At 45.4% G+C, this 288,358-nt stretch overlaps 2 protein-coding genes across 2 annotated transcripts in view; one reads left to right on the top strand and one right to left on the bottom strand.

Moving 5' to 3' along the window:
• Positions 1-71,569: 71,569 nt before the first annotated feature.
• NR2E1 (nuclear receptor subfamily 2 group E member 1) lies at positions 71,570-191,257 on the top strand. The gene is made up of 9 exons (XM_086925684.1): positions 71,570-72,332; positions 137,728-137,873; positions 162,656-162,743; positions 164,927-165,162; positions 177,948-178,097; positions 184,874-184,970; positions 185,360-185,509; positions 186,858-186,963; positions 190,132-191,257. The coding sequence occupies exons 1-9, from the start codon at positions 71,570-71,572 to the stop codon at positions 190,292-190,294; spliced, it is 1,899 nt and encodes a 632-aa protein (XP_086781810.1). The 3' UTR covers positions 190,295-191,257.
• A 33,824-nt stretch (positions 191,258-225,081) lies between these two features.
• SNX3 (sorting nexin 3) overlaps positions 225,082-288,358 on the bottom strand; it is a 269,821-nt gene continuing 206,544 nt past the window's right edge. Inside the window, exon 4 of the mRNA XM_086926683.1 lies at positions 225,082-225,847. Within this exon, the coding sequence (XP_086782809.1) occupies positions 225,742-225,847 (106 nt within the window). The 3' untranslated portion in view covers positions 225,082-225,741. The remainder of the gene's footprint in view (positions 225,848-288,358) is intronic.

Genomic DNA, 288,358 nt, shown 5'->3' with positions numbered 1-288,358 from the left:
CTCCAGCCCTCTTTTCCGACTGAATTTGTTTGCAAAATTGAACTTCTTTCTCAATTATTCATTGCTTTCCGCTCCTCTTCTCTTGTTTTAGCTCAGGGACAGAATTAGACCATATAAGTACCGTAGCAGCACACAATACCACAGCTTGACAATCAATGTATGGAGAGGTTTATATAGACAACCTTAAAGAAATAGGGGGCATAATATCAAGGGGGTTTATCTCTGCTTTTTTGGCTTTAAAAGCCAAGAAAGCAGAGATAAAATTATCTCCCTATTACCTAGCTGTCGCTAACACCAGTTAGCGACAGCTAGTAGGAGATAGCGACCATCTTGGGCCCTGCTTTGCATGTCAGTGATATTTATCACTAATGACATGCAAAGTGGGCGTGCCAAGATGTTAGCGAATATCTCCAAAAGCTAACACCTGCCCCATAACAGTTCTTAGCCATGTTATCCAATGGTAGGTGGATAACATGGCTAAGAGCATTAGCTCGGTAATGCCTGAATATCGCTGACTTTTCAGCGATATTCATGCATTATTTCCGATTTTTATCGCATTTGCGATAAACCTTGGTAATACCAAGGTTTATCTGCGATAAAAATCGCCGCAGCTCGGTGATAATTTTTTCTCGCTAACCAAGCTATAGCGATAATTATTGCTATTGCTTGGTAATATGCCCCTAGATACCATAGGTGGTGAACACTCGAGCTGAGTGAGACAGAAAAGGAAAATTGAAGATGAAATGATAAGGGAGAAGCAGACCAGATGAATAGTATGAGAGACTGGTAGAGGAGTGCAGGTATAACCGAGAGGTAGGGAAAGACAATGAAAAATTCAGACCCACAATTGTTTTTTTATTAACCTACAGTCAACAGCCTATCACTTGGAAATTACCTTAATGGCATATTCAGGATTTTGAGTAATATATATCAGTGCAGTAGATGGCAATGTACTGCACTGCTTGTCCTAATTTATACCATATGAATATTGGGTTAAAATTGAAAAGATGTTTAAAAAGAAGATGAAATCAAGTACACTTATGGACTTTTTGAAAACATTAAATTAATCTATTGAACAAGACTCATTAGACTAGAGGCAAGATATATTAGGTAAAAAATATAATTATTCTGAAAATACCCTGAACCCCTACTGACAGTCTAAACAAGCGACCAAGTGCTCAGAAAAAAGGTGAAACATTGCTCTCTTCTTAACCTGGAGACCATAACATCTACTGTGCATTAATTTTTTCGAAAATTAAATAATATTAATACATTAATCAAGTATATAAATATTAAAAGGCCAAATGTAAATGAGAACATTTTAAACCCTCTGTAAGCGTAAAAAAAATGAAACTGGATTCTAGAAATTACGTTGGTATTCTTAGCCTGATTCATGGGAGCAGCGCAAGAACATAAAACAACATTTTTATGGCGGATTGTTGGCCTCAATTGAAGCAGTGGCATGCACCAACAAAAAGAGAACATAAACTGTGGCAAAAATACAAAGTAATATGCTATCAAACAACTTTTACTTTAGTAGTGAAACCCAATTTTGAAAAGCTCCAATCTTCCCAATAAAATTAAAAAATGTATTACTTTTTTTTGAATTTGTGAATTAAATAAAATATTTTTGAGTTTGTGTATTTGTTTGAAATATAGTACGATCTGAATGTTTTGTTTTATTTTGAATTTCAAATCATGAGCATTGCTTAGGTTCGGGGTCCTTTACTTACAGTAGTGATTCAGGGGTGTCCACGGAAGCCATAGATTAATAACAGCTGTTGTAAAGAGATCAAAATACGAGCTTCGTAAGCTTCTAAGCACTATACCGTTGTCATGAAAATGCATAATATAAACTACTTACATTATTGATGTCTCAGCCATAAATGTTTCTTGTTTTTATGTCTGAGGCTCATGAAACCTGAACTGGTCAAAAGTGTTCACTCCAGTACTGTATAAAGCATGAAAAAGAAACAGGCACGGAAGCTCAGTGGAGCGCCTGAGGACAGGGAAAGAAGAACGATGGAACTGGAAAGAGGAGGGAAGGGAACACCTAAAATCCAAGGAAGGGAGAGCAAGGATATGAGAAGCATTGAAAACAAAGAAAGAAAGAATGAGAAATTTGGAAGAGGATGATGAAGTAGAAAATTTGCATTTGAAAAGAGGTGCTCTAGTTAGATGAAAGACAGGAAAAATAGTAACTGGGGAAGATGCACTATGCTCACAAGGAAACAATGTGGCAAAATAAAAAACAAATAAGGAAAGACAGAAGATAAGGGAACTGGGAGGGAGGTGAGAAATGTGTAATCTAAACAATGGAATGCAAATATGTTTGCAACAGTTTTCTAAATATTACTATGGCCATCTGATAAATAAATTAGCTTTCTATGTTCATCAGATAAAAAAATAAGCCCTGGGCTTATTATTGCAGCCGGGGCAGCTGACTGGCATGTTATATTTTATTTAATTTACATTATGTGTGCTCCAGCACAGGCCTCACCCGTTGGATACCAGCGTCGTGGATGTGTCCAATAAATGTCATAAAACCGCCTCATGCACTCTTTTGGGCCTATCTCGGCGCTTTGGAAAGCCCTGGTGCTAAGGCCTCGCCTGATCTGCATTGGGCGCATTATCTTCCCGCGTGCTTTGCTACAGTTATTCACGCGGCAGCGCATCCATAAAGGCAGTCCCAACCGAAGACGTTCACGTGAGAGTTTACAGAAGGGACTCAGACTGAAAGGCAGATTTACAGCAGACAAAGGAAGTAAAACAATGAAACTCGGAGCCTTCGCAACCAGGGGGGCCTTGGAGCCGCATTGTACGATGGTGTGTGTGGCATGGAATCTCTCGTCGGGCGCGCGCATTCGGTTCCTCCTCCCATTAGAATTCCTGCAGTTCAAGAATTAAGCTTTTACGCCCCAACCGCAAGTGACAGCAGTTCAGCTATTGCACACAGAGGATGTAATCCATCCATGCAGCTGTGCTGGCACCGCGCTCGCTGGGCCTCTCGGAGAAGCACCACGTTTACCTCACCATTGCCTCGCGCTGCAAGCCGCGCGAACAGATTCATGGGAATAAGGAAACGGCGTGATCCAAAATGGTTCTCAGCCTCCTCTGTAACTTTTATTTCCCTGTTTCTATCAGGCCAATAAAAAAAATCGTGCGTAATTGTGTCTTATCCACTGTGTACCACAGCAGAAATATATATATATAACTGTTACTTACCTGCAGCGTGCCATGGGATCACTGCAGAAAGGCCATCAAGAATAACCCGCCAGACTGCCAGCAATATTCATTGCCTTAGCGATTTAAACATAATGTACAGTAAGTGATATATATTGAAAATGTATTAATTTCAGTGGGCTGACAGTAACATCTGTTGGATGGAATTTAAGCATGTTTGGCCTGTTCTATTGTTTATTTGTTTACACATGGTATATAAAGCTGATATTTAATGGGAGACTAGCCTTCGTATATCACGGAGAGAGTATCAGACTGATGTTTGCTAAATTAAGCTGTGAAGCACGTTGTTGCACTGTGAATTGTTAATAACATTACTTTACATACACAGTAAAGGTCTTTGCCAGTAAGTCCTCAACAATAAAGTGGCATATATTGGGTCTGATTGATAGTGATTCACTCTGCGAGATAATGAGAGTACTTCCAGGGCTTAGTTTGGAAAACAATAAGGGCGAGGCCTCTCGTCAGGAGGCCACTGCCGCTTGCACCACCCATCGCCCCTGCCATGCTGCCAATGATAGTAACAACACGACTACTAACCATCACATTCCTACAAGTGTGACAATTCAGACTATTTCAGGCCCCCGCGGCTATAGGAATGGCTTGGGTGGGAGGTAATAGTATTTTTTTAATGTATATTGAATTAATAATTAACTGTTGTTGTGGTCATCTCTAAATTAGCCAGACAGTGCCACCTTGTAGCAGACTGTCACAAGCACCGGTGTGGACAATTAAGTGCTGGTGCTGAGAAACAGAAATCACCGGCTCATAAGCACTGAGTGTTTTATAATCATACAAGTTTTTTAATTTACAACATTCACTAATATTACTTCTTAAGAAGAAGTGCAATGAAATAGTTGACGTTGAAAAATCTGGACGACTAGTCTGGAGGTTGGAAACTAACACTGAATGTTCTCAAGGTGGTGAAGCCCAAAGTAACGTGGAGGTGGTCTTTTTGGAAGGATGTTAAACAGTAGTCATTATCTGGGCTTCTCATAGGTGGTCAACCACTGTGGCGGGCCTTAAGGAATTCAGCAGTAGTGTAATGATGTACTCAGAGAGGTCTGACTGCCATAAAATGTAATACTATTATTTTATCTGTGTACTAGTGTTCACATCACACTAAAAGCATTATCTGGTACAATGCATCAAGTTCTGGAGATAATTTCTAGAAGAATATAGAAGGTATGGAGACAGCCCAAGTAGAAATTACGAAATGGTGCATGTTTTTTATTGTACAACCCAGAAAAAGCTAGTCAAGATGTTGAACTTGTATCACACGGGAGGAAAGGTTGATTGGTGTAAATGATAGAGACCCTGACATTTTCAAAAGCAGCAAACACAGAGCAAGACTTAAGGGGGAAATCTACAGAGCAATTAAACATTTAATTGTTTTTCCTGGGTTTCATCACATGAAAAACTTATCAGTGGGAAGAAATCTCTCATCCTAGGCCCTAAGAAAATGGAGGCGTTTGGGACAGTTTCTCACACTCATTGCCCCACCATTACTTGCCAAAGAAGGTGCAAGTTTAGAAATGTAATAATTGTGAGAAAAGGCATATGCATAGTGAGTAAATGCACATGAAGGTAAAACTTTGCATGTCTTTACCACTCCGGCAATGGGCCCTCCTACGGCACTCCTGTGGAAACACTGATTGCCTCTCCTGGCACACACCTGAGCACCAACTATGGCTTACGTCTATATTTTGAGTAACATTTTATTAAATCCTGACGTGCCCTTGGATTTTCATATGTGCAAAAGAAACACCAAAGTGCTTCGCACTATGCAACCTTTTTTTCTTTCGCAACTGTTCCCTAAAGAAGGAGTAAAGCTTCAAACACTTTCAGTATCAAAATCTACCTGCAGAAAGTATATGAATGTCACAAACCTTTTAAATGTGTGTGCCTTTACCACCTTTTGCAGGTAGACAAACCCAGGAACGACTAAAGCATGTCCTTGTAAACAAACTTGATTCTACAGAAATGTAACCATAGCAGCATAAATTCTATGTGAGTAAATCCAATTTACGGGGGCAATATCTGAGATTTCAAAATTCTTCTAATCAAGAATATAATTTTCCCTTAATGATTGCTTTATTTATGCACTTAAATTTCACTTTGGTGTGCAAATAGCTTTGTGAATCGAGCCTCAGAAAATTTACAGCAGTAGTGACAGCCACCTGTGCACACAAAAATCCAGAGACACTGCTTCAGAGCTATCTGCCATTTGCGGGCACAGGTACAACGTTACAAGCTTGCAAAAAGTGTTAGGAGTTTACCCAAGGTTTAGTAGGTGACAAGTACATTTTCTAGGGCATAAACGCTTCGCACTGTTACAGCCGATAAATGTCTAAAGGTTTGTATACAGTTCTGCGGAATAGAAGCCAAAAAATTGAGTTAAATAGGGGATCTCATGAGCTCTGCAGAGTGCTCTGATGAAGAAGTAAACAGCAGAATGTGTTCATAGATGCTTTGGATGAGAGAGTAAGGAAAGTTTCAAAGATGCCAGGGAGGTAGTTACTGAATGATGAAGTGCAGGTGTGAGTCAGGGAGGGCTCAAAAACAGAGTGATCATGGCAAAGAACACGAGGGACAAAGTGAGAACAGGGTGCATGGAGTAAAAAGTAATTAGCTTATGAAAGGAATTAATGAGTGAATGGAGATAACAAACAAGTACATAAGTGAAGCAGAGATGTATCAAATATGTGAAGAAGTGAGAAAGTGTATCAGTCAGTTTATGCATATGAAATTGAAGATGTAAATAAAAGCGGTTTAATGGTGATAGTCAAGACAAGAGGGAAGGAGCCAGAGATGACACTATAACAAGAGTGGATCAGGGCTTCCATACCTGTAATCTGGGAGAGCTGGGGGGAATGCACCAATAAGCGGTACCAATGAACAAGCTGTTTGGGATACCGTTCTTGGTGCTCTGTGGTCTTACCCATCACCTATTTCGATGGTCATACATAGAGGGACTAGTTTTTCTGGATATGCACCATGGTACAGCAGCAGATCCAGAGGCCTGGCCAAAAAAATCATCAAGCTTTAAAATAAAATGAGTGACCATATATTAGAGAAGAGAGGAAAAACGACCCCTGTTTCTCATTGAAGAGAAACAGAGACACCACTCAAGACTAGAATGTAACGAACTCAATTTTCTGCTTTTGGTACTGTAATCATCCTACCCGATAGTTACGGCCAGCAAGAGGTGAGTGTTAGTTTAATCCCTGCAAAACAGCTGAAGGATGAGCACTGTTAAAAATCCATGCAACAGAGCCAAGTATTCGCCAAATTGTGCTCCTCAACCATGAACAGTCATTCGTGGTGGCACCTGTGGCGGTGCAGTGCTGATAAACAAAATACTAAAAACATTTCAACCTATTACTTTAGTATTTTATTTATGTCATCTCCTTGCTTATTTCACTTCTAAAAGGGTGTTAATGAAAAGTCCTAAAATATTCCCCACTCAGGAATATCTGATCTTTCTATCCCCATCTTGCGCAAATCCAACTCATCCTTCCATGTTCTTCCAGCAAGACTGTCCTTAATAGTGGCACCAAGCAAAAAGATGGGAAACCATTCAAAAAAAGGTGACAGTCCCTAAAGTGTATCTTGTACCAGCAGTTTAACAAATCCACAAGGCCCATCGTTCAAATTAACTGGGTGCTTTTTAATGGAGGTGAATGCCCTCTACAGCGAGGGCTCCAGTGGTATATGTCACGCTCCTGGCCACAACACACCTTGGACGCGACCCTATGCCTGTCACATATAGATGCGTAAGGAGTCCTCAGTCAACAGCAAACCAGGCGGTGATGAAAGGCAAGGGTGTCACGTGTGTGGGAATGTGGCTCGGGGCATGACAGGGAAAGCTGATGCAATGGCCGGGCCTCAGGACACAGCCCTGGTCCTTGGGAACCCACTTCTCGCAGACAAGCTTCGCTTTCAGCTTTTCTAGTTTTCCCTCTTCTCTTGGGAGAAAGAACTCGAAAATAGAAGTGAATGAGAGAGAGATCAGGCAGAAAGACCATGACGTCCCGTAATCCAACAAGTCACCTTCCAGAGCTCAAACACGGGCTGTTTTTTTTTTCTTCCTCCCAGCCCGTTAAAAAAAAAAGAAAAAAAGAAATTGACTTTTGTTTGGAGTTTGTGAAAAGTGGGACTCGGGGCCCAGTCAATGGGACTCCCCACGGAGCTGGCTGAGTGCAGCCATCTCAAATCAGTCAGCCAAGGCCCCAATTAATCCGCCCTTTGTCCCATCCAAACCACCAGCAGCACATCAACACATTTGGCCATTGTTCAGACCTTCATGCAACGGGATTTACCCTTTCAAACCGCGAGTTTTGTCCTAACTAGTTCGAGCGGAAGTTTCTCACTGACAATTTGCCTCAAATAGATAGATTTGTCAGCATCGACTTTCAGCGGAGAAGCCACGGAGAGGTAGCTGCCGATAATAAGCTAACAGGTGGAATGGCTGTAGGGGGGGCCTACTTAACCCTCCCCTCCTCCACCCCCCACAATCACCCCCAGGGAAAGTGGGAGTTAGGGATGCAGCAGGCCTTGTTTATCTGTGGTTACATCCCAGGCAATTAACAAGCCAGCCCGAGAGAGCTTTCCACGCAGCCCGCTGGCGAGTCTAGTCTGCAACTTTTTTTATCCGGCATGGGAGCAGGGAAGAGAGCGGCTCACTCCACACAATTGCAGATATCATATAGGTTACACGGGATTGTATGGCACCAGGTGGGCCTCATATTTGCAGGCTGCGCCACTTAACTCGCGTAGCCAAGTGCCTCTAGTTGCAGGAGACGTGAAACCAGCACTTCAGTTTCCAACCAGTGACATTGTCTGCGTCTTTCACGTGAGGTGTGCGCCGCGCCGACGTCCTCGCGACTGTGGCGTGTGTAAAACTGTCAATGTTGACCGCCATTGACTTGGAATGACGATTTCGGTGCGCGTTTCCTTTACTCTGTTGTTGGATGGTTGCCCACCTTCCAAAACTCCTTTTTATGATGTGTTTATAGATAAATATGAAAATGCACCGGTATGAATGCTTGACAACTAACAGAAACAGTAAAAATATGGGCCTTAAAGGGAGCACAAACCCTCCGAATAGCCAGCAGTCGAGCTAGCGTGCAAATAATGCCTGAAATGTCGAATTTCAACACTTCTTCCAATTAGCTATATCTATTTTCTACACTTTTCTATCTCAACCCTTCCTGAGCGAACACGAAAAGGTAACAGATGCTATTGTGGGTGACAAGTGCACCGTTGCCCGGATTACTTACCAGTAAACTTCATTAGCCCGAAATGTAGTCTTCTTCACTGAGGTGTTGCTGCAGTCCACTCTGCAATGTGTTCTGCACCATTATGAGGTTTGTTGGGATGTAAGGTTGTGGGGGTTCTGTGGGCGGCAGTTGAGGTTGAAGCCGGGATGTGTAGTGGCTGTTACTTGGGTCCTGTTGTAAGCAGAGTTGAGAATAAAAGGAGATACGCTACTACAAGGTGTTGTCTTTTTATTACAAGATGGACGCGGGCTTTACTCTGCAGGGAACCTGCGTGTCAGTGATTTGAAAATAGTGAGGGGATTTTGAACATCGAAGGAATTCAAGGAGGCAGGATCGGTGAAATTTGTAACGTAATAGAAGTCAGAGGTGCAATTAGAGCCAAATTTCGGGGGGGCTACAAAAAATTTCGGGGGGGGGGGGGGGGTTGACCTGAAGCCCTTTTAGCCCAATGGGCGTTGTGCACCTGATACAAGTTACCTGTGATCCAGCGGAAATGGTGTAATTTTATACTCATTCACAATAACTCCAATATATCATGAATGGAAAATGTATTATATCTAAGAGTTTGGGCCTATAGAAACTCAATAACCACTTACAAACATCTGGTCCTCCCATAGATCTTTGGGAGAGCTATTATAGACTCAGATAATAAGAGACAGATGCTATTTACTTCATGAGGACCTATATTGAAGAAAAAACGTAACCAACCATAATAGTCACAGTATGCAATAAGTCAAATCATTTACAAATAAAGACAAACTCTGTATAGTTATCAAGTTACTTTTATCTAAATATTAAAAATATGAATGGTCACTACATAAAGTACATTTTAAATGTTGATTCTATGGGCCAGATGTATCAAGCAATTTTGCATTCGCAAACAGGCAGATTCACAGAATCTGCCCGTTTGTGAACGCAAAAATTGCTTTTCCAATGTAGCAAGCCTAATTGTGCGATTCGGTAACCTGTTACCGAATTGCAAAATGGGTTTGCAATTCGGTATTAGGAAGGGGCGTGTTTAGGGCGTCCCTTCCTAATATCGATTTGCATCTGTATGTATGAATGTTTTATGACCGCAATTGCTGTCGCAAAACATTGGCATTATACCACCTACATCAAGTAGGTGATAACCCATTCGCAAAGAGGAAGGGGGTCCCCAAGGGACCCCTTGCCCTTTGTTAAAGTTTGTAAAACGATTTTTAAGAGCAGGAAGTGGTCCCACGGACCACTGCCTGCTCTTAAAAAAATGAAAAGAAAACTTTTCATTTTTCGTTTTGTGAAGCATCTCGTTCTCCTTTAAGGAAAACGGGCTGCTTTACAAAAAAACAAAAATTACTTTATTGAAAAGCAATCATGGACATGGTGGTCTGCTGATCTCAGCAGGCGTCTGCTGATCTCAGCAGGCCACCAACCCCTTGATTTTTGCTATTCCTAGGGTGTCGCAAATTGCGACCTACCTCATTAATATTCATGAGGTAGGTAATTTGTGACCCTTTAGGAATCGCAAAAGGTGTACTATACACATTCATACATTGCATTTTGCGATTTCCTAATTGTAAATCCGTGTGATTCACAATTAGGGAATCGCAAAATGCTATCTTGATACATCTGGCCCTTAGTTACTTCAATGTTACAAGCAAAATCACAATAAGAAAATACAGTTCATGGCAGATACATCATAAATCAATAACAAGTGTGAGAGGAGAGAGAGAGAGAGACAAAAAGAAATAATACATTCATTGCAATATCAGTATGCAATTCAAGATTAATATGAACCTAGGAAATGAACTAATGCACAGCATGTAATAGTCGGAAGTAGCTAACCCTTCAACCGAAAAGGTATAGCTTGAGCAACCTCACCAGCCAATGAAGTGCAAGGTAATCAGGATAGTTTAGTTCAAGGGAAATTCAAGATTTGGTCTACAGCATGTCACACCCTAGATTTGCAAGGATAATAGCCAGCCAGAGTAGCATAGAGAGTACAGCAGCAAAAGGCTCTCTTCTCGTAGAAACAGCTACTCCCAAGTTCTTTTCCCACAAAAGTAATTCTATGAGAGGACCGGAGGATCAGATTATGCTTCTCAATTTCTTTACTACTCAAATAGCAGCCAATGAAAAAACAGTAAACATTGTAAAACACTACATATCCCAAGAGGCTTTGAACCACGCCTCCTTCATTAACCAATCAAACGTGTCCATAGTATACAAAGTAGCGAGGCACCATCTTGACTATCTCTTTCTTTGCTGCTCCACAGTCAAGATAAGTGCCTCTTTATTTTGTGCATATTATGTCATGTATGCTTAATAGGATAATGTTTTTCAAGATATTTGGTCTTTAATGTGCTGTGTTTCTTGCTTAGTGCGATCGCACTCATGCGGCAGTAGTGCGTGTTAAAACTGCTTTTCCCTTCACTTCAACGCGTGTTGTGCTTCCCCGTTATCTTTCAATATCCAATAATTATGCCAGTTTTCATGTGGCAGTGTCGCTCGCAGATGCGAGTTAAATATTCATTTTCAGCGCACGCCTCGTGCTCACCGCAGGGTCTACCCCCCCAATCCCCTGGGAGTGATGTCACATCATGAATCCCGCTCCGGCTGCTCACGTCAACCTCGGGAGCCTGCACGCGCCTGTGCATGAGTCAGCAGGCTCCCTTTACCACGCTGGCTGACGCCCTCTCCCTGGGCTAGGAGAACTGGGGAAGCAGCTGGCAGTTTTAAGTCAAAACCACTTTAATCGATTAATTAAAATCATAAAAGGTACATAGCAATCACAGAATTCATACATTACAATTCAATTGATATCGTTGAAACAATTACATTTCATAAAACAGAACTATGAATTTAAAATTTAAAAGAAGGATTATAATACAATACAAATTAAAAACAATTGAATTAGATAAAACTGGTGGAGAGGAGAAGTTGTAAGGGAGACCAATGTACAGCGGACTACATTTTTTAGACATCTTTGATTCTTAAGACGTACGACTGCTACAAAGTAGCTCGCTATATTAAAAATAATCCAAGGAATTTCCAATAGTTGTAAATAAAGCAAAGCAGGCTTAGCCTGGACAATCCCTGTTCCTTAAAACAGTGGTAAAATAAATTTCAATCTAATTTCATAAAAATGACCACAGAAAAGGATAAAGTGCATTGTGTCTTGGATAGAACTGTCATCACAATTACAAAGGGCTATATCAGCAGGGTTACTCCAACCTTCATACGTACCCAATACAAAATATATTAAATTAAAACGAAATTTTGTTAACAGCCTGCAATGAAAAGGTCTTGTAACTAGCTGCAGGTATGGCTCAATCTGAGGTGTTGTAACTAGCATATAATGGGCCCCCACCATAGGTTTTTTTAATTCCATATCCTCCCTTTCCATACATCTTAGCTCTCGATAATGTTTCTTTACCCATGGGATATCCCCCTTAACAATAACATTAGGATTTTCAAATAGCTCTAGTCTCCCAAGTTTCTGCAGCTCTTTGTTTACATAAGATAGCCACTTTATTTCTTTTACTTTTTCCAGCCTAAGGCAATCTTTTAAGATCTGCTGGTTAAGGAGTAAGTCTGGGTTAAGCCAGACTTTCAGCCAGCAAATGAGAGGGGCCACGCTTATCTGATCTGACACAAACCCCATCCCTAGTTCCTGATGGGTAGCAAAGGTAGATGAGGACTGAGGGATTGATAACAGGGTACGGAAGAATTTATTTTCAACCCTTTGGAGATCTTCTCCCTGTTTGTACCCCCAGATGGCTGAACCATACAGTGCTGCAGCCAAACATTTAGCCTTATAAATTGAAAGTACAGCCTCAACAGGCCTCCCCCCTATTCGTTGTGCGAAGCTTTGGACTGTAAGCGTTGCTCTGGTTAACGTGGCTTTTTTTACTAAGAGCTGGGGGTTCCAGGAGCATCGTTCATCGAACAAGACCCCCAAGTAGGTGAAGGCCTTCACCTTTTTAACTTCCACCTCCTTACAGTAGAAAGATCTTAACTTGTTTCTACCTACACCCATAGCCATTGTGTGTGATTTAGCACTATTTACAACCAGATCCATGGAATCCATGAAGTCCCCAAATGCATTCAATAACCTTTGTAGGGCCAACGGGGTGCGGGCAATCAGTACTGCGTTGTCAGCGTATAGGAGAACCGGGATGGAACTGTCTCCTATACGCGGGACGTCCGGGGTAACTGTTTCCAGGTGTTTGTCCAAAGCATTCACATATAAAGTGAATAGGAGAGGGGCCAGAATACAGCCTTGTCTGACCCCTCTACCGGATTTAAAGGATCAAGTGCAAGCTCCCTCCCGGGACATCCTTAGCGACGCCCTAAGGTCCCTATGTAGGGCTGTCAAAAAATGGACCAAACAAGGGTCAAAACCCAGATCCAGTAAAAGCTTCCACAGCTTCGATCTATTGACTAGATCGAAAGCTGTGGAGAGGTCCATAAAACCAAGGTAGATTGACCCATTGGAGGCTTTTGTATATTTCTAGGTTAGGAGATATAATTTTAGGCACTGATCTTCTGTACTCCTACCAGTTCTGAACCCATATTGACACTCCGTCAGAATTTTATTATTTGTCGCCCAAGCCGTTAATTTAGATAAAATAACTTTACCCAAAATCTTAACAGATGAATCAATTAAGGAAATGGGCCTATAACAGCGTGGGTCCCCTCTTTGGCCCTTTTTGAATAGTGGAATAATGACAGAGTGGGCCCATGATTCAGGGAACCCTACAGTAACAGAAGCATTAAAAACGTTTGCCAAAATATTGGCCCACAATTTAGGCTTACTTTTGTAAAGATCAGCAGGGACGCCATCAGGCCCTGGGGCCTTATTACTAGACGTTTCAATTATAGCTTGCTCCACGTCCTTAGTGCTAAACACTAAACTTGCAACCTCGGTGTTACTGGTATCCGTGACAAATGGAGGGAAAACTTCTTTGCTGGCATATATATTTTCAAAATGGGACATCCATTCCTGCTCTGAGATATTCACTTCCTGGGAGCCATTCTCTTCACCTGTAAATAATGGGCTATTGACAATAGCCCAGAATTTAGCACTGTCTTTCAGGACTTCCTCATCCATCAGACTCTCCCACGCCCTGGTTTTAATTTCATTTTTACGAGTTACTAAAATATTTTTATATTCTTTCACAAGTTCAATTATCAACTCTTTATTTCTAGGTTGTGTTTTCAATGCTTTAAGCAGTCTTTGATGAGCCCTTGAGCATCTTGAATCAAACCAACGTTTTAATTTATTGGGTTTGGGTCTAGCCGGGACGGTTAATTCCAGGGCAACCTGTTTACAAATAGTTTCAAAGGCGGAAATGGTTTCCTCGTCTTGTGTGGAGAGATCAGAACATTTTAGTATTTCGTCCTTAACCTTTATATTAAAAGTGTCAGGGAGATGTGCTGGAACTACTTTGGTCCAGTTCAGCCTCCGTCCTTGAGCTTTCGCTTTAACATTGGTTGGACCTCTGGAGTTAGGCCCAGTGTCTAAGAGTTCAAAACCATGATCCAGTTTTAATATCACTGGATTATGGTCACTAAACTGAGAATATACAGCATTATAAAAAAACACATGTTTTAATAACCCAGGAGATAAAAATATGTAATCAATAATCAAATCATTTTCTCGACCCTTAAATGTATTAACCCTCTTCCTAATCTCATAAAAACTTGGTTCATATAAATCACTGGATGCCAAAAGTAATTCCAACGCCTCCCCCTTTAGTGTATGTTCGAAGTGGGGTAAAGTAGCATGAGCAGGGCCTTGGAGTACCTTTATATGACATTTTGATTTACATAGATGAATATTAAAAAACCCCAAAAGAATAAAATACACAAAAGTGGTTTGCTGTGATTTGTAATTTTCTAAAAACTGTGACAAGTAAGAAAGATGTTCATTACAATGCTCTCCCTCTTCCGCATTATAGAAATGTATTATTAAGAATTTGCTATTACTTGGAGCAGTAAGTTCCACTACAAGTAGATTTGGGGAGGAAGAATCTATTAAATTCACTAAACCCTTTAGTCTTACTGAGACAAGGAGCATAAGTCCCCCTTTTGCTCTCCCTGCCAGTGATGGGCGGGCTGGTAGTGAAAAGGTCTTAAAGCCGTCTACCCAAAAATCACCATTCTTATCCCATGTCTCTTGGAAGGCGACAACCTCAAAAGGGACTAAAGATGAAAGCCAGTTTTGGTCGCCCCTTTTCGACTGTAATCCCACGTATTCCATGACATTAATCAAAATGTATTTGTCTCACTAGTCATAGGATCACTTACCCCTGGTAGGGGACAGGACATTTCACACTTCGTGTTTAGTCATTCTATATCGTTAATCTGAGATAGAGAAGAAAATCTGTTAGATAAAACTATAGGGTCAGCTCTCCTGAAAACCTGAGTGGTCCAGGGTATGGGTTGATTGGCGTAGTTCATATTATTTACAACAGATCGCCATTCCCTTCCCACATTATTATGAGGACCGGGAATATTATTTTCAGGACTGTCACCACGCCCAAGAACTAGCTTAAGTGGATCACTGCCCCTCTTCATTGGTGGATAAAAATAACCTAACGGGAGTGCCCTGATAGTCCCCTCTTCACTCTTCATTTCAGAGGCGTCCCAAAGTAGTCGTGGTGGGTGGGACGAGTTGTTAAAATCAACTACTACACAATCGCCTTTGATTGCCTTGCGTGTGTTCCTCAACCACCCCACCCTTCTTGCAATTGTAATATTGCTTGAGATTTCTTGTCCTCCTGTGCAGTTCTGATCGCACCATTTCTTTGTATTTGCAAGCAGGGTATCAGTAGTCTCACGCTCACCCTCTCGCAGAGCGGGGATCCCCACCAGAATCACCACCAAAGGGGCAGCTTCTGGGGGAAGATTGATGCAAGTTTGGTTTGCAAAATGGGTCTTGCTTTGTTGCTCAGTATGAGCCTCATGACTCCTAGTTGGAGGTGCCCGTTTTTGACCATTATACTTTCTGGAGGCACCTGCTTGCCCCCCCACTTCCAGGTCTGGAGCACTGGACCCCCTAATCATTTCTAGGGACTGATTCAAATTATCTACAGCCTTATGACCACCCGTCCCTTCCACTGGCACTTGAGTACCTAAAATCTCAAGATTAGAATTAGTGGTACCAGGAGAAGGACCATGAGAATAATTGGAACCAGCTACATTTCCCAGCCCCTGTATAGCCGTGTTGATCCGTTCACATTTATTGACAAGATTTGCAACACAAGTGTTCAAAGTATCTATAATGTCTTTGGCTATACTTGTCAGGATCAGCTCCAACCGGGTGGAAAAAAAGTTCTCCATCATATCCCGTAAGGTTGACTCTAGGTTACTAATGTCACAATGGTCTGCAGGCTGTTTAGATTTATTCAAGTTTGGTTTCTGTTTAGGGCCACCCTTCTCCCCCTTTTTTTGTTTTTGTCTCTGGGGCTTTAAATGCCCTTTGTCAGTTGCTGAATGTGGCAGGGAGCTACTAGAGTTAATCCCTGTCTGACGAACTTCTTCAGCAACCTTATCACCCGAGATGGCAACCTCCTGTGGGCCCTCGCGATTTATAATAACTACCCGTGGTTCCAAGGGAACTTGATTTACCGGGATGGATATAGCAATGGGCGAGGCCGGAAGTGCAGTACTATTATGATGCAGCCCGAGTTCCTTTTCTGCTGAGGCAATTTCAGATGACAATGCCCCCACTGCTGATGTTAAATAGGATATGATGGTCGATGCTTTCCTGGGGACCTTAGCTTGCACTCCCCACTGTTCCAGCGACGTATGTAATTTTCGCTTACCCATGTGTTGGGATCTAGTTCTACTGTTTAGAGAACCTTGTCTTGAGCGTTCCCTGCGTGGAACATTCTGTGGGGAAGTTCTCTTATCGGCAGTTGCTGCCGGGGAGTTGTTGTAGCTGGACGAATAAAGTATTCTCTCCTCACCTACCTGGCTGGAGCTGTACTTCTTTTCAGTGGCGACGATTTCCAGCCTCAACCTCCCCATTGAAGATCGCCGTGTTGAAGTGTCGTTTGAGATTTCCTGAACCTGCCTCGTTTGCCTGCACTTCTTCTTCGAGAGCTGGACTGCACATGTTTCCTGTACCTCCGTTCCTCCTTCGTGTCGTGGTGCCCTTGCTGCGCTCCTGCTCATTCCTGTGGTCGTCTACCTAAGGTATTTTGCGTGATTAAACGATTCCAAGTTATCGCGCCTCTCACGCATGCGCATCTCTGAATTGCCTGACTTTCAATTCGGACGTGCACGCAACGTTCTGACGTTGCGTGCGGCCATTTTGGACCATCTCCATGGCAATTTCCTCGATGTTCACTGTTTAACTTCTTTGATGCGCATTTCTTTGACAACTTCGCTGATGCGCTCAGCTTAGCGTTAAATACGTTTTGTAACGCTCCCTTCACCATTACCTTCTTTGCATCCTCAGCATTTCGACAATTTTTTTTTCGATAAAATTGTATTGCGCTCAAATTTCATTGTTTCACTGATGTGCACAGTTTTCCCTCAAAACGTTGTTGTACATTTTGCTCATGAGTAGTGTGCACAATTATAACTTACTCAAATTATTTTGTGCATTTTGTCTTTGCATTGTTGGTTTCTAATATATCCTTGTGGGGCAGCAACTCACCCACGTGCCAATATGGATCATATTACAGCACCTCCACCCTTTTTGCAATCTGCAGGCACGCCTCCTGTAAAATGGGAAGATTGGAAAGACACATTTGAAGCTTATTTGGAGGCAATTGACGGAGAGACTTTCACAAAAAAAAGGCTTTATTGATTTACAATCTCGGAGCTGAAGGCAGGAGCGTTCTAAAAACTCTACCCACAGAAACTGTGAGCAACTTGGTGACTGGTGGAGACAGTGGTGATTCCTTGTTAGTGGATGAATATGCCACAGTCGTCAAAACCCTGGATAAACGTTTTAGTCCTAAAAGGAACATTGTTCTTGAACGACACAAATTTCTTCAGCGAGCTCAAATCCCGGGTGAATCAATTGATGACTTTGTAGCTGTGCTTAGAATTCTTGCAGTCAATTGTAATTACAGGGAATTTAGAGATGAAATCATCCGAGATCAGTTAATTGAAAAAACCTCCAACAAGAAAATTCAAGAGAAGCTGTTATCCTCTGATGATCCTGACCTAGAAACTGTGTTAACGCTTGCCAGATCTATTGAACATTCTCAATTTTGCGTGAAGGAAATGAGCAATCCTACCTCCTCAGCTGAAGTCAAGCTTTTGAAGTCCTCTTCCACTTCCAAACCCACCACCAAATCACCATCTGTTACCAAGCCTGTCTCTGGTGTTCCTCGTTCCTCAGTCATGCCTTCTAACCAAACCAAAGTTATACCTAAGGACGTAGTATGTTTCCGTTGTGGCAGTACCTCTCACCTTGGGAATGCTACATTTTGTTTTGCACTTAATCAGACTTGTTACAACTGCGGAAAGAAAGGCCACTATTCTAGGATGTGCAAAGTAGCTAAGAGAAATCAAGATCAAATTGTAAAAACCATCACTGATGATTCTGACGAAGAGTGCTATGAATTGCTTATGTTGTCCTCCTCTGCATTTCTTGGTGATGGTGTAGTAGAATTAGCTGCTTTGGGAGGTGTTCACAAAAGAAAATCACCTTCTTGCAAAATTTCTGTAAATTATACCTGTCTCACCCTTCTAGCTGATTCCGGTTCTCCTTTTACCATAATTAATGTTGCAGATTTTAACATGTTAAATGATGTGCAACTAGGGGAATCTTGCATTAAAATCTTTGCGTATGGTGGCAAACGAGTCAAAGTTTTAGGGAAATTTGTTGCCAATCTCAAATTTCATTCCGATCTTGCTTCTAGTACTGTATTTGTGGTTAAGGAGGGTGCCAATCTTTTAGGTTGGGATGATCAAGGCAATCTAAACATTGTGTTAGATCCCAATCATCCTGATATGGTGATTTCCCGTAGTGAATTTTATAAATCTGTTCCTACTTCTCCCTCTCTTACTGTGACTCATTTGCCTGGTGTCAAGTGGGAACGAATGTTTCCTGAAGTTTTTGACGGGAAACTTGGGAAACTTATTGGTTTCCAACACCAGATTGTTCTCAAGAACGATGCTAAAGCTGTAGCGCATAAGGTTCGAAAGGTACCTTTGAGTCTTCGCCCTGAACTCAAAATTGAACTGGAACGTTTGTGTGCGGCTGGGGTAATTGAGCCTATTGAGGGTTCCGAGTGGCTCGCACCAATTGTTTTAGCACCGAAATCAGACAATTGTCTGAGAATGTGTGTGGATTTACGTGACCTCAACGCCAACATCTGGGTTGACCGTCAACCCCTCCCTAATATCAACGAATTGTTGACCACCTTGGACAGTGCTAGATTCTTTACTTCCCTCGATATTTCTTCTGCGTACCATCAGATTGAACTTAGTAAAGAATCTAGGCATCTGACCTCATTTGTCACTCCTGAAGGTGCTTATCATTACATTCGTATGCCCTTCGGCCTCGCTTCAGCTTCGGCTGTTTTCCAACGCTTAATGAAAAATTTGTTGAAGGATATTCCTGGGGTTGTATTCTTTCAGGATGACATCCTCATACATGGGAAGACTGAACTTGAACATGATGAGAGGGTCAAACATGTTTTAAGTATAGTTAAGTCTAGTGGTTTAACATTGAGGACTGACAAATGTAAGTTTTTGCAGGATGGCCTTGATTATTTAGGTCACCACATTTCTCACAAAGGTATCGAACCCAAATTTAAGATTATGGATGCGATCCAAAATGCACCCATGCCTATGAATAGGGATCAGCTTCGGTCATTCTTGGGGCTAGTGGAATATTATTCCAAGTTTGTCAACAACTTTTCCACTAAAACTGCTTCTATGCGCAATTTGCTTAAAAAAAATGTCAAATTTGTTTGGGATGATGATTGTCAGAATAATTTTGTGTCGATCAAGAATGAAATTGTACAAGCTAGTCCGCTTAAATTGTTCAATATCAATGACTTATGCATTATTTCAACCGATGCTAGCAATGTGGGTCTAGGTGCAGTTCATCTTCAAAGAAGAAGTGATGGTCGTGAAGAAACTATAGCCTTCGCTTCTAGAACACTGAGGGGTGCTGAAGGCACCTATTCAACTATTGAAAAAGAGGCTTTGGGTTTGTGGTGGGGTGTACAGCACTTCAAGAACTTTTTATGGGGTAATGAATTCATCCTGAGAACCGATCACAAACCGTTAGTTGACTTATTCACTACTAAAGGGGGTGGTAGGGCTACACCGCGAGTTGCCAAATGGCAGTTCAGATTGCAAGAGTTCCGCTATCGACTTGAGTATGTGCCCGGTATTAAAAATCATGTTGCTGATTGTTTGTCTAGGTTGCCCCTTAGTTCAGAGAATGATGTTCTTGAGTGCGATGATTTGGAAATGGTGTGTGCTGTGTGTTCTTTATATGACACTGTTGGTTGTGCTCTTTCTGAGCAAGAGTGGTTGGATGGAGTAACTGGAGATAATGTGATCTTGAAGGTCATTGACTGTTTATCTGGTGTGTGGCCGTGTGATAAAGATTGTCCTCCTGAATTGGTTCCTTTTAAAAGGATCAAAGATGAGTTGTCAGTTGTTGATGGCATATTACGTAGAGGTGGTTTACTTGTGGTTCCCTTTTCTATTCGGAACAGAATTCTTGATTTGGCTCATGAAGGCCATCCTGGCATTCGTGCTATGAAGCGTAGGGTTGTTATTGTTATTGTTATTTTTGATTTGTATCGCGCCCACTCACCTGCAGGTCTCTAGGCGCTCGTAAATCGATGGTAAGAAGAACAACTTAGCAATCACAGAGGGGCAACCACTAGCCTATATAGCACTCATGGATCTTCTAAACAGCAATGTTTTTAGCGCCTTCCTGAACCGAAGTAGGTTCCCTTCCCTGCGCAGTGTCTCAGGTAGTGTGTTCCATAACTGAGGAACTAGCACAGAGAAGGCTCTCCCTCCCTTGGTTAAAAGTTTGTACCGGGGACAGGCCAATAACTGAGAATCTGAAGATCTAAGAGTTCTCATTGGACTGTACACTACCAGGCGATCTTTGATATAGGCGGGTGCCAGACCGTAGATTGCCTTGTGAGCTGTACACAGATTCTTAAATTCCACTCGCTCTTTGATAGGGAGCCAGTGCAGGCTCAGTAGCAAGGGGGATGCTTTGGATCGTCTTGGTAGCCTGAAGATGAGACGTGCCGCATCATTCATGATGACCTGTAGCCTATTTGTTAGAGTTTTCGGCAGGCCAAGATAGAGGGCATTCCCGTAATCTACCGTCGAGATCACGGTGGCCACTACGATAGAGCGCATCATGGATTGGGAGAGAACGGGGGCTAGCTTCCGTAGCTGTCGGATGATGTTGGTACAGCTTCCCACCACAGAAGAGATCTGATTAACCATTGATAGCTCGCAGTCCAGTTTGATCCCCAGGCTCTTTACATTCAGGCTAGGTTTTGGAGCCGGGCCTAACTCTGCAGGCCAATAGAGGTCACAACATGGTGAGGTGGCAGATGGAATCACCAGTACCTCAGTCTTATCTGGGTTGATTTTCAAAAGATTTTCCGTCATCCATTGAACAGTGTACCTCAAGATGTTCTGGGCTTGGAGTTGTGCGGCACTGGTGTTATCGACACTCAGCAACAGCTGCGTGTCGTCCGCATAGTTAAATACTGTACAGCCCATGCACGCCAAGGAGGCAATCAGGGGTTGCAGGTAGAGATTAAATAGAAGTGGGGACAGGGCCGAGCCCTGAGGCACCCCACATTCTAGAGTCCCTACCTCAGAGATTTTGTCCCCAAGTTGTATCCTTTGGGTCCTTCCCAAAAGTAAGGATTGCAACCATCTGAGGGCCCGGCCTTTGATCCCGAAGTCACTCAATCTCTCCAGAAGCAGGGCATGGCTGACGGTATCGAACGCCGCTGAAAGGTCTAACAAAATCAGGGCGCTCGGTTTCTTACCGTCAGCCAAACCTCTCAATTCATCCAGCACCGAGAGCATCACCAGCTCTGTGCTGTGATGAGCTTGGAACCCTGCCTGTCGATCATGAAGTAGGTGGTGAGACTCCAGGTACATGGACAAAGATTTTAATACATGTTGTTCCAGTATTTTTGAGAGAAATGGCAACTGAGAGATGGGCCTGTAGTTCTTCAGCACAGCGGGGTCTGCGCCTGGTTTCTTCAAAAGGGGCCTTACACGTGCTTCCTTGAGTTCAGCTGGAATATACCCTGTTTCCAAGGATCTATTAAGGAGAGAGATGATGTGTTCCTCCAATAAGGGGCGAGCTACCTGAAAGACCCTGGGTGGACACAGGTCTGCTGGGGATCCGGATTTGATTCTGCCCATCAACTGCTCCAGACTCAATGTATCAATCTCTGGAAACAGTGCAATGGCACAGTCAACCGGCTTATGAGGGACTATGGGCATATCCATCCCATGTGCCATGCCACTTTTTATCTCCTGGATAATGGTTCTCACTTTCTCCATAAAGTATCCCTGGAAGGACTTGCAAGTTATGGGAGACTGAGAGCTTTCAGATTTTTTATTCAGCTCCGACAGGATCTTAAAAGTCTCTTTCTGTACATTAACTGCCTTCCTTAGGCAGGACTCATAATATTCAGCTTTAGCTAAAGCAATGGACTTTTTATATAGATTGAGAGAGTGTCGATAGAGGTTCCTAGCTGAATCCTGTTTGGTTTTCCTCCATCCTCTTTCCAATGCTCTAAGCTTCTTTTTATGGTCCCTCAATGATGGTGTAAACCACGGAGCCCCTTTACCAGGTCCTTTTATTAGCTTCATTTTTATAGGTGCTAACTGGTCAATGGCTTGAATCAGGCTCCGCGTTAAATCCGCGTATTCCTGGTCCAGACTGCGACCTGGGCTCAGAGACCCATCCATTGGCAGGAGCACCTTGGTCAGGGTTATCAAATCAACCTCTGCCCATTTGCGGGTTCTCCTAGCTTCCGGTGGTAAGTAATTTATGGGGCCGTTAATGTGAACCTCACAGAACACTAAATGATGGTCAGACCATATACATGGGGCAACATCTTTAAGGGCCACATTTGGATCTGTGGTCCACACAAGATCAAGAACATGCCCTGTAATGTGTGTGGGAACCTCCACAAGTTGTTTGAAACTTAGAGCTGACATCATAGTGTCCAATTGGCGCATAGGCAGGTCCCAATGGGACTTATCCCAGTGTAAGTTAAAATCTCCTGTTACTACGATTTTTGTGTATCGGGTACATAAGTCCGACATAATGGGGCCAAAAAAATCATAGAACAGTGGGGTTGCATTGGGCGGGCGATAAACGGCTAGCACCACCCAACATGAGTTATTCACAGTAACTTTTACCCCCAACAAATCAGCCAGATCGACTGTCTCTGACAGCAGTCTTTCCACTAATAGAGCCTTTTTAAAGGCAGGACAGGATTTTTGGTGGCCGGCATTGGATAAAGATGTCGAACATTTTGTGCGTGAGTGTTATACATGCGTCACTAGTGACAAGTCTCAAGTGACTAGACCTTCTCCTGTTGAACCTATTGTGGTAAAAAATGTACCTTGGTCGAAACTGGCCTTTGACATTGCAGGTAAGCATGGGCGGAAAATCCGTTTCGCTCGCGGATTTTGCGGATTTTCGGTAAATTCGCAATCCGCGAGATTCGCGAATCTCCCGCAAAATCCGCAAATCCGCGAGCAGCGGATTTTGCTCGCACTGCTCGCACTGTTCGCGTGAGTTCGCGGCTTCCCAGTACAACTTCGCGCCCCGCGAATAAGTGCAAAATTGCAGAAATACGATCTTAGCAAAACTGAAACTACTTACCAGGTTCAAAAGTTCAGGCTCATCATTAGTAGCCATTTCCTGTAGTGCTTCCTGAGGGGCCCCTCCAGAGTTCAGTTGCCAGTTGCAACTATTATGTGACCCTGCTCTGAACCTCAGAATAGTTACACATATGCCACAAAGGTCCTGAATTACAGCTAAGGGAGACAAGCAGGAGCCAGGCTGGAAGTTCAAATCCATTAATCAGCCCCTAATTCATTATTGTCAGTTGGGGCAGGGCAGGTGTTGTAACTAATTTTGCAACAATGAAAGCACTTAGCAAGTGCAAAAGATCACTAATCAGGAAGCACTAAGGAAGCAGGTGCCAGCTAAAAAAATATTCTGTGGCACATTAATCAGCCCCAAATTAATTCAGGTCACTTGAGGCAGGGAAGGTGTGCTTGCGTTGCCACAATAATGTACACTGACTGGACAACCAGAGGGTGCTGTGATGAAACAGAGGGTGGCATGGGTGGGCCAGAGGGTGGCATGAGTAGTCAGAGAGTGGCAGTGGTGACAGAGAGTGGCAGTGATGAAGAAGAGTGTCCCAAACAGGCTGGACACGTAGAAACAACAAGTTCGCGAAACTTGCGACCCGACAGGTAAGTTCGCAATTTGCGAAATTGTACAAAACCCTCGCGAACTGGCAGAAACCCGCGCAAACACAAAAAAAAAAAATCCGCAAATTCGCGAGAATTCGCGGATTTTGCGGATTGCGAGTTCGCAAATCCGCAAAATTCGCGAACGCGAGATTCGCAAAATTCGCCCATGCTTAATTGCAGGTCCTTTTGGTCTCATTGGATGTTCTCCCAAGTATGCCCTTGTTCTTATTGATTACATGTCTAAGTGGCCTGAAGTGAGGTTTGTTGACAATGCCAACTCAGCTTCCATCATTGGTTTCTTTCTTGATGTTTTTCTCAGGGAGGGTTTTCCAGAAGAGCTGGTTTCTGATAACGGCACTCAGTTGACCTCCTTTGAGATGCAAGGGTTTTTTAAGGATGCGGGTATAAAGGACGTTTGTACGTCACTTTATCACCCACGTAGTAATGGTTTGGTTGAGCGTTTTAACCGGGTTGTCAAGGAACAGGTGCGACTTGCTTTAGTGAATGGTTTGCATTGGCGTAAAGCCCTTTGTGATATGTTGTGGGCTGTGAGAACTACTCCTCATATCAGTACTGGTGTTGCTCCTTTCACTTTGCTTCGGGGAAGGGTGGCTGGTTCCAAATTGAATAAAGAGTGGATGTCTAGAAGAATGGTTGATTCTAGTAAATTGTCAGGTGTAACGGATGTCAGAGCTGCTGTTCAAGCAAAGTATGATACCAGGCCTGGTGCGAGTTATTCCCTGGATGTTCAAGTGGGTGATTGGGTGAGGTTCAAGAAACCTGTTTTTCTCCGCAAAGGTGAATCTCGGTTTTCGTCCCCTAAATGTGTGTCTGAGGTAAAAGAACGTGTGGTGGTTCTGATGGATGGCAGAGTGTGGAACAAATCTTGCATTTCTATTATTCCCAAGTCCAAGGTTAGTGAGGTCAACAGAAGATTGGGCACACATTCTCTTCCCGTTAAAGTGTCCTCCGATGTTCTTGGTGGGAACGATGTTGTTCTTTCTGGTCATGCTCCTCCTACCTGGGTTTCATCCAGGCCTTTAAGGTCAAAGCGTTTACCTGCCAGATTTCATGATTATAATATGCAGTAGTCTGTGTTCTGGCCTTGCTGTCTTTCTCTTTGCATTTGTTTTTTGGGACTTGTTCTCTTGCTATTGTCTGGTGATATGTTTCTTGGTCTCGCTCCCTTACTTTGTCTACCTTGTTCACATCTTTCTTTTTTTCTCTCTTGTTCTCCTTTTCTTTTTTCTTTTCTTATCGTTCTGTTTTGTCTTTTTGTTGGAAGAGGGGAGATGTGTTGGGATCTAGTTCTACTGTTTAGAGAACCTTGTCTTGAGCGTTCCCTGCGTGGAACATTCTGTGGGGAAGTTCTCTTATCGGCAGTTGCTGCCGGGGAGTTGTTGTAGCTGGACGAATAAAGTATTCTCTCCTCACCTACCTGGCTGGAGCTGTACTTCTTTTCACCATGTTCGTTTACTTCCAGCACAGTGGGGTGGCCCGACCCGACCTCCTCTGGCCCCTGATGGCCACAGATGGCCCCGCCCTTGTCCAGGGCTTCTCCCGGTCGCTCCCACGTGCGACACGCGGGCCAGAGGCTTTCCCTGAAGATAAGGCGCCTCCTGGCGCGTGTGTGACGTGAGTCCTGTCACATGGAGCCCCGGGGCAGCTGGGTGATGAAGTTCCCCAGCTGCGTGTGGCACCGGGTAATTTGCGGAAGATGCTGTGGCCGTTCCCCTCACGGCAGGTGTCAGGAGGGAGTAGAGCTGTTTTCGAGCCGTTTCCCTCACGGCTGGCGTGTAAGTTGTAAGAGTCCCCCTCCAAGCGCTTCGGCGCTCCCTGAAGATAAGGCGCCTCCTGGCGCGTGTGTGACGTGAGTCCTGTCACATGGAGCCCCAGGGCAGCTGGGTGATGAAGTTCCCCAGCTGCGTGTGGCACCGGGTGATTTGCGGAAGATGCTGTGGCCGTTCTCCTCACGGCAGGTGTCAGGAGGGAGCAGAGCTGTTTTCGAGCCGTTTCCCTCATGGCTGGTGTGTAAGTTGTAAGAGTTCCCCTCCGAGCGCTTCAGCACTCCCTGAAGATAAGGCGCCTCCTGGGGCGTGTGTGACGTGAGTCCTGTCACATGGAGCCCCGGGGCAGCTGGGTGATGAAGTTCCCCAGCTGTGTGTGGCACCGGGTGATTTGCGGTAGATGCTGTGGCCGTTCTCCTCACGGCAGGTGTCCGGAGGGAGTAGAGCTGTTTTCGAGCCGTTTCCCTCACGGCTGGCGTGTAAGTTGTAAGAGTTGATCGTGCCGGTATCGGGCCTTTAAGTGGGATTTTGCTCATCTCATCTCAGCGTTTAAGCCCAGTTTTAACCCCTTAGTGACTGTGGTAGAGATTATCAATAATTTTTGGAAACTCCTTGCTTGGAATAGGCAGGTAGGGCTTACACCCTCCATTAATCCTATTTTCACAGGGATTTGGTACCTTTTTGGCCTTCACTGCTCCAGCATTTAGCTCCCTTCTGACACCTTTTCTCACCAGAGAGTTAGGGTAGTAACATTTTGGCCTCCCTCTGGGGACTTTGAGCTTAATATATATACATATATTATTGAAGATGTCAGACTGTGAGGACTATGAGGAGGAACTTGCTGCTTATGGTCCTGCAAAGGATGAAGATTATTATTATGACAAGAGTATGGAGTCCCTTGTTGAAAAGACTCTAGATAAAAAGCTGGATAAGGCTCTCTCCTCCGCCTTATTGCCAATTTCCCTCCATCTGGATCCGTTAATAGGAAACACCTACCTCTCCTGCAGGTACTCGTAATCCCTCTCCTCTTCCCCCTCTGAGCCCCAGGGCTTTCCTTGGCCCCATGTGCAAATTTATTCCAAATTGAGGACCGCCAAGGAACATGATTATGACACTCATACAGTGGCTCCTTCCCCGGTCACAAACCCATCAGCCCCCATCCCTCTGACAGATACAGATAACGATACTGATTCCCTGCAAGAATCATGCCCTCGTAAATCCGCCAAAGAAGCACAAGCACTTCCGTCCAACCTTCCCCTTTCACTTTTGATCCTTCCAGCATTGTCCACCCCCATTCTTCTGATTGGGCACCCACTCCTGCAGTGGCAGAGTACATGCAAACTAATTTACGCAAGAGCTTTGACAAGGAGGTCCGGGCCCGCTTGAGTTCTAAATGCCCGCGACCAGGTCTTGCAAATAAAACTGCCCTTACTCCTGAGATAGATTCTTCCATGCAGACATTCTTAAAGAAGTATAAAAAAGACCCCAAGAAGGGCATAGACCGAGCCCTGTAGGCTTGCCAAGACAAGCTTTTAGATGTCTCTGGGCCTTTGGCTAAGATTCTGAAGCTAGCGCTACAAGCGCCGGAGACTGGGGCCGCTATCCATCCAGATGTCCCTGTAGGCTGGACCCAGAGGGCGATCTGTCTTCTCGGAAATGCGAATTGTGCCCTTTCCTCAGAAAGACACAAGTCATTCCTCCTCCTAATTGACCCCCAACTCGTAGAATTAGCCTTTGCCGAACCAGGTCCTCGGGCTGAAGGACAGCTTTTTGATGAACGATTTGTTAAGGACATTACGAAATTTGTTAATACGTTCACTTCTCTGAACAAGTCACAATCCTCTCTGAAGAGGGTGTTCCCTCCCCTCTCTGACAGGGTCGGTCGTGGCAGAGGACGCTTTATCAGCGGATATGGTAACCAGAGTCCTCTATGTGATTTCGCCCCCAGATGGAGGGGGTACACCCAGGAACCGGACCAGGCTGCTTTAACCCCACCAGATCCATGGGTTTCCGGGACGGTACAACAGGGGACTCAACAGAGGATACATGAACAATGATGCCCAGTCCTCAAGTAATTCCTCTGGGGGACAAACTAATGCATTTTCTGTACAAATGGACACAAATCACCTCAGATGCGTGGATCATTCACACTGTTCAGGGGTATCAAATAGAATTAAGCGATGTTCCCTTTCAGGCAGCCCCCCCCTACTCCTCTCCATTTTCCCTACAAGAACAATCTTTTATAAACTCAGAACTTCAAGAGCTTTTGGCAAAGCAGGCTATTGCTGTGGGAACTTTCATTCCCAAGGGTTTTTGCAGCACTGTCTTCTTGGTTCAAAAGAAGGGAGAAGGACAGAGATTAGTGCTGAATCTCAGGGAGTTCAATCCTTTTGTTGTCTACAGATATTACAAGATGGAAGGAATCCATCTTTTAAGAGATTTATTGCTAGAAAAGGATTGGATGGTCTGCTTGGACCTAAAGAACGCTTATCTAACAGTCCCTATTTGCCCCTCCCATCAGAAATATCTCCAATTTCAGTGGAAAGGGCAATGGTTCTAGTACCTGTCACTTCCCTTCGGCCTTTCCTCAGCACCGTGGGTTTTTATCAAACTGCTGAAGCAGTGACCACTCGCCTTCGAGAGATGGGAATACGCATGATCATTTATCTCGATTACATGCTTCTCTTAGCACAGGACCCCACAATGTTGTGCACTCACTTACAATGGACAATCTCTTTGTTGCAAGAGTTGGGTTTTGTGATCAACACCAAAAAATCCATGACTACTCCGTCCCAACAGGTAGAATTCCTAGGTTTTCAAATCGACTCGGTGAAAGCGCAGTTGCTTCTCCTGATGCCCAAGATTAAATCCATAAAAAGGGAGATTTGAGCGACTCTGTCGAAGCAGGTGGTCTCTTTGAGGTCCCTGGCGAGGATTATGTGTCTTCTTGCGTCCTCGATTCAGGCTATCTTCCAAGGACCACTCCATTACAGGGCGTGCCTCAAGATTCCATTACTTACAGAAAAGGTTCTCATACGATCATCTGATCGCTTTGACTCTAGGTGCGCAAGAGGAGCTACAATAGTGTCTCACTCACATGGAAGCCTGGAATGGCAGGGCCATTTTCGGAGCTTCTCCCGACGTAATTATCGAGTCGGATGCCAGTCAATGGGGCTGGGGCTGGGGCGCAAAATGCGGAAACTATGCCACTGACAGTTGTTGGTCCGCAGAGGAGTTAAAATTACACATCAACTGGCTAGAGTTGTTAGCCGGATCGTTTGTCATCAGATCAATCTCCCAATTGAAGAGCAATTGTTGCATCCTCCTGCTTATGGACAATGTGTCGACGGTATGCTACATAAATCGCCTAGGAGGAATGAAATCCCGACTTTTAGCCAATATTGCAAGGAAGTTTTGGCACAACTGCCTGGCACAGAAGATCAGGATTGTGGAAGAACACATTCCCGGCAAGAGCAATCAGGTGGCAGATTAGAACTCCAGGTTTCTCAGGGACTTCAGCGACTGGAGGCTCCACCCTTCTGTGTTTCTAGAGATCATGGGTATTCGAGGCCCTTGCCTCGAATACCCTAGACCTCTTTGAATCTCGCCTCAATACTCAGCTTCCCCGCTTCTACTGCTGGAGATCGGATCCGATGGCACGATGCATTCCTTCATCACTGGGGTTCCCAGAGGAATATGCCTTTGCATTCATTCTGAGAGTAGCTGCTCAGGCCCGGCGACAGGCAACGTCATTAGTGTTAGTCACACCATTATGGAAGCCACACAATCGTGGTTTCTGACTCTGTTGGAATTGTCAGTGGACCTGCCAGTCCAATTTCCTGTGTTCTCGATGCTGCTCCGGGACCCAGTTGGCGCCCCACATTCGCTGGTCCTCCTGACTCAGTTATCCCTTATGGTTCGGATGCTTTCCGGAGACATGAACGAATTGAGGGCCTTTCATCGGCGGCTACAGAGTTTATACAACAGGCTGTGGCTCCATCCACCCACAAGCGATATTCTGCAACCTGGAAGCGATGGATGGGTTGGTGCCTTCAACGACAGGTGGATCCCGTGGGATCTAAGTTGAAGGAAATACTAAATTTGTTGTCTGAATGTGCTGAATCAGGGCTGTCGTATAGGTCAGTAAATAATTTCAGGTCGGCTTTATGGGCCAGACATAATCATATTGATGGAAAACCAGTGTGTATGCACCCGTTGGTGTGTAAGTTGTTAAAAGGCATCAGAGTCGCTCGTCCGCCACGTCCCAGATATACTACGCTATGGGATGTATCAAAAGTTCTTTCTTTGTTAGAATCATGGCCGAATTATAAAGATTTATCTTTAAAGCAACTATCTGTAAAACTCACTATCTTGTTGTGTCTTATTTCCTGCAGTAGGTTGTGCATGCTTTAGATTTGACAGGAAGGGTTTTCTCTCCCCAAGGTGTTTCTTTTATCATCTCTAGAAAAACGAAAACGATGTCTCGTTCGGTTGAGTATCCCGCTATTCCTCATAATGTGAAATTATGTGTTTTGAAATGCTTAAAAATGTATGAAGAACGTACTTTACCCCACAGATCGGACCCTCTGGGTCAGTTACTCTTGGCAATCTAGAAACCGTTCCACCTGGTCTCAGCGACCACTCTGGCACGTTGGGTTAGGTGGGTGATGGCTGAAGCCGGCATAGATATTTCTGTGCATGGGGCGCATTAAGCAAAAGGCGCTATGGCGTTAAAAGCCTTCATTTTGGGGTCTCTTTTAGAAGACATTTTGAAGGCTGCAGATTTGTCATCTGATTCTATGTTACAAGTGTTTTATTAAAAGAAAGCCCATTGTACATGTTTCTTCTGTTGTTGTTGGTCAGCTTTGAACCAGCATAATTTGAGACTCCTATCCTGCCATAGAATACAAAATGTTCCAGCATTCGCAACAAGAATTTTAGATTCTATTAACGACATGGGGCGAGGATTATCCCACCCATTGGGACAGGTAAGATTTACAACTGTCATGTTGTCTGATGATGCATAAGATGTATGTTATTTCCCGCCCTGTGATACGATACCAAAAGATTTCTTGGGTCCGTATTTTTAAACTTGTTTCTGATTTCAGGAACGGATTCCAAACAGAGTTGAATCTGCAATTCCTCATGCCAAGGAAGTCTTCGCTCATGGAGGATAGTTGTCTTGTCTGGGACCTGTTGGGAGTTGCTCTCCGTTGAGAGCCAGAACTGTTGGTTTTGTTTACTGAACATTTGAGGCTGCTTATTGCAAAGAAAGAGGTAGTCAAGATGGCGCCTCGCTATTTGGTATACTATGGACACGTTTGATTGGTTAATGAAGGAGGCCTGGTTCAAAGTCTCTTGGGATATGTAGTGTTTTACAATGTTAACAGTTTTTTCATTGGCTGCTATTTGAGTAGTAAAGATTTTGAGAAGCATAATCTTCGCCTCCGTGTCCTTAATAGAATATCAAATTATTGTTGCAAATGCTGAAAAATGTTGTATTATACCCCACAATGTTGACAATTCCAACCCCCAAATGTTTCATTTTCTCACTTTTACACTATTCAATTGGTCAGGTTCATGAGGTTATCAGTCTCCAAGCTGGTTCATCTGGATCTTTTATAATTCAGTTCTTTGTTAAAAGGGATATCGTCATTACTCCACGGAAGCAGGAAAGAAATTGAGATTTCTCCATATCCTCATACTCGCTTCCACATCAGCTTGCAACATATTTGACACAATTATTCATAGAAAGAAATGTTCTAACCGTAGAAAGAAAATTCTAGTGATATGCTATGCACAACTATACAAACAAATCAGCATTTGAAAAATATTTAAGGACAAATTACATTCTTCTGAGGGCTACGTTAGGAGAAAAGGAAATAACTGTAGCAGGTTTGAGGCTTTCATAGAGAAATCATAAATTGTCACTTTTTCTGAAGAATAAAACATACTACGTGAAGAAAGTAGAGAGAATACATAAGAACATTTATATTCAAAGGTTCATTATTCTAATTAAACTCATAAGTATTGAGGTTTTGTAATTCTCGAGTCTGACTCCATTTTGTTCTGTGCCACCATTTTGTGTTGCCCTCACGTAGGCCTGTGAAGGTAGCCTGGCGAACAAAGTGACCTGGCCTTCTTAGTTCATGTGTACATTAACTAGGTTTCTTTTTGAATCTGAAATGAACTGTAAGAAACTGACCTCTTCACCTGAAACTGACCTCGCAAAGCCAATTTCCCTGATCGATCTTTGTCTGAGATTGCCAATTAATGTTCAGGACATCGTTAACTTTTAGTTTCATGCACATGCTTTATCTTGTTCAGCATCTGTTACTGTTTCTTTTTTATGGTTCTTCATTACATGGTTTATGCTTTCAATTATAGGTTTGTCCGGCTTGTGGAGATTGAATTTGGGACATTCCTAATAATTAACTTTTGGGTTGGGATACTGTAAATTGAGTTTTTGTTATGTGATACTTTGTTTGAAAATGTACCTTATTGGCTAGAATTGTGTGCAGTGGGTGTACATTTATAATGTGAATATTGGGTATAAAAGGAGACGTCTCGCCTTAGTAAAATGAGCAGTCTCCTGAGAATTTACACTGTGATGTATTTCTAGGATCACTGTTACTAGCTGCAGCTAATAAACTTGGTCTCTGATGCCATCCAGAAGTATTCCGTTTCTCTGTATACCAAGACAGGTGAACTCGAAGATCTTAGGCGTGCCCCTGACGCCGCTGGGTTAAACCCCGGTTCTTCAGTATAACCAAATTTCAAAACCTAAACTATTAATAATCAATTTCTTTCTTGGTATGAATAAGAAAATACAACTGTGAAACATTTTACTCTAAGCATTTTCATTATTATTATTTTCAAAATTCTACTTATAAATCACTTAGCACTTTTATCAAGTTTCTCTCTCGTGTCATTTTAAATTCCATAAAAACATGTTTTACTATGCCTTCTGCACGTTTATCATTACAGCTTTTGATTACTTAATGTGTTGTGTCTTTCTTGTACGTTTTCACGTCGCACTTTTAAAAGTTTCACATCTTAATAATTTCCACACTGTTAGTTATGTTTATTTAAAGCACACTTATGCAGACTTGATCAAGCAATAATTTTCGCAAATAATCATGCTTCATCACCTGCAGGCGTTGAAGTAGGAGAGACGGAAGAATGGACTGCGGACAGAGGTACTGCAGTGAATTGATGGTGCGTCTCGAGGCTGGAAAGCGGAACAGGGATCTCGTGCACGGCATTGCTGCATTCCGTTGAGAAAATAAGTCATGTGAGCAAGTCTCATAAGGAGAGGAAACGTCACACGTCCAGCGTCACGAGCGGCCAGCTTGTGTAAGTGACATTCCTGTTTTACAGTGATACGCACACCCGTGAGTTTGGAGTGTGTTCACATTCGGTAATGCGCACACCAGTTCAGTTATTTAGGCATTAATGAAGGGTTGCAGAGCGGTGATGTGCATACCTTTCATGACAGTTGAAGTATGTATGAAGTAGGGACACTGGGGCATATTACCAAGCAATAGCGATAATTATCGCTATTGCTTGGTTAGAGACAAAAATTTACCGCTGAGCTTGGGCGATTTTTACCGCAAATAAACCTTGGTATTACCAAGGTTTATCGCAAATGCGATAAAAATCGCCGCAATGCATGAATATCGCTGAAAAGTCAGCGATATTCATGCATTACCGAGCTAATGCCCTTAGCCATGTTATCCACCTCCCATTGGATAACATGGCTAAGAACTGCTCAGGGCAGCTGTTAGCTTTTGGAGATATTCGCGCTTAGCGCGAATATCTCCAAATGTTGGTAATAGGAGATAGCGATGTTAGCGACTGTTTTCAGTCGCTAACATCTTGGCACGCCCACTTTGCATGTCATTAGTGATAAATATCACTGACATGCAAAGTGGGGCCCAAGATGGTCGCTATCTCCTACTAGCTGTCGCTAACTGGTGTTAGCGACAGCTAGGTAATAGGGAGATAACTTTATCTCCGCTTTCTTGGCTTTAAAAGCCAAAAAAGCGGAGATCAACCCCCTTGATAATATGCGCCAGTATGCGCACAACAATGCAATTAATGAAAGAGCAGCGCAACAGTGATGTGCACACCTTTTATGACAATTGTGGAAGATATAGGAATTGTCAGCATGTATTTAGTTATTTATTTAGGAAGTTCATTTGGTTGTGCGTGTTGTAGTTTATTTATGTTTTAATAAAAATATTTTTAAAAATTGGAGAGAGTCAGAGAGAGATGACAAGAGTTTTAAAGTAAGGGGTCATAGTGAATTTTAGTCATTTGTGCGGCTCAAACCTTTACATTGACTCCTCGAATTCCATTTTTGCCAGGTCCAAGGGAACCACCCATGAAATGGCAAGAATGGAAAGATTATTTTGTGTACTATATGGTTACTAATAATAATGAAAGTTTAACGGCTGATATAAAAAATAAATTCTGTTAAATTTGTTAGGCAATACAATCAAATGGGAAAAAAGTGTGGCGAGGATGAAACAGGTGTGCATGCCACTGCATTGGGTGATTTGGAAAAACACCATACACCAACTGTGTGTATTGTAATATACAGATATAATTTCTTCTGTAGGAAACAAGAACAGAATGAGATAATTAATGATTATTTGTCTGTACTTAAAAAATGGGTGATTCATGTAGATTTGGGGCAATGCAAGAGGAGTTAATAAGGGATTCAATTATTATGTTCACAAATAATAAGAGGGTCCAAGAAAGATTGTGGGCAATGGGGGATGGTACCTTAAACAAAGTTTTGGCTGTAGTGAGAAAAAGCAGAAGTGTCATTGAGATGTGCAAAGGCTGCTTTAGAAGACAGTAAAGAATGAGAAGAAGTCTGTCTGATTAATGATAAGAAAAACAGCAAACAACGTAAAAAATTGTGGGAGGTGGTAAAGCGCCACAACTGAAAGATCAAAGGAAAATATCTTCTCCGGCGAAAGTGGAATTCAGGAGGGAGGGTCAAGGAAGTTTGTGTTGTTATAGGTGTGGTAGTCAGGAACATTTAGAGAATAGTAGAAAATGCAGAGTAAGGTACCAGAAGTGTTCTACATGTGGATTAATTGGACACTTTACACATTCAAGTAGGAGAAGGGATAGGAGAAAGAGAGTACGGTGTGTGTCGGAGTGTCAGAGAGGAACTACTTCAGATGAGGAACTGTCTGGAGAGAATGAGTATGTCTTAATGGTTAACGGTGTGGTTTTGGATATTGAAAATCAATGGAGAAATAAACCCAGATGTGAAGTTATTGTTGCAGGCGTTCCGGTGGTTTTGGCGGCAGATTCAGGATCACCCTTTACAATCATCAATTTGGATATGTGGAAGGAAAAATTTGAAGGGGTGATCGGTGAGGAACTGAAGATATGTGACATAAAGCCAGAAAGTGAAGTGAAACCCATTGTAGGATGCAGAGATGTGTCGTTCATGTTCAAAGGTCAGAGAGCTGAGAGCTGAACGTAGAATGTATGTGGCCGAATTTGGACCATATGTATTAGGTTGAAATGATCAAAGAGATCACAGGTGCTCATGTAAAGTGGTCTGATACCTAATATCTTCGGGTCGAGTTTGTGCTATATAAAACTCTAAAAAAAAAGTAGTTTGAATATAATTTTCAATCCCAATAGTAAGGAACTAGTGCTGGGGATGAATGAAGGTGACACTGTGGGAAAAAACTGCAAGAAGAATACAAGGAGGTGTTTTCAGGCAAAATTGGATTGTTGAAAGGATTTACACACAAGATTATACTTAAGGAAAATGCAGTTCCGGTAAATTTTAAACTAAGGAATGTTTCTTTTGTTGTATGAAATGAGATGGAGAAAGAATTGTTAAGGTTGAAGGAGGAGGGAGTGATAGAACAGATAGAGCCATCGCATTGGATGTGTTCAGTGGTGGTGGCCAGGAAGTCCAACTGCAAAATTAGGCTAAGTGCGGACTTAAGAGGTGCAAATCGGTAAATTCTGGTGGACAAGTTTCCTTTGCCAAAAATTAGTGAACTGTTGGCAAAAACGAATGATATGAAGTGGTTTTCCACTGTGGACTTATCATTGGCGTATCACCAAGTCCAGCTACATTATCTAAGCAGGAAAATAACTGTGGGGCATATTATCAAGGGGGTTTATCTCTGCTTTTTTGGCTTTAAAAGCCAAGAAAGCGGAGATAAAATTATCTCCCTATTACCTAGCTGTCGCTAACACCAGTTAGCGACAGCTAGTAGGAGATAGCGACCATCTTGGGCCCCACTTTGCATGTCAGAGAAATTTATCACTAATGACATGCAAAGTGGGCGTGCCAAGATGTTAGCGACTGGAAACAGTCGCTAACATCGCTATCTCCTATTACCAACTTTTGGAGATATTCGCGCTAAGCGCAAATATCTCCAAAAGCTAACACCTGCCCTGAGCAGTTCTTAGCCATGTTATCCAATGGGAGGTGGATAACATGGCTAAGAGCATTAGCTCAGTAATGCATGAATATCGCGGACTTTTCAGCGATATTCATGCATTGCGGCCGATTTTTATCGCATTTGCGATAAACCTTGGTAATACCAAGGTTTATCTGCGATAAAAATCGCCGCAGGTCGGCGATACATTTTTGTCTCTAACCAAGCAATAGCGATAATTATCGCTATTGCTTGGTAATATGCCCCTGTGTTTGTTACACCATTTGGGTGTTTCCAATATGCGAGGATGCCGTTTGGACTGGCGTAAACAGCCTCGGTATTCCAGAGGTTGAAGGATGAAGTCCTAAAAGGTACTAAGGTGTACTGTACTTCCAGGACGATGTTCTGATCATGGGTGAGAGCAGAAGGAAACATGATCAGCAATTAAAGGAGGTCATGGAAGTGTTGAGGATGAAGGGTTTAACAGCTTAGTTCGCTAAGTGTCGTTTTGCACAAAACAATATAACATATTTGTGACATGTGATAGGAAAGGAAGGAATTTCACCAAAGAGAGAATTACTTGAAGCATTAAGGGAGGCGCCAGAACCTGGAAATAAAGAGAAGCTATGCTTGTTCCTGGGACTCGCAGAGTTCTATTTAAAATTTGTAAAGAACTTTGCAGAAAAATCATATGATTTAAGACAATTGTTGAAACTGCAAAGTAAGTTTGAATGGGGAAATGTGTGTGGAAGCTTTCAGGACAATAAAAAGTGATATTTGCAATGCAGCACCAATTAAAGGTTTTGATCCAGATTTACGTAGCATACTTACAGTGGATGCAAGTGGTAAGGGTCTGGGTGCAGTGCTTACACAGATAGACGATGGTGCAAGAGAAGTGGTGATCGGATTTGCATCAAGGAGTCTCACTCCTGCTGAAGAAGAGTATTCTGTAATTGAGAGGGAGACTCTTGCATGTGTGTGGGGAGAGAGGCACTTCCGAGCATTTGTTTGGGGTACCGAATTTGTTGCCAGAACCGATCACAAGCCATTAGTGCATTTGCATACTACTGGAGGGTTGATGAAGGCTTCTGAAATAAGTGCTAGGCTTTCAGTACGGTTGCAAGACTATAAATACAGGATCAAGTACGTGCCAGGTGTGTAAAAGTTGCAGACTGTCTGAGCTATATGCCTTGGCCTATTAAAGAAGTGCTGAGAAGCAAGTGGGATGATTACCAGTGTGCTTTGGTGGATGAAGACAGTTTTAATTCTTTTGAGGAAGAGGATTCTAGGTCTGGGCGGTAAATTTCGTTCCGCTCGCTGAATTTGCGGAATTTGGGTAATTTCGCATTCCGCAGGGAACGTGAAATTGCCCACAATTTTGCGTTCCGCGACTTCGTGAAATTTTTGCTTGTTCTCAAAATGCGTGTCCACGAGATATTTCCCCCCGAGCACGCAAACAGCGATTGCGAACAGGGAAAAAGCATCGCAAATAAGCAATTCCGTGTGTTCGCAGAATTTCTGCGTGTTTGCAGAGATTTTTTACAGTTTTCCCGGATATTTGCGTAACGCGATTACACAAATTCCGCCCATCGGAATATCAAAAGAATGATTTGCCTAAAAAAGAAAAAGCTTGTATTTTGGAAGGTTGGGGCATGAACAAGCCTTACCAAGCAGGGAAGTACGTAATGAGTTGGGAGTGGAGTCTGGTTTTGTGATTCAAGGTGGAAAAATTGTACCACCTCAAGATCTCAAGGAGAAGGTTTTAAATCTATGTCGCGAAGGACATTTCGGAATTCTGCTAACTAAAAGGAGAGTTAAATCTTCGTATTGGTGACCAGGAGTTGATCTAGAAATCAAGAGAAGAGTGAGGGATTGTGAGCAACGTGTCAATTCTGACAAAAGTCTACATACTTTGAGGCCTCCTTGGATGCCTGTTGAATGTCCAAAAATGGTTTGGGATCTGTTGGCAGTGGATTTTGTGGGTCCGGTGCAGTCTATGTCGGGGAGAACAAGTACATTATTGTGTTGTGGACTATTTCAGTAAGTGGGTAGAGTTGGAGGTAGAGTAGAGGGCTGAAGCGGATACAGTTGTGATATTTTTGGAAGCAGTATTTTTGAGGGAATGGTTGCCGAAAAGACTTCTGAGTGATAATGGAGCGCATTTTACAGCTTCAAATGTGGAGCAATTTTTAAAATGAAATGCAGCATGTCAAAACCCCTGTCTACCATCCAGCTGGAAATGGTGCAGTAGAGAGCTTTAATAGAGGGATTAAAGGTACCATTCAGATAGCGAGTGAGAATAAGAAGAGTTGGGAAGTGGAATGAAGAAAGATGTTGTGGGGTTACAGATTGGCACTATCTCTTACTGGGTACAGCCCTTTTGTAGTGGTGTGAGGCAGGGAGCCATTTATGAAGAACGGAATTGGTTGGATGGAAAGTACAAGACCTGTGGAGTGGCCTCCTGAGGTGGTCAAAAGAAACATTGTTAAAGCACATAATGTGTACAAAACGAATTATGATTTGAAGAATGCAACCAGGGAGGAGATGTTAAAGGTGGGAGATTGGGTGAAGGCTAAAAAAATGGGTAAAATGGCGAAATGGCAGAATGTATATTTTGAAACATTAAGAGTGGTGGAGTGTTTAAAAAACTCTGCAAAACTAAGTGACGATCGGGTGTGGCACATGAGTCGTTTGGCTGAATGTCAATGTGTTGAAAAAGAAAAAGGAGGAGATGAGGGGGATTTGTTGGAATTGAGTGATTGGTTGTGGATGGATGAGGTGGATGAGTAGCGTGAGCAGGTACAATGGGAAACTGAGGCTGTGAATGGAACAGTGGGAAGACAAGAGTGTGTGGATGTGAGTGCAAGGAGATTGGGTAGATTGGAAAGAGTTATTCACACTCCTAAAAGTCTGAATGATTTTGTTTTATGTTAGCCTATGTTTTGTTAAACTGAGAATTGTATTCTATTCCATGTTTTCCTGGAAGCAATGTTGCATATAGTTTTTTTTAGTCTTTTCTTAAAATTCCTCATATTTGTATTACTCATTGTATGTAGGAGGGGGATATCTGGTGTTGCTGCATTCCACTCTGGAATATGTTCTGCACCATTATGAGGTATGTTGGAATGTAAGGTTGTGGTGGTTCTGTGGGCATCCGTTCTGTGGGCAGCAGTTGGGGTTGAAGCCGGGAGGTGAAGTGGTTGGTACTTGCTGCCGTGTTGTAAGCAGAGTTGAGAATAAAAGGAGATACACTACTGCAAGCAAAGAAAACTATAATCTGTAATAAGAACAAGGGAGGGAGGGTATGTAGGACTGTGACAAGGGAGACTACCAATCGGAGTAATAAAAACTACCAGTAAGTAATCAGAGCATTACCTCCACATCTGTTTTCCTCATCTCAGCCCTTACTAATGAGGATGTGCCCAAGCTGTTCTTAATTTAAATGGCAACAATCACAGAAATAAAGATAACGTCAGGAAATATATCCTACAACATGTACATTTATTAGGTACTTAATCGAAAACTGCAGAAAGAACCCATGATGCAAATACAATGGATTTAGAGCCCCTCTAGATGCAACATATAATGCAATACAGAAGAATTTGGGAGACCCAGGTAGTAGCATTATATATATCTTTGAGACACTCCCTTGTACGCTGCTATAGATAGAGGTAGAAACTCTTCTTGATAATCCACCCTAGACTGAAGCATGCAGGACTGATCCATTCAAATCATAAACTAAAGAGACAGTATGTGTTAACTACATAGGGTGGCAGATTATGGACAAAACCCCTTATTTGGTGTACCAAAAGTTAGGAACATAAATTGCACCTTTCTAAACTCTGAAGTGTGTGAAACAAAAATAGATAATGCTCTATGAACATCTAATAAATATAACAACTTTACTTCCTGAGAAAATTTAGAGGGAAAAAGCTGGCAAAACAATAGCCACATCTAAATGATATGAAGATGCTACCTTTGGTAGAAAAGCTGGATCAGTACCCAACACTGACATTTCTGGGAATAATTTAAGGTATGAATCATCAACCAAAAAAAGTTCCAATTCGTCCTAAACGTCTTCCAGATTTGATAGTGACTGTGATAAAAACTTTAAAAGTAGGACACTTTAGAATTTATTTTTTCCAGTGGTTCGAAAGGAAGGAAAACTCTGTAGAGCTTTGAGAATCAATGGTAAATCCCAAGAAGGGATGCGGGGATGAATCACAGGTCTCCAGTTAGAAAAACTTCTCAGTAACATACTTTAAAGATCTTCTACTTTCAAGACATTTTTTTGTCTGAAGGCCTTCATTGCCACTCACTGACTGTGTTATGTGAAAACAGTCAATTCTAGGAAAAAACCATCTCCAAGATAGTGTCAAACTAATTTAGGGGGCAAGAGGAACCATTATTCCCCACCAATTCTCGAAATTCTCCCAATTTCTAGAGTAATTTTTAATGTGGAAGGCCTTCTAGGTGCATGAATTGAAAAGGCTACCTCCTCCGAACAACCTAGTTCAATCAATCACCTTCTACAACTTCCAGAATTGAGCTTCAGCTGGAAGAAGAGGGACTCAAATAGGAGAGGGATGTATTGGAAGGATCCCTGGATCTGCCATTGACAACATGAGAATTGCCCGAAATCAGGGTCTCCAAGACTAGTATGGGGCAACCAGTATAACCTGAGCTTTAGTCTGTATGACTTCCCTCAACACTGAGCTGTGGGATTGGAGAAAAAGCATAAATGAGAGTTTTGGTCATGGAAACCACAGAGCATCCACAGCCCAGGCTTCCTGTGATGGAACCAGAAAGCAGAATCTTGGAAGCAAAGTATTCTGTTCGAATGCCATTATATCTATCCAGTAAAGACCAAACATCTGGATGATCTGATGGAATATTGCGGGAGTGAGAGTCACTGAAGTTAAACACTAGACTCTACCTAATTCCCAATCTCTTTTGCTAGATTACTCAGGAAACAATCTCTTGTCCCATCTGAATGTTTCAAATAAGCTTGAGCCACTTAATTGTCTGTTCTGCACAATACTAGGAATTATCCTGTGCAGCTGTTACTAAGAACGCTTTGTAGTGTGATTGTAAGGGCGGCCCGCCCCTTTCCTATGTCGGTCGTTTGCACCTCCGGGCGCGATCAGTTTATGGGACTTGGAGTCCTTTCCGTGGAGCGAGCATCAAGCTTATGGGGCTCCACACCCACTCGTTATGCCCAGCAGCATCCTGCAAAGTACCATGAAACACCCCTACCCCAACATTATTCCTTCTTTTTTATAAACGGTGGTGTTGATTTTTTAGCAAAATGTAACAACAATTCTCCAGCCCTAGGAGGTACAAAGATCCCAGCCCTATTCTTTGCGGATGATACCTTATTTGTGTAACAAACACCAAAAGGCTTAGAGACCTTGTTAACTAGGTTCAAATTGTTTTGCACTGACCATGGCTTGGCCATAAATACCAACACAACTACATTTATGGCACTACACCTGCATAAGCATTTTAGAGAAGTTATAAGCTTAGTCAGTGTAGATCTAGAGAGACTCCTAGACTTTGACTGTTTGGGAATTCAGCTATCCAGTAGAAATTCTTGGGGTAGCCAGATCATGAAAGGCCCATGCTTGGTAATTCACAGGACGGAAGCCATATTGAGATTCGCAAAAGTACTTCTTTCCATCCAGATTCTCCCTTGTTAGAAATCTGGAGAGCTCAAGCTGTAGTTACCGCTCTCTATGGACCTGAACTTTGGGGCTATTGTAACATCAATGCTCTCGGAGTTGCCGAAAGCACCTTTTTGAGGGCAGCTTAAAGTTCCCCAAAGCACTCCACTAGTTTTCAAATTTGATCTGGATATGCAATCCATTATTCCTAAAGCGAGACTCAAACCAATTTTATATTAGTTAAGGATCCGATCAACCACCAAGCTGGAATCCTACAGGGCTAGCTTGAAAGACATTTTGGTGACGTGGTGACGCTTCCGTGGCTTAAGAGGCGATGCCTTCCTGTTTGGCCATCATCCCGTAGTCATGTCTTCACCTATATCCGCTATTCCAGCATGTACTGGTACACTGAAATCCTTGCAACCAGGATTACAACAGAATCACTCCTGTAACAGACTCAATAAGACTAGATCTGAATTGGTGGTTGAATAAAATTAATCTGGACAAGAGTGTTTCATTTGTGGTGCTAAATGCCAAGATCATTACAAGGGATGCCAATGTCAGGGGCTGGGGAGCTGTAATGAACTATCTTTCTGTTAAAGGTCTCTGTTCCCAAACAGAAGTCAGAAAATCCTCAAATGGAAGGGAACTGGCAGCCATCCTTAATGCTCTTCAGGGTTCCCTTCCATTGATTCAGAACCAAGAAGTAAAAATAAGAACAGACAATGAGATTTTGGATTCAGATTTCAAGCACATTATTTCGGTCAAAGGCCTTAAAATTTCTGTACATTCTAATATGCTTTTCCAAATAGTGATTTCTTAGGATTTGTTATTTAGGAAATGCAAATTGGAAGTTTCATACATATGGGCCTTAGTTGTTAATCTTGCACTTTAGAGAACTGCTTTCTACTCCGAACTTCTGATATTTGACGAACAGCCATGTGATAGTCAGCACAATGCTTTACTTTTAAATGTGAGATTGTAGTAATGTGTGATGCCAAATCACCAATTGCACTTAACAATTTTCCTTGTAAATAGCCCTTCGTCTTCTTGGAAATTGGTTTGGCCAGTATCAAATACTGACACTTAATATATGATAGAGCATGAACGGATATATTTTGAAATAATGTGAATGTTTCTGCAAGCAAAAGCCAAAATAATTATGTGTGCTAGAAGATAAAGGATTGTGTATGCAGGTAATGCAGGTAATGCATTAGACTTGCCCATGCTATCACACAAAAAATAGAATTCTTGACTTGCCATTGAGCTATTTGTATTTCAAACAAGAGGCATTAAGAAAAGAGGAATAGTGAATTGCAACATTGTTATCCTGATTTTGATGTGTCTTGATTTGGTTTGGCAGTGTTCAGATAACAAGTTTGCATCATAGTGTAGCATTTAGTATCACTATGTCTCATTTGTATTTCTATTAGTAGTAATACATTTCAAAATATTTCAAAACTATAGAAAGCAACTAGTAAATGCGTGACACCTCTATAAGTATTAGTGATTCTCATTTCACCATTGCATGTGCTTCATGATGCCACCACGAGTGTCGCTACAGTTCAAGTTTCCAAATCAGCATACATTGCAATGTAATCCCAAAGATATCAGAATTCTTTGATTGAATGTATGTTGAGCCCATGTTGCAGGCAATATGGAATGATAATAGAATTAACAGTATTTTGCAATATATATATATATATATATATATATATATATATATATATATATATATCCAAATCCTTTAGTAAATTCAAAAGTACGCTCTCAGGAAACTGAGTCACAAACCACGAATGCTGGAACACAGGTTTATTCCACACAACGCGTTTCGCCTTGCGGCTTGATCAAGTGTAGAAAATGCAAAGACCAAGCACAGTGATAAAGTTAATTGTGAACATAAAAGAGGGACCAGCAACCCAATTGGAATAAAGGGTGGCCATCTTAAGTTAGTCACGTACTTATAAACATGACTTTGTTTAAACAGTCAAAACGTAATCAGAATGTTCTCACAAAAGAAATACATATATTACAAAGTATCATTGGCAAGTGCCCATATCTGGTGAGAATAATGGATACAGTTTGCTAATACACAACAAATAGTCTTAGACTCCATAGCACCGACTCATGTCCGAAGTCACAAATGATGGCAAGTGCCAAAAACAGAAGAGGGACCACAGATTTAAGGTAAACGGTGGCCATCTTATGTTAGTCAAGTACTCATGAAAACTGACTATGTTTAAACAGTCAAAACGTAATCAGAATGTTCTTGTAAAACCAAGTATCACTGGCAAGTAGACATATCTGGTAAGAACAAATATACAATATGATAATATACATCAAATAGTCATAGACTCCGAAACAACGACTCATGTCCATGGTCAAAAATTGCTGCGGTCAAAAAATGCTGCCAAGTGCCAAAACAACAAGCAAAAGGTTGCTCGTCTCCCTGTCATGAATGTTCACAAAAATATAAAAGTGCATAACATACGTGGTCTCAACTAAGGAGTACAAAGGTTAGGTACGCCCGTGAAGGTGAATGTTCGTGAGAGGGCCCCTTCCTTTCCTCCTAGAAAGAGAAGAAAAAGAGATAGAGTGAGAAAAGGATAAAATAAAAAATGACAGAAAATTCAAATCTTCTAATATTCCAAGTAGTAAATGTTACATCTTTTTGTTAATGCATGAGAAACACTAGAACAGAGAAAACACCAAAATCCAATAACAATATTGTACAGAAACACAGGTTGCTATCATCATTCTTTAAGATGTACTGCTAATTCCTCATCCGTGTTGGTTATATGACGTTACCACGAATTCCGTTGCAACGCATGCCTTTTCCACGCATGCGTTACCACGGAATTCGTTTTCCCCTCATCATCTTTACCACGTCGCTCTTACGTCGTAAAGAGGAAGCGGAAGTTTATTCTGCTTCCTCTCTTACGACGCTGTTTTCTTCGGCACGTCGGGATCGTTTTTTTATGGGGGGAGACCCCCCCAACCCCCCTTTTTATTCCTACGTTTTTTTTTTTTGTTCGTGGTAGAGACGATAGTTGAAGGCATATGCGTTGGAAAGACGTTTACGTGGTAAGTGCCTCGTTGTAAACGTTACGCGTAGTACTGCCTTCGTTGTTAATGATGTTTCCCATCCGTGTTAAGGCCACCCGGGGTCTTACTCTGAAAGTCAATTATGTACCGTGATTCTTTCTTTCTGAGAGCCAAAACTCTATCTCCCCCTCTAGGTTTTATTGGAACATGTTCCAAGATCATGTAGCTGCACTCAGAAATGTTAGAAAAATGTTGCTGTTCAAAGTGTCTAGCCACAGGGTATTTTGGATCACGGTTCGTTATGGCCCGTAGATGTTCTAGTGTACGTTTCTTGGCAGCACATGTTGTACTGCCAATGCACCACAGACCACATGTACACATAATGACATAAATGACAAAAGTCATCCCACAGGTTAGAAATTGTGTAAGTTTTTTGGTAACACCATTATAGGTCACCGTATTTTTATACATGCTGTTTTTGCAGGCCTTGCAGTGGCCACATGGGTAAAAGCCTATTAAACCATGTTGTGAACTGGGTGGGTGGCTAGTCACATCATTCTCAACCACAATGTCCCGTATGTTTCTGCTTTGTCTGTACGTGAGTTCGGATTATGTACATTAACTTGAAAATCAGTAGCTTGCTGTCGCCTCTCTATAGAATACTGCTAACTTTTAAAGAAATTGTTGATTTTAACTTGCACTTGTAAAATAATTTTTCATGGACACACAGGCTGAAATTATATTGTTCTCTTGTTGCAGGTATTGGACTCAATGCCCACTTGGGCGGAATTGTGACTATTGGTCTACATTAAGAACGTTATATCAGACGGTGCATGCCCACTGGGGCAAGATTTTGCTTTATTTAATTAGCGCGATATGAGGAATATTGCGGGACTTTAAAAATTTGTGAAACCCACTGGGGTACTGATCACGATAAATCTGCACGAACTGTATTGTGTAAATAGAGTAACAATGCACTTACATATATCAGCATGTCATGTAATTCTATACACATTTTTTTCAATTTAAATCTTTGTTGAAAAATAACGTTCGAACTGAAACATTGTTGCCTAAAAAGTGTGTCTTTCATGTCTATCACAACGTGGTATATGATGCAATGTACCCGTTTCACTTCAAAAGAATGGCGCTTTTACATGTACTCCACCCGTGAGCAAGAGTAAGGCTTACCTCAAAACACTTAGGGGCTGTTTTTCCGCCAATAAACCTAAGCACTGAAAAATTTATTTGGGCCTCGACTCTGGTGTCTTTACATACAAGGATTACGCCAGGAATTGTTGCATTTGAAGGTTTGGCGATCCTGCCGAGCGCCCGCTGTGGAAGCGGCAGAAGCACGTCATCCTTGTGTTTTGGATTCAAATTTAAACGCTTTTGCCCGCCTTAAACAAAATTGCCAGAATACTTGAGGTACATTTTTCTTTGAAGTAAAAGCGGCAAGGAACCTAATAACCGCATTGTGTGGACAATCTAATCTGGGGCTAAAAGATTGACATTTTGACTCTTTGATTCCACTTTTTGAACAAACGCGATTTTTCTTAAATACCTCACATGCCGAGAGTTGAATCGGCGGCATTGCGTTGGGCGATACAGAGTAACTTTCAGTGCTAACAGCGATACGCCGGGGGGCCCGCTGTACAGGACATAATGGCTGATGTTAGAAATAGCAGGAGAAAGGAGGCGGCAGACAAACTGTTCACTCATGCTGGGACCAGCAATGAGGAAAATGCAAGCGAGAATGTACCACCAGTCAAAACTGTGGACGAACTGAAAAGATTATGGGACATGCTGTGGAAGGTTTTAAACGAGAACAGTCCAAATGGTGGGAAGCGGCGGCTCTCACTAAGTATCTGGAGTGCAATCGGATACCACAGGGCTTACGTATATTTATCATACCTACCTTCCAGAAACCGGATCCAGAACTCATAAACGAGTGGATGGAAAACAACAACACATGTTCAACAAACATGTTAAAAATACTGATTAAACATGCTGAGAAAGAGTGTGCTAAACTTAATGAGGAAAGTGAAGCTCTAATAATTAAACTAAAGGAGAGATATTCTGAAAACGATTTTTCAATTGAAATGGCTAAACTTAACAAACGTTTAGAAAAAATTGAACAAGAAATAAAAGAGAAAAAACAAAGAAAATTCCACCGGGATGAGGTCGATTATAAAAAAGGACAAATTCTGACCTTTGCGAAAAGATTTGGGGCCAGATGTAGGTAAATTTTATTTTCCGACCTCTTAAATACCGAGTCATACCGACTCGGTATTTCAGAGGTCGGAAAAAAAAAGTACAGAGATGTAGGTAAATGCAGATGTGCAATTACCGATTCGGAAACAGTCGGTATTTTCCGATGCGGGAAATACCGACCAGTTAATGCCCATTCATTCCTATGGGCTTTGAAGCCCATAGGATTGATTGGGCATTTACCGGTCGGTATTTACCACATCGGAAAATACCGACTGTCACAAGGGTGCAGGGGGTGTCACTTTGACACCCTCTGGCACCCCCAAAAGAGGCTCGGGTGCCATGTGGCAGGCATACCTGCCCTAAGGGCAGGTCTGCCTGTCATATGGCATAGGTGTGCATGCACACATGTGCATGCACACCAGAAACGGTATTTTACCATCAAGTAGTATTTGATGGTAAAATACCGATTTTGTACTGCTTGTGGGACTCAGAAGAGTCCCACCTACATACCAATTTACCGGAATCCGTAATGATACCGACTCGGTATTTTACATACTCGGTAAATTTACTTATCGGTAAATTTACCGAGTCTGTAAAATACAGGGACCTACATGTCAAATTGCTCTTACCGGATCGGTAACGGCCGAATTCGGCCGTTACCACCCGGTAAACGCCTACCTACATCTGGCCCTTGATGCCCTAAGAGATTCTGCCAAGAAAAATCGTAAAACCAAACAGGTTACAAAAAATACAGTTGTTTCTGAGGCAACTGCAGAGACAGAGGACGAAGTTGTACCAGTAGAAACTGATAGTGAATCTGGTGAGAGTGACATCTCTGAGTTGGCTGAGTCGGTCCCATCAAAAGACCGAATTTTAAACGAATTCGCCTTAATGGTAAAAGGACGCCAAATGGGCACGCCCCCAAGGAATCGTGGAAGAGGCGGCAGAGGAGGAAGCAAAGCCAGTGGAAGAGGAATCGTAAAGAATGTGGCCAGCCCGGTGGGAATGCGCACAAGGGGCAAATCTGCGAACAAATGATGACAAAAACGGTGGTAAATTTATCTAAACGTACTTTAACGTCTGATCAATTGGAAGTGTTATCACAAGGTCTTTCATTTTGTCCTACAGCGAGATTTAACTTTACAAACTCGCGCATTGACTTATTTCGGTTTACTCGTAAACTCAAGCTAAAAAAATGGTTCGCCAGTAAAATACGCTTGAAAAAAGATCATACCCATGATACACCTAGCATGTTGACTTTAAATGATGCAGAAACATTACAGGCTTTTCATGAATTAGCTGGCTGTGATAATGTAAATGTTGATCCTTCACTCAACATGGTTGAAACAGAAGTAGTTGACATGAGCAGCACGAGTGGTTTTAAACCTAAATCGGTTTTTGTACCCAATATTGTGAACAGTTATATTGACAGTTTTGAACAGGGCATGTTGGAGGAAATGCGTAAAATTGATAGAAAAAGACCTAAACCTAATATGAATCTCAGTAAGAAACAATTTTTTGCCTTGAAAGATATGGAAAGTTGGTCTGATGTGGTCATCAAAAACAGTGACAAGGGGGAAACGTGGTCATTTGGCCAATTGACATGTATTTAAAGGAAGGATACAGGCAGTTGAGTGATCTTGAGAATTATGTAACGGCTACTAAACATGAATATAACAACATGAAAAAAATGTATTTTGATAAATTGTTTGACTGGAAGGAAAAGGGCACAATAGAAGATGAGTAGATACCCCCTTATATCAGCACTATATTTGTTGCCGAAGTTGCATAAAAATATCGAAATGCCGCCTGGGAGACCGATAGTCTCCTCGGTAGGAAGTTTACTAGAAAACACCTCAAGATATATTGATTACTTCCTGCAGCCTTTAGTACATGCCTTACCATCTTATAAAAGGAACACGTCTGATTTTTGGAGAATAATAAATAATTTTACATGGAAACCTGAATATTGGTTGATCAGTTTTGATGTAACCAGCTTATATACAAGCATACCACAAGACTTAGGAATCGACGCATGTAAATATTTTCTCAAAAACCGCTCTATCTCCCACTTGGTACATACCAATATGTTACTAGAGATGATGTGGATCTGCCTCACCAATAATTTTTTCATATTTAATAAATGCATGTACAAACAGATCCGAGGGACGGCGATGGGTACATGCTTCGCCCCCAGTTTTGCGGGGTTGTACCTGGGCTGGTGGGAGGAGCTTGTGGTGAACAACATCTCCCACTTCAGTACCCACGCCGTCCTTTGGATACGTTACATAGATGACATTTTCTGCATCTGGAATGGCACACTCGATCAAGCAAAGGAATTTGAGACAATTATTAACAACAATTGTCTCAATTTACAATTCACTAGTCAAATGAGTCAAACACAACTTGAATTTCTTGATGTTAGTTTGGTAGTCAAGGATGGGGCTCTTACAAGCTCCCTATTCCGCAAAACAACTGCTGGGAATAGTCTCCTACATGCGGAAAGTTGCCATCCTGCTACACTCATTCGCAGTATACCGCTTGGGGAACTTATCAGGGCCAAACAGAACTGCAGTACAGTTGACAGCTATGAGCAAGAAAAACAAATAATGATGACAAGGTTTTCTGAAGGGGGATATTCTAAGAAAATCATCACGCAGGCCGGGACAAGGGTAGCCCAGATGGTCCTGGGGGACCTCCTGATCCCAAAAGAGCGTCAGAAAGATGACATAATTCGTTTTATAACCAATTACGACAGTCAGTCATGGGAGATAAGAACTGGTCTTCATAAGTTCTGGGATGTTCTCAGGTTGGATAAAGACCTGCGTGAAGTAATACATGACACCCCTTCACTTACATACAGAAAAGCTAAATCACTTAGAGACACTTTAAGTACTACATTAATTAAAGAATGCCTAAACCCAATGCCGTACAGGGATTTTTTCCGTGTAAAAAATGTAAGGCATGCAAATGTAGCAAAAGCTGGAAATCATTGAAAATTTCACAAGATCAGGAGGCACACAAAATTACCAAACATTTGAGTTGCACCACTGAATACGCTATATATGAGTTACAATGTCCTTGCGACAAATTTTACATTGGTTGCACAACCAAACAAGCAAAACTCAGAGTCCTAGAACACCTTAGGGCTATAAAAAACCTCAACCACCAGTACCCTGTGGCTAGACACTTTGCCTCAGAACATAATCAAAACTCAAATCTGTTACAATTTACGGTACTGGATTGTGTTGAAAATAAAGAAAGAGGGGGCAATCGGTGGCTTGATTTAAGAAAACTGGAGTCCAAATACATAATCAAATATAACACGATTCAACCTGTTGGACACAACCTCGGGGAAGAATTAGCAGTCCACCTACATGAGTAACTTTAATGACTGGTATTTTATTTTGTTCGGATTATGTACATTAACTTGAAAATCAGTAGCTTGCTGTCGCCTCTCTATAGAAGACTGCTAACTTTTAAAGAAATTGTTGATTTTAACTTGCACTTGTAAAAAAAAAATTCATGGACACACAGGCTAAAATTATATTGTTCTCTTGTTGCAGGTATTGGACTCTATGCCCACTTGGGCGGAATTGTGACTATTGTTCTACATTAAGAACATTATATCAGACGGTGCGTGCCCACTGGGGCAAGATTTTGCTTTATTTAATTGGCGCGATATGAGGAATATTGCGGGACTTTAAAAATTTGTGAAACCCACTGGGGTACTGATCACGATAAATCTGCACAAACTGTGTTGTGTAAATAGAGTAACAATGCACTTACATATATCAGCATGTCATGTAATATGAATTTTTTTCAATTAAAATCTTTGTTGAAAAATAACGTACGAACTGAAACATTGTTGCCTAAAAAGTGTCTTTCATGTCTATCACCACGTGGTATATGATGCAATGTACCCTTTTCACTTTAAAAGAATGGCGCTTTTACATGTACTTTAAAGAAAAGAACAGACGTCCAGAGTCGGTGGACAGTGAGGATGGTGTCTTATTTTAGTGTTGGACAAATGGGCATCACCATTATAAACTAAGATGATTATTATCAATACTCGAGGGGCATGTTTACCATGGAAAAGGCAAAAATTACACACTTATTTGAAAGGCAGAAGGCACACATTTATATAATTGTTTGTCTCTTTCTGGAAAATTACGTATATGCTCATTTGGTAGAGTAGACACGGGAAAGTGACAGGTTCTTAAAAAGTTGATTCAGTTATCTTCAACCAATATTATGCATCTGATTTTAACACTACGACAAATTTTAAACAAGTTTTTTGATTAAAAGCATATGACCACATGTGTTTGGTAACAGTATATAAATTTTATTACACTTTACAAAATATAAAAACACTTTAAAAACATTTAGCAATAAACATAATCATCACAATATCTTGGATAAAAAAGTCACAGAATCATTTTGATTCTGTGACTTTTTTATCCAAGATATTGTGATGATTATGTTTATTGCTAAATGTTTTTAAAGTGTTTTTATATTTTGTAAAGTGTAATAAAATTTATATACTGTTACCAAACACATGTGGTCATATGCTTTTAATCAAAAAACTTGTTTAAAATTTGTCGTAGTTTTTTAAATCAGATGCATAATATTGGTTGAAGATAACTGAATCAACTTTTTAAGAACCTGTCACTTTCCCGTGTCTACTCTACCAAATGAGCATATACGTAATTTTCCAGAAAGAGACAAACAATTATATAAATGTGTGCCTTCTGCCTTTCAAATAAGTGTGTAATTTTTGCCTTTTCCATGGTAAACATGCCCCTCGAGTATTGATAATAATCATCTTAGTTTATAATGGTGATGCCCATTTGTCCAACACTAAAATAAGACACCATCCTCACTGTCCACCGACTCTGGACGTCTGTTCTTTTCTTTAAATCACTTTCCCCACCGTCCTCTACAAATTAGAGTGGGGTCCTCCTATCTGTTTACGCTTTTACATGTACTCCACCCGTGAGCAAGAGGTAGGCTTACCTCGAAACGCGTAGGGGCTGTTTTTCCGCCAATAAACCTGAGCACTGAAAAATTGATTTGGGCCTCGACTCTGGTGTCTTTACATACAAGGATTACGCCAGGAATTGATGCATATATATATATATATATATATATTTATATATATATATACAACAACTCTTACTCCACACAAGAAGAATGTACGCACTTGAAGACTGCAGGTTTAAGGCTTCTTTATTTAAAAGGGCCTCCTTCGACCCAACGACCGAATAGATGCGTTTCGGCTGCGCCAGCAGCCTTTATCAATCTGGTCTGCGCTAATCTAATTCAAATATTTATATATCACTTCCCAATCATAGACATAAAAGAAATTAATGGAAAACGTGTAAAACCATACACAGTGGCTGTTGGGAAATGTAGTCATAAGTCAATATAAACACGCAATTGCGCATACTGTAAGCTCTATTCCCTGTGTAATACATCAAATATGACACATCCCACTTGAATTAGTAAAAATTAAGATATTTCACCTAATTCTTTTAGGGACAAGTGATATTCACAGTAATAATTCAAAAGCAAAATTAAAATTGAGCGCACAACCTCTTCAAGAAGTGTTAACATAAATAAACAGGTTGCCTTTTAACAAATATATCACTTTGAAAGAGACAGCTTTGATCTGAAATAATATCCTGTGGCATGATAAAATCTCCAAAGATAGTCAGTGACCCGTACATATGCGCTGCCCATGGAACCACAATTGACCTCTAACTGATTGGACTAGTACATCTGAGCCATATATCACAGTAAGGGGCAATATGTCAATGCAAAGAGGGACAGACCAAGTAACCCAAAACATAAAGTGTGTACTTTTAACTCAAAAGTCGACCTCTAAAATGTAACAGATATTTGGTTGGAACTCCAAATCCCATAATGCCCCTTAATCATCACACCTACAGTGCGGCCAAACATCGAAAGGCCGTAGGTATTCTCACTTCATGTTAAATACATTGTTCTAAAGAGCATCGTTTCATAAGTCCATAAAATCATTATAGGCAGTCCCTATCAAAGCAAAACTGCAAATCACGCCGTTCGAGGAAATAATGACTTATATATATATATATATATACACGCTCCGTTTGCCCAACACAATTGAGTTTCACTCGGACACAGGCGAAAGGTGGCAAACCTTTATTTTCGGTACCAGCTGACAGCTGCCTGCTGCTTTCAAATCCAGTCTCTCCCATGCAGCATGCATGATGCGTTTCAGAAGATTTGACTTCCTTCTTCAGAGGCCATTGCAGGATCAATGTGTGCTCTCAGGACTCTGTTCCTCATAAATCAATGCTGCTTTACACACACCCAGATGGGCGGGTTCCATAACCAGCAAAGCATTGTGGTGTACAGAGTCCTAGTATTTCATGCACTTATTTCTGGAGAAAACAGTCCGCGCCCTCAAATGGGCCCCTATTCAACAGTGTCAGCTCTCATCCCAAGACAGTGTCCCACGATGCGATTCGGCAAATTCCTGGTCGCGTGGCCCCCACAGTTTTTTGGGGTGGTGCAAACTCGGCGACTTGGGCAGACGCCTAATATTCACGCTCCGTTTGCCCAACACAATTGAGTTTCACTCGGACACAGGTGAAAGGTGGCAAGCCTTTATTTTCGGTACGAGCTGACAGCTGCCTGCTGCTTTCAAATCCAGTCTTTCCCATACAGAATGCCTGACGCGTTTCGGAAGATTTGACTTCCTTCTTCAGAGGCCATTGCAGGATCGATGTGTGCTCTCAGGACTCTGTTCCTCATAAATCAATGCTGCTTTACACGCCCCCAGATGGGCGGGTTGCATAACCGGCAAAGCATTGTGGGAGCCACGCGACCAGGAAGTTGCCAAATCGCATTGTGGGACACCGGCTTGGGATGAGAGCTGACACTGTTGGTTGGGGGCCCATTTGAGGGCGCGGACTGTTTTCTCCAGAAATAAGTGCATGAAATACTAGGACTCTGTATACCACAATGCTTTGCTGGTTATGGAACCCGCCCATCTGGGGGCGTGTAAAGTAGCATTGATTTATGAGGAACATCAGTGATGTCATTTGAGATGTCATCAGTGATGTCATCAGTGATGTCACTGACCATGTCATGAATGATGTAATATGTGACATGATCAGCAGTGGATTGCGGGTGCGCGATATATAGTTAGTGCAACTAACTATATATGCGAATTTCAATGGTTTTGTGTGAGTAAAATAAGGTTTTGTAAATGCTAATTCCTAACTATATATGGTCTACAACCTATGGTTTTTTCAGTGAATTTTCAAGGTTTTGTAAATGCTAATTCCTAACTATATATGGTCTATAACCTATGGTTTTTTCAGTGAATTTCAATGGTTTTTTAATAGCAAATATCAAAAGCTGTAAAATGTATTCTTCTTTTAAAGGAAAAATATATTTTATATGTATTTAATATAATTTTATTATGTATATACATTTTTTGAGGGAACAAATTTATCAACTATCATGCTGAAGAAGAGTGTGGGGAAAAAAACCAAAGAGGAGGACTAAGAGGAAAGAACAATCAGTTCAAAAATACAATTGCTTTAAAGCATGAAGTGCTTTTCCACACATTTACATTTAAATAACCCATATTAGAACATACAAAATATCTACAGAGGAGACGGTGTACATTGAATTTTAGACTCTTCATTGGTACCTACATGTTGGTACTTACATCACCCACACAACACAACAGCTCTATTCAGAGCTACCCTACCTCAAAGCACTCTAAAATATTATTTTACTATTTCCCTTGGTTTTCCCCTTGTTACGGTTTCCGGAACGCTACCCGGTGCGCGGACCGGGCGCTAACCGTGCGAATTTTTTTTTTTACATATATGGGTCTCCTCAGCCACCCTCAGAAAACCTAGGGAGTCAGGATATGTCTCCCGTGCCCCCTTATACCCATTCCCAACATTGTTTATCCTCCATCTTGTGACTAAATTCGTCCGAAACACAAGATGGCGGACTCCCGTTACGCTACCGGTGAGCTATCCGGTTCGCGTACCGGGTAGCGCTTCCACCGCGAAAAATCAAAAAAAAATTATTTTATTTTTTTGCCCCGCGGGGCCCTTTAATAGCCCCCACATCAATCCTAGGGGGTCAGGAGGGGTCTACCTTGCCCCTTTCATTCATTTCCCCCTTCGTTTATTTCCACCTCTTGTCTCTCGATCCTACCGAGAGACAAGATGGCGGCCGCTCCGGACTGTTTAGAATGTTGAGAGTCACCGGAGAGCCAATCCGCTTCTCCTCGCGAAGTTCCGTTACGCGTCTGGTACGCGAACCGGGGCGCTAACCGGGACGCTGTCACAGATATATATATTTTTTTGAACGTTAATTTCTCAAAATCCACTGGAGCACATATCTTGAGACCTAGCAAAGGCACATCGGGCAAACAGTCTCTACAATTTTGCCAAGTTTCATAGAAATCCATTCAGCCGTTCGAGCTAAAAGTGAGTCCAACTGCCCTATGGAAAACTCAATGTTAAAAACACGTTTTGGGACCCCCCTTTTTTCTCGGCCCCTGCTTGACGAAACCCGCCCAAACTTTCAGGGGACGCTCGGAAACAAAATGTGCAATTTTCCAGAAAATTTCAGCCAATTCCGTCCATCAACGCCAAAGTTATTCAACATAGAATTTTCAGAAATCCCTATTCAAAAAAATCCTAACTATATATACCTACTGGCGACCGCCAGTAGGTTATATATATATATATATATATATATATATATATATATATATATATATATATATATATATATATATATATATACATTGTATCAAAATACCTCCTCCTTCCAGAAGTAGACCAGGACACCCGGATTTCGTTTGCCAAATTTATTACAGCAGATGAAAAAAGTGCGACGCGTTTCACCGATCCACAAAGATCCATGTAATCCACCAGGGCGCCCTATTGTTTCATCCATTGGTTCCCTATTGGAACACACGTCTAAGTACATTGATCACTATTTAAGAACCTTTGTAGTGGCATTACCTTCATATGTTAAGGATACCACCCAATTTCTGAGCATTATCAATGGGATTCATTGGGAAACAAGTTATACACTTGTTACCCTTGATGTCAGCAGCTTATACACCTGCATTCGTCATGAGTATGGTTTGAAAGCAGTGAAACACTATCTGAACACCAGGTCGATTTCGCTGTTATTGCATTCACAAATGTTACTGTCCATGATAGACTTCTGCCTTAACAACAATTTTTTTTACTTTAATGACGTCATGTACCGTCAGTCGCAGGGCACAGCCATGGGAACCTGCTTCGCCCCCAGCTACACGAATTTATTCATGGGTTGGTGGGAGGAGCAGGTTGTCCAGGATATGACTGAATTCAACAATGTGTCCCTGTGGCTGCGGTACATTGATGATATTTTTTTTATTTGGAATGGTGATGTCAACTCTGCCAAACAGTTTATTGACAAACTAAATGTCAACACGCTTAACCTTACTCTAACCGAGCACATCAGTAAAACAAGGATGGAGTTCCTGGATGTGGAAGTGGAAGTAGTCAATAACATTCTGACCACTAAACTCTTCAGAAAGAGCACATCAGGAAACAGCCTCTTGCGAGCCTCTAGTTGCCATCCCAAGAGTCTCATTTACAGTATACCATATGGAGAACTACTGCGCGCTAGACGCAACTGCAGCACAGTCGAGGGGTATAAGAAAGAGGAAGCAGTGATGTGTCAGAGGTTCAGGGAGAGAGGTTATGGTAAGAAGGCAATAGCTATCGCAATAGAACGCAGTAACACAAAAACTAGAGATGAGCTATTGGCTCCTAAACTGCCACAATCAGAATCTGAAACCATCAGATTCATTACCACCTTCTAGGGACAGTCCCAGGATGTAAGAAATGTGTTTAAGAAACACTGGCATGTTCTTAACACCGACGAACATTTGAAAAAATACTTGAGTGACAATCCCCAGATCACTTTCCGGAAAGGTAAATCCTTGCGGGATGAACTAAGTCAGAACTACGTTACTGACAGGAGCATAGTAGATCATAAAGCTAACGTGGGATTTAGGTGCTGCAGAAAATGCAAGGCCTGCAAGTTTAGCAATGACTGTGCTAATCTAACGATACCAGGAACATCTAGAGTTTTCACTATCAAAAAGAAACTAACATGTCATACCCCATATAGTATTTATTTACTAATCTGTCCATGTGATAAATGGTATGTGGGGAGTACAAAACATGAGGCCAAGAAGAGAGTGTTAGAACATCTCAGAGCAATAAGGAATTTTAATAAACAATATCCGGTTGCCAGACACTTTTATGAATACCACATGCAAGATGAAACCAAACTACGTATGGTAGTGATTGACTGTGTAGATCTGGGAATTCGAGGAGGTAACCAAGAACTCTCCATGAGAAAACTTGAATCTAAATATATAATTGATTTTCAGTGTTTGACTCCAGTTGGAGTCAATACGAGTGAGGAACTGGCAGTACATCTGTATGAAGAATGAATAGGCATACATGTTGATCATATGTAAACAATCCGTTGTCAGTATGTTTTAAAATTTATGTTTTAAATTTTATTTTATTTTTTCAATTTTACTTACAGGTAATGTGGGATACCATTGGACACCATAAAATCTTGACATCATCTAACTGGTTGAAAAACTAAATACCTATAGCGATATTGATTGGCCCACTGGGCGAGGAAGGTTTTCAGGACTATGCTATTATTAGCATCATTGACTCTCTCAAGGACTAACATATATGAATTTGCCCACTGGGGCGGGATGCCAAAAAATCGACATGTGATATTTTCTGCATGATGCGATCACGCCATATGTGGCACACTTGCCCACTTGGGCCGAATTATCTAAAATATTCGGGAGTTCCGATATTTGTGATGTTACCGTTGTAGACTATTGACATTGGTATCCTAGCGACAGCTATCCTATCGTTACAAGCGTATTACCAGTCTGTAACCAGACAGCCAATAGGAATTGACATACATGCAAATACATGTCACGTGATCGCGATTATTGAAAGTGAATGTTTGCCGCCTATTATATTGTGTTGAAATATAACTGCAATATTAGCATTGTGAATATCGCTGGGTACAATGAATTGAGGTATTTATTAATATATCCAACATATTATGCAATTTGTACACTCTAAACGAGTTTGGCATAAGCGCATTGAAATGTTGGATACTTATCCGTTATGAGAGATAAATGTTGTATTAACACAATGAAATTTAATTCAATACGTGTTCATATTGTAAAAAGTATCCTGATAACATGGCTGCCCACATTACCATGGTATTGTTGTGTTTACACTTGGGGGTGTGTTTTGAGCACTTTAAATATGGCCGTCATTGTCAATAGGACGAGCGTGAGCAAGCCTTATCGGCGAAACGCGTCGCACTTTTTTCATTTGCTGTAATAAATTTGGCAAACGAAATCCGGGTGTCCTGGTCTACTTCTGGAAGGAGGAGGTATTTTGATACAATTTGGAGGCTAGTCGGTAGCCTGTCCGGGACTGTTCCGTGACAGCCCAGGGTGCACTAACCGGCACTGGAGGAAGGAATATATATATATATATATATATATATATATATATATATATATATATATATATATGCATGGAGTTTTCTAAGCTGCATTGTGGGACTGGTAGTCCCCGAGATTTGCGGAGCAGCGGTAAAGACTCAGTGCAGGTGTGCCCCATTCCACTGGGAAGGAGGAGCCGTAGGAAAAGACTGTTGTAGGAGGAATGCGATCATTTGGATTACAGGCATTGAGAAAAGCGAGGAGCTGAAACCGGTCTGCCGTTTGAAAAATCCAAATAAACAGCCTGTGAAGCCCCATTTGTGTCCTTTGTTCTTTGAACCGTTTGGTGAGAAGTGTTTGACTTAATATATATATATTAAGTTTGTTCCTTTGCAAATTAAATGTTTTAAGTGTTAACACTTTATTCCATATATATATATATATATATACATATATATATATATATATATATATATATATATATATATATATATATATATATATATATATATATATATATATATATATATATATATATATATAACATTTCTATGGAAAAATGAAACCCCTCGTTTTGTTCCTTTGCAAATTAAATGTTTTAAGTGTTAACACTTTATTCCAATCAAGATGACTTCAGGTGTGCCATACTTTTGTCATAAGTAAGACTGTTAGCGCTCTAGTTGTTCTTTAGAACACTCTGGGACATTCTTTCACTGGGCTATAGTTGATCTACATCTGGCTGATATTTGGGCTACATTTGTTTTTTTTTGTCTCTGGTGGCCATATTTGGGCTACATTGGGCTACATTGGCCTACATTTGGGCTCTAACATATATATATAGCCCAATATATATTTTTCAAAGTTAATTTTCGTAAAAACCACTGGAGCATATATCTTGAGACATAGCAAAGGCACATCGGGCTACCAGTCCCTACAATTTTGCCAAGTTTTGTGGAAATCCATTCAGCCGTTCGAGCTAAAAGTGAGTCCAACCGCCCTATGGAAAACTCAATGTTAAAAACACGTTTTGGGACCCACCTTTTTTCTCGGCCCCCGCTTGACGAAACCCCCCCCACACTTTCAGGGGACGCTCAGAAACAAAATGTGCCATTTTTCTGAAAATTTCAGCCAATTCCGTCCATCAACGCCAAAGTTATTCAACATAGAATTTTCAGAAATCCCTATTCAAAAAAATCCTAACTATATATACCTACTGGCGACCGCCAGTAGGTAATATATATATATATATATATATATATATATATATATATTTACTGCCTGGTTTAATTACACCCAACCTGTTATTTTCTTCAATCATATACCACTTGTTGCATGAAAAATGCACATTTAATCATTTTTTCATTTCCCATTTTCCTATCAAGCTCGCTGGAGTTTTTCTCAGGATTCAGCACTTGCTGCATCCTTATTTCCGCCACCACTGTCTAAACAGGAAATGTTGCAGTGCAATAAAATACAAGACAATCCTGATTGGTAAACCGACAAAGTGGCACATTGTGTTTCTATGTTCTCTTCCCAATTTCCACAGAGATTATAGCTGGGTTACCATGTTCTACATAGTCACGCCGCAGCTTTCCTGAGGTTCCTCTTCCTGTTTGCTGATAGTGTGAGTCTCTTTCCACAGAGATTTACCTGACTACTTTATTGGGCTTTTGATTGAACTTCTGTGATTGAAGGCGGTGATTAGGCATTCTAAGAGACCCCACAGAGCAACTCCATGGTTACTAATTATCAATATGCATATTTGTAGCAAGGAAGAGCACATTGGAATTCACTTTTACCTTTACCCTTCCAAGAGAATGGCCTCGTCCTGACATGGAATTCGTCCACTTTACATATCGGTTCAGGCACAATGTCTTTGTTTGTCCAGAGGTGGACCAATTTCTATTATGCAAAGCTGCGTGACAGAGATGTCCATAACTTCTTGTGTTTCTGGAAACACTTTCTCCTTATGACAAGCCTGCCTCCTGTAAATCAAGCCCACATACATTTCTCTTTGCTTCTCTGATTATCTGAAGAAGTTTTAGTATCATTAATTGTTTTGGTACATGCAAAAACTAGACTTTTGAGAAATGTTGGTTGCTGTGGGCGATACACAGCTTACTTAAAGAAGATATTATATCTCTTTTTGCTTTGCCATGGTGATTGAAAAAGCATCAGTCACTCTATTTGTAGCTGGGCCATCAGGAATACGAGAGTAATGCCTTTCTTTATTCTTGCACTTAGAATTATAGAAATGAGTCCATTATGATATGAAAATATGACCCCCCCAAAGGCTTGAGTTTGATGTCTCCATCTCGTTCAACCTAGAATCCCTGACTTGAATCTAAGAAACCCTCTGATCTTCCTCTGTGCAGGTGTGTGTTGTAAATAGATGGTGTCCCTCATTCCAGTGACCATTTACCATAGATTGTACGTTTGCATTAAAAATTTAAAGCAAACATACAGTGAGACAGGGCTTCAGCTTCTTGCAGTACTCAAGAAGTGAGGTGGAGGCTCTGATGTGTTGAGAGAGGTTGTTCCATGTCTTGGGTGCGATGTAGGAGCATGAGCGATCTCCAGTTTTGTTTTTGCTGTTACTGGGAATGATTGCGAGTCAGAGTGAAGTAGAGCGTAGGAGTCTGGTGGATTGGTGAAAGTGTATGCGGGTGTTCATGTATTCTGGTCCAGTGTTGTGTAGGGCTTTGTATGTGTGCATGAGCAATATGAATTGGCTGCACTTGTGAATGGGGAACCAGTGAAGCTTCCTGAGGTGCGGTGTGATATGGGTGCATGTGAGAGGTTGAGTACGAGTCTTGCAGCGGTGTTCTGGATCATCTGGAGTCAATGTAGGAGGCTGTCTACATAAAATATAAATCTGTGACTTGCATGTTACACTTTGCACTTTGCAGCAGGCACATTAACCCTGTATTGTATTTGTTTCGGAGGCAAACTTGTGACTTGACTGCATGCAGAATTCTCCAGCAAGTGTATCACCAGTTATTTTAGTGTTATTATACCCTGGAAAGTGATGGGTACACAAAGAACTCTGCAGTATGTGCCGTAACTTGTACAATATTCCAAACTACCTTAGTAATATGCATGAGGTCGGTCGAAAACTGTGACCCACTAGGATTGGCTTTAATCACAGTAATGGTGGCCTGCTGGTGTCAACAGACCACCGTGTATGTAACAGTTTTTAAATAAATCAATGTTTTTTAAATGCAGCCCTTTTCCTAAAAGGAAAATAGGATGCATTTCATAAAAAATAAAAACAACCGTTTTTTAGGAGTTGGCACATGGAAAGTAGGGTGAGTTCACCAAAGAAGTAGGCAAATGTAAATGGACAGTAAGTAAATGATGGTTACATCTAATCATAAATAGTCCACAAAATTGTGGAGATAATTTTGATCATGAATCTTAAGTGGTAGGAAAAGAGGCAGGTCTTATCTGCTACTTTATAATTAGGGAGAGGTCTTCGATGTATGTTAGCCTAATATTCAGATTATAGAGATATTTGCTTTGTGTCTCTTTGAGGAATTGTAGAACACTTTGAAATGCTAGGACTGAGATATACGATGTAGAAATGAAAGGACAAGTCCTAAGATGAAATCTATTGCTGACAAACATAAAATGAGCTGTGTCTGGTAGCAGAGTGTTTAACCTTATTGTAGGCAAATTTGGAAGTGTGGAATAGACACTTCCAGTTAAATTCTGTTGCAGCTACAAAATTACATTAATACCCTTCAAGGGTTATCATCAATCACTCAGTTTGACCTTTTGTCTGAGGGTGAAATCCTAAAGATAAACCTCTTTCAATATGTAATGTATTACATAAATGAGTCCATAATCTGGAAATATATTGCACATCTCTGTCTGAAATTCTCTTTTTGGGAAGAACTTGTCATACACACAAAAATCTAAAAAAAAAAAGATTTGCCATTTGGGATACAGAGTGAATCTTTGGTAAAGGTGAAAAATGAGTCAACTTTGTAAATTAGTCCACATGCATCAAAGCAAAAACCGGTCGCAAACAGGCAGATTCTCAGAATCTGACCCTTTGCGACCGGTATTTTTGCATTTGGGATGCATCATCCCAAATGCAAAAATCGCAATTAAGTAATCTCTGAACTGCGATGTCATTTAAGGAATCTCAAATTGAGATTCCTTAAATGCAATGCATTGAAGTAAAAACAATTAGGCATTTCGCTAATAGGGGGAGCAAATGTCCATGAAGTTGAACTTCATGGTAATTTGCAAAAACTTAGAAAAATGCACTAAAGTGCATTTTTCAAAGTTTTATTTTACACACGCACATGCCCTTGGGGCATGTGTGTGTGCAAGATGTACTCATATGCAGATTTCAGGGGTGCAAAAGGGTGTCCTTTTGACACCCTGGCCCCCTTGAAATTGCATTCTCAATTTGCGATTCTCTAATTGAGAATCGCAAATTGAGAATGTCTTCCCATTTATTCCTATGGGCCTCTAGACCCATAGGAATGTTATGTTATGTTATGTTATGTTATGTTATAGTGCTTTTATATAGCGCACGGCTACTCGAAAAGGGTGTCCCGGCGCTTTCCACCTGCAACTCAGAGTAAAAATAACACAACAGAGCAAGAACAGAATGAAAAACAAAAAAAGAAAACAGTAAAAAAGCCTAAAGATTAAAAAGCCAGGTCTTCAGGCTCTTCCTGAACTGGAGCAAATTGGCAGTGCTGCGGAGCAAAAGCGGAAGCGAGTTCCACAGCTGGGGAGCTTTACAGCTGAAAAAGCGCCCCCCCGCACGGGCCTTCCTCACCCGCGGAACCACCGCTGTAAAAAGGGATTCCGACCGCAAGGAGCGGGCTGGACGATAGAAGGCAAGTCTACGCCGCAGATATCCAGCTCCTGATCCAAACAAAGCTTTGTGCATCAGTGTCAGGGATTTGAACAGAATCCGCTTCCGGATAGGCAGCCAATGGAGCGTCTGTAGCAGCCCAGAAGCTCGAGCTCGTCTTCGCAAGCCGAAGATTGCCCGGGCGGCGGAGTTCTGCACCACCTGCAGGCGCTGGACCAGATAGTCAGGGAGGCCGAGAAAGAGGGCATTGGCGTAGTCTAGCCTTGATCCAATAAGAGCCTGCTGAGTGATCCGCCTGTGCTCCACAGACAGTAGGGGCAGGAATTTGCGAAGCATTTTCAAAATTCCATAACAGGTGCCAGCCAGACCGAGAATATGTGTTCTCAGCGACAGCTGGTTGTCCAGCTTGACTCCCAGATTTTTAGCCACCAATGAAGACTGTGCGGGAGGACACATATCGGACGGCCACCATTGCCGCCACTCCGGATCGGTGACGCAACCGAAGAATAAAACCTCAGACTTACGCGAATTGGCCTTCAGACTGTTCCGCTGGAACCAGTCGAAGACCATTACCAGACAGTCCCGAATTCTCTCTCCATCAAACTGCTGGTCTTTACCTCATGTGAAGAGGAGTTGCGTATCGTCGGCGTAGGAGACGATCTGGGCCCCATATGCCTCCACCGCGGCCGCCAAAGTGGACATAAAGATGTTAAACAGCGTGGGGCTCAACACAGAGCCCTGTGGAACCCCGACTCCCAGTGGCGGCATCTCGGCAGAACTCTGGGAAACCCAGACCGTCTGGCGGCGGCTTTCAAGGAAAGATGTGAACCATTTGAACACCGTTCCCCTGAGGCCGATGTCATAAAGCCTGGCTAAAAGCGCCTTGTGGGGGACGGTGTCGAAAGCCGCCGACAGGTCTAACATGACCAACATGGCCCTACCACCGACATCCAAGGTCTCCCTGATGATCTCAGTGACCTCCAGCAAAGCCGTTTCCGTACTGAGATTAGGACGGAATCCGGATTGGGATGGGTGGAGCAGATTGTTAGCTTCCAAAAAGCTCGACAAGACACCGTGGACGTGTTTTTCAGTGATCTTGGCTAGAGCCGGAAGAAGTGAAATTGGCCTATAATTGGCCAGAGCCTCGGCATTAAGACCCGGTTTTTTCAGGAGGGGGATCACCATCGCTCTTTTCCAAGAGCTAGGGACCCTCCCCTCCCTCAGGGAGGCATTGAGGATAGGGAGAATGGGGAGGTATTCCTTAATTGCGACTCGCAATTTGCGACTCGCAATTAAGGAATGTTTAGAAATCGCTATTTTATAAGTAATTTCTACATGCATAGCCTTTTGCTATTCCTTATTAGCGAATCCTTATTTTTCGCTAATAAGGAATCGCAAATGGCATTGTTGATGCATGTGCCAGATAGTTAGTCTAATGTTACCATGATAGTAGTACATCCTTTTGACTGATAAATCTACAATGAAATCAGTAGAGATGAATTCTTAGAGTTGATTTTCTCTTTCCAAAGGATGTAGGCTACCAAAATGTGGTTGAGTATGCTCTTTGGCTTTGTCCCACATTCCAAAGGGACTCAACATATTTCTTAACATGTAGGTGAATAGACAGCCACCAAAATCAGAATAGAAGTAGATCTTCAATGACTTTTGGGCTACAAAGACCTACCATACATAAAATCAATTGTTGCAATTCTTTGGTTGGAACAAAGAGTCTCTTTTTTACAAAGATTAATCTTTCATACTTTACTACTTCTTTGTTCCGTCTTGCCCAATTGTTCTCATTCAACTTTTTTGGTATTCTTTTGAATGATTTCAAGTAAAGAATTTGTGACGTTTTAAAAAACAATTCTGCAGTAGATCTTCCCTTCCGGTATACATTCTGGATAACAGTTGTGTTAAGAGTACCAGAAATTAATGTGATGGCAAAATAATATTGTTGAAAGAAATATGACCATCGGTCATGTAGTCGTTTGGCTTGTAGCAGCATCTGCAAATTTTGATAATATGTTCTCACGGTAATTTGACGAGATGCCCAAGATGAAAATGTTGCCATTCTATAAAAGCTTTTTTAATAACTAGTTGCTCCTTTTCAATAATAGAATAATTAATTTCTGTCTGATTTAGGTTTCAGAAGTACATTGCCACCGGATGTTCTTCTTCATTGATGTTTTTCTGAAGTACCCACTGTTCCTACAAAAAAAACGGTTTCAGCGCATTTGGGAGTGTGGGGATGGATGTATTAGTTTAGACTTCAGTTCTTGACAGGTTTCCTTAGTCTAACAAAAGGGCTTTCCTTTCCTTAAGAGATCCCAGGTGGAATTCCAAAAGGCAGGAACATTAAAAAAAGATATTCTGATAATTCAGCAATGCTGTTAGATTTTGGGTCTCTCTAACTCAGTTTTTCCAGCTCATATTGTTTTTAACTTTGTTGTCTCCACCACTACCCCTTCAAAGGACAAAACATAATCAAAATACTCAATTGCTGTTTGATCTAAGGACCGTTTTTTTGGTTTGGATAGCAAATTATTTTCCGTTAAGCTGAGCAAAACTTCTCTGACATGTGGTTCATGGGAAGACCGATATTCAGAATTTTTTTTAATGTAATTGAAATAAATGAACTTAGGGTCATAGGGTTCCTAAACAACAAATCCAAAGAAATCACTATTTAGCAAAATCGAATGTCCCAATTTTTTTTTTCGTAATAGCAATTCTTGCTGAGTAAGAATTACTATTAGGAAATTGCTTTTTAGAAAATGCTAAGCCATTAGTTCCTATGGAACAAAGCCCATAGGCACCCCTAGTTTTGCATTTTCAAATTTGTGATTTCCCATTAGGCTTTGCATTTCCAAATTTCCAATTTCCTATTAGGAAATCACAAATTTGGAAATGCAACACCAAGGGTGCCTGTGGGCCTAAGGCCCCCCTTGACGCACCCCCAAAAAAAGTTGTGCACATGTAAAGCGCACAAATGCCCTAAGGGCAAGTGTGTGCTTTATGGCACTTTAAACAAAGCATTTTGGGGTGCTTTTTAAAAAATTGAACATGGTTACCATTGACTTGGTAATAGCATTTCCTAAATGCCCATTTAGCATTTAGGCAATGTTTTGAACATGGGCTTAGGAAATCGCCAATAGGAAATCCCTATTAGCGATTTTTCATTTTAGGGAATCGCATAATGCAATTTCTACTGGGTGGAAATCGTACTTTGCTATTCCCTATCTGCCTTTGTACATTAGAAAAGGCTGTTTTGCATTTCTTAATGGACCGAAATTGCGATCGGCCCATTTAGAAATGAAAAAAGCTTTTGTATGTATGGCCCATAGTGTGAAGCATGAAATCTGAAAAGATTGTGTCCAGGAACCGTTGTTGAAAGATGGATTGAACTTTACATAGGTCAAATGGCATCACTCTGTATTCAAAATGCTCTGAGGTTCTGAAAATTGTTTTCCACTCATCACCTTCTTTATGCAAGGACAGACCCTCTAGGATTTCGTGGTTTGCAATAAAATCACGAAATCAGCACTTTTGTAAAAATGCAGCGCTTCTTACAAAAGTGCTTGCAAAATCTGAAGGGATGTGACCCTCCCTTGCATTGGTCCAGTGACTCATTGCCACTGGGCCAATAGAAGCAGGGTCCCACAGCAGGCAGGCGAGATGATGTTTATTTACTCCTCACCTGCCCTGCTGTTCATTCCTTTGTCGACTGTCAGCAAGAACCTGCTGCACCTGCCCTCACCTTGTCGTTGTTGAAGACCGGTGGGCACCAGGTAGGTTATCCTTGTCCTTGCCTTCTGTGCACCCGGGGGGTATTTTTTGGGCCTTAACATTGCGGCGGATGCTGCTTCAAGCAGAACCCGCCGCAAGGTTAAAAAGGGCATGTTTACCTTTGCATGCACGAAGCGGCAGGCACCGGGTGGTGCCTGCCGCTTCGTGCACGCAAAGGCAGGGGGGTACCATAGGTACCCCCCATGTGCATCCCCCATCCCCCTTCACCCCAACGGGCCCCCAAAGAAAAGACCGTATGCCTTTCCACGGCGGAAATGCCGCCGAGGAAAGGCATAGGACCACCGCCATCCTAATATGCCTGGCGGTGTCTGATAGACACCGCCAGCCATGTTAGAGCTTTTCCGCCGCGGTCGGAAGGCGACCGCGGCGGAAAAGCTGCGGACAGAAAAAATATCCCCCAGCCATCCTAATCTGACGGGGGGTCTTTTTCCAGTCCGCAGCGGTTAATCCGCTTCCGCCGGCCCGGAGGATGCGGATTATCCGCGATCATAATCAGCCCCTTAATCGGAACGAGCCTCCAGTGTTCCGATGCCTAAAAAAGGTCTTGGGTGATAGTTTTGTCGTGGAAAAGTGTCTGGATTAATAGGGGATGTTCTCGTTCTGGCTGGAGCTCAGTTAGGTTACGACCATTACTCTCGGCTGCAAGCCATGCCCCCCCCCCTCTGATTTTTAATTACATCAACCCATTCGTTCTTTTGGAGGTGAGTCTCCCGCAATATTAATATTTCACCATCTATTATTTTTAAGTATTCCATAATTTTTTGTTTGCGACTCCTAATTCTGAGACAGTTGACATTCCATGAAAGAATATTAACTAGCATTGTTTTTCTTTTTTCATTATCTACAATGTGAGACTTGGATTTCCCTGCCACTCCTGAGTTCCCGACCTCCTCCATTTTGCACTACTTGGACTTCTTTTTGAGTTTTTTTCCCTCCTATGTTCCCCCACCCAGTGTACATTATTTTATGATTTTTTTTGTTAGCTACATCTCCCCCAACCCAGAAGAAGCCTCCCTTTTATCTTCTTTAGGTGGTGTTTACCGCCCTTTTGTGCTCTTTGCTCCCCAGGGTATAGCTATGTTCCCTCTGTTGTGTTTTCATTTGCTCGATAAAGCACTTCACTTCTTTAGGTTCTCTTATATTATACATTTTGGGGAGGATTTACAAGCCCCTTGCAACACTTTTACGCTGCTGTTGTGTCACTTTTGTTGCGCCTAATTTACAACGTGAAGAATCTAGGGAGATGCGTCACGTTGTAAAGCCCTGCGCCACATTAAACCTGCATCAAGTTTAATGTACGCAGGGTGGGCGTTCTGTCAGAAAAAGCCTCGGAGAAGTGACGCTACAAGATTTCAGTGAGTCACTTTTCCGATGCTGCTGTGTCAAAACCCTGCGCCTGCTTGAAGCAGGGGTAAGGCGTGACGCAGCATGTTAGGTTTGGGCAGCCCCTGAGCAATGCTGGAGTTGCGTTGCGCTTGCGACACGACTCCAGCAATGCGCCGCCCTTACGCCATCACATGTGTCACGCATCTGTTTATCCTTGGGCCACGATGCATCTGTGGTGGCGCAAGGGTAAACTTGTGTGACACATCTTACCTGGCGCATCCCTGCTTATATGCAGGTATGCGCCAGTCCTTGTAAATCTGCCCCTTTGTTTTTCCACATGATTCTTAGCAAATCAGGGAACCGCATCTGGACAGTTGCTCTGTGGGGCCTTAATTGTTGCATCAACTGGCCTAGCTCCCATTGCCTATCCTGGGTCACTTTAGAAATGTCTGACCTGATTCTAAATGTCGAGTCATCCTTGGTGTGAGTACCGGCCTTAAGGGCTTCATTTAGGATTTTTTCTTTTAGGACATATGTCTTGAAGTTTATCAATATTTTACTAGGGTTCTTTCTTGTTTTTCCCTTCCCAAATGGATTGCGGTGTATCCTCTGTATGTCGTTAGATAGTGCGATTGGTTTCAACCAGGGGAAGCTTTCTTCTAGTGGTATGATTATGAATTTTTTTATATCATCGCCTTCCAATCCTTCAGGGACATTCAAGACTCTCAGGTTATTTCTCCTAGCTTGGTTTTCGAGGAATTCTATTTAATCTCTGAGCTCTCCTTCACTTGTTTTAACAGTTTGATTTCCTTTTGACTTGCCTCAACCTCCTTACTTAGGACTTCTACTGTGGTTTCTACAACTGCTACTCGATCCATTGATGTATTTATTTTTGTGTCCAAAGCTTCGCAGGTCCCTTGTATTTTCATTTGATTCTTCTCAGAGGTGGCAAAGTTAGCCCTCATTTCCACTAATATGGCTTCCATTCGTTTTTCCGTACAATTTTGCGAGCCCTAATGGGTTTGCTCCTCTTGCTGTGGGGAACTTAGAATTGGGGTTAGGTTACCTGCGTTCTCCCCCTCCTCCCCTGTAGACCCAAGAACCTGAAGCCTGTTACTGTCCATAGTGTCTGTACTTCCCTCCGCTTTTCCTGAACTTTTTGGGTTACCCTCTGTTCTGGATGTTCGAGATTAGGAGCCCCTTGTTTTTCCTGCACTTTGAAAAAGGACCTCAGAGATGGAGTGATCCTAATTTTCTTTCCTGTTCTTCCTAAATTGTTATGTTGTGTCCTGGGCAGTGGGGCAGCAATTGTACTGAGGTGGGTTCCTTTCATGTTTTGCTTGTACTCACTGGCACTATACTACTCACCCCTTTGGTCTATCTAGCGAGGTGCTAGTTACCAGATACCTTTTTCTTAGGCAGCAGCTGTTTCCCCTATTGGGGGCCTGGACTGGCTCACTCGCTTTATTGCAATGGCTAGAGCTTGATTTTATTTTACCTCCCTCTCTGCTGCCTTCGCAACCATTGGGTGTATCGGTGCCCGGAGGAGGGTGAGATTGAACTGTGCCCCCTGCAGCCTCACTTACCCTCTTCATGCATCCATTCCGGAGTATTCCTGGTGCTTCGCTGAACTCTGTACTGCTCTCCCTTTCCTCTAGTTGACACAGAGCCTCCCTTTCTTGGGCGCCTGGTGCCATCGCTATTGTCCTCCCCCGGAAGGAAATCCTGGAAGTCCTTAGGTTACAACGGCATGATGCAGCCGCTTCCACCCACACTCCGCATGGACCGTCTGAGCGGCGTTGCGTCCTGCAGTTTCCTCACCCTGCCTGTTTAAGATTACAGCTCTGCTCCCGGTAGGTGTTTCAACCTCATTTCATTCTGTTTTTGCACAATACAGGAGTGTCTACTTTTGGATCCATTTCACTGCGTTTTCATGGTTCGCTTTGCCTGGAGAGCTCAGAGCTCTCCAGACCAGGCTCCTTAGCCGACCGCCATCTTCTTCCCCTAAAAAAAAAAATAATAATAATTACTTCTTTACATTAAAATATTAAATGAAAAATTAGTAACATTTTATAAATTGTAGTAAATCACTTAAGTTTAATTGTATACCATAACTTTATTTCAGAATTGCAAAACACAAACATTATTAAAAACATAAAACAATTATTCAATAAACATGAAAATACCTACTACTTTCTTAATTTCTTAATGAAGAAAACATAATTTTAAATAATTTAAATGTACTAGATTAAAATAAAATAAATAAATACAACATATTTTATTTATAGGGGAGGGTATAAGCTTGTTGCTCATGCTGGTTTTACTTCTGGTTCGAGGGGAGTGGGCATCTTAGTGAAGAACTCCTTTCCCTTTACGATCCGATCGACCTGGTCTGACAATCGTGGTCGCTATATAGGTGTATCAGGTCTCTGGGAGGGTAGGACGATTACGTTTGTGTCTATTTATGTCCCCCCGGCGTTGCAGGCTGATACGTTTGGTGACTTAGGCCGATTGTTTCTCACGCTGCCCGCTGGCATCATGGTGTTGGGCGGGGACTTTAACGCAGTCATGAATGGCGAACTAGATAGGCGCCCCTCCTGTGTGTTGTTGCCCTCTCGTAGGTGGCTACTCAACTTTATTTCCACATCAGGGTTGTTAGATGCTTGGCGTCTCAGACATCCAGATGCCACTGAGTATACACATGCCTCTGCGGCGCACCATTCCCTCTCTAGAATTGATCATGTGCTTTTGCCGGCGGCCCAGGCGACCTTAATCAGAGAAGCGGCCCACCTGGCGAGGGGAGTCTCTGACCACTCGCCGATCTGGCTTTGGCTGTGTTTAGGGCAGGGCGATGTTGGTAGAATAGCTCCCATAAGTGCATGGCGTCTGAAAGACCCTGTGGTTAAAAAGGAACTTATGCGGGTCACAGATAATTTTTTCCGCGAAAACGAAGGTTCGGTCACATCGAGGTGTTCCCTCTGGGAAGCGTATAAGACCGTAATAAGAGGGGAGGCCCTCTCCCTTGTCTCCGGGCAGAAGAAGAAGAGGAGGGAGGAATTGGATAGAGTGGAGGAGGAGCTTGTGGCCTTAGAAAATGCAGCTTCCTCCGGGAGTGACCCGGCGGCGAGCCATCGCCTCGGGCTGCTCCGGGATGAATATAAGTCAATGACGCGCGAAGGTGCGAAGGCGCTGCTCGCCTCAACACAGAGTAGGATCTATGAGCACGGTGATAAGGAGGGGAAGTTGATCGCCTGGTTGGAAAAGGGGGACTGGGGGTCTCGTTTGGTGCCTGAACTGAACGTGGGTCCCGCGGTCACGTCGGATCCTCAGTTGATAGTCCAGGAATTTGCGCGATATTATGAGGAGGTGTATACTGCTGTTGGAACGTTTACTGAGATCAAAAACGCCGACATGATTTGTGATATACCGATGCCCGCATTGTCAGACGATCATAGGGAATTGCTGGACTCCGCCCTCACTAACGATGAGGTGGCTATGGCTATAAGAGGGGTCCCCTCTGGTAAGGCTTCGGGCCCCAACTGTCTTCCCATCGAGTTGTTTAAGCCACATGCAGACCGATTGGCCCCATATCTGAAGGACATGTACACGGAAAGCCGGGATCGGGGGATGTTGCCCTATGACCAACGAGTTGCCAACATTGTAGTAAATTATAAGGAGGGTAAGCCCAGACTAGACTGCTCCTCGTATCGCCCTATTTCTTTGTTGAACGCGGAGCCCAAGATCCTGGCCAAACTGCTAGCCACCCGACTGATAAAAGTTATCTCGACCGTGATCCATCCAGATCAATCCGGTTTTATGCCCCGGCGGAATACCGCACTTAATCTCCGTCGGCTGCATGGTGTGGTGGCGGGCGTGTCCCACATCCATGAACCAGCAGTTTTGTTGTCGCTTGACGCTACTATGACTTTTGACCGGGTGGAGTGGCCCTACCTTTTTGCGGTTTTGACAAAGCTGGGGTTTGGCCCTGTATTTTTAGGCTGGGTCCGTCTTCTATATTCGGCCCCCATGTCTCGCGTGGTCGTGAACAACCATATATCGTGTGATTTTTCTCTCGGACGGGGAACGAGACAGTGATGTCCCCTCTCGCCCCTTTTGTTCGCTTTGGCTTTGGAACCGCTTGCAGCTTGGGTGCGGTGGGACCGCTCAATCAGAGGGCTGCGTTGGACCGCGGACTGGGAGGACAAGATTTCGCTTTACGCTGATGATATCTTGCTATACTTGACCTCCCCACGGAGTTCCCTTATTGTTTTTATGGATGTTCTGGCCATCTTCGGCAGGTATTCGGGATTTGCGATTAATTGGGGGAAGTCCGTCTTTTTTGTGTTGAACGGAGACCCCCCTAGAGTACCTGAGAACTGCCCTGTGAGACTGGAATTGGTTAGCTTTCACTATCTCGGGATCCAGATTTCTAGTGACCCCAAGGTGCGTTTCCGGTTGAATCTGTTGCCTCCCTTAGCTACACTCCGGTCGGACGTGGCGCGGTGGAAGACGCTCCCACTCTCTCTCTTGGGCCGGGCTGTCCTTTTTATAATGATGGCTCTCCCGCGATTCTTATACGCACTGCAGAATTCCTTCGACCCTGTGCCGCAGTCTTACTTCAACGAGATTGAGTCTTTGCAACGTAGCCTTCTGTGGGAGGGGAGGCCGCGCATTGCTCTGTCGAAATTGATGCTGCCATGGTACGACGGCGGCATCAGTTTGCCCAATATTCGGAAATACTATTGGGCGTCTCAGCTGGCCCCCATAAATCACACTATATACGGCTCTCCGGTGGACCCCGGATATGCAATGGACCGCAGCCAAGTGCCGGGGGGAGAGTACACCCGTGTTCTATACGCGAAGCGTGGTCGGTTCCCGTTGGTGGAGCCTCCCTCGATCTCCACAAGAGTATGGCATGAGGCCAATGGAGACCTCAAATGGGCTGGTCGCTTGACATTGGCTACTTCCCTGTGGAGTTCTGAGATGTTGGGGATGCTCTGGAAAACCTAGGGGTTTGGTTGTTGGGACATGATCGGTATAACCCAGGTTCGAGATATATGGGGTAAGGACAGGGTGCTGACATTTGAGGAATTGCAGGCCAAGCATCAGCTGAATGAGACAGAACGGTTTAGGTACCTTCAGATCAGTCATGCTTTGGGTGCCGTTGTCCCCAGAGGTGAGACGCTTCCAGTGGCCTCTCCACTGGAGGATCGTTTACTCGATGGTCTAGTACCCACTAGGGCGATCTCCTTAACGTATAGCAAGTTGATTAACCATACTGAGGACCCCTTGGTGGTGTTGCGTGGACAGTGGGTTGCTGATGGCTTTTTTCTGGATGACGAGGACTGGAGGGAGGCGGTGACGTCCCCAAGGAAGTGGCGGTCCCTATGAGGCTCCGGTTGGTCCAACTTAGTATCTTACATCGCTCCTATGTCACGGGTCCGGGGTTGCAGAGGATGGGCCTGGCTGGGTCCGCTGACTGCCGAAGAGGGTGTGGGATGCCTGGAACGTTCCTGCACATATTGTGGGAGTGTGAGAGGGTCCGTGACTTCTGGACCAAGATACACACAAAAATGAGTGAAGTATGGGGGGTGAGTGTCGAGGTGGAGGCCAGGAGATGCTTATTGAATGTGTGGGAGCCTACGGACCTGCCAAGCCATGGTAAGGTCTGGGTGGCTCTCGCGTGTGCGATTGCTAAACGAAACATAGCGCAGCTCTGGGGTGCCTCTCGGGCACCTCGGGTAAGGAAGTGGATGGAAGATCGTGACTGGTGTATGTTTCGTGAGAAGTCAGTGTATGTATCCAGGGGGCGACCCCGCAAATGGATCAAGATATGGGGAACCTGGAATGCCTACCGCGGTGATATATGCGAGCCGCCGGAACTCGAACCTACGGTCATGGACCGGGAGGACTCCTAGGCCTGTTTCCTTCTTCTTAAATCCCTTGCTGTTATTGTCGGAATATGTAACAGTGGACACCCAATACACCCTGGTCAATGTTTGTGTACTGTACTGTTGATTTATTTTGTTAATAAAAAGAATTTTACAAAAATATATATTTTATTTATAAAATACATGAAAAAATATTTTGTTGAAATTATTTTATACATTATTCTAAATAAAAACAAAGGGCCTCATTGCAATGTCTGTCGGACCAAAACCAACCAGTCATCGGTTGCAGTCCAACCATCATCTGCCCCTGCAGTCTGACCCCACCACATTCAATGCGGTGATCGGAGGCAGCAGGCAGAGGGACCGACCGCTACTGTTCCGACAGCCTCAAGGAGCCAGGCAGCACAGAGGTCGTATGTATTCCCTACATTAAGGACGGTGCCAGCTCAGGCACCGCCTGAGGGATTACGATATCCCTTTTGGTCTGCCTTTCTATAGAGGTCCAACCACCATAGAAAGGCAGGTGTAAACGGACTTTGGGGGCCCCTAGCAGGGCCCATCCCTCCCTCTGTGGTCTCCACTATGAAGCCTTGGGGGACCTATGGTGTCCCCTACACATCCCTGCACCATGCCACACAGTGCAGGGATGTTTATAAAGTGCATGTTTGGTATTGCTGCTTGTGCTGTGACCCACAGCACAAGCCGCAATAGTAACCATACACTTTACGACCGCTGTGAAGGTGGTTGCATCTTTATTCAGAATGCAGGACCTCTGACTCCTTGTCGGGCAGTCCCGTTTCCGACACTATGCCAGTCAGATGCTCGTCCGACTGGCATCGTAATGAGGCTCTAAGAATTTTACATAGAAACAATATTATTTAAAAAACTTCTAGTAACACATTTTGAAAATAAAATTTGCATTACAGTTAAAAGCACCACATATTTTTTTAGATTGTGTAAAATCTTAAATATACTTTTTTTAAAGAGCCCCAGCCTTTACCCCTATATGTCTTATATTCTGCTACCAAAATAAACACCCTAAACCAATACATAACACTTTTAAGTATAATATAAAAATATTATCTATTAGAATATCTAAATCTAAAACATTTAAACATTTTATTCAAAAAACATTAAAAACCTATAAAACTTATAATACTCCAAATATATATTTTTAAGCTACTTAATATACAACTATATTATTCAAAACTATATTTTTTACAACAATATTAGTAATAACTCAATCTTTTGGTCAAACATCCACCAAAAGGCATATGTAGCCAAAAAAAACTACATTTGGCATGAATGCAAGGCCAACTATAAGCTACTAAAATAATAAAAAATATCTCTAGCAATCATGCAGTGAGAATGTGAAAAATACATTTAAAAAAATACATCCAAGGCCTACAGCAGACTAGGCCCCAAAGAATAAAATGCAAAAGAGTATGAAGAAAGAATCTGGATAAAATTCACACAACTAGGAGATTGAGAAAATGCATATTCAACCCCTGATCTCCATCATCCCAAAAATGTAGACATTATCCCTTAAAAAAATGTAATCCCACATGGGCCCAACTCCAAAACTCCTTGCCGTCCAGCAACAAAAAATTAACAAAATAATGCTTCCTGTCTTACCTTAAACAACAAATTGTGTAAATTACTTCATTGAACTTACTTGATTTTTCCCAAAAAGTTAATTTTCAAAGGTATGGATGCTGCAGCCATTGGATGCAAAACGTGAGTTATGCTTCCCCCCTAAAATTCAAATCCAAAATGACCAAGGGCAGACAAAAGCAGAGGGAGGAGTCTTCAGGACATGAACAGGAAATTGGTAATATGTGTTCAGTAGCCTCCCAGTCTCTACGGCACTTGCCTTCCTCTAAAAAAAAATAATAAAAGGAAAATGCATGTTGTGCTAAATAAATTACCTGTAATGTCCACATGGGGGGAAAATCAACCTGAAATGTATTTTGACCACTTGCATTAAAGAACTGCTGCTCGCATTTGTACAATACTGCTCGAGTTTTTGAGGATCACCTTGTTTTTGGTGTTTCTCGCGGTAAGAATTTTTCCCCGAGTGCAAATTTTCTTTGGCGTTGTGGTGTAATAGCGTATTCTAGGGCATTACGTCTAAATCGCGTTAGCAAAATTAGCAAAATTATACAAATTAAACTAGGGTAATTAAAAATTCACATGAGCCTACTGAAAACCACATAGACAAACATTGATTTTCGCACCAGAAAAGATTAGATCTCTACTCATCCTGGGTGACAAACTGAATCTGGAAAACCCTATAAAATCAGTTGCAAAAGAAAGGAACTCACTATCAATTATGACCTTAAAAAGTTCGTACATGCATTGGAGATGCCCATACTAAACTACGGGATTTCCATCCTCATTGGCCTCCCTGCCATCCGGACAGCTCTCTGAAAGCCATCCTTCATGCTGCTACAAGACTGGTGACCTAGAGGACGTTAGAACATATCACAGGAACACTCATTAAACTCCAATACTCTGTTCCACGCATGCTGTGTGTTCACATCTGCCTACAATACCATCAAAGCCTTGAAACTGAAAATCCCACGACCTGAAAAGTAAACTAATTTTACCAGGTAAGCGAAAATATCTCTGCAGCACAAATAAACAATGTGCTGTAAGAAAACGTACCCCCTAACACAAGCGTCCTCAGGTGTGACCCTATGGGTTGGGATGGCATCCCATTAGGTGTCAGACCAGACCCATCTTTTCTCAAACCCATCAAAAACAGACTGAAAAACCACTGATTTATGAAATACCAAGACACTTTCTAGTGAAAACCTACTTCTCCCTCTTCACCATATAGCAACATGGTCCAATACTTACCTCTGTGGCCGAACAACAAGAAAAATACTTAAAAACACATGAGTTTGGCTACCTAGCCCCTAATGATATCATTGTCAATCCCGACCTGCTATGCTGTGGTGATTTTTTAACCTGTACCTATGTTGTACCCATAACCTATACCCTGTCAGACAGTTATGCCCTCTACCTGCATGTATGCTGTGCCTATAGCGTATGCTTCTGTACTATCTTTTACGTGCATCTCATTCTCTTACCCTGTAAATACAAGTATATGTTGTGTACCTGATTCTGTGGCAGGCGGTGACACTCAACACTGGAGGGGCGTTGAGTGGACCGGGAGCTGAACCCAGTGAGGGCCAAAAAGATTTTTTTTAAATTAAAAATGTACTTATCTGGGGTGGGGGAATAGGATCACCCAGACGACCCCCTTGTGGGATTCGGAACTATTGGGCACGATGGGAATAAGACCTGGCTTTAACAAGTGGGACCTTATAGGACTCTCCAAGGTTGGGGATCTCTGGTCTGGGGCAGAGATGTTCCCATTCTCTGGTTGCAGACCTCCCAGTGTCGTCAACACTAGAAAATAGAGTTGGAAGAGCATATGACCCGCAAAGCAATCTCCCTCACATATCAAAAACTAAGACCTGTGCCAGCTCTCCACCAAACTGTCTGAGACAGTTGGGTGGAGCGGTTTACAGTGCGCATGTCAGGCTGGCCGTCGCAAAACAACCGGACAAATTGACTTGCAAAGGGTAAACTGGTGGAGTGAGCACCATTCCCCTGCTGCCAGTCAACAGCAATGCCCGACCCCAAACACTGCTTGGGCTGGGAGCAGTGAAAAATATAACGGTAATTCGTTTTATTACCATTTTATTTTTCACTTTTGCTGCATTGGCAGCTAGGGGGTGACACTCCTCTGCCCTAATGAGGGGGCCACCGCTGAATACTTCTATACTCTTTTGCAAAGTGCTAGAGCCCTCTTGGAAGATGTCAGCGCTGTTGACCTTCTCCTAAAAGAAAGAAAGAAATAATCTCCTGATGCATCCCCGCCCCTCCATTTCTGACAAAAGTAATTCACAAACAGTTGTGTGTCTACCAATAAAGAGTTTTGCTTACCAAGTCATTGTGTCGATAGGGGTCACAGCACTTCTTGAACAGGTAAGCACCAGATGGAACTGGAACCAAGCTGCACCCCACTGGAGATGGTCAGTCTTGCCAAAACTGGTCTTGGGTTGGTTGTGTTTGCCAGGAGGAACCTGGCATGGCAGTTGTGTTGGACTTTTCCTAGCAGGGCCAAGACCGATTTAAATATGGCTGAGTCTATTCTGGGGATGCATGACGGGCAAAAGAATGATATGCTGGAATGCTACCCGACTAAATACCAGGGGGCAGACAAATTGCGACCATTCCTCCCATCACCTTTTGTGTGTTTGATGAAACACCAGACTGAGCACTATTGGGGAATAGTGCTGCATGGAGCAGTCAGCACTATATGCGCCTACACTGAGGGCGGGTCAGACCACTACCGAGCCAAGCCAAGGGGTGTGCCGCCCTTGGATTATTTTGGGGAACAAGAAACTGCGCCCTGCCTCGTGGCTTTTGATCAACACTGCAGGACCAACCTGTAACAAATGGCAATATGTTCATTTAACTTTTGCCTCTTTTCCAAAACAACCCCACAAAAAAACGTAGCCCCTGGAGGACTAAAAGCCGATATCCCTATTGCACTGTCAGAATCTGAAATCTAGGGCCGCCATCTTAGTTCGAGTGGGACGCAAATCTGTACCTCTCGGGACTGTTCTGCGGCTATCCATGGTGCTGAACTCTCATTGGCTCACATTGGGCTTGAAAATCACTTAAAGGTATTTAGGTGACATAAACCATGAAAGAAACGGGTTCGTGTGGTCGAACATTTTAGTTGATTATAAGTGTCTTTAGTTGAGGATAACCTGTATTTATTGCAACTATTAATTTGCATCAGAAAACAGAATCCAAACACTGTAAGAAGTGTGACGCAGAGTAAAATCGATGAATCGGTTATGCATTTGAACGCCACATTACGTGCTTGGCAATGGCATTATATTCAGCGCATGGTGGGGAGCGCGTGCAGTAAGCTGCCGAGGTTAAACCTACGCACTGTAGCCGTCTGTGGCGAAGTTTTGGGGGAGAGTTGGCGCTCTAAGGGTCCGCCTGCTTGCCTCTCAGAGTGGAGGTGCCCGTGCACTGTGTTTTATGGCGTATCTCATTACACGCCACGGCAGGGCACGAAGAAAGGGTTCGTGCCAGACGTCCCGCACTTGGTAGTGTTTCTTATAAAGCACCCAGGGTCGACAACCCGCGATGCCAAGTTTGGACAAGCCCTCCGATGACACTGACCTAGAGGTAAATTGCCCCAGAGCACACAGTGGGGCGGAAGACTGCTGCTGAACTCAGGCTGCAATGCACACCCTGGAACAACTGCCGGGCCTGCAGTGCGCAACAGCGGGGGTCTTCCCCCCTTGCGAAGACCTTAGACACAGTGGGACAGATTGACAAGCCCCCTGCGCCTCTTTTACGCCGCTGTTGCGTCACTTTTGTGACACAGCGGTGGCACAAAAGATGCGCCATGGTGCAGGGTATTTACAACGTGACGCATCTCCCAGATGCGTCACGATGTAGAGCCCTGCGCCAGAAGAAGGCGTTCCGTCGCTGAGGGGGGGGGGGGGCGTTCCAGCGCAGGAACGCCTCCCAAAAGTCACTGAGTGAAATCTACGATGCAACGCAACTCCAGAAATGCGCAGCTTTTACGGCACATATGTGTGACGCATCTGTGCCGTTTTTGCCCCATGGTGCGTCGCATTGTAAATGCGGCGCATCCAGGGTGGCGACGCTGCGGCGCACAATAACTGGCGCATCCCTGGTGATATGCAGGGATGCGCCAGTTATTTTTAAATCTGCCCCACGGTGTCTTTTTGGCACGTATCTTGCCTTTTAGAAATAATTCCGTCTGTCCTAAATAATTTGCGCCATGCCTTTAGGTCCACATGAGAACTGAACACGATAAGGGATGTGCAAGTATGGAAAATGGTACTTTGCACTGCGCATGTCAGCCTAATGTGGTTTGGTGGTGTTAACTGAGGTGCAGGCCAGGTGCGTGCGCGGCCTCTGTGGAGCAGGGGGTGAGAATGGGGGAGTAGGGGGGCCCTCATCACATTCTGCAGGGGAGCCCCATCATTTTGCTCGTTACCTCACAGGTGCAGGAAGCGAATGCACAGAAGCGCCTACAGAAGGTGCCCTCTGCGCGCGCAGGGCTCGATGGGAAGGCCATGGGGAACAGACTGGAGTGAGATATTACAGGGGAGGGGCAACAAGTCCTGCAAGGCGGAAGCACGCCCACGTGTGTTTTCCGTTTCAGGTAATAGTATTTGAGGGATGAACTTACGTGCCCGGGCCAACGGTGGTCCTGCCAGTAAACACCGCCCCCTTCCCCCATACACACACGCACGCTACTGCTACCGATGGGCATTGACAGCGGTTTTAGGGAGTAAAAGCACGTGTGAATCTGTCTTCTCATCCGGGGGGGGGGGGGGGGTGCTATAAGCTAAGTGCAGCGGGGACTTGGGCCAAGGACAGGACAGGACCCTGAGGGCAGAGTCGTTGCTGGCCAGGCTCTTTTACGGTGGTCTGCAGCAACAGATGCACGGGGAGAGGGGGGGGGGGGAGGGGGTCGAGGGGCAGGTGAATCAATCATAATTGCGGCGGGGTCTTGGTTCTGCAGAATATATAGTGTTTAGTGGTTTGGATAGTATACCAGAAGTGAGGTGTATCTTTTTATCAATAGGTATCACCAGTGATCGAAGCAGTGGTTGGTTGTTAATCAAGTGGGCAGGTGGTGAACATTGTGAAAGGCAAGCAAGAGACATTCTTGAGAAAAGAGAGAGGGAGGAAGAGATAGAGAGAGAGGGCAAGGGACAGAGAGAAAGAGAGAGACAGAGAGAGGGGGAGAGAGAGTAAATAGAATCACGAACACGCACCCACATTGTTGAAGTGAATGTTACAACAACTGCCGAAGCTTTAGTTAAACTATACATTAAACACGTTAAAATTAATAAATTAGTAAATACAGCTTTTATTTAAAAAAAATTCTAACAAATAAATGTGAAGCACGCTATTTGCGTAAGACAGACAAATGCGGACGTCACGTTCAGCAGTTTTAGCGTCCTGGCGCTCTAGTCGTTGCCTGTGACGCGCAGCAGAGACAAGGGGCGCTGCAGTGTGACCCGAAACGTCTTGCTTGGAGCCTTATTAGACCAGGAGTGACCAGACATGGCTTGAACATTCGTGGTTGCCCGGGGGCTTGCGGCACTTTGGGGGACACTAGTCCGAGCGCGCCAAAACGGAAGCCCTCCATAAAATGCCCTTTCTGATGGAAGCTAAGATTTTACGCGAGCCGTCGATCTAATGTATGAATGAATTAAACGCACTACACTGCACCCACAAAAAATGCCAAATAAACACACCTTTATACACTATTCAAAGTGCATAAGAAAGTTATATATTGTATTGTATTACAACAACTATACACACAATTCATAATACAAGCAAATGCACACCACATATTCACATACAAAAACTCCACAGGCCCTCACTCACACAGTCTACAAGCACAAAAACACAACATTAAACAACTACTGCACATATTGAAGCGTATATTTCACACACACACAATGAAACATTCACATCATACAGCCCTGCAAAGACACACAAACGCCACGTTAATACAAGAACACACACAACCAACAAGAAAGACACATGCAAACACTCACAGAAGGAAAACCTGCAAACCGAAGAAGCAAAAGACCGGGGCTGACTCCCGGCTTCCCAAATCGAGCACATTTTGTGATCCTGGGCGAATGATTTAAACTCATCATTCCTCTGTTTCCACATCTTCAGTGTAGTGTATCACTTTGCTCACAACACACACCGCATCAACGCGAGCAGATTGTAAAACACGCACAGCAAAAACAACACACAAAGTCACCGACACAGGTACCAATGAGGAGCAAAACACGAACAACTTCGTGGGAATTAAATGAAAGCGAATGAAACATAACCCTTTTGTTTAGAAAAAGTGCAAAGAGAGTTCGCTGCGCTCCCTTTCGCAGCGAGATGCGGGAACTTGCGGAAAGTACTATTAACCGCATATTGGCAAGTTGTCCATCAGCCGCTTCTAACGCGCCCAAAAAATGCCAGCCGTGTCCAGTGGCATACAAACTTTCGTAGCTGGGAATCTTCACTTCTTTTGAGGTTCAAAAGAGGCTAGTGTCCTCGAGTCTGGGGCGGGCTGGTCTGGCCGTTGCCTCACGCACGCACGGACACCCGCCACAACACCCTGACTACCACACCGGGTACCTGTCACCCGCACGCACCCGGAACCTGTCACGCACACGCTTCCCTACACACCCTCACCCGGTGCCTGTCACCCTCACCCGGCCTCACGCTTGTCACACTCACACATGTCACCCACACCCTGCCTAATGCGTACATCAGGCACATGTGACCCACACACCCGGCATCTGTCACCCACACGCACACGCCGCCTCACACTTCACACACCCACACCCGGTGCATGTCACCCTCACCCGGCCTCACCCACTCACTCACACCTGTCACCCACACCCTGCCTCACGTGCACAGCAGGCACCTGTGACCCCCACACACACACGCACCTGACCCACACGCTCACCCAGACATGCCCCTGCGGGTGCGCACTCAGGACAGGGTGGCTTCTCGCCGGAGCCGCCGGCGGCGGCCACTGAAGGCGCCTCATTCAGATCATTAGCATCCCCCTCCCTCCCTCCCCCTCGGCGGCGGTGACGTCCCCCTGGAGTTGGGGACAGCAGGGGAAAGTGAGGGAGCCCCGGCCCCCTCCCGCCCCCGCCTCCCCCTCGCCTGTCACAGCGCCTCTCCCGGCGGAGCCTCATTCCAGGGGCTGCAGCTCGAGGCAGAAAGTCACCGAGAGGGGAGTGAAGTTCAGGACGCCTCTGCCTCACCCCAAGGAGCCCGGCCAGCGCCTCCCTCGCACCTGGGGCGCACACTCACCCAGAGGCGCGGTGGCAGCAACCCCTGGGCCGCTGCAGAGGAAGGGCTTTTTTCTTTATTTTTGGGGAGCAGTAAATAAGAAATTGAGGAAGGACCAGGGAGGTCCCTGAAGGAAGCGCAACCAGAGGTAACCCCGGCTTGAGGTGGACGAGGCCCCCGCGGAGAGGACCCTACCGGGCAGGCACTGCCTCTGAGGGGCAGCAGAAGGACCAGGGAAGCAGGAATTGTGAGGATACACCCCGAGAAGAGGGGCCAGGGAGACTTGAAGTCCATCTGAAGCTAAGAGCAGGGGAAGGATGAGCAAACCAGCGGGATCAACAAGTGGGTAACGCGCGTGGAGCTTTCTGTGGAGGGCGATGGCACAGGGCGCTTCATGTCTGCTTGACACCTTCTTGCTTCTTTGTTTTATGTCCCTTTTAGTTTGTTATAAATGTGTTTACTTTCTCACTAGTTGCTTTATTTTTTTGCCTGTTTGTTTTTCCATTTCTTTTGGACTGGCTCACTTTCCTCCTCTTTGTTGTGCATGTGTTTATTGTTTTGTTTTGTCATCCTTTCTATTAGTTTACTTTCACAATTTTTGTAGGCTTCAATCCCCCCCCCCTTTATTTTCTTGCTAAATTGCTTAGTTCTTTCACATTCGTGTTTCTTTATTCGTTTCTTTATTTCGATCAGTTTTTGTTTGTTTGCGGATTTGTTCGTGTGCTTTTTTGTACAGTTTTATATTAGTGTTCATGAATTGATTGGTGTATTCTTGTGAAAACACTCACAACGCGATCTGGAGCGTACGGAGGTGCATTTTGTGTGCAAAATAATTGATAAATTGGTTCCTGGGTTTCAGTGGCCAGAAGCTCGTTACCGCCAACTGTCAGGCCTAATTAGCTGCTTTATCCCCTAACCTGATTCCAAGTTAAAAGTTACGATAGGAGGGCGCGTTCGGTTCCCATTCCCTCGTTTTTGGGACTCAGGGGGGCTCCTGCCCTGCACCTACTGGCACCCCGCGGCGCCAGACTCGTGTAGGGGAATGATCCTTTTTTGCCGCATAATTAATGGTTTTAAAGTAGCGCCAGCGTCTCGAGCCGCAGGGAGGTGTGAACAGCTCAGAGGGCAGCGGATTTTCGCAGTAAATCCTCGGTACATACCAGGGCCGGCTGCCCCCGAGTAAGCCTGCGGAGACGGAGAGCAGAAACAATTTAAAAGTCACATTTTTTCAGATTTAATCCTAAATCCACGCAGCCTCATGGCCGGGGAATGCGAAATATGACTCACTGGTCCATGGACGAGTTTCTGAGGTACGGTTCGAAAAGTCAGGGGTTTCGCTGCTGATGGCAATGCGCGAAACCGCGAAAAAACAGATGCGATTGGTTCCGCGGGCACTGCCCCGGCTGAGGGTAGTCAGAGGTCAGTTTGTGGGTTGGTTCCACTGGGTGCCGAGCACAATGTCCGCGGCAGGTCACTGGTACGGGACGAAAGGTATCCCAAACAAACAGGACAACCAAAGCCATGTCGCGCCCTTGGTGCTGAGAAATGACGCACAGTGAGCACACCGAAGTCCGAGTGATTATTCCAGGCACTGTTAGGTACATGCCCCTGGCAGCAGCTACGAGCTCCCGATTTCATCCACCCCGAGAGGGTCTTGGGTGTGACTGACACCTGCCAGAGGGGACAACGCACCCCGCTCAGCCTGTCTCCCTCAAGTATAGCACCCCGAACAGCGAGGAATCGATGTCCCGTGAAACAGGGCACCCCTCAGCTTCTCTGTGGTCAGCATCCCACCCAAAGGTCAGACAGCAAAGACAGGTCGCTGGCTAACCTGGGAGAAGGCAGCGCCTACAAGTGCCAGTTTGAGCGTCAGATGGATTGTCGATCGATAACTTATGTGGTTCTGACAATTTATGCTTGAAATGATTTGTGAAACCACAAATTCTGATTTCCTTTGACCATGATAAATATGTGTGGGTGCGCGCGCGCGTGTGTGTATGTGTGTGTTTTTGCTTTGTACAGGTTTATTAAATATTGCGAATGTAACAGACACAATTATTGGCACATCAGAAATGAATGTCCTATGAACTAAACTCTCCCAAACAAATGGGCAGTTTCATAACCGACTCTGAAAATGCGTATATTAAACAAATTGCCCATACCAGGGCCTCTGGAATTAAGAAATACTGCGGCTGCAGATTTTTCCACATAATTCTGCAGTTGGTGCATTTGCCACATACTTCATCATCTGCTATAAAATCTGAAGATTTTAAGCAGAAATAATATTTGTTCTACCTCAGATGGCTCAAAAGTTACTAAAAATTAATTGACACGTGTTGCTGCACATTCGAAGACCCTTCACAAAAGTTATCTGGTCAGCTTAATTTTGATTATTGCTGTATGTACGTGTTAAACTGGTACTAATTATGTGAAATCTTTACCAAGACTGTGTTAATATGTTAAAAATGACAAAATTATGAAGTAATACTATTACAAAATGTGCTGCATTACTCTATAATTTGTATTTTTTAGCTGCATAATTTAGTCAACCCTACCACATAATTTGGGCCTCACCTGCCACATAATTCCAGTGGCATGCCCATAACTATAAAGTAGATATCTTTCTGTAATTTACATACAGATACTACAAATCTGTCATGTCTTTCGCTGAAAAAGGCGAAGAGACTAATGTACAACCATAGATATACAGACAGTTAACATAGATGAACATAACATAACATATCTTATAACATATAGTGCAATTTTGTAGTTAAAGTTAATTAGTTTGTGAGAAAAGTTGTTAGTTCAATGGCCTTAAATTTTGGCCCTTTCTGGTGTACCGTTTACAAAGATTACATATACATGCACACATCTGTACGCTTGTGAGGCATGTAAGTATATCTACCAATATATGCATATATATTATATATATGTAATATATAAACCATACCCATCAAAATATTGCCAGTTGATGTGAATTGGTAAATTTGAGGTAAAGTACAGTTGTTCAGGGAGTGTATGGCATAATTGGTAGCGGTGTGGGTAGATGAACAGCAATTACATTATGCAGTGGTGTAACAATTGCCGCCGCAGTCTGGGGGAAGGGGGGGGGCGAGCTCTGGGGGACCCTCCAGCATTGGTAGATCCCTGGCCTGAGAGCTCTGGACTGGGTCTGGAGCCTGCACCCCCCCCCCCCCCCCCCATGTACTTTGCAGCCCCCTTCCCCTCAAGTTTCGTTATGCCACTGACATTGCATAAGCCTGTGCTTGCTAACCCTCAGCTCAGGGTCACTATGGGGGCAAACAAATCACAGTCGAATAAGCAACACGCAAAAATATTGCGTCCAATATAACTACCATGCACACGGAGAACCATCAAATCTCCGAATAAACAACCCTGTGGGAGCACCGGAATTTGGGGATGTGAACATGCTACCATAGAGGGGCCCACAGAGCTGCTCACAGCTGGCAGATTACTGAAAACCATAAACTGTGCGCCTGTCTCTCACACATCTTCATCCACCACGCCTCAAAGCGCTGCGTCCCATAACACGATAACTGCCCCTCGGTGGTCATCACACACGACATGGAGAGTGAGGCACTTCCCACATGGGATCAAAACAAAGACAACACCGCTCCAAACACACACCCCACACGGTGTAGCTGAGGGCAAGCGCTTCAGCATGCCACACTGGGGTAGCAAGCGCTATATAATTGTTATAATACAATATCACTATATTAAGGAAGGCACTTGTGGGATTTCGAAAAGGGCATCACTGCTCACAATATAATTATATTCAATATCGTGGTGGTGATGTTTTTGCAGGTCAATATTTCGATCACAGTACAGTGAAATAAAACTGTGCAAACTTCCAATAATTTGCACAGTATGAGCAGTTTCTTTAATATTTCACAGTTGCACTGTTTCTAAACGAAAGTACATGTAAATATACACACATGTATGTTCACACACATATATGTTCACACACATATACTTATGTGCACACAAACACACACCTTGGACTCCAGTTGAGAGACCCCTCGGCAGCCGGTAGTCTTCACGCACAGTCCTGGCCTCTGACACTTCTTCGCAGTCCTGGGCCCCTCAGCTGCGAGTCCCGCATCCAGCCGCCGCGGGCCTCGTATCAGTACCTCCCCGGAGGCCCGGCTGCTCCCCGGAGACGCTCCAAAGGCGCTCGGCTCCGAGCCAGGCTCGCACTTCGGCCTCAGACCATCACATTTCTGCGAAAGTCAAAAAGGGGCCTGTCTCATGCAGCGTCTGTTGCAAGTAACTGAATCGCGAAAGAGCTGGTTTTGCACAAAAATTCCCGCTGGTTGCAAATTTTTGAAACGCAGGAGTCCAGTTTTTGTTAATTTACCCCCTACCTATCACTTTTCATACTCAGACAGTGTTTTCGGCGCGTGTTCGTGCGCGTGGTATTAATGCCCGCGCGCTTCACTACCAAGACAGAAAGGCGGGTATCTTCTATGCTCGTCTCTGGTGGATATATCCGCATTCGGCTGGATGCAAAGTGTGATCTGTGGATCGGAGGAAGTCAGAAATATTTCACGTATAAGGCCCTGATTCTTGAAGAAAAACGAGAAAGCAAAAACTGACAGCTATTTGCGCAACTAAGGTGTATATATATATATATATATATATATATATATATATATATATATATATATATATATATATATGTATATATGTTTTCTCAGGTACTTATCTGCATTATTTTATTTTTCGTCGATATATAGGTTTCAGTTTGTTTCTGTGTGTATGTATATATATATATACATATATAAATATACTTTTTTTTAAAGAAAAAATTTGAAGAACAGTAGTACAGATCATTATCACAGAAGTCAGGTGTAAACAAAAGTGCAGCAAAATACCATATATAAATATTCAAAGCTGAGTATTAGGTTATCATATAGATAACAGGTTATGCCTGAGATGTACTATGCATTTTAACATATACTGCATCCAGCTGGTGTGGTTGTGCATTGAATGATTAGGTGGTATCAGGGTAGACTCCACCAGACTGGGGAAATTGCATTTCACCCCTACACAAATGGAATTGGTAGGTATGGAAATACCTCCAGTATATTGGAATCGGCACCTTTTTAAATTTAGAGTGAAAGGTGGGTCTGTGGAGATCCGGAGAGGGTCTGCCTGCCTGGAAAAGTTGATGAGCATTCACAAACTTATAGGTTTCTGGGGTTCACCTCTTACACGGAAAACTGCATCAGGAAACACCTAAATGAACTCCTGTCAAGGGCAGGTGTAAGGGAGGTAAGGCCAGGGGGCACGTCCATATTTGGTGAGGATATGGGAAAAAGGCATCATCCGCAGGAAATATATATATATATATACTATATATATTCCACGAGGAAGATGTGCAAAACCAAATTTGCGCCACATTTCCATAGGTGGATGCTTACCCCTGAAGGGAACTCTGCCTGCGTGAATGCGCTCACGCGACTCCCCGAAGGAACGCTCACATTTTTGGAGAATTCCATAACAGTGCAAATGAATGTCAAACATAGAAGTAATTCTAATGGAACCGTTTTTAGACTGCGCACTCCATGTCCTTTAATAAAAAAGAGACACTGTCTGTCTGCAGAGTTAAGGGCTGGCATTCTCCTTCGGGCAGACAGGCAGAGAAGAGAAACACAGGCAGACAGCCTTGGGATACAGCCTTCCGAACAGGCAGAGAGAGAGGAATAGACGTGGACAAGAAATAAAAACGACCTGTTATTTTTATTTAGCTGCAACTTACCTTTGTCTAAAACATGCGCTATAAACCGGGGTTGTTCCTACTCACCGAATAGAATGGCACTCTAAGGGGAGCGGGTGAAAGGCGGAGTCAGTGTTGCAAAAATGTTAACACCCGATCATCTGCAGATCGTAGAAAATCCTCTCAGCAGGAGCAGTGTCCCACTGAGCTGTCTCATTGCTCGCCAAATCGCAGTGTGCCGGGAGCTATGATAGGACACCATGTGTGCGTCACAAATAATAGACAGCCTGACCTATCCACTTTCTCTATACACATAGAGAATGTGGCCTAACGGCTAGAGCGGTCCACCTCGAAGCTGGGGAACCAGGGTTCGAGTCTCGGAAGGGACGCTCAACATAATCTCCCCGTGTCAAAATAAATGTGCCCGTCTGGAACGCAACTGGTGCGCTTGTAAAGCGCTCTGATACTTTCGGGTCGAGTTCGCTCCCTATAAAAACACCAAAAATTAAAATATATATTGAGACACTAAATACATATATATATTGGGACCGCAATGTGCTTGTGAAGCACGTTTAATGGTACAGGGGCGTCCTAACTCCTGCTGTTCTGGACCAGGACAATGTTTAAAGTGCTGCCCAGTCCGGCACAGTAAAACACCTCTGCGGGTATGTACGTGTGCCCGCAGTGGAACGGGAGGCGGCTGTTTCCTAAGGAGCGTGTAGACAGCGGCAGTGAGGGCGACTCCATTGGAATGTCACTCAAAAGACCGTCAGAGTCGGGCCCAGACGCGTAAGTGCGGTGACTCCCAGCCCGCGTCCAGGGTCAGACGGCGCGTAGCTTGGCAGAGCCGGGATTCTCCGCTGCAGCACAGCGCCGGGTGGAGCCCCTCCAGCCATTCGGTGCACAGGGGCCCCTCACCTTCAGGGACCCCAACCCTTTAGATGGGCCCAATGCAGCCCGATCCCAAGCAAGACCTGTTGGATATGGGAGAACTACGGCCCCTCATCACATTCTGCAGGGGGTGGATGGACAGACGAATTGTTCAGTTCGCCCCTTCATCGCATACATTAGTGCCTCAATCGCACGTTTATGGGTCCGGAGTCCCCGTGATTGACAGGCTCTCTTAAGCCTCTTACCCCGGTAGAGTCCTCGTGCTAGTTACCTCTTCCGGGGCAGTTCTCCCGTTCCCAGGGTACAGAGCAGGATGGGCCTCTGTAGATCTACCCATGCAGGTAGATGGTGTTCAGCGCGCCGTCCTATCCCCTTCGCCCCCTGCCCTCCCCATCACCACGTGCAACGCGGGGGCTGTGCCCTAGTCCCACCCTGGGACTGGTGGACATGCTGGTCCCTACCGCTTTATTGCAAGCTGGTGGATTTACATCATTTAAACCCCCCTCGTGCGAGGAAGGGACTGACATGACATGGGGCCGCGATTACTACTATTTTGGGACTCTAGGGGACCATGGATGTATGGTTCCATAGCCGAATCTATGATCCATAGCCCGCCCGCGCATACTCCTCCCCCGGGATTCTTGCCGGACTGGGCCTCGCTCCCTACTGAGGGGCAGGATGGGTCTGTATGGCACCCAAGGGGGCATGGTTGTGCCTGCCTACCTCTGCAGGATGGGTATGTATGGCACCCATAGAGGCCTAGGCCTACCTCTGCAGAAAGGGGTTGTTTACCCTCTAAGGGTCTGGCTGGGTCAGTAGGGTTACACCCCCCCCCCCCCCTCCCCTCATCATACATGACATGGGACCGGGGCTTACCCCCTCCCTGTGGACCCCTGGAGGGAGGGCACTGGGTCTGCATGGCACCGTCAGCAGCCTGTGCCTACCGCTCCAGCCTCTTCCGGCCCGGCCCTATGAACAGTCCCCGTCCCCGGGTGCATCCATCCGTCCCGGGATCCCTGCAGTGCCGGCTGGGCCTGCGGTGGTGGGAGCTCGCTTTGCCCCCATTCCCCCGTGCGCCGGCCGGGGTTTGCCGCGCCCCTCTGCTCTCTGCCTGGGTGGCGGCAGACCCCGTCCACTGGCCCCGCAAATCCCAACTGACTTCTTTCAGCGGCCTCTGACGGTAATTACAGTAATCGAAGCTGCCATATATCTTTAACCAATTACTGCGCACAAAGGGCCCCCGGGAGCCCCACGCTGGGCCCTGATGGAAAACCGTTTCCCAGCTCGATGGAAAGCCGGCCCTGCGCCTGACGGGGGCTCCGGGGCCCTCGGCTATCCCATGACCCGGCAGGTCACGGCCGCCAGCAGCAGGCTGAGCCCGAGTCACTCTGTGCGGCCGGAACACGGGCTCGGGGGCTTCCGAGGGCGCAGATACTTCCAGTGCGCTGCATTACTGCAGTCAGGTAGCCCGGGTCACAACACTTACAGTGCACTGCACTACTGTGCAGATACCGCCAGTGCACTGCATTACTGCAGTCAAGTAGCATGGGGCAGGACACCTCCAGTGCACTTCACCACTGTGCAGATACCACCAGTGCACTACATCTGCACAGTCAGGCAGCCTGGGCATTACACCTCCAGTGCACTGCACTAAGGTGCAGATACCTCCAGTGCACTGCATTACTGCACAGTCAGGCAGCATGGCCTCGACACCTCCAGTGCACGGGATTACTGTGCAGATACCGCCAGTGCACAGCTTTACTGCACAATCAGGCAGCCTGGACACAACAACTCCAGTGCAGATACCTCCAGTGCACTGCATTACTGCACACTCAGGCAGCTTGAGTGCGACACCGCCAGTGCACTGCACTACTGTGCAAATGTCGCCAGTGAACGGCATTACTACACAGTCAGGCAGCTTGAGCACGACACCTCCAGTGCACTGCACTACTAACGCAGAAGTCTCCAGTGCACAGCTTTATTGAGCAGATACCTCCAGTCTATAGCTCCACTGCACATTAATGCAGCCTACGCACCACACCTCTGGTGTACTGCGCACCTGCACAGAGAGCTTACTGCATGACACTTTGAGTGCACTGCATCACTGCAAAGGTGCCTACGGGGCAGCACTTCTAGTGCACTGCATGACTGAACAGACAGCCTACGGCACGACACCTCCAGTGCACTGCATTAATGAGCAGGCAGCAGCGAGCACGATTCCTTTGCTGCACCACTGGAGAAAAGGCACTGGCATTACTGTAAAGACAATTTAGGACAAGGCCACTGGAATTGTGCGACAGGGGAATACTACTTCAGGACTGATTACAGTATCTGGCAAGAAAAAGCAAATTGTGCAGCATAAGAGGCACGTTTTGTGATAGTATTTTGTCATTATATTTTCATTTATATTACACTTGTTAACTAGGCAAAGATTTCACCTCATAAGTACCGGCTTAACACCCAAATTCAGAGATAAACAACTGAAAGGGGGCCAGTCAACCTTTGTGAAGGTACTTACACTATGTGGAAACACGAAGTACACCACGTTTCTAGAAACGTTGATCCGTTTGAGCTAAACACATTTTTTTTGTTAATTCTGCAAATTATATAACAGACGATGGATTAAGTGGTACGTGTAGCAAGTCCACTGCAGCGGCGCAGCCACGAAATTGCATATTTTCAGTGCTCTCAGCTCAGGGCACAGATAACACCAGAGCCATCCATTAGTGCACAGACAATTTGGGTGTACTTTATTACTGTAGCACAGGCACTAACATTGCACTGCATTACTGCACAGACAGAGGAGGGCACAGGTATCTCCAGGGCACTAATTACGCTCAGAAAAGTCACCCATAATGCACAGCACTACTAACTGCACAATCAGTTTATGGCACGGATACCTCCAGTGCACTTCATTACTGCATAGGCAGCATACGGCACAGACAACTGCGAAGCACAGCACAACTTCATGGGCGCCTTCAGTGCTCTGCATTACTGCACAGATAGCTTAGGGCATAGATACCGCCAGTGCACTGCATTCCTGCGCAGGCAGGTTAACGCACAGGGAAAGCCAATGTACTACATACCTGCAGCACAGGCAGTGAACTCCAATGCTGCCTAGAAAGTGTATTTTTTAACAAAACAATTGATGGACCGAATGTGGATCAATGTCACACATTCATCCCAGTCCAAAGATCTGGGCCCAAATCCATCGTTTTTTTGCACTCCACACCACCCTGGGTTAGACAATGGCGATATGCAAATCAGCTCTGACCCTGTGCCCCATGGGAACAGTCCAGTCCGAACTACAAAAGCCATGTCCTTCCCAGAACGGAATCAAGCATCCGAGGACCGGACCGGCTTCAAAGTAACACCTCTCAGCAGCCCGGCTAGCTTGACTCCAGTGGTGTGGAGTGCCTGGGACCCACTTCTGAGCATCCCCAGCGCACTTAGAGCGGAATTTGCAAACAAAACAATTGATGGACCGAATGTGGATCAATGTCACACATTCATCCCAGTCCAAAGATCTGGGCCCAAATCCATCGTTTTTTTGCACTCCACACCACCCTGGGTTAGACAATGGCGATATGCAAATCAGCTCTGACCCTGTGCCCCATGGGAACAGTCCAGTCCGAACTACAAAAGCCATGTCCTTCCCAGAACGGAATCAAGCATCCGAGGACCGGACCGGTTTCGAGGTAACACCTCTCATCAGCCCGGCTAGCTTGACTCCAGTGGTGTGGAGTGCCTGGGACCCACGTCTGAGCATCCCCAGCGCACTTAGAGCGGAATTTGCAAACAAAACAATTGATGGACCGAATGTGGATCAATGTCACACATTCATCCCAGTCCAAAGATCTGGGCCCAAATCCATCGTTTTTTTGCACTCCACACCACCCTGGGTTAGACAATGGCGATATGCAAATCAGCTCTGACCCTGTGCCCCATGGGAACAGTCCAGTCCGAACTACAAAAGCCATGTCCTTCCCAGAACGGAATCAAGCATCCGAGGACCGGACCGGTTTCGAGGTAACACCTCAAATCAGCCCGGCTAGCTTGACTCCAGTGGTGTGGAGTGCCTGGGACCCACGTCTGAGCATCCCCAGCGCACTTTGAGCGGAATTTGCAAACAAAACAATTGATGGACCGAATGTGGATCAATGTCACACATTCATCCCAGTCCAAATATCTGGGCCCAAATCCATCGTTTTTTTGCACTCCACACCACCCTGGGTTAGACAATGGCGATATGCAAATCAGCTCTGACCCTGTGCCCCATGGGAACAGTCCAGTCCGAACTACAAAAGCCATGTCCTTCCCAGAACGGAATCAAGCATCCGAGGACCGGACCGGTTTCGAGGTAACACCTCTCATCAGCCCGGCTAGCTTGACTCCAGTGGTGTGGAGTGCCTGGGACCCACGTCTGAGCATCCCCAGCGCACTTAGAGCGGAATTTGCAAACAAAACAATTGATGGACCGAATGTGGATCAATGTCACACATTCATCCCAGTCCAAAGATCTGGGCCCAAATCCATCGTTTTTTTGCACTCCACACCACCCTGGGTTAGACAATGGCGATATGCAAATCAGCTCTGACCCTGTGCCCCATGGGAACAGTCCAGTCCGAACTACAAAAGCCATGTCCTTCCCAGAACGGAATCAAGCATCCGAGGACCGGACCGGTTTCGAGGTAACACCTCTCATCAGCCCGGCTAGCTTGACTCCAGTGGTGTGGAGTGCCTGGGACCCACGTCTGAGCATCCCCAGCGCACTTAGAGTGGAATTTGCAAACAAAACAATTGATGGACCGAATGTGGATCAATGTCACACATTCATCCCAGTCCAAAGATCTGGGCCCAAATCCATCGTTTTTTTGCACTCCACACCACCCTGGGTTAGACAATGGCGATATGCAAATCAGCTCTGACCCTGTGCCCCATGGGAACAGTCCAGTCCGAACTACAAAAGCCATGTCCTTCCCAGAACGGAATCAAGCATCCGATGACCGGACCGGTTTCGAGGTAACACCTCTCATCAGCCCGGCTAGCTTGACTCCAGTGGTGTGGAGTGCCTGGGACCCACGTCTGAGCATCCCCAGCGCACTTAGAGCGGAATTTGCAAACAAAACAATTGATGGACCGAATGTGGATCAATGTCACACATTCATCCCAGTCCTCGGATGCTTGATTCCGGTCTGGGAAAGATATGGCTGTTGTAGTTCGGACTGGACTGTTCCCATGGGGCACAGGGTCAGAGCTGATTTGCATAAAGCCATTATCTGACCCAGGGTGGTGTGGAGTGCAAAAAACGATGGATTTAGGCCCAGATCCATGTACTGGGGTGAATGTAAGACATTGATCTACATTCTGTCCATCAAATTGTTTTTTGTAATTTTCTCCCTGAGTGTACTGGGGTAGCTCAGACGTGGGTCCCAGAGCCTCCACACCACTGGAGTCAAGCTAGCCGGGCTGATGAGAGGTGTTACCTCGAAACCGGTCCGGTCCTCGGATGCTTGATTCCGGTCTGGGAAAGATATGGCTGTTGTAGTTCGGACTGGACTGTTCCCATGGGGCACAGGGTCAGAGCTGATTTGCATAAAGCCATTATCTGACCCAGGGTGGTGTGGAGTGCAAAAAACGATGGATTTAGGCCCAGATCCTTGTACTGGGGTGAATGTAAGACATTGATCTACATTCTGTCCATCAAATTGTTTTTTGTAATTTTCTCCTAGAAAGTGTATGGCACAGATACCTACAACTTTAGTGCACAGCACAATTTCATAGGACCCGAATACCCCCAGTCTGGCCCGGACCCCAACTCCACCAAACGAGGTACCAACACAACTACCAAGAAAACCTGGCTTTTGTGGATGAGTTTTATTCAACATTGACATATCACACTTGTGAAAAAACAGTCATCAACATTCAAAGTGAAACTACACTTTGGGGCAAAAAACAGTCATCAAAATCCGATAGGAAAAGGCACGCGATAAATGAAGTCATCACCCGAAAGTGGCAATAGATTTTGTGCAAACTACATTTAAGGACAAGAAAAACAGCCGTCAAATTCTGAAGTGCACCCCCTGCAAGGGCCGTCTCGCAATTCCAAACGCCATTGGATCACACAGGTGCAGCCTGCATCCGTGAGGGGCGGTCCTGTGCCACTGTACCCTTGTACCCTTGTCCTCATTATGGACACCTCCCCCCGAACACCAAGCTCCCTAATGAGGGGGGCAGGAGTAGCTACCTCGTGCCAAACCCCCAATGATCTAACTGTGCGCCTTAGTCCGCAAGCTGGTGTGTATACCCTCAGGTTGGCTCAGGACTGCAGAACCTTACCCCTTAGTGCTGTGCTGGGAAGTCTGCTTTGGAGAACCCCCTCTACTAACTAGGGGTGACTTTAGGATTGTATACCCCAAGCCTAAATATATAGGGTCGGGTGGGAGGGTCCACACGTCGCCGCAATGGCCAGATCCAGAAAGAAGCGGTACAAAAGGGGGTGGTGATGGACGGAGCATCTGAACCAATCAAAAACTCACACCCAGTCAACAGATCTGGGTTTAATCCATCACCGTTCTTTAGCTCACTCGGCCACCCCAGTTCAGACATGGCCATATGCAAATCAGTCTGACCCTGTGCCTCATGGGAACAGTCCAGCCCGAACCGCCAAGCCATGCCTTCCCTGGACCGGAAACAAGCTTCCTAGGACCGGTTTCTGGCATTCCAGCCGTCTTCAGCCAGGCTTGCTTGAATCCAGTGGCAAAGTGAGCAAGGGACTCACGTCTGAGCATACCCTGCCAACTTATGGCGAACAAAGCAGTACAAAAGGGGGTGGTGATGGACGGAGCATCTAAGCCAATCAAACACTCACACCCAGTCAACAGATCTGGGTTTAATCCATCACTGTTCTTTAGCCCACTCTGCCACCCCAGTTCAGACATGGCCATATGCAAATCAGTCTGACCCTGTGCCTCATGGGAACAGTCCAGCCCGAACTGCCAAGCCAGGTCCAGAAAGAGGCAAAGGCCAAAGGGCAGGCCATCATTATACCCCCCACCCCGGCGGGGACGCGCGGAAGTGATGCGCTACAGTACACTTCCTGTCACTCACGAGGTGAGGCGACAGGAAGTTGCCAACCGACCTAAACTGCCCTTGGCCTGAACGTCGCAGGATTGCAAGAGGGCCCGGGCCACAAAGTCCCCGCGTCCTAAGCACTGCGCCTCCCCCAAGATGAGGGTGCACTCTGTCCACAAGCACCTTCAGCGCTCTGAATTACTGCACAGACAGCTTAGGGCATAGATTCCGTTAGTGCACCTGCATTACTGCATATGCAACTTCAGTATATTACACTACTGCAGCACTGGCACCGACAGTGAACTGCATTACTTCACATGTGCCTTCAGGTCACTGCATAATAACACAGGGAGCTTATGACACAAACACCTTCAGGGCACTACATCACTGCAGTACAAAAAAACAACAATTAACTTCCAGTTCACTGCATTACTGCACATTCAGTGCAATACATGAGTGCAGCAAAAGGCACTAACAGTGAACTGCATTGCTGTTCTGGCAGCTTATGGCACATATTTCTTCTGTTGCCGAGGCACTGTCAACCTCATTTTGGTGCACCTACCTTCACTGCACTGCCTTATCGCACTGGTAACCTCACTCTACCCCTTTATGGTACAGCCACAATCATTACACTGCACAGTTGCATACGCACCTCCAGTGCACTGCAATACTGCACAGGTAGTTTAAGGCAGAGGCCCCTTCAGGACATGACAGTAGTTCACAGACATCTTCACTGCAAACTACTACAGCCCAGGCGCATCCAGGGCGCCAAAATAAGGCGTAGACACCTGCAGTGTAAAGCTGCACTGGCACCATCTCTTTAACGAACTGTTCTATATAGATCTTTAGTACACCGCTTCACTGCATGGACACAGTCACTGCACCACAATAAGGCACTGGCTCTTAATATGCACTGCATTGTTGCACAGGCACCTTCAGTGCAGTGCATTTTCTGCACAATAAGTGTGCTGCATTATTACACCACATTACTGCATAGGTACAGTCAATACATTGGAATGTTCCACAGCCACTACCAGTGTATTGCACAAGCACCACCTGTGCATTACATTATTGTACAACCACCCCATCATACTGCATTTTTGCATAGACACCTTCGGTGCACTGCATTACTGCACAGGCAAGGTCACTACACTGGGATAGTCCATAGCCACTACCAGTCTACTGTACAGCACCACCCGTACACTGCATTATTGTACAACCATTGGTTTCATACAGCATTTTTGCACAGACACCTGCGGTGCACTGCTTTATGGCACAGGCATAGTCACTACACTGGAATAGTCCACAGCCACTACCAGGGAATTGCACACGCACCACCTGTGGATTACATTATTGAACAACCACTGCCATCATACTGAATTTTTGCACAGACACCATTGGTGCACTGCATTTCTGCACAGGCACAGTCACTACACTGGAAAAGTCCACAGCCACTACCAGTGTATTGCGCAAGCACCACATTTTGCATTACATTACTGTACAACCATAGCTATCATACTCAATTTTTGCACAGACACCTTCAGTGCACTTCATTACTGCACAGGCACAGTCACTACACTGGAATAGTCCACAGCCACAACCTATCTACTGTACAGCACCACCCGTGCACTACATTATTGTACAACCATTGCTATCAAACTGCATTTTTGCACAGACACCTTCGGTGCACTGCTTTACGGGACAGGCATGGTCACTACACTGGAATAGTCCACAGCCACTACCAGTGTATTGCACAAGCACCACCTGTGGATTACTTAGTACTGTACAACCATAGCTATTATACTGCATTTTTGCACAGACACCTTTGGTGCACTGCATTACTGGACAGGAAACTTCAGTGCATACCATTAAGGAACAGGGCAGTGTCACATTATTGTGGCACATTTATTTTTATAGTATTGCATTACTTTACAGGCATATCCCCTGACCAGTATTAGAGCAAAAACATCCTCAAAGTTTTACATTTCTGTACATGTACCATGGCTGCACTATTGCACGATCACCTTCCGTTCACATTACTGCACATGCATCTTCATTGCACTGCATTTTACACAGATACCTCCTGTGCACTAGACAACAAAACAGGGAATTTCACTACACCCAAATAGGGCACACGTGCTTTCTGTGCATTGCATTATTGCACTGAGATAACTAGCAGACTGCATTATTGTACAGACAAATTCACTACACTGCATTCCTGCACATGCAGCTCTGCAGTATGCATTACTAGGTAGACAATGTCCCTGTAGCCTATCAGGACACAAGCAGTCTTACTTTAGTACATCTCAGCACAGGCCCATTCAACACACTGCATTAGTGTAAAGATCCCTACAACCACCCCTGGGAAAGAAGGAATGCGGAACTGATAAAAAAATAACACAGAATGAAACAAGCATTGGCAAAGTAATACGGTTTAAAAGTGGCTGTTGACCGTCTGTCTTTGCCAGTGCTTATTTTTTGTGAATGGGTTTCGTATAAAAAACCGCATGAAATCATGAGTAATCCAGTGGCAGTGTTGGGGGAGCCACCAGTCCCCCGCCTAAGTAGAACAATCATTGTCTAAAAGTGAAAATGAATACTTTTTTGTAATGTGTAAGCACATCCTGTGCCATACTTCCCGGGTACCTTATGGAACTACTTATTTTGCTGATGCGCACATTCTGCAAGTGCAAAATACAGTCACTCATGGTCATTTACGGCAATGGATGAAGCGGGCTGACCCTGTGCCCTATGCTTTAAACTATAGTGGGCGGAATCAAACTGCGAATGACACTAGAGCAGACCAATGATTGAATAGGGCTGATTTAAAGCTTCTATAAGTAAATAAGTATGGTGTGTACATTTTGAAAGGTCTTGGTTAACATCAGACAGACAAGCATTGGCAAAGACAATATATCTGGCATTGGCTGCTGAACTTTTAGCTTTGCCAATCCAGTGTATTAAAACAATCATCCTCTGAGAGTCAATATATCTTTTACACAACATCACACATTACACAAGAGGCTCCCCGACAATGAAGTTGACAACTTATTGTGCAGATATTCACATTGTGCAAGTGCAAAATGCTGTCATTCACAGTCGGGTAAACCAATGTTTGAAGTTGACTTTTTATGTGCCCATGCTGTATGCTGTGATGGGGGCAGCAAAATGTGAATGCCACTACAGCAGACCAATTGATGAAGAGGGCTGACTGAAAGCCCATGTAAGAATATTCGCCAGATGGGAAAACGGATGACGAGTGTGCATTTAAATAGCTCCTTATGATCCGGTGTCTCATGGCAAATGTAAATAACAATTTACCACCGTACTGTGACAGAGGTTACATCCAATTAAGTCCCATGTACTGCTTTTAAATGATCTGGTTGCTGGTGGGCCACATAACTCAGTCCCCAGATTTATCAAGATCCGCACAAGCAACGCTGTGCAGAAATTGTATTGTATTGTATATAGTTCTTGTATAGTGCAACTGCCACCCTACGGGTATCCTGGCGCCTGGAAATCTGTAGTCTTTCATTTCATTAATGGTAAAAAAATGTGCTGTTTACATATTTACTACACATTGTGTGCCATCAATGCCAATCTAAAGTATACAATAAGTGATGGACGGAATGCTTAAATTAATCTCAGCCGCTGGTAAATTCTCGGACCGCATCCCAATCTATTGTTACTTTGCACACCATGCCACCTCACTTGGGACTCAGAAATATGTAAATCAGTCTGGACCTTACTCCAATGGCAACATTCCAGCCTGAACTGCCAGGACAGGTTATCGCTGAACCAGAACACAAGCAACCCAGGACCGTTTTTTTCATAGTTAGGACTCATCATCCAGGTGCAGCTTGGCTCCAGTGATACAATGTGCATGAGACCCACGTCTGGGCATTCACGCCCCACTTCAGGCGACAGACTAAGTGATGAATGGAATGCTTGATTGATGTCCTTCGTCACACTCTTGCTAAAACACTTTGTTACACACGATTTATTATTGAGTTGTGATGCAAAGGCAAGCAAGTGCTGTCTTGTGTGAGTTTTGTACTTCAGACCCAACCTCCAGTACAAAATCTCTCTGCACAAACAACCAACGGTAAATCACGTAATATGAGTAATTTCACAGAAATTACGTGCATGACACCTGGAAGTTTCACAAGATTTACCTTTTGCTCATTGATTGCGCTTGTTTTCATTCCACTTTCATTCTACAGCCGGATTGCTCTATTTCACATGATTTTAGTTGATCTGGCTTTGTATGTAATTCTATGGATGTTTGTGTTTTTCCCTCTGTGTTATGCTCAATATGGAAAGACTATCTGGGATCTCTAAGTGATGCAGTGGTGTGTCATCATTGCGTTCTCTTCAACTTTCATCACAAAAAATCTTATTGCCATGCGTAAGTTGATCAACGCTCATTTGTGCCACTTTGCGCCACATGCAAAAACAAGTTGATGGACAGAATGCAGAACAATGTCATACATTCACCCCAGTACAGAGATCTGGGCCTAAATCCATTGTTTTTTTGCACTCCACACCACCCCAGTTCAGACATGGCCATATGCAAATCAGCGGTACAAAAGGGGGTGGTGATGGACGGAGCATCTGAACCAATCAAACACTCACACCCAGTCAACAGATCTGGGTTTAATCCATCACCGTATTTAGGCCTAGATCTCTGTACTGGGGTGAATGTATGACTTTGTTCTGAATTCTGTCCATCAACTGATGTTTTTGCATTTGTCACCCCGAGTGGGGTGGGTATGCTCAGACGTGAGTCCCATGCTCTCCACACCACTGGAGTCAAGCTATCCTGGCTGATGACGGCTGATAGCGAGAAACCGGTCCTAGGAAGCTTGTTTCCGGTCCAGGAAAGGCATGGCTTGGCAGTTCGGGCTGGACTGTTCCCATGAGGCACAGGGTCAGACTGATTTGCATATGGCCATGTCTGAACTGGGGTGGCAGAGTGGGCTAAAGAACGGTGATGGATTAAACCAAGATCTGTTGACTGGGTGTGAGTGTTTGATTGGTTCAGATGCTCCGTCCATCACCACCCCCTTTTGTACCGCTTTGTTCGCCATAAGTTGGCAGAGTATGCTCAGACGTGAGTCCCTTGCTCACTTTGCCACTGGATTCAAGCAAGCCTGGCTAAAGACGGATTAAATGCCAGAAACCGGTCCTAGGAAGCTTGTTTCCAGTCCAGGAAAGGCATGGCTTGGCAGTTCGGGCTGGACTGTTCCCATGAGGCACAGGGTCAGACTGATTTGCATATAGCCATGCATGAACTGGGGTGGCAGAGTGGGCTAAAGAACGGTGATGGATTAAACCCAGATCTGTTGACTGGGTGTGAGTGTTTGATTGGTTCAGATGCTCAGTCCATCACCACCCCCTTTTGTACCACTTTGCGCCACATGGAACCTCCTTGCATCATGTGAGCACCGAAGCTAAAGTTTAGCAAACCTGGGTCTCAGTTCCTATCCTCTCTAGGACCTCCACCCCTGCTAAAGAGGTCCAAAATGTCTCCTGTTGTGTTGTGTACACAAAAGACATATGTAAATAATCAACTCTCCTATGGCTATATCTGGAGCAGCCCTTGTAAGCTCTGGGACACATCCTCTCCAATCTAGCTAGATTGTAATGTGCTTGATGCACCATATATATAATTTTCTTTTGATATCCTACCATTATAATCATTGAGTCCAGTGCTTAATTTTACAAAACAAAATAAGTGCCAGGGCTCTAGTCAAGAAGCCACTGCAGCTTGTGCCACCCTTTTCCCCTGCCAACCCTGCCAATGACAGTGCCAATATAACTTCCAACCATCACACTCCTACAAGTGTGACACTTCACATTATTCCAAGCCCCCTAGGTGAAAAGAATGGCTTGGACATCAGAAATTAGTCATTTTATTGTATATTCAACAAATAAACAACTGTTGTTATACTCCTCTCTAAATTAGGCATCAGTGCCACCATGTGGCAGACTGTCATAAGTTCTAGTGTTGACAATTAAGTGCTGATGCCAAGAACTGGAAACCACTGGCCTAAATTAAGCACAGATTGAGTTGATGACAAGTGCTTTCTCCCAGAATTCCTCTTCCACCTCTCAACCCACTTACTGCGATTTCATTGGGGAGGGTTGGCCCATTGTGAATGATCTGGTCTCTACTTTTTACAATACTAGTTCACTGTATGGGGATTTCTTGAAACGTGCATACTGCACCCCTGAGAGTCAAGGGTAGACATGCCAATGCCTCATAAACCAGAGGGTAAAAAGTAGCAAATATTTGAGCAGGACGGGAGGTCCCTGTTACAGTAGCTAAACATTGGGATACCCATCCAGACAAGGTAAGATATATTGTTTGTTTATTGTTTTCTAAATCTTTTTATTACATTTTTCAACAACAATTAAACAGGGCAAATTAAAGCACAACACACCACCCCAGTTTCTATTTCCACAAAATCACATGCATTATGGGCAGGCGAACCCAATGACCACTGTGGTCAATTCGTAGAAACTCAGGTCGGATTTTCCCCTACAGTAGTTTTATGTTTTATTTAAGTAAGTGCAACAACTCTGAAAACATGGCTGCCACATCAGGATTATCAGTTCACTCCTTCAGACAAGTAAAATTGTTCTCTTTTAAGACACTTTAGATTCATCTTATGCGTAGCATCTTAGCGCAGTAAAACACCTGGTGAACTAACGCTATATACATTACAAAACATAGCAAGTAAAATGTGGTCCAATTAGTGATGAGTCTCAGCCTGTAAGCTGAGTAGGTCAACAGTTTCTATGTTGGGAATAGAACAACTTGAGATATATTCAGCTTCTTGAAACACATTCTCATATCAGAGCTCTATAGTCAGTGCAGGAAAGGAGGGGGTCCAGCTGGAACATGGACCAGCAGCCATTTTTGTGCTAATCTGTGATCCGTCCATGCCCCTGTATAATATACTAAATTTGCCCTGGTGTCATTTGTCTACACCGGGGACATATTCACAGCACCTGCACTTTGTCTGCTTTCTGACTGTTTTCTATTCGAGCAGCAACCTGCAGGTGAAGGGTTTTCTTATTTTCCCTTCCAGCTGGGCCCAGAACAAATGCCTCATTTAAAGGACCATTAGCCCAGGTTTTTCTTTGAGTATCACCCCGGCTGGGATCAATCTGGAAACCAACAGCTAGATTCCAATGTCACGGAGGGAAACAAAGGCCCACAGCTTATATTCACCTTACAAGGGCTCATGTGAACTATGGAGTCTGTTTTTTACTTTGGTCAAACCGCTATTTAATAGAGATGCATGCACTGTAGGAGTGGTAGATATGTCTTTATGAGTAATTACACACACACTATACAGTGACAAAAAATCATACAATGTACAGAAAATATTTCAAAACACAACCAGTGTTACAAGGTGTTATAGTCACGTTCTGTTCTGCCAAAGCACACCCAAATCGGGAGCGCCGCGCCCCTAGGTGGATGCGCCAGGCGCAGCCCTTTGTACTGAGGCGGTGGCGTGATATGCCGCCGCCACCAAACAATATAGGCCCCATGGATTGGGCTGTGGGTGGTGACCTGGGTGTGGTTTAACACTTCCGGGTCCACGCTAATCTAGTTTGCACCAGGTCATGCGCATGAAAGGCGCAATGGAGCAGTGGAGTGGTCTCTTTTCCGCTCTCCACTTAGCCAATATTGTAAATTACTTTATTGTTTGATTATTTAAAATATAACAATATACAGTTACCAAAATACTTATAGTATAAAACCAATAAAACTTTCATCATAAAATTCATTAAAATATATCCTTAGTATACTTCATTTAGGACTTAGTCTACTAATTTTGTTTTTACCATTAATACATTTTTTACAAAGGTAGCATTCATGGCTATATCATTTGATTGAAGACAACATTTCAGGGCTTGCCTACATGATCGTATTCCGCGTACAATAAAAGGGACTTGGAGTAGTTTTGTCCTTTCATTTCGTAGTCCCGACAAATACAGAGCAAGTGGACAATATTCTCCTTTCCGTTGTTACATAGTCTACATATTAAACTCCTTTCAGAGATTTTCCAAGGCGGGAGGTGGCAGTTTCCCGGAAGGATTCCAAATCTTGCTTTTAGAAGGATTTGTTTGTTGTTTCCTGACCATGATATTTCTAAATAGTCTTGAACCTTCTTTGTTTTATATCCATTTATTATTGTCCAGGCATGTTTTCTTTTTGTCAGACTATCTTTATCATTTAAAATTGATAGTTGATTTGACGTACTATTAATTATTTTCTTAAAGGAAGCGTTAGTTATGGTATTATTCCAAATTGCACTTAGCCAATAGGACACTGCTGATCACCCCCTGCCAGGGTACCGGACAAGGTAAAGTTTTTGTCCCGCCCACCATCCCCTTAGACAGCAGATTTATATATGGTTTTCAGTTTTTCCTGTGTCTTATGTGCATTATTTTTCTCTTTCAGCCTTGCATTATGTAATTTGGTGTTTTTGGTTATTTATATGCTCTTCATTTGCATTAACATACTTATGTAGCTGTTTTGATGTTTTTGTCGTATTTATTGTAGTATCCTAGGTCAGCAGGAAGGAGTGGGAGCACACTGCTGACCTCCCAGCACAGTTCACCCCTTAGCATTGTGGTAAATGTAGTTTGTAGTGCACGCCTACTTGGTATTTTGCTGTAGAGTTCCACCAAAGTTTGCTCAGGTTAGTGCTGTACATCTCTAGACACATGTGTTTCTGGATTTTATCCGTCATCAGTAGAGATCAAAAAGCGATTTTCATCTGTGGTGGCTGAGCAGGCTGCCACAATTCTTACAGGTCTCAGTACCTCTCACAGGCCCACAGGTGCATCTCCACAAGCTCGTCAGCTCAATGGCTCAAGGGAGCCTTTTCAAACAGGATGGGGTGGGAGCACACTGCTGACCTCCAAGGTCAGCAGGTGAGGTCATGATTGGTGGGGCACTTTGGGGTCCATAGAAGGCATCCTTTGACTTGGGATAGGTGGGGCAGCGGTCTCACGGGCCTTCCTGGGGGTTCCTGCAGCAAGTCTGCTAGAGACTGAGGGGTGCGGGGTGTGGGAGTACTTGCTGCCAACAGACCTTTACGGCCAATACCCGCACAGGAGTGTGGACGCCAACCTAGCACAGGCCCTTGGAGGGATAATGAGGGTGTATGGAGGTGCCTCAGGTAGGTAACCTGGCAGGCAGACGGGCCTTCTGCACAAGTTACTCTGGTGAGGTTTTCCAGGGGGTAATGAGGGTGTATGGGGGTGCCCGAGGTAGGTAACCTGGCAGGCAGATGGGCCTCCTGCACAAGTTACTCTGGAGAGGTATTCCCAGGGGGTGGGCCTATCCCCTTAGGAAGGGGCCCTCACAGGTTGACCAGTCATGATCTCACTTGTAAGCTTGACGCTGGGTACACAGGGTAATGTTAGATATGGTTAGGAAATGGCTATGTATTAGAGTTTATGTTAAGGTTAGCCACCAATCAAAATTGTAAATAATCCTGTCTCTGCTTTATGGTGTTTCTGCGTATAATTTGGTGAATTGATTCATTTTTTAATGTCTTGTGGTTTGTTATCATAATAAATATGGCCGTGGGTTTATGACCCCTAACCCAAAAAATTCAAAGTGATGTTTTGTGCTGTCTGTTGCAGTAGACGAGGCTGGAGGGCAGATAGGAGGATCCAGGCCATTCCATGGGATGGGCTGGAACTCGGCGATGCCTGGCCATCATAGGAGTACCCATTATATGTTAAGAATGCAGGGTTGGGGAAACTAAAGTCAGGAGTTCAATTGTAATGCAGTGGTATGGGTTGTCTGAACCAATTAGACCCAATTACTAACAAAAGAAACCTGTTTTAGTAACCTTAGAATAATGACACATTGAGAGAAAAAACAAGAGGGCTCTAATCCCATGACCTGCATGCCAGTAACAAAACGCTCTCTGTGTCAAAAGCAGTAACCCACTTACATATCTATATAAAACACAAATCTGTGATCTACATGAAATACAAATCTGTGATCTGCATGACACACAAGTACTTTGCAGCACACACATTAACCCTCTATGCTACCTTTTGAGGCAAAACTGTGACTAGACAAAACACAGATCTCGCCATGAAGTGTATTAACCTCCAGAGTTATCTTACCATTATTATTTTCCCCTGAAACCTGCTGGGCAAAGAAAGAGCTCTGCAGCAGGTGCCTTTACCATGTAAGATATTTTAAAATGCAGCCTCTTCCTGAACAAATAATTAATCCAGAACAAATGTACTATCACTTTTGTTTTTGCTGCCAATTTCTTTACTGCATAGTTTTTTTTAACACAATAAATGCTTAAGTTTACTCTCAGACTGTCTGTCATGACTCCGACCCTTGTGACAGTAACCACTCATTTCTACTGCTACAATGAGACCCCCACTTAATGGATCTACAGATTAATGTTTTTACATTGCCAGCACTCGTTCTACTTGTTAAAAACAGGGGCCTCCTGTACAGACCATCGATCCCACACAAGTTTTTTTTATAATTGCTGTGCGTGTGAAAGGATTAAAAGGAGCAAGCCTTTTATTGTTAAGTATATACCAGAAGAGAAGCAGGTGTACCCAGGGCACAAGTCCTAAAAAAAGAAGTGGGGGGACTAACCTAATTAATCAGTATGCAAGTGGCATTAATGTGCGTGACATAGGGCGCGTGACATCGCGGAACGTGACATCACAGCGTGTGACATCACTGGAAGTGGCATCACAAGAAATAACATCACATTTATGTTTATTTGAGCACATTTCGAGTATACTTGCGAACCCTCCTGATTTAGGCAGGAGATTTTAACATAAACCAATTTTGCCTTTAGTCAGCATAAAGCTTCCTCTACCCATAGTGCTTTAAAAGAAAAAAGTGATATTTAAAATAATTACACCTCCTCCTCAGGGGTAGTAAGCTCTATATAACTGCTATTTATTTTGAGAAAATACTGGGAAAGATCTACACATCTGGAGGTTCTTACAGTGCATGCATATCTCCTATAACAGAGCCTGAACAAAGTGAAAAGCTGCCTCTCTCAAATATCTGTGAAGTGTTAACAAGGTGTGAGCCTATGTTTCCCCCTCTGATGCATTTGCTTCTAGGTGTGAGGCACCTGACTGCTGCCAGTCAGGAGACTCGAACAAAAGGAGGCCTGATGACTCCTCAAAATCGGCTTTTGTATTGGGCCCATCAGGAGTCAGAAATAAGAGAGCCCCATTCCCTCCCCGCCTGCACGGTGTTGCCGATCAAAAGCAGATATCAACGTGCAGGCGCTGCTGAAAGTGTCCCGGTGTTTGGAAATTACACCGGGACGAATTCAGCATCTTTTTTAGTGGGTCCCAACATCTTGGCAGGGTGGACGACGTCCACCCTGTAAAATAAGTGGGATGACGCTGTCCGCCCGCGTGTACCCTCGACTCGTATCCTGGATGTACCCGGCAAGGAATTAGGGGAGGTGAAACATGAAATAGATAGTCTGCCCTCCTGTGCTTTTCTGGGGCTCATACTATACTCCAATGCTTAATTTGAGCCGTGCTTTCCGGTGCTCAGCACTGCCACTTAATTTGTTTTCAGTGCTCAGCACAACATTATTCTTAGAACAATCTACCACATGGTGGCGCTGCTCATCTAATTTGGAGATGAGCTTGAAAATGGTTGTTTAGGAATACGATACATTAAAATAGTGCTAATACCTGCCTCCCCAGCCATCCCTTTAGCTTAGGGACTTGGAATAATCTGAACTGTCACCATCACATACAAGAGAGATGATTAGTAGTTGTTTTGGCATCGGTGACAAGGGCAATGGGTGGTGCAAGCTGTAGTGGCCTCCTGGTCAGAGCCCTGGCACTTAATATTTTACAACTTGAGCACTGCTGATTACTCCCTTCCATGTCCAGGAGGCTACCGGAGGCCGTGGGTCTCGCAGTGAGGCATCCAGGAGGCTACCGGAGGCTGTGGGGCACCTTTCCCTCAAAGACTCGAAAGGAAGACATACCATGGACTCTGGGCCGACTGCAGTCCGAAGCAGACTCCTTTGCACCTAATCCTAGATTCGACAGCGGCCAAGGGTCTGAGTGCATACTAACATCCATTTTCCATATGGAGCCCCCCAACTCCTAACTCCCCCTGTCAACACATGGAATGCAAGCGGGCACGAGGGCTTCCCACCTGGTTCTGCTTCGCTTACCCCTTTCCTGCGTGTTCACGCACGGCCTCGCGCTCTTAAGACGACACGCGTAAGAGCTTCCGTTTGTTCTGGCGGTTATTAAGGGCAGGCGCGTGCGGCGGGAGTGCTGTTTGTTTGCCTTGGTTCGAAAACATAACTATCTTAGGCAGCTTGTGGGGAAACGAGGGTGTTTTAGAAACGTTATTTGATCGATTCGTCACCTCACTCATCACAAATGTATATGTACAAACGCACTAAGATATAACAGAAAAATTGCGAGAGTTAACCGATACATTTGCAGTGCCACTGTTATTATCTTTGTAAAATAGTTATGAATAAAGCAAAGACAAAACACTTCCAATCAAACAAGCTGTAACTGTTACCCATATAGGCTAGCGTTTCAGCTCCCCACATGCTAAGCGTTATATAAACGTGGCTATAAAATACATAAATATCTATTTATAAATATTGATTACGTCTATTTTCTTACTCACTGCCCCCTGCGTTTAAAACTCTATTTAATGACAGTTATAGGGGGTTGCTTTTATACTATCATACCTCAATGTATTTTTTTACCTTTTGAAATATATATATATATATATATATATATATATATATATATATATATATATATATATATATATATGTTTTGGTTTGACAGCAATGAATTAATGTTATGTACATGTTCAGAGCGCTTCGAGTTTAATATGTAACACACGTTGTGCACTGATTCGAATACTAGCACCTGCAAAATGTAGGTTCTACGGAGAAAAAAAGAAATCCTTAAATATTATGGAAATATCTGAACTGCATGTTATAGCTTGAAAGTAAATGTCAGACTAGTTCCAAAGTATAACGCGGTGAAAACGTTTCAAACACACATAAATTTGCAGTTAGACGTTTTGTTTACATCCCAGTTGACCAGCTGCAGGTGTTTTCTCCTAGTATCTAGTTCTGGCATACCAACTGACCGACTATGGTGAAAATCCGTTTAATTCCAGTTACACCCTTCCTTGAGTGATTAACGGTGTCTTATTATGTTCATTGGTGTCGGTAGATATACAAATTTAATGCACAGGTGTGACTGAAATGCGGAGCTCTGCGCCCTCTAAAAAGTCTTCAAAAATAATAAATGCATTAATTACACTTCTCATGCACTGTATAGAGTACACAGATAGCCCAATGTTCAAATCACAATGACGCAAGGGCACCCGGTAGAAACGGTTTGTAATAGGACAACTGGAAAAGGTAGCTTGAGGTTGAATGGTTTTTTTTTAAGAACGCACTTCCGGTGGCGTTGCACGTGCGATTGGGGTCACCCGCCGACCTCCGCGACAGTAAACAGCCTGAACACCCGCCGCAGCCTGCAGCTGAGTGAACCCCCGGCCCCTGTCGGCCTCCACCCGGCTGGTGCACGGCTGGTGTTTATTTATTGCTGCATGTCGCCCTCCGTGCACCGGGCTTGGCAAGGCCAGCCCCTCTCCTGGTGCCAATAAACTGTGTTTATATTTCACGGTGGTGCTTTCTGACCCTACGCTGCTCCCACCTGTGCTGGGCTCGGGAAGAGGGGGGGGGGGGGGGGGGGGGTCGAGCCAGATGGAGTGCGAGGGTGGCAGTGAGCCCCCCTCTCTAGGGCTCTTGTGTGATATCCGAATTCCCATGCTTCCCTTTCTTCCGGGTCACTGGTGAAAGGCAGCAGGTGGCTCTGCGGTCTTGTAGTTTCAACGCCCCCCACAGCCACAGCATGCCTTACCTGCGGCCTGCACACCCTCCTCAGGCTGTGCCATCATGCGCACTGCTGTCACTGAGGGTGGGGGTCGTTACACGTCTCCCTGTGCTCCCCTAGCCTCCGAAACACACCCCCCCCCACCCACACACACACACTATCTGATTCGGGATGGGGGGGGCGCCCCCCTGCCTGGCAGTTAGAGGAGCGCCAGTTGGACTTCACCAACTTAGCGTTACCTAAGGTCATTCTGTGTGCCCGGGGCAACAACACAATAGGCTAGCGTTTCAGCTCCCCACATAGGGGTAGTATACTAAGCGTTATATAAACGTTGCTATAAAATACATAAATATCTACTTATAAATATTGATTACGTTTATTTTCTTACTCGCTGCCCACTGCGTTTAAAACTCTATTTAATGACAGTTATAGGGGGTTGCTTTTATACTATCATACCTCAATGTATTTGTTTACCTTTTGAAATATATATATATATATATATATATATATATATATATATATATATATATATATGTATATATATATATATATATATATATATATATATATATATATATATTGGTTTGACAGCAACGAATTAATGTTATGCACATGTTCAGAGCGCTGCGAGTTTAATATGTAACACACGTTGTGCACAAGTGTGTGTGGCGGGGCGTGTAGGGTGATCAGGAGCCCAGCTGTCTGAAGTGCAGCGAGTGAGTGGAACTGGTCCCTGAAGTTTAATGGTCCCTCTGCACGCCAATTACGACTGGAGTTTATTACCCATCTGATGGCTGGGCATGCCGCCCCTTGCTTGCATTAGGGCCCAGGGCACCATGCCAACCACAGAGGGTGGCGGGTGGTGGAGTTTGGGGGAACACTCCAGGTGCCTCCAAAAGCTTCCTGCCTGTCTCCCTCCCGCTGGTACCTGGACTTTCAGGATACCTGGAGCTCCCCTGACCTCACACCTCATGCTCCGAGTCTTCGCAGGACTCGCTCTTGAACTCTTACCTCAAACATGTCCGCTTCTTATAACGTAGTCCGTCTCTAAGGGACTACCTGGCCTAGTATCTCAGGAACTATCACAATCTCAGCTGTCGGTTTATCTCAGTAACTCGTCTTTCGCCGAACCTCAAAGGTGTCAGCAATGCCACCAAGCTTGTCACTATTATCGGTGACCTTCCTCGGCGCTCTCCTGTCTCAAAGTAGACTCCCATTGTGCAAGGACAGCAGGGAATGGCCATAGCTGTGTTCCTGACAACATTTTCAATGTTTGACTGTAAATGCTCAGTAATACACCAGGAATAAACGGACCCAACCCGCCACAGTAGGCTGCCCTGAAACCAATCACGTCACCGACTTTTTGTTCAAAGTGGATCAATTACCGTTTATATTGTACACAATTAGCCATTTGGGAATTACAATCGATCTGCTCATCGGTACCCATTTTATCTAAAGGTAGAGGTTTATTTGAAGCCCTTTAAATCGACTCTCTTTGCATTTCCAAGCTTTTGCAAACTGTACCAAGCAAGAAAACAAAGATAATGGGGAATGGTGATTTGTTCAAGATCACACATTTATGGTCGGGGTGGGGGGCGGGATTAGAACGAAGTCTCCCGAGTCTCCAGTCACCATTCAGGCCGTAAACCTCAAGGATTAAGCGTTGAGCCATGCCGAGAGAGCGGGACTTGTGACCTGCACGTCATACACAGATCACTACAGGAGGTACATTCTACCACTGAGCTTAGTTGGCCTCTTCCTAGAGACTGTGGCCTGTGTTGAAATCCTCTCAACACGCACACATATCTTTTTTACTCTACCTATTTCACATTCCGCTTACAAGTTACTCCCTTTTCAGTCCCTCACATTTCTCCTTTTTGAATCACATCCCTTTGCGAATTACACATCTCCCCCGATTTCTTCCAGGCACCCCCGGGTTTCCGGTAGAGAGCCTCACGTGTTGTATGCGGTAGAATAGATGCACCCGAGGAGGCGGGGGCGTAGGTGGGTGTTAGCGGGAATGGCGTGAGCGTTAATGACAGTGGAATCTGTAGCCCCCTCCACCCGACTGTTGAACACCCCATCCCCTGAGGTGAACTAGCGCATTAGGCCACAACCTCCAAATGACAGAAAAGTGGGGCCAACGCTGCATACACACAGGAAAACAACACACAAACACACATCTCTTCGATGTCATGCTCAATTCCTACCCAAAGCACCAGCAAACAAATCCAGAAAATACATTGCTTCCTCTAAGTCCCATATCGTTTAATTCTAGTTTTTGTCAAGGCCACGCTCTACTTCAGAAATGCATCTTTATTACGTTTTCCTCAACACATGATTATGTCATCTTCCACTATGTTGTAGTACGAGGTACTATTGGTATTTTCCACTTATTCTGTTCCTTATCTGAAAAAGGTCACTTACTTTTACAATTCCAGTGCTCACGGTTTCTGCTCCCCAGGGTTGGTTTGGAGATCATTTTTATCTCTGTAATCTCAGCACTGAAGGTATGTTTGTTTTAATGAGTACTTTTCAGTACTACTTTTACTTACTTCACACATTTGTTCTGCACCCGACTTAGCTGTCACATCGCTGTTACTAAAAAGGGCAGTTGGGGCCAGGACATCAACTGGGAGACATTTTAGAATGGAAAACAACATTGTCCTTCTATAATACATAGTAGCATGCAATACCAGGATAACACGCTGTCTCTTATTACAGTCGAGTTGCAACATCTCTATTCAGCTGGAATAACACAAATGACACAGCTGTTCAACTGTAATATCTTACTGCGGTTACATTGTCATAATGCTTGCTGACAGAGTCAGCAGGAAAGGTGAAGGCAGGTCATGGAGCATGATTGCCGCTGCAATTTAAACAACAAAAACAGGAACTGGCTTTTCATTCGCATGATCTGGGTTTTTCTAAATTTAACAGTGGTAAGCAGAAAGGAGAGTTTTATGGCATCAGGTTTATGTTTTTTGCACATAGTTCCAAAGGAAAGAAATACACTCTATGCATGTTGCTACTTATTCAGGGCAATAACCTTTTTAAAATATGATTTATAGTAAACTAGTTCTAATGTGTTTTGGCAAAAAAATGTGAACTGGTATTTGGTGTGTTTAATTTCACACTACAGATTCGATTGTAGTCTTCATGTCAGCAACCATATTATTTCTTTCGTGTGATGTAGCAAGACGCCCACAGATTTAAGAGGTCTGTGGAAAGAGTGCTGGTATGACCACGCCTTCTAAGGCATGAAATACCCCTTGCACATGTTATATATGTCCACTCAGAGTTTCATGACCTTCTAAAGGAATTGGGCCTTTGGATTTATGGCTCTGTATGGCCATATAACTCCTTGGCGGCTTGCCATATCCTTATAATATAGATATGGGATACTATATCCTATATAAAATACAGCTCCTGCTTCAAAACCCTCTGTTTCAAAACCCTTGTTACAGGTGAGGTGTGATGCCTCTAATCGCCGCTAAAAAAGAAATGATGTCGCTGCTCAACTGTAATAAAGTATTACATTTCAGTTCTGAAGTCACAATGCCTGCTGCCAAAGCCAACAGCAGGGGTGAAAGGAAGGTCAAGGAGCATAGTGGCAGCTGTGGTTCAAAGGAAAACGAGAACTATTTTTTCCCTCTTCTGATATGTTTTCCTAAAATAAAAAGCAGTCAGTAGAAAGGAGTTATTTAAGGCATCATGTTTATTTTTTCCTCGCTGTTGGTTATTACAGAAAAGTCCGAATTTGGGCATGTTTCAACATAATCTGAGTTACAGTATGTTTTTAATCTAACTTAAATGAAAATGATCCTAATAATTTTTGAGAAAGATTAGTAACTGATTTTTGATGTGTTTAATTTCACAGTACATATTCTGCTTTTAATATTCGTGTCTGCAATGAACAAGAAAGGGTATGACACTAAGGGCCGGATTCAGAGTTACAAAGGCATTATATATTATCAATCAATCAATCACTGCATTTATAAAGCGCGCTACATACCTGTGAGGGTCTCAAGGCGCTGGGGGGAAGGGGGCCGCTACTGATCGAAGAGCCAGGTATTAAGGAGTATTCTGAAGGTCAGCAGGTCCTGAGCTGGTGGGGAGAGCGTTCCAGGTCTTGGCGGCGAGGTGGGAGAAGGATCTTCCACCGGCGGTGGCCCTTCGGACACTGGGGACTGTGGCGAGGGCGAGGTTGGCTGAGCGGAGGTTTCGGGCGGGGGTGTTGAAGCTGAGTCGGTTGTTGAGGTATGCAGGTCCGGTGTTGTGAAGGGCTTTGTGTGCGTGGATGAGGAGCTTGAAGGTGATCCTCTTGTTGACGGGGAGCCAGTGCAGGCCTATCAGGTGGGGTGTGATGTGGCTGCATCGGGAGACGTCGAGGATCAGTCGTGCCGAGACGTTCTGGAATCGTTGCAGTTGTCTCAGGAGCTTGGTTGTTTTTCCTGAGTAGAGGGCGTTCCCGTAGTCGAGTCTGCTGGTGACGAGGGCTTGGGTGACGGTTTTCCTCGTGTCGGGAGGGATCCATTTGAAGATCCTGCGGAGCATGCGGAGGGTGTTGAAGCAGGACGCGGAGATGGGGTTGACTTGCCTGGTCATGGAGAGGGTGGAGTCGAGGATGACCCCCAAGTTGCGTGTGTGATCTGTGGGTTCCGGGGCTGTTCCTAGTGATGTGTGCCACCAGGAGTCGTCCCAGGCTGATGGGGTGGGTCCGAGAATAAGGACCTTCGTCTTGTCAGAGTTCAGCTTCAGTCTGCTGTCCTTCATCCAGTTGGCTACGGCCTTCATTCCTCTGTGGAGGTTGGCTTTGGCGGTGTGGGGGTCTTCGGTGAGGGATATGATCAGCTGGGTGTCGTCGACGTAGGAGATGATGTTGAGGTTATGATGTCGTGCGACGTGGGCGAGCGGTGCCATGTAGATATTGAACAGTGTCGGGCTGAGGGAGGATCCCTGTGGGACGCCGCAGAGGATCTCGGTGGATTTTGAGCGGAAGGGTGGGAGGCGGACGCTCTGGGTTCTGCCGGAGAGGAAGGATGTGGTCCAGGACAAGGCCTTCTCTTGAATTCCAGCATCATGGAGGGGTGCTGATAGGGTGCGGTGGCAGACTGTGTCAAAGGCTGCTGATAGGTCTAGGAGGATAAAGGCGGCTGTTTCTCCTTTGTCCATCAGGATCCTGATGTCGTCAGTGGCGGCAATGAGGGCGGTCTCGGTGCTGTGGTTGATGCGGAAACCGGATTGGGAAGGGTCCAGGATGTTGTTATTTATTTATTTATTTATTTTTACCATTTATTAAGCGCACTGTTACCGGGCAGGTGTCCTGGCGCTGAAATGATGTGCTTTCTCCATGCGATGTTAGTCCCTATAGATTGAAAAGCCATGTTTTAATGTTCTTCCTAAATGTCATTAGGTCAGTGCTTTGTTTTAGGGGGAGGGGCATTTTATTCCAGATACCAGCTGCTCCGGAGATAAAACTGCGACTTCGAGGTAGCGGGTTAGCTGTTTGTTGACAATCTTCTCTGTCACCTTTGCCGGGAACGGGAGCAGGGAGATGGGCCGGAAGTTCTTGAGGTCCTTGGGGTCCGCCTTGGGCTTCTTCAGAAGGGCGTTGATCTCGGCGTGCTTCCAGCTTTCCCGGGAAGGTTGATGTCTTGAAGGAGCTGTTGATTGTTTTTCGGAGTTGGGCCACGATGGTCGTGCTGGCTTTGTTGAAGATGTGGTGAGGGCAGGGGTCAGATGGGGATCCAGAGTGGATGGAGTTCATGGTTTTGATGGTGTCTTCATGCGTTGACGTTGGACCAGGCGGTCAGGCGACTGGTGCGGGTGGAGGTCGCGGGGTGGTGGACTCGGTGGTGGGTGCGGGTGTGTCGGAGTTGAAGCTGTCGTGGATGTCGGTGATCTTGCGGTGAAAGAAGGTGGCCAGGGAGTCGCACAGGTCTTGTGATGGTGGGATGTCGTTGGTGTTGGAGCTGGGGTTGGAGAGTTCTTTCACGATGCTGAAGAGTTCTTTGGTGTTGTGTGCGTTGTTGTCTAGGCGATCCTTGAAGGCGGTCCTCTTGGCGGCCCTGATGAGTTGGTGGTGTCTGCGGGGGTGCTCTTGTGGGCTGTGTGGCTGTCAGGTGTTCGGTCATGGAGCCATTTCTTCTCCAGCTTCCGACAGGTGTGCTTGGAGATCTGGAGGTCTTCGGTGAACCAGGCGGCTTTCTTGTTGGTGTGGTTGGTTGTGGAGGTCTTAAGAGGGGCGAGGGTGTTGGGGCAGTCGTTGATCCACTGTTTGAGGTTGGTCGTGGCAGTGTCTGGGTTGGTGGGGTTGATGGGTGGTCTCAGGGCGAGGGTGGTGGTCAGTTGGTCCTTGGAGAACTTGCCCCAGCAGCGGCGTGGCAGCTGTTGGGTGCAGTGGTGTGTGGTGGGTTTCCTGAAGGTGAAGTGGACGCATCTGTGGTCGGTCCAGTGGGGTTCGGTGGTGTGGTTGAAGGAGACGTGGGGGCTTGTGGAGAAGATGGGGTCCAGCGTGTGTCCAGCGGCGTGGGTGGGGGTCGCCACGAGCTGTTTGAGTCCGAGGTTGGCGAGGTTGTCGATCAGGGCGGTGGTGTTGGCGTTGTTGTTGTTCTCGAGGTGGAAGTTCAGGTCCCCGAAGAGGATGTAGGCCATGGAGGCGAGGGCGTGGGTGCTGACGAGGTCGGCAATGGTGTCGCTGAACTGTGGTCGTGGTCCGGGGGGTCTGTAGACGAGTGTTCCTCTGAGGGTGGTGTTGGGGTCGGTGTGGATCTGGAAGTGCATGTGCTCGGCTGTGGTGAGGGTGTCGTCAGTGTTGGTCGAGATTCTGATGGTGTCTTTGTCGATGATGGCGATTCCCCCTCCCACTCCCACTCTGTTGGTGCGGTCTCTGCGGGAGATCTTGTAGCCCTGTGGGATGGCTATGGCGCCGTCTGGTGCTGAGGTGGCATTCAGCCAGGTCTCCATCAGAAAGGCGACGTCAGGGGCGGTGGAGTCTAGGAGTGTTAAAGATTAGACTGCAAAACGTCAACATTATCGGCGCCATCTTGCCCCTTTTCCAAGCCCATTCGTGCGCGTAAGCGGCAGCCATTTTGAGCACCATGACCTCCCTGCCCCTCACTAATAGCCAGCGCGTCTCTCTCTCTCTTAACCTCGCAAGCATTCCCCCGCACGCTGACAACCCCCCGCTCTCTCATGCCTCGGGTCATAAACCCCTCTTCAGCGCAGCTTCACCACGGAATCCCATCCTGTTCCCAGCGCGACACCTCCCCTCATTCCTTTCATGGCCTCAGATCCTTCTGATACAAACCCCTTTTTTCCTGTGCCCCCGTTTGTCTTCCCTGTTCCCAGGCCGCCACCTGGCTCTGCGGATACTGTTTATTACCCCGTACAGTAGGAAGCTTCCCCTCTCCATCAAAAGACCCCCGAACCGATCAAAGCCCCCACCCCATGAGATCCGATCAACCCCATGCATTCCGTGAATCGGCGGAATGCCCTGCTGTGCGACGACCATCACCTGTTGTGACCAGGGTGGGGAATCCAACTGTAAATGTGTGTGGGAACGGGTCTGAAGGGGAGATTCCGAGGATGTTCTTTCAAGTTCTAAAGTATTGCGAGAATGTGTTATGTGCAATAAAGGTCGTAAACCCTAGTATAAGAGGCCAGGCCTCAGAGATGTGGTTAGAGCACCTCGTGACGATACTTGCTGTCTGAATTGATGTGTTCTCCTCCGGAGAGAATAAAATCCTCGTTTCCCGCCTTCCAGTCTCCAGCGCCTGCTTCTTCATTGATTAATATTGGTGGGTCATAGAGGCGATACTGCCGGGCAACATAAAAGGGTCTTTGGTTACCGGTTGTCTTTGGAACCCTTTTTAACAATTGGCGTCCCAAACGTGGGGCCCATCAGCGACTCGTGGATCCAGTGGGAGAGGTCCCGACGACAGAGTGAACGACTGCAACGATCGGAAGGTACCCTGTCCGATAGACCCTCGTCTGACAGCCGATCATCCGAACTTCACTGGTTCCGAACAGACCTCTCTCGAGTGATCTGCGGTCCTGACTGGGAACCATCAGGAGTGCCACGAGAAGTACGAAGAGAAGAGGACGATCGGGCGCTGGATTCGGAAGACGAGAAACTGTCCATGCGGTCCGGGTAAGGTCGTGTAAACACGACGAAATTGCGATAGTGATAGATAATAGGAAGTGATTGATAATTGTTGAGAAAATACTAGTATTACTTTTTGTTAATTTATTGGAGATTCACTGTCTACAAACGGAGAAACAACAGGCTCTCCCTTTATAAACAGCGAAGGATAGGTACGCACCCGTCGGACCTATCTTTCTCCCCCACTGAACAATTGCCCCTTCCCCCCATTGATTAACTGTTATAGATTGTTTTCTGGAGATTCTCTGTCTGCAAACAGGGAAAAATAGGTCCCCTCTTTGCAGATAGCGAAAAGGTAGGTGACGCGAACCTTTGCGAGCCTACTTATTCTTCCCATTGACCATATTGATTTTTTATTTTTGACCTAATATTGATCGCTCAGAATTGGTTCATGAGGTATTCACTACGTGCAAACAACGTAGAATAGAAATATTCTGTCTAGTCTTTGCGCGCAGTGATAAGACAGGTAGTGCTGACTATTATCCCATTGTGATCCGTCATGCCTGTCTTCTCCCCACTGGTTAGTAGCCTGTTTAGCCCGGACCGCTTATTAGAGATGAACCATCCGGTTCCGCTGGAAGGTACCCCTAATAAGGACATGTTCACAAAGCATGGATTAGTCGCTATAGCCTATAGCCAGCTGTGGCATAAATATACAAAAAAGGATCGAGAAAGTCAGTGGCCACTGATAGGATCCTTCGAAGACGATAGAATAATCGCACTAGAAACAGCCCTTGGTAAAAACAAGACGACGTCCACTATGCTTGACAGCTTCGGCATGTGGCGAAAAGAGGCCGAACAACGCAAAAAGAGAACTGAGAGTAGGTTGGAAAAAGAGCTGCGGAAAGCAGCCCACCTAGCGGCTCAGAAACTAGAGAAAGAGATAAAAGAAAGAGAGGATACCAAACAGAAGCTAGAAATAGAAACATCAAGCCAGTGTCTGGTTAGAACCCCCTCCGCGCTCTACCCCGAATTACACTCAAAACAGCGAACCAACGATGATCTGCTGCTAGGTCCTCCGATCATCCACATGCCCCCTCCATATGCCCCTTCCCAACCCTTAGCCCAACACCCACTATCCCCAGGTACCAACGAGAGTAGCCCCACGGCTTCAGCCCCCATGGCCTCCGTGCCGGCTGAACTCCTCGTATTAGATGTTACGCAAACAACAACGCCGGGCGACCCAGAAGCCCGAAGGGTTGGTCCTGTTAGAGCATATAGACTAAACAAACATGAACGAGCAGGGGTTGACAAGATAGCAAAGATACTGGTAGAGAAGAGGGAGGATGAAGAGTCCGTCACGGATGTGTTTAATTCTTATACTGGGAGTCACAGACGACACTTTACTGTACAACTGTGTTACCACGTCTTAAATGCATACGAGGACCGATATCAAGAAAAAGGTCCACAGAGCCTAACGACTCTGTACCGGAAGGTTGATATCGGGGATGAGAGTGAGAGTGATGTGACGGACCTCCTTACGCGTACGCTTAAGGTTCTCCGCCACCTCACTGAACAAAAATCAAAATTCGAATCCACTACATCTGTAGCAACCGACCCACAAACTGAACGACCTAACACTATGATGCCGATACGAGAGGCTGCCCCTTACTGGGTTCCTCCACGAGGTGAAGGGACTCACGATGACGCAAATAACAAAGATGCAAAGGGAAGGGTAGTATACAATTGGGTCTACCAACCATGGGACCGGCAAGAGATTTTGACCTTCCGGAAATCTCTGCCTGACCTACGTAAAAACCCCACTGCCTTCTATACTGAGTTGGGTACGGCCCTAGGTTCGACGATTATGACTCTAGCTGACATCGACTTGTTTTTCGGGTTATGTCTACCAGCTGATGTGTGGAAGCAAATCCGGAAAGTCGACCACTCTGAGCTGTTTGGACATAACTGGTCACAACTTGATGGCATAGACAGACAACGAGAACCCGGACAAAAGCCTTTAAAAGCCATTTTAGACCTCCCGGATAAAATCGTGCAGAAATTAAAAACCCTGATCCCAGAAAAGAAAGTGGACTGGTCGATAGTAACGGCTTGTCGCCAGAAACCTCAGGAGGATGTATCGGAATACTTCTCCCGGTTTGAAACGGTGTTCTCCGATTACAGCGGCCAGGACCTGACCACTGCAACCGGACACCATCTGTTTGTCCAGAATTACGTTAAGGGCTTATCACCGGAGGTCTCGCAGAAACTGCAGGCCAGTGAAAGTAGTTGGGCAGCCTCCAAACCTACGGCTATCCTCCAGATGGCCCAATATTATGAACATCAGAAAAACGAAAACGATAGAACCACAGAGAGGAAGAAGAAAGAATTAAAAGAGAGGGTGATGATAGCTCAACTGCAAGGGGTGACTCTGGGACGAGACCAATACCGAGGAAACCATCAGATGAATGTCCCTAAAACGGCACCTCCCAAAGACCGTGCTTCAACTCCCCACATTGGACGTACAGACATTAGAGAGGACCAGTGTGCTTTCTGTAAAGGATCGGGCCACTGGAAATCTCAGTGCCCGGTTCTTTTGGAACTCACCAGAAATAGAGATCCTAGAGATTCAGCAAACGAACCAAGAAATAGGGGACCACAGCGAGGGCCCCCAAACAACGCAACTAATGATAGATCCAGTAGACCAAACACATTTGATCGACCCCGACAGAACCAATGCCAGCAATCTGACTACGATGACGTTCATGACTTTGCATAGGACTGCCTAGGGCAAGGGAGGGATCCAGTCGAGCTCCATGTTGACCAGCAAGGCCCTTATGTCACTGCTAAGGTCTTGGGTACAAAGTCACCATTCCTGGTAGACACTGGCGCAACACGTAGTGCGTTATCTAAACGACTGATTCCAAGGGCACCCTTGTCTGGCTTACTAATAACATCGACAGGTTTCGATGGGACGCCCTCCACTAACCCTTTGTCCGCCCCAATCCTCTTTGACTTAGAAAACAACACCACTGACACCACGTTTTTGCTCTCCTCCAATAGCCCTGACGCAATTATGGGACTCGACTTATTGAAACACTTCCGAGCAACGATTAGATGTTCTCAAGATGGAGTCCGAGTTTTCCTTTACGACAATCCTGCTCTGCTTAGACATTGCCCCCCCAGACACATGTTTTCCATCACCGACGCTGACACTTCCCTGCTTGACACTCTGCCTCCGTATCTGTGGGCCAAAACGGATTCGGATGTAGGGCGCATGATGATTGACCCAGTGCACATCACTGTTCGACCAGATGCAACACTCCCAAAACTTCCACAATATCGGATATCGCCCGAAGGCGAGAAGGCATTGGTAGAAATCATCCAATCACTGATAGACGCAGGAGTGGTAGAGGAAGTAGTTAGCAACGTTTGCAACAGCCCAATCTTGCCCATCATTAAGAAACAGGGAGAAGGAGATGAGAAAGCATACCGCTTCATCATTGACCTTCGAGAGATCAACAAAGTGGTGGTACCCCAGTACCCTGTGGTCTCGGACATTACCACCATCTTGACTTTGATTCCCTCCACTGCCACCACCTTCACTGTCATTGACCTCAAAAACGCATTCTTTTCCATCCCCATCCACCCAGACAGCCGATATCTCTTCGGTTTCACCCTAAAAGCCCGCTCATATAGGTTCTGCCGAGCACCCCAGGGCTACACAGAAAGCCCTAGCATCTACAGCCAGGCCCTCAAGAGACAACTGGATCAAGTCCAGTTACCCGGTGGAGTGGTATTAGTACAATATGTCGATGACATCCTCTTGGCAGCCGACACCACTCCATTAGCTGTCACAGCCACCATTCAACTCCTGCATTTCCTTGCAGAAAATGGCCACAAGGTCTCTAAGAAGAAGTTGCAATTCTGCCAACCCCAGGTCACTTACCTAGGCCACCTTTTGTCCAAAGACGGAAGGAAACTGACTCCTGACCGGATCCAAGCCATTCTCGACACCCCCGTCCCTAAGACCCAGAAACAGGTCCGCTCCCTACTAGGCCTCACCTCCTTCTGCCGACAGTGGTTGCCCAACTTTAGTCTTGTAGTAAAACCACTGCTTTCATTGTTAGCAAAGGACATCCCTCTCCCACTCCCTTGGACCCCTGAGTGTCAGGCTTCTTTCATGCAACTACGAGATGCCCTCTGCTCGGCCCCTGTGTTGGGTACCCCCGATTACACAAAGCCCTTCTCCCTTTACACCCATGAAAGGGGGGGGTGCGCTTTATCTGTCCTGACCCAGTCCATCGGCTCAAAGCAACGACCATGCGCTTACTTCTCAGCCACTCTTGACCCTGTAGCCAGAGCCCTGCCTGCTTGCCTTCGAGCCGTAGCTGCTGCTGCGATCTCTATCCGACAGAGTGAGGGGATCGTGCTCTCGAATTCCCTCACAGTACTGGTACCCCATGCAGTTGACACCCTCCTAAACCAAACCAAAACGCAACACCTGACGAGTGCACGACTGACAGGATACGAACTGACTCTGCTCGCACCCCACATCACTCTGAAGAGATGCACCACACTGAACCCAGCAACCCTGCTGCCCTTACCAGAAAACGATCCCAATGCGCACCCTGTACATGACTGTGTGACCCTCACAGACGAACAGACTAGAAGTAGGGTTGACCTCAGAGACACGGCTTTCCCCGACCCCGACGGAGAGCTGTGGGTGGACGGTTCTTGCATCAAACTCCCCGATGGCACCACTTCAGCTGCCTATGCAGTCACCACAGCTCGAACTGTAGTCGAGACAGCCCGCATAACGCAACGATCTGCCCAGGCAGCGGAACTGATTGCCCTGACACGAGCCTGTATCCTAGCAACAGGAACCACAGCAAACATTTACACCGACAGCCAGTATGCCTTCGGGGTGGTTCACCATTTTGGGCTCCTTTGGAGGGAGAGGGGATTCTTGACCTCACACGGCACCCCCATTTTGCACGGGGACCTAGTCTCCGCCTTGATCGAAGCCGTCCTTCTCCCCAAAAAGCTTGCAGTCATCAAATGCCAGGCACACAAAAAGGTGACAGACATTATTGGACAGGGAAATGCACTAGCCGACCTCACTGCCCGAGCGACAGCTGAAAATAGGACAACAACACGCATGTACGTGACCAGGTCACAAGCAGAAAAATGGTCTGACGCTAGGGACACTATCAGAGACATTCAAATGGCTAGCACACAACACGAACTGGCTGAATGGACACGGGTGGGATTGAAAGATGAAGAAGGCTGCTGGCGGACAAAAGACACAAACAAATGGTTGTTACCTGACTCATACCTGATTCCCATACTGACTATGGCACATTCCCCTGCCCACATAGGATCAGCCCCCATGATTGAACTTGTCTCCAGAGTTTGGCACAATGATAAGATCACAGAGTCCGCCAAACGCCTGGTCCAACAATGTTTGATATGCCTGCAACACAACCCCGGGAAAGGAACTGTAGTACCCCGGGGAGGGTTCGGGGTCCCGAATCACCCATTTGAAGTCCTGCAGATGGACTACATCCAACTAGACAGATGTCAAGGCCTGAAATATGTACTTGTGGTGGTATGCGCATTTAGCAAATGGGTGGAAGCATATCCAACCCGTGACAACACTGCTATGGCCACAGCAAAAGTACTGTTAAAGGAGTTTTTCCCCCGTTACGGCCTTTGTCGAATTTTGTGGAGCGACAATGGCCCCCACTTCGTAGCCGAAGTTATCCAACTCATTTTGAAGGGGTTGGGTGTAAAACAAAAGTTCCACGCAGTCTTCCACCCCCAATCTGCTGGACTAGTTGAACGACATAACGCCACACTGAAACTAAAATTGGCCAAAATAGTGGCTACCACAGGACTGAAATGGCCAGACGCACTCCCCCTGGCGTTGCTTTCAATGCGTTCCACCCCCACCAAACACCACTTAACGTCATACGAGGTTGTTTTCGGCCGGCCTATGAATGTCTGGTCTGCGCCGAAACCAACTTCCATTCATGACGTCCCGGACGTCCTAATGTCTGATTACTTATGTCAGTTGACTAAAACGCTGTCTGTTATCCATCAACAGGTGCTGCATGCCATCCCTGACACTTCCAGGGGTCCCGGACACACCATTCAGCCTGGGGATTTCGTCCTAATCCGGAATTTTCAGCGTGCCAAGAGTCTGGAACCCCGGTGGACGGGCCCCTGGCAAGTCCTCATCACCACCCGAACAGCACTACGGGTGGAGGGAAAACGCAACTGGCTGCATGCACACCACTGTAAGAAGATCTCCCCGACCCTGACCTCGACCGAAAACATCGACAACCAAGAAGAGCTCCTGAACAAGGACCGACCATCACTAACCTGCTATCCTGATACCGACACACTTGAACTTTCAAAATTCTCTGATCCCACAGTGCCATCGAAAGAAGGGTATTTCCTGCGTCGAAAGGAGGGAGTCTCGGCTAAGTAGACCACGGACTGAGTTAAATCTCAGAACGGTGACCTAAACACTACCAAGGGTTACCCGGAGAGAAGCAAAACAAAGTCTGTGGTTCTGCCCGCTACCGAGCCCCTTGAAGATGATGGAAGCGCCAGATAAGAAGATGATGGAAGCGCCAAATAAGAAGATGATGAAGGAAACAGGAAATACCCACCGCAGAAACCCAAAGGCAGACAGACTCCATAGCCCAAAGACTATTGCGCTCTTCATCACAATCCTCTTCTGCTTTCTCCTCATGACCACACTTTGGATTGTGGAAGAAAATGCACCTGCTCACGAAACATTCCTGACCACTGTCCAGCCTACCACCATGAAGGAACATTATCTGATTTCGCTCTCTCCCCAACTCAGAGAGAGGCGAAAGGAATTTTGGAATAACTCCTTCGTGCAACTACTTCACCAGCACAACCTTGCCACCAATGCCACCAACTGTTGGATCTGTGGGTTGCTACCCCACGCCACTGGACATTCGATACCATTCATCCCTTCACCTTTCTCAGTTCACGGCTCCTGTCTTGCCTGGCTGATGCTTCTGCAAGAAAGCTTTAAGGACAATGCCACCTCCAGCAAAACGGTAACGCATTTCTACCACGGTGTCTGGCGGAACAGAACAAAGACACACTTCTGCCCGCAGACCAACAACAACACAATCCACTTGGACATCCCTGCTAAAGAACAAGTTGAAATGCAAGTGTTCAATAATCCAACCAGAACCACCTTCTCCTACCTGCGAAAACGAACGGCTGCCACTCTGACTGTGGCCCTGTCAGTCATCAACGTCACCGGCCACATGTGCCTGGAAGGGCTTGGGACTCAGTTGGTGGGCCACAGTGCCTGCCGGTTTTCTAGAACTCTGGACTCTGCCGACCCACCTTCCTTTGTGGCATCTCCAAACATGTATTTCGTCTGCGGCACGAAGGCTTACACCTGGCTCCCCAAAGGCTGGGGGGGCACTTGTTTCATTTCTTTCATCCTTCCTCCGACTTATGTGGCACCAGCAAATCATCACAGACAAAAACGAGCCAAGGACATCGAACAAGCCGATTCAACAGGAGCGCAATTCATCGATGCTATGAAAGGACTAGTCCCCCTCTGGGGCCCGATGGCAAACAGCCGTGCCATCCGACATCTGACTCAAGCAGTTGAGACAACAATGAACATCACGGCTGGTATCCTTGCTAACAACACCGCTGAACTTCAAGCGGTCCGCCTGGTGGCCCTTCAGAACCGCCTTGTCCTGGATGTGGTTCTTGCGGACCGTGGTGGAGCATGCCGCATCATTGGGTCCAGCTGCTGTACATACATACCGGACAACTCGCCCTCAGTGTACAAAGCCATCGAACATCTTCACAGACTCTCTTCAGAAGTACACCAGGAACAAGAAGAATGGTCGCTTGGTGGTTGGTTCTGGAACACCGTTAAGAACTGGGGTTGGAGACTGTTCACCATTATCCTGATTCCTGTAGTTGTGATGTGCGGTCTATGCTTAGGAATTCAATGTCTACCACCTCTGTGTTCACTATGTGCAAATTGTATTTGCCCTAAGACTGTGGACTTTGAAAACGAACGTATGAGAGCGATATATGATGCCGAGGTTAGGAATTTGATGAAGATTGACATTGAGTAAGCAAGTTGGCTAAGATATGTTGAAAAGGGAGGACTGTTAAAGATTAGACTGCAAAACGTCAACATTATCGGCGCCATCTTGCCCCTTTTCCAAGCCCATTCGTGCGCGTAAGCGGCAGCCATTTTGAGCACCATGACCTCCCTGCCCCTCACTAATAGCCAGCGCGTCTCTCTCTCTCTTAACCTCGCAAGCATTCCCCCGCACGCTGACAACCCCCCGCTCTCTCATGCCTCGGGTCATAAACCCCTCTTCAGCGCAGCTTCACCACGGAATCCCATCCTGTTCCCAGCGCGACACCTCCCCTCATTCCTTTCATGGCCTCAGATCCTTCTGATACAAACCCCTTTTTTCCTGTGCCCCCGTTTGTCTTCCCTGTTCCCAGGCCGCCACCTGGCTCTGCGGATACTGTTTATTACCCCGTACAGTAGGAAGCTTCCCCTCTCCATCAAAAGACCCCCGAACCGATCAAAGCCCCCACCCCATGAGATCCGATCAACCCCATGCATTCCGTGAATCGGCGGAATGCCCTGCTGTGCGACGACCATCACCTGTTGTGACCAGGGTGGGGAATCCAACTGTAAATGTGTGTGGGAACGGGTCTGAAGGGGAGATTCCGAGGATGTTCTTTCAAGTTCTAAAGTATTGCGAGAATGTGTTATGTGCAATAAAGGTCGTAAACCCTAGTATAAGAGGCCAGGCCTCAGAGATGTGGTTAGAGCACCTCGTGACGATACTTGCTGTCTGAATTGATGTGTTCTCCTCCGGAGAGAATAAAATCCTCGTTTCCCGCCTTCCAGTCTCCAGCGCCTGCTTCTTCATTGATTAATATTGGTGGGTCATAGAGGCGATACTGCCGGGCAACATAAAAGGGTCTTTGGTTACCGGTTGTCTTTGGAACCCTTTTTAACAGGAGGTCCCAGAGTTTGATGGCGTGTTTGCGAGCAGAGCGAGTGTTGAGGAGGATGCAGCGTAGGTAGTTGGGCTCTCTGGTTGGTGGTTTGGTGGGCTGGATGCTGGTGAATCTGCAGTTCCGGCAGGCGAAGGGCCCTTGGATGTGCTTCGGGGTGGCCCGGTAGCAGGGGTGGTCTGGACCAGTGTTGAGTGCGTGGAGGGTGCTGGAGTCGTAGAGCAGTCTGGCATTGCGGGGAGCGCGGGGTCCAGGGGTTCTGGCGCAGGGCGTGGTCCAGGCGCCGACGGGCGCAGACGGGCTTGCCTTTGGCGCGCCTTCGGCGCCCCAGCGGCACGCCCCCTGCGCGCGGCCTCCATAAGTGGCCAAGTGGGAGGGAGGAGCAGCTGGGTGGCGGGAGCGGGGGGCGACCAATGGGCGAGGGCAGGGGGTACAGAAGGAAAAAGGGGGCGGGGCCGCAGGGGAGCAGCACCGGGGAGCGGGGGGGCACAGAGGGCAGGGGCGCAGGACGCGCCTGAAAATACAGTACAAATAACGAAAAATACAATTACAGTAACAGCAAAGGAAAAAGGTTGGCAGTACAGAGGGTGAAAAAGAACACAGTTACCAGGGGCAAACCCTCGGCAGTGGCGAGCAGAGAGACTCAGGCAGTTAGGAGGAGCTGTGCGGCGTGGGGAGCGGCCTGGGGTCAGGTCACACTCACACTCACTGTGCAGCCTCCATAAGAGGCCAAGTGGGAGGGAGGAGCAGCTGGGAGGCGGGAGCGGGCGGCCAATGGGCGAGGGCAGGGGGTACAGAAGGAAAAAGGGGGTGGGGCCGCGCGGGAGCAACGGCGGGAAGCGGGGAGGGGGGGCACAGAGGGCAGGGGCGCAGGACGCACCGGAAAATACAATACAAATAACGAAAAATACAATTACAGTAACAGCAAAGGAAAAAGGTTGGCTGTACAGAGGGGGAAAAAAGAACACAGTTACCAGGGGCAAACCCTCGGCAGCGGCGGAGCAGAGAGACTCAGGCAGTCAGGAGTAGCCGTGCGGCGTGGGGAGCGGCCTGGGGTCAGGTCACACTCACCCTCGCCGCGCGGCCTCCGTAAGAGACCAAGTGGGAGGGAGGAGCCGCTGGGAGGCGGGAGCGGGGCAGCTAATGGGCGAGGGCAGGGGGTACAGAAGGAAAAAGGGGGCGGGGCCGCCGGGGAGCAGCGGCGGGAACCAGGGAGCGGGGGGGCACAGAGGGCAGGGGTGCAGGGAGTGCCTGAAAATACAATACAAATAACGAAAAATACAATTACAGTAACAGCAAAGGAAAAAGGTTGGCAGTACAGAGGGGGAAAAAGAACACAGTTACCAGGGGCGACCCCCTCGGCAGCGGCGGAGCAGAGAGACTCGGGCAGTCAGGAGGAGCCGTGCGGCATGGGGAACGGTATGGGGAGCGGCCTGGGGTCAGGTCACCTAAAAAGGTGCATTACCTTGGACGGTATTGCTGGCATGTTTGTGACAGAGTATCCCACCCATCAAACTCAAACTCAGGCCCTAAGATTCGAAACAGTTTGCAAGAAGGATAATGGTGAGACCATGTATTATAAAGAATTAAATCCCCTCTGCCATAGAGTAAAAGTATTTCACAAGGCACCTTGGATTTTTGACCTTGTATAGGAGTTTTGGCCTTTGAGCTCGTTTCTCTATATGGTAATGGAACTCTACAGTGACTTGCAATATCCTTATGATGTACCATATGGGGTGTTGTATCCCATATATTGTGAGACGTTGAAGAAATATAAAGTAGTACTTGAAGAGGAAAAATTGCCTATATGTCAGCGTCCAACATAGGAGCCTGCAGAATTTTGTCAGGGCTGTAGTGTTAATGGAGATGAATAGCAGTTTACGATTAGGACTTCCGTTTTTATGATATCTGTTTTTTGACACTTTCACCTGTATTTAAACATATTCATCCTATTATTATTATTTTTACAAAACAATTGGAACATATCCATGTATGTTATTTTTCAGGCTGTGAAAAATAAGTTGTAACTAATACAGTGTAACATTTATTTAACTGGCAAATGTACACTCACACTTTAACGTCAGTGGGGTCCTAGTGTGCTAAGTTGCCATTGTTACTAAAACAACACACTCACCCAAAAGCATTAGCATTGTGTACCAGCACATGTGAACGTAAGCACCTTTTTAAGTAATATTAGGACATTTTATCCTGTGTTTTTATACTTCTGTAATCTCAGTGTACATAGCTATTTTCCTCGTAATTATGATCAAGAGCACGGAGAAACATTCAAAAGAAAATCGAATTTCTAAATGTTTTCATTAAAAAAAAAACAATTATTACAGACATGGAACCAAAATATTTTTCGTCTGTATTTTATGTGGCAAAATCCGGAAAAAACGAGAAGCTTGTAACCGTATTTATGAGTAACTGGGATAAATATCTGTGGCACGTGCACACACTGTTCAAGGCGTGGTGGCTACAGACACATTGTGGTGATAAGGTGGCCTGGTTGGGATGGAAATGTCCTCTGCATGTCTCTGTAGAGACAGAATTCCTGCCAGACTTTCAGCCCTTAGTAAATCCAAGTGATGCCTGGTGTGAACTTTTACTTTTGCCTCAGTGAACACAACAAGCACACATAGCAATTGATGGACACACACATAAGTGAAATGAGATGCCAGAGCCTGGCTTTGAGGTCATGATCAACAACACCAGAAGAGCAATCTTCTATTGAAGAATGTCTATTATACTCTTTCCGGGTTAAGAGTGACTGGCAGTTGCAGCATTATTTCTAGTGAAATGGGCAGATCCCATCACTGGACAGGCAGTGCCGGGCACCCGGCATTTCCCCAGGAAGCTGGAAGGGTGGGGGGAGGTTTTGTTGCTGGTCAGCCAGTTTTGTCACTGTGGGCCAATTTTGCAACAAAACCAGCAGGTCACCACTCACTTTTCATTTACCAGCCTCTCGGGTATGTCATGATGGCAGGGCTGGCTTGAACAACGATTTCATGCCGGAGTTGGGCAAACTAAGCTTAGCACCGTTGTCTATCTTGTTTTTTTCCATTTCGGCAGTCGCTGTGGAAATAAAAGACAGACAACTGTGCTGCGCAGAGCAACTGGCCATGCAGGGCAACGGTCTGGTGCGGAAAGAAATCACTGGGCAGACAAGTGTAGTCCATTCCCCAAGCAAGCTGGCCGGCAATAGCCAGCCACTATGATTGATTGCTTTGGAAAGTGTAGAAATGTCATTCTTATGCCAACCGACAACATGGCACGGCCAAGTTGGCGGTTGAAATCAGAGAGTAATTTCTATACTTTCGGTATTCCTATGTCAGTGTTTTGTGAAGTTATTTGGCACCAAACTGGCAACCAGGGATGTTCCTTACCAGGTAGTGACTGAGTGACCTGGGAGCCTTGACTGCCAGCTATGGGAAAGATGGTGGCACTCACAAAACAATAAGGGGCTTATTTATGAGCCCTTGCATCACTTTTGAGCCGCCGGTGCATCACTTTTTGTGACATACCAGCAGGGTAAAAAATGCGCCATATTGTGTCATATTTACAAAGTGACGCATCTAGGTAGATGCGTCACTTTGTAAACCTCTGCACCACATTATACCTGCGCCAGGTATAATGTATGCAGGGTGGCCGTTTTGATGGAAGTAAGCCTTGTAGAAGTGACGCAGTGAAATCTATGAGATTTCACTGCGTCACTTCTAGGACACAAATGCATCAATATCTTATGCCTGCCTCCCAGCAGGCATTAGACTGACGCAGGCACATTTGAAATGGGACTTGCTCATGTGAAATGACCCATTGATGGAGTTGCGTCACTTTTGTGACACACTCCAGCAAGGCATAATTTTTGCGCCTACAGAAACGTCAGAAATACTGACTTATCTGTAACTCCCTGCGACATGATGAGTCATCCTGTAAATATGACACATCCAGCATGTCGCAAGGAGGGCGCAATGAAAAGTGACGCACACTGTTTTCATGCAGTGATGCGTCACTTTTCATAAATGAGGTTATAAGAGTTTAATATTGGTCGCACTGCTCCTTCTGGTCATGTACTGTTATGGAATGCCTATTCCATGCGGCTGTGGGCCTTAAGATCATAGAATCTTGCATATATCCCAGAACACATTAGTTATATCTGGAATTCCTGTCTCTTCACCCAAAGATGTATATATAATTTTCAGGGCTGTTTGGAGCAATTGTTCTTTTTTATGGAATTCTAGCTAATGTTAACTTTGAGGACAAATGTGGCAACCCTAAATTCAGGGAGGTTGCAAGTAAATTAAGGAGAGTTCCTCTCGTTCAGGGAGTCATGGTTACTTGAGCAGTTACAAAGCAACTTAATAATGGGTGTTAATTTTACATCACTGCATTGGTTTGTGCATTATCCTAGGACTTTTGAAAGGCTAATTCGTCTTTGATGGGACAGGGAATTCACTTTCTGTAGGTCATCCAGTGATATCCACGGCAGCTGCTTACCTTGCTGAGCTATCTAATGAAGGTAGATCAGCTCAGGGGGCTGGCAAGGCACAGTGACAACACAGAAGACTTTATCATTCCTGGGGGTGAGGCGGAGCTGAGCAGATCTGTGCACACTCATTGATGGTTACCTGTCCGGGTAAAAGTTACTCATTTGCGGATAGACTGAAAATGTGTACAAAATCACACAGAGTGAAAACTCATTTGGGACATTATGTCTGAAGTACACTATTAGGAAGTGGCCTTCAAACTTTTTAATGCCCCCGCCCCTATAGTGGAAAAAAATCATTGCCCCCCCTCTAAGTTTTTCACAATTATTCTATCAAATTGTATCTATTAAAAGTATCCACAGTAAGGGGCGGGGATTGGCGCAGATAGTGCTGATCTCCAGGCATGTGTTTCTGGTTAATTACCCATCATCAGTAGAGAATACAGTCTTGTATTTTGGGTTTTGCTGAGTAGGCTGACAAACCTTATATCAGGTCCGGTACCTCTCACTGGCGCGCAGGTCCTTCATCCACGCGCTCGTCAGCTCAATGACTCACGGGAGTACTTTAAATAGACAACAGGATGTGGGAGCACACCGCTGACCTCTCAGGCAAGGTTCGCCCCTGGCATTCCTGTGAGTCATTGAGCTGACGAGCTTGTGGATGAAGTACCTGTGCAGTGAGAGGTCTCGGACCTGATGTAATGTTTGGCAGCCTACTCAGCAAACTCCAAAATACAAGACTGTATTCTCTACTGATGATGGTTAATAATCCAGAAACACATGTCTAGAGATCAGCACTATCTGCTCCAACCTTGGCGAAATACTCGAAAATATCGGAGCCATCTACAAGAGACTGCAATTCCCAGAACGGTTCCCAGATGGTTAGCCATCTTCACACACTGATCTGAGTGTCATTTATATTTTTGCTTCCACCCACCACAGGGAAATTACCTCTTGGAGTTTTGTCAAGGCTTGAGTGGTCTTCAGATGTGAGTTCTGATGTCCATTTAGATTTTGGGATAATAGGCTACACTACATTTTTATTTGTTAACATTTTAGGCTATGCTTCTTGCATGTGTTATAATTTGCTTTTAGATTTGTCCATGGGTGTGCTTGTAAATGGTTTGTATTTATGACATAAGAAGTCTGGGAGGGAGCTGAGTGTCTGGGAAGACCTGAGAAAGGATAACCAGATTCTCTCCAGGACAGGGGTGCCTTCTTTAACCATGAGATTAAGGATTAATATCAGCTAGTAGTAATGGTTCATTTTCAGTCACTGCAAGAGGTAGGGAATGAGGTCTGGTCTAAGAACCTCTAGGGTCATATTTATTAATGAGTTGTGTTGCTTTTGTACCACGCAATGGAGTACATGCACAATGCAACCCTTAAGTGCAATTTATAAAACCATGCAAGATGTTAGACCTGTCATTCTTAGGGTGCTTTCCCCCAAACATTTTGCCTGCTTACCTCTTCTTTTTGCTGTATATTTTTGTTGGCGTTAGGACTCTGAGCACTTTACTACTGCTGACCAGTGCTAAAGTGCATGTGCCTCTCCCCTAAACATGATAATATTGGTGAATACACAAATTACATATTTAGTTTACTTGTAAATCCAGGGTAACAGGGTATACCATATACCCAGAGCCTGTAATCTAAATGCTATTAGTGGAGCTGCAGCACTGGTTGTGCCACCCACACAAGTAGCCTTTCAAACCTGTCTCAGGCCTGCCATTGCAAGGCCTGTGTGTGCAGTTTATTGCCACTTCAACTTGGCATTTAAACCACTTGTCAATCTTAAACTCCCCTTTTATTGCACATAAGTCATCCCTAAGGTAGGCCCTAGGTAGCCCTCAGGGCAGGGTGCTATGTAAGTAAAAGGTAGGACCTCTACTGGTAAGTTTTGCACATCCTAGAAGTTAGGAACAGCTAAATTCGCTTTTCACTACTGTGTGGCCTGCTCCTCTTATAGCCTCACATTGGGAATTCCTTAAAAAACTTTAAAGCTGTAATTCCTGATTAGAAAAGAGTAGTTGCTTCATGTTTCATATCCTTGGAATGGTAATGATACATTCTTTTTATTGGTAAAGTTGGATTTAACATTACTGTTTTAGAAATGGTACTTTTAAAAAGTAGACATTTCGCTGCTCTTACTACTATGTGTGCCCTGCAGCCTGTCTCCAGTACACGCCTGGGGTGGGTGACAGCTGCACTTTGTGCATTCCCTCGAAACTGCCACACACTAGAAGGCTGGGTGTGACAGAGAACTTGTGCATATATCTGCATTCTGATAGTTCTTCCTGGGCAGGAAGAGGGGGGAGCTGACACTTACTCCCACCAAAGGGCCGATTACCACCTACTGATAGTCTGGAGCCAGGGTTGGGAAACTGTGCACTTCAATTATCTGCTTTGACGTCACCCCCACTTCAAGGGCACGACTGGGTATACGTACAGTGCCTCTGACCCTACAAAGACAGTATACTACTGGACCTGTGAAGAACTCTGCCATGAGTAAAGACTGCTGTGCTGCAAGGATTGTCACTCTGCTTGACTGCTGCTCTGGAAAAACTGATTTTCTGCTCTTCTGTGCTTCACTGCTGTCTGCTGATCTCTGCCTTGCTGACGGCAAGGACTGGACCCATCTCACATGAACCCACAGTGATTCCAAGGGCTTTCCCCCTGCTCTGACATCTCAGGGCCATCCATCAAAGACTTCCTACAACTCTGCAACATGGGAACAAGTCCTGCCTGCCAAGTGGTGCCAATCCAGTCCTGAGGCCTTGAAAGTGAGCTTCCTCTGTACAGAGCCATCAAAATTAATGCAGTGATGGCTTAGCGCCGGTCGGAACCGATGCACTGCCCTTCGACATGTACTCAGGAGTCGATCAATGACATTGCTTTGACGGACTGCGCGGCTTGACGACAACGGACAGTGCGGTGCGACAAGGACACATTGCCTTCATCGTAAAGGGGTCATTGAAGAAGCCTTCATTGCCTGCGCGAATCGGAACTGATGCATCCAGTTTTCAATGTCAACCCTTGCTCCATCCAAGGTACTTTTTCAGCTGGACCTGTGTGATTCCTGTAGCCAGTCTGCCCTCCAGCGCGGTTGGCCTGAACTCTGGATTTACCTCTTGCCCAGCGCGACCTCAGGTAACCCCTAAGCGCTATTTACTTCTAAGCACTATTTTTTGATTTATTCTTTAAAAAATCATAACTAGGGTTCTACTTATTTGATTTTATTCATTTTTTGGAATTGTTTTACTTCTAAAAATAGTATCTATTATTCTAAATCTTTGTGGAGTATTTTTGAGGTGTTTTCATTGTGTAACTGTGCCTATATGTGTGTCGAACACATACTTTAGACAGAGCCTCCTTGGCTTACCCTGATTAGAGTGATGGTTCCTGCTTGTACAGGAAGCCGACTCTGCCAACCAGAATCCCCAGTTTAAGGCCACCTTGCATGGCTCTGAGTGGCTAAATGAATCTAGAGTAAAACAACATCACGCAAGTCACTGCGTTGAGTTACTATGCCCCAGGGTGGCGTTCCATGGGCTGTGCATGTTTGTTCCCACGCAAGACCCCTGGATTTTGAAGCATTACCAGATTTACCATAAGTGGTAGACCTGGGCATGCACAAGAACTGCTACGCCTCCCCAGATGAGGCACAACAAGGGGAAATATGTAGGCACAAACTAAATCCTGTTTATGATGCAATCTCCCTTGCCCCATGGTGCAAGAGTGACTGCATTGGCGCTAGGTCACATATTGCGCACCAGCGCTGTGGAAAGGCAGGAATGCGCTGTATTATCTTAAATACGGGCCTTTCATCCAGCCTTTTCCCTGTCACGCAGCACACAAGGTGGCTTGCTGCACTGCATCACATATTGATAAATATGCCCTTACCGTCTGTGTTTGTTTGTGTCTGTGTCAATGCTATCCTTAGTGGGATGCAACCGTGTGGAAAGCTAAGTTTAGCAGTTGTTGGAATTGACTTTCAGATGGTGTTTGCTCGCACAATGCCTTCAACCTACATTTCCATGTGACCGATCCAGGTTCCTCGGCCACTGTATCATCATTTATTCTCCAAGCCTATACTTCCATGTGTGGGTCTTGCAAGTCCATTCTTATAGAACTTTGAACATTCATGCAAAGAAACCTTCACTTTTTAGCCCCATTGTTCCCAACAAACATACCGAGCAGCAGTGAAAGGATGGTCGTTCTTTGCAGTACTTATGTTAGTTCACCTCTTGATTTGTATGTTTGTTTATCTCTTGGTTAGCATGTTTGTTCATCTGGTGGTTCTCACGTGAGTTCCTTTTTGGCACTGTTTGTTTCCTTCTTGGTTCTCCAGTTTGTTCACTTCTTGATTCTCCTGTTGTTGCTATTTTTTGTCCTGGTGCTTCTTCTGCTTGTTCGCCTCTTGCTTCCCTTGAATGTTTTTGACTCAGCTTCTTGCCTTCCTAGCACAGGATAGAAGTGAAGATTATGCCGAACTGTATAACTTAAACTGGGGACTGAGGGATGAAGGGTGATCTGGGTTACTATTGTCCTGCTGCCATAATGCTCATTGAAAAGAGTAGCTCATGCTTCATTTAAGGAGCTGCAGACCGTGAAATTGCTCCAGTGAGGTTTTTTCCCACTTGTGCTTTGTTTCTGATTGGTCATTAATTCCTTAGGGATCAGATTGCGAGTTGCTTACATCTCTCTCTCTCTCTCTTTCGGCTTGTCTGTCTTTCTCTTTTCCTTCTTTCCAACGCTCCTCCCCTCCACGTTCTTTCTCGCTTCCCATGCCCTCTTCCATACTTCACAATGCACTTCTTTCCACCTTCTCACTCAGCAATCCTTCCTTTTTCACCATACATTCTCCGGTTTTTCTTTCTATTCCTATATTTTCTATGCAACCCATTCTCTCCCTGCCTTTCTTTCTCACTCTCTTCTCCCTGCTCATCTACCACTGACGCCCTCTCTGCTGTTCCCTTCCGGTTCCAGGTCGGATCTTGGACATCCCCTGCAAGGTGTGCGGGGACCGCAGTTCCGGGAAGCATTACGGGGTCTACGCCTGCGATGGGTGCTCTGGATTCTTCAAACGAAGTATCAGGAGGAACAGAACCTACGTATGCAAATCTGGAACCCAGGTAACCCCGCCCACACCCTCGAACATCCCTTTCTAACCCAGACTGTTCGGAGTCCCGACTGATGACATTTTATTTCTAACAGTGTTCTAGAGATAGTTTCTAAACACAGAGGATGTGTTTACTTAAAGCAGGCAGGGGCAAGGCTATCATTGGTGCAGCAGATGCAGTGGCACCGAGGCCTACAATTTGAGGGACCCATTGAACTCTGATTATTTACTACTACAAAAGAGTCAAAGCGGTAATTTTCCGTGTTTGCAAGAGGGCCACTGGCATCCTTGCCAGGCAACTGCTCACAGGTGGGTTAAGGTGGGAACGACATAATTGTCAAGTATTTGATGTTTATTGACTGTACCAGTCCAGTCAACGACCCTAGAAGCAGAAAGCAGAACATCGAGGTATAGGCAGGGTCTGTCGAATTATGCTGAAGTGGAGAACCAAATTATGTGGCAGGGTTGACTAAATCATGTTACATGAAAAGGCAAGTTATGTGGCATAATGCAGCACATTCTGGGGCAGTATTATTCCAATGATATTGTCAGTTTACTACACAATAATAATTACCTGGGCACATGTTTCACCTCATTAGTACCTGACTACAGTAATAAATAACTAGAAGGTAACCAGTTAACTTTTCCAGAGGGTCAGCCGCTGCACTGCACAGCACGTTATACTTTTTAAATAACTTTTGATCTCCTTGAGCTGGAAGTATTTTCCTCGCATATTAATCAGAATATGATGGATTATGTGGCCAGTGATGTAAATCCGTAATTATGCACAAAATGACCCATTGTAGAATACCATAATTCCAGTGGTCCCGGGTATAAGGATAAGACCTGACGTAGGGCCTGATATGGGACTATGTTATACAGCGCTAGGAATCGACTCCCGGAGGAGTATCTCCACGCTTCGACCGCTGGGGAACCCGTCCTGGCTCACCCTGAGAGATGGTCCCTAATGGATATCTCTAAGGTGCGACCAAGCATCCCCGGCGGTCTGGAGGGGCCGTTGTGAAGATGAGGCAAGCTAATGCCCAGAGTTGCCGAGTGTGGTCCCTGACTGGAGCAGGCACCGAGGCGAGAATTATAGAGCCCGCTGACCCTGGTCCACGACCCTGCCGCGTCGGGAATCGAACCCTGGTCCCGGGCCGTCCTCTACTTTCAGGTCTGCCGCCTCTAACCAGTGAGCCACACCACTCCACAGAAAGTGAAACCCTTACTCATTGTGCAACTGAATCATAACTGCAAGGTTCCTTGTGCCTACTGATTAACATTAAGATCGGTATGTCATATCCAAAAATGCTGCTCTAGGATGTTCAAAGTAATTAATCTTTAACCATACAATTATGAATCTCTCTAATCAGTTTTTCTGCAAATAGATTCAATTGAGGCATATTAATACCTTTGTATATATAAACTCTCATATGTGCTTGCAGCACGTTGAATATTTTGAGCGGAAGAGCCCTGAAAAAGCACCAGGATGCCGCAAAACACGTTTTGGCTCCAGTTAAAAAAAAAAAATAAGGCTCAAGCATATATCATCTAGCTGCCGCTCAAGTATAAAAGATTAAGCTACGACTGAAATCAGAATTGGATCATTGTTATAATCGGACGACATGGATGGGTGACAATTTGGAGATTTTGGTAAGCATACCGAAGGAAATAGGATTGAACCTAACCCTCTCAATTGGAGATCAATCTGAGGATCAATTGCATGATACGGTTTGTGATGTGGTAGGGATGTTTCAATGTTGTTGGATATAAAATACAAACTATATAATTAAATGTGGGATAAAAAGGGTTTGTTGTTTTAATGTGGATACGTGTAGGCATGTATGGATTTGTATATATTGTTGTGCAGTGAAAGACATAAAAGATTTAGACATTTGTTAGTCTTTACTTAGATGTAAATTGTCTCCTTCATAGGAATGATATGAATGTATCAATTCATTGCATTTTGGAAATGATGGGCTCCCCTTTTATTGATTGTTAAACTATGAAGTAGGTCAGAAAGTTTACTGGGCTAAAAAGGTAGGAACTAAGGGCAAGGTCAATGCATTTGAATGACCTTCGATACGGAGTCATATTGACAGATTTGTTTCCTAATCTGTTGAAGTCATTGGCAGTTTCTACAGGTTATTTAATTTCAGCATATCCAAAGCTGAGTGTAGGAGCGATTGCCATGGATGATGAGTTTTAATTTACATAATTTCTGCCCAAATTAAATTGCTTAATGAGTTTTTGAGATCCTCCCTCATTTTTTGCAGATTTTGTTGAAGGGCCCCTGTTGGACTTCTTGTTAGCTTACCAAATTGAACTTTAAGCCGATCTTTGCATGTGGCGTATTTCTTTCGACGTATGAACACACATTGATATGCATTTGCTTGTAAAGTGTCAGTATGTTTGTGACTATTTCTCCATTGAAGGATTTCAGTTCCATAAGTTAGAGTGGGTATTCATTGTCTGTTTATGACTTTGAGGATAGGCTTCATTGATGGGCCATACAATTTGTTGTGCAATGATTTAAACACAAATGTCAAAGATCTTACCTTTATTCTTAAGGATTGAAGATGGTCTTGAACGTGTCCTCGTTTACTGCAAAGAGGCCTTGGGCCTCTGCCTAAACCAAAGCGAATCCCTCCTAGTGCCAATCTGCGGTGACTCAGAGTTGACCTCTTCCTGTCAGGGGTCCATACTGATACGCTGCCTGAGCTTTATATACATAGGCGTCACCATTGGCCTGGAAACCAAACTAACACAACACGTGAACTTTACACCTCTTCATACTCAAATAAAAAAGACCTATCATGCTGGCGAAACCTGCCGCTTAATATCCTCAGAAGGATCCCGCCTTTCAAAATTATGATCCTCCCCCATTTCCAGTATACTCTACAACAGTTCTTGCTACCGATCCCAAACATGTGGTTCAAGAGGGAGGCCGCTGAAATCTACCAAGGGGTAAGTAAGGTCCCCGGCATTGCCGTGACCAAGTACCATCAAACAACTTATGATGGAAGGATGGCGATGGCGGACATACAACTATACTCTTTCATAGCCCAAGTGATGGTGGTAAATGAATGACTTAGTGGAGGGTGTCATGACTTGGCCTACTGAACGGAACTCTCCTTCCTAGGGCTGGAAAAGCTGATGGGCTTCCTATACTCTAACCAAATCCTGAAACACCTCTCTAAGGCCAACAAGGTGGTGCTCCAGCACTGGAGGGCTTCTGTGCAGGTCATGGGGTCGGAGGGCAGACTGATTCAGCAGACACCTTAGAGACTGCCGTAACCTCCATCACACCACACAATTACAAGGGTTCCACAGATGGGACAAGATCAGGATCTCCAATTCGGGGGGACGTTTGGGAGAGGGCTCACATGCGTTCGTTCCAGGAACTACAAAACCACTTTCAGCTTTCCAAGACCCAATTCCACCAATATCTTTAGCTCTGGCACACCCTAGCAGCGTCCCAATCGAAATTGAATTGTAGAACCTCCCCGAATGTAATCCTCTCAAAGCTAAACGTATTATGGGGTCCATCAGGAAGTGGAGGATTTCTCCAATTTACCACATGCGGATGCTCAACTCTCTAGGACCACTGAGATGCCTTAAGCAGAAATGTGAAATCTGGGGGGTCTTGAAAATGCTCAATGCATGAGGCATGTATGCATCCAAAGTAGTTAGCCATTTCTCAACTCTGGCTGATCCAGCTCCACTACCTCTATGCCACCTATCTTATGCACCAATGCCGATGGCACCCGGGCCTCATCCCAAGCCTGGTCTGTAGCAAAGTGTTTGGCCTGACGTCAACTTCTTTCATATGGTTTGGTAATGTCCCTTTGTTAGACCTGGCTTTTTCAGCTGGTTTACCCCCAGACTTTTTGGTCTCCTGTTTTTGACCCTGTTTTTGTTGGTTTTAAGACTCTGAGCACCTTACCACCACTAATCAGTGCTAAAGTGCATATGCTCTCTGTGTAAATTATTATTATGGATAGTTGTTTCCATGATTGGCTTTTTTGATTTACTACTAAGTCCCTGTATGTGACCTGGGACTCTAAATCAAATGCTGCTAGTGGGCCTGCAGCACTGATTGTGGCACCCACTCAAGCAGCCTTGCAAAAGGTTATCAGACCAGCCACTGCAGTGTCTGTACGCAGTTTTTACTGCTATGTCGACCTGGCAAGTGCACCCACTTGCCAGGCCCTAACCGTCCCTGTTATTACATGTGAGTCACCCCTAAGGTTGGCCCACGGTACCCCTGTGAGATGGGTGCAGTGTATGTGAAAGGTAGGACATGTCAGCCTAGTGTGAGTGACATGTCCTGATAGTGAACTAGAGTGTATTTAGTTTTTCACTATTGAAACACTATCTGTCCCATAGGATAGAATGGGCGTTTATTTATAGCATGGGTACTCACAAACTTTCTCTCGAGGGCCAAATTTACAGTGTGGTTTGTGTCCGAGGGCCGCACCAGTGGGGGCGGGGTCAGTGGGGGAGGGGGCGGGGCTAGAGCAAAAAAAAACTGCGACCATGAGGTTGATCACAGGTCCCCGCAGCGGACGCCTTCGTCCACTGAGCCACCAGACCCCGCATACACACATCTCTCTCTCTCTCTCTCTCTCTCTCTCTCTCTCTCTCTCTCGCTCTCTCTCTCTCTTTATCTCTATCTCGCTCTATCTCTCTCTATCACTCTCTCTGTCCTCCCTCTCTAGCTCTCTCCCTCCCTCCCTCTCTCCCTCTCTCCCTCTGTCTCACTCACTCTGACTGTCTCACTCCCTCTCTCTCCTTCTGTCTCACTCTCTCTCTCTCCTTCTGTCTCACTCTGTCTCACTCCCTCTCTCTCCCTCTCTGTCTCACTCACTCCCTCTCCCTCTCTCCCTCTGACTGTCTCACTCCTTCCCTCCCCCTCTCTGTCTCCCTCTGTCTGTCTGTCTCACTCTCTCTGTCTCCCTCTTTCTCTCTCTCTCTGTCTCCCTCCCTCCCCCTCTCCCTGTCTCCCTCCCTCCCTCCGTCTCCCTCTTCCTACCTCCATCTGTCTGTCTCCCTCTCCCTCCCTCCATCTGTCTGTCTCCCTCTGTCACCCTCTGTCTCCCTCCCTCTGTCTTCCTCCCTGTCTCCCTCTCCTTCTCTCTGTTTCCCTCCCTCTGTCTCCATATGCCTGTCTCCCTCCCTCGGTCTCCTTCCCTCGTCTCCCTCTCTCTGTCTCCCTTCTCCCTCCATCTGTCTTCCTCCGTCTCCCTCCGTCTGTCTCCCTCCTCCCTCTGTCTCCCTCCCTCTGTCTGTCTCCCTCCCTCTGTCTGTCTCCCTCTTTCTGTCTCCCTCCCACTGTCTGTCACCCTCCCTCTGTCCCCCCCCTCTGTCTCCCTCTCCCTCCCTCCCCCTCTCACTGTCTGTCTCCCTCCCTCTGTCTGTCTCCCTCCCTCGGTCTGTCTCCCTCCCTCGGTCTGTCTCCCTCCCTCCCTCTGTCTGTCTCCCTCTCTCTTCCTTTCCCTCCCTCTCCCTCCCTTTTACTCCCTCCCAGTGCCCCAGCACATTTATCTGTGAGGGGCTGCCAATACCATAATTCTCTTAAAAGGGAGTGCCAGCATCTTGTTCATTGCGACGCCGGGACTGAGAAACATTGCCTGTTTTTAAAACAATGTGGTTTCTAAAGACACTGCCCTAAGCACTAGCGCTGCTTGTCTGAAGGACCGCAATACTTTGTCAGCTTCAATTGCTTACCTGCATTGGACTGAGTGGTCCCAATACTCCTTCACTACAGGAATTGCCAGCAATAACATAATTACTCGAACGGAAGCGCACCAGCGCTTCAACATGCACTGACTGCAGGCAAGTTTGGAATGCGTCTATGTAACTCAGAAACATGTGTAACAACATAAGTCCCCACACCCACCCTCATACATCCACACAACCACCAACATACACAAAAGCACCCACCACCATATATATGTAGAACTACACAAGGTCATACGTCCACAAAAGCAACATTGTAACCCAGCACACAAAAGTGAAAAAATATGCACAAAAAATTCCTAGATTCACAGAAAAATGTGAAGTCAGAAGGGAATTAAAGGTAGCTAATATGTTACAATAGTGTCTTCTTAAAATGTAAGAAGTGGTGAAATTATTGAGTTAAGGCTCTACCTTTGCTTTATATCACAGTTCTGTCATACTCAGTCAACCTTACCTCTCACAACTTCAACACAGTCTTGCTATGTTACCCACTTTTTCAAACAAAATGTAGCACACACCACAATATAAAACATGAATAACTTCATCATATGCCAACACACTACTATAGTATGCCATCACACTCACTGTAGATGCGTCCACCTAACATCTTAGGATAGCACATTCACCATCGTACAGCTGCCCACTAAAAGCTATATATGACCACTCAGGTTCCATTATGTGCTACTAGCCACAAGTATACGCCCACTCCCGCCCTTCAGACAAGCACTTTCATACACCCACAAACATATCCATACACACACCTGTGAATGCCGACACGTCCAGCCTCATCATAAACGCACACACTCATCATCATATGCCAGTACAATGATGGCCAGCATGTTCCTGCACAGTTTTTATTTACCAGTGTTTACCTCTCTGAGACCGCAGTCAAACAATCATACATTCTTTTACAAATGTATAAACATAATCAATGATTCTGTCAAACACGTCTCATTTTAAGGTTTCTCGAATAATATAACACGTGGAAGTTAAGACTGAATTAGTACAACGGGCCATGACACCCCTAGTGCTCTTGCAATCTTCTTTCTAAAAATGATTTTGCTTCCTCTGTTGGGATACCCGATGCAAAACGTCTGGAGAAATGCAAAGTGTGCCTTTTGTTTATGCCACGTGGGAAGTCCCACTACCTCCCTCTGTCACCCTCTTCACCTCACCCTGCGTGTCTCAGCCTGGGCTGAGATAGCCTCCTGCCACACACAGCCCCACCCGAGCACTTCACAGCTCTTTAGAAATACCATTTGTATGTTAATGAGGCCTTGCTGTACTTAACCTCTTCTTAGGCCCCTGCAGCTCCACTATCCTTGGAATCACCCGGCGGCCGGCCCCACAGAGCAGCAGAGTCTCTCAGACTCGCGCTGCAGTAACCAGCAGTGTTTGAAGACACGATTTCCTTTTTTTTAAAAATACAACACGGGTACGATGTCTAGAAGGTCAGCGGGCCGCCAGAGACGGCTTGCCGGGCCGCCACTGGCCCGCGGGCCATACTATGAGTACCCGTGATTTATAGCATATTACAAGTATAACTTCCCATTGGGACACAATAGAAAGCCGGAGTTTAGTATGCCTGAACTCAGAATATAAAAATGCATCTTTTAGTCAAGATAATTTTTATATTCTGTGTTTGAAAATACCACTTTTAGAAAGTGGGTATGTTCTTGCTTAGCCATCCTGCTGTGTGCTTCTGCTCATTTGTCGGTTGAGTGACAGGGGCTGAGGATGTGCATTCACTGTAGACAGCCACTGGGGTAGGGGGTTTGAGGTGTGTCCTGCCTTTCTTGGATGAGTCAGGGCTGGGCTGAATAGACCTGGGATACATTTAGAGTAGGAGGAGGAGATTTCCTGGCACCTGAATGGGCCTAGTCTGCCTTACACAATGCTGTCCCCACCTCCTGCCGGGAAGCTGGACCAGGGAGGACAGAACTAGTTTTGACTGTGCACAGAGCCTTTCTGAACAACGAGAAATGCAGTATAAATATTGGGGCTTAGACCCCAGAACTTTAGATTACATCTGGACTCAAGAGGAACCTCTGCCAAGGAGAAGAGCTGGGAAAGCTGAAGGAGAAGTATTGCCCCTTTTCTGTGTGCTGTGTGGGGTTTACCTGCAGTGGCTGTTTCTGCCAAGGAGAGGACCAAGACTTTGTTGTGCACTGTGTATCCTGCTTGAAGAAGATCTCCAAATGCGTGGTGTAGATCTTGCCTCTTGATCTGAAGTCTCAGGGCCACAAAGACTTCATCCCTTCTGTCTTCCTGCACCTGGAACTGCTGTTTCAGCTGCCAAAGAGGGAAAAAGCAACACGACAAGCGATGTCGCAACCTGCTCCGAAGCCACGGGCATCACTCATGAAGTGCACTACACACAGCCCGACTTGCACTTCATCCTCGACACCTGCAGATGCTGCACCGCATCAACTCCGAAGCCATCACTGAGGCCGCTGCCTGCACCAGAGCCGAGGGCATCGCTTGTGATGCTCACAATGCACCACCCGACCCGTACCGCTGCCTCGACTTCATCGACACTGGTGCTTCATCATTGCGGAGCCGAAACCTGATGTGGGTGACCTCCCAAATCCTTCGAGCCCACATCGTCGTAAAGAAATGGCGCCTTCATGCAACCACGATGTCACCTCCCCGGCAACAGTAAGGAACAGACCCCCATTTCTAACACCCTTGATAGCACTCTTCTGGAGCTGCTTCAAGGGCACCCTCTCCCGAATCTTCTTCTTAGGGCACACTATAGACCTGACGCCCAAGTCTGTTATACTGGGAATCCTAGAGGACGTGGGGGACACTCAGTGAGAGAAAAGGCTGGTGGGGATGGCCACCTGGGTGGCCAAAAGGGACATTGCTTGTATTTGGAAAAGCCCACAACCCCCCACCTTGGATGCCTGGAAATGGGGGGGGGGGGGCTGGTGTGCACAAGAACAGCCAACCTATGAGGCAGGGGCTGCTCACAAAACACTTTAAAACATGGGGGAAATGGTGGAAATGTTATGAGTAGGGGCTCCAGTTGATGATGGAATGAGGCTGTGTCACGGATCTATCTGCTGTTAATCCACTATTTTAAGTCTGGGACTTGGGGATGGACCTAACAAGTTGTATTATGTCTGTATTACAAGTGTAAAAATTAAAAAACAATCAGGTATAAAAAAAAGTTTCTTTGTTTATCGAAAATTATGCTAAGATAGGTGTATGCCGCTATAGCAGTAATTTTCTCTTCTGAATACCACCTTCCTTCTTTTTTTTCAAATGGGTGCCAACAGACATCACTTTAGTGTTCTTGATGTTTGATTCCATTCCATTAGTATTGCTACAGGTTGGAAAGGTAGCTGTTAGAAGTTTTGCTCAATAGAGCAATGTCGTCAGCATACTGCAAGCTAAATATCAGTTGAAAAGTGAGTTTTGGAGGATAACAATTTTCCACATTGATTGTATTGTTTAAATTGGCTATATACAAGTTAAACAGCAGGAGGGCCAGTACAGCTGTCCTTTGTAAATATTTCCCTTGATGTTACATTGTCTACATCCAGTTTTCCAATCACCCCAGTACTTAAATTGAGCAGGTGGTTTCCGGTGCTCGGCACTTGCACTTAATTGTCAACTCCAGTGATTGTGACCGTCTGCCACAAGGTGACGCTGTCTGGCTAATTTAGAGAAGACCCCAACAACAGTTAATTATTAATTCAATATAGATAATAAATGACTATTACCTGCAGCCCAAGCCATTCTTATAGCTTTGGGGGTCTGAAATAGTCTGAACCGTCAAACTTATAGGAGTGTGATGGTTAGCTGTTGTGTTGTTACTATCAAGTCAAGTCATGTCAAGTCAAAAGTACTTTATTCGGCAGCCAAGAGCCATAAAAGCAAAACATTTTTTTATAAGAAAACATATTTCATCAAAATACATTATATGTTAAAAAGCATCCAGCATTACTATAACAATGGTCATGTTAAAAAACCCACAAAGGGTAGATCATATAAAGTGCAACAATGCTAAAACGGTGCGCCAAGACCATAAATATTATCTTGTTAAAATTACATTGCATAGTTTAGTGGAACATATTTACACTGACTGAGAACACAGGAAGGCTACTGCAACTGCAGCTTGGACCTATGTCTAATGGCCCCAATTAAAAAACTTACCACCCTAAAGCAAACCCTGGGTAAGGCTGGAGTTTGAAGATAGAGCAAGGCCGGCCTCACTTGAACAAATTGACAATCTCTGAGATGGGGAAGAATGTACTTCCGGCGCAAAAGATCATAATAGTTGCAGAAGAACATTAGGTGGAGGGTATTCTGCTCCAAGAAAATGTCACAAGGGCAGGGTTTTAATAAATCAGGTTTCGAGTAACCTTTGGGGAATGCCAGTAATCAGGGAACAATGTTCAGACAAAATCTTGTCGAAACAAAACAATGATATGCTTTGTTAACATAGGATAAATATGGTTGCATCTGCTGGCCCAAGCTCAGTGTAGCAAACCTTCTCACTGAGGGTTTGGCTAATTCAGTCTCCTCCCTAAGGCCTTGCTGCCTGTCTATGAACTGCAGTTTAAAAACTCTAATGGCGGTCTTGCCCAGGGACATGGGGTCAGGAACAACTCAGGACATCCAAGACATTTTCTCTGTTCCTTTATGAATTTCAGCCAGGGAATGTGTAAGGCCCCCTCCAGTGCAATACAATCCAACATTATGAGTTGATTTAAATTTGGGGTTGGTTGAGCCCAGATTCTCAACCAGCGTAACAACGAGGCGACCGTGATCTGGTCCGAGATGTAGCCCACCCCCAGTTCCTCATGTGGATTAAAAACGGGGGGTAGCAACAGGGACTGCAAGGAGTTTGCGCATAAAATTGCACTCAGTCCCTTGGATTCCCTTCGCATCCTTGTAGCCCAGATGTCGCTACCATAAGTGGCCATGGGGATACATTCCGCATTATAAACCTTCAATAGTGCGGGAAGAGGCTTTGACCCTAATCTCTTTGCAAAGTCCAGGGTAGCCCCCACGGCTCTGGCTAAAACATTCTTTTTGAGTGTACATTGAGCGCACCAAGTGCCTTGGTCATCAAAAAGTACCCCTAGGTATGGGAACGTGGACACTTTAGTTAGCTCTACCTCATTTCAATCACATTTCGCCTTGGCCGCCTTTCATGAACCTATGGTCATGGCATGTAACTTATTAAGATTTGTAATTAAATCTAAAGAATCCATAAAATCTATAAAACAATTTAGAAGTTGTAGCAAACCCCTTGCAGTTCTGGACAATAAAACCGCATCATCAGCGTACAGAAGTGCGGGGATCATCTTGGTGCCAGCCATGGGTATGTCTTTGCATTAGGATATTAAAGAATCCCTCAGTTTGTTGATATATAACGTAAACAGCAGGAGAGTCAAAATGCACCCCTGCCGGACCCCCCATCCTACTACCCAGGAGTCTGTAAGGCTCCCGTCTTCATTAAACCGGACAGCAGCCGTAGTATTTAGATGGGCAGTGTGCAGGAAAGAGAACAGTTCAGCATCTAGCCCCATATCACACAGGATCGACCACAGTTTGGACCTGTTTACAAGGTCAAAAGCTGAGGTTAGATCCATAAAGGCCAGGTGTAAGAACCCCCCCCCCCCCCCCCCCCCCGGCAACAGTGTACTTCACAATCACCAAAATAGAGATTGAGGCATTGATCCAGTGCTCCTTTCCCCTGCCTGAATACATAGTGGATATCGGAAATTATGTTGGCGTGATCAAGCCAGGCTGTTAGGCGATCCAGTACTACTTTCCCCATGAATTTTGCAGCGGAATCTAGGAGCGAAATCGGTCTTTAGCATGCCGGATCATCCTGGGTGCCCCTTTAAAAAATGGGAATAATGACCGCCTTAGCTCATGAATAAGGAAAAAAAACACAGGCACATGCTGCGTTAAAAACATGTGTTAAAATCTTGGCCCAGACTTTAGGATCTGCCTTGTAAAGGTTAGCTGGTACCCCATCAGGTCCAGGAGCCTTTCCACCTGATGTTGAAGTGATGGCTTTGTAAACCTCATCTGTATTAAAATGGAGGGAGGAACTTGCTAATCCGGGAACTGTTTGTCCCACGGCTTCAGCTAAATTGGCATCACTATAAATGTTACCAAAGTGCTGGACCCATTTCTCGGTAGGGACTATTCAATCTCTGCTGGAGTTTAGCGTGCCAGAAAAGAGAGGACTATTGACCACAGACCAAAATTTAGAGCTATTAGTCAGCACACTGACTTGGCTAAGCTCCTCCCAGGCCTGCTCTCTTAACTGTTTTTTCCTCTCCTGAACTGCGAGTAACTAGGCCTTCCTGCAGCTCTTGGTTAATGTTGTATCTCTCGGTTTTTGCTTAAAGGCCTGCATTAGCTCCTCATGGGCAGCCGAACACGTATCGTCAAACCATCTTTTAAGTTTTGAGCACTTCAATCTGGTTGTGATAGATAAGTTAGAGGCAACCTGCTTAGTGATTGTATCAAAGGCATCTAGAATGGCTCTATCATGAGGTGTCTGGTCCATACAAACTAGAAACTCTGGAGCGCAGGTAGTATACAAGTTCTCTAGAAAACTCTCTGGGGTAATCCTTTCCCACTTTAATCTACGTGCTTCGTCTTTAGTACTGATATTTGTATTAGTAATTTGGCTCGCGAACCCCCCCTCTTTTAATGGCAACCCGGAGAAGGAGAACTAGTATTAAAGGATTGTGGCCACTAAGGCAGTTCCAGGTAACACTTACATTCATTACGGCCGGTGTTAATAGAGCGGATAGCAAGATGTGGTCAATTATACCTGGGCTACCAATGCCTGCATAGGTAGGAACCAGGGCTGACTTATCTGATTGCTATAAACAGTTCAGGTTATGGGCCTATAGAAAGCCTTCTATAAAGGTGTCTGACTATGTGTGTTCAAAGTGGTTTGGCTCCTGCAAGCCATCTTCCTCCTCCAGCATTGAGATGCAATTGAGGCAGCATTTGTGGGTGTTAAAACCCCCTAAGATTAACGTGTCATAATAGGCTTGTCTTCCTTCCCCATAACTGTGTCAACAACGCCGGGATCCGTGGGGTCGCCCTTGATTGGGTTCGATCCTTCTTACAAGGCCGCTCTCAGGCTGTCCACCTCTCCACTTTCTCCGCCCCTTTCTCCCCCCTCACCTGTGGTGTTCCCCAAGGCTCAGCCCTTTCCCCGCTTCTTTTCAATTTATATATGCAACCACTCCTGGCATCCCTTCGTCACTCCCCAGCCACCATATACAACTATGCAGATGATCTGCAACTGATTTTTCCCCTGGACACTTCCCCCACCTCCCGTCTTAACATCCAAACCACAATGCTACTTATTTCTGACTGGATGGCTCATAGCCAACTCAAGTTGAATCCGTCCAAAACGGAACTCGTCCTGGTGGGCGGCCCCTCCAACCCTTGGGATGATAACTTCTGGCCATCTTCCCTTGGCACCCCCCCTCGCCCAGTCAGTACCGTGAAAAGTCTAGGAGTGATCATCTCGGAGGATTTATCTATGAAACCTCAGATCTCTGCAGTCACATCATCCTGCTTTTTCCAGCTGCGCAGGATTCGCAAGATCTGCAGATTCTTAACCAGAGAGGCACTTATTCTAACCATCTTGGCTTTGGTCATCTCCAGGGTTGACTTCTCTAACATCCTGTATGCGGGGATTCCCGCCTACCAGCTTCAAAAACTCCAGCTGATTCAGAACCAGGCTGCTCGCCTGGTGTTTCGTCAACCCAAACATCAGCATGTTTCCCCTCTTCTGAAGAGCCTTCATTGGCTCCCTGTGGCCAAACGGTGCTCCTTTAAACTCGGTTGCACCCTATTCAAATCCCTTCACAACCACGCCCCTGAGTTCATTTCTTCCAAACTCAAGCGATACCTTCCATCCCGCAACCTTCGATCTTCTGCCGACAATCTCCTATGCATTCCACTGATCCGCCGAAAAAAACACGGTGGCCTCCGGTTCTCTTTTCTAGGCCCCACTTTTTGGAATTCCCTCCCTGCTTCCTTTCGTCACTGCCCCACCTACGAATTGTTCCGAAAAACCCTGAAAACTCACCTTTTTAAGTTGGCCTTTGAGTAATGCTCCCTGCCTCAGCTCGCCATGTCTGTTATGAGCGCCAAGAAACCGTCTCGGTGTACGCGCGCGGTACAAATTTTTTAACATAACATTTTTTAACATAACATAACTTTCCAGAAGATCCTCTGGGGCCAGGAGATGTTTGGTCTCATGAGGTCTAGTGAAGGAATTATATAAAAATTAACCACTAGTAGGATGAGGAGATTCTTTCCTGACAGTTCCACGGCTAACACGTGGTGTGAGCGAGAGTCAATCTTGGCTTGGTAGGGAAATTTAAGGATAAACATTGAAAGAAGACCCCCCTGGCTCTATCCATGTTTGACGGGATTGCATGTTTGCAGAATTAAATTAAGCCATCCAGATCAAAACAATCATTTGACTCCCACTTTTCTTGTAAGGCAATGATGTGGTGTGTAGCGAGGATGTGTACCCAAGAAATATTGTCTTTCTTTGATCTAAGGCCAGCTATGTTCCAGGACAATACCTTCATCGTAACATTGTCAGGGATAGTTGAGAGAGGGGAGGAATTTGGTGAATTAACCAGCTGGAGTTGGGGTATGGGAGCGGATACGGTTGGCTCGATGGGAGCCTTAGTTGGCACCTTCTTAGCCTATGTTGTCCCTGCTGTCGTCACAAGTCAGTCATTTTCATCAAGGTCTTGGGGTTAGCTAATGGTCGGTATCGTTTTTTTAAAGGTAGTATAGCGTTCACGTTTCTATCTTGGGGGGGCTTAACTGGCTTAAATGGCAACTGCCCGTCGCGGTTCCATTCTTGCATTGGCAAGACCAAAGGGGATGATGGACGGAGTGTTTGAGCAACTCAAACACTCACCCCATGTCAACTGATCTGGGTTTAATCCATCATCATTCTTTAGCTCACTCCACCACCCCAGTTCAGACATGGCCATATGCAAATCAGTGTGACCCTGTGCCTCATGTCTAGGCATACCCTGCCAATTTAGGGCAAACAAAGCGATACCAAAGGGGATGATGGACGGCAGTTCGAGCTGGACTGTTCCTATGAGGCTCAGGGTCAGACTGATTTGCATATGGCCATGTCTGAACTGGGGTGGTGGAATCAGCTAAAGAATGATGATGGATTAAACCCAGATCAGTTGACTGGGGGTGAGTGTTTGATTTGCTCAAACGCTCCGTCCATCATCCCCTTTGGTATCGCTTTGTTCGCCCTAAGTTGGCAGGGTATGCTTAGACGTGAGTCCCTTGCTCACTAAGCCACTGGATTCAAGATAGCCTGGCTGATAAGGGTTATGAACCCGAAACCGGTCCCAGGATGCTTGTTTCCGGTCCAGGGAAGACATGGCTAGGCAGTTAGGGCTGGACTGTTCCCATGAGGCACAGGGTCAGACTGATTTGCATATGGCATGTCTGAACTGGGATGGTGGAGTGAGCTAAAGAATGATGATGGATTAAACCCAGATCAGTTGACTGGGGGTGAGTGTTTGATTTGCTCAAACACTCCGTCCATCATCCCCTTTGGTAATTCTTGTATTGGCAGCCAACTAGAGCTTTAGCTTGTGCAGGGTGACTAAAATTATTAATTATACAGTCCCCCTCAACGTTTTTCCTAGTCCCATGGCCAATCCAGCACACTCTTCTGGCCATGATGATATCAGAAGAGATATTAGGGTTGTTATTCCCATTATTGTTGCACCAGTGAGTGGTCTTATGGATAAGGCCCAGCGAAGTTTCCTTGGTTCCCAGTGTGAGTGCTGGAACCCCCCGTAGGACAGCTACTAGAGGCGCTGATTGGGGAGGGAGATCGGGTGTACATTTGTTTTCAATCATGACCGTTTCCTGGTGGGATGGAGTGTGTGCAGGGAGTGGACCCTCATTAGCAGTATTCTGCCCATCCCTAAGGGCCGCCTGGGAAACCTGAACTTTCCGATGTGCCATCTGAGATACAGCAACCCCCCCCCCCCCCCCCCCCCCTGAATTGTGGTTGGTATCAAAATTACTAAGATGAAACACACCCACTGAGGCCTGACTACTGGTTGCCCGATGAACTTGGGAGCCACTCACCTGGGGAACATGGGCCGAGCACTAGGTGCCTGACAAGAGACCCCTCCCTCCAACTACTATATCATGCCCTGGGCGACAGTTATTATGTATTGAGGCAAGAGAGTTAAATTTTAACTCAAATCCTTCCAATTTTGAAATTACAGGTGCTAGCAAGGCTTTGATCATAGTCTCTAGCCTTTCAAAGAGGCTGTCCAGCAGCAGTTCCAGATTAAATTCAGGTGGTGGCGAGGTTGCTTTTGTCCGCAGGTACTTTCTCAGGGCTCTGCTTCCACTGGCTCGTTTTCTCTTGGTTGGAGGGCCATCCAGATCATCCCCTGCTGTTAAGGTATCTGTGGCAGTACAGATAGGTGAGTCCATATCACCCATTGGGCCTTCCATCAATGTGGGTGGTGGTATAGTGGAACACCTTTCTCTTGAGGAGACCCCGATTTCCTCCTGTGTTAGACCATGTTCAATACTGCCCAGTGCTAGTTTCTCAGTCTCCATGGATAGCCTTTTTTTCGGTCAGAGCTATCTCCTTCGTTATAACGTTAGCCGCTCTGGTAAAAAGGAAAATATCGTCCAAACTGGCCCTACGCCATTTGTTCCTGGAGGACCCCCAGCAGCTAATTTCCTTTTGCCCATTGCTGGATAGTTAAATGTCGCTTTGACTTAAATATACCCTCAATAAACCCGCAAAGCAAGATTTGCACACTTAACTTCAAAAAATGGGGAAAACAGGAGGGACTTTTTTGACTTGCTTGACTTGGTCATAGGTCCTACGGGCTAAAGATGACACTAAGAAAGGACATAGTCAACAAACACCAGAGAATAAAAGTCATGCATGTACCTTGTTCCCGCCCATGGGGGCTTTAGTCCAGTGAGTTGTGTACTGAGAAAACAGGGCCTGATGGCAAGGATCCTGAAGGGATGAGCTAAGAGACCTGGCCCAGCCCGGCCTCTTTGGGTCTCAGACGGGCGCGTCCCGCACAGCGGGAGCCGCAAGTGCCTTTTAAGCGCCTCCAGGCGCGAAGAGTGCAGCGTTGTTGGCGCCTCCCTGCACAACGGGACTATGGGGCTTGCAATACCAACTGGTGAGGCAGAAATGCTGGTGTTTGGCGGCTGTTACTATCATTGGCAGCATGACAGGGGCAATGTGTGGGGCAAGCTTCAGTACCCTCCTGACAGATCCCTAGCATTCGTTTTTTTTAAAATTTACCTAGGGGGTAGAATACAGGAATTCTATCGATGAACACTTCCTTCTACTAGTCTTGAGTATTTTGGTTATTTTTGATTTCTGAGCAGGCTTGATACCATCAATCTTCCCAACAGTGACATTCAGACTGCTCTTAAGGATAGCCCCAATTTGAATAAACATGAATGAAGTTAAGTGAAAGTTATTGCAATTTCCCAATTGGCTGGTATTTGGAATACGGCACCATGAAGATTACAGACGTACCTTTTAGAACATTTTAGAAAATGTGCCCAGATATATTATTTTGTTTATGATATTTAACCCCTTGAATGCTCATGACGAGCTCAGCTCGTCATGAGCCGTGGAACGCTCGCATGCGGGGATAATTCCCCTGCTGTGCTGAGCTTTCCACGGGAACGGGTGTGGCCGTGACAAGCTGAGCTCGTCATGAGCACAGGAGCGCCATGCCTCATGACGAGCTCAGCTCGTCATGAGCATGTGAGCGCTGTGCGCGCCCCCCTCCCCCCCAGCACAGCGGGGGAATATCCCCCGCAGCGAAGGGGCTAAGATACTTGAAATATTGGACAGAAATTAGTTGGATGATCATTTAATGTTTATTTTTATTCCCAATCTCTTCTCAAACACTCACATTGTTCTGCACAGATGCTTTTGAAAATAAAGAAATAAACACTAAAGGTCTGCCACAAATTCCCCAGTAATCCACATTCATCCGGTAACCTCAGTTACTGGCTGAATCCGGTTTAAATGATCCTTGGTTACTCACTGAACTGCAAGTATTTTACCCGAAGACTCCAAGGTGGAGTCACCAGGTGGAAAACCAGGGGCTAGACGAGAATAACCAGGTGAATTGCGTTGGAATTAACGATTCTCAAAAATAATTTCTCATTTGTAAGGAGAGCCTCAAGGTCCCACACATAATAGCCACTAACACTGTTGCTCTGGAGTTAATGAAACCCTCCTTATTGGTAACCTGACAGGGCAGAGGTACCAGGTATAACTTCTGGCATCTCATAATAAGGCCTTCAGTGGATTTAGCTACAACAATCAGCCAAGGAGTTTTGCTCAGTGACAGACTACTGTAATTGTTTCTATGTTTCACATACGATTCCACAAAACACACAGTGCAAACCAAGAGAGTAGGGGGCAGATTTACTAAGATTTTAAGCTGTGTTTGCATCACAAAAGTGACGCAAATTGGCGTAAAATATTTTTTTCCAGTTTACTTTTCAGCTCTAAACTTGTTTAGTGCTGGAAATAAACTGAAAGTAACACAAAGCGTTATAGGCAGGGGAAAACCCAATAAACCCTTGTAGGCTTGGGCACTATATGGTTATGGTCAGAGTATGCTACAAGGGACTTATTTTAAAAATAGTCTATGATTTATGAGTTGTACAAATGTAACACACTCAGTTGTATCCACAGGATAACAATCTTAGTACACAATCAAAATAAATTAATGGAAGATAAAAAGAGAACACACAGAGAAAAAAATATATTTGGCAAATTTATATTTACTAACACAAAATTAGGGAGATGAATACAGACAAATAAATTGGAGCAAAAGTCATGAACAGAGACAAACAATATTTACTCTACAGTTCACAACTAAAAACATCAACTCCTCATAGGATAAGGGAGACAGCCTAAATTAATTAATAAAAAATGGTTGTGAGTTTATGCCAAGGCAACATTTCAGGAGATGATGAAAATGTTGACGTTTCGGTCTAGAGGGCAGTCGTCATATAGACCATCATCAGGACGGTATATTTTCAATGCTGAAAAGACTCCCTGGAACTTCTGAGAGAATGCCGAATGGAATGATAGAGAACAACAGTGGACGTGGAGCACAATGTAAACCACAAGTGGAATCTTCAATGTGGATGGATTAGGCCACGCCGGTTGGCCAGATCTCGGGTAACAGTCGATTTGGTAGTGTGACCCAGTCGTTTTTGGAACGAGAGCTCGAGTGGCGTTCTACGTATCCTTGCAGTTAACCTGCAAGGATACGTAGAACGCCACTCGAGCTCTCGTTCCAAAAACGACTGGGTCACACTACCAAATCGACTGTTACCCGAGATCTGGCCAACCGGCGTGGCCTAATGCATCCACATTGAAGATTCCACTTGTGGTTTACATTGTGCTCCACGTCCACTGTCGTTCTCAATCCTTCCATTCGGCATTCTCTCAGAAGTTCCAGGGAGTCTTTTCAGCATTGAAAATATACCGTCCTGGTGATGGTCTATATGACGACTGCCCTCTAGACCGAAACGTCGACATTTTCATCATCTCCTGAAATGTTGCCCTGGCACAAACTCACGACCATTTTTTATTAATTAATTTAGGTTGTCTGCCTTATCCATGAGGAGTTGATGTTTTTAGTTGTGAACTGTAGAGTAAATATTGTTTGTCTCTGTTCATGACTTTTGCTCCAATTTATTTGTCTGTATTCATCTCCCTAATTTTGTGTTAGTAAATATAAATTTGCCAAATATATTTTTTTCTCTGTGTGTTCTCTCTTTACCTTCCATTAATTTATTGTGATTGTGTACTAAGTAACACAAAGCAGCGCATAGAATTCCCATGCAACCACCCAAAGTTTCAGATGCGAAATCCTATGCACTAAAATAAAAGTAGACAGGGTATAGCTTCAGAAAAGAGCACACATTTCAACCAGGCACTATGAAGACGAAATGCTTTTTTTCTCCTTTGTGTTCCAACTTTGCATGTGTTTTGCACTGTACAACACACATCCAAAGGGGGAAAATGTTCAAAATTAGTCTAATGTTATTATCTTGTACTGGACAAAACCTATGCATGACTCACAGAAACATTCTTGTAGTATGGCGCAAATGTGTCACGGCAACTAATTTCAGCACTGGTACTAGGGAAAGGGGAGGAGAGCGCCATATTTTAGTAGATGTGGCTCTCTCTTGCTGTCCCGTCACACGGCACAGCATTTGCAGCTACTGCACAGCGCTGCATGAGAAACTGGTTAATCTGGCCCGCTGGTGATCGCATGGCATCAATCAATGCAAAGCATTGTGCTGATTTACTTACCATCATAACAAAAGTGCTCATAGCAACATAACAGCCCATGCACTCCTTAGTAAATAGCCCCCAAGAGTGTTTGTTTTACATACACAACTGTCTACTTTAGAAACACATTTCAATTTCACAAAAAAGGCAAGAGGAGTTGATGAGGCCTTCAAATTGAGCAATTCGGCTTAATAATTTGAGTTAGTGCAGCACCAGTGAAAGCTTTCTGTTGAAAGTCGGCGAATACTTTAAAATGTTTAGTTTGATTAATTTGAAGCCTCATGCCAGGAATATTTATTTTGAAATTATTAACTGTCTCTGTAGTTTCCATTTAGTTTGAAAACATTTACTTTGAAAAGGTATGAAAAAGGATGTAACATTTTGTTTTTCTTTCACTATCTTGATTTTTCTTACATTATTGTATTGCTGTACTTAAACAGGATAGATTTGCCCCATGTGTTTTTTACAGGCCTACCCAACTGTGCCCCTAGAGTTAAATAGTGGTAATGGGAAGTTGGAGTAACATACAAAGTTTGAATATCATTTTTTTTCAAGCCAGATGTATTCTGAGCTAAAAGTTTCAATCTACATTTCTTTCAAGTTAAATGTATCAGCCAATTCACTTAGTTACAATGTAAGATAAAAGTGTCCTACCTCAGCACAGGTCAAATATTGTGCTGCTGGTCAGCTGCAGGCTTCTAGATAGAATGAAAGGGAAAAGGTGTGTATGTCTCTCCGAAGGAAACAGCACTGCATTCAAAGAAAGGCGAGTTAAATATTTTGAATATTACAGTTTATCGTGGAGATGGGCAGGCAGTTGTAAAAGATCTACCACAGCATACTGCTTCTCGAGTTAAGCCACATAAGTGGCCTCTTAAAAAAACAGCAAATCACTTTAAAAAAAATATTTTTGTGATTAATAAATGTGAACGTTATCAAGGAATTTCTAAGTATGTAATAAACATAAAATGTGTTGAGGAGGAGTCCGCAGGGAAGTGTCACCATTGATGATAAAACCTAAATCCTGCAAAAAGCAAAATTTCCACTGAGTGTGTAGTAAGATATGGTGAGACTTTGCTTCATTGAGAGAGATGAGGATTCATGTTTATGGGGTATTAAGTGGAGTACGACAAGCTAAACAATTTTTTTGAAGCTCCAAGGACTCAAAGCAAATGGGAAAGGTAGGCATGTAAAACACAATATTTTCCACCCAGGGTCACTTGCAATGTCAGTTGACAGGTTTTCCTCTTCCTGACTCAATTTGACCTTCCCTTAGTTAGGGGAATCTGCGAGTAGTCAACCCTCTTGTTTAAAAAAAATGTATATTGCTTAAGCAGTTAGAATTTGAAGACATATGAAACAGTAACCATCTTTTTGCTAGTTTGTATCTACAACATGTTACAAAGAAAACCTATACAGATCAAAAATAAGTCCTTTTTAATTATATTCTAGCTTCTTGGCTTGCTCATCTCTTATCTGGTTAGGACAATTACGTTTATGAGTGAGTGAAATCCGAATCAAATAAACGCACCTTTTTATTTTATACCATTTGATTGTCTTAACAAATTGATTTCCATCCAGCTTTGAGAAATATGGTTAAGTCTGACATCACGTGTTTTCAGGAAAGTAATTGCAAGCAGGGTATTTGTAAAGGTACGAGAATAAAAGATTTCCCTCGGTCTGGTCTACCACTTAGAAGAAAGAAAGTTTCTGTCGACAATTAGTTGTCTTAAAACATTAGTAATTTTTGTAGGATAATCCTAAGCAGAAACTGGGATCCTTAATTGAAGTGGTGAGAAAGAGCCCATAAGCAAACATTAGGCAAAACAACTATCTTAATAAAGAATTGAGGCTTGCCCAGTACTGAGAATCTGCTGACAAATTTCAAGAGCTCTATTCTGAAAGAGTAAATGGGATGTCAGTGTCTGTAGAACAGGCTTTGTGAGCTTTTCAGCTACAACTGAGGCAGGGATTAATTGTCAATGCCCCACAAGCAGATTTCTTTCTGGGTTTAACTTTTAAGGTCTGTAATCCCTGGTTTAGTGAGAATCAAGGAGTATCTCGGATAGGTCAAATATTTTTTTCCAAGAGTTCCTTAGTATCCTGTAATTAGTCTTAGCAGGTTCGGAGGGGGGGAGGGAGGGGGGGGGGGGATATCAAGATCTTTTTATATCTAACCCACAACATTTAAAATTATAGTCAATATAATATGATCAATTCTAGGTCTAATTATAGGACTTGAATGAATTTGGGAAGATATTTGTATGTCTAGGTTTTATGGCTAATCTCTGGTCTGAATATCCTTACAAATTCTCCTTAGCTCACCGCCAGAAGAGCTATAAGACGGCTCTATACCAACAGTATGACCTTTTCCATGACATCTGTACATCCTGTCTAGAAGGAAATAGTTGATGAAATGACCTTTTTGACCTTAAAAGCATTATCATGTTCAACCTATTGAAATCTTGCTCCCACTGTCAATGCAAAGAGAGCCCATATACTGGCAGGATGGAAGGACCACCTCTACGCTACAGGCAACAGTCATGAACTGAAGCTTAGTTTGATGGATGCTTGTGCTGCAGGTGACTTGTGCAGGTCCAACTTGTGCTTTCAGTCTTACATCTGGCCGGCTGTGCAGACAGATCATCCTTTTGTGACTCCACAGTTCTGTTCCTAGAAATGCATGCTATGAACATTTATGTGAAAATTATTTTGGGTCTCGTACCAGCTGAGGATCTCCTTTCTCATTCTTACACAATAGCACTCAGATATCCTGTGTGTTGACAGCTTTTAGTCTCTGTGTCAGCTCCTCAGCAAAAGAACAACAAATGGTTGGTTGCTAGTCAAATTTAATTTAAAGAGTCACATCTCCATCACATTTCCTCTTGTGTGTACACTTTGGAAGGTTCAGTCTCAGTAATGAAAAATTGGTCCCCAGAAACAGTACTAGTGGTAAAAAAAAAAATATATATTTCTAATTTTCCCATTGGACTTGTAGTTGTTTACCCCCTGAATGAAAGAGCACTACTGTTGCTTTATAACGGTCATACAGTACTTGATTGTTAAATCATTGGTTGTTTTTTCCAGATGGACGTTTGAGGATGACTGTGTGCGTAGCAGTGCTGGTCTTCATATTGGAGGCAGAGTCTGCAGATACATTCCAGAAAGCCCCCTTATTTTGTTTGTGATTTTCCATTTGAAATTGCAAACAACATAATATGTAAAACCGAGCAATCCTTTTTTCTTCTTCATTGTTCGGTAACAATGTATCTACATCTGTGCGCCCTTCATCACAAATCATTTGAACTTTTTAAAATAAACATTGTATTTGTTCATTGTGCGCAATGACTGAGCTACCCTACCTTGTGTTTTCAGCTTGTTTTATTTTATTTGAGTATTGTATCTTCCTTTTTTTGCATTTTTACAATGCACATAGAAAACAAATTACGAAATCCTCCATTAATACACCACAAAATCTATCAAATATGTAATCTTTGGCTTTTCAGGGACAGCGATTTCAATTTATATGCCGAAGTACCAAGTACAAATAATTTCTGTGACTCAGGTGTGCAGTGAAATATGTTCAAAGGTGCAATCATATCCCACAAGCCAGGAAAGTAAGGTGTCTGCATAGCAGGCAAAGCTAGGAGGAACGCACTTGTTATCACCACACATGTAGAAGAAGCAGCAAAGTCCAGGACCAGACCCAGATCTGTCGGCAAAAGTTTAACTGTTTGGCCAAAGGGAAAAGGTCAAAGCCTCCTCTTCTAGTCTTAGGTGCATGTATTAATACAATCACAATATTTTTAAAACCATGCACATCATAAATTACTATTCAACAGGTCATAGATCAGCTGGAGCCAATGCAACATTAATCATTGCCTAAATTCAAGGCAGTCAAATAATTTGCACAGGTCACAGATCCTAGGGGATGAAAATAAGGGTCCAGAGACTGCCATTAGGAAGACGTTTGGAGAGTCAATAGAGACAAAGGGTATGTTCAAACTAGCATCAGAGAATACAATATCCAGTTTCACACTCTTCCTCCAATAGATTTGACTAGTTACTTGGTCTGACTTTATGTTGAATTTCTTACAGACATTCAAACAAATACATTTTTGGGAATGCATTTGTTATATATATGCGCTAATGGATGTCATTAATCCTAAGTGTTCTGACATAGACTAATGGTGGGTTGTGGCACTTAAAGAGTAAAGTAAATCAAGTTACAGTATCATGGCACAGAGGCAGTTAGCCAGTTAGTGCTTGTGGTTATAATATGTTATTTGTGGTAAACCATACTCCCACCGTTGTTTATAGCCTCACGGCTCTGTGGTCAGTCATAGATGTGCATAGAATGCAGAAGACTGGAAACATTTGTACGCCCGTGTTGCCATGGTGTTATGATGCTGGCGTTATGGAGGTGTAGTTATGTTACAGGAGGCACAAATGAGCGTTGGCATGGGCACAAGGATATTGCAACAATGTCTGTGATAAAATGTGGGATGCACACAATGACAATGTGTATAATAGAAAGCACGAATAGCAGATTTTTAAAGCTTGCTTTGATCCTACCATGGTCAAGTACTTTCTTTTTATCTTTTAAGATGTAGCATGTTCCTTTTGGACGTTGCTTCGTTCTCTTTATGTTAATTGTGAGGGTCTTTCAATTTCAGGGTGGTTGCCCAGTGGACAAGACTCACAGGAACCAATGCAGAGCCTGCCGACTGAAGAAATGTTTGGAGGTCAACATGAATAAAGATGGTAAGGCGAACTACTCTGTGGATATCAATGTATGGTTTAGGTCACAATTTGTATTAAATGCACAGCTGTATCTGGGAACAACAATTCCTACTCAACAACGTATTGAGGGAATAAACACATCTGCCTAATCAATGGGGATGGCCTCTTACGAACTACCTGTTTCTGCAGCTTCATCTGTTGTTTAGTGTAGACATGAGTAAGCTGCCAACATTCAGTGAGCATGGTCACAAGCGCTTTTCAACAAATCCTAGACTAGAGTTAGAATATTGATCTATCCAGTGCTAGAATTTCATTAGGAACGGTTATTGAAGTTCAGAAAAAATGTATAAGAAATATTTAGCAGGAAATATGCAAAACTTGAGTGCTGATGTATTTTAAATATATTTTGAAAAAGTTAGTTCAAATAAGTTATAGACTCAAACTAGTCATAACTACGACTTTGACAATACCTTGTGATGGAATTAGTTGCCATAATAGAAACTGTGTTGATGGTCAAAGTCAACATTTCAAATTTTGTACTTAATGTTTTGAAGATAGCCTTTTTCAAACTATGTTTCAAACGAGTCGCAAAAGTAAACGTTTGAAACAATTTTCCAAATATCCTTACCTAACATTAGTCCTCATTTCAATCTGTGCATCACAATCCCTCTTCTATCTCCACCTAGACGGACACAAAAGTCTGATAGAAACATTGACATTGTATTCATAAGAGTTCTAGACTCCTTCCCTCTTGCTAGCTCGTTCCCAGTCCAATCTGATCTTTTTGGTTGTCCCTGTGATCACCTTCCCTATCTTTTCCCTAGCATTGTGCAGCCCAACTTTAAATCAGGCTTTAATTCATTGCAACATATGATAAAATACATTTTATAAATATTGACCTGATTTATTAAAAAAAGTCAGAAATCTGCCCCAATAGATTTCCGACCTCACTTGGGGACAGATTTCCAACTTTCTGAACTTGACAAAAGTTTCAAGGGTTAGGCCAGAAACATGCAATAGTTGCTGGTATCCAGTCATAAATTTATACATGCGCAATTGTACGTAGTGTATAATTGTGCATGCCGGAATGACTTACTAGCCAGTGCTACTCAACTGAGAGGTGAGTTTCCCACTTTGGAGATTAGGATACAGTTGCTGCAGGACTTTCACAGCTCTAATTTTACCAGCCAGAGAGCCAAGCTTAGATAGAGAATGAGGAAAGCAATGCAATGATATTGTACGCAGCTCAGTGCTTTCTTGACCATGTACTATGTATTGAGTTAGCACTAATTGTTATGAGTGTGGTAAGTCTAATCTTTACTCCTGATGAACTTTTGGATACCCTCTCATACGGCACCACTAACATATCTGTCCCATAAAAGTATCACTGTATACGTTTTAACCTTGCTCCAGATGTCCAACTTTCCCACGGAAAACTGAAAAAGGCCTCTTACGTATTGCAATTTGGCATGTGTCAATATCATGATTGATACTGTCACTATAAACTTGGATAATACAAGTAAGACACGAGATCTTTTAGAGTCATTGTTGCCAAATTCTTAACTTGGTGGAATAGGGTGAAGGAAACTAAAATTAGACTCAACACTATAATAAATTATATCACTGCAGTTTTGAAATACAGACATCTAATGTCATTTGTTAACAACATTGACAAACTAGTCAAGATATTTATTTATGTCAAAAGCTGCATGCAGCTTTATTCAAATTAAAAGTAATCAGATAAATGGGTTGAGTCTAACTAGCACATTTTTATGATTATAGAACTTTTCTCCTGTCAACAAAGATGAATGGTGGCTTACAAGTTCAAGTATTTTGAAAATTCCACCACTAAGGACATCTTATCAAAGGGATCTGATACACCCTTCCCAGATATCCCTCCTGATGACTAATCGTAAACAATGGCATTCCTAATCGCAAATAATTCAAGGTATTGCAGAGGTTCTATTCTATATAGATGAACAATGCAAACAAGAAATTGGAAGTACCATGTGAGCGGGACTGTGGAAAAACAAATGAATAGAAATTGAGAACTCTCCTGTAGCATTTAAGCCTTTGCTGACTGCAGAACCACAAGAGGGGTATATAATATACTGAACATTGACTTTTTCAAATGTCTTAAATTAATCCTTGCCTAAACATAACCAACAGTGCCTGTGACCAGCTCTCTAACCACTCTTTTGTAGCCGTTCAGCATGAAAGAGGCCCAAGGACGTCGACAATCAGGAAGCAAGTAGCCTTGTACTTCCGAGGTCACAAAGAGGTGAACGGCGGAAATCCACACTACTCCTCATCTGCCCTTCCACCCCCAACCTTCTTCACCACCGTCACCCAGCTGGAGCCACACAGTCTCGAGCTCACGGCTGTGACCAGCACGCCTGACCGACAGACATTGGTGGGACTGGCACAGCCGACACCGAAGGTAAGGCCTACTTCCAATATTATATTTGGGACAAAAGAAGGAAGGTATGCTGGATGCGAGTGTAGGCGGCCCATCTGGGGTATGACTGCAAGACCAACTGCTTGGCTGTTTTTGCATTTACCCCCACAAAAGGAAGGCAGCAATTCAAGCAAAGCATAGTTGTGGGTCACACATATGGCCATTGTCACTTCCTGATGTCTTGGAGCTGTAGAAATGCACCTTATACAGCAAGACACTTGGTGGAAAACATTAGACAACCACATAGCTGCACTGTGGAGTCAGCTGTCCAAGTCTTACTGAGAAACCCACTAATTAAAAAAACACACAAGACAAAGACAGCACTCCAAAAATACTTCTCAGACAATTGATCTGGCCATGCCGATTTGTACATAATTGTCCTTTGTATAATCATGATTTAAAAGGGCAGGAGCTATCAGGTACTCCATATCTGCACTTGTTTCATTTGGAAGGGAGAGTACCGGCACTTCACGGCAGCAAACGGGTACTCAGACAAGGAGCACCTGCACTTCTATATTTCCATTTCAAGCACTGCGTATAATAGTTTCAGTCGCTCCCTCTGCCCTTTGCATGAATTCTATGCACCCTACCTCTCTTCTAGAGGGCCTGTACTATCTCTCACTTTTGTAGCCCAATTACTGGATTGACGTTTGTTACCTTTTCTTATAATTGTTGTATAGCGCTGTGAAACTGTACTTTCTTTTGGTTATTGTTAGCGTTTATTAACTAATTGAAATACAATTTATTAGATTTGTCCGGGTGGGTTTACTTGGTATACATTACATAGATTGCACAGCACCCCGAGGTAATCCAATTATATATGCATGGCTCTACGCAGGTTTCAGGCTTCTTTTTGTTTTTGCAATATGAGCATTTTGATTTAAAACAGCTGGTAATGTATGGCAAATGTAATCACTTGGAAAAAGCCCGCGTAAACGAAGGCCAGTGCGCTTGCGTAGACATGAAACCATACTCTAGCGCAGCCCAAGGTCTTCAGTATCTTGGCTACATGTGACCGAGCCATCAAGACCCAAAGAATGAGCAGTATGGGATGCACCTTCTGCTCCTCCCTCACTAATCCCACACATTTATGCTACAGTCAGGTTCATAATCCTTCACCTGTGGTTGGCTGGCGAACATCCTGCCCTTTGTTTGCTCAGTAAGCATCCCGCCTTAGTATTTGGTAGAAGAAGCATTGGTGATGGTCTCTACCATGAGGAGCCGGATCTTGAACTTCTCAAGGGCTCAGGCAAGGTTGCCGAACGCCAGCAAAGAATCTGATCATCTACTGAACCACAAGATGTAGCCACTGTAGGCTAACCACAAGTGCAATATCACCACAGATGGTCACCGCACTCTCCTAATCCAAAGTGAAGTGGCAACCTGAGGGGGCAAGAGATTCTCAGTGCAAAGACCATTGGTCTGGAAGGCACTGTCTTGAGAACAGAAGTAGGGTACACTCTCTGCTGAAATAGTAGTGGGTCTGCTGCTTACAGAACAAATGGCAGAGGTGAGTAAAAGCAGATTAGCTCATGGTGTGCAGCATACAAGTTTCCCTCTCGCTCGTTCACTCACTCATTAAGCAATTTACTAACTCGGTCGCTAAGTCACACGCACTACTCACCTACACCCAGTTTGCTCCGGCACTGACCACCAATTTATTTCATTCAGATTTACAGTGTTTATTCAATAATTCACTGTTTAACATTTTTTGCTCAAAATTCAGTTTGTTAAACATATTTTAACCCCGTGACCAACACTGACGCGTATAATTGTCCAAAAATTAAATGTTCTAAAGCCATTCCAAGACTTCATATTAAAATGTGTATCTATCACCTAAAACTGTGTTTAGTAGAAGTGCCTGCACTTGAACGGCAACAATCAGATCTTCTGTTTTTTGTTGAAAACACATCTTTTTATACTTAAAAGGGGGGACTCCCTTACTCCGCCTTCATAAAACCATCATCCTCACTATTACAAGAAAAATAATACAAACACCAGCAGAAAATAAAATTCTGTAATGAAAACGCTTCTCGGCCTTTGGCTAAAATGATATGTTGTATCAAAATACATAACATATATATTTAAACAGAGGCAATCCCTGCAACCCCATGTCCACCCACACTATCTGCCACAAGTTCTGATTATTAAAATATTAAACAGGTTTACCTTCAATGCTTGCATATGTCTATTTAGAACAATTTTGCCTAGGAGACAAGTTGATTTTAGAATACTGAGTTTAAAACAAAAAATTCACATGCTTATATTCAAACAGTAAAGATAATACACTCTCCCGTTCACCCATTAAAAAAATGCAATTTACGTTAATGACATTAAAAAAAACTGCCTATCAGCAAAGTAAATGTCCCTAGTTCCAAGTGGATGGCGCTCTCAGGTGACTTTGCAATAGCCATTCTAATAGTTATAATGTTCACATACCCTTGACCAATGCATAACCTGGCGCACGTTACACAACACGGCATCCATACATTTATTCCTCAATGCCAACAAGGGGTTATTTATTGCAAAAATATACAGATTGGTGCGAGTTTCGATCGCTCATCGTGGTAGTTCCAAGGTGTGACTTAGCCATTCCTCTTTCGGAGAACCAGGCAATGCAGGCTCTGGCTCAATTTAATTCGCACACCAGATTCAAGATCGGGGCAGACATCCAGGCTCTTGCCTTGTTCTGTGTGTGGTTCTGTTAGTGGCGGCTGCTGCTAATCCGACATGGCGCGCAGAACGTTGGAGAGAAATAAAAAATACATAAAAAGATGTACACTTACCTTTCCCCGCTCCAGGCTGATCATCTGCTCCTGCGCCGCGCAGCTCCTGACACTCCTATCCCATGAGCACAGGCTACCGCCTCCCCACGCAATCCCAGTGCTGCTTTCAGGCTATTACACCCAGCGTGAGAGAAGTGCTGGGATTGGGCGGAGAGTGCCGTGTTTACGCTCCCGCAGGGACTGGGAGCCTGTGCCTCTGAGCACTGCTGATATACCCAAGCTACAGCCTGAGGATATCAAAGTGTGAATGTCAGCTTGGCCAGCCGTGGATGGCCGGCCAAACCGACATGCGCACTTTCAGTGCCTACCACTTCTCTCACCTGCTGTGTGAACTGCTCCGCCTACACTTTGCAGCTGGAAGTGAAAAATAAAATGACAATAAAATTATTTTGTCATTCTATTTTTCTTTTGTCTGCTGCCTTTCAGCAGTGGGGCGATGCTCCTTCGCCACAGCGGAGGAGCTGACCCTGGGTTTTGTACGTTTTTTTTTTTTCTTTTAAGTGGTGTTTTGTTTTCATGCATTAGGATCATTTGCGTCACTAGAAGTGCCTGCTAAAGTGCAAATTAGGTAGGATTTTTCAAGTTTCAAAACCACTGATTAACCTTACACATATCACGAGAAATAACATCACTTGAACTTTGGCCCAGCAATGACATCACAGGCAATAGCATCACTAGACAAGTGGCATAAGTTAGAAATGACAGAATGGTAAGTGCCCTAAGTGAGCAACCGGTGTTTGCACTTACTTCTTATGTCCCAGTGTCCCATTGGTATTATAGAAGAAATGCGTTACTTACCTGTAACAGCAGTTATCCAGTATTGGTGTCTTTCATAGATTCACATGCCTGAATCATTCCCCGTCGTCGAGACGGGAGCCTCCGGTAAATAAAAAAGTAATGTCCTATAGACATACATAGAGAGAATAGGCCTAAGGGCCTCCCCTTAGTAGCCTCTCTTTGTCCTTATGTAAAAAGGACCAAACTCTCACAGTCAGCCAATCAGCCCCGACCTCCCTCTAGAACCTTCCTGGGAGGAGCCTCAGTCCCTCAGATTTTCGTACGCACCCAGCTAGGTTGGCGTAATATTGTTAGAGAGGGATGTGAGTCCTTCCAGGGGAGGCGGGAGGGTTGCATGTGAATCTATGAAAGACACCAATACTGGATAACTGCTGTTACAGGTAAGTAACGCATTTCTTATCCAGTATTTGGGGTGTCTTTCATAGATTCACATGCCTGAATCAGAGTAGCTAGCAATCAGATATGCACATGTGTGATGTAAAGTCGCTCCACAGACATGTTAGACAATGCATATATTATCATATAACATGGGGACAGCATCGTTGGAACATCACAAGAGCAAAGAATGTGCATACCTGGATGGCGGGATGTAGGAAGGCTCACCTCACTGAAAGAGATGGTGAAGCACCGCCTGGCCCACTGCCGCATCCTTCTGAAGTTCGATATCCAGGCAGTAGTGTCTGGAGAAAGTGTGCGGTGACTTCCAGGTCGCCGCTCTGCATATGTCCAAGATTGGCACCCCAGCGAACAGTGCTGCTGACGTGGACATTGCCCTGGTGGAATGAGCAGTAACATGATCAGTCAAAGGCCGTCCGGCCTTGTCGTGGCAGAATGCAATCGCCGAGGAGATCCATCTTGAGATGCTTTGCTTCGTAAGAGGCATGCCCATTCTTGGTCTGCTGTATGCCACGAACAGTTGTGAAGACTTCCTGAGAGCCTTAGTTTTATCCAGGTAGAACTTTAGGCATCTCTGGAGATCCAAAGAATGCAGTGCTCTTTCTGCTGCTGTGGCAGGGTTCGCAAAGAAAGACCTAAGGACAATTGGTTCATTGAGATGAAAGTCCGAAGGCCCCTTTGGTATGAATTTAGGGTTCGGTCTCAGCACCACCCTGTCCTGTCTGAACTGCATATATGGTTCCTGAATGGACAATGCTTGCAGCTCGCTAACTCTCCTGGCTGATGTTAAAGCGAGTAAGAGCGCCGTTTTCCAGGAGATGTGTTTGATAGATGCTCGATGAATGGGTTCAAATGGACGTCTCATGAGTTGGTAGAGTACCAGATTCAGTTGCCATGTCGGAGGGACTTTCCGAGGCCTCGGAAAGGATCTGTATAGCCCCTTCAGGAATTGCTTGACTAGCCTACTTGACCACAGTGAAGGTCCTGTGAAAGTTCTGGTGAACCTAGAGATAGCTGCCAGGTGAACCTTAATGGATGCATGTGCCAGTCCTGACTGTGCCAAATGTAGGAGGTAAGGTAATACCTGTTCAGGGGTGACAGAGAGTGGTCGCAGGCCCTGGTCTGAACACCAAATGCAGAACCTTTTCCACTTGAGAGAGTAGGTTTTGTTTGTACTGTCTGCTCTCGCTTTTGCCAGGACATCCCTGCAGTCCTGTGGGATGTTTAGGTCACAGAACTCTCTGTGCTCAGGAGCCAGGCCGATAACTTGAGTGATTGGAGGTTCGGGTGCTGTACCTGTTTGTTGGACATCGTTATGAGGTTCGGTTGCTGCCTCAGACGAATCGGTGACCTGATGGAAAGTCGAAGCAGATCCGAGAACCAGTGTTGCCTCGGCCAGAACGGGGCAATCAGTATCAGGGTACAGGGCTCCGCCTTCATCTTCCTGAGGAGCCTCGGAATCATTGGAAACGGAGGAAAAGCGTACGCAAACACGCTGAACCAACCGATGGAAAAAGCATTTCCCAGTGACCCTTGTTGGGGATGCCAGCTTGCGTAGTTTGGGCATTTGGCGTTCTCCCTGGTGGCAAAGAGGTCGATTCTTGGGACTCCCCATTGAGAGAAGATGTGAGCCAGAGCGTCGTCGCTCAGTTCCCACTCGTGGGAGAGGGATGTTTGTCTGCTCAGGGCGTCCGAGGTGGTATTGTCTTTTCCGGGTACATAGTCCGCTTTGAGTTGGATTCCGTGTAGCACCAGCCAGTTCCAGATTTTCTGCGATTCGCGTGATAGAGAGAGCGAACGCGTTCCCCCCCGGTTTGTTGAGATAGTGCATCGTCGTGGTGTTGTCTGTTTTGACGAGCACTGGGGAGTTCTGGATGCGTGGTAGGAAGGCCTGTAGAGCAAGATATACAGCCCTCAGCTCCAAAAGGTTTATATGGAGCAGCTTTTCCTGAGCGTCCCACTTGCCGCTGATCCGAAGGTCCTGGAGAACAGCGCCCCATCCTTCCAGGGAGGCGTCCGTGGTGATCACCAGAGGTGTCGCCGGAAGGAGAAACGGCAATCCTATGGTTAGATTTTTGCGACGCCTCCACCATTCCAGACCCCTGGATATTTTTGGTGTTATTCGTACAACGTCCTCGAAAGAGCCAGTACTTTGAGTCCATTGGCTCGTGAGAGCTTCCTGCAACGGGCGCATCCTGAGTCTGCAGTGAGGGATGAGGAGTATACAGGAAGACATCATTCCTAGGAGGGACGTGTAAGTCCGTACCTTGAGGTGTGTCTTTGTTGCCACAGCCGTGGCCAGAGACAATATCTTGTCCGTCCTTTCCTTCGAGGGGAAGGCTCTTGTGCACTCCGTGTCCAAGGTAGCCCCGAGGAAGGTGATTCTTGTCGTAGGTATAATGCAGGATTTTTTGAGATTGAGGGTTAAATCCAGCCTCTGAAAAAGATTGGTGCAGGCGCTGGAGGATTCGGCCGCGCCTTCTGGTGAGGGTGCCTTCACCAGCCAGTCGTCTAGGTAGGGGAAGACTTGGTGACCCAGCTGACGCAGAAAAGCCGCCACCGGTGCAAGGCACTTTGTGAAAATCCGCGGTGCGGATTTGAGGCCGAACGGCAGGACTTTGAACTGATAATGTTGGCCTGCAACCTCGAACCTCAGGAACTTTCTGTGACGCTTGAGGATGGGGATGTGGTAGTAGGCATCCTGGAGATCCAAGGATGTCATGAAATCTCCTTTTTCCAGAGTGCCCAGGATTTCTTGGATCGTCACCATCCTGAACGATTGGCTCCGCAGGAAGGCGTTGAGCGCCCGTAGGTCTAGAATGGGCCTCCACTTGTTCTCCTTCTGACGTACTAGAAAGAAGTGGGAATAAAACCCCTTCCCCTTTAAGGATGCAGGAACTCATTCGATTGCTCCTTTCTGTAGCATGACAGAAAGTTCCTGGAGAAGCAGGCGTAGGTGTTTGTGCGCCCGTCTTCGGGGAGGTGTATTGGGAGGAATGGTGGTGAATTTGAGAGAATGGCCGAATCGTATCATCTGGAGAACCCACCGGTCCGTGGTGATGTGTAGCCAATTGGTGAGGAAATGGGTCAACTTTCCTCCAATTTGAAAGGATGGAGAGGGTGGTAGGACTGGCTGGAGTAATCGGTCACTGGCGGCCGCCAGTGCCCCTCTTGGGATTTTTGCCTCTGAAGTTAGATCTTCCATATGAAGATTGACGACCTTGTTGTTGCTTGTGCTGGTATTGAGTCTTGTTATTGTAGGAATACGAGGACCTGTTCTGATAGGAACCTCGATAAGAGGACTGACCTCTGGATCGGTTGCCTCGAAAGGACTGGTTTCGCGACTGCAAAGTGCCCAGTGCCCTGGCAGTATCGGTGTCCTTCTTTATGGTCTGCAGTGCCTCGTCGATCTTGTCCCCGAAAAGATGCTGGCCGTCGAAGGGCATGTCCAGTACCTTCGATTGCACCTCCTGGCGGAACGACGTCGCTTTCAGCCAGCCTTGACGGCGCAGAACAGCAGCTCCAGCAAGCTGACGGAAGCCAGTCATGGCTGCGTCAATAGCACAGTCAATTATTTCCGCAGCTGAAGTTTGACCTTCCACCAGGAGAGCCTTGACTTCACCCTGGACTGCGTCAGGCAGTTCCTTTACATAAGGGGCTATGTCCTCCCAAAGTTGGCGATTGTAACGTCCCAACAAAGCAATGGAGTTGGCCACCTTAATGGTCATGGCCGACGTTGTTGTGAATCTTTTCCCGATCGTGTCAAGCTTCCTGCCTTCTTTGTCTGGAGGAGCGGACAGCGGGGAGGAAGGGTTGCGGGAGTTCTTCTGGGCCGCCTGCATAACCACTGAATCAGGTTTGGGGTGTCCATTGAGGCAAGCCGCCGCTGTAAGTGGGGCCTTGTATTTCTTGTCCAGGCGTGGAACAACCGCTGGTACAGAAGCGGGTGTCAGCATTAATTTCTTGCCTTGCTCCCACAAGAATTCTATAATTGGAATAGATTTAGTCGATTTCTGCGGCTGCTCTTTGAAATCGTGCAAGAAGCATTCCGTTTCAGTTGATTCCACGACCATATGGAATCTCTTCGCCGCCCTTTCCACAAGTTTGTGGAGGCCGCCAATGTCCACAGGCGGTGAGTCCGCTTGGCGTGGTTGTGGTGAAGCTGGGGATGACGCCACATACTCATCCTCCTCATCCTGGTCCGAGTGGACCTCCTGGACCTCTCCTTCCTCTAATTCCTCCTCATCCTCATCTGAGGAGTCCACCACCTGAGGCTGGACCTTGTCACGGTGGGTTTGAGGGAGAGGTTGAGACTGTTTTGGGGCAGACGCTGGTGTCTGTACCACAGGTGTCTGATTCCCACTGTCCGCATCCGGGAAGCGTTGCTTGTAATCTTGTACAAGGAACCGCAGGTCATTGACCAGAGTCGCCGGTAGGCATATCATGGGGGTGACCTCCGTGCGGACACTAGTGTGGACGGATTGTTCCTGATAAGTGAACTCCTCCTGTTCCTCATCAGTGCTTTGGCATTTGACATTAAGGTCCGAGATAGAAGTAGCGGGACCCAGGTGGTCATCCTCTTCAGATTCTTCACTTTGGAAGATTTCCTGAGGTGGCTGCGTTTCCACTTTGCTCGGAGACGTTGTTTCCGGGGTAATTTGTGGTTTGGTAGTCTTGCCAGATGTAGCATTTGATCCCGTCGTCGTCGAGGGTGTCGTCGACGGCGGTAGCGTGAGGGCCGACACCTCCACAAGTCTGGATTTTTTCCATGGCTCAGACAGTGCCATCTTCGACGACGAGTCTGTCGTCGACGACGAGTCCTTCGTCGACGGTGTCCTCGTCGACGGTGGGGTGGTCGACGGTACCTTGGTCGCCGACGACGACTTCGACGTCGATGTTGTCGTCGTCGGTACGCTCGTCGACGGCGAGCCCGTCGTCGACGTCTTCGTCGACGGTGTCTTCGTCGACGGTGTCTTCGTCGTCGACTCCCTCGTCGACGTCTTCGTCGTCGACGGTGGGTTCTTTAGCAACGTCTTCGACGACGATGGGCTCGTCAACGACGTCGTCGTCGGTGTAGTCTTCGTCGTCGACAAGGTCTTCGTCGTCGACGACGATGTCAGTAGAATAACAGAGGAAACAGGTCTACCTGATGACGAGGATGTAGTCGTCGTCGTCGACGCGGAGGGCGACGACGCTGATGTCGTCGACACAGTGGTAGTGACTGAGGTAGTCCTCTGGGCATGTCTGGTAGATGACAGAGCAGGCTTTTTAAAGGTTTGATCGTCCTGAACAGACACTGAAGATGTCGTGGATCTTGCCTCTGAAGACTTCTTGTGTGCCTTCTTAGGAGGAGTGTATGAGGGGCCAGGGGAAGTTACCCTAGGCCTCTTTTTAGAGACTTCTGAGGACTTGGAAACACTGCCTTCAGATGATTCCAGAGTGTCTCTGTCCTTAAGCCTGTCGAGCCAGATGAGAAGGCGACCTTCCCTGTCCCTCACTGTCTTTTTAGGGAAAGCTCTACATATTCTGCATTTGTCCGAGACGTGGTCCGGGTAAAGGCAATATAAGCACAGGTCATGCTGATCATCCACATGGATCCTTTTCTTTCCACATGAAGAGCAGGCCCTGAAAAGGGCTTTCTTCTGTGATTCAGACATGGAATAAAGCAGTGGAAAGAAAACACTTACTGCCAAAAGAGTGTAGTGAAGTAGTCCTTGAAGAGTTGAGATTGAAGAATCACTTTCAAAGAAAGTTAGATGATTTGGAAGGAAACCTGAGGAGAGCTCAGGCTGGAGACTCCCTAGCACAACGTGCGGTAGAAAATCTGAGGGACTGAGGCTCCTCCCAGGAAGGTTCTAGAGGGAGGTCGGAGCTGATTGGCTGACTGTGAGAGTTTGGTCCTTTTTACATAAGGACAAAGAGAGGCTACTAAGGGGAGGCCCTTAGGCCTATTCTCTCTATGTATGTCTATAGGACATTACTTTTTTATTTACCGGAGGCTCCCGTCTCGACGACGGGGAATGATTCAGGCATGTGAATCTATGAAAGACACCCCAAATACTGGATAAGGGGGTCATACATGCTTTTACGGCCCCTCCTATAATATAGCCTTATAGCCCACCGTAGCAGGCTATACTGGCTATTAAAGACCCGCTACAGCGTTAAAGGCCTGAGCCAAAGGCGAGGGCCTTTAACATGGAAACAGGACTTTAATAGTAGGTATAGCCCAGCTACGAAGGGCTATAAGACTATTAGAACATTCTGCCACTAGAGGGCAGAATGTTCTAACAAATAAAACAAAGGCTTTTCGAACCTGAGGGGATTTAAATCCCCCCGAGCTCCGAGAGGCCTTTGTGAAAACATTGGAATGTTGCTGTGCGGGCTTTTACCGGCCCGTAGAAGCATGGAGCACTGCATTGTATTCAATGGAGTGCTCCACATTCCAATGTTCTAATATGTCTCATACCACTGCATATGTTGCACTGGTTCGATCACAAGAGCCGGACGCTGAACATCCTGTGATTCTGGGCAAATCACTTAATCTCCCTGTGCCTAACAAAAAATGAATGTGTCCTCATGTAACGCAACTGGTGCTATGTAAAGCACTCTGATACCCGATTCGGGTTAAGTATGTGCTATATAAAACTCTGGTAAAAAAAAAAAGGGGTATTCCCTCGTTTGCATGGGGCCGTTGCTCGTGGTAAATGAGGAAACCCATTGCTTTTTTTATATCTCCGTCTTATTACAAACTTGCATGCAGCGGCAAAGGAGCTGCGGGGAGGTACACTGACTGTACGCCACATGGAAGTGGTGCTCAGTCAATGTCCCCCTAGGGTGCCCCACCAAAGTGAACTCATTGGACCCCACAGTAATCCCCTTGCAGGTGGGCACAGTCACTCATGCACCAACCGGCATGGGAATCTCTGCCCTACTTTTAAATGCAGGCTGGGTTGTCGCATGCACAGTGAGAGGTGGACTGAGGCTTCAAAAAGGCAGTCTGTGTTTCACTAATGCGCTACCCCAGGAGAGGAACATATTTGCAGCTGCATTGGGACAGCACATTTATTGTAATGAAGAGCACTATCCCATTCTCCGCCTAGTGCATCCAGTTACAGGTGCGCTGTGGTGCCTAATTTAAAGACATGCCCAGTATTCAGATTGAATAAATCACAGAGTGCTGAGAAGCTCCCAAACAGGCTTTCGCCCAGGCCAAGGCACTGACACCGCCTTGCTGGCAGTCACGGAGGAGGCACGCTGCATCTTGGATTCAGGAGGATCAGTGGCAGTGATCCTCCTGGATCTCAGTGCAGCGTTCGACACTGTCAACCACCGAGTGCTACTCCAGCGACTGTCAGATGCCGGAGTGAGGGGGACAGCGATGAAATGGCTGAGGTCATTCCTCAGCGAAAGGACCTTCCAGGTCTGGGAAGGGGGCGCACGATCGGCATCCACCCACCTCCACTGTGGCGTGCCTCAGGGCTCCTCCCTGAGCCCCACATTATTTAATGTGTACATGGCCCCCTTGGAGGATGTGGTGGCTCCATTTAACATCAAGATCGTGAGCTATGCCGACGACACCCAGCTGGTGTTCGCTCTCTCACAAACCACGGACAATTCCCAGGTGCTACATTCTTGCCTTTCCAAAGTCCACTCTTGGATGGGGGATTCAGCATTAAAGCTGAATGGCTCAAAAACGGAGATAATGCTGATGGGACTGAAAAATCCCTCACTCCCCTGCTCGGCCTGGCCCAGCTGCCTGGGATCCCCTCCTAAACCCAAGGTCGAGATCAAGAGCCTGGGTATGTGGTTGGAGCAAGATCTCTCCTTTAGGACCCAGGCCTCCAAACTAGCGGGTGTCTGCTTTGGCCTCCTCCGATCGGTGCGTAAAGTGCTGCCCTTGATTCCTTTTCTATCTCAGAAGCTTTTAATCCAGGGTCTGATCATGTCCAGATTAGACTTTAGTAATGCGATCTACCTGGGTGCCCCCGAGATCACTCTGAACAAACTTCAACAAGTTCAGAATGCGGCGGCACGAATGCTTCATAACATCCCCATGTCACGATCGGCCAAACCAGCACTGAGGGCGCTACACTGGTTGCCAGTACGAGAAAGGGTGAAATTTAAATCCCTCTGCATTGCGCATAAAATCTTGCAAGGCAAAGGCCCCCCCGTCCTTCAAAAGATGGTGACCCCGTATAAAGCCAGTAGAACTTTACGTTCTGACCAACAACATCTTATCGTGGTCCCCAGGGTCAAAAAGGCCCGATCAGGAGAAAGGAGATTCTCCGTAAATGTTGCAAACCTTTGGAACTCCCTCCCCCTAGGTTTACGCTCGGAACCATGTCTCTTACGTTTCCGTAAACAACTGAAAACTTTCCTCTTCTGCTAAGCTCCTTGCCTCCGTTCTGTCCTTGTTGTTACTCTGTTTGGTGAAGCGCTGGAATGCTCCAGGGTGACCACGTGCTATACAAAACTGTTTAATAATAATAATAATAACAGAGTCTAAAATACATGAACGCGGGGAATATAATATGACTCTTTGCTGCCACATAAGGCTACCAATAATTGCAAATATACTCAGCACTGTACAGTGAAAGATAAAACACAGCAAGAGAACATCGGTGATGTTTTGTGAACCGTCATAGTTGTTTTTTGCCTCTTTTAGGGGTATGAAGCACAGTACAAATGCTACAATACAATGTAATCCAGAGTAGGCTTGGAAAAGCTGTATAAAAATGAACGGAATCTGCAGAGCTTACAGCTGTTCATGTCCCCCTGTATGTGTAGTATCCTCATGAAGTCAGCGGAGCACCTGCTATGTACCTGTATGAAGTAGCGACGGAGTCTGTCTGTGAATCGGCTGCCAGGCTCCTGTTTATGAGCATCAAGTGGGCCAAGAGCGTTCCTGCCTTTTCCACGCTATCGCTACAAGATCAGGTGGGTACAAAAGCATGTGCGTAAAATTGCCAATGTGAAAGTCACTGTTTTAGAGACATATGGTTCTGCTGGAAGACGCCTGCCGCTAATCAATCAAATTCTTATATAGCAATGTCCCTTTCTGAAGTCTGCCAATGAGGGTGCTGTTCGAAGGTGGAAGGGAAGGGCGTTCAAGGATTTGGCAGTAAGGTGGGAGAAGGATCGTCCTTCGGTGTGTGCTGGTGGATGCATGGTGTCTGTGTGAGGGCGAGGTGAGCGGAGCATAGGTTTCTGGGTGGCTAGTAGAAGAATTGGCGGTGGTTCATGTATGCCGGTCTTTGGTTAAGGGCTTTGTAGTCATGGGTCAGGAGCTTGGCATGGTATGTCTTGTGGATGGGGAGTCAACTGAGCTTTCTCAGGTGCTGGGAAATGTGTCGCCTTTTGGGCAGGTTGAGGATCAGTCTGGCTGTTGAGTTCTGGATTGTCTGGAGTCTTATGAGTTTTCCAGTGGTGCCTGCTTATAGTGCGTTTCCATAGTCCAGACGGCTGGTCATGAGGGCTTGCAGCACTATTTTCCTGGTTCGGGTGGGTAGCCATTTGAAAATTTTGCAGAGCGTGTCGAAGCAGGCTGATGAGACCGCATTGACCTATCATTTCATTAAGAGTTCGCTGTCCAGGATAATGCAGAGGTTGCGGGTGTGATCTTTCGGAGTGGGGGTCGGTTTGAGTTCAGATGGCCCCCAGGAATCGTCCAGAGGAAAGTGTGGCTGCCGAAAATCAGTACTTCGGTTTTGTTTGTGTTGACTTTTATGCAGGCTGAGACATTCTTCATGCAGTTGTAAAAGTTGGTTTTCGTCATAATGGGGTCCACTGAGTGAAAGGATGAGCTGGGTGTCATCAGTGTAGGAGAAGATGTTGATGTCGTGGGCTCTGATGATGTATGCTAGCGGCGTCATGTTGATTTTGAAGAGGGTGGGACTGATGGACGAGCCTTGCGGGACGTCGCAGATGGTTCACTTGGACTGTGAGGTGAAGGGAGGGAGACATATTCTCTTTGTGCGCCCGAGAGGAAGGATGCCATCCATCTGAGGGTGTTGTGTTTGATTCCGATCTGGAGCAGTCAGTTGAGTCTGTGATGGGAGACGGTGTCGAAGGCAGCGGAGAGGTCAAGAAGGATCAGGGTGGCTGATTCCCCTCTGTCGAGTAGGGTGCGGATGTCGTGTGTTGCAGCGATCAGGGCAGCCTTGGTGCTTTGAGGGCTTCTGAATCCTGATTGGGAGGGGTCTGGAAGGTTATTTCTCACCAGGTGTTCGGTGATGGAGGTGATGAGTTATTGGCTTATCTTGTTGCTCCCGAGATTGGGGAGTTTATGGGGGCACCGGTTGGTTGGTGCTCCTCAGTGGATGGAGTTCATTAAGGCATTGATGTTTGCTGTGTTGAGTTGTTCCCATGTGGTGAGCGGGTGATCGCTAGCTAGTTTTTGTGGGAGTGGGGATGCTGAGGAGGTCGGTGGCTTGGGGATATATATGTTTCTGCATATGGTGGCTATTTTGTTGTGGAAGTAGTCTGCAAGAGAATCGCAGAGTTCTGATTGGCAGGTGAACTCTTGGACGATGGTGAAGAGTTCCTTAGTCTGGTTGGCACTGGTTTCGATGCAGTGTGTCGTGGCTTTCTTTTCCACGGCTATTGAGTAGTTGGTGGTAATTGTTGTGGGCAGACATGGATTGCTCAATCACTGTTGTATCTGCAGGAGAGACATTTTCTATCCAGTTTTTGCATCTGTGTTTCATAGCGCAGAGTTCCAGGGTGTACGAGCTGGCTGGTTTGGTGGATAAGTGCGTTCTGGCTGGTTTGGTGGGGGCGACTCGGTCAGCGGTGCAGGTGATCCAGGCGTTGAAGTTCTCTACAGCCTGCTTCAGGCTGGTGAAGGTTTCAGGCTGGGAGAGGTGGAGGGCATCAGTCCATTGGTGATGAGTGACCGTGGCCTAGCTACAGAAAGATGTGATGTGGGGGGATCCAGTGATGGTAAAGTGTATGATGGAATGATCGGACCGGGTGAGTTCCGTTGTGTGGCTGTATCGAATTCAGTTGCTGGAACTGAGAATGGGGTCCAAGTGTGACCAGGTCTGTGCATGCGGTCTGAGACAGCCTACATGAGGCCGAGGTTGTCCATGCATTCCAGAAGGTCGGTGGAGTTGATGACTTTGAGGTCATCCAGGTGAAAGTTTAGGTCTCCCAGGAGGAAGAAGTGTTCAGAATCAATAGCGAGCAGGATGATAAATTCTGCGATGGCGTCGCTTTGGCCAGTTTGTGGTCCTGGGGTCTGTATGTGAGGGTGCCTCTGATGGTGGTTTTGTCATCGGTATGGGGCTGGAAATTCAGGTGTTCCATGAACGGCGTGGTTTCATCTTAGGTGGTCGTACAGATGATGGTTTCCTTGTGTGCGATGCCGCTTCCGTGTCTGTTGGTGCGGTTGTGGTGTTTCATCTTGTAGATACTGGGTGTTGCTGTGACAATATCCAGGCTTATGCAGGGGTAAGCCAGGTCTCTGTGATGAAGGCCACGTCAGGGGTGAGGGTGGAATTGGTGTCCCAAACTTCAGATGTGTGTTTGCACAGCTAACTGGCAATGATTAGGAGTCATGTTTGGCCTTTATCACATGGGCTGGGACCTCAACAATCATCCCAATAGCTATATTAAAAATGGCGGCTGGGCTGGACTTTCACAGCAATTATAAACCCTCATATAAATGTTGCAAAAACTTTGTAAAAACAAGAGATCAGTGGAGCGGAGAGTTAGCATTCCAGGTAGGAAGAACATGGTTTCATCAAATCGGAGTGGCATTTGTACTTCTATCAGAATGATAATGTCTGGGAACTCAAACTTTAACTAGTATATGTACAGCCCAAATTTCTTTTCAAACACTGCTCCTTTAGTAAAGTTCATAGTTGTGGATTTCTATTGTTTACATGTATGAACATTTTTGAGAAGATTTCGTCAGGAAATTCATGTCCAACATAGGTGTTGCAAAAGAGTTTTGATATTATTGTTGGAAGAAGTGTCCCTTTGGTGACTTGATAGAGGCGGTAGGAGAGAGGATTAACCTTCTAGAGGTAGCATGTTATTGGGATATGTGTTAAAGAGGCTGAGTCCATTTACATTAAGCAGAGGTAAAGTTTGGGGCAGTATTTGAAGCCCCTTATCCTACTGAAAAGAACAGTTCTGCAGGAGTGAGAAATGATGTCCTGCGCTAAGGACCCGATTCCCAAAGCTTTTTCTGTGAGTAGTTGGTCACTTCCTACTTACTGGCTGAAGTGGGATTTACTGCTGAATTTTTCAGGAGTAAGACGCATTTAATCAAGGAAAACATTTTGTGAATAGACCCTGATGTGAGGAAATGTGAACCGGTATGCTGAATTTACCTGAGGAATTACCCTCGCCCACTTCAAGGGTTTCTCACACTGAAATAATTAACGCATACTATGGGGTACATTCTCACTATAGTAGTGTGGTACCAAAAGATGGTTGTCAGAATATAGTCTGTCATAAATATTGTTCCCTAAATATCATATACAAAAATGTTGTCCCATTGAAGTGAATCAATAGACAGTCTACATCCAATGGGACAATATTTTTGTAAATGATATTTAGGACACAATATTAATGCCAGACGATATTTGTGCATACAATTCTGTAACAAATAACCTACTATGAATCTGCAAGTGTTAAATACTTACAGAAAACCTCAGATAGATGAAGTGGTGGCTGGAACCGAAGGGGGGTGGTTGAGCGGGGCAGGTGGGATTGGGGGAAGGAATGTAAAGAATAATCACTTACCTGGGTACGGTCGCCACCTCTCCTCGTCTCTTCTGACTCCCGGTCCGAAGTAGGAAGCACACAGGCTCCCCTAAACCAATCACGTTGCTGCTGTCACCATGACAGCAATGTTGTGATTGGTTTGAGCGCCGTGGTTTGGCGCACAGACGGGTACTATGAGCCTGTACATGGAAACATGCAAGATGTGCTTGACTGTTTGGATGGCCCAACGGTCATGTGCACTTAGAGAGTGGCCTGCTCCTAAAAATGAGCAAGTACGAAAAGATAAAGTGATAATAACATTGCATTACCATTTTATTTTTCCTTTTTAAACTGCTCAGAGATCAGTGGGGCTATGCGGAGAAGCCGCCATAGCATAGATGCGCCATGATTGTTCCGAACACCCTCTAGCAGTGCCTATTACACTGAACCCTTCTCTCCTACTCTCTGTCTCCACAGTCTTCATGTTATGAGGATGAGCCATGTATCAGAAGCAGGCCAACAAGATTTATTAACCTTCACCTTGCATTAGTACTTAAATATTTATCTTTGTCCCGTAAGACGTGCTTGAAATACTGAAGCAGTACCACAAGGTTTAAATCCGGACAGCGTAGGAGGAAAGAGGGAGTAGACTAGGATATTGAGAAATGTATAACTACTCAGTGTAGTGAGAATTACTGGTAAGTAATCAGAGCATTGCTACTTTACCCTCTTCCTTATAACCGTTCTTATAGTATGAGGACTTACCAAGCAGTACAAAGTCTTCCACTCATATCTTTCAACAGTCATACACAACTCTTGCCCACCTTGTACTTGGTTCACGTACCACTAAGGGATCTAGGAAATTGATCATGAGCAATTGGATGAATAGTTATACAAGAAGGTCATGGTAAACCCATGTTTTGAGAAAATAGGGCCACACACCCACATGAGGGCAATATTACAACTAGGCTTAGAAGAGCAAAAGTATCAGACGGCCCAGACCAACAATTGAAGAGACAGAAAGAGGCTTCAGTATGACATCCTATTTCCTGAAGTGATGATGTTTAAACTATGCCCACGGTCCATAAAGGACACCTCTCAATGAGGGGCACATCAACGCCAAATGGAGCCAAGAATTCAGCTCCAGCAAGTGCTACCCAAATCTTACAGGCCATTGGCATAATATCTACTTCTGTCTCCCAAGTTGAAAAAAGACTTTGGGTGCCCCACCTCATAATGTGTCTCAGGAAGATCAAAGTAATTCTGTTACACATCCACAGACTGCTCAAGAATGGATCTGTTCCCATTTCATGGAAGCAGTAATATTTGTATTGTCATTCTCCCCATTTTCTTTCAGGGTTGCAAAGTTTATGTGAAGAAAACTATTTGGCACTTAAGTGGGTAAGAGTAACACCCAGGTCCAATGGTAGTGTTGCGTTGGTACTCCAATGTATGGGGTACACTCAGCCTTTCTCCTTGTGTTACAATATGATAATCCAAGGTAACAGGCTTCTCTACGAGTCCTAATTCTTCCATGCATGTAGCAACTGTCTCACAAGATAGACCTAACACTAGGGTATCCCCTGCAGTCAATTAAATGCAATGTGGCATTATTGCACAAATAATCAGTGTACTTGTCAGTTTGGCAAAGCACTTTACACTGTTCTGGGAAATGCAACAGGTCTATGCTGGCAAATAATATTTTACATGTGAGCATCCTTTCCAGTCCACTGTGCTACTGGATCCAACCATCTATGTTTCTTCTGGATCCTGTAGGATATGAAAGTAGAAAAGATCATGTAGATTCGGTACAGATAAATTGCCAGGCCACAGTGGTGGCCGCACAGATGGGGGATGGGGGTAAGTGGGTGTAAAAAAAAAAAGGGGGGGGGGGGGGAAAGTACCTCCTAGCAGCGTTCTCCGTCATCTCTCCCGGCCGGAATGGAACAGGAAGCACCCAGGCTCCCTTTAGCCAATCATTGGTCTGAGCGCCGTGGTTCGGCACTCGGATAGGCAGTGGGAGCCTGAGCATGTTCTCCATCCAGGCTGTGATGCTGCCTGGGTGGAGAACAAGCAAAGTGTGCATGACTGTTTGGCCGGCCCCAGACATCTTGCCAAACAGTCATGCGTACTTACAGTGTGCCACCACTCCTCCCCGTGCTCCTGTCATCAGAGCAGCCACGTCCCGCCCACAAAGCTGCCGCAGCAAGAATAAAAAATGTTAACAACCTCCAGTTATTATCATTTTGTTTTTCCTTTATTTCAGTGCTGCAAAGCAGTGGGGCGACGCTCCTCCGCCTTAGTGGAGGAGCCCCAACTGGCAGAAGACCTCCTATTTACCACAGCAGCATCACCTAGTCCAGAATTATAAGAAATCCTGTTTTGTCCTCTCCTGTACTCTGAATGCAACATGCAATGGGAATGCATCCGTTATGGCATCCAAATCACCTTCATGTAACTGTATCAGTTTGCTAATTACCTAAAAAGAAATCATTTGAATCGAGATAATAGTATTTTAGTACTCACTAAGTTTTCTTGACAATTTCCATTTTAGGATGTCAAAGATCTGGGGTGCAAAGTGAATGAATAGCACAGACAGGTCCATGTCAGATATTCAGGATAACCGCTAGCTATATAAATCATTTCTATGTAGATTCGTTGTATGCTAATCTGTGGATATCCTGACTGCCATGGATCTGGCCTTCCGGGGCAATAAAGAAACTGTCGATACAGATGAACTAAAGTGTGTTTAGGGCTGGGAGGAGGCTCATGAATAAAAATGCACATCATGAAGCAGATGTGCACCATCTTGATCGCTCTTTGTGTGGTTGACCCGCTCTCCTAAATGTAGTTGCTGACAAAAATAGAGAAAGAAGTAAAATGTTCAGGATCTAAAACAACAAGAATTAAAAAAAAGAAGTTTGGCCGCTGTATTGATAATAATGGACATGTGCAGATTGAAGTTGGCTTAAATTCATAATTGATCTATTCTTTGACAGCTGATGCTTTTGGAAGATGCGTGGAGAGAGCTGTTTGTTCTGGGGATAGCACAATGGGCCATTCCAGTTGATGCGAACACTCTACTTGCTGTATCTGGTAAGGACTGCTCAATTTGATGATTTTGTTGCAGAAATTAACATTAAAATACACTAGAGAAAAAAAAGAACAACATGCGAGGAATAACAAATCCCTCTGAACAATTGAGTATACCTGTCATTTATAGATCCACATTTATATGCAAATAGTGTTTTCTTGTTGTATTCATGACTGCCTGCATTATTATTCAAATGCAAATTGCTGTGTTTGTACCATCCTAGTGAAAGATTTGATATTAACTGTCATAAAACACAGCCAGGCGGCGGGGAATCGGATATCCAAGAGTGACAATTTAATAGATATCGAACCCAGAGGTCCTTGACAGAAAATGGTGCTTAACAGGAGAACGGGGTTCATGTTTCAATACGTGCTTCAAATTTCTGTTCCAGGCATGAACAATGACAATACCGATTCACAGAAGCTCAACAAGATACTCTCAGAAATCCAAGCACTGCAAGAGGTCGTGGCCAGGTTTCGACAGCTTCGGCTTGACGCCACAGAATTCGCCTGCCTCAAATGCATTGTCACCTTCAAAGCCGGTACGTTCCATTGACCCTACTCGATGACCTCCTGTTGTGCAGTCACCAGGAGTATGGGCGGAGCTATCAATGGTGGTCCAGGTGTAGTGGTCCTAAGGCCAAGTGGTCTGAGGTGTTCACTGCACCCCACTTATGCATATTACTACCAACCCAGGGAGGAAGGGTTCATGTGGGCCTACTTTACTTTCTGTGCCAGGAGGCTGATGGCACTCTTGATACGCAACTGAAAGGGGCTGCTAACCAACACAATCCTACTAATTCAGTGGTCTTCAGAAACCAAGGCAGCGTTCGCGCATAGGCGTTGGGCAGGGGGGGATCAGAGCGGTGGCAAGAAGAACTAAAGCTTTTATAGTCACTTCAAAAGTTACTCTGAAAATTAAGAGCATTTTACCAATGTTATTTTAAAAGCCACTACTGAACATCATTGCATTGTTTGAAATTGTAAAGGTTCATTTGAAAAAGGTAAAAAAAATGAACATCAATTTTTTGTCAACATTTCTTGGAAGATGTTTCAGCTCTCTTACTTACAATACATAATACATTTCTAGTGTTACATTTTTTTGTAAGAACCAAAAGCAAGACAGTTCATAGGTTTTCTACATTTCTTTTAAGATTTCTCCTTCTCTCTCGCTCAATATGAAATGTTTTGCTCGTTTGCAATATTTCACGTTACATCATTTTAAGTGAAAAATAAAAGGCACCGCTGAATACCAATCTGCCTTTGTTTGCTTATCTAAGGAGAAGAAACGGTCTTTGTACTAGATCACACTTTTCAGGTCGCTCACAATATTTCAGGTATTGCAATATAATTGGGAAGAGATTTTATGATGTCTTTATGGGCCCAACTATACCTTTTTTTGTAAAGGGGCTGGGCACGTGAATCGGGCAATAGGTGCTTTGCAGAACACTCATTAGAATATTGTCCGCCTAAGGGAAAAACTGTAACTTTACTACACGTAAGTACCGTCATGAATCAGGCCCTAAGGTTTTAAATCTGCAAAGAATAATCAGATGTGGTAATATAGTTGCCCCATTCTGGGAGCGCAACCAACCGTTGTTGTATCAATAGCCTGGTAATGCCTGTGATTTGGACATATGTTGATTTTTTTTGGCCGACATATGTATAGCCTATTCCGTATTACCACATATAACATTACACCACAAATAAGGTATTAGCACAGATGGGAAGAGTATGACCAAACTTTAACTACATAGGTCCAGTAAGTTCTGGTGGTAATTTGGATTCTGCTGAATTTGTGAATTTCTAGAGCACACTAACTGTTGGCCAAAGAGCATGTGCTCCAATAGGCGTGTCAATCTATTGACTGCAAATCCATCTGTCTTACAGTGCCTACACACAGCGGTTCGGAACTAAGAAGTATTCGGAATGCGGCTGCGATCGCATCTCTTCAAGACGAAGCTCAGCTCACCCTCAACAGTTACATCCACACCAGGTAAGTCGACTGAATTTGGAATGTCTACACGGAGGTCTGAAGAATCCACAAACCAAACCCAAACTTCTCAAAAGTACAAATATGTGTTGCTTTCCCTTTACAAAGTAATACTTTTCCATATAACGATAGTGCAGGGATTCATCTTGCATAAAAAACTTTGACTTTCTGGAAAGCTATAAGTGGGCATGCGATTAAGGGTGATTGCTTTGAATATTCAAATGTAATGCAATTTTGATGGACGTTGGAACAAAGAATTGTTGTTCCAGCATCCTTGTGGTAAAAGGAGGTGCATGAGGGCCATATCGTTCCTGCTATATTAACCTCTTTTGAGGGTTTGATGAGTAGCTTGCTCCAAATAGGAACATCATCAATTGAAAGAATATTTGAGCCATACTAACATCTTTTTGGTAATAGTTTAGTCATTTTCATGCGCCACAATTACCTGATTTCTGGGCCAAAGTAACATTACAATTATTCTTGGTAAGATTCACATCATAGTGGAGGAGGAATTTACAGAATCGTAATGATTCAGATTTACAGTAAATTCATCAATTATTCGGCCAAATTATATTATTTATGGATCATAAGTTTTTTAAGTTAACTTGGAAGATTTGAAAAGGCTAATTGGCTTTTGGTGGTTAGTGTTGCGGCCTTTCAAAAGATGAGATGTCTACCATTTTTGGCTGGAGATTTACTGGATTCTCCTGCCAGATGAACAGCATTGATGTAAACACTTAGAAATATATTTGGACCCAGAATAGCAGGGTTTCTAAATGTATGTATTTTGGGAAATATACTGCCCGATAGACAACTATAATTGTCAAATTTACAGTTTGCATTTATCACAGTCTTATTAAACTCTGTGCAAACTTTGATGCACTAAATTAGTATCTTGGCACATGGCAGGTATATCAAAATTCACAAGGTTTTTGATTAGTTATGCAATCATTCTTATCAAAACGTCTGGCACACAGGACATTTTCATGTATCAGTATATGACTTGACGGTCATCACTGTAAATAAATTTATGTTTAACTGATTGTGTAGAACTGAGTAACGACTAGATACTTCTTGTGAAATTTATAGAACCTACAAGTGGTGTGGGGATAAGCACTTTTTGACTCTAAAATATATTTATTTCTATAAGAATCAAATGTGAAATCCTTGCTATTATATAAATATTCAAACCAGGGTCACTGGAATTATGCCACGGGGGAGGACACATTTTGCAGCAGGGTTGACTAAATTATGCATCAAGAAAAGGCAAATTATGAGGCTTGATGGGGCACATTTGGTATCATTAACTCATTATTGTATCTTTATTACACGTTAACATTATCTGGGCAAAAGTCTCACCTCAGTAGTACCACTTTGATACCCAAATATAGAAATGAGCAACAGAAATGTGACCAAGCTTTACGAATGACTTTCAGCTGCACAACTACACGTGTTGCCATATTTTTAGCTGCTTTAGATTTGTTTGAGCTAGAAAAATTTTTTGTGGCTGAAATCTGCAGATTATGTAGTAGATTCAATGGTACATGCAACAAACCCCTAATTATGCGGAAAATGTCATGTTTTTGGTAAATATCTTTTTTACAAATAAAATGTTCCCACAGTCAAAGGAGCAGTCCATCTTTGTTGGCAAAGTTCCACTAATGATCACCGTATTAAAGTGACTACATTTCTTACCACTCTTACAGGTTATAATAGCAGATGTTGCTAAATAAAGAGTATTGGTTGAATACTTAGCCCCAGATTCTCAAAGGTTTAGTGTTACTTTTGTAACACTAAACTGGCGCTAAACATTTTTTTGTGATTCACAAACCAAAGCACATTGCTATTTGTGTTGGTTTGTATGGAAAAGTGACACAAAGCAGCGCAAAACACTGCTTTGCATGGCTTTGTGTGAAGGGGGTGGTACATGGGCACACATGGGTGGTACATGGGCATACCCGTGCTACCACCAATGCTTTTTGACACTAAACCAGATTCTCTGTGCAGCACACATGCAAGTAGGAAAAGCTTTTTCACTTGTCGAAGCATAGTATTTTTTACAGGAAGGCCACCCTTCCTGTACAAAACCTGTACAAAACTCACATACACACACCCTGGCGCTAAGGTGTGTGCGTGGTGCTCAGCAGCTGAAATCACCAGTGCTAGGGAGAGGGGAGGGCTATTTCTATGTGAATATGGTGCTCTCCTGCTTTCTCCCAGTCGCACAACGCAGCAGTCTCTTTAGGTGCTGCGCTGCATTGTGCGATATCTTTCAGAATCTGGGCTCAAGTGCTTTTCTTAAATTAAAAAAACTCGAGTAAATGATTTATTTTAATGAAATTTATTTAATCATGGGGGCCAGTTGGACACGGTAGCTAAGATAGCAAAGCTGAGATTTGACTTGAGACTTATGTCCTGCATAATCAAATTATGCTTGTGGACAAATTATTCTTTGTATTAGTGTGTTTAATTAAACTAAACTCTACTGTGCAGAACGTGATGTGGAAATAGCGGGATTAACATTTTATAAATGTTGTCAGTAAGGGCGGACCCTTCTTCATTTAACATGAGTTCTACGTCTCTTTCAAGTTAGGTCGTTAGTTGTCGAGGACTTACCGAATTTCTTGCTAAAGCTTGCATAATTATTTTTATGGTACATTTATAAGTTCAAATAATTTTATTAATATCTATCCTTTTATTTGTGGCTTCCCTTAAATTTAAGAATCATCTATAAATCATCAATAACATGTTACTGTTACTACTTACAGTTCCAGAGTAAGACTTATACAATTTTGTGCCAAATTGACAACATTTGGGGGTCACATTCCAGACAGCACTTTTGAAAACAGTGTCATTTTTTGGGGAACGTTGATACAATTTCTCAAATTAAGAAACATCTTTTTCTCAATGCCAGGTTTACAAACTTTTGAAATCAAATTAGGCGGCTGGGAATTTCACAGCAATTTACATAATTTGTGAGAGGGGAAAATTAGTGGTTTGGAGAGAGGGAAAGTATCAGTCAAGCACCTTCAACTAAAGGCTCTTAATGTAAAGATCTGTGTAATTGCAGCCCTGTTTGTAAAGGGTTATTAAACTTTGGAATTGTGTAAGAGCAACAAGAGGAAATCAGAACATGCTAATTACATTTGTGGTTTCTTATTTCCCGGGCAGGTATCCCACACAACCATGTCGCTTCGGAAAGTTACTCCTGCTTTTGCCAGCTCTGCGCTCCATCAGCCCCTCCACGATAGAAGAAGTGTTCTTCAAAAAAACAATTGGAAACGTGCCAATCACAAGACTACTTTCAGACATGTACAAATCGAGTGACATATAAACAGAGGGACAACCTAAGACTATGTAAAGATTAACTAATTTGGAGACAAGGAATCCTACATGAAGCAAACCTAAATCTGTGCACCTCGAAGGAACCATGGACCTGGGAATGTTAACTCTTCTAGAAAAAAAGCACATGCTGGCACACGCCTAGTGGTATGTGCTGCTTTGAACATCATCTGCCTCAAAAGATGAGTCATTTGTACTTCAAAACAGTTCAAGTGCATCAGAAAAATGAGTGCTCTTCCTGTGGGTTGTAGAAATACTTCCTAAAAGTGATTCAGATGGAAACCTGTACTTATTGTTCATTCCATTAGTTACATGGTTGGCTGCAAAGGCACAAAGAATTTGATTTGTATTTATTTTGGTCAATATTTTAACATGTTGCCTCTTTTTTGTTATTTCCATCAAAATGTCAACCGTGGACAAAAATGAAGAACAAAATGGAGATTTCTGCCAGAATAATGTCCTCTAAATCTATGAGAAGAGGTACATTTGATGGACTCTTATTTTGAACACTTGTCAGCGTTGACTTCTGTTCGATTTGTTGATCGTAATTTTTGTCAACCCAACCAGCACTTGAGTTACCGTTTCAGAAACAAATCATGCGAAAAGAAAAACCCAACAGGGCAAGACAAGAGTCCCTCAGAGGAAAGTCGAGAGTGCAACCAACTTGAATACAGAGGATTATGCTGGTGATTAGCACATTGCCCAGTGGACTACTGCTGAAGCCAAAGGCAATGGAGTCTGTACCTACTGCCATTGATATGTGAACAAATCTTACAAGGGTGTGCATACACTATCCAATCAAACTATGATCTCACAAGGGCAACAGCGCACGTGCAGCTGATCGACGACTAACTACCTGTGTTCCACTGAATCCTTGGTCACACAAAAAATCCAGTTACTGCTTCTTTAACACTGACCTGCACATAAGAAACATGTAGTAAAAAACATTATTCAATAGCTGCTGTACTTTTAAGTGTCGGTTTCTTACTAGGTACTAGCGCGGAAGAAGGAATCTCTATCAGCACTTGGACGATCACAGAATGAGTACTTTTTTTGTGCACAGTAACTTAACGGAGTTGTGAATTCAAAAGTTGTACTCATTGTCTTTACACAGAATAAAACTATATATTGAATTTTAAGTCAACCTCACAAATGTTACTGTGGTTTGTCTCCGACTCATCTTCCTATATTTTTCGGAGAACAATCTTAATTTATAAGCTAAATCGAGTGAAAAAAATTGCCACATTCATGATCGGTATTTTGTGAATAACCCTCACAAGAAATTGTACCTTTCTCGTGAATCTTGAAAACTAAGCATTACCACCCGAACAAACCTCCTCTGTACTTTAAATCTACAGCATATCTTCCATTGTTCACACTTTCCTGTCTTCGAGAATATGCCCTCCCCATAATCAAAAAACAACAGTGGTTGTATCTTGAGTTTTTAAATTAGTTTAATTTAAATCCCTTGCCCAACGTGACTGCGCAAGATCTCATGTGACTATGGAAAGCTCTAGGTAGTTGACCATGTCAACATATTGAAGTGCTGCTGGCAGAATGTGACATCAGGCAGTGGCTGATAACCTGTGAGGGACTTCTTGTTTATTGGACGCAGTGTGGGTCAAGCCTTACTTCCTTGTGATCTACTGTATATGAACTAGGTGAATGACTGGTTGGACCTAACGCAATTCTGAAATGACAAACTGATTTGAATACTTGGCACTACAAAGCACAAAATGGCAAACATTCACATACGCTGCCTGTTTCGTTTGAATGTTTGTAGCCTTATTCAAATTGTACTTTCCCTACTACTAGTTAAACGCACTCTTGGAGGTGCCCTTTTATATTAATTGGCTGATCTCTTCATCATTAATCGCTGCAAAACCTTGGATTAGGGAAGGGATCAGGCCCAATAAACCAACAAGCACACTAAAGGTTTGTGCTTTGTGGATTTGTGGTCAATAGAGTGATTGCGTCTAGGGCTTTCTGCAAAATGCATCTTTGTTTTGTAAGTAGAAAACCAACACCTGATCTTGCAAGAGTGATGTCATTAATTGGGCTAAACATATTTTTGGTGGCTGCCTCCCAAAACCACACAAGTTCCTTGCTCTGGCAGTCAGTACAACTAACGAACAGTCATCCTTGCAAGATCGCACTTTGTTTTTCTTTGTATATTTTCTTTTTCGTCCAGCTCAAGTTTTTATCTCATGTTTTGTTTTTCATTAGTGCTTGTTTGTTGTATGCTCACTTTTGCTCTTTGAAATTGTCATTTTTTAAATCTGTTCATCGTTCTCTCTGCAAAAGCTTGACATGATTGCAAACAGAAATGAAGATCAGATTATGAATCACAGCGCCGGCTCCACCACTATGGCGGACGAGCGTCACCCCGTCACCCCCCACCCTACCCCCCACTAGCAGCTGCAAAACTAAAAAAAAAAAAAGAAATAACAGATGGTTATTATTGTTTTACTTTTAAAATGAGTCTTGGGAGTGGGGCAGATAATGAAAGGGCAACATTGGTAATGTTGGAGGTACACACTAAACTCACACTCATGCTATTGTGTACGTATGTGTCCTAACACTGTCAAAACATTGTACGTTTAACCACACTCAAAAGCCTATATTGCTGATCTTCTCTCAACCCCGCCACCACAGCAGCTTATGGAGACCAAATATCTTTAAAAATTGTTAGAAAATGTTGGGAGCATTTCTCATTGATACAAAAATTCGAATCCTTAGTACGGACCAGAAGGTACATGGTTAAATGAATACCAAAGACACATTATGATGACACACCTATGAATAGCCCAACAACCTTTTTCTCTAACTCCAGTTTCCGTCAAGACCAGTGGTCTTCAAATTTTTTAATGATGCTCCCCCGTGGAAAACGCACAAAACCCCTGACCCCTAGTCCATGAAACTGGCAATATTTAAATATGTCTAGACTTATTTAAACATTGCAGTTAAGTTCCGTTACAGTTTTAAAAATGCAATCAAATACATGATCGACATACATACTATTCTGGTAGGACAGTCCTTACTAACATGTAAACATATCCACCGTGTGGTTATTAGAAATGGGGGTGGGGGTTTTGAAGAATATTTGGAATCCCTTCCCTTTTGACATCTTCTCCAAGCCAGGATATAAATGACAAAAGATGGCCATTATAGAGCGACTTACAGGCGCTCATTTTTTTCTGCTGAAAACAAAGCACTGTTATCAGCATAATGCTTCTTTTAGCCAGAGCCAAGCCCCTCCCTCCAACCTCCCCACGCCGCCCCTGGGAAAACTTGAGGCTCCCCCAGAAAGGTCCGCCGCCAAGTTTGAATACCCCTGGTCGAGAGTCATTCAATCTGGTTTCAGTCCTATTAAACATATTGAAATTAGAACTTCAGTATAGCACATTCTAGCACTTTTCTTTGTTTCAAAATAGAATTTCTTTTTAGGCCCATTACCTTAGAGGATTTTTTATTTCATATGTAATCTTCAAAGCAGAATTACAAGATAGGTCCTGACTCAGGATCTATCTTGGAAATCTGATGAGTTCATATTTTATCATAGCAGGCACTTGTTTTTCTCCTGGCATGCTTCGAACTGAGCTTTTTTAACATTTTTTTAAGGCTCAATGAGCGATGCACATGAATAACAAAATAAAAGTTCATAGAACAGAATGAAAAGTAAAGGAAAAAAATCAGTTTGTGAAGTAATATGCCTTCAGGCCAGGTTGGGGCATGGACTCAGACCAGGATGACCTTGGGATAGTGCTTGATGAGGAATGTGTTAGAATCCTGGTCATATTGCACTTGTTTGCAGCATTTGATGCCATCTAAAACAACAGTCTTGCAATATCTCCATGAGATTAGAATGCGGGACACAGCTCGTACGTAAAAAATTTCAAGCTACCTATATAATCAGTACCAAAGAATCTCACTTCAGTACTTTGATTCAGTTTCTTATTTGTGGGCCACCACAGAGGTATATGTTTTCCTCATTTTGTTAGCTATTTACAAAAAGTTTAATTATAAATTTCAAAGCAATGATTACAAATTTCAAAAAAGGTTCCCAGCTTTAATGCCAAGAGAGATTGTCTTTTGATCCACCTGGACTAAGTTTTAAATTTCTGCTTTCAGGATTGAGAGCTGACTGTTTCTGAAAATTGTTTTTGGCCATCATTGTACACTTGACTACATATTATATTAGAAATTTATTGACAACCTTCAAGAAAAAATAATTTAAACTACTAAACGTAATCATTTGACATTTCATCTATATGTTTTTATTGAAGATATCAATGCACTAGTTATATGCTAACGTAAGCTCTGAAATCAAGGGGGAAAAATTGGGCTATAGACTTTTACATATCCAACAGAGATATGTGACGGAACTATGCATGCCTGTACCACGAATCCGTTACAATGCACGTCTTTACCATGTATATGCCTTTGTCATGTATTAACCTTTCCAACAAAATTAATCAGATAAGTAAAAACACTTTAAAAAAAAGATATATATACATCCACACATATACAGGTATGCGTGGTAATTGTAATGCGTGGTAAACGTTCCTATCCATGTTACTACTGTTGCCGTAATAAAATGTTTACATTTTCTCAGGAGTGCTCACATAATAGTTGTTTTGATACTCTGATATGGTGCTAGAACTTTGCAGATAAGAGACAAATTCACTTACATCATTAATCAGCTTCGATTTCAGACTCTAACGCTTCCCTAGAACTGATTGAGGACTATCTAACAGCAAATGGACCAGAATTACTTCGAGCACAATCTGAATAAAAAAACACTATAGTTAAGAATAAGTAACACCGTCCGCCAGGAATTCAGCCTCCTCACCTCAGGTCCATTTACAAGGTGTTAGAGTTCTAGAGAAGTTTGTGGTAATTTAATTTATTTTACAGGGGGTAATTAATAAATTGTGAGCCAAGCCTGCGAGGGCAAGGAAGATGCAATACAAAGCAGCAGGATATGTACACTACATGTGCAGATATGGAGTATGTTGGGAAGGGCTTTGAGACATTTTTGAAATTGCACCAATGAAGCAGCAACTCTGGTTCAAGAAGAGATCATTCCAGGGTTTCAGGCCATATGCAAATTGACGTGTGCGCTCTTTACGAGGATTTGAATTTCCAGCAGGGGTTGTTGATATGCCTCTAGTGGAGCGTTAGCCACCAACAACAATGCAGCTCTTTCAAAGCAGGTATGGTGTGTTTGAACATTTTTGGTTGGTGATTAGCAGAGGTGCTCCATGAGTAATGTCAATGAGGCCTACAGGAGACCAGTGAGTAAAAGCTTTGCTTCCGTCAAAATTTGATACAATGACCGTGCCTATTCCAGGATTGATGTTACTGGTGATTACGTGTGCATCCGCATAATTGTGATGTTGGAAGTGCCGATTGACAGAAATATGATGACAGTGTGAGTCAGTAGTGTTAACGTGTAACCAGGGGTCTTCACACTGGTGCCAAGTGATCTCAGAGGTGTGCGGTGCGCCAGGCTCTGGGCAAAAGAAGGATTAGGCTGATAACAATACTTTGTTTTAAGCGGACACAAACGAGTGGCAGTAAAATTCTCTGTAATGGGCCTTCACTAACCTCTTTTGCGATTTATATCCTAGCTGGGAGTATGTGTCAAAAAGGAAGGGACTCAAATATTCTTAAAAACCCAATCCCCATTTTTTTCTCCCAATTATCACACTGCGGGTACTATTTCACGTTTGCAAGGCCTGCCTAACCAGAATAGTATATTTGGCAATCATGTATTTAATTGTATTTTTCAAACGGAAATAGAACTTAAATGCAATGTTTAGATAAGTCCACACTTAGTTCAACATCGCCACTTTAATAGAATAATTGTGAAAAAGTCTGAGAGGGACCGATGATTTCTTTTATTTTTTGCCACAGGGAAGGGGGGCAGCATTTAAAAGTTTGAAGACCACTGGCCTAAATTAATGCATAGCAGTAACAAGAGGGGCATGTCTCCCCGTTTTTGCACCATCAAAGTCTTCAACTAAGATTCTAAGTTACTTTTTTAAACCCCATTTTATTGGAACAAACTGGCCTGTAGTGTATTTCTGAGGCAACTGTTCAGAAGTGTTTGGGTATAACAATTTCCTTGACGTTTTCCAAATGGTGGGGAGTGTGGAGATGGGTTTACATTTGCCTTTGGTAATTGAAATAGAGGTGTATTTCTTGAGAATAAGCGATGACTTGTTTAATGGCGATTCAATCATTTCCCTCTTTGAAGAGCTGGCTTCTGAATCATGAAGGACGAAGCGATTATGAGGAGTCATGTAGTCACATAGGCTTAATACAATTACAATGCGAAAGCATTTACCAGTTGTTAATCAAAAGGTACACATTTTGTTTCATTTTTTCATATTCTTTATTCAAGGTATCATAAATATAACACATTGTTTTATTACCTTTTATGAAGCACAAGTTTTAGCTGTTGCGTGTGCTCATACACGCATTGGATTCTGCTTCCTCTAAGATTTGGACTGCCGCTCAGTAAAACACCATTTTGTTCCCCATTTTTCAATACAACCTAGAATTGTTTTGATCAAAAAAGCAGGACCATGGTCCCTTAGATCAAGGAATTCTGGAACAAAAGGTCTACCCAATTTCCTTAATTTCTCTTGCATGTGATCAAGTCTTGTTCAGAAGTGCTATAAGCCTGTTGCATATTCTGATATTTCCAGAGACACACCAGATGGATATTCCGTCTTGGGTCATGGGTACAACCTATAACCATACAGAAGGGCTCACACATTTACCTCTTGATTACACTCACTGGAACGACTGCCCAATGGATAAACAAAATCTGCCAGAGGCACTTACCAGGGATGTTTGGATAAGAATCCCTACTTATCCACCTCGCAATCAGTACACACAAACGTAAGACGTCTAGTAGTTAAGGGTGTTTATAATACCCTAATCTTTTCTTTAAAATCTTACATTGGTGTCTAGTTTCATTATAGCCAGCACCACATTTAAAGTACACCCCAGTTTTGTAGGGTTATCACATCCCTAACATTGGTTAAATTAACCAGTTTAAGACTCTGGATTGCCTCTATACAGCGATTACGCCTATTCCCCCTGACTCGCACATTAGCAATATCCCTCCTATGTTTCTATATGTCTCCCAGGGGGGCCATATTTTAATCATACCCTAATCTTGAGTAGAAAATGTTGGAATTATAAGAATTAATATTGCATTAACCCAAGCTGAAAGGGTGAATATAAGCAGAAGTCTCATTATCTACCTACACAAATGTAGAACCCTTCAGAAGACCCTACTTACAACAAAGGCAGCTGTATTCTGCAGGGGTCCTGGGCTGGTCTTTTATCAGCAGGATGGTCCTCTGGAATGAAAGGCTGCGTCACCTTTTTTGAAAAAAGATCCCCAAAATTGCTAGCAAAAACACAGACATTTGTGACATTCGAATGATGTAAAACAAAATGCACTTATTACCATGCAGCCTCACAAGGCAACTTGATGTTATGGCCATGGCACCAGGGTGCAATGCAACCTAACATTTTAAAGACAACCTATACAAGATAGTAGCTGATGCCAAAGTGCCTAAGGCCATGAGTCATATGTACAACATGCTTGTAAGGAAGCAACAGATGCGAGCTATTAAGTCATAATACACTTCCACAACATACACAAATAAGTTTATGTAAATAGGTGGTTAGTATAGGTGATTTCGTCAGAGAGGAAAGGTTATTTGGATATGCCACAGCTTACAGGTGAAAAGACAGGCGGAACCTTTGCCAGAATCCGTTAACACACGACAACCAACACAAAATGCTCCATCAAAAAGCTACACAATGGTAATTTTTCTAGCTTTTACCCTTTCCCTATTTTCTGTCTTGGGCTCAATAAAGTAGCTGTAGAAAGTAGAAACGTGGCCAATCGCCAAAAACTTTCCTTTTCTTTTCTTTATTCAAATCCTTTAGCCACTCTTTAAAAATACTTGGTTTAGTTTTAATGAACAAATAAATCCCTCTCTCTCTGAAGGTTCTGTTCCAGAAACATTCCACGGGGGCGGCACTGCAGTTGGGTCTATTATCAACAAACATTATTTGCACAAATAGCCGGATACTGGAGCGGTCTATCTTAAAGCAAAAAGAAACTTGAGCTTTTATGATTTTTCTGAAAACGTGCGCTTTGACTAAAGTGACTACTAAGGAATAAGCAGCCTATTTGTATCCTCTGGTTATCCCAGTTTAAGGTAAACATAAAAGTAGGGTTCCAGTTCTGAGGTCCTGCATGCAATACACACAAGTTACTTACCTTCAGTAACGATATATCTTTTAAGAAACAGTAGTAGGGATAGATTCCTTACTTTAGAATTACTCCAGGCGTCAGACTGGATCAGGAAAGTTTTTTCGTCAGCAGTACCCCTGCACGTCGGTAGGCGTCGTCATGTGGCTCCGGCTCCTCATGCGTCGTTGGCGCCAGGATGATGTAGCTGGAGCTACTTAGACGTGCCCAAGCGCGCTGATGTCAGTTCTGTACACGACGTTCCGCGCCATTAACGCAAAGCCATGCAAAAAACCGACCACTGATGCCATGAAACTAGGGCCCTGAAAGGGATGACCTTAACCCTAAAAATCAGCTTGCAGGATGGGTTGGGAGGGAAGGAATGTATCACTACTACTGTTTCTTGCAGATATATCGTTACCTAAGGTAAGTAACTTGTGCATCTGAAAGAAACACGTAGTGATAGATTCCTTACCTTAGAATAGATACCCGAGCGAACCAAGATCACACCAGAAAGTCCTGGAGAACAGAATGGCCAAAGAAGCCGCCTCTCAGGACTTGGCTGTCCAGGCAGTAGTGCTTGGTAAACGTGTACAGCGAGGCCCACGTAGCTGCCTGACAGATGTCATGCAAGGGAACTCCCAGTCCCAGAGCAGTAGTGGCTGACATCGCCCTGGTAGTGTGTGCACGCAACCCCACCGGAGGCTCCTCTTAAGCCAAGGAGTAACAAGCCTTTATGTACAGAACGACCCACCGAGAGATGGTCAGCTTGTGCACAGCCCGACCTTTCTTGGCACACACGTAGCCAACAAAGAGCTGATCATCCACCCGGAATTGTTGTGTGCGGTCCAGATAGAAAGAGAGCACAGGTTTTGGGTCCAGACGATGGAGCCTCTCTTCCTCTTTTGAGGGATGCAGAGGCAGAAAGAAGGTGGGCAAAGTGATGGTCTGCCCGATGTAAAAGGCAGTGACAACCTTTGGCAGAAAAGTCCATAGAACAACTTTGTCCGGATGGACAGAGAGAAAAGGAGGCTTAGAAGAAAGAGCCTGGAGCTCGCTCACTCTTCTGGCAGAGGTGATGGCAACCAGGAAATCAGTCTTTAGAGTGAGGAGGGGAAATGGCCACTACAACGCAGCCGTTTCCACGCATAACCATAACCACGCATGCATTACAACGCATGCGTGGTTACCACGAATTGCCTTTACCGCGCATACCTCTGCTACGAGATACGTAGTAAAGGCATGTGTGATAAAGGTAAAAAAAAAAGGGGGGGGGGTGCTTGGGGGGTGTGGGGGAGGGTCTCACCCCCTCCAAAAAAAAGTGTGGGTTTAGAAAAGGGGGTTTGGGGTGTCTCCATCCCGAAAAAACACACCTGTTTCCGTAGTTTTCAGTTAAAGAAGAAAAAAGATGTGGAGGCAATCAGGGTCGTTAGAGGAAACGGAAAGACACTTCCACTTCCTCTTAACGACGTAAAACGCAAATCTTGCTTGGAGTGCAGAGGTAAGGGGGAATGAGGGGGTGGTGTCACGCAGGGGTAAATTTTAAGGGTACATTTTTAGGGTTAATTTGTAGGGATCGGAGATATCTTTTAACATGAAAATGCCATTAACATGCATAGTTTAACAACGAAAATCGTTGTAAAATTAGGAGTGTTAAAGGCATTTTCGTGGTAAAGGATATGCGTGGTGATTGCAACGGAATACGTTGTAATGTCATACAACCAGTGCGGAGACTAAGAGGGCAATTGTGAAGTGGCTCAAAGGGAGCACACATCAGAAAAGTAAGAACTAGATTCAAACCCCACTGAGGCATCACAAAAGGAACAGGAGGAAACATGTGTGTGATGCCTTTCAAGAATCTATTTACAACAGGGGACTTGAAAAGGGAAGGCTGATCTGGAAGCCTTAAAAGGGAGGAATGGCCGAGAGATAGCTCTTGGTAGTGCCCAGAGCAGAACCCTACTGGACCAAAGAGAAGAAAAAGAAGAACCTCTGAAAGAGGGGAAGAAAGGGGATCCACAGCCTTTTCTGTGCACCTTGCCACAAACGTATTCCACCTGCAGGCGTACGCCATCTTAGTGGAGGGACGCCTGGCTGCCAAGCTAACATTACAGACTTCGGGAGGAAGGTCGAAAGACTTCAACTACCGCCGCTCAATCTCCACGCACGGAGGTGGAGACTGGACAGGTTCCCGTGGAAGACTGTCCCCTGCTGCTGCAACAGAAGATCCTCCGAAGAGGCAGACGGATCGGGGGATCGATGCTCATACTGAGTAACTCGGGATACCATACTCTTCAAGCCCAGTCCGGAGCCACAAGGATGACTTGGGCCCAGTCGAGCCTGATCTTCTTCAGCACTCTGGGCAGAAGTGGTATAGGTGGAAAGGCGTACAACAGACCGCAACTCCACTCGCGACGAAAAGCGTCGCCGAGCGAGTGCCGCCTTGGAAATTCCAACACGCAGAACTGATGACATTGAGCGTTCTCTTCGGTGGCGAATAGATCTAACCAAGGCTCTCCCCATTGCTGAAAGATACCTTGCGCCACGTTAGAGTTCAGGTGCCATTCGTGATCCATCAAGCACCGGCGGCTGAGTTCGTCCGCCCTGGCGTTCAATGAACCTGCCAGGTGTTAAACCACCAGGGACATGCCCTGATGTTCCAGCCAAGCCCAGAGGTGCAGAGCCACTTGGCGAACGGTCCACGACCCCACCCCGCCTTGTTTGTTGCAATACCACATGGCGGTGGTGTTGTCGGTGAACACCTGCACTACTCTCCCCATGCCAGAAGGAAGGAATGCTTTCAGTGGAAGTCGGATCGCCCGAAGCTCCAGAAGGTTGATGTGGAGCTTGGACTACGCCGGAGACCAGAGGCCTCTGATCTCCGCCTCCCCCATGTGGCCGCCCCATTCTAGAAGGTACGCCTCCGTTACAACTGTCTGTTCCGGTTGGGGAAGGGAGAGGGATCTGCCATTGATCCAATCACGATTCGTGAGCCACCACTGCAATTGCCATGCAGTGCCCTCCGAGATCTGGACGTGATCGGACAGGTTGCACTGATGCTGTGCCCACTGGAACTTCAGGTCCCACTGCAGAGCCCGCATATGCCATCTGGCATGATCCACCAGCAGGATGCAGGAGGCCATCAGACCCAGTAGTCGAAGGGTCACCCTGACGGAAACCCGGGACAGAGGCTGAAAGAATGGAATCACAGCCTTAATGTCCTGGACTCGCTGCTCGGGAGGATAAATCCGAAACTGGACCTAGTCCAGAACCGCTCCGATGAAAAGGAGCTTCTGGGAAGGAATCAGGTGCAACTTCGGCAAGTTGATGGAGAACTCCAGCAAATGCAGGAGGTCGGCCATAGTTTGGAGGTGGGAGACAACTGCCTGGGACGAGCCCGCCTTCAACAGCCAGTCGTCAAGATAGAGGAAGACTGAAACCCCTGATCTGTGCAGATGAGCTCCGACCACCGCCATCACTTTCATGAACACCCGAGAGGCGCTGGTAGGGCCAAAGGGGAGCACAGTGAACTGAAAAAGCTTGTGGCCTACCGTGAATCGCAGGTAGATCCTTTGGGCAGGCAGGACAGGAATATGAAAATAGGTGTCCTGCAAGTCCAACGCCACCATCCAGTCTTGCAGGTCCATGGCAGACAAGACCTGAGCAAGTGTGAGCATCTTGAACTTCTCCTTTCGGAGGAAGCGATTAACGTTCCGACGAGCTAAGATAGGACTAGGCCCTTGTCCTTCTTTGGAAACAAAGTAGTGGGAATAACAACTACAACCTACTTCTGGCGTTTGAACTCGCTCGATGGCCCCTTGGCCAAGAGGGCCGCAACTTCCTTCTGGAGAAGCGCCAAGTGATCCCCGGATATGCCGTGGTACTGAGGTGGCATGGCTGGAGGGGTTGTCTCGAAGGGGAGGGAGTAGCCCCTTCAGACAATTTGCAGCACCCACTTGTCCGAAGTGATGTTGCGCCAGTGGTGAAGATGATGGCGTATTCGTCCACCCACTGGCGTCTGATGGGCCTGAAAGGTCGGACTAGGAAGGCTTTCAAGTGGATGCTGCGGGGGTGGAAGTGGACTGCTTGCCCCCTGAACCGCCTCGATGGTTCCCACGTCCGCGACCACGCTGAGGCTTGTTGCTGCTGTGGTCTGTGGCTCTGCGAACGCTGTGGGGCGCCCCTTCTGTGGCCACAAAAGGAACGAAAAGCAGAAGGTGGAGGAGGCAGAGCGGCCAACAGGCCCAAGGACTTGGCCGTAGCTCGGGAGTCCTTGAAGCGCGCCAACGCACTATCTGCCTTATGGCCAAAAAGGCGAATGCCATCAAAGGGCATATCCATCAGAGTGTTCTGGACATCCCCTGAGAAGCCAGTTGTCCTCAACCAGGCGTGGTGCCAAAGCACCCCCATCGTGGAAATCGACCTGCCCAGGAAGTCGGCGGTGTGTAGCCCACAACTTATTGTGAACTTTGCTGCGTCTCTCCCAGCCGCAATCGCCTGGGAAATAACTACCTGGGCCTCCTCCGGGCAGTTAGGCAGCAACTGCGCAAATGTGTCCTACAGAGAGTGGGTATGACGGCCCAGGTTGCAGTGTTCACCAACCACAGCCCTAAGCCGGCAGATGAAAGCAGTTTCTTACCAAACTGATCCAGTTTCTTGGATTCCCTATCCAGAGGTGCGGTAGGGAACATGCTCTGGGATGTAGAGGCTTGGGCAACCAAGCTCTCAGGGGTGGGGTGTTGGGTAAGGAAGAGGGGGGTCACCCGGAGCCAGGCGATAGTGTCGGGCCACGTTCCTATCCAAAGGAGCCCCTGTGTTGGGCCTGGACCATGTGTCCAAAAGAACATCAGATAGTGCTTCATTAAAAGGCAGCAAAGGCTCCGAAGAGGTAGCCGCCGGTTGTAGCACTTCTGTCAGGAGATTAGTCCTGACGGCCACCGTAGGGAGTTCGAGGTCGAGAGCCTCTTCCGCCCTACGCAACGCCACAGCGTAACTGGCTCCATCCTCCGTAGCCACGGTAGGAGGAGACAGTATGCCAAGGTCAGGCAAGGTGTCAAGACCACTGGCCTCCCCCAAATCCTCTGCCCACTCTGGATCATAAGCACAGTCCTGTGCTAAAGGGTCCTCAGACCCCTCACCGTCCTCCCCTTCCTACGAAGTCTGTGGAACAGGCTAAAAATAAGGAGGAGGGACATGGGGCACAAAAGGGCCCATCAGCATCCGTATCGGCGTCAGGCGATGCCGATCTGGCACCGTGTCCGGGTCATGGTTGAACCTGGGGACGACGTTGGAAGCGGTGCTGGGGAGATCTGCGCCGGTGGAGGTGTCACTAGGTCAACCGGCATCGATTGGGATCTGATCCCGGATCCTTGGGGGGCCTGCGGCGTCAGGGCCGGAGCCGATGGCGACATCGCGGCCGGAGCCGCCGGAGATGGCAAAGCAGGACTCCCAGTCAGGCACCCGGGTCTCGCAGGCTCACCGGTGGGGCCAGACGGCCCAAAGGGTCAGGCCATGGCAGCAAGAAACTCTTGCACCTGAGCAGGCGTCGCCCACCCCACCCAGGAAGGGGGTCTAGACTGGGGGGGGACGTCGCTGGCTCCGCCGGAGCCGCAGGGGTGGCACCATCCGCACCCTCAGCAACAAAGGGCGAGGGGAATTCGAAGAGAGACCATGCTTCTTTGACTTCTCTTTGGAATGCTTCAACTTACCTGACCCCGAGTGCGAAGACTTGGGTCCAGAAGAATTATGGCGACGACTCCGCAACCGGTCCCTCGACCTCCCACGGGACTGGGACGTCGAGCGGCGCGGAGCCGACTGCCGGACTTCCAGCTACTTTCGGGACCGCTCCCGCAAAGTCATCGGCGCCATGGTCAAGCAGTTGGGGCACGACTTTGGGTCGTGGTCGCTGCCTCAGGCAGTAGAAACACACGCGGTGTGGGTCTGTCACCGACATCATGCGGTGACAGTCCACACAGTTCTTAAAACCGAGCATCCCTACGACACCAGGAGTCGATCGACTTGAAAAGATGAGGTAAAAGGCCTCAAAATAATATTGTAATTGATATTTTTTATTTATGTTTTGTTTTCGAAAATAGCTAAATTAATAGTTTCGTCATTTACAAAACCAATATTTATAACTTTGGCAAATGTGACACCTATAGCATTTGTAATGCAATATGTGTTGTATTTACGTGACTTACATGTATTAGTATTACAAATAACAATGTCTTTTACTTTTTTTAAATAATTAATACTTAAATAAAAGTTATTACAATTTATAATGGCAATAGCTTAAACTTTTGTAAATAACTTTTGTGAAGATTATGTTCAGTGTATTTTATTGTGACGTAAATCCGAGAACAGAAGTGAAATATTAACATCTTTTTGTTACATTTGTAATAAAGTTTGAAACATTGAGAGAACATATTTGAACCAGTTTTTGTTGAATGGTTGCACAGATTGATGCTTTGGTGGCGTTGAGTGATGTTGTGATGGCGAACGAGTGATTCTGTGGCGTTCAGTGATGCTGTGGTAGCGCATAGTGATGTTGGAGTGCCCCTGAGTGATGCTGTAGTGTGCTGAGTGATGCTGTATGCTAGCCTATGTTTTGTTTTGTTATCCTATGTTTTGATTTGTTATGCTATGCTATGCTGCGTTTTGTTATGCTATGCTATGTTTTGTTTTGCTATCCTATGTTTTGTTATGCTATACTATGTTTTGCTATGCTATGCTTGTGAGGGTGAGTGAGGGTGTGGGGGGTGAGGGTGTGTTGGGGCGAGGGTGTGTGAGGGTGAGGGGGTTGTGAGGGTGAGGGGGTTGTGAGGGTGAGGGGGTTGTGAGGGTGAGGGGGTTGTGAGGGTGAGGGGGTTGTGAGGATGAGGGGGTTGTGAGGGTGAGGGGGTTGTGCGGGTGAGGGGATTGTGAGGGTGAGGGGGTGTGAGGGTGAGGGGGTGTGAGGGTGAGGGGGTGTGAGGGTGAGGGGATGAGAGGGTGAGGGAGGGTGAGGGAGTGGGTGTGGGGGGTGGGAGGGTGTGATGGTGAGGAGGTGTTAGGGGGTGTGAGGTGAGGGTGTGTGAGGGTGAGGGGGGGTGAGGGGGGTGTGAGGGTAAGGGTTTGTGAGGGTAGGGAGGGTGTGTGAATGTGGATGAGGGTGAGGGTGTGTGAGAGTGAGGAGGGGTGGGGGTGAGTGGGGGTGAGTGAGGGTGTGTGAGGGAGGGTGAGGGTGACAGGGTTGAGGGCAACAGGGGTGAGGGGATGTGAGGGTGAGGGTGTGTGAGGGTGAGGGAGTGTGAGGGTGAGAGTGTGTGAGGGTGAGAGTGTGTGAGGGTGAGAGTGTGTGTGAGGGTGAGAGTGTGTGTGAGGGTGAGGGGGTGTGTGAGGGTGAGAGGGTGTGTGAGTGCAAGGTTGTGTGTGTGGGTGAGGGCGTGTGTGAAGGTGTGTGTGAGGGTGAGGGTGTGTGTGAGGGGGAGGGTGAGGGGGTGTGAGGGTGAGGGGGTGTGAGGGTGAGGGTGTGGGGTTGTGAGGGTGAGGTTGAGGGCGTGTGAGGTTGAGGGGGTGTGAGGGTGAAGGGGTGGGGGTGTGAGGGGGTGAGAGGGTGTGTGAGGGGGTGAGAGGGGGTGAGAGGGTGTCTTTCATAAGACATAGAAACAAAGAGATCTGCGTTGAAGCAAGGAAGCCTTCAGTATACACAGCCTTGTATTTGTAAGTCGAAAAGTATATACCATGGCTCAGAGGCACTAATGAGAAGCTTGTGGAAGAGAAGGGAGGTAGAATAAGGAGGAAACAAGGGGAAATAAGGAGTGATGGAGGGAAGGAATAAGGGCTGTGACTGGCTGGAGAAAGAGCAAGTTACATGGAAAAAAGCGCCAGGGAAAGAGGAATGAGGGGTTTTTGTAGTTTGGGTAACGGAAACCACGGAGGGGAAGAGACGACGGCAATAGGGAGGGAATAGAGGGGGCAGGGGGCATAAGAAAAACAAGGCACAAAACGGATAATTAAATACTCCAGTCAATCAACACAAGAGGAGTTTGACAATATCGTACATCAATGGATGAAGGCTACAGAGCAAAAGAAACCAACAGGTTAAGGCCGATCACCTAAAGCAAGTATAGAACACGTTTGATATGAATAGCACAAACATCGCACATGTCCTACCAAAAAGCAGTTCATTCCCTAACCAGTGACAACATACATATGGCTCAAATGGATTAAACAGCGTTTCCAAAACCAAGCAAAAAAAATCTGCACGTTTTAGGTTAAGTTGCACCCGACTTTTTTGGACATTAGATGACCCACAATACAGAATGCAGAAATCGTCCAGTCATTTTATTTTCTAATTTCAGTTCTCTAAGTGTAAGCGTTGGCTGTTGTATTTCCCCCTCTTTGGGGAATCTGGCACTGCAAATGGGAAAAGGCACACGAGGGTACTTTGCTACTTTCGGTGGATGTCTTGGATAGAGTGCTCCACAAACAGTAAATATCATCTTTCCATTTGAAATTATTTTTGTATTTTGTATTGTGGGGCACTCGACAACAAAACAACGTGCAGGGCGAGTGCCGGTCCGGCGAGAAGGGGCGGGACTGCGAGAGCCGATTCCGACGCGCGCCTTCGGATTGGGCCACGCGACGCCACGTGAGCTGTCTACGGGAGAAGCTCACGCGCACGACCCGATCCAAAGGCGCGCGGCGGAATCCGACGCCGCGATAGGGAATGCTGGGCGCGCGGCCAGCTCTTGTCTCCCCTCGTCGTTTTTCGGCTGAGACGCAGACTATATTTCTCGCTGCGAGAACGCGCTTAGCGCGTTCGTCGTAGCGAGACCTAAAAATGACGGGGGGTACTTGCTATTCCCGGATCTGCGCTTGCTAGGGCGGAAAAACAAAGAACTGACGTCAGCACGTCTGAGTAGCTCCAGCGACGTCATCCCGGCGCCAACGACGCACGCGGAGCCGCACAACGACGCCTACAGACATGCAGGGGTACTGCTGACTAAATAACTTTCCAGATCCAGTCTGACACCTGGGGGTAATTCGAAGGTAAGGAATCTATCACTACGTGTTTCTTTCAGATAAATCTGTTGTTCAAGGTTAGTGAATCCAGCTGTTTAAATTCCTAAAATTGATATGCAACTATTCGTTTCACAATGTTTAAACATTCTGTACCTCTTCAACACGCTTGAAAACATTATCCCAATAAATATTCTTTGAATCTGAAGCCAGTGACGAAATTAGAAACAGATGAATCCCTGGGACAATCACAACCAGCAGCAGAGAGTGAATAACTAAAAAAAAAATATATATATAAATATATATATATATATATATATATATATCCACAGAAATGGCTCCAACACTCGCAGTCCAACGGCGCTCTTGACACCGGTGCCGACTACAAAGCAGAGCCCCGCTTTTCCATAGTCATCCAAAGCTATCAGCCGATAGCGAAAGTCAGCACTCAACAAGGGTGTAGTTTTCCCAAAGTTCACGATTTATTGCAAGATAGCAGCATACATCGCACAACACCAACGCGTTTCGCAACCCACTGTTGCTTGATCACGGTAGGGATACAATGTTGCCATTCACTTTTGTATTTTAGAAAAAAACCGCCACAAACATTCTATTGATCTCACTTCCTGTCCCACGACAGGAAGTGGTCTGGGAAATGTAGTTTTTTTTTTTTTTTTTTTTTTAAATGAAAGTAAGCATTTGGGTTAGAAATAGCGCTATATATATATATATTTTTTTTTTGCAACAAGAGGGCGCCGCACTCGGGAACTTGATTTTCTTTTTACAATTTATTCAACAGAGCCCAGTCTGCACACCGATGCGTTTCAGCCTTGGTCACGGTAAGTGGTAATACCTTCTCGCAGCCGTTTTTTGTGACATTTGGATTGCTGTTTGTTCCTGGAAGCCCGTGGACAGTTAATCTTCTCCAAGAATCCCGGGGAGAGACCAGAGTCAGTCCGGTTAGTGTGTGTGGGACTGTGAGTCCCAGCAGGATTAGCGCGTGAGGCACCAGCGCACCTGCGACTCTTCCCGCCCCACTCCTCCCCCTGCTGCTGACAATCCTTGCCATTTAACTCCTTCTAGACTCGCGGACGCGCGCGGGACGGAGCACGGGGCGAAGCCCGGGCAAAGGGCGGGCCCTCCGAGACCGAGTGAGGCCAGGCAGGGCCTATTCTCTTCCATCTACTGATTCTCAGTTATTTAGTTCTCCGATGGCTCAAAGTCCGGGCCAACCACAGTCTGAGAAGGCTGGGTGTAGTTTCAACGGCACTCTTGATAACTATTTCACAAAGACTCCCACTGATCAAGATAGGGAGAAAACCCTGGCAGAGCGTAGGGCAGAGCGCCGTCGCTCTGTCGAAAGTATAAAGAACAAGGTTTCTGCCGTTTCCCCGCTCAATGCCCTTCCGCTTACTCTTGGATGTACTTCCTCCAATGAAGATCCTTTATCTTTGGAAAGCTTCCCACTCTTGTTACGAGACTGCACTCCAACACCCTTGGGTCATATAGACCAGCCCCTAAATGATATCCCTCCCTCTAGTTCGATATTGTTTGATGCAGACTTGACTACTCGGACTTTGGCCCAGCCTAAACATGCTCAAAATAAATTGAAAAAACCAGTGCAGGTAAAGAGTCATGGCCCACCGCCTGCAAAAAGAAGACGGAAGGGGGGGCTCCGCAAAAACCAAAGATTAGTCATTCGGATTTTGGAAAACCTTCTAAACCTATCATTAGAACTGCTCTGATCCCTGTTGTTGCTCAAGCTAACATGCCAATTCTGGCTCCCTTGCCACCTTTGGCACCAGCTGTACAAACTGTGAATACTATAGCTCCAATAGACATACTAGATGACCCATCCCAAATGGATGTTTCCACTGTCGCCTCACTGGATAACATGGAACACCTGATTAGGTCTTTCATTTTACCCATTATAGAGAGGCTGAGGAGGGTGGATATATATATCTCTCTCTCTAGGAAGTGTTGGCATCCATCTTGTGCTCGGTAGACCGAGGCACAAGAAAGCAGAATAACAAACATGAAGAACACAAAAAGGGGGCAGGGTAGACACACCCTGACCCCCTAGGCCTGCCCAGGTGGTCTCACAAGGATCCCAAGGCCCAATTTTTTTTTTTTTTAAACCCGGTCTGTTTTTTTTCAAATTACCCCCCGGGGGGACTAAATCGCAAGGGCATAGTGATAAAGAAGTGTGGGGGTTCCCAATCCCCCCCACACTGCCCCGGGGACCGCTGCCCCCGGGGCAAAGGAACACAGCCCCCTGGCGCATACTGGAGGCTCCTGGTGGGCTAGTTGGCCCCCAGGGGCCCCCAGTAGGCAAGGGGAATAAGTTCCCCCTCTGCAAACGCGCCAGGGGGCTGCCTTGCAGAGACGTGTAAAGAGGCCACGCCCCTTTTTACACCTCTCTGCAAGGCAGCCCCCTGGCTCATACTGGAAGTTCCTGACACCCTAGGCAAAAAAAAAAAAGAAAAAAATCGCGGGATAAACCAAATCGTGGAGGCATAGCGATAAGAAAGTGGGGGGGGGGTCCCCCGGGGCAAAGCAACGCAGCCCCTTGGCGCATACTGGAGGCTCCTGGTGGGCTAGTTGGGATTTTTTTTGGAAACTTTCGCGGAGTGCGCTCCGGGTGCGCGTACAGGTATGCGTATCACAGGGGAAAACAGAGAAAAATATTTTGTTTAAATAATGTAAAGAGTGTTTAGAGGTAGGGTAGCTCTGAAAAAAATATATATTTTTTTGGGCCTGCGGGGTCTTTGTGGAGACCCCCTGAGCGGGCCTAGGGGGTCAGGGTGCTTCCCTTTGCGTGGTTTGCACCTTTGTTTCACTACTTTCTTGTGCCTTGGTTCTACCGAGGCGCAAGAAAGGGGCCACACTTCCCCGGGGACCACCACCCCCGGGGCAAAGCAACGCAGCCCCTTGGCGCATACTGGAGGCTCCTGGTGGGCTAGTTGGCCCTCAGGGTCCCCCAGTATGCAAGGGGAATTAGTTCCTACTCTGCAAACACGCCAGGGGTTGCGCTGCAGAGAGGTGTAAAAAAGGGTGTGGCCTCATTACACCTCTCTGCAATGCAGCCCCCTGGCGCATACTGCAGGTTCCAGGTGGGCTAGTTGGCCCCTAGGGACCCCCAGTATGCAAGGGGAATTAGTTACCCCTGTGCAAACACGGCCGGGGGCTGCGTTGTAGAGAGGTGCAAAAAAGGGTGTGGCCTCATTACACCTCTCTGCAATGCAGCCCACTGGCTTATACTGGAGGCTCCTGGTGGCCTAGTTGCCCCCCTGGGACCCCCAGTATTCAAGGGGAATTAGTTCCTTCACTGCAAACTCGCCAGGGGTTGTGCTTCTTTTTGTAAAAAGGGGGCGTGCCCTCTGAACACCTGCCTGCAAAAGAACAATTGTTACTTACCTGTAAACAGGTGGTTCTCCAGTATTGGTGTCTTTCATAGATTCACATGCTTGAATATCCCCCGTCGTCGGAGTGGGAGTCCCACGGTAAATAAAATAGCAATAATATATACTATATATATATATATATGTAACATAAAACCTGAAATATGTAATAGAAAAAAGGCATAACAAGCCTACACATATTTCTACATAGGAATGCATGGAAAAGGAAAAAACCATTTGCAGTCTATCATGGTCATTATGTTGGTCCAAACTACAGCCAATCAGGCGCCAGCAACCCTCTAGAACCTTCTCCTCAGAGCTCAGCACCTCAGATTTTCGTAGCACAAGAGTGACCACAGAGTCTATGAGGAGAAGAGAGCCTCTGAGGGGAGGAGGGTGGGTCGCATGTGAATCTATGAAAGACACCAATACTGGAGAACCACCTGTTTACAGGTAAGTAACAATTGTTCTTCTCCAGTATTAGGGTGTCTTTCATAGATTCACATGCTTGAATATAGAATAGAAAGCAGTAATATCCGAAGACAACTTCCCAGCATGATACACATGCATAGACTTATAAAACCAAATATGTCTATAGTCTTGCAAGACGTACATTAATAAGGTAAACCATAATGGAGGAGGGAAGACAGAGGCTCGCCTTATTGAAATAGATAGCGAAGCATAGACTGTCCCACTGCAGGTCTGCTTTGTTAATGGTACCCAGGCAGTAGCGTTTCATAAACATGTGCCTGCTTGACCACATGGCTGCTCTGCAGATCTGATGCGACGGCACACCGGCAAACAGGGCAGTTGAAGACGACATCGCCCTGGTAGAATGGATCCTCACTGAAGACTGTAGAGGCTTGCCTGCCTGTTGATGGCAGAAAGCAATGGCCGAGGAAACCCCACGAGCAATTGTAGGTTTGGGAACTGGACGCCCTTAGTCGAAACGTCCATAAGCTATGACGATGGCAAATGTCAGCAGCCGCATAAATCCATCTAGCTATGGTGTGTTTAGACACTGCTCGTCCTAGCTGTATATTTCCATAGGCAATAAACAGTTGATCGGATTTGATAATGACAGAGGTCCTTGCAAATAGAAATTTAAAACATCTTCTGATGTCAAGAGTATGTAAATGCCCTCTCCGCAGGGGATTGTGGATTAGGAAAAAACGTCTTTAAGATAACTGGTTCTTTCAGGTGAAAATCCGAAGGCACCTTTAGGCATACACCTTGGGTTTGTACGTAGCACCACAGAATTGGGCGTGAATCGTAAGAAAGGTGAATTGACAATGAGAGCTTGAACATCACAGACTCTTCTAGATGAAGTTACTGCTACAAAGAGAAAAACCGTTGCATGTTAGGAATTTGAAATACATCCTAAAAATTGGCTCAAATGGGTGGCGCATGAGCTGCGCTAATACTACATTATAATGCCATGATGGAGGCGGACGACGTACAGGAGGAAACATTCTGAGTAGTCCCTTAAAGAACTGTTGTATTCTGGAAGAATAAAGAGAGATGGACCCATCCTGACGTTACCTTGAAATGGCTGCCAAAAAGACCTTCAACGTTGTATGAGATAAGCCTGATCTTGCCAGGTGCAAGAAAAAAGGTAATATCTGGTCCGGCGTTGCAAGAAATGGGTAAACCCCAGCAGATTAACACCAAATGCAGATTATTATTTATGTAGTTATTTATTTTTAAAGACTGTATGTCTTTAGTAGGTGCTCTCGCGTAAGCCAGCACCTCTTTACAATCCGCCGAGATAGTCAGATGAGCTAATACAAGGTGCTCAGACACCAAGCTGCTAATTTTAGAGAAGCCGGATCTGATGGAAAATTTGACCATTCTGAATGGAGAGGATATTTGGAATTGGTCGAAACTGTATTGGATCGTACTCTGAGAGGAGAAGAAGTTTGGTGAATCAGTATTGGCGAGGCCACCTGTGGGCGATGGGAATCAAACGATACGGCTCTTTGCTCATCTGACGGAGAATTCTCGGAACCAACGGTACCGGACACAAGGCGTAAGCATATATTTGAGACCAGTTTATCGAAAACGCCTTCCCCTGCGAATCCCTGTGAGGATGCTAGCTTGCAAAGAAACAGGCATAAGCTGTTCTTTTTTGTCGCAAAGAGGTCCAGATCGGGATGACCCCACTGCTGGAAGATTCGATCCGCCGTTGGCTGATGCAGTTCCTATTCGTGGGTGGACACCTGTTGACCTGCTGAGGGTGTCCGCCAGCACATTTGCAACTCCCGGCACATGAACAGCCAAGAGTTTGATCCTGTGCCATATTGCCCAAGCCCATATCTCTTGGGCTTTCTGAGATAGAAGAACCGACCTCGTTCTTCCTTGTTTGTGTAAGTAAGGTATTGTCTGTGCAAACCAATACTGTGGCTCCTTGAATGATAACACGAAAGGATTTGAGGGCTAAGAAGATAGCACCTAGCTCTAGCCGATTGATGTGCTAAGCCTTTTGTTGAGGGTTCCATTCCCTGCTGAACCTTCAGCCCTTGAGATATGCTCCTCAACCCTCGAAGGGATGCGTATGCGGTGATTGTGTAATTTGGCACTTCTGGAAGGAATAACGTACACCCCTTCTACAAATTTCTTACTTGGACCCACCAACAAAAAGGGGGGGCCTCTTGCATCCGAGGATTGATTTGAATGAGATCTACAAAGGAACTGGAGACCTGAAACCAACGTAGAAGAACCACCAAGTGGGAGATGCAAGCCCGTTGTTCGTGCAAGATAAACACCCTTGCTAGGTTGGTATTGATTGATGATCCGAGAAATGTTGATATCGGAGCTAGTACTAGTTGTGACTCGTCATGATTTATTGAAAATCAGGTCTTGAAACAGTGACTGACAAGTTTGGGTGTGCTGGACTGATTGTAAATAAGAGCGAGCCCTTATTATACAGTTGTCTCAGGAATGAGAAATTTGTATGCCTTGCAGACGTAGATAGGCTGCCACTGGTGCCAGGATGTACGTAAAGACATGTGAAACGGACCTAAATCCAAGAGGTAGGACCTTTATTGAATAAGCTCTGTACCTATTGTAAAGCGTAGCCACTTCCTATGCTTAGGAAGGATTGGCACATGAAAATAGACATCCTGGAGGTCGTTCTGGTATAAAAACTTTAAGATTTTGTTGAGGGACAACATTTGTAAAGTTCGCGCAAAGATCTAAAATCATGCAACACTTTCCTCATTTGCTTGTTGATGAGGAACTGAGAGTAAACCCTAACGTTGTTGGAGATTCGGAACCACTCCGACGGTCCCTGTTTGTATCCATATAGACACTTGAGAAAACGACACCCGTAGAAGAGAAGGAGGAGGTCCCTTTGGAGGTGTAGAAAGAGGGAAATTAGACAAATTCTAAAGTGTGCCCTTGGGCATGACGTTTAAAAACCCAACGGTCCTCTGTCACCTTTGACCAAGTGGAGTAAAAGTGAGATATTAGATCTCTGACGTTTTTGGAGGGAATAAAGGTGTGTTCCCGGTAATCCATCGTTTCTAAGAAGAGTTTGCCTAGGCTGTACGATGATAGTCTAGGTAGGACCTGTTGGTACTGTGCCTATGTGACTGCGTTTGATTTGAGTAACGCAATTGATTTTGATTGTAGGAGCCAATATTGGATGGAACTCCCTTGAAACAAAGGACGTGGAGCTACGTCCTCGGCACCACGAAAAGGCTGCGATTCTATATCACGAAGGTGCGGGCAGTATCTGTGTCCTTTAAGATGGTCTGCAGTGCCTCATCAACATGCTGGCCAGAAGGGCTCCTCAATCAAAAGAACAAGTGAAGTATAGAAGTCTGAACCTCCTTGCGAAAGACGTAGCATTGAAGCAAAATTGTCTTTCCCAGACTGCCCCTATAGCGAGCTGTGGAACACCTGTACACGCAATGTCCGCTTCACAGTGTATCATTTCTGATGCACTTTTCTCTCGCTCTCACTCCTGCAGGATCTTCAAAGCGTGAGGCTTGGAGGATTCTGGAATAAGTGCTACTGGCGCCAACATGTCAGAGCACATATGGTGGCATACCTGCCCAACTGGCTTGCAAGATAATCGCTGTGCCGCCTGAATAATGACTGAGGCAGGGTAGGCTGAATAGTGGGGAGCTTCACATTTCTTGTCGAGGCGTGAAAAAACAAAAACCGCCGGCACAGAGTTTGACCTCTGCATGAGTCTAACACCTCCTTGCTAAATAAAGTCTATGATAGGAACTGAATGAACTTGTTTTTGTGGTTTCCCCCGGACGAGGGGAAAAAGGGAAAAGCGATTCGCCGCTCTCTTCATAAGGAGGGGAAAACCTCCAATATTCACCGGAGGTGAATGCAATAGAGCTCCAGTTTTTAGAGGAAGATATAAAGGCAGGAGTAAAAAGCCACCACGCCATCACGTGGATGTAGCAGAAAGCTGCAGTCGACGAGATAAATCGTCTACCAACACACATTGTGCAAAAAAAGACAACCTTGTGTGAAACCAACTGTCGACGGGCTCAACCGTCGACGATTCCAATAGTTGACAGGGTCAACCGTCAACGAAGCCAACTGGCCTGGAGGCTGAATGTTGACGAAGCTTACCGTCTACGGAGCTCACCGTCTACGGAGCTCACCGTCTACGGAGCTCACCGTCTACGGAGCTCACCGTCTACGGAGCTCACCGTCTACAGAGCTCACAGTCTACAGAGCTCACAGTCTACAGAGCTCACAGTCTACAGAGCTCACAGTCTACAGAGCTCACCGTCTACAGAGCTCACAGTCTACAGAGCTCACCGTCTACAGAGCTCACCGTCTACAGAGCTCACCGTCTACAGAGCTCACCGTCTACAGAGCTCACCGTCTACAGAGCTCACCGTCTACAGAGCTCACCGTCTACAGAGCTCACCGTCTACAGAGCTCACCGTCTACAGAGCTCACCGTCTACGGAGCTCACCGTCTACGGAGCTCACCGTCTACGGAGCTCACCGTCTACGGAGCTCACCGTCTACGGAGCTCACCGTCTACGGAGCTCACCGTCTACGGAGCTCACCGTCTACGGAGCTCACCGTCTACGGAGCTCACCGTCTACGGAGCTCACCGTCTACGGAGCTCACCGTCTACGGAGCTCACCGTCTACGGAGCTCACCGTCTACGGAGCTCACCGTCTACGGAGCTCACCGTCTACGGAGCTCACCGTCTACGGAGCTCACCGTCTACGGAGCTCACCGTCTACGGAGCTCACCGTCTACGGAGCTCACCGTCTACGGAGCTCACCGTCTACGGAGCTCACCGTCTACGGAGCTCACCGTCTACGGAGCTCACCGTCTACGGAGCTCACCGTCTACGGAGCTCACCGTCTACGGAGCTCACCGTCTACAGAGCTCTCCGTCTACAGCGCTCATCGTCTACAGAGCTCATCGTCTACAGAGCTCATCGTCTACGGAGCTCATCGTCTACGGAGCTCATCGTCTACGGAGCTCATCGTCTACGGAGCTCATCATCTACGGAGCTCATCATCTACGGAGCTCATCATCTACGGAGCTCATCGTCTACGGAGCTCATCGTCTACAGAGCTCACCGTCTACGAAGCTCACCGTCTACGGAGCTCACCGTCTACGGAGCTCATCGTCTACGGAGCTCACCGTCTACGGAGCTCACAGTCGACGAGCCTGTCGTCTACGGGGCCCACCGTCGACGAGCCCGTCGTCTACGGGGCCCACCGTCGACGAGCCTACCGTCGACGAGCCTACCGTCGACGAGCCTACCGTCGACGAGCCGACCGTCGACGAGCCGACCGTCGACGAGCCTACCGTCGACGAGCCTACCGTCGACGAGCCCACCGTCGACGAGCCCACCGTCGACGAGCCCACCGTCGACGAGCCCACCGTCGACGAGCCCACCGTCGACGAACCCACCGTCGACGAGCCCACCGTCGACGAGCCTACCGTCGACGAGCCTACCGTCGACGGGACATATCGTAGACGAGTCAGAGGATACATAGACCGTATCGTCGACAAGCTGGCACATTTTCACATAGAAAAGTGCGCAGTGTGAGTCTAGACGCCTGAGAGTAAATCTCGTGGGTGTAGATGTGGGAGGCAGACTCAAAGAAGGCCAGAGACCTCTTAATTGTGATGTTACTTCAGCTGGTGAAGTAGAGTAGAAGCATCACTTAAAACGTGAATGTGCAGGACAAACAACAAAAATTCCTCCCACATCAGAAGGGGGGTACAGTCTAAGCACAAGAACAACCCCTTCTCCTCTTACCATGTCAGAGACAAGCAGAGTGTTTCCATATACTCTTCATGAGGGTTCACAGGAAAAGGTCACAGCTTCCTACAAGTGACACAGGGTCTGAACGTAGACTTCATGTAAGAAGACAGTACAAAACTGTGATATTAAGAAGAAAAATTGAAGAAAATTGAAGAAAAACTGAGCAGAGCTCAGGGAGATTCCCTTCCCACGACGTGCGGTAGAAAATCTGAGGTGCTGAGCTCTGAGGAGAAGGTTCTAGAGGGTTGCTGGCGCCTGATTGGCTGTAGTTTGGACCAACATAATGACAATGATATACTGCAAATGGTTTTTTCCTTTTCCATGCATTCCTATGTAGAAATATGTGTAGGCTTGTTATGCCTTTTTTCTATTACATATTTCAGGTTTTATGTTACATATATATATATATATAGTATATATTATTGCTATTTTATTTACTGTGGGACTCCCACTCCGACGACGGGGGATATTCAAGCATGTGAATCTATGAAAGACACCCTAATACTGGAGAAATGTAGTAAATCAGTATAAAAAAATAATTAATACATTTAAAAATTGTCATTTAAAAAACCTTCGAAATTCAATGAAAAAACCATAGGTTTCAGGCCTTATGTAGTTAGGAATTAGCATTTAAAAAACCTTGCAAATTCACTTAAAAAAAACATAGGTTTCAGGCCTTATATAGTTAGAAATTAGCATTTAAAAAACCTTGCAAATTCACAGAAAAAAACATAGGTTTCAGGCCTTATATAGTTAGGAATTAGCATTTAAAAAACCTTTGAAACTCACTGAAAAAACCATAGGTTTCAGACCTTATATAGTTAGGAATTAGCTTTCAAAAAACCTTTGAAATTCACTAAAAAAACTATAATTTTTTTGGGGTGTTATAGTTAGCTGGACATTTCACTCATACAAAACCATTGAAATTGCTCCTATATAGTTAGTTGTACTAACTATATTTCGCGCGCCCGCAATCCACTGCTGATGATGTCACATATTAGATCATTCATGACATGGTCAGTGACATCACTGATGACATCACTGATGACATCATCCACGTGACAACCACATACACCTTTTCATACACTAGTAAAATCTTTCATCACTCTTTGTAAAATACAGAGTATCATATTTGAATCCATTGTCACAGCAATACAAGTATCTAAAACCCCACTCAATGATTCATAGATGTATACACACATCTAATCACTTACCTGTAGATTCACTCATACATGCTGTCAATGAACAATAGAACACTATCAAAAATACTTATACACCTATTTCGACATTAAACAACAGCACACATCCTATTCACATATGAAGTCATCCTACTCACTTATGCAAACAATGGATCATACTTACATATTTACTTAGCTACACACTTATACAAACACAACTTCATCTATTCATTTAGATAGTAAGTCATACTTAGTGAATTATAAAATCATTATTACAGGTATAAAGTTATCCATAAAGTCACTCACACAATCATTGAGTCTTATGTATACTTATTTATATACAACTGACACATACACTTCCTTTTATTTTCTACTTTGTTGTACATGTACCATTGAGAAATATATTTGCTCATCACCACACCCATAAAGAGATTCACTCACCCAAACTGTTAGAACATGTAGTTTTAACTTCATATATCTACTGAATCAACTATTCACACATCTTTGGACAGTCACACACCCCCCACCGAACCACACACACTTTCACTCTCCCATACAAATACTCAGTTAACTAATCAATATCTAATATAGACTTTCACATAGCTAGTAACCAACTGTAGAACCAGTTTACACAACAACTGACCAAGTGATACAGATATTCACACAGTTTAGTCACTAAGCACTATATTTAGTGAGACACTATAAATTGGTCAAGTAAACAGTCAATTACACTGCTACTAAATCCTCCCTCTAAATATTTATTTATATATATCCACTCATTCTTTAATTCAAATTGCTATGTATATAATGCATATTTAAATAACGAAGCAAACCACATTCACTGGATGATGTCATCAGAGATGTCGTCAGTGATGTCATTTGAGATGTCATCAGTGATGTCACTGACCATGTCATGAATGATCTAATATGTGACATCATCAGCAGTGGATTGCAGGTGCGCGAAATATAGTTAGTACAACTAACTATATAGGAGCAATTTCAATGGTTATGTATGAGTGAAATGTCCAGGTAACTATAACACCCCTAAAACTTATATTTTTTTTGAGTGAATTTCAAAGGTTTTTTAAAAGCGGATTCCTAACTGTATAAGGCCTGAAACCTATGGTTTTTCCGTGAATATAATATATATATATATATATATATATATATATATATATATATATATATATATATATATATATATATCTATATATATATATATATATCTCCAAAAGAGAGTTGTTCCAGTTATCTCACAAACAACAAGCTGCAGCCCATTGCATTTATACGGTGAAGTTTTATTCGGCAACAATCACCCGACACGTTTCGCAGCGTCCGCTGCTTGTTCACCCCTGAACAAGCAGCGGACGCTGCGAAACACGTTGGGTGATTGTTGCCCATCAAGATGGTGAAAGTCTTTGGCCACGCTAGACTTGGACTTGGAGAGCTGGGAGTAAACTATGGTAATCTAAATGCCCTCCCATATCAAACACCAGAATTTAGTTTGATGCAGCCACTGTACCCCCAATAAACCCAGAGATAATTCTGGTAGGACAAAAGCAGGGTTTACCAACAACCAGAATAAGGGTACACACGAATGGGGTTGCCATCCTTTTTCCTTTCTTTCAAGTGCATGCCAAGTGCAATATGTAAAACCCAGCAGTCCTGTAAGGCATGATTTGACCCTTAATTTCAAGAAGGATGCCATCAGCAACCCCTCCCCCCCCCCCCTCCTCCCCGCTCCCAATTCGGCTGAGCTCAACTCGTCAATCACTGCGACCAATTGTGTAGCTCCTGGTAGGAATTTCGCACCTATGAAAATGCTAATCACTATCTGGGAAATGTTAGAGAGAAAAGGTAAATTAGCTACCAGGAACTTTAGAAAGGGAAATGGTAACTTTCTAAACATTACTTTCTCTAAATATCGGTTAAAAAATGTAACTATGAAAAATAGTTGTTTAAAGATTTTTCTAGGTAGCCCCATTTTCGAGATTAGGATTTTAGTATGTACTCAGGTTTTCTACATAGGACAGGTGTGGCTTTTGGGTGCTAGTTGCTATCAGGACATATCAATATTAAAAACTTCTACATGTCCTATTATTAAATACCATGCACCCTACTTTGTTAAAGCCTACATAAGTGTGACTTATTCAGATTTCAAAGGAAGATTTTGACGTGTCAAAAGGGTTTATTTGAACATGTCGAATTGCAGTTTTTACAAGGCTACACAGAGTACGCTTGAAGTCATATTTGCACCATCGGTGCTAAAATCTACTAGTTGCATTTAACTTCCAAGCCCTGGGTACACATCTACATATACTAGGGACGTATAGGTAAGTTAAAGATAGCAATTTGAAGTATGCAAATTTAACCCTGTTTAAAGGTCAAGCACAGGCACTTTACTACTGTAATCCAGTAGAAGGTGAAAAATTCAGGATGACTACGCAGAAAAGGCAATTTCCTACATATAGCAACTCATGGAAGGAAATCTGGGTAAAGAGACGGTAGCCTTTCTGGGGAATCGGTCATGTTCTTGCAATAACTCTCCCTCCCAGTCAGAGTTCTGATGGACTCTGCTGAAGAGAGCAGGACTCTTATTACCATATCGTTTTCAATGTAAACCAGTGGCGCAGAGACCTCCCTTTTTTACCAACTGAATGTGGGGCTTAGGGAAAAAATATGAGATGGCCTCTCAAAAAATTGCATATGCTGTGCAGAATGAGTGAACTAAAGCTACTTGATCAAGGCATACCAACTAGAAGCACAAGTGCAATACACAGCTCAGTGGTTTTCCAAGGATACCTCCCCACAGAAAATTTTGTTGACTAGTACAATATACGCTTATGTAACAGATGAAAGTTTTGTTCCAAAAGCAGAAGTTATTGTGAGCCAATAGCAACTGTCTACTACACAGTATCGCTGTAGAACCGTTCTAAGAAAAATAAAAAAGAAAACGAGAATTCCGTAACTCAACCTATTTGTTGAGACTGCCATTACGATAGATATTAACACCTGCCAGAATGCAACTTGTTAAACTAAGGCAAACTGTAGGGCACTGTTAAGATACAAAAACATTTTAGGTGGCAAACTTGTTTTAACTTTTTACCCGTTTCTCAAGATGGGATGTATAACCAGAATAATTCAACTGACCGAATAGCTAGACAGGCCATAATTGGCTGTAGGATGTCATTTGGAATTAAGGTACGGAGTGGCGGCAATCTCTTTCTGTACTGGGCATTGCTTGATCTATGAAGATAAGTCTAAGCTCCTTCAGCAGAAGATGTCTGTGGATACTGGACAGAAATAGACCAGCAATGGGAAAGGATATTGTCCAGATTAAGATGTGGTTTCCAGAAACACATTAAGGGAAGTAAATAGGTGCTGGAGAGCATGGACTAACTCAGACAGAACTTTACCCATACTATAGAGCCCAACTTGATTTGGTCAGTCGAAGAACCCTCCAGTCGACCTAAGGAGAAAATAATCCTTTGGCTCTAAAGATTTCTCGCACGCCAGGGGTACCCCCTCGTGGCATGCTTCATTAGAGTCCCTTCCCGGTTTGTTGTGGAACAGGGAGTGCTAGAACCTTTGAGATGTACGGGAACACTTTTTTGGAAAAGGAATAGGGTTGTGAGTTGGGGTAGGGTTACTCTCTTAAAATACCTACCTCGTAGCCGGTATGATTAAAAACAGGAAAAGTTAGGAAGTCTCAGGGCTCTATTTACCCCTACTTCTGCTTAGGTCAACATGTTTGTCACCTATGTTCCCAAATGTTCGCAGCTTTTGTCACAGATTATACTACCACACCTTTTGCATAATGATGAAGTAACTAGTGAATTCACCATACATACCTAAACCATTTACTTGGTATCCATAAATGGGTACAGGCGGAGGTATTTTAGGCATGCAGGACAGGTGGAGACCTTGGAGTGTGAAACAACAGGCATGCCTCTCTGTGAACCTATTGGAGCACTATTAATATATACACCAAGTAGGTGGTTTCGGTCCTGAAGAAAGCCATGAGCGTTTGGGAACATAAGTGGCAGAAACATGTTGACCTTAAGAGGAAGTAGGAGTAACTAGAGCCCTGGGACTTCATAACCTTTCCTGTTTTTAATCATACTGGCTGGCGTCCAGATTAAAAGGTTAGGGCTATCAGGCAGGTATTTTAAGGAGTAACCCCTTAGGTCGACAAGAGGGTTCTTAGAATGATCCAATCGAGTGGGGCTCTACAGTTTGTGTCAAAATGTGGTCTCCGCAATTGCTGCTTGAAATATGTACAATTGTTTTATTGGGTCTGGTGAGGACACAAAGTACCACTTAACTCTGAGCCCGGGTCGTCTACAATTTAAGGTGACGTGAGAAGCTTCTCTTCACAACCCTGAGCACTGCCTGTTGGGACTGACAACTAGCAGGAAAGGGTAGAGGTAGTTGGATACATTTTTGGACTATTGTTAGTTAAGCATGTGATATCATTATGCTAGAAACCAAATCGTGATTCAGCAATGCGAGGTTGGGTGCTGACGTACTTAGGTGTCCACTGCTGAGAGTTCAATGTTAAGAGATGCACCCCAAAAGCCAGGTGCCCCACACCTTGTGGCGATCTAGGATACCTTCCTTCATCAACTTGCTAAGCACTCAGATGTTAGATACCCTCCAATCCTCCAAAAAAGATTTTTTATGGTACACCTTAAAAGCCATTCTCCTGCACAATGTCATACAGAAGATGACATTGTAGCATGAGTCGTTGGGCATTAGGCATTTTATAGGGCTACCAGGGTTTAAATTATGTGCATTTGTAAAGCACACATGCATCTCCTGGTGCAACTTTGAGCTGTATAACAGATATTTACTGTTACCCAATTTAATGGTACTCTTTTGATAGACCTCAAAAGGATGTGAACCTGTGACCATAAGATCATTGAAATCTTCCTGGACTTAATGCATTATTCGACCGAGCCACCCAAACCAACTAGGATCCTTTCCTAGATGAGCCGGATACCAGACTATCCTCGGATCAGGGGTCCAACAATGCTCAAATGAGGAACTATGGGTGGGAGTTGGCAGTGGGTCAAATTGGGGAGTGGAATGTTGGTCAAGTCACCATTTCACCCACCCATTCTTACATATTAATGGTGCAATAACTGCTGTATTCTACTGAATAACATTATCTTTTAACATATCTAATAATAATACATATACAAAACAATTAAAGATATTTGTGGTTCTTTGGGTTTTGGACCATCTAAATGATTTCAATAAAGACAACTATTATAAAATCACCAGTATACATTTTACACAAAACTGCACCATTTCAACACTCAGTAGTCTTCTTCCTGCTGGAAAAGATGTGACAGTTTGGGCACAACAGATCACATGGGAGAGGACTGCCCCAAGATGCTTCCTTTCTGAAACCAGATAGTACTATTTTTAAATGATATATTTAGTGTATTTAAAATAATTTTCATTGATTTCTCATTTCTGAAAGAGAACACTCCCTTCCCAATGGTCTTGGTAAATAGATCTAGCCAAGTAAGACTCTCACTTCCTTTTATATCTAACACCTATGACATATTGTGTGTTTTTTCTGTCAAAAGTGTGTATTTATCAGTGAAATGTTGAGTCCATGTTATCCCGCATACTGTACTAGCAGACATGACAGGAGTTTATTATGGTATAACTGCAAGCATCTCCCACTTCAACAAATCAAATGGTACCCTCTGGTCATTGTGCCTCCAGGCAGTTGCTGTCCTATCGAAATGCTCACGGATAACACACATGCTCACACCAAAACAGGAAACACTTCAGTCAATTGGTAGAGTTAGACAGAGTGTCTCAGCCTTTGGCCTCTTCAGCTCCTTCCCTTGTATTTGCTATATTACCCTGTGGTGGTATACAAGTGTAGTAACGGAATAGGTTAAGGTAAAGAGATGTAAATAATTAAATCTGAACCACCTAACAAAATCGGAGGAAAGCTGGATTGTAAAATGAGGGGAAACAATGAGGGTAACAGGATGGCTCCTGTGAAATGGAAAGCAGAACAAAGATTGGGCAACAAACACAGGGGCTACAGGAGTGTTTCGCAAGGTTTTAAAATTACATACAGATAAGCCACACCCTCCAAATGACATTCACACAAAATTTGGTTTAGGAATAAAATGTCCACAGTAGGAAACCTCAACTGGATTCATCACAACAGTAGAAAATGCCTGTATTACGTTCTAAAAGAATACATATTTGCCAAACACTGCATTATAGAAATACTGTGCACCATAATAAAAGAGTACATTTTTCTCATGCAGTTGATTGCAACACAGGCTACTCACACAGTATGAGTTCAGGAAAAACAAAATGGATAGCGTTGGCCTATTCAGAAGGTGCATTTAGTCATGCGTCCACATACTTAAATCTGACAACAATGCAGCACGAGGGAGGGAGGATTAAATACTGTGAGGTGAGCACCAAAGAGGTAGTTACTCAAAACTATAACGGAAATCATAATGGCGGTCCCCCTATTTGGGTTCCTTATAACTCCCCAAAGGGAAATAACAAATAAATTAAACACTTGTCTGGTGCGTTAACAGGGACTGCAGGTTCTTCTACTATATATGCAAAATAAACAATATACTACTCAAACATCAACGTCTTGTGTTTTTCATTTTTATTTGAAAACAGCGATATATTTTGGACAAATGTTTTAGTATATAAATTCCATATTTTTGTACATAATAAAAAGACATTACCCCCATCACCTTCCAATATAAAGTGTCTTACAGCCAAAAAACAACTGCAAGCGTGTTTATCCTGCACATGGGGTGTAATTAAAACAAAATGCGATAACACAAATCAGAACTTAGGCCGTTGTATATCAAAACATTATTTTGGGGTGGTAGATATACTGGTTAGCTAGTGATTGGATACAAGAAGCACATCCATTACAATAGAACTGTGCAGATTCACATAAGGCCATGTCAGTAACATTAGTGTATTACACCATTACATAGTGAGAGAAAGAAAACATGATTGTGGTTACATAGCAGTATAAGTGCAGAACTGAGCTGATGCCATTTTAATAACAATTACAATAAAAAGGATTTCCGATACATAATTGGCAAAGGAAACCAAATGAACATTTTTGTGAAAGTCAGAAAATAAAAGCAGAGTCTCAGCAATATATTTACTGTTAGTATCCTAGATGCTTACTTTACCATCTTTTCTGCAACATGCAAAAATGAGATCACCTTCTTTTAAAGAGAGCTTTTCAATAACTGACAATTAAAGTTATTTCAATGTGTTCTTGTAGCGCTCAGGCGTGTCTTATTTTGGACGGTGTGTAGTTTTTATCTATTACTTCATCTTGTAAAAACATATGAAGGCATCTTTCATTTTGTGCCAATGGGTGACCAGCAACCCTGTTAAAAAGAAAAAAAGCATATTACATGAGGTCCAGCTTTGTTGAAGAAGGCATAAACCTTAGAGAGAAAGGCAACCAAAGAACATGATGTATATCAAATTACAAAACAAGTCTGCTAGAACATCCATCCTTTGAACCCAAACCTGAAAATACAGTAACGGATTGAGCTACAATCACTTATAGAATGAGATTTTAAACAAGCATTTGCAATGCAATAGGTCTCGCAATTCTGAGAGTTTAAGCTATTGGCATTGTAAATGGCAATGCCTTTTATCTGCTTTGAAAATGAACACATAAATAAATGCCAATAACTCAAACTCTCGTTAATGCGAGACTGATTGCATTGTAAAGAAGCAACCACCATTGTCCCGAGCTGCTTGGAAAGTGAAAAAGCGCATTGCGCGCTGAATGTTGCAGGACAGCATGTCGTGTATGCAGTAGGACAAAACTCATTAAAGAAAATAGTGCTTACAGACTAAAGATTTCCAGAGCCGCACGGCCACTGAGAGGAGACCCTGTTTTTTTATTAAGTCTTTGCTTCGGGAGATTAATTACCCCGCAAGCAACCACTGCTGCAGAATTTTCAGGAGCTATTTGAGAGTCCTTTAGGGATCAAACGATGTCCGTCCTTCCCTTCACAAGTGCTCTACCTAACCCTGTCCTGACGAAGACCCCGTCGTGAGGAACTAATCATCCTCCTGCACATAGGGGTCGAAACGTAGAAAATCTACCACATGTCCGCAAGCTCATAGAATGGAATAACTTATGAAATATGTATCTATGAGCTATGTATATATGGGAACAACTGACCTATAATAGGCTGGAAAGGTCGTCTTTTGTGTAACAATAAATGTGTTCATGTCACCATACCTTTACCCTGTCCCTCACTCACTGACTATCTACCATTTACCCATCCCTTCCTTCTCTTCACAATAAGAGCACTGTAAATACTGAATGCACTACCAATGTTTGGAGAAACTGTGTTTCAAACTATTAATGCTTTGATTTAATATTGCATTTAATGCCTGCATAGTTCATGGAATTAAATTCCAGTTTTTTAAAATCAGATTCAAGCTTTAAGTGGTGAATGTTTTTTCACTATATGTGATTTAAGAGAAGGAGTACCACGACTACTCCTATAGCATACTACAGACTAAATAAAGCATCTTGTGTAACAACGGAAGTAAAAGGGCCAGTCCTCATGGGAGGTTACAATTGAAGACAAGGAGGTACTAAGGAGAGACTAACAAGCCTACTAACGAATCCAAAGTCAGCATTTACAAAGGACAATGACACAAGTCAATGAAAAATATAGGCAGGGAGTGGGCGGAGCTGCAAATCCATATTAATACAGCATGCCCCGCAGAGCATGCACTGCTCATGCTCGACCTAAAAAAAAAGACACCTGGGTCATTTTGTAGGAGTGCATGTGTAATGATGAATGTGCACGACGTAATGACGCATGCTCTGATCTTCAAATTGACACAGTAGCGGCGGTCGCATCATCAGACCTATTTTACACCTCAAGGTTAATATCAATCATCACAATATCTTTCAGGCTTATTCCATTTCATACTGCACTCCACAGGACTGCCAACCTCCGTGAGGCATTACAACATGAGACAGCACTACAACCCAATGCCCCCACACTTTCCCCCTTACTGCCACACTGCTAGCCCACCATCATCATACGATCATCCCAACACTACTACTAGAGGAACACCTCATAGTAGGACTCTACCACCCCTCACACTGCCACATACCACTGCTATACTGCCTTTCCCATTCTTACAGGACCACCTGAAATAATCTCACCACCATCACACCTAGCACATACACTGCCACATGCACCCACTCTACTCCACCCCTCTGCACTACCACCCTGTACCACTGAACTACCGCCGCAACGTGATGTCCTTACCACCCACATAAACCAATAACATTCCAGCTAAAATATCGCCATGAACCCCCCCCGCACACAACACCACATGATCAACCCACCAACGCACGTCACAGAACCGCGAGTTCATCCACCACACCGGGCAGTGAGGTCTCACTACTAAGAGACCCAAGGTCCCACCCACACCGCTGTGCTACCACCTCCTACCACTACATTTTTGTTTAAAACATTTTTTTACAGAGTTTTATATACTGCAAACTTCACCCGAAGGTATTGGGTATCAGAGCGCTTTACAAAGCACCAGTTGGGTTACATGAGGACACATTAATTTTTGTTAGGCACAGAGAGATTAAGTCATTTGCCCAGAATCACAGGATGTTCAGCATCATTAACGAGACTCGAACCCAGTTGCCCAGATTTGAGGTCAACCTCCCTAGCCGTTAGGCCAACTCCTCTCCCTACATTACATTATCACCACAAAGGCACAAACATCTAACAGCAGCACACAATCAGCCCCCACCACCACCGTGCTACCCCCTTACCACTGAATGACCAAGTCATAGCAGCAAATGACCCCCACTGCTGCTCTACCACCCCTGTCAGTATTCTGTGGCCCGCATACTGTACTTCAACTCCAGAACACAGGCAGATTGAGCTTGAGGTATGTAAAAAAAAACAATCACCGCATCTCTATATTACAATACCACAACAACAACAAAACACAGTCCAAAACATAACACCAATATCACAACCACTCCAATACAACCACAAAACCATTACCAAACATCAAATATAAGAGAAAATACCAACAAAATACAATGAAATAAGGACAGAGCAACACGTCACAGAAGTAACACAACCATAACAGAAAACACACAACCTGTTTAAAAAACAACACAGCACAAACATACAAAACAATAATAGACAGCACATGTCAACAACACAAAATGACAGAATACAATAGCAGCAACGCAGTATACCAACAAAACCCATTACCGCAACACACTGCTACAAACACAAAAGTGAAGCAATAACACAGCACAAGAGCCACACAAGAACACAACAAAACAGGCAATATAAAACAACAACACACAAATGCAGTTGTGTTACATTGTGATGCTGAGTTAGGATGTTTTATTCTGTGGTGCGTTTTTCTGTATTGTTGCGTGTGTTCATGTTGTTGTTGTGCCGATTTTGTTGCTGTATTTTTGTATCAATTTGATGTATCATTGTATTGTGTTGAGGCTGCAGCTGTAACTCTTGTGAATGTTTTTGAAGGAAGATGAATCAGTCGCTGTGTTGGAAGGGAGCGCATTGAGGCTGTAACATGCCTTGTGTGTTTAGCAAGGCAGTGGGACTGAGTATGCAGGTGTTTGCTGCAGACACATAATGTTGCGGTTGTTTATTTATTTATAAAGTTTTATGCGCTTGGTGTGTGCTTATAGTGCTCATCGCACCATTGTTTGCATGCATGTGGAGGTATATATAATATGGGTGTCTGGTGCATGAGGGTGACTCCCCCATAAATAATGCAGGCCCTGGCATCATAATGGCAGTTTTTCACACAGTGGTGGTAATTCTTGGCAGATTGTGGCATCTATTTCAGGTGTGTGCTCACCATGAGCACGGTGCTGGCTTGCGCACACTGGCAGCAGTTCTTGGCATAATGTAGACTCTGGTGGCGTGAGAATGGCCACTTCTGCATAATGCCCACAATGGCATAACAGTGGTGGTAATCCTGTATAGATTGTGAGCAGTTTGACACAATGGTAGCCAGCCTCGTTGAAAGAGTCCCACTGGCCTTGTGTTAGTGATTCATTCTGTTTTATTGACAGTCATTTCTTCCAGTAAGGTTGGTGTAACCTAGCTGCATCCATGCATGTAGTCACTCACTCGCCCACATGAGCATTCTTCAAGGCACTTACTCATCCGTTCATCTATCGACTCACTTAGTCAACCATCTGCGGACTCACCCACCGATTCAACGATCCATTCATGCGCTCTCTCGGTCAGGCATAAATGCATCAAGTCACCCATCCAAGTTTGTACACATTCTCCCATTCATCCACTCGCACTATTTCCAATCAGTGACGAAGCGAGTTCACTCAGTTGATAGTGACGCCTTATTAGGTGTGCCTGTCGCAGCTCCTAGAGTCCCTCGGTTGAAGCAGGTTTGCGCTTTATTGGATGCACTGTAAATGAAGTCGGAAACAGAATGTTTGGGTGTATTTTACCCACTTAACGTTTACCCTAGGGTGGTCACTGGTCACAATTCCTCCCTGGGCCTCGGGGGTGAGTCGCGGCTCACCACAGCCCCTCCCCGTATGTCCCTGTGACCTTGGCCGGATCACCATTAGCACTCCGATGGCAAATATCCAGTGTAGCCCTGGAGAATGCGACCACATCATCGGGCCTTCGTGGTGGCACTGTACCAATCACAGCTTCTCCCTGGTCTCCGAGTGTGATCCTGAGCTGACCATACAACCCACTTGGTCTAATCACCCCCTCCTTCTTCGGCGAGGCTGCGCGCCCTACACAGCGCCTTGCTGCGGGCTTCGGTCTGACACTTAAGACAGTCACTCAGACTTCCTGGTCTCGGTGGGGACCGTGAATAATTAAAGTCTCACTATTACCATTAGTCGGACGCTTGTAGCATCCCCGACTCCAATCTTCCTTGACACAGCGCATACTCTGTATCCCCGTGGTGATCCTGGGCAAATCCCAGCGTCACTGGTGTTTTACGGTGTGATCGTGGGCTAATCAGCCTTTTTGCTGTAGCTGTGTGAAGGAGTTAATCACTTGTATCGCGATGTGATCAGATGCAGTCGTGACACTTATCCCTATTTGTCCATGGGCAACTCACAGCGCCGCGTTGTACTACGTGTGACAGTGATTACTCCCCTCCGTCTCATGGATGCAGTGCTACATTATTGACTATGTCCAGTTTTAGAAGCATCTTTCTTAAAAATAACAAGCATTGGCCGTGCGACATCGCAGAAGTCAGGCAGCCTTCGTTGGGACGTAGGCGGGGCCTGCACAAGAAACAGGAAGGAACCGCCGGGAGAACGTCCGGAACCCTGCCGCCTGAATGCTGAAGTCCAGGCCCCATCAGAGGGGCTCCCATGAGTGAGGGAAGTCCCGCGCGTGTGCCAGATGATACAGCAGAGATACCAGGGGAGTCGCGACAAAAGAGCCAGGTGAGTGGGGGGGGGGAGGCGTGTGTGGCTGCAGTGTGTATGCAAGTGTGTGTGTGTGCGTGTGTGCGTGTGCCTGCGCGTGTGTGTGTGCGTGCGTGCTTGTGTGTGTGTGCATGCGTAAGTGTGGCTGTGTGTGTGCATGCGTAAGTGTGGCTGTGTGTGGGCATGCGTAAGTGTGGCTGTGTGTGTGCATGCGTAAGTGTGGCTGTGTGTGTGCACGCGCGATTGCGAGAGGCTGACTTGCGGTGAATGTTGAACAGGATATGTGCACAGTGCCGGGCTGGGCGTGCGTGCCCACAAGATGAAATCGCCGAGGGAAAGCGCGTACCCGTCCCCTGTCCAACATTCCCGGCAAGTGCACAACATAAGGTCTTTCGCTGGACGCAGCGCTTCCTGCTGCTAACACCAGCGAGACCTAAAAACAGTACTCACCACAACAAAGGTAACAAACGCTATGGTCACTCCAGTATAGCCAGTTCTATTCTTCAGTAAATCTGAGCTGTAAAATATCAAAATGCTGTAGGCTAATTGGTTCCTAGCCCGCCAATTTCTACTCACTAAACAAATATTGAAGTTACTACAGCAAAATTCTAGTGCATATGTGCTCTAAAGCTGTTGCACTCTCAGCACCAGAAAGATGTGTAATAATTCAGTAAATGGTGATTTGGAGGCCCCCATGGTAAAATACAATTTCAAAGGGTCAGTCCAATATTTTTTCTTTACAGCTTATCAAATCAAAAAGTTAACTGAATCAACCGACAACACGTTTCACGGATTCATTAGGTGTTCACTTTTTTAAAGCTATGTAAACGATATAGGAATACAACACAAAGGTCAACTTGAAAAAGAGAATTCTCAACAATCTAATTCAGTGCACAAATGGAACTCAGTAAAAATGTATATTTTAAAAGCATATTGCATGTCAGTCCATCAATTCTATTTGTATACAATCACATCTTAGCATCATTTTTTATAAGATAAACATTTAACTGTTCCTTGTGTATACATCCAAATTTGCTACACAATAAAAAAAAAATGACAGAATGTAGAACTAATATATATACTCTAGCAAATGTTTTTGAAAATGTTTTAATACACTGTACAACCGATTGTATAGACTGCTTCACAAACTCATTTCTACTCTTTAACGAAGACTGTCCAAGACTTGTGCAGGCTGTGCAAACTACAAAGTATATTTGTAGCTAAGCCCGGAGAAAGGCGCAGGTCAACCGACCACAGGGGGAATTAGCGGAAACCCAACAAGCATAATTTTCAAAAAAGATTTTCAGCCATATGCAGTACAACCGAGTACCTAATGTTGGGATTCAACAGGTTCTTTCAAAGCACCTTGCAAAAGATTTCTGTGGGAACTTAACTATAAATAGAATATACAGTGGGACGTTTTCAGTTAAATTTATTGAACCAATTTAATTCTTGCTTAAAATACGTGTGCTGCAATGATTAGTAGACCACAGTAGATGAACATGATTACAAGCACCAAAAGCATAAATAGTAGATATAGTTCTACCATGGTGCTAAAACAATGTATGTATGAAATCATATGAAACAAGGCAGTAATTGAGTGTACTCCTACAATGCAAACCCTACTCTAAGTGTACCTAGAGTGTATGTAGGTGTAGAGCCAAGAATCCCCTCCAAGGGACGATCCAACTCCATTGCCTGAAGGTATAGAGTGAAGGACCCCATCTTGGTCACAAATAGGACACCCCTCAAGATGTCAGACCGCTGCATGGTGATTTCTCAGCATGCAAGCACCTCGGCATCAGCGAAAGTGCCTCCTCTACTAATATATCAGGATGCTCATCTTTTATATTAGAAAGCAGCCTTGTGATGTGTGTATAGATAAGTGATGTTATGGATAAGTAGGTAGCCCTGTTGCTCCCTGGATGTAGATAGTGGTGACATTTGTACATAGTGCGAAAGGAGATCTTGTACATGATGTTCAGGGCATTGTGATAATGTTGCGTGAAACTAGATGTATAAACAAGTTTAGCTTAAGGTAAACTAATCCAAAATTATCGTGCATGTAAATATGTGCAAATCTGAAAATGTTATTTGTGAGTACAATGTAAGAAATAAGCTGCTTCGCTATAAAGGCCTAACTTGGGAATATAACACTGTTGATCCCTATTAAGGGAGGGCTATTCTTCTACCCACTATTCTGGCATTAATAGACTTTGCATGATGTCTGCAATTATGCTCTCAAGAATACTGCTAGATCATCACAAAGTTTTTGCCTATGAGTTATAGAGGGGATCACACTAGGCAGTTTTTATTAGAGTGTGTCATGTCAAAAACTCTCTTTGATGTATTAGTAGCAGACGGCATCTCATTTGAGAAATAGCTGACTTTTGCCACCATAATTTTTCTGCTATATACTCTGAGCTCTGTTAAGTTCAGTCTTAGCCTGTGATGCATAGTTCGATCTCCAGCGTTTCTCCGCTTTCCTACACTCTCTATTGGGTATTCTTAGTTGCTCACTATACCAAGGTGCAGTCCAACCATTGCAAGATTCCAACATCATGTCAACTCATGTTCATTGTTAACTGGGTGAAAGATTGGTATAGCTGGATAACAATCTCCTTAATATCCATCCTTTTCCATGGGCCCTTCATAGTGCCAGGTTATTTCCCTGCACCATTCGGTCCAATGCAAATACCTACTTTGATATAAAAAGCATTTGCAATGCAATGGGTCTCGTATTAGGAAAGTTTGAGCCATTGGTATTTCTAAATTACAAATTTTGTATTTATGTTTTGTTTTTGAAAATAGCAAAATTAATAGCTTTGTCATTTACAATGCCAATAGTTATAACTTTCGCAAATGTGACACCTATGGCATTTGTAATGCAATATGTGTTGTATTTACGTGACTTTCATGTATTGATATTACAAATAACAATGGCTTTTAATTTTTTTAACACCTTGGCTGCTATGGGGTTTTCCCGCTGGGTGCTGAAGATCCTTGATACACATTGTTCATGACAAGGTCAACTCGTCATAAGCACAGGGCAGGTAAAACCCATGACGAGTTGACCTTGTCATTAGCACTGAAGGGGTTAAATAATTAATACTTAAATAAAAGTTATTGTAATTTACAATGGCAATAACTTAAACTTTTGTAAATAACTTTTGTGAAGATTATGTTCAGTGTATTTTATTGTGACAAAAATCAAGAACAGAAGTGAAATATTAACATATTTTTGTTACATTTGTAATAAAGCTTGAAACATTGAGAGAACATATTTGAACTAGCTGTTGTTGAATGGTTGCACAGATTGATGCTGTGGTGGCGCTGAGTGATGTGATGGCGAACGAGTGATGCTATGGCGTTCAGTGATGCGGTGGTAGCGCATAGTGATGTTGTGGTGCCCCTGAGTGATGCTGTGGTGGTGCTGAGTGATGCTGTATGCTATGCTATGTTTTGCTATCCTATGTTCTGTTTTGTTATGCTATGCTTTGTTTTGCTATCCTATGTTTTGATTTGTTATGCTATGCTGTGCTTTGTTACGTTATGCTATGTTTTGTTATGCTATGCTTTGCTATGCTATGCTTTGTTATGATATGCTATGTTTTGTTGTGTTTTATTATGCTATGCTTTGTTTTGCTATGCTATGTTTTGTTACGCTATGCTATGTTTTGTTGTGTTTGGTATGCTATGCTATGTTTTGCTATGCTATTATATGTTTTGCTTTGCTATGTGTTGTGTTTTGTTAAGCTATTCTATGTTTTGTTGTGTGTTGCTATGTTTTGTTATGCTATGTGTTGTGTTTTGTTATGCTATGTTTTGTTATGTTATGCTATGCTTTGATTTGCTATGCTATGCTTTGTTATGTTATGCTATGCTATGTTGTGTTCTGCTATGTTTTGTTGTGTTTTGTTATGCTATGCTATGTTTTGTTAAACTATGCTATGTTTTCCTATGCTTTGCTTTGTTTTGTTATGCTATGCTATGTTTTGTTGTGTTTTGTTATGCTATGTTTCGTTGTGTTTTGTTATGCTATGTTTTGTTGTGTTATGCTATGCTATGCTTTGTTTTGTTAAGTTATGCTATGTTGTGTTCTACTATGTTTTGTTGTGTTTTGTTATGCTATGCTATGTTTTCCTATACTTTGCTTTGTTATGCTATGCTTTGTTTTGTTATGCTATGCTATGCTATGCTTTGTTGTGTTTTGTTATGCTATGTTTTGTTTTGTTATGCTATACTACGTTTTGTTATGCTATGCTATGTTTTTATGCTATGCTATGTTTTGTTATGCTAGGCTGGTGAGGGTGTGTGAAGGTGAGGGTGTGTGAGGGTGAGGGGGTGTGAGGGTGAGGGGGGTGTGAGGGGGTATGAAGGTGAGGGGGTGTGAGGGGGTAGGTGAGGGGGTGTGAGGGGGAGGGTGGGTGAGGGGGTGTGAGGGGGAGGGTGGGTGAGGGGGGTGAGGGGGTGTGAGGGGGAGGGGGTGTGAGGGTGAGGGGGTGTGAGGGTGAGTGAGGGTGGGTGAGGGGTGTGAGGGTTAGGGGTGTGAGGGTGAGGGGGTGTGAGGGTGGGTGAGGGTGAGGGTGTGTGAGGGTGAAGGGGTGTCAGGATGAAGGGGTGTGAGGATGAAGGGGTGTGAGGGTGAGGGGGTGTGAGGGTGAGGGGGAGTGAGGGGGAGTGAGGGTGAGGGTGTGGGAGGGTGAGGAGGTGTGAGGGTGAAGGTGACGATGTAACGTTATCTATGAGCAAGGAAAATAGGAAACAAAGGTCAGATTGGGTGCACATTGAAAGACAGCGTCATTAACTTTTATATATCGCTCTGACCTACACACTGATCACCTTGAAGCAATATAAATAACTGGTGTTACTATTACCCAATCGAATATTTCATTTGGACGGATGGGTTATCTGACCAAATTAAGATGCAAACTTAAGACATGTAGGTTGCAGCAGATGTCAGCAGCGAGCGTTTAACCCATCAAGGTATCTTGCACTTTCTACCTAAGGCAACACCTGGGTTTGTGGTGTGTGCTATACACTCAATATTTTGAGTTGAAATAACAGCAAAAATGTAATAAACGGGTCAGCCGAACACTGCAGAAATACATTACGCTGGTTTCTTTGAAAACTTACCCAAATAGTGTAAACTGTTGAGAACATAAAATGCAATAGATAACCAACACAAAAATTCACACGACAACGACGCGTCTCAATGAGGCTCCAGGGCCCAAAAGGCCGAGATTAGATTTAATGTTTTAACTAGTTAGACCTAGAGCTGAAAATAAATTCACTATTGAGTGTACGAGCAAGAATTCAGGTAATTTAATAATAAACCAAAACATGGAACATAAGACATAGAACAACATAAACACAGCCATTGTTATAACAAAGATTTTCCGCAGGATAATACAACATAACCTAAACTAGGCGTCTATGGTGAGCTGCTAGGAAGGGGTTAAACTGCTCTTACCTGCACTTCCAGGAGCAGTCACGCAACGTAGGGGGTGCTGATGAACAGTGGAAGTGACAAAGGAGCTTTACCCGTGGCACATCCCATTAGCATTGTGAAGGCTGACAAAAGGAAAGAATCGCCCTAAAAGTGACCCCATAAATTAGTTGCGGTGAGCAGTGCAATTAAACGTTTTACTAATTGTGCAGCTCTTTAGCAAAAGGGGGCTTGAGTTTGCAGCTTTATGGATGGGTGTACACAAACGGGGGGGGGTTGATTTACTTTTCGGCTCAGGCGTTGGGCTCGGGTTGCCACAGCAATCACACTTGGGGGCGAACTTTTCAGGAAATAAAATGCCCCAGTGAGTAGATTCGTGGCCCTGAAGGTTCACAGGGGGCCCTGCGTCGAGACCCCTGCGCCAATCGATACTGCGTACACCACCTTCCTTACTGCAAACAAAGCAGGCTGCAAGTGTTTTTGGAGATGCCAAGATGACCGTGAGAACATCAGGGGGTGAGTCCCTACCCCCACGCAGTTACTTTTCACACCCACTTCATAGTATTTTATGGGAGGGTCGCAGTCCTTTCAGAGCCTACAGGAGAGGCGAAAACTGCTTAATCGACACCCCTCGAATGAGATTTCAGACCTGCCCTCAAACACCTCAGCCTAGCGCCTGGGAATTCCAAATGTTAGGAAACAAGGACATAGTCATCCAATTTTATATTTAGCAAGGGAAGATTAATAAGAGATTGCCCAAAGGCACAGGCTGTTGAGCTGATGCCGAAACTAGGTTCCGCAGCGCCAAAGTCGGAAGCTCTGGTCGTTACGCCACATTTTCTAGAAACAGCGCTACTCTCCGATGCCTGGGTATGTAAATTCTGCATGATCTAATAGTTTTATATGTAGTTTGACACATTTAGAGTAAATTGCAAAAGGGGGAAAAGGACAGTTGTGGCAACTACAAAAAATGCTCTCAGAAAAGAACAAGCAGCACTAAAAGCGATCGCGAAAGCAATCGCTATTGTGTAAAAAAACAACAACAAAAAACAAGACGTGAGCAAAACCGAAACCTGTTCCGTCTTCTGAAGCCCGTGCCCACAGAGTGCCTGGCCAGAGGAGCAGTGGTGTCGCGGGGCTCCCATGCCCGAGGGAGAGCCACGCGGAGGCTGCAGAAGTCCGGAGTGGCGCCGATGCGGTGAGTGGGGCTAGTTGTAGGAGAAGGGGGGGGCAGAGGGGGGTGTCTCTGTGCGCTCATGTGTATATGTGCGCGTCGGCGGGGATCTCTGTATGTGTATGTGCGCTCGTGTGTGTGTTTGCGCATGCGTGTTCGAAAGCAGGGGGAGGTGTGGCTGTGCGTGTTGGAGGCTTTCGAGGAAGACAGGAGATGGTGAATGCGCGCGCGACCTGATCCGATCCGATTCCGGCAAGCTGCGTGTGCCCATTTCTTTTCTCCCTTTTGGCTCCTTATAAGCAGAGCTGACGGCTATAGGTCTCGCGGCGAGAACGCGCTTCGCGCGCTTTCGCCAGGGCGAGACATACAAAAAAGGATCAGAAAATGGTCTGTCTAAGATCATGGTGTTATCTCTTCTTTCACAAAGAGGGCCATGCAGAAAAACTCTGTAGCATAATAATTAATTAAGCTTAACAAATTACAATACTTTTCCCTTTACTTACATTTGACTCACAATAACCATTATTTTGAAGCCACTGCAACGTTATGCAACCAGAAGCAAAACAAAGGGGATTTAAAGAGAAAAAGTGAAGATGCAACACATTAAATAAAATGTCCAAACCACAATTCTTTTGGAGGGTTGGCACATTATTCACTTTAAAATAAACAATAGACGTGCCTCCAAATGACTTACTGCCTTTAAAAAAATCTAGTATGTATTACAATTGAAAAACTCAGGTTTTATTAGCAATAAGCAAAAGAAAGGGTAGTCTGAGGAAACAGATATGGAAAGGGAACGCTAAAAAGAGGTGTGAAAGTCTCGCATTAGCTCTATCTAGCCCATTAAATATTACTGTGTCTTAAAAGACTACACCTTGTAGATATGCTCACATTGGTTTTTAAAACTCCAGTTTCACATTTGCATTATCAATGCTCATCTCTTTACACTTTCTCCTTAGGATAGGCTCTAAACCCAACTTAGAGTAACATGGTGCTCAGTTGTGCCTTATATCTTTCACGATTAGCACCAGTTCTTTATTTGAACTCTGAGGTAAAGCTACAGAAGAACATAGTTGACTAACATAGTTAGACTAACATAGAACATAGTCACACTGCTGCTGTTGGAGGTATATATTTCACTCTGCAACTCAAGACTTGTCTGTGAACTGGCTATTTGAGAATTTACAGAAAATGAATCTTAATTTTGTCCTCATTTCAATTTTCTGGATTACACACAGCCATTCCCATTAATAAATCATGAGGTGAAAATGTTTACTCACATTAACTGTCATGGGTGTGGTGGGAAGGGAATTTCTCACAAAGTGAGATAATTTCAACATTCACTACATTCCCCAAGATCAGAACATCACCAATAAAGGATGTCCTTATTCCCTTAAAGTTTCAGGGTGACCAGTCAAGCGTGGTTTAAAAAGGAGGTTCCCAAAAAGCAATTTCCTGTGCAATTTCAACAGGAATTTTTTTATAGCACCACAGGCACAACTGCTAAACAGAAATACACCAAATTTGGCAGAAATCTAGATCTTCACCCGTAAAACTTGGCTTTTTAAAAGTTTGATGAAATTCCGTTCAGTAGTTTTTGAAAAGTAAAGTTTCAAAATGAACAGATACCTGGATCGCTAGTCTAAAATGAAACAATTCAAGACTTCTGATTGCCTGGGGGGGTTTTCAGAGCGAGGACTCTGATTGGCCAACCGTAACATAAAAAGAAATGTCACAATTACCTTTACAGGGCTCGGGAAATAAGTCGTTTGGATGATTTGCTGCTTTGCTTGTAGAAAATAAAATTGGTTGTATACATGTATATATATATTCCAACAATGTGCCCTGGAGCAATTGGGAGAGCACTATACAGCATTCTGCCATCCGGCCTCATATTTCAGCCCACTTAAGGCAGAATTGTGAATAAAATGCGCCGGAAATCAAGCATGTGAGTCATCAGATGTTGTTTGAGCCCATGAAGAAGAGGTCTGTGACCTTGAAAAGCGTCGGCAAAGTAACATGCAAGCTGGCGCAGGAGGACAGGCTGAAATATGAGGCCGGATGGCAGAGTGCTGTAGAGTGCTCTCCCAATTGCTCCAGGGCACATTGTTGGAAATAAACAAACAAAAAAAAATAATAATTAAAAAAAAAAAAAAATATATATATATATATATATATATATATATATATATATATATATAATGTGTGTGTGTGTGTGTCAAGACATCTCTGCTGTTTATAATTCACATTGTTTACACTAAAAGACTGTTAACGTTGAAGGGAGAACAAAATCATTTTTTTACATTTAAATGTAATCTCAGTTACTACTTTGTAGATGAAAAGAAAATAGAAAACAAACAATCACATGTTTATAGATTAACCTGTCGGATACAATGTATTTTATCGAGTATGTTGCATCTGAATAAAAGTGTTAGCACCTGAGACACAGCAGGTTCCATTTTGGGGAAGGTGGTATGATTTTTCTGATTACAGTAACCAACACGAATGCTGGAGTAGATTATGGAAGTGGCAAGTGTTGCCTGTAAGGGGAATGCACAGGGAAAATGCATTAGGTAAAAGAAAAGGGGTGAAAATGTGTAATGTTGTGCTTATTTGGGGGAGCTCCAAATCCTCCTCCTTGAGAAACGAATTCACTCAATGGAACCATGTTGCACAGGGAGATATCACAGGCAAGAAGAGATCATCAAACTTTCTAAATTCTACATCTTTTGTCGTGTCACAACATCCTAAATGTTAATTCATATTCTGAAAAATGACAGCTAAAAAAAAGAAGTGTACTTTCATACAAGGAATGTTGATAATGCTACCACCTGCAATCAACCCAAAGTAATTGCAAGTTCATTGTAAGATGTATTGTTCACTTGAAGCAGCAAACCTTAAAATCAGAATCAACTATACAATTAACACTTTTTTCCCTAAATACTGCAATTTCAGGTACAATTTACATAAATTAGATTTAAAAAAAGATACAAAACTCAGGTCAAAACCAAAATATGTTAATTTCATTCAACTTCTTAGGCAAGGATGTCTGCGATATTAGTGCACAATCTTTTCAATCACAGAGTTACTTGATGAATTGTTTAAAATGGTAACTTTCCATATCAGTCACTGCTTTAAAAGAATAGCCTACATGAAGAAATGAAGCCTCAATCAGTTTCCTGCAGATAGCTGACTTCTCAGTTTATAGGATATGCTTTTCTTGAGAAAGAGATAAAGTTATCTTTATGATGAATTTTCCACTCTTAATCCTTACGCTCATTGTAAATATCATCCAGGTGGTATACCTGCCACCAAGTGAAGGGACTGCAAACTGCTTCAATAGTTGTTCTAAAACAGAACTTTGCTACCCATTACAACACACTCCCAAGCGTATGCATCCCCTTGCCAGTTAACTTTAATGTAAAACAGAAGTGACTCAGATGGAGTTTCCAGACAATTGGCTGAGTGGTCAGCGGAAGGGTGTTGATATCCAGGAACTCTGAAGAAACAGCTGGGCATTTCAAAACTTGCATGGATCAGATCGACAGCTGGATGAAGGTACAATGCATAAAACTTAAATATGGAAAAATTGAGGTTCTTTTCCTGGGCAGGGACACCTCTTTCTGGTCACCCAGCGGGTGGCCTAAGGAAATGGGACCATTATCTTTGACCGTCCGAAAAGGGAGGAAGCTCGGCATTGTCTTAGAAGATAAACTGATTTTTGAAACCAGGTTTACACCCTGGTGTCATACATTTTTTTTTCATCTTAAAAATTATCAGAACGTTCTGTCCATTTATTTCACCCGACCTTCAGAAGACAGTCGTAAGTGCAGTAGCTCTATTCAGACTGGATTATGGGAAAGCTTTATTCCTAAACATACAAAAAAGATTTCTCCAGAAACTCCTGATACTGCAAAACGCACCTGCACGACGACTTCTAAGCATACCCACATATCAATGAGTGACCCAAGGGGAGTTCAAACTGCACTGGCTTCCAATTGCAAAAAGAAGCAAGTTCAAATCATTGTGCATAGCCTTCAAGGCATTACATAATGTTGGCCCAGATTTTTGGAGATTGTTTCACCTGGGATACTCCATCAAGAAACCTAACATCATCTGCTGCCAAGTTTTTGGTGATCCCCAAAATGAAAATGGCATCATTGAGAGGGAGAAGCTTTATTGCTAGAATGGCCAAACTCCGGTCCTCGCTTCCATTGACACTGAAGGACAGCCCCAATCTTTGGTCTTTCAGAAAATCTTTAAAAACCTGGCTCTTTACCAACTAGTTCTAGCATCTTTCCGCTCAATGTGCGAAGCTGTGCCAAGATGCCTCAGGACAATCAAAGGCTATATAAAATTAAAAATCAAATCATAAATTGGAAGAGGTAACAGACTAAAAAAAATAGGAGTCACAATAAACACCCCCTGCTTCTTCATATTACACTCAGGCTCTTTACCATTCTTAACCAGTTGGGAGAATCAGGAACACAGGAGAACAACTGATTGACACCTATCTGCTCAGACCTTTGCACAGAGGATTTGTTTAACGTCCTGGACAAATGAGTATATAGTCAGCAGAATGCCTGTAGGGTAGCCCAGGAAGAACCTGGTATCGAATGTCACTGATGCCATCTTTGTCTTAGTGGAGTGTGTCATGACACTAGCTCAAGATTGGGCACCACGCAAAATGCAACAATGGGTGTTGGATGACATTATCCATTTGGCAGTGTTGGCCTGGCCCTAACAGTTTGTTACTAGTAACTAAGCCAAATTAATGTAATTGGAAGGTTGGAAGGCAAACGTCTTCGCTGCTATTTCTCTCTGAAACTTGGAAACCGTATACGTTGTGGATTCAGTCTGAGAGGACACCTCTATCCCACTGTCTGGTGTGACTGATTCTCATATTAGCAGGAATTATTGAGGTAGTGGAGGATCTTGTACAGGAGGTGGAGGAGTCGAAGGCTGTTGTTGAGGCAGTAAGGCACTAAATGCCCAGTGGCCAAAGCTGCCACTGAAGCAGAGCTGGGTTGGCCAGTTTCGAAAAAAGCTTGTTCATCTTTCCTTGAATTACTATTAAGATATCTGTAGAAATCTGTGCCATGGGTCATGCTCCATGACAATCTCTCTTGCTCTATCTGCATTACAAAGACTTTGATTCTTACTACAAGAGCCATGGTAATGGTTCATATTCTTGTTCTCATCATCTTCGTAGTGGGGCCTTGTGGCGATCCTCCCTTATATTCCAGAACGCAATGGACTCACCAATGACAGACTATATGCAGTCTGGGACTATTCTCTACCTAAAGTAATTTGTTAAATATTCTCTTTATCTGTCTCTCCAATGTGGATATGTAGGTGGAGAGATGCAAGTGAAGTGAGGAGAGAGGGTTAACACAATGACTTTTCAAGACAAATTCAGGGAGGTTTTGGGAGAACAACAAATAGGATAGAATCTATACACAAGAGCGTGGATAGTATGGGTGAAATGTTTCAATCGCCACACGGTTGGCATCCTACTTACAATGTTAATATTCAGTAAAGACCCCATATCAATTTGGAAAACATAAAAAGTGCAAGGGGGTTACCTAATCGTATTGATATTAGAGAAGAAAGGCAGGATAGGCTTTCCACACTTAGGAAAACTAGAGCAACAAAGCTTAAGCGGTTGCAGTTTCAGAGAACCTATGGCCAGCCAGACCCTAGGATGGGATCTTGTGAGGCTATGTGAGGATTGACACTACATGATAGATCAGTGCAACAAATGTGTACAATCAATTTTGCACAACACATTCCCTCTCCTAGTGAAATAGTTGCTGTAGGAGAGAATAGCTGGTATAAAATATTTCCATATGTAGATAATTTAGTAGATTGGACTGAGCAGCTAGCTTCACTAATTAGTCCATGGCCACAAGAAGGGTCCTTTGGTCCACGCGATAGGCGAATGTGGAGGACTGCATTCTTTATGGTGAGGAGGTCTAGACTGGGATTATGCCTGCATGCAGAAATGTTTGCGTATATGGCAGAAATATGCTAAAGAGCACAATCCCCTGCGTACTACAACTCTTTTACATCAGATGCCCTTGTTATGCAAGGGACCATGGGCACCTCATTATGTTCCTTGGCCATGGACAAGAAAATTGTTGTTGCTGCTTACAGAGGGAACAGGGAAATGTATCAGAGCTTTTAAAAAACAAACTGCATGCATCACCTTAGCAGTAGGGGACATATAGAGTATGCGTAGGTCTCTTCTAAGAGATGAAACAGACACAGTTTTTCAAAAAGCTGGAATGAGAAATGTTACTCTCACTGAGACTAGTAGATATAATAGGTCTGCATTTAATTTGGGTAAAACTATAGTTTGTAATCAACCGAGCAAAATGTATTCTGATAAGCCAGACATTGGATCGGTCAAGGCTCAGTCAATGCAGCCAAATGAGGATCCAGCTCAGTTCCTTAATAGAATCAAAGAATAATGGACCCAGAAAGTTGATCTGGGGAGGAAATGCCATATGGTTTTATAACATAATGAAAAAAGGGTTACCCTCTGATGTACAGGATAGCTTGGATATATAGTGGCATTAGAAGCAAAGCCCTGGACAGAAATACTAGTGCACATAATTCATGTTTGCAAGTAAAAGCAGGAGAAATAAAGGAACAAACAGGAGGAGCTGACAGAAAGCAAAAGCCAAGTTAGTGCTGCAGAATATGGCAAAGAAAGGAGCAGTGGAAGGAGATGTAGTGGCAGCCACCACTCAAAAGAATGCATTGTCTGTGGAATTGGTCAGAGGGTTCACCCAACAACAGTACCCACAACAGCAGGATAATGTAAGGGTGCAGGGTCGTAGTAGAGGAGTAATAGGAAGAGGTAGGATAAGATAAGTCCTCTAAAGTTGGATCAGGTAAGTCATTATCATAGGTAGAGACATTTTATTAGAAACTGCAGAACTAAAAGATGGGAAGAGTAAAATGGAAGGGTAGGAGTTTACAGTCAGCCAGGAAACACAGCAGCACAGACACAACCAAATCCGCAAATCATGTGCCTCAGGTGCCATCACAAAATATGCTGTTAACAGTAGTGTCTGAAGGGCAAAAGGTGCAGCCTCAGCAAAACTACCAAACACCCCCAATGGTGACTCCACAAAGTGGACAAGGAGGTATAGTTGTGAGAGGAGGGGATCATTTCCAGATGAATTCTGTGGAAGGATATACACAATGAAGGTGCCCACAGAGTACTTCTGTGTGTCCAGTATTGTCCGTGACGCACATGCCAGATGTGGAACCCACTGTGACAGTAGCTATCAGTGACAAAAGGTATGCATTCTTCATAGATACTGGAGAAACCAGATCCTGTATTAGAGAGGTAGACCTTCCGATTTCTAACACATCAATGAACACACAGGATTCTCCTGGGACGTGAAAAGAGTTCCTTTTACTAAACCAGTGGAGATGGAAGTAGGAGGAAAGTACATTAATGAATGTTTACTGTTTCCTCCAGCTTCCCCAGCTAATTTATTAGGAAGAGATCTGATGGCCAAATTGAATAGGACTATCAATTTTGAATCTGATGGCACCATGATTTGTTCCGCCCCTGGAGTTTCCATCCAAGTGATCCTTTCTTCATTTTATAATGCATGTTGTTTGAGGGTTATTTAATATATTTTAGGATTGTAAGAGCTATGGTCGAAGTCATAGAACTTTTGGACAGAGTACTGGCAGCTTGAGTGAGCGGGTCAGTAACTCCAAGGACCTTGACAGGTCTGTCAATAGACTCCAACCCATGCACCTTCCACTCCTCTGGGATATCTCATGCCCAGCACCTCCTCCCCAGCCTCCAGGTTTTCTATCCCTCGGCCACTCTGAACACTGTTGGTGTACCATGAAGGATAAATGGCCAGGGCTGGACTGCCTGTTTATTTCATCTGACATTTCCCCGGCCAATTTATTCAATCTGGTATTCTTCCAGGGTCATGACACTAGCAGTAGAATCCTCTACCAGACCAAATCAGAGCACAACCTGGGGATATGGAGGCATTCACTACAGTGGTATATACAATTATAGCAGAGGCAATCGAGTTACTGGGAATTGAGGTTCAGTTACCGAAAGAACTATTTTTCCACGACCAGGAAAAGACTCTTAGATGCCTAAATACTGAACTAATATTGCAAACAGAGGCTTTAGAGTCTACACCAACCTATGGCGCTCTGATAGCCAGTGACCATAATCATGTTTTTTTAATTTTTTTTATTTTATGGCTCCACAGTAGTAAAGTAATACATACAAAAACAATACAAGTCCTGGACATAACATTTTCAAGATTCAAAGTATTCACGAAAATCCCCCAAAATACTTAAATCAATCTGACATTTTTTTACCCCCTTAACCGTGAATTAACTCCATTCTAATTTATATAAGTGATAGATTTTGGCCCGCCATAACTCAAATACTGAAGGTTCTCTTTGCAGCCATTCAGAAGCTATACAGAGACGAACGACAGTCATAGCAATAAAAATCAGGCGTCGATCTTTATGAAGTACATTTGATTGACTACTGTCAGGCCCCATCCCTAAAAGCATAATCACGGGAGTAATTTTCAACGGGCCTTTAATAAATTATAAACAAGAATTTCTCTGTATCGGAAATACATCTGAATAATTTACTACAGCTGAAAAAAACATGAACTGTCAGCATTATCTCCCTCACAGCTAAAGCATTTTCCATCAAACCCAGCCCCCATTTGGACATTCGAGCGGGGTGTAATACAAATCAAATATAGTTTTAAACAATTGCACCTTCAAATTGGCCGACAATAATTAGATCCAACTATAGCCTTCTCAATGGATATATTTTGCTCCCCCAGGATTATAGACCATTTGACGTTATGTTTGTCAAGATCATCCGATCTATAGGACAGTAACGACTGATACAGCACTCCAATTTTCTCCTGTCGTCTAACTATCTCTATAGAGGAGTTGGGTACAAAAATAGCCTTTGTCCGTAATAAAAAATCCTGAATCTGAAGAAATTAAAAAAACTGAGATTTGGGCAGATTATATTGTTTAACTAATTCTTCAAAAGACATAAGCACCACTCTGAAAGAAAAAAAATCCCCTAGTTTAATAATTCCTTTATTTTGATAGGGGGCGTGGCCTGGCGGCGAACAAGATGGCCGCATAACACCGAAGCGCGCCCGGGGGTGCATCAAAAGCCCTGAATATCCGTACAATAATCCTGCTGCAGCACTAGCCTAATAGCGTCCCCCGACTCGCTGTGAGCTCCGGAGTCGGGCGGTCCGCTTGGATCCTCCTCAGCACACCGGACGGCTTGATACCGCCGATCGGCAGCTTTGAGGCCTGCGGGGCCTGCCTACGGCCAGAAGCACCAGCCTAAAGGTTCAGCACGCCCCTGCCGGGGAGGGTGCGCGAATGGCATCTGCGCTCCTAGTGGTGCGGGGCTCCGCCGGCAAAGAGTGGAGAGGTTCGCCCGGCTGCTGCCTGACCCCGGGGGGTGGAGCCTATTCCTTCCTGCCCTGTGCTGCCCGGGGGGGGGGTGACTCGACTTGGTGGTGGCCGCACATCCGCGTGGCGGGTGCCGGGAAGGACCCACATTGGCCAGGATTTGGCCTACATTACTTGGAGACGGCCTGCGAGCGGGGCCTGAGCTCCTCGATGCTCTCCTGAAGGCCCCGGGGCCCCTGAAGGTGCGGAGCTTGAGGAACGCGGCCCGTGGCTGGTCTACATTGGCACTAGTGTACCACGGTCACGGCGGAGGGCCGGGTGTGGACGCCGCCAAGTGCAGCAGTGGACGATTGTGCAGGGAAGCCCGGGAACGGATTCCTATGGTGCGGATGAGGTGAGAACTACCCTGCATTACCTTTCCTGGCAGTGATAGTGTGCATCAGGACGCTCTTCCCCTTTGCCGCTTCGGTCATCTGGGGTGGCGCAGAGATTGTGGAGAGAGCCTGTGACGGGGGCCACTGCGGGGAATGAAATGCGCCCCAAGAAGCCCACCACCATTCAAACAATCACCATGGACAATTACACGGCGCTGACCGGGGCGGCTGAGACTAGGCCCCCTGGAGCCTCGGGGACCACGGAGCCGTCCCTGGCCGCCATCATGCAGGCGATTCAGTCCCTGGGGGCGACGTTGGAGGCCAAAATAGATGCAGTCTCGATAGACACGGCCCTCCAGCGGGCTGACCTGAATAAAACCTCCAAAAAGGCCACACAGAACGCGATGGCGGAACTCCAACAGACCACCAAGGAGCTGCAGAGCCAGGTCCAGTGGTTAACTCAACTGCAGAGGCGCGCGGAGGCCTGTCTAAAGGACCAAGAAGGGAGGGCCAGGAGGAACAACGTGCGAGTGGTTAGGGTCCCGGAGAAAATAGAGGGGACGAGTGTTGATCTATTCCTGGAGGACCTTATCCTGAATCACTTAAAGCCCAAGCGACTCAGAGTTCTTTGTTATTGAACGAGCGCATAGGGCCCCGATCTCCCCCCTCCTCGTCTCGGTGCTCCTCCCAGGAAGATTATTGCTAGGGTCCTGAATTATAGGGATCGCAATGCCATTCTGCAAGCCGCACGGCAGCATGGGGACATCCGGATTGAAAATGCCACCATCCGATTTTTCCCAGACTTTGCCATCAAGGTCCAGCAGGAGCGCAGATCGTTCGACGCGGTCAAGAGGGAGCTCCGGACCCGTGGCATCAAGTACATGATGTTCTTTCCTGCACGCCTTAAGGTTCTTCTGCATGGGAAATCCTATTTCTTCACGTCCCCGGAGGAAGTCTTCACATGGCTGGAGGAGCAGGCGCACCATCGCGATAGTCAGCGGCTGGGGAATGGCTGGAGGGACAAGGCAGAATGGTCCCCGGCCTCCTCTACGGGATTGGCAGAGAGGGGGAGAAGACGCCAGGATGTGATCCGGAGGCCTGGTGGTGCGAGGGCTCGGAGCTTGTCTGCCTCGCCTGACCTTGGCTGAAGTGGTGGAGAGAGCCGCAGTCTGGAGACTCGCGTAGGAGCGCATGTAATGTATGAACGCTCCGCTGTTGGGAACTTGCTGTGCAGGGAGTTATTTGTCCTGACTGTTTGATGAGCGAGACATTTGGTCTTACATTGACTCCCAAAGTGGGCTTGGGCAGGGGGGGTTGAGGACCGGATTGGCTGCATTGATGCTTTGGCTTGATCTCCCCGGGGTCGAGGTACTGCAGTTGCTAACCTTATGATGGGTGGGCTGGTGGTCATCCCTGGGCGGCCTGTTTGGTCGTCGCGCACATCCCCAAAGTTTTCATGGGTGACAGGCGCTCTGGTTGGGGTACTCTGGGTCACGTTGACCTGAAAAGCAGGGTAGCAGGGTGGGGGGTAGTTAGCGGGGAGTTGGGGGGTAGTTGGTTGTTTGATCCTTGTACTTTGCTTTCTACAGAATTGTGCTCGAGGGGCTCTAGTGGTATGGTTGACAGACATGAGGGTGGTGTGGTTGGGCGAGTGTTTTCTTATTGTTTTCTATTCATACACTATGGAACATACATCGACGACACAGAAGATTAGAACCTTATCTTGGAATGTCAATGGCCTGCAGAACAAAATCAAACGCACCATGGTCCTTCAATACCTCCACAGACATGCCCCAGATATAGTCTTCCTCCAGGAGACGCATCTAGTGGGAAACCATTATAAGGCCCTCAATAGATTTAGATACACACTGCAGGCACACGCTGGCTTCACTTCGGGCTCCAGGGGGGTTGGGACCCTGGTGAAAAACTTTCTGGCATTAGTGGTTAATCGCAAATGGTTTGACCTACTAGGGCGCTATGTAGCTATCTCCGGGCGGTGGGAGGACTACACGATTAATGCTCGGTTTACATTCCGCCACGATTGTATGGCACCACACTTCCAGACCTGGGGAAGTTGCTCCTAGAACTGCCAGATGGAGTCCTGATCATGGGAGGGGACATGAATGATGTGATGGTACGTGAGGTAGATAGGTCAGGGTCCCAATCTGATCAGGGGTGGGACATCAGCTTAGGGAGTTTGTTAACGCACTGGGCTTGGTGGACCTCTGGAGGACGCATAACTCCCACCTTCGTCAGTATACACACATCTCTACAGCACATGGGTCGAAGTCCAGGATTGACTATCTCTTCACGCAGGTGGGACACATGGGGCTCTGTCATAACAGTTGTCACAAAGCCAGAGGAATATCTGACCACTCCCCGGTGGAAATGCAGATGAGAGGTCCCGTGCGAGATTGGTCCACCCCTCCTAGATTGGAGGTTCTCTTGTTTAAAGGTCAGGAATTCCAGGAACGGTTCGGAGATCGGGTGGATCTCTATTTTGATGAGAATGTGGGTTCAGTTGGGTCTCACTGCACCGTTTGGGAGGCTTTTAAGACCGCAGCTCGAGATTTTGTGCAGGCAGAAACTGGTAAGAAGAGGAAGGAGAAACAGGCTCAGCTCGATGGTCTAGAAACTGAGATTCAAGTCCTGGGGCAGGCTGGGGGGCACCCGGGAGCAGGAGCTGGACATTAAGCACACACTGCACCTCAAAGAAAAAGAACTGAGGGATGTGTTGACTAACCAGGCGCGGCCTCATGCGCTTGCCACGCAGCGGTGAGTATATGATCTTGGGGATAAAGCAAACAGGATGATAGCCTGGCTAGAGAAGAGGGATAGAAATCGTAACTGGATCCCGGGCATCCGGCGGGACGACGGGGCAACAAGAGATGCTGGTGCGGAAATAGCTGAGGCGTTTGCGAAATATTATGAATCCATCTATCAACCGCACACTGAGAAATGAGAATGGGAGTGCGCTGCCTTTTTAAGTGATATACCCCTCTCGGTATTGACCCCAGAGGATAGAGATCTTTTAGATTCCGACATTCAGGTGGAAGAGGTGGAGGCGGCCATGAGCGATTTGCAGGCAGGAAAGGCCCCGGGTCCCAATGGGTTTCCCGCAGAGGCGTTCCGGTGTGTGTCGGGCCGGATCGCCCCCCACATGCTGAATAGGTTTAATACTGCCAGGGAGGACGGGTTGCTCCCGAGGGACCTAAGGTCAGCCACGATAGTAGTAATTCATAAGTCGGGCAAACCGCAGGCTTTATGTAGCTCCTATAGACCCATCTCCCTGCTTAACTTTGAAACCAAGTTTCTTGGCAAGGTTCTGGCCACCCGGTTAGGAGCGGTAATCCAATCCTTGATCTATATGGATCAGTCGAACTTTATGCCCCATAGAAACACCAGGTCAACTTAAGGCGACTGTTTGGGGTGCTCCAGGCGGTGTCCACTCGTCCTGCGGTGCCAGCGGCTCTCCTGTCCTTGGATGCCTCGGTCTTGGCCAGAATGGGCTTCGGTGATACCTTTATGGCGTGGGTAAAGCTTCTCTACACAGCACCACTCGCAAGGGTCCGCGTAAACTGTGCCCTTTCCAGGGAGTTCCAGTTGGGGCGAGGGACAAGGCAGGGTTGCCCGCTTTCCCAGACGCTATTCGCCCTGGCCCGCGAGCCGCTTGTGTTAGAACCGATTCCATAGTTCGCGGGATTGACTTAGGAGGAGGCTGGGAGGAGCGTATCTCGTTATACGCAGATGATGTGTTGCTTTAAGTACAGGATCCTGCGGTCTCCATCCAGCGACTGATGCTACTGCTACGGTCGTTCGGGGAGTATTCTGGCTATCGTTTTAATTGGGATAAATCTCTGGGTTATCGGCTGGCAGGGCCTCCCTTGGATTTGGGCGAGGTCTGTGGCGGGCTGATATGGAAAGACACTTTCCGGTATCTGGGCATCTGGATTACGGCGTCAGAGGAGGAATTCACGCGGCTGAATATGGAGACGTGGCGCACTGGAGGACTCTCCCGTTCTCCTTGATGGGACGAGCCGTCCTATTTAAAATGATGGCCCTCCCCCGCCTCCTTTATGTCTGGCAGAGTGCCCCTATCCCGGTCCTAGAGAAGATATTCCGGGTGATCGACTCGGAGATTCGTACATTGCTTTTGGAAGGTGGATGTTCGAGAGTCGCGTTGCGGAAACTCCAGAGAGGGGTGTACGAGGGGGGGGGCGCTAGCTGTCCCTGACATGAGACTCTACTACTGGGCGGCACAGCTGGTGAACGTAAATGGGTGGGTGTTCGCCCCGATGGATGAACCAGCCTATAGAGTAGACCGCATGGTCTTGGGCAGTGGTACCTACTTGGATGCGCTCTATCGTAAGGGTAGACGCAGACTGCCTCTGTTGCCCCAGACGGCTTCAATTGTTGGAGTTTGGTGGAAGGCAACAAAAGTGCTGGGTTGGGAGGCGAAACTCACGGCTCAAACCCCATTGTGGGCCGGGGACTACCTTCCAGAGGTAACGAAACTGAAGGGCTTGGGCAAGTGGAGCCTGATATGAATTGACGTATTAGGAGACTTATGGAAAAGAGGAGATGTGTTAGAGTTTTCTGCCCTGCAAAAGGAATTCCTGATGGGAGGGGGGTGGGAGAGTTCCTACACTATCAGCAAGTTCGACACGCCGTCCTCCGACATCTCCAGTAGGGGGATCAACTACCGGATTATGCCCCGCTAGAAGATAGATTGCTGTTAGATCCAATGATAAACAAGGCCTTCTCCCTCACGTATAAAAAGCTTATCAACAACCTTCCCGATCCCCTGGAGCCGCTCCGAGAAAAATGGGAGTCTGAAGTTGGGCTGTTAGAGGAGGATGATTGGCGGGAGGCACTATAGAGCCCCAGGGAAGTGGCAATCCGTGCAAAGTTTAGGTTGGTCCAGCTGCGCATCCTGCATCACTCCTACACTCCCCGCACAACACAATATCGTATTGGGTACGCTGACTCAAGGTTCTGCCTGAGAGGATGTGGGGAGGAAGGCTCCTTTTTTCACATTCTGTGGGACTGTGTCAGGATCCAGGCCTACTGGTCTAACTTGGCTGCCATAATGTCCGACGTGATTGGGGCGGAGGTCCCGCTAGAGGCCAGATGGCATATCCTGGGAGAAACAAATGACACCACCTGGTCCAAATGGGATAAGATCTGGCTGGCGTTGGCGAGCATGGTCGCCAAGCGAAACATAGCTCACTTGTGGGGCAGTGACATCTTGCCGACTGTGAAAGAATGGGAACACAACCTGGACTGGTGCCAAAGGGCTGAAAGAGTGATTTATAAGAGTAGGGGCTGCCCTAGGAAATGGGAAAAGATATGGGGGGCGTGGAGGAGTTAGAGAGGGGAAGGGTGGGTTATATACGGACTATGGTTTGATTATGCAGAATAATGATGTTCGCATTGATTTTTATGTACCTATTTGTCGCATGTATGTCTACCTGCCATGGATTGAAATGTAATATGTCATTGTCACAAGAGCCTATGTTCTAAATAAAAAAATAAAAATAATAATAAATTCCTTTATTTCTCCAACCATTCACTATATAGTCCCCCAAAATAGAAGGAAGAATCTTGGCAGAATTTAGGGGGGTATAATATGATATTTTCTCCAGGGAGTCTATTTTTTTAAATTCTTTTCCATACTTTGAAGGCAATATCCAAAACTTTAAACCATGTATGCTTAAAATAGCTCCCGTCAACTTCTCTAAACAGGCATTGTCTGGCGACCAGGCCCAACAGTATTTCAAAACTCGTCGGAGCCTCAGCGGTGCTAATGGTTCCCTCCCCAGTTAGTAGAACCCGCATTTTTAACCAAAACCATGTGTAAAAATACAAAGTGAAAATCGGGTATAGCTGGCCCCCCTTTCTCAACAGGCAACGTCACAAGTCTCATTCCACGTCTGGATTTACCAGGGGTCCAGATAAACTTTGCACAAATTGATTGAAGATGTTGTAGCTGGGGACCTACCACTTCCATAGGAATTGAGCGAAATAAATATAAGACTTTGGGAAGAGGAGGGCGTGGCTTGGATGCCGAGGGGACTGGCAGCGTGAGCCCGGAGCTCCGCGCCCGATCCCCGATAATATCCTGAAAACGGCAGGAATTCCGACGTGCACAGAGCTATCCTGGCAGCACAGGGCATCGGAACGGCAGCGGAACCCCAGGAACTGGGCACAACGCCACTCCGGCGATAAAACACCCTGTTCGCACGGACAAAGAAACATCGGGGCGATCTGGCCCAAAATGGCTGACGGCACTCAGAGCCGGCGCAGCTAGGAACCGATGGTGCACGGCGGCCTCCTCGGACGAATCGGGAAGTGAGGCGGCGCCACTCGGGTCCACCCGAGCATCGTCAGCGACGGAGGCCGTGACTTTGGATTCTGCAGGCGGGGGCGGATTCGGCCGCTGGCTGACTATCAAGAAGGCTGGTAAGATGACGGCCGCCCTGCGGACTGGCGGCTGAGTGAGCCGCAGTGAGCAGAGGCAGAGCGGAAGAACCGGGCGCATGGCAGACCGCGGAAACCCTACCCTGAACCCAACTGCGGAATAGAAAGTACACCCGCCCGACGGGAGGAGGGTTTTCCGACGACCGGAGGTTGGAGCACGGCAGGACTGGCAAGGCTGCGGATTGATGGGAAGATGCCGGCAATAGTCGGGAGAGTGACAACTCCCGCGGGTGCCCTAGGATTGAGGGGGCACTAAGTCTGCCTGGGCTTCCGAGGATATTGGAGTGGAGTGCGCTGACCGGCCTAAAGACGTGGAGAGCCCCGCGTAGGGGCTTGAGCCAGAGCTGATTTGGGGCTCTGTCGCCGGCAGCATTGACGGTATCCGTGCTGCCTGAGGGGGGGTTGGCTGGCAGAGCACTCCCTGCGAGGGCCCACCCTGAGCAAACTAAACCGGAGGCAGCATCGACTACTGGAGGACCCTGGGGCTGCACCAGGATGGTCTAATGCGGATTGCCACTGAGATCCAGATCGTGATAGCGCCTGAGCGCCCAGGAGGCAACGGGTTTAAGAACGGATCAGCGGCGAGAGATGGGGCGCTGTGATAGCCTGAAGCCACGCGTGAGGTGAGCGGAGCAAAGAGTACGAGTTATTGGGGGAACCTCCGGTCCCTGGTGGAGTGCCTACCTGGGGAAAGTTTGGAGAGCTGACTGTTGCACCGGGGCTGGCCGGTCCCAGTAGTGGAAAGTTGCTTGTGCCTGGCATGAGAGATACCCCTCAGAGCTGGAGGCTGATACGATAATGCGTTGAGCAGCTGCTGGGACATTGGTACTAACCGGCATCTATGAACTAACGCCTGAAGTACGTCGGAGACGGCTAGGGATCCCAGCCTAACAAATCTGTTGGTCCGGAACGCGTGCCTGCTGAGACTGCACTGCCTGGAGGGGGAGCGAAGAGAACCCCCCACTGGAGTTGAGGAGAGGGTGCTGTCGGCTGGCGAAAAGGACAAGATGGGGAAACCCAAGGGGAGAGTTTAGGGATCTACCGGCTCGGAGGCGCCGGATGGCTCGGCGCAGAGCCCTGCGGATTTACAGCAGCTGCAAGATCGTATCCTGGAGGCCATTACGGCCACGAAAGATGCTCTGCAGCAGGATATAGCTCAGGTGGCGACAGGGTTGGGGCTTCTACGAGCGGAGCACGACAAACTGAAAGACAGGATCAGCACCGAAGACACACTGCAAGAGATGACCCCGGAACATAAGTCCATGGAAGGGAGGTTGGTGGATGCGCTTGATCGTATACAAGCACTTGAAAGGCGAGCAGAGGACGCTGAAAATCGCAGCAGGCGCAATAATGTACGCTTGGAGGGTCTGCCGGAGAAAAAGGAAGGCGATGACATGGTGGGATACCTTGACAACTGGTTGCGGTCAGAAGTGGCGCCGGAGGGCCTCTCACCTTTCTTCACGTTAGAACAAGCGCACCGAGTCCCAGCTAGGCCTCCCAGGCCGGGCCAGTCACCCCGTCCAGTGGTGATAAAACTATTGCACTACAAAGACAGAGACTGGCTGTTGCAAAGGGCCAGAGACGTGGGCCCGTACCAAGAAGCTGCGTGCCTCCTTTTCGTCGCTCGAACGGGAACTGCGAGCAGAGGGCATGAAATACTGGCTACTGTTCCCAGCCAAGCTCAGAGTAGTGGTTGATAGCAAGACGCTCTTCTTTCCTACGTCAGCGGACGCCTGGGCGTGGTGGGACACTTACAAGGCCGGGACGGATGGGGCGAAAATCAGAGCTGAAGAGGAGCAGCGTCGACAACCGGTGCGGAAATCGCAGAAACTCCGAAGGCACCGGCAGAGATCTAGGGAACCCACGGAATCTCAAACGGAAGAGGAGAGAAGAGCAGCGCTGCAAGCAGTGGTGGATTTATCGGGGACTGTGCGAACCCGTTAACGCAGGGGCTCGGAATCAGAGGGCCCGGCTACGGGCTCGGAAACGGACCTATCGGAACTTAGTGGCGCCAAGGGCCCAGTGGTAACGCTGCAGACATCGGAGGAAATTATCGAAGCTTGAAGGAGAGGACAAACAGTGCTAACTGTATATGATGCCTGGGGGGAGGGGGGGGGCCTGTGCCTACCGATGCTGATGCATACGACAAAGCAGATTGGATGTTCGTGAGTGTTTCTGGGGGATTGCAGGGCGGGGGGAATGGGACTGTGGTAACTACCTCCGGAGCCGAGTTACGCACTATTGGCCCATAAGGCCACCGTAGTGTAGACTGCGGAATAGGGGGGTAGTTGAGGGGGGTATTTTGCCCTTTCTAAAGTATGGATGGGAGCTGCTTTTGCGAAGTTAGGTCCTGTTCTGGGGGGGAGGAAGCCGAGAGTAGTTTGGGGGGCTCGAGGCGGGGGACATGGAGGGGGGGGGAGGTGACTATTGCTTTGTGGTTGGGTTGGGAGGGTGCCACCACGTGCGTCTGGATGCGGACTTATGCTACCTCATGTCGGTTAATATGGGACTATGGCTAATTCTGGAACAGTGAAATGTGTAACCTGGAACGTGAGGGGGCTACATACTATGGCAAGGAGGCATAAGGTTCATGCTTATTTAGTTCGTAGAGGGGTTCAGATTGCGCTATTACAGGAAACGCATCTGACAAAGCAGGAAGGTGTTGCGCTGCAGCGAAGGTGGAAAGGGCAACTGTTCAACACCACATACTCTGCATTTGCAAGGGGCTCGTTGATCTGGATACGGACGGGGACTCCTTTTCAAGTGGTTAGGCATATAATAGACCCAGAGGGGAGGTTTGTGGCCGTAGAGGGGAAACTTAAGGGCCGAGATATAGTGCTTTGTAGCGTGTATGCACCAAATGTCGACCAATCGTCTTTCTTGACGAGGCTTTCTGGCGCGCTGGCGAGCTACTTAGCGGGCCCCGTCGTTGCGGGCGGAGACTTTAGTCCAGTGGCAGACGTTACACTGGATAGGTCCTATCCACCTCTGAGAACATCCCCGGTGCACCGACTGGCGAAGCGTAGGTTTGAGTGGCAAGAGCGATGGGAGTTGGAGGATGCTTGGCGAGCGCAACACCCATCAGTGAGGGACTACTCATATTATTCTAGCCTGCATGACCTCCATGTCCGCCTCAACCCTTTTCTGTGCTCCCCCCTCGTGATCTCTGATGTGGCAAGTACTGAGTACTTAACTCGCACGCTGTCCGATCATAACCCATTGCTGCTAACGCTAAACTGGATGACTGAGACCTCGAGAGTCCAGACGTGGCAGCTTCGGCCTGACACACTGGACGACCTACTGTTTAGGGAGGCGTTGGGTGAGAGGATTACACATTATCTTGAGGAAAACGACGGCATCCAGAGCGATGGAGTGGAACGCCTTCAAGGTTGTTGTCAGAGGCCATTGTATAGGGAAATATGCAGGAGTGCGCAAGGCTTTAATAGATGATTTGGATAAGGCAGACAGGACGCTGCGGGAGGCCGAGATGGCACGACCTAATCATCCTGAGCTGCAGGATGCTGTCTGTGAGGCCAAGGAAGCAGTGGCGGTCGAAATGGAACAGCTTCGTAGCTTCGACCACAAGACCTATTTGACGAGGGCACACACTGAGGGGGATAAGGCTGGGACGTTGCTCGCTTGGCTGGCTAACTCTACTAGACGTAGCCACCCGATCTTGGCCATAGAGGGGGAAGGAGGCCGTAGATACAACACCCAAATGGGGATACTGGACAGTTTCCAATCGTACTATAGAACGTTATATGAGAGTGCGCTGGAAGTGAAATTGACACCTTCCTGGAGGGGCTGCAATTACCGCAGCTAGACCAAGAGCAGGCAGAGACCCTGGGCAGGGATATTGAACTAGGGGAGATCGGGAGTGCAGTGAAGCGGATGGCTTGTAATAAAACCCCGGGCTTGGATGGTTTACCCATATAATTTTACAGTAAATATCTAGGGCAACTTGCTCCGCGGCTCCAAACGGTGTATGATGAAGCCAAGGTTAGAGGCCGGTTACCTCAGTCCATGTTTGAAGATCTGATCCCGTTGCTGAAGCCTAGGAGGGAGAGCTGCAGACCAGCATCCTATCGGCCGTTGTCCATGCTAACAACGGACTACAAAATCCTGAGTACCATATTGGCGACCAGACTTTTACAACACATGTCGGGGCTGATTCATAGTGACCAATCCGGATTTATTCCCACGCGAAACACTACTATCAATATACGACGACTGATACGTCTGCTGGGAGACCCAATGCCTAGTGCGCGAGCGCCTTTAGTACTATCAATCGATATTGAGAAGGCGTTTGATAGCTTAGAGTGGGAATACTTATACAGGGTCATGAAGCGCTTTGGCCTTGGAGATGGTTACATAGGCTGGACGAGAGTGTTGTATGCATCATATCGCACCAGTATCGGGTGTGCCGTGGCACTAGGCAGGGGTGCTCGCTCTCTCCCCTGTTTGCGCTAGCAATAGAGCCCTTCGCAGCGGAAGCCAGAACGGGACATTATTACAAGGGCCTAGTCTACAGGGGAAGTCCAAAGATTATTTCGCTGTACGCGGACGACCTCCTGTTATTTCTAGAGGACGCAAGCGAAGCGCTGGAGGACGCAGAGAGGCTTCTTGTACTCTTTGGTAAGCTGTCTGGTATAAAAGTAAACTGGTCTAAATCCTTTTTATTTCCACTGCGACAGGGGGAGATGCGACCTACCACCCGCCCGCTGCTCAATTGGGAGCCTAATTGCCTGAAATATTTGGGAGTACATGTGTACCACAAGGCTGCGGATATGCTGGAGGGCAATGTTGCCCGCTGTATTCGGGCACTGAAGGGCAGCATGTCCTTTTGGACCACCCTCCCGCTCTCGGTAACGGGACGCATTTCATTAGTGAAAATGATAGCTTTGCCACGCCTCCTTTACTACTTTCGCACACTGCCAATGTGGATACCCAGTTCTGTCTTTCAACAGCTGAGATCGTTACTGATATCGTTTCTTTGGGGCACGGGCAGGCGTAGGATAGCTTTAGCCAGGCTGCTCCAACCGAAGGATGAGGGAGGCCTGGCGGTTCTGGATTTTGAGCTCTATTACCTGGCGGCTCAGTTGCAGATTTTCACGCAGGAGGTGGCGAGGGTGTATCGGGGGCCAGAGCACGAGAGGGACGGGGGCACCCCGCGCCATGTTCTGGCGTACATCACCTTGCAGCAGAGGCTCGCACTCAGATTTATTTCTAGACGAACAGACGTGTAGGCTCTGCTGGAATCGATCGCAGCGACGAGCGGGAGTGCGGCGCACGTACGCACCTGAGATACCCCTGGGTATGGTGACGGCGCTCCCCCAAGGCGGAGATTGGTCGCACCTACAGGTGTGGGAGGACGCTGGGCTCCAAATGCTAGGGGACCTATACGAAGATGGAGCGTTAATCCCATATCAAACCTTGCAAGATCGATTTGACCTCCCGAGGGGGGACTTTCTGATGCACGCTGCTGTGACCAGAGCTATGCAAGCGCACTGGGGGGAAGGGCTCCTGGAGCCCGCTACGTCCATGGCTTGCCAATATACTATGATGGCAGCTTGTACTTATAAAGTGGTAACGTGCCTTTATTCTAGAATGCTGCGTGAAACTTTGCAACCTTTAACAGCACTCAAAGACAAATGGGAGTTAGATCTCCAGATGGAGATCCCTGATACCACTTGGGCGCAATTGGTGAGGAGAGCAAGGAAGAGCACGAGAAACGCACGTTTCCAACTGATACATTTTTATATCCTTCACAGAGCCTACCTCACACCAGGGAAAATCGGGAAGTATTTTGGAGTGGAGAACGCGGCATGCCCCAGATGTAATACGGCAGGGGCGGACCTGGGCCATATGTTATGGGACTGCTCACACCTACGGGACTATTGGCGGGAGATTGGCGAGACACTAAACGCAGTAATGGACAGGGAATTACAGTATAATAAGGCTGTTGGCGTGTTGCATTGGTCTCCGCACACACCCAAGAATAGGATCACGAGTAAATTTCTAGATATGGGTCTGATCCTGGCCAAGAGAGAAATAATAAGAAATTGCAAATCGAATAAGGGTCCTACGCACAGGCGGTGGGTTAATGAGTTTCTCAAATGGGCGGTGAGTGAAAGTACACTCGGGTATCAGCTGGCTCGCCGCAAGTCCGACGACAAGGCACTGGAAGCGGCAGCGGCGTGGGAGACATTGGTGCAGGCTTTGCGAGACAGCACGTTGGAGGAGGAGGAGGGACTCTCCGACTTAGGAGCTGAAGCCCCCATAAACACACCAGGTGCACTTTCACCATAATTGATCAGGTACTCCTGATAGTACTCATACACACACATTAACAGCTAGCTCAGGCGTAGGTGGGGGCACTTGTGGGTGGGCGGAAGAGGGAATTAGGGAGTTAAGAAGTTGGGGGGGGAGATGAGGTTAGGGGTGGGGAATAAAAAAGTAAAAGCGGACTGAAGAAATCCTTGCATGAAGATTACTAATGTTTAAAGGTTGCTGAGAATGGTGATCCATGGTTTGATGCCGCCCGACCTCCGGGTTGTGGGCTTACAGGCCGTGTACAAAGATCATTTGGATAAGAAAAACGCACTAGCGTTAGCAGTGCAGGGTCTTTATAAAAGTATGCTGTATATCTTGGTTCTGCAATAAAAACGGTTAAAAAAAAAAAAAGACTTTGGGAAGAATATTCATTTTTATAATGTTGCTCCGTCCAATTAACGTAAAGTGTAAACCATCAATCAATCAATCAATCAGTGACACTTATAGAGCGCGCTACATACCCGTAGGGTCTCAAGGCGCTTGGGGGAGGGGGGGTGCCACTACTGCTCGAACAGCCAGGTCTTCAGCTTCTTCCTGAAGGAGAGGTGGTCTTGGGTCAGGCGCAGGTCGGTCGGGAGTTCCAGGTCTTGGCGGCCAGGTAGGAGAAGGACCTTCCTCCTGTGGTCGCTCTTCGGATGCGGGGGACGGCGGCGAGGGCGTGGTTGGCTGATCGGAGGTGGCGTTTGGGAGCGTAGAAGTTGATCCGGCTGTTGAGGTAGCTCGGGCCTTGGTCGTGTAGGGCTTTGTGTGCGTGGGTGAGGAGGCGGAAGGTGATTCTTTTGTTGACGGGGAGCCAGTGAAGGTCTCTCAGATGTCCGGAGATGTGGCTGGTTCGTGGGATGTCGAGGATGAGTCTGGCTGAGGCGTTCTGGATCCGCTGGAGTCTCTTCTGGAGCTTGGCGGTGGTACCGGCGTAGAGGGCGTTGCCGTAGTCCAGTCGGCTAGTGACGAGGGCCTGGGTGACGGTCTTCCTGGTCTCGGTGGGGATCCACCAGAAGATCTTCCGTAGCATGCGTAGGATGTTGAAGCACGCCGAGGAGACGTTGTTGACTTGCCTGGTCATGGAGAGGGAGGAGTCCAGGATGAAGCCCAGGTTGCGTGCATGGTCTGTCGGTTTGGGTGCGGTGCCCAGGGCGGGAGGCCACCAGGAGTCGTCCCAGGCGGAGGGTGAAGAGCCCAGGATGAGGACCTCCGTCTTGTCCGAGTTCAGTTTCAGGCGGCTGGCCGTCATCCACTCGGCTACCTCTTTCATCCCTTCGTGCAGGTTGGCTCTGGCGGTGGCGGGGTCGTTGGTCAGGGAGAGGATCAGCTGGGTGTCGTCGGCGTAGGAGATTATGCTGAGGTTGTGTTGACGTGCGATGGCCGCGAGGGGGCTCATGTAGACGTTGAAGAGGGTGGGGCTCAGCGAGGATCCTTGAGGGACGCCGCAGATGACTTCGGAGGCCTCTGACTTGTACGGTGGTAGTCGGACTCTGTGTTCTTCCGTCGAGGAAGGAGATGATCCATTCCAGCGCCTTGTCCTGGATTCCGACGTTGCTGAGGCGCTGTACTAGGGTGCGGTGGCAGACAGTGTTGAATGCCGCGGAGAGGTCTAGGAGGATGAGGGCCGCTGTTTCTCCGTTGTCCATCAGGGCTCGGATGTCATCAGTGGCGGCGATGAGGGCGGTCTCGGTGCTGTGGTTGGCTCGGAAGCCGGACTGTGAGGGGTCGAGGGATCCATTCGTCTCGAGGAAGGCGGCCATCTGCTTGTTGACTGTCTTCTCGATGACTTTGGCTGGAAACGGGAGGAGCGAGATGGGGCGGTAGTTCTTGAGTTCGGTGGGGTCCGCTGTTGGTTTCTTGAGTAGAGCGCTGAGTTCGGCGTGCTTCCAGCTCTCAGGGAAGGTGGCGGTGTCGAAGGATGTGTTGATGATGTCTCGCAGGTGGGGTGCGATGACAGCGTCGGCCTTGTTGAAGATGTGTTGAGGGCAGGGGTCGGTCGGTGATCCGGAGTGGATGGAGTTCATTGTGCGGATGGTGCCTTCGGTGCTGATCGGGGTCCAGGCGTGGAGGGTGGTTGTTCGGTCATGGTGTGCGTTGGTTGGTTGTTGAAGCTGTTGTGTATGTCCGCGATCTTGTTGTGGAAGTAAGAAGCGAGGGAGTCGCATAGGTCTTGCGATGGGGTGATGTCGTTGTTTCCTGCGCTGGGGTTGGATAGCTCTTTCACGATGTTGAAGAGTTCCTTGCTGTTGTGTGCGTTGTTGTCCAGCCGGTCCTTGAATGCAGTTTTCTTGGCGGCGCGGATCAGCTGGTGGTGCTTCCGAGTGGCCATCTTGAGGGTGGTCCTGTTGTCCGGTGTAGGTTCCCTCCTCCAGACTTTCTCGAGGGCTCAGCAGTTCTTCTTGGAGCTCTTGAGTTCGTCGGTGAACCACGGGGCTTTCTTGCTGCCGGGTCTGCTGGGCGGGGTCCTCAGCGGGGCGAGCTCGTCCGCGCAGATGCTGATCCACTTCGTGAGGTTGTCGGCGGCCTGGCTGGGGTTCGCTGAGCTGGCAGGAGGGTGCTGGCTCAGGGAGGTGGCGAGCTGGTCTGCTGTGATCTTGTTCCAGCTTCTGCGGGCGGCCTGTTGCTGGTGGTGGTGGGTCGTCGTTCTCTTGAAGGTGAAGTGGACGCAGCTGTGGTCCGTCCATTGAAGCTCTGTGGCGTGGCTGAAGGCGATGTCTGTGCTGGATGAGAAGACTGCGTCGAGTGTGTGTCCGGCGAGGTGGGTGAGGGTGGACACCAGCTGCTTGAGTCCAAGATTGGCGAGGTTGTCGAGCAGGGTGCTGGTGTTGCGGTCGTTGTTGTTCTCCAGATGGAAGTTGAGGTCCCCCAGGAGGATGTAGTCAGCGGAGGGGAGGGCATGCGGGCTGACGAAGTCGGCGATGTCCTCGCTGAATTGTGTAAACGCCCCCATTTGTCTAGTGATTCCCTAACACTTTGTAGCAGCGTATTCCAATTGGCGTCGACCACTTCGGGCACGGATGCCATTATTTTAATGCCCAGGTAAATCACCTATTTTACTACTTTGACATCTGGACAAACCATACTTTCGGAGCACAGAATTGGAGTTTTAGCCACATTAAGTTTATAACCAGATATTTGGCCAAACACTATCGCTAGTCGCTCAATCTCTGGCAATGCCAAAGAGGGGCCCACCGTAGTTTCGGCAATATCATCCGCATATGCAAAAACGGAAAATAGATAATCACGTACAGAAAAAGGCTTAATATGGGGATTATTAGCTAATTGTTCAAAAAAAGGATTAATATATAAAGCAAACAAAAGTGGGGAACAGGGGCAGTCTTGCCTAGTATCACGGGTAACACAAACAGCTTCGGATAATAAACCCTTAACTGAAATTTTAGCAGTTGGTGCCTTCTATAATACCTGCAGCGCAGTCATGAATCTACTGCCAAATCCAATTCGATACATCAGTTGCCATAAATAATCCCATTCCACCCGATCAAACGCTTTCTCCATGTCCATTAAAATCAATCTCAAATCTCGCTTTTCAGTGTATGCAATATCAAAGAGTGTCACTACTTTATTCACATGAGTCACGGTTCCTCGCGATGATATAAAACCATGTTGATTTACGGAGACTAATGTGCTAATAACTTTGGATAACCGATTTGCCAAAATCTTGGAGTAAATCTTGCTATCACAATTTAATAACAAAATCAGGCGATATGAACCCACCGAATCCGATTCTTTACCCTTTTTGCAAAAAACCACAATGGTGGCTTCCGCCCAAGATTCAGCCAAAACACTCGGCATCTCATCTTTTATTTGATGAAAAAAAAGCTTATAGACCTCCGCGGGAATCTTATCAGGGCCTGCCGCTTTTCCTAGGGCCAGACTGATAACTGCACTTTCTAATTCTACCATAGTGATTGAGGTATCAAGTTGTTCCGCTTCCAACGGGTCTACGTATGATATTCCCTCCTGCAAAAATACACTTTCATCACCCTCTATTCCTCCCTGCTGCGTATATAAATCAGTATAAAACCGATGAAAGATGGAGCGTATCTGTTGTGGATCTTGGCACACATTGCCACTCTGATCCTTCAATGAAGGAATAGATCGGGCGGACTCTTTCATACGCAGCCGTAATGCTAAATGTCTGCCAATAGTCTCCCCATATTCATGATTTTGCTTCTTAAATATTAAATACTTTTTAGCATTCTCCTGATTCCATAAACCCAGATTTTTTGCCCGAGGTTTGGCAACGATATCTTCTAGATCTGAGATGTTATTTTCTTGCAATGCAATACCTATAGTTAATGCACCCTCCGCCTTTCTCAAAGCGTCATAATGGCGCAATAATTCAAATTTGATTTTTCTTTGTTTATACAATCCAAAGCTAAATACTTCTCCCTGAAAACAGGCTTTAAATGTGTCCCATATGGTAGTGATATGGGCCGACTGTATTGCTAATAAAAAAATCCTTCATCCAACAACTCATATATTCTTTAAACTCATCATTTAGACAGTGCTTCAGATCAAACGTAAAACAATTAGGTTGAGACTTCCAGCTTGGTAGACTTAATTCCAGAACAATGGGGGCGTGGTCAGAGGAGATCCTCGGATACAGTTGAACAGAGGCAGCTACTAAAAAGGAAGAGGGCTCAAAAAAAAATCCAATCGAACTAGCTTTTTGTGGGGAAAAGAATAGAACGTGTAGCCCAGATCCGTGCTCTTTAGCTTACCCCACACATCAACTAGCCCGTGATCGCTAACTAGATTATAAAGCACTTTAAAAACCTGTGGTTTCCGCCCTTTATATTTATGGGGCCCATCCTGTAGCGCTTGATTAGACAAATTGATTTTGATATCCCCACAAAAGGTTGCCCCCAAGAAGCCAGCTCCATGTTTAGCTTCTTTAGGGTTTCCGCCTCAGAGTTTAGAGCCGTAAATAGTACAGACCGTAATCTTACAATCCCCAAACCCACACTCAGTTATAGCCCAACGACCATGCCTATTAGTTAGGGTACGACCAATAGTAAATACATTTGATTTGGTTAAAATCGCAACACCCAGAGTCATACCAGTTTGCTGAGAGGCCGATACCAGCGAAAACCCCAGCTCCTTTAAAATATTTTGTTTAGGCCAAGGTATATATGTCTCTTGAATGCACACCAGGTATGGCTGAATGAATCGTAATTCTATGTCAGGAGCGGAGGCTTCTGATTAGGCTGTCACTTTCTCCATTTATTGTACTCCAGCAGCCCTCAAAAGTATAAACAAACTCCATTTCCCATGAACACCAGGAAAAATGGAAACAAAAAAAGTCCCATTAGTAACTGTCCAATCCCGTGCCAGGACTCCTTATATCCTCCTGTGTTGGCACTCTAACCTCCTCTTTCTTCGCTGCTCCAGCAGCAAACAGATGAGTGCTTTTTCTTCTTACTTTCTGACTGGAATATGTTAATGCGATCGTTGGGTTTAATCGCAAAGCTTGAGTGTCGCGCTTGCTAGCGTGTGTATTTCTTATGAAGGCTTGACCCTTTCTGTGTTTTTCAATGCGGGAGCGCTTTCTCCGCTCCTGTCGCGGTCTCGGCATTGTGAGGCTCTGTGCGCGGGCAGCCTCCCGCCGCCTATAGGGGACCGCGCGCCTTTCGCTGCCGCTCCTCGGAGCTTACCCCCCCCCTCCCCCCCGTGGGCGCAAGTCGTTGAGTTCCGCTTCTGGGTCTTCGGCGGTTGAAGCGACTCGCACTGACTGGCGGACCATGGGGGAAGTCCTTGACGGCGCGTTTGCAGCGCTTACACGCTCTTTCACCAATTATCAAACAGCAGCGTTAGGCATAAGTTGGCAATTTCAGAGCCCCTGCCTGGAGCCTGAACACCCGCGCTGCGGGTAAGACGGTAGTGACAGTCAAGGGACAGGCCCAGGCAGAGTTTTACCTTTGTGCCTCATAGCTTGGAGGCTGTTTGGTCCCGGTGTGCTTTTATACCCCGCTACGTGTGGGCCGACATTTATAAGGGTCCAGCCCTACAGTAATCCCCTTTGTTGGTTCGGAACAGCTAGTTGCTGGCCATTTTTATGGAGTATCAGGAATATTATGAAGAGGCGGAGGAGGAACAGGTCATGTACCTACCGGTCGATGACCATTTTTGCCAGGTTATGGATTCCTCCATATGGAAGGCTGTGTCCCGGGTGGTTGAGCCGCTGGAGAAGAAAATTGATTTGCTTCAAGCACAATGCCAACCCCTCGGTCAGAGGGAAGACATTTCGGGGCCAGTGAAACCCCTACCTCCAGACCAACCATCAGCGAGCGCGGTAGATTCTAAACGAAAGCGCTCTGAGGACGCGGGGGTTGATTCAGATGCCTTTTCGCGTTTAAAGAAGGCGTTCTTGGATGCTAAGACCTCTGAACCTCCTAAACCATCGGAAGAGACCCCGGCTGGGGGCTCTGGGGATCCGGATGAGGTGACCACTGTAGATCTGGATGAGTCCCTTCAGACGTCAGATGGGGATGGGGAGCCGGCGAGCTCGTGACGGCCCTCTCAACCCACCCAGGCGTCTTCTTCTGATCTTAGCGCAGACATGCTTAATCCGGACGAGTTGCTACACCCGCGCTAGTCGTAATGGGTCCCAGCCCCCAAGGTGGCGGCCTATATGGCGGCCAGACTTCGTAATTCTTTGGATCAGGAAGTCTGTAGATGCCTTCGGGCGGAGTGCCCGCGGCCTATCTTAGAGGGTAAGGTCGCCGTTACCCCTGAGATTGACCCCAAGATGTCCACCTTTTTATCCAAATTCGTGAAGGATCCCAAAAAAGGCATTGATCGCTCCTGAAGGGCGTGCCAAGATAAACTCTTGGACGCGGCGGGGCCCTTGGCAAAAATTCATAGACATGGCCAAGGACGCCAAGGCCTCGGGTTCCCTAATTTCTCCGGACACGTTATCCGGTTGGGCGCAAAGGGCGATTATTTTTCTGGGGAATGCTAATGTGGCTATCTCCACGGAAAGGCGGAGGTCCATTCTCATCAAAATTGACCCTAAGTTGGGGGAACTGGCTGCATCTGAGGCAGGCCTCATTGCGGACTGTCATCTCTTCGGGGATCCGTTCGTCAAGGAGTTGGGCAAGTTTGTGAATACGTTCAATTCCCTAGATAAGGCCCAAACGTCAATTAAACTAATCTTTACCCCCTGTGTTTTTGGTGCTGTTGGTCGTGGCAGGGGGCGCTCGACCGGCAGACCCTACAGTAGAGCCTCCTACAAGACTGGCGACTCCCACAGGGGACAATATCAGGATCCGGACAAGTTCGGGAACTTCTACGCCACCAGGGGTTTTCCCCGACGCCTTGGTGGCAGAGGCAGAGGAGACGGAGGCTACAATCCTCAAAGAGGTGAGAGTTCAGAATGCGACGGTGGTAAGATTGGGGGGCAGGCTCCAGTGTTTTCTTCATGCTTGGTCTTGGCTTACCTCGGACGCTTGGGTCTTGCAGACCGTCAGAGGGTTCCAAATAGAGTACTCGGGGATTCCCAGACAGCCCCTTCGACCCAGACCTATAAGGTTCTCACCAGCTCAGTGTACATTGATAGACAACGAGGTCGCGGACCTTCTTCGGAAAGGAGCCATTGGGCAGACTGTCTTACATCCGCGGGGGTTACTCAGCAATATTTTTCTGGTGGAGAAGCAGGACGGAGGCTATCGTCCGGTGATGAACCTCAAAGAGTTCAATGGGTGGCTCATATACCGCCATTTCAAAATGGAGGGCATTCACCTCCTAAGGGATCTCCTTCAGGAAGGGGATTGGATGGTCCGTCTGGACCTGAAAGACGCCTACCTCACGATCCCCATCTTCGCCCCTCACAGACGTTTTCTGCAGTTTCAGTGGGGCTTGCAGGTTTACGAGTTCACATCCCTTCCTTTCGGACTATCCTCCGCACCGTGGTGCTTCACCAAGGCGATTAAGCCGGTGGTGGAGCGTCTACGTTCAGAGGGCGTCCGATTGATCATCTATCTGGACGATATGGTCCTTATGAGCCACTGTCCACGGAAGTTGATGGTCCACCTTCAGAAAGCAGTGTACCTGCTGGAGTCGCTGGGGTTTGTTATCAACGAGGGCAAGTCAGATCTTCTCCCGTCTCAGAGGATGCAATTCCTTGGGTTTATGATAGACTCGGTGGCGCCACCTTGTCCCTGCCCTCTCGCAAGCTCTCCAAGATCAGACACGAGCTGAGACGTACGTTGGCAAGAGCGACTATTTTGCTACGTCACCTGGGCAGGGTGGTAGGACTTCTGACGTCGTCCATTCAGGCGATATTCCCGGGGCCCCTCTACTACAGGGCCCTTCAGCGGCTCAAGGCCTTCCACCTCCGCAAGGGTCTTACCTACTCTCAGGTCGTTTTCCTCACAGAGGAAGCACGAATGGAGTTGCAGTGGTGGATCGACCACATGGAGGCTTGGAATGGCCGGGCAATCTTCGGCTCCAAGCCAGATCTGGTAATAGAATCCGATGCCAGTGGCACGGGCTGGGGAGCGCGTTGCGGCGCGGTCTCTACCGGCGGAAAATGGTCATCTGCAGAAAGGGCCCTTCACATCAACTGCTTGGAGTTTATGGCGGGTTCATTTGCGGTAAAGTGCTGGACGAAAGACAGGATTCAAAGCAGTGTCCTTCTGAAGATGGACAATGTAGCAGCGGTGCGCTACATCAACCATCTCGGGGGGACCCGGTCCAGAGTGTTATCCGATTTAGCTCGCAATCTGTGGGAGTACTGCCTGTCCAACAGGATATCTCTCTCAGCGGAGCACCTCCCCGGGTCGTCCAATCAAGTGGCGGACTGGTGTTCCCGCCACTGGAGGGATACCAGCCTATGGCAGCTTCATTCCAAAGTATTCAAGGGAATCCAGTCCAGATGGGGTCCGTTTTCAGTGGACCTCTTTGCCTCTTGTCTGGACGCCCAACTGACGCGTTATTACAGCTAGCGCCCGGACCCGGGAGCATCAGCGGTGGATGCTTTCCTGCAGGATTGGAGCAAGGAAAAGGGGTATGCATTTCCCCCCTTTGCGATGATCATGAGAATGTTGACCCAGGTGAGGAGACAGCAGGCAGATCTGGTGGTGGTTACCCAGATATGGAGATCGCTAGCCTAGTTTCCAGTTCTGATGGAACTTTCCTGGGATTCTCCAATCCCTCTACTCCTCGATCCTGGTCTCCTCAAGGATCCTCACGGGAATCCTCACCATCTACTAGCCGCGGGCCACCTGCGCCTGATGGCCTGGCGGCTTACAGGCAACGTTGGGAGGTCCCGGGCCTTTCGGAGGATGCTTCCAGACTGCTTGCCAAGTCATGGGCGGACAGCACCAATAACCGGTATCGTTCAGCCTGGGCTCGATGGAGTAGTTGGTGTCTGCGACAACAAGTGGATCCGATGGGGGCGGATGTTGTCCATGTCCTTAACTTCTTAGCCTCATTGGCAAGTGAAGGTTTAGCTTACAGGTCGATAAATACCTTTCGATCTGCAATATCGGCAGGGCAGGTTCCTGTGGATAATCACCCGATTGGGGAGCATCCTTTGGTCTGTAAACTGTTGAGGGGCATCAGGATATCGGTACCTCCGGGACCCCGCTACTCAGTTTTGTGGGATGTGAACAAGGTGCTGAACTTGTTTCGAGATTGGCCCTCTAAATAAGTATTTGTCGAGGAAACCGATCTCAGCGAAGCTCGCGATGTTATTATGTTTAATTTCTTGTCGCAGGGTTTCAGACGTGAGAGCCTTAGATCTTACAGGACGTGTCTTTACACGTGTAGTTATTTTTCACATTTCTAGGCGTACCAAGTGCGATTTGCGCTCTGTATCATATCCTGCTTTCCCGGATGTCCCTAAGTTATGTGTGGTTAGAGCTCTAAAAGCCTATGAAGTGGCAACGATAGACATACGCCCACAGGGTGTTAAGCAGTTGTTCATTGCTCTTACGAAACCACACGGGGCGGTCTCGTCCCCTACTATCGCGAGATGGGTACGCTGGGTTATGCAGGAGGCTGGTATAGATATTTCCCGTTTTGGGGCCCATTCTGTAAGAGGTGCCATGGCATCCAAGGCTTTTACCCTGGTGGCTCGTCTCGAGGACATTCTGATGGCAGCAGACTGGTCCTCGGACTCCACCTTCAAAAGATTTTACTTTAAGCCGGTAGTATCGATGGCTTCTTTGGTGGTGGATAAGCTTTAAACTAGCCTAATCGGAAGCCTCCGCTCCTGACATAGAATGCAAAATTTCCTAGCTAATGTGCAGGAAAGTTTCAATTCTATTAAGGAGGCTGAGGCGAGGATTAGCCCACCCGTTCTTCATTCGAACCCTCCCAGAATATCTGCATTCTGTTGATAAGTAAAATCTTTATGATGATGTGTTCACATATCTGCTGTTGTAAGCTGTGTGGTTTTTTCTGATGACTACCTTGTCCGGTGCTGTTGATAGACTTGGATAAAGTTTATTTCCTGGTGGCTTAATTGGTTTACTTGTACCGTAGGTTCCGAGGCTGGCAAGCAGGAATAACGGGCAAAGGACTTTGGCGGTGTCGCAGGAAGAAAGAGGAGGATAGAGTGCCAACATAGGAGGATATGAGGAGTCCTGGCACGGGATTGGACAGTTACTAATGGGACGTTTTTTGTTTCCATTTTCCCTGGTGTTCATGGGAAATGGAGTTTGTTTATAAATGTTTATACTTTTAAGGGCTGCTGGAGTACAATAAATGGAGAAAGTGACAGCCTAATCCTCGCCTCCGCCTCCTTAATAGAATTGAAACTTTCCTTCACGTTAGCTAGGAAATTTTGCATTCAGCGGCTACCCTCTTCCGCTTTGCCCAATTGTTAAGAGCAGAGACATTCAGTGAGCAAATTTTGATCCCTTTAGATATTATTGTTATAATGTAGACAGCCTTCCAAAGCTCCCCCTTCTAACCATGTGAAAGATAGCCACCAGATAGAACACTTAAAACTCCTACAACATATATCTACACTTTGTGACCAGATTAGAATTTTATTTTTCCTGAAACTAAATCGCATACCTGCTGCTGTGGAAATTTGACCCCTTTTACCCCACCTCTGTGTCGCCCCCCCCCCCTCGGTAAACCCCTCACCCCTCCCAAACCCTCACCTCTCCCACCACCATAAACGAGGCTTTAGGATGCATTATCCTATGGATGCAAGCTCGCCGTGAACCCCCTGTCTTAACCTGCGGGTCCCGCCCCTTGAGAAGGAGGGAAGAGCAACTTCCCCCCTCCCTAAGTGTAGCGGGAACAGCCAACCAAAATAATTTTTTTTTAAATTTGAAGGAGTGAGAAATGGTGAGAAAATCCTGCTGCAAGAAATTTAGCCTTGCTAGATAGATCTTAAAAATTCTTTAGCAGGCCCTATACTAGTAAAGAAGCGAGTGCGCTCATGGAAAATTACTTTTAGTTTTGCAGGAAACATTAAAAAGGCTTGAGCCCCTTTAGTCTGGAATTTTGAAATCAATTGCCGGAGTTGCCATCGAAGCTCAACAGAGCGTTGACACAGATCTGGTTGAACAAAAACTCAACATCACCCCTGCTTCTTTACTTATCAGGTCGTGCTAGTAAAAATACCTCCTCTCAGGCCAGAAAACTATTAAAAGAAACCAAAAAGGCTCTGGGTTTGAATCCTGTTGACCAGGTCTCAGACTAATATTGAATGGGAACCTATGAGCACGTTCAATTTCTCTTTCCCAATCCCACTGGGTCACCTCAGGGAAAGCTTTTTTAAACAAATCTACAATACATCCTCGTGGGTCCTGCCCCTCCTTGAGCCCTCTGGTATCTGAAGGACCCTCAGATTATTTCTATGTGCACGGTTCTCAATGTCTGCCAGTTTCCACAGAGTTTCCTCCTTGGTCGCCTGAATCAAATCAGTAGCAGTCTTCTGTTGCGCAAGTTCATCCTCTAAAGTAGATATTCGAGAATCTGCTTCATTAAACCTGGATATAAAGTCAGCGTGAGATTAAGCTAACCGTCTGACCGAATTTTGCAATTTGCGACAAGAGTTTTGGACCCTTTGACTCTCCTCTCGGGTCTCGTCCCGGTGGGATATAATGGATTTATATATCAGTGACAAGGAGATTTCTTCCCCCTCAGCTTGCATATGGTCCCCCAGGGGTAAAGACTTTGACAAAACACCTTTATTAACATTCAAGTCCAGTTTCCGCACAGTGTGGGAGCAGGCCTCCCCTTGTTCGACTGATTCTTCTAAAAACAGACTACTGTGGTCACTGCCATCCACCATACTTAACTGGGCAGAATATTGTACTGCCAAATCCTCACAGGATGACGTGGACTGCTCAGAAAGGGAGAAAAAATTCCCGGAGTTAGCTTCAGGACCTTGTACACCACCTTGACATTGCCCCCCACCCAGTAGCCCCAGTGTCACCAGAGTCTCCACTGTATATGACATTTTCAGGGACCCCACCCGGGTCTATACCAGACTCTAGCGGGGATCCAGCGCGCCCCCCTTCACCACTTCCCAGAGAAATTAATGCTGTACTTGCACGGAGGCCCGCCATCTCTAGACTCAACCCATTCTGCACCCTCAGTTATCAATTCAGCCTTTTTGCCCTTCCATTTGTCTTTGGCTGCAGAAAAAAGCGCAGGTATTTTTTTTTCCAACAGGTTCCCTTTGGTTCTGGTAACCGCGGGCAAAGATTCAGCCGCCTTGCTCGATTCCAAACTGCCACACAGAGGATTCTTCCTCACCTGGGAGTCAACTGTGATAGTCTGGGCGTTCTCCTCCTGGTCGCAGGGTTTCCCGCGTGTACCGTTCGGCGGCATCTCTGGCAATAGCTCCGACTTCCTAGCAAGATCAGACGGCGGCCCCAGGTGAGCAGAGTACTCCCCAGTGGCAAAGCCCACCAGCCTTGCCGGCACCAAAACAGCCCCGCGGCTGAACACAGCAGCAACCCCAGCATCAACGTCCGAGCAAGCGGAGCAGAGAGCCAGCATTTGTCCAACAAGCGCTGCGAGGAGCAGCCGACACAATTAGTGTGAGTAGTTTTACTGGTACAGGGAAAGTCTTCAGGGCCTCAGAACATGGCCAGACTTCTGACCAGCGTTTTACAGCGTCTAACAGGGGAAAAACATCCAGGAATAGAAAAGATTGGCGTCCTTCCACTCCATCCAGAGTTTTCCACACAGGGTCCGGCAGGAGCGGTCAGCTCACGCGTCCGCTACGGACGCCATCTTGCCTACGGTGGTGGTTTTTAGTGTTTGACAATTGACCATAATCATGTTTTATGGGCATGTGTTATCTTCATTGAGCCAAAGAAAATGGTTAGGGAGATACTGGATAACCAACTGTTTAATGATGATCCCAAGAAAACTGTTGTAGTTTTTCAAACTGACATACCAATAAGGACAGTATTAGGAGTGAGGACACCCACACCAGGTAGAGCTTCTGATTCGGTTAGGGAAGCACATCTGTCTTAAGTAACAGAAATGTTATGGACCAAGGGTCCCCATGATGTAGGCCTTATTCGTACTGCTCACCATTCCAAATTACATTAAAGGGAGGTGCCATCTTTCCCAGAGTGAGGCAGTTTCCCCTGCCTAAAGAAGCAGATGAGAACATCGCCCCTACTACACAGCCACTGCCAGAACAAGGAGTAATATACTCCTTGTAACACCCTGATTTACCCAGTCAAGGAGTCAAATGGTCACACTTGGCGCATGGTTCAAGACCGGCGCCCCCTGAATGATGTACTGGTACCAGAATTTCCAATTGTTCCTGACCATTCTATTATTTTGACAACTATTTTTCTGTTATTGATCTGAAGAATACAATTTTTAGCATCCCTCCCAATCCAGACAACCATTATTTGGCATTGGTCTCCTATTACGGGACTCCGTATCTGTACTCATCGTTGATTGCTAACATCGCTGCGCCAGCACTTGGTTGTGAAGTGTTATTGCTGCAAGCGTTTTAATACTGCTGATACTACTTTTTAAAATTGTTTACCTCTAGCCACACTGCACGCTCACTCCCCGGTTCACCGCAGCAACTTATGCTGTTTGTAGTGGAGGGAGGTAAAGCGTCCTTACTTCCTGGTTGCTCCCCGCAGGGCGGCCATCTTTGGAGGGTGACGCTCTAGTCTCCCCCTTCTCCCTGACTACATAAGGGCTCAGAGTCCTTCGCGCATGATCGTTGATTGCTAACATCGCTGCGCCAGCGCTTGGTTGTGAAGTGTTATTGCTGCAAGCGTTTTAATACTGCTGATGCTACTTTTTAAAATTGTTTACCTCTTGCCACACTGCACGCTCACTCCCCGGTCCACCGCAGCAACTTATGCTATTTGTAGTGGAGGGAGGTAAAGCGTCCTTACTTCCTGGTTGCTCCACGCAGGGCGGCCATCTTTGGAGGGTGACGCTCTAGTCTCCCCCTTCTCCCTGACTACATAAGGGCTCAGAGTCATTCGCGCACGATCGTTGATTGCTAACATCGCTGCGCCAGCGCTTGGGTGTGAAGTGTTATTGCTGCAAGCGTTTTAATCCTGCTGATGCTACTTTTTAAAATTGTTTACCTCTTGCCACACTGCACGCTCACTCCCTGGTCCACCGCAGCAACTTATGCTGTTTGTAGTGGAGGGAGGTAAAGCGTCCTTACTTCCTGGTTGCTCCACGAAGGGCGGCCATCTTTGGAGGGTGACGCTCTAGTCTCCACCTTCTCCCAATCTATTTAATCCCTTACTTTCCCGCGCAGCGGTGGCGCGCAGTGGGGGCGCCTTAGAAGCGCCGAAGAGGCGCCAAAGAGAAGCCAGTCTGCGCCAGTCCGCGTCCAGACGCTTCCAGCCTTCGGACTGTGCCGACAACATGGTAGGATATCGCCTCACTTACAGTTCCTCTTCCCTCCATGCCTTACGTCCCTTCACCAACCCCCCATGTCTTCATTCGATCCTCCCCATCAATACAAGATCCCACTGCAAATCATGTAATTGGAGTATGTCTCCCCTACACATCAGAAAACTGCACTCCTTACACAAATGGAGAATGTTCCTCCTTAATTGTCGGTCTCTACCGAAACATCACACGGAACTGACCGTGATGATAGAAGAGCTCAATCCTGAGGCCCTCTTCTTGACAGAAACATGGCTGCAGTTAGAAAGTGACCCTACCACAGTATGGGCTACTCCCCAAGGTTATACTCTCAAACGGCTGGACCGCCAGACTGGCAGAGGCGGTGGACTGGCCATCATTTACAGAGACAACTACAAATGCCGCATCACCTCATCCACCAATCCAGCCTGCGAGAGCCTACACTTTACTTTAGAATTCTCTCCTACCACCACTTTCTCTGGTATCCTAGCCTATCGACCACCCGGCGCTCTTAACAATTTTGTCACTAATATGACAGATTGCCGCCAATGCTGTGCTCACCTCGTCAAATTTTACTTTGCTAGGTGATTTTAACCTACATCTGGACGACCCCCATGACACATCAGCCAATAATTTCCGATCTAACCTTCAGGCTATTGATCTATGCCAAAAGGGCTTTCATGCGACACATAGCAGGGGACACCTCCTGGACCATATCTATAGTAACATAGACAGTTAACGGTCGAGACTCCCATTCCACTACCCTGGACTGATCATTTTTTAATACCTTTCACATGGTCCATAAGCTCCCCCTCCACTTCTCATAATCTCAAAAAGCATTGGGGAAGGAAATGGGCCTCGCTTCCGCTCCCTGATTGGGAACTGGCTCTCACCAAAGATCCACCTAAGAGGGCGGCTAATCCCAATACTGCCACGACTAATTTTGATAACTGGATCTCCAGTACCCTTGACCAAGTTCTACCGAGGAACCCCCTGAAATCAATACCAAGACCCAAAGTCGCTCCTTGGTACACACCGGCCCTCAGAACAATGAAGCAAGCCTGCCGCAAACTCAAGAGAGCTTGGAGGCAAGACCGCTCACAACTTAGGAAGACTGAGTATAGAGCCGCAATAAAGCTCTACATAAATGAAATAAAAGTTGCACAAGTCCACTTTTATGACTCGAAAATTAATTTGGCCCCTAACGCTCCTAAGGAAATCTTCAAAATAGTTAAATCCTTAATCTCTCCCTCCTCTGAGCATCCGTCATCTGACGGCGCACAAACCCGCTGTAACAACCGTGCCACTTTTTTTTCTCCGAAAATTCAGGTCATTTATTCCTCATTCAGCACTGTCAAGGATGACACAGAACCCACCATTCCCATTACTTCGACTTTCCTGTCCCATGTATGCTCGACAAATTTCCACTCCTTGACCCCACTACACTAGACAGGTTGATTCCTAAGATCACCTCTGGATCTCCCAATGATCAAGCACCCCCTCAGACTCTCATTAAGGTCATTGACGTTATTCGTCCGGTCATCTTGGATGTCCCTAATGCTTCCATCACTTCTAAATCCGTCCCATCTCCATGGAAGTGCGCGATGGTTAAAGCTCTGCTGAAAAAGCCCACATTGGACCAGAACAACTTGGCTAACTATCGCCCCATTTCTTTACTTCCGTGGATGAGTAAACTGCTTAAGAGGCACGTCAACAACATCTTAGTGGACTATTTAGAGTCCAACAGTCTGCTCCGTGCCTCTCAGACAGGGTTCCACCCTCAGCACGGAACTGAAACCGCCCTCTTAGCGGTGATGGAAAAAGCCAGAGCTGTGTTGGACCGGGGAGGAAAAGCCGCCATCATTTTACTCGACCTCAGTGCCGCGTTCGACACGGTCAACCATGCCACATTATTACAACGATTGAGTGGCTTGGGCGTGTCGGGCGCGGCCCTGGAATGGCTGAGCTCCTTCCTGGATGAGCGATTCTTCCAGGTGTTTGAGGGCGAGGCAGTCTCCCCCAAGCATCCACTCAGGTGTGGGGGTCCCAAGGGCTCCTCCCTGAGCCCCACTCTTTTTAATGCCTATATGGAACCCCTAGACAGGATAGTCCATCCCTTTGGTGTGCGTATCGTTACCTACGCCGACGACACCCAACTGGTGGTCTCTTTGGACCACCCTGAGGGATCGTCTACCACCCTAGGTCCCTGTCTAGAGGCTGTTGCCAGGTGGATGCAATCTTCCTGTCTTAAACTCAACGGGGAGAAGACAGACATTATGCTGTTGGTCAACCCCCCCCGTCCGCCCTTGCATCCATCTGGCCTCCATGTCTCGGCCTGCCTCCCCCCCACAAACCTCAGATAAAGAGCCTCGGAATCTGGCTTGACAAAGCGCTTGATTTCTCGGTCCAAGCCACCAAGACTGCCTCTACATGTATCGGGCTGATGAAAATGCTGCGCAAAGTGCTCCCTTTGATCCCTTTCCAGGCGAAGATGATCATGGTCCAGGCCCTGATACTCTCCCGCCTGGATTATGGAAATGCCCTATACATAGGAGCCCCAGCAGCAGTGACCCATAGGCTTCAAGTCACACAAAATTGTGCCGCCCGACTATTGTATAACATTCCCCGCTGGCAGTCAGCTAAGAAAGCTCTAAAGGAACTTCACTGGCTCCCAGTAGCGGCCAGAGTGCAGTTTCAAGGCCATGTGCATTTTGCACAAATCTTTTCACCGCACTGGCCCGGCAATCCTACACCCCATAGCCACGCCCTATGCCACGTCCAGAGCCCTCCGTTCTAGCTCTTTACAGCTAGCAACTACAACTAAAATCAACAAAGCTCGTTGGGGCGGTCGCTCTTTTTCCCACACTGCGGCCAAGTTTTGGAACTCCCTCCCGTTCTCTCTTCGAGAGAACAACAACCGTATGTCCTTCAGAAAGGCCTTGAAAACTCACTTGTTCGCAAAAACTTGTTGATCTACCTTGAGCTCGCCACATGCAATCAGTCAAAAGCGCTGCGAGGCCTTCGGGTAGTTATGCGCTATACAAGTGTAATTTTTCATTTCATTTCATTTCATTACTCTTGTTTGCCCCAAGGGTATTAGCAGTCCCCTAGCATTTTTAACAGAATGGTAAATACGGACTTGTCAAATTTCCAGTGTGACAGCACGCCGTTGCAATGTGTTGACATCCTAATTTGTAGCCCTATGGATAGTATACCTCTTCTAGTCACTCTTGCCCAGAGAGGATAAGAAGTTGAGAGAGAGAATACTTGGTATTGTCAGGAGGAAGTCCAATATTTAGGACAACTGTTGTCAGCTTCTGGTAGACAAGTAACCTCTGAAAGAGCGGCATCAATTTGCCAAATGACTGAGACAGAAACAGGCAAAGGAATGCAGGAGTTTCTTGGTCTCTGTAATTATGTGAGACAATGAGTTTTGGATTATAGCACAATAACACCCTTGCTAGCTTCTATCAAAGAAGCAAAAGACAGAAATGTCAAGATAACATGGACACCTGAGATGGAGACTTTTCAGAAATTGAAGACTGAAATAACAAATGCTCCAGTTTTGGGAACTCCCAACTATACCAAGGAGCTTTATTTATTATGCCATGGCAAAGGTCGAGTGAAGACTGTCCTTACACAGAAATATTATTTAGGAAACAACCTCATTGCATTTTTAGGTCTCGTGGCGATTACCGCGCGAAAGCGCGGTCTCGCCAGAGACCTATTGTCAGCGGCTGTGCTTCCCAGGAGACAGGAGATGGGCACGCGCAGGCTCTGGAATCGGCGCGGGCTGCGCGCAGACTGAAACACACGCGCGCACACCCATCTCATGTCTCCACTGCAAGCCTGCTGCTTACTTTCACTTTCCCTCCCCCCACCAGTCATCGGGCTCTTTTAACACACGCACGCATACACACACACACAGACACACACACACACACAGACACACTTGCACACACACACACACACACACGCACACACACATCCCCCTCACACCCCGCTCACCGGGTTCTTTTTGCATGTCCCTCTCTCCCTCGGCAGCCAGTGGGTCATTCTCAGCAGCAGGCGGGGCTCTCCACGAGCACGGGAGCCTGACACGCAAATCTTCTGGCTGACGGGCACAGGAGCGCAGTAGGCTCCCGTCTGCTTCCTGTCTTTTTACGGCCCCGCCCCCGTCCCAACACAGGTTGCTTGGCTTCCTGTTCAAGCCGGGCTGCGGCGGTGAGTTTTTAACATCTATTAGTCAACACCATGACTTTGTCGGCAGGAGTAGAAATAATGCCAGCAGTCTCCACCTTGCATTCGTCAGTGCGACTATCAGAATCCCTTATTAGACATTGCATTTTCCTGGATATTTTATGTTAGCATTTTCCTGGATATTTTATGTTTGCAGCTGCCTCGACTTGCGCTCTTTTTGCTCCCTTATGTTTATGAATATACTTCATGCGTCATCCCTTTCCTCCTCAGCCCGTCCATTCACTCTCCTACGTATTTCCGTTCACCCCCTCCACCACCCACGCATCCCACCCCGCACCTGTAAGCACTTTTCATTTGGCGCTGTCAGTGTTTGGACAGCAGCGCTTTCTCGCGCACTCCCTGCAGGCCCACGACAGACCAGCCTCAGCCCGAACTTCTCCCGGCATAAACCACCACCACCACCCTCAATGCGGACCCGCCCGATACCTAGAGGCCACTCGGGTCAACAATACAAACCGAGAAAGAATCCTGCATGTCGCGTCGAAAAATACAGAAACAATTTGTTAACCGCAATAAGCATTTGCTGAGAAAATGGTCAAGGCTTTTGCCTGTAAATCTGCTAAGGATATAAAGATAGGGGCCAGTTTTAAAGTCTGTTTACAGTTATTGAGAGCGCTTTAAATCAGCATGCTTATAACAAGCAAGACTAGCACTCTATATTACTTCCAACTTTGCTTAGCATAAGCAACAGCTAATCATTCACAAACAATGTTTATATACCAATTGCAAATTAGGAAAAAAAATGTATGCAAAGCATTGTCATTTACAATGCCAGTAACTCAAACTTTAATGCTGCGAGACCTATTGCATTGTAAATGCTTGTTTAATGAACTAGTGGATTTAGTGATGAAAGGACATTATCTCTGTGAGAAGGCTCTCGCCACTGCAGCCATTACAGTGCAGAAGAGCACCCCCATCGTTATAGGGGCACCTTTGGCACTCTATGCAGAGCATTCAGTAATTGCTATTATTCAGAAGGCTAAGACTACTCTAACTACACAGAGCGTGTCAGGATGAGGTGATACTGTCATTGCCATCTTTGAAGGGTCTGATATGTCATACCGTGAATCCTGCGAAATTCTTTGTCCATCCAATATTAGACTTGGAGAATGATGAGCATGACTGTGCAACCTGTATTCCCAATGAACCTAGTCAAGCAACAGAGGATCCTATACCAAACAACATTGTCTATTTTGTTGATTGTTCTTCTACTATTGACCAGGATGCAGGAATTAGACATACAAGTGTAGCTTTAGTCCAAGCATAGCAGCCGGATTCTTCTGATACACTCCATATGGGAGAGCAGTTGACATTACCAGTGCATTATTCGGGTCAAGAAGCAACATCAATATCACTAATATCAGACCTTAAGCAAGGAGAAGGAAAAGTCATTACAATCTAGTCAGATTCAATTTATATAACAAACAACGGTGCATTCCAGCATTATGAGAGGGAGCAGGAGAGGGTTTCCCCTAAGTGAGACGTAAGTCCTGCTTTGCATAAGAAACTCCTAGAGGCTCCAATAGAGGCACTTGAGTTACCACAGGTAGTGGCGAAATGTGCAGCACATACAAGTGGACAGGATTTTGTGTCTCGGGGGAATGCATTAGCAGATTGGGTAGCTAAAGATGCAGCTAGACGCACGCCCCCACCTGTACCACTAGGTTTACAACATTTCCCTGTTTAGGTGGCTCAGACTGCCTCACCGCTCAAGTCGGAATCCAATCCTACTACAGACAAGAACATGACTCATTATGCTGAAACAGCGCATTAGCAAGAAATGCAGGAAGCTGCTCCTCTACAGGATAAACTGTTATGGGAGGACAGAAGATGCACCCAATCAGGGGATGACCTAATGAATAAAAATATATCTACAGGCAACTCAGTGATGCCACAGGCTTTACTGATTAGAGTTCTTGATCAGTTACATTTACCAGCTCATACTTCAAGAGATCACTTGTCAATGCAAGTACAACAAAACTGGTTTGTTTTTAATGTCACTTGTTAATGCAAGTACAACAAAACTGGTTTGTTTTTAATGTGCACGACATACCTACACTGCATCTTCATAACTGCATTATCTGTCAGCAATTTTCTCCTAACCCTACACAGAAAGTGATCAATTCTACTATTACACAGCCACAAGGTCCTTTTAAAGCCCCTTATATGGACTTTGTGATTATGATTGATGGGTGCAGTAACTACAGGTACCTCATAGTTGTTGTCTGCCCTTTTTCCTGATGGATTGAAGCAGTTGCATGCGTTCATTGTGATGCTCAATAAGCGCCACATTTTTCTACTTCGAGAAGTAATTCCAAAATGGGGAATCCCAGAAGGTATAAGATCTGACAACGACACCCATTTTGTCAACACAATATTCACTCACATCACAACATAGTTAGGGATAAAACACAAATCATGCTCTGTACCATCCTCAAAGTAATGGTATTGTCAAGCGTCTGAATGGCCTCAGTAAGTTATGAGCTGCATTGCCCAAGAAGTGGTTGCATTGCCTACCATTACACCCTTCGATACTTGGCTTTGGACTATTTTGTTTTATAAAGGCAGCACAAAAGATATGTCTTTTTGTTTTCGTGTTTCTTTTTTTCTCGATTCTATATTTTCTACTTCTTTATAGCAACAAACCCTTTAGTTCTAATATTTTACACATTCGAAGAGAACTCTTTAATAATAATCATGTGATCAGTAATGCTCATACTCAGCTGTCAGATAATATGTGGTATCAGCTTATGTCAGACATAGGTTCAGTAAACACGAATGAATCTTGTTTTGAGTGTACCCTAATTCCTCAGGCCACTAGATCAGAGAGGCTGCAATCAAAGAAAGAAGTACCCCCGAAATACAGCTCTATGTTTATTACATATTTACTTGGGCAGTATTAAGGCTCAAATGCAATTGCCACATTAAAGTAGTACATTTCTTATCTAAAACCAGGAAATATGACTCTTTAGTGGAAGTGTTACACATTCTCACATACAGACAGGACATCAAGGATGAGATATCTTGCATTAAGAAGACAGGTTGTCCTACCAAAGCAGATTAGATACAAATGATCTTAAATGTAGGATAAAGTCCGCCTGTTTTTTAGTAAATCCTTTAACCCCTCAGTTTGTGTTGGTAGGCCAGGACTTAAAGTCAGCGGGTCAGTCTTTGTCCATGATCAATGGCATTTTGATGTTGAATGTTTCTGTAGGGTTATATCTTTATAGAATGAGACTGATGTTAGTCAGGATGCCAAAGGAAGTACACATGTCTAGAATGAAAACATTTCAAGTTAGACTGCGACAGATAGCACAAGAAGTTCTCGGACCGCCATGAGACTAACTTCAGTTTCAGAGCAAATGGCACTGTTAATGTAGGGCAAAATATTGGTTTGAGACTGCAACAGATAACGTTGACAATATCTCTGTCGCTCATGGACTATTATTGGTAGTGTGGAGAACTACTGTATTCCCAGTTACTACCAAACTGGGGTGTAATCTACTCTATTGTGACCTTGCACACTCCTGATTTGGTAATTCCTGGAATTAATGAGTCAGCTTTTCACAAACACATTATGAGCTGTCCAACAACCTTGCTACATCATAATCAAAGAGAGAAAACTACAGAGTATTATGGTACAAGCACTTGGATGATGTTCCCCAAGAGTTTGTCTGTTTAATGACACTCAACTGTTATTTGGGAGCATTCTGCTGTTTGTTCAGGTTGAAGCAACTGTTCAATGGTTGCACTTAACTGGATGGGAACTTCTTAAGCTTATCAATACTACCAAAGATGGATTTAATGTAATAAATAAAGAGCTGTGTGCTATGAGAATGATCTAATATTGCACCGGCATGTACTTGTCCTCATGACAGCCATGCAAGGAGGGGTATACGAGAAAATTGGAACTGCGTGCTGTACTTTTATCCCAACGAATGATGCGGATTACGAAACTTTATCAGAGTTCATACAGACACTGCATAGTTTACAAAAGAAAATGGTAGATGAAAGAGGTGCCCCAGATAATTGGTTTAGTTGGTAGTTATCATTACTGCCATCCTGGATATTGATACTGTTGGGAGCCTTGTTGTCAATTATTGTGGTCTTACTATTAATATATTGTGTTGTACAGTTGATCCTAGCATGCTGTAGACAAATAGGTGCAAAGGCAGGAAGGATGTTTCCAGTTAGGACACCAACACAAGTAGTAGATTCCCAGGGCAATGTATATCGCTTAGTGCCAAAAATAGACCAAGGTTTAGATCCAGTAGTTGAAATATCAACTAGAGGGGGAATGTTATGGGAAATTTAAAATATGAAAAGTAGAAAACGTAGAAAACTAAAACAAAGCACAACAACAAAGGCCAGCAGAAAGCACACAGCTGTATGTGGTTAAAGAACAGTGTAGGCCCACATCTTGTGCTGATGAGAAAAAGTTGTAGAGTTCAATTGAGGACACAGTGGAATATGGAACCTAAAAGGGTTGCAGTTAAAGACCAATCCATGTTTAGCGAGCTTGAAAATATTTATGGTTTTAGCTAACTGGTTCACCGGCACGCATTTTGTGTTTCCAAATAGACTAACTTGATTAGCCAATAGATACGGGAAATCCAATTAGATTAGAACACACTGAGGTCTTAGGGGCACACTGATAAAGGAACTGTTAGACCTGGCACCATTTGCGTGGGTCTACCTTCCATTTTTCGCTTTTGTCGCCTCTGTGTTTGCTGGTGTTAGATGCTCTTGGCGCTGTGCCACTGTCACTCAGTGACAGAGCGCGAATGCTCCCTATTGTAAATTGACTGTATGAATCGGTATAATCCTAATTGACCCAAGGAACAGGATAGGAAAGTCGAATTTAGTATGCCTGAGCTTCAAATATTAAAGTGCATCTTTTTTGACGATTATTTTTATATACTGTGTTTGAAAATAACACTTTAAGGAAGTGGGTATTTTCTTGCCTAAGCCTTCCAGTATGCTCCGCTGTTAGGAGTATCGGCTGTCTGATTTGGGAGGGCTAGGGCAGGCTGAGCCAGACCTAGATTGAATAGAGGTCTGCAGTTGCAGTATGGAGAGAGGTGACCCTTTGATCTGAGCAGGACTGTGCCTGGCAAGGTGAATGATGGCTCCACCTCCCACTGTGTGTCTGCTGGCATACCCACTCTGCCTAAAAGGCAGGATGCCGCCTTGTAAACAAAGTGCTCCAGGACGACACCAAACTGGTTCTGGCTGGGTTCAGTGATTTGTGACTTTTTGAGAACAAAGACTTTTGGGGTATAAAGATCTGTGCTAAAACCCCTACACTGTGTGTTACTTCTGGATGTCAAGACAAACCTCTTTTCCTGTAACTGAGGGAAAGGACTTTGAAACTTTCATCCATCTTGCTGAAGTAACTACCCAAGGGCCTGATTTGAGCTTGCCTCCTGCTGAAGTCTCAGGGACAGTACACCTCACCCATCAGCCGCCCGGATTCCTATTTGAGGGGGATTCTACTTGCAGGTGAGGCCTCTGTTGAGAATTCCAGAGCCTCTGCTTGTACTGCGGGGAACATGGCCTGAGTCATCGTTATTGTGGGCCGCCGCAGCGGAGGAGCTATTGCCGCAGAGAGCTCGCATTTGCCTGTGTCACCAAAGTCATTGTTATCGCTATTGTGAGCCGCCGCAGCTGAGGAGCTGTTGCAGCTGAGAGCCCGCATTTGCCTGTGTCACCAAAGTCACCGTCATCGCTATTGTGGGACGTCGCAGCTGAGGAGCTGTTGCCGCTGATAGCCTGCATTTGCCTGTGTTACCAAAATCATCACTATCGCTATTGTCGGCCGCTGTAGTTCAGGGGCTGTGCCGCTGAGTGCCCCCATTTGCCGCCCTACGAGAATCATCGCAATCGCTATTGTGGGTCGCTACAGCTGAGGAGCTGTTGCCGCTGAGTGCCCGCACTTGTCACCACTTCGAGGATCTTGTTATCACCTGCGTGTGCCGCTGGGTGCCCGCCTTTAAGCCCCGTCCCAGGATTATCGTGAGTGCACGCCGCGGGCCGCTACAGCTGGGAGATGTGGCCGCTGCGAATCAAGCCGGTCATCACTGCGGCTTCCTTGTGAGGCTGCGTGCCGTGCCCCTTTAAATCTCAGGTACATTGTGCATCGCCGGGTCGCGGGAACCCCGGCCTCGAACTAAGTTTGTTCCACACGCTTTTTAAGTGAATCTGTAATTACGTGTATTGTGGCTCCTTGAGCGCTTTTAAGCTTCGTGTTCAGTCTATATAAAGAGAACTATTTTTCTAGAACTGCTTGTGGTGTCCGTTTGAAGAGTCTTCCCTGCGTTATTGTGTATGGTCATAAATGCTTCACACACTGCCTCCGAGATAGGCCTGTCTGCTCGTGCTACGTTACCACAGGATTGAGCATGGGTTATCAAAGGGTGTAGCCCCCTTACTCTGACTTAGGAAGAAGGATCCCTATTTGGACCTCGGTGCCAGCCACGGCCGACTAGATATCCCAGTTTCTAACAGGAACACACACTCCACTAAAATACACATGCAATAACGAACAAAGAATGGCTACGTTTGTTATGCATTGTTAGAAACTGCAATAAAGGATATGTATTGAATTAGGCTGCAGTCAAGGGTCACAGGTGACTTCATGTTTCTTACAATCAGCATTTATTAATTTGTAACTGATGAAATGATCTACTTCTGAACTGTTGTAACCCTATTTGCTTAACTGTGCCTAAAAGAAGCCGTTTGTGATGTATCAAATTGAGGATGGCTGGCTGCCTGCCTGACTGTGTGAGGAGGTTCAGTCTCCCTATTGCAACAGTAAAGGGCTATCTTTACATTGCCAAAGTGGATTCATCATGCAACACTACTGAAGAGATAAATCCTAGTGCCAGTCTCTGTCATGAAGGGTCTTGGAAGAGAAGGTCTTACGAATGTTGAATTAGATTGCCTCATGCTTAGGGTAAATGCAGTAAATGCACTGGAGATGCCGACCATCGGCAGAAAGTTTCTTTAAAGCCCAAGCTAAGCAAGCTTCAAAGACTAATTTCTTCTACTTATGATGAGATGGCCTAGAAGAAAAAAACAGAAACAAACTGATCTGGGATGATATCCAGGGTAAGAAAATCCTGAAACTCCGAGGTAAGTGTGGCAGACAGAACAGAGCTTTCTCCAGGTACGTCGTCACATTTGACATGCAGTCGAAAATCTGAGCTGTGGTGGGAACTAGAGGAATTAAGAGTACTCCATGCATTCACCTTATTAGCTCAAGTTTTAAGTGCTTTTAAATAACATTAATGTTCTACTACACAAACACTGATCTTTGTCCTATGGTAATTTTAACAACGTGTGTTCCTTTTTAAAAATTATCAGGGTTTCTCAGGCTGTCGACAAGGAATAATTCAAGAACGTGCACCCATGAAAGATCCAAAGCAAAAAGGTCAGATCGAGCATGTGTTCACACAATATTTTTTGCCAGATTGAGAACAGATTACTCATGTACTTAGGTTGAGGTTCAATACAAAACTGGAAATAAAAAAAAAGTGTGAGAGCAGCAAGAACCACTGCTGGGGCAGGCTGACTGCTATGGTCGGTTTTTAGCTGACCCAGGTTCAACAATGGTTTACAAAGGTGGACTTCACCTTTTCAGGTAAGCTAAGGTGCAGAACTGATGAGGTACGGTTGTGGTAGTATTTGATCTGGAAGGTATGGCTTGATACAGCAAGGTCATACTTGTCTAGCGTTGGGTCGGTTATATAAGCATTGGAACCTATCTTAGATAGTCTAAAACTGCAGTAGGAGAGCATTGTTGACACGTCAGTTGTAGCCAACACCCTTGTTAACCCTTATATGGTGGAATGCAAGTCCAAAGACTTCTTGTCCACTTTTTATATGAGTGCAATAGATTTCTGCCCCATTACGATAAAATATTATCCATGGTTAAAGATTATACAGGAACATAGATAAACATCAAGTCACATTTGCTATCAATCAATCAATAAGGGATTAGTGAAGTGCACTATTCACCCGTGAGGGTTGCAAGGCGCGGGGGGCGCAATTCCATCTCATCCGAAGAGCCAGGGCTTGCAGTGTGGGGGTTCATTTGATGAAGAGTGGGAGTTAGTTCCAGGTCTTTGATGCTCTGGCTCTGCGGATGTGTGGGATTACGGCAATGGGCAAGATTGGCGGATGGGAGCCTCCTCTTGGGTGCGTAGAAGGAGATTCTTTCATTGAGGTATCGGGGTCCAATGTTGTGGAGGGATTTGTAGGCGTGAGTGAGGAGCTTGAAGGTCACTCTCTTTTCGACAGGGAGCCAGTGGATTTCTCATACGTATTAGGTGACGTGGTATTGTTGTGGGATGGATATTGAGGATAAGTCTAGCTGCGGCGTTCTGGATTGTCTGGAGTTTGAAGAGTAGAGATGTGGTTATTCCAGCGTAGAGGGTGCTCCCGTAGTCCAGTCTGCTGGTTATGAATGCATGGGTGACTATCTTTCTGGATTCTGGGGGGGATACATTTGAAGGTCTTGGGGAGGATGCGGAGGGAATATGAACTGTTTTGAGAAAATTAAGGTGACTTTAATGAACTAGTTGTTAAAACCAGTGGGCAAGTTACAGACTGTCCTAATTAAAGCTGCAAAAAGAACAAGCTACTTACCTTCGGGTATTGCACATCCTGGCAGATACACAATCTAACCTCACATTTCTCACCCCCAGGCACCAGGATAGATAAAGAAACCTTTACAGAAATTACTGCTGTGTGCCTATAGGTGACATCATATGATTCCACAGTAAACTCACTCTGCCTCTAGAACCATCCCTGGGCATTAACATTAGTTTCAGCATTCCACACCCTTGGACGCAAAGGGCCGGTAACAGATTGTGAATTGTGACACTGCGCAGAATTAATAGGGGATATTCTTAAAAACTAGAAGTTCCTCTCCAGAATAGGGAGAAGGGTGGGAAATGAAGGATCTGCAGTTAAAAAGCGTAACCACTAGAAAGAGAGCTACCGTAAGTAAATCACTTCTACGTCGGATGGATACTTCTACCGCAGATTCAAATAGATCCC

This window comes from Lissotriton vulgaris, chromosome 6 (assembly GCF_964263255.1).
Source record: "Lissotriton vulgaris chromosome 6, aLisVul1.2, whole genome shotgun sequence".
In the NCBI taxonomy this organism is placed as follows: domain Eukaryota; kingdom Metazoa; phylum Chordata; class Amphibia; order Caudata; family Salamandridae; genus Lissotriton; species Lissotriton vulgaris.
This window is presented reverse-complemented; position numbering and strand designations above follow the sequence as displayed.

Excerpts from the sequence above, each read along its gene's own strand:
- NR2E1 (XM_086925684.1), top strand. The coding sequence starts at position 71,570 with ATGCGGGTCACAGATAATTTTTTCCGCGAAAACGAAGGTTCGGTCACA. Across the intron at positions 72,333-137,727 it reads TGTAGTAAATTATAAGGAGG|GTCGGATCTTGGACATCCCC; the intron begins GTAAGCCCAGAC and ends TTCCGGTTCCAG. Across the intron at positions 185,510-186,857 it reads CATTGTCACCTTCAAAGCCG|TGCCTACACACAGCGGTTCG; the intron begins GTACGTTCCATT and ends TCTGTCTTACAG.